Source organism: Ranitomeya variabilis, chromosome 3 (assembly GCF_051348905.1).
Source record: "Ranitomeya variabilis isolate aRanVar5 chromosome 3, aRanVar5.hap1, whole genome shotgun sequence".
In the NCBI taxonomy this organism is placed as follows: Eukaryota; Metazoa; Chordata; class Amphibia; order Anura; family Dendrobatidae; genus Ranitomeya; species Ranitomeya variabilis.
Window position 1 is genome coordinate 321,348,508 of NC_135234.1, and position 255,623 is coordinate 321,604,130.

The 255,623-nt window shown below is 44.8% G+C and overlaps 1 protein-coding gene across 3 annotated transcripts; it reads left to right on the forward strand.

Moving 5' to 3' along the window:
• The first annotated feature begins 227 nt into the window (after nt 1-227).
• On the forward strand, nt 228-128,298 carry MECR (mitochondrial trans-2-enoyl-CoA reductase). 3 transcript variants are annotated; one of them, XM_077295729.1, is made up of 10 exons: nt 232-440; nt 27,655-27,752; nt 29,666-29,797; nt 36,695-36,838; nt 36,932-37,034; nt 37,114-37,216; nt 40,367-40,440; nt 71,708-71,768; nt 110,699-110,771; nt 127,982-128,298. In XM_077295729.1, the coding sequence occupies exons 1-10, from the start codon at nt 343-345 to the stop codon at nt 128,143-128,145; spliced, it is 1,050 nt and encodes a 349-aa protein (XP_077151844.1). In that variant the 5' UTR covers nt 232-342; the 3' UTR covers nt 128,146-128,298. The 3 variants fall into 3 exon arrangements, with proteins under 3 accessions (XP_077151845.1, XP_077151844.1, XP_077151846.1); XM_077295731.1 differs by lacking the exon at nt 232-440 and adding an exon at nt 516-664; XM_077295730.1 differs by lacking the exon at nt 27,655-27,752 and having other exon boundaries at nt 228-440.
• The last annotated feature ends 127,325 nt before the right edge of the window (nt 128,299-255,623 follow it).

The following is a 255,623-nucleotide window of genomic DNA, read 5'->3' on the forward strand; positions in this document are numbered from 1 at the left end:
ATTGTGCACAGCCCTTTAAACGCTAACTGAAAAGGCACAAAAAATGGTTCAGGGGAAAAATGTGTTTCCTGAGTTGGTTTCTGCTTGAAATCCTTTCATCTGCAGTGGCAAGCGGCAGGCCGTGCGGCCGGTGTAACGGAGCTGTGTGGCCGGTGTAAGGGAGCCGTGCGGCAGATGTAAATGGAGCCGTGCGGCAGATGTAAATGGAGCCGTGCGGCCCAGACACAGCCGTCAGCTGGTTCGCGCGTACTCGCAGTGGGCGTGGCCTGGAACGTGACGCAACGTGCTGGGAGCGTGGCCGAACGAAGCGTCACGTAGCTGAACCGACAGAAGGGTGCGGACATGTGGTCGGTGGTGAGGCTGATTCGGCGTCAGCTCGGCACAGCAGCAGCACGAGGCTTAGTGTATGAGAAGCACGGAGAACCCACACAGGTGCTACGGTAAGACGCCGACTATACAGCAGCACAGCATCATGGGAAGAAGGACACACGGGAAACCTGACAAACCGGTGGCTGCTGGGAAGAAGGGGCGTGTCCACACTACCTATAGCTCCGGCAGCCCTTACTGACAGTGAGTGTAGCATTGCTCTGTGCGTTATACTGGCCTGTACAGCAGCCTGCCGTGTCATGGCCACAAGGGGGCAGTGTAGTCTTATGCTGGTCTGGTGAGTGAGACTTCATACATGGCGAACACACAGGGATAGATGAGCAGGGAATCAGGTGCACAAGTCCTAATAAGGCTATATGCACACATAGAATGATCCTCTGCGTGTTTTTCCTTCGGTTTTTGTGCGGATTCCACTGCGGTTTTCTATTATGGAGCAGCTGTAAAACCGCTGCGGATTCTGCACAAAGAAGTGACATGCTGCGGAATGTAAACCGCTGCGTTTCCGCGCGTTTTTTTCCGCAGCATGTGCACAGCGGATTGTGCTTCCCATAGGTTTACATTGTACTGTAAACGTATGGGAAACCGCTGCAGACCCGCAGCTGCGGAAACGGTGCGGATTCACAGCAAAATCTGCAGCGTGCACACATAGCCTTAGGGCTTGTGCACACGCTGCGGATTCCATTGCGGAATTTTCCACAGCGGATTTGATAAATCCGCAGTGCAAAACCGCTGCGTTTTTTCCTGCGGATTTATCGCGGTTTCTAGTGCGGTTTTCTCTTCGGGTTTTTACCTGCAATTTCCTATTGGAGCAGGTGTAAACCCGCAGCGGAATCCGCACAAAGAATTGACATGCTGAGGAGAAAAAACCGCTGCGTTTCCGCGTGTTTTTTTCCAGCAGCATGTGCACTGCGGATTTCATTTCCCATAGCCTTACATGGTACTGTAAATGCATGGGAAACCGCTGCAGATCCGCAGCAAAATCCGCAGCGTGTGCGCATACCCTAAATGTGCCCTTGGCCCCCCCCCCCAAAAAAAAAAGTCGTCTTTTTGTATTTGCCTATTTTTTTCCTCCCCTTCATTTAAAAGACATAACTTTAAATAAAATATTGTATAAGAGCTGATTTGTGGGATGAGTTGTAGTTTTGAATGACATCATTTTGTCATGTACATTCGGGAAAATAATTCAGTGTGATGAAATGATGAAAAAATGACATTGTTTTTTCTTTTGGGCTCACTATTAGGGCAACCCCTTCTGGATCAAAATGTTCGGCCCCCATAAAATAATAAAGCCTATACTCAGGGCTGTATTTGGAGTTTATGCTGCCCTAGGCACTTTTCGTGCTGCCTCCCCCATTGGTGAGTATGACTAATGCAGACACTGTCGGCAGTGACTTAGGCTACTTTCACATCAGCGATTTTTGCCTTTTGCAGCAGATCCGGCAGTTTTTCCGCATCTTCAGCGTAAGGGATCACTTACTGCAACACTGCGTTCGGCCTCATTCATTCCCTATGGGACTTGCGGACATGTGCGGCACTTGCGGTTTTGCCGCTATCCAGCAAATGCGGTACTTGCAGCATCGGAAAACAACGCTGCTATCAGTGTTTTTTTTTTTGTCTCACTGCAAGTGCAAAACCGCAAGTGCCGCACATGTCCCGCAAGTCCCATAGGGAATGAATGAGGCCGAATCTATGTATACGCCCATGTAGCTCTTTCAAAGACAATTCCAGCAATATTTTTACATGTCCAGTCCATTCATCTGAAATCGGTTTACATACATATGCAAATGAGGGAGTAGATCTGTTTCTCCAGCTCTATACCCGCTCAGTGCCACCTCTTCCCGATTGACTTACAGCTCTTTTTTCCAGAAAGAAACACAGCATAGAGGCTGTCAGTGAAGCAAAAGGAGGTGGCACTCTGCGGGAAATAGAGCTGGAGCGATAGAGGGTTAAGATCCACCATAGTCGTTAGGCATTATTTATATATCAATTGAAATGCTGATTTGGTCCATTATTACTGATTACAATGATACCTGGTGATGAAATCCGTCTTGTGGTTGTTAACGCAAAACTGAAAATAAAGATTACTGATATGCTCGTGCTCTGTGGTGGCTTCATGTGGCGCTCTGATTAGCTATTCATCTGTATGGCTTCTGACAGGTCACTGAATATTATATATATTCATTTCATTCTTCTATTTCCTGATATAAATTTATTTAAACAAAATTATATAATGTCTCAAAACGGCTATCCAGTAGATGCTACTGCGCCGGCACACCATCTTGCTAGAGAGAAGAAAAAATCCTCCACCAAGATGGCGCCGCCTGCGCAGTAGCATCTATTGCATCGCCGATAGCTGCTACTGCGCAGGTGGCGCGATTTTGAGACAGATTTTATACCAGCAAATAAAAGAATTAAATGCACATTATACATGCAATCATGCTGCAGTGCAGGCGCCTGCCTGCTGAAGGTGATTTAATTTAAAGGGAACCTGTCACCCCCCCCAGGCGTTTGAAACTAAAAGAGCCACCTTGTGCAGCAGTAATGCTGCATTCTGACAAGGTGGCTCTTTTAGTTATTGGTGCTGTAACTGCAGAAATAATCCGTTTTGTAATTTGTCAGAAAATACCTTTCTTCAGTCATGGAGGCAGGTCTTTCCCCCTTGCTGCAGACGCCACACAGCCGTCACTCAAATCTTCTTGGCGCCGCACAAGGTGGCTCTTTTAGTTTCAAACGCCTGGGGGGGGGGTGACAGGTTCCCTTTAATTTTTCAATATATATAATTTCAGTATGTAAGCTAGGGGGCAGATCAGTGAGGGATCAGTGACCTGTCAGAAGCCATACTGATGAATACATAAGCAGATTACCACATGAAGACCCCCTGCAGGCCGCCTCGGAGCACGAGAACCTCACTAACTGAAAATAAAGATTAAACAACAACCACAAGACAGATTTCATCAACCAAGGTGTCATTTTAATCAGTGTAACGGTGCCGACCACACACTGGAGGTTACTGTGCACAATCCTGCTGACAGGTTCCCTTTAACCCCTTACTGCCAGCTGACGGAATAGCCCCGCTTTGAGGTGGGCTCCGGCGGTGAGCCCACCTCAAAGCCACGACATGTCAGCTGTTTTAAACAGCTGACATGTGCCCTCAATAGGCGCAAGCGGAATCGCGATCCGCCCGTGCCTATTTACATACTTAAATCCCGCTGTGAAACCCTGACAGTGGGCATTTAACTAGAGCTTCCGTCGAGCGGCCGGAAATACGCGCACCGAGGACCCCGTCACGTGATCTGGTGTCAGCGCTACGTTGCCATAACAACCTGAGGTCTCCTCGAGACCTCTATGGTTGTTGATGCCGGATTGCTATGAGTGCCACCCTGTGGTCGGCACTCGTAACAATGCTGTAATTCTACTGCATAGAGGCGATCTATGCATCACCTGTATGTAGCAGAGGCGATCGCGCTATGCCAGCTTCTAGCCTCCCATCGAGGCTACTGAAGCATGGCAAAAGTAAAAAAAAAAAAAAAAAAAGGTTTAAAAATTAAAAAAAAAAATAAATACCCATAAAAGTCTAAATCACCTCCTTTTGCCCAAATCAAAATAAAACTAACAAAAAAAAATCAAACCTACACATATTTGGTATCTCTGCGTTCAGAATCGCCCGATCTATCAATAAAAAGGATTAACCTGATCGCTAAACAGCATAGCGGAAAAAAATCAAAACTCCGGGATTAGGGACATTGCATTAAAATCCAATAACAGGCAATCAAAAGAATTTATCTGCAAAAAAAGTGGTATAATTAAAAACGTCAGCTCGGCACGCAAAAAATAAACCCTCACCCAACCCGAGATCACGAAAAATGGAGACGCTACGGGTGTCGGAAAATGGAGCAATTTTTTTTTTAGCAAACTTTGGAAATTGTTTTCACCACTTAGATAAAAGAGAACCTAGACATGTTTGGTGTCTGTGAAGTTGTAATGACCTGGAGAATCATAATGGCAGGTCAGCTTTAGCATTTAGTGAGCCTAGCAAAAAAGCCAAACAAAAAACAAGTGTGGGATTGCATTTTTTTTTTGCAATTTCACCGTACTTGGAATTTTTTTCCTGTTTTCGAGTACATGACATGGTAAAACCAATAGTGTTGTTCAAAATTACAACTTGTCCCGCAAAAAATAAGCCCTCACATGGCCATATTGACGGAAAAATAAAAAAGTTATGGCTTTGGGAAGAAGGGGAATGAAAAACGAAAAAAGCTCCGTTCTTGAAGGGGTTAATATAATGAAACAAGTCCCATTCTATTGATAAAGGAGATTCTTAGACTTGTAGTTCCACTAACTGCTGAGCCCCGTCCACTCTAAGGCCGGCGTCACACTGGCGAGTTTTACGGACGTATGAGCGCAGAAAATACACCCGTAAAATACGCATAACACACGGCCCAATGATTCTCTATGGCCCAGCTCCTATCAGCCGTATTTTACGGATCCGTATTATACGGTCTTCTACGGCCGTACAAAATCGCAGCATGCTGCGTTTGTCACTGTATTGCGCAAAAAATCGCCAATGAAAGTCTATGGGGGCGAGAAAAATACGGATTCCACACGGACCAGCAGTGTGACTTGCGAGAAATACGCAGCAGTGTTCTATAGAAAAGCCGGTAATTCAATTGCTGGCTTTTCATTTCTCCTTCACAAACCCGACATGATATGAGCCATGGTTTACATACAGTAAACCATCTCATATCCCTTTTTTTTTTGCATATTCCACACTACTAATGTTAGTAGTGTGTATGTGCTAATTTTGGCCACTGTAGCTTGTAAAATAAAGGGTTAAATCGCGGAAAAAATTGGCGTGGGCTCCCGCGCAATTTTCTCCACCAGAGTGGTAAAGCCAGTGACTGAGGGCAGATATTAATAGCCTAGAGAGGGTCCATGGTTATTGACCCCCCCTTGCTACAAACATCTGCCCCCAGCCACCCCAGAAAAGGCACATCTGGCCTCTCTCTTCCCATTCCCGTGTAGCGGTGGGATATGGGGTAATGAAGGGTTAACGTCACCTTGCTATTGTAAGGTGACATTAAGCCAGATTAATAATGGAGAGGCGTCAATTATGACACCTATCCATTATTAATCCAATAGTATGAAATGGTTAATAAAACACACACATTATTTACAAGTATTTTAATGAAATAAAGACACAGGTTGTTGTATGATTTTATTATACTGGTAATCCACCTGATGACCCTCGTTCTGTAACAAAGGAAAAATAAAAAAACAACTATCTCATACCTTCCGACGCTCTGGTCAAGTCCCACGAAGTAAATCCATCTGAAGGGGTTAAATCATTTTACAGCCAGGAGCTCTGCTAAAGCAATGCTTGTACCTGTAAAACCCCCGGGGAATGAATGGAAAGCGGGGTGACCTGTAGTTACCTTGAGTCGTGGTGAGGCTCCCTCTGCTGGATGTCCTCATATGAACTCGAGCGTGGGAACTTTTCCAAGGCTCCAGTTCATGAGGACATTCAGCAGAGGGTGCCTCACCGCAACTCTAGGTAACTACAGGTCATTCCCCTGCAATCCATTCATTCCCGGGGGTTTTACAGCCACGAGCACTGCTTTAGCACAGCTCCTGGCTGTAAAATGATTTAACCCTTTCAGATTCATTTACTTCTTGGGACTTGACCTGAGCGTCGGAAGGTATGAGATATTTTTGAGTTTTTATTTTTCCTTTGTTACAGGACGAGGGTCATCAGGTGGATTACCAGCATAATAAAATATTACAACAACCTGTGTCTTTATTTCATTAAAATACTTGTAAAAAATGTGTGTGTGTTTTATTAACCATTTCGTACTATTGGATTAATAATGGATAGGTGTCATAATTGACGCCTCTCCATTATTAAGCTGGCTTAATTTCACCTTACAATAGCAAGGTGACATTAACCCTTCATTACCCCATATCCCACTGCTACAGGGGAATGGGAAGAGAGTGCCCAAGTGCCAGAATAGGCGCATCTTCCAGATGTGCCTTTTCTGGGGTGGCTGGGGGCAGATGTTTTTAGCCAGGGGGGGGCCAATAACCATGGACCCTCTCTAGGCTATTAATATCTGCCCTCAGTCACTGGCTTTACCACTCTGGTGGAGAAAATTGCGCGGGAGCCCACAATAATTTTTTCCGCCATTTAACCCTTTATTTTACAAGCTACAGTGCCCACATTTTGCACATACACACTACTAACATTAGTAGTGTGGAATATGCAAAAAAAAGGGATATGAGATGGTTTACTGTATGTAAACCATGTCTCATATCATGTCGGGTTTGTGAAGGAGAATTGAAAAGCCGGCAATTGAATTACCGGCTTTTCACATATCTCGCGCTGAATTAAATATAAATACAGTGTGTATAATATATATATATATATATATATATATATATATATATATATATATATATATATATATATATATATATATATATATATATATATATATATATAATTAGTATGATATTATATATAGTATGATAATATATATATATATATATATATATATATATATATATATATATATATATATATATATATATATATAATCATACTGTATATATAACGGATGCCATACGGATTACATACGGAGGAGGCCATGCGCAAAATACGCTGACACGCCCTGCCTACGGATGACATACGGATCACTATTTTTGGAACATTTCTGCGTATTACGGCCGTAAACTACGGACCGTATTTTCATACGCTGAGTGTGACGCCGGCGTTTGAGAGGGGGAGACGGGACACATCAGAGGCAGATGCTGCACATAACTGTAAACCATCAGATGTAGCAGAGCTGAAGCGGTCATGTTGCCCTGTATGTTCTGTGTATTAAACCAGCAGCCCCCAGGGTTATGCCAGAACATCGCAGAGGAACATGATGTGACATTAGTACAAGACATAATTTGAGCAGAATCGCTTGATGCCCAATAAACGTGGTATAACCCCTTTTAAGAAATCACAATACAATTCCCCCAGATAACACACGATTCCCTCAGCTCTACTACATCCATACTGATGCCGCCGGTGTCCGGTCTCCTAGTAACAATTTTGTACAAGTCTTGACACCTGGAGATCAGTCACATTGTGCAGAAATTCTGTGTTACATTTAGTAAGAACATTGGCTTCTCACTAGATTTCTAATGAACAGAGCAGATTTGCACAATCCACTAAGCTGCGGCTCTGCAGTGTGTGCTGGGACCTGTAGTTCCACTCAAGCTGCACACCCCTGCCCCAGAGACTGGGGGCTGCATATCCCACCTGTAGCTTCTAAAACTCCCAGCACAAAGTCTGCCCCCCATTCTCCGTGCAATAAGTAAAACAAGTTCTGCAGTCCGCCCTCTTTCCCCCACACCAGCTGCAGCGGATTGAAGAGTCAGACTGGACACATAGCACTGACCTGCTGGAGGACACTCGCAGAGCAGGGAGCCTGGCCGCATCTGCACCGGAGCAGCTCCTGCTAGGTATTGACGTTAAGGCTAGGTTCACATTGCGTTAGGGCAATCTATTTAGCGCATACGCTAGCGGATTGCGCTAATGCGATGTCCCAAAAGGGATCGCGTTTGGCGATCTCGCTAGCGCAGATGCCCGATCTGCGCTAGCGAGGAACGGACCTCGGACGCTGCAAGCAGCATTCGAGGTCCGTTCGAAAATAACGGGACATCGCTAGCGCATGCCAAAAATGGCATGCTTCAGCGATGCGTTAGCGACCCGTTAGTACATTGCGGTCAATGGGTGCGCTAACGGACCCGTTACATAGCGTTAATTGCGACAATTGCGCCATGTAACGGAGTCTGCTAGCGGACACCCATTAACGCAATGTGAACCTAGCCTAACATAGGAACCACGTGACACAGGCAGGTCACATGACTCGTCCCTGCGACATTTCCGCTCTGGGGTCTGCAGTGTATAGCACAAGTGGATGGGATTAAGGAAATAGGCGAGTGAGCTTTACTGCTACGCCATTTCCATATCGTAAGCAGCTGCAGCAGCCGGAAGACTGAGGTGGGCGGGCCGACTCCGGACAAAAAAAAAAATCCTTGCTCAGGTGCCCTCAAGTGCCTAGTGGCAATTACGGCCCTGCCTATGCTCCCCTCCTGTGCTGCCACTGTTCCCGCAGTGTCCGCTCTCGTGCGGTTGTTGTGATGTGTGACCCCGTCACCAAATCAGTGCTGGCGTCACTGTCTCTGCCTTCAGACAAATCGAACATGCCGAGGAAGTCCAGGCTGCAGCTGATCTCTGACTTCCTCTTAATTTTAAATTCGACAGGAGGTGGGGACAGTGACACAAGCGCTGATTGGGCACCGGTGTCACAACATCCGCACGTGAGCCCTGGGAGAGCGACTGCCGATACCATGGACACGGTGCCAGCACGGGAGGTGAGTATAGGCTTTATTATTTTCTGGGGCCAAGTGAGGGGTAGGAGAAGACACTTTAACCCCTTCATGGGGTATTTTTGTTTTTCGCTCCCCTCCCCAGAGCCATAACTTTTTTTATTTTTCAATCAATATGGCCATGTGAGGGCTTATTTTTTTTGCGGGACGAGCTGTACTTTTGAACGACATCATTGGTTTTAGCATGTCGTGTACTAGAAAACGGGAAAAAAATTCCAAGTGCTGGACTCCCCGGTGGCCGCTCCTGTTGGGAAGCTGGGAGGAGGCGTGCCCATCACGACGCTGTCGCCAACAGCTTCCGGGTCGCGCCGGAAGTGACGTCACACGCCGGAGGAAGATGGTGTGCTGGACGCTTCTGGGAGGGAGTCGTCCCAGGTGCGCGCACACCGCTCCTACCTCAATAAAAGAAGTGGCGTGCAATACATACAGCGGCAAACAGCCTCACATGGCAGACCCGCTGTAGAAGTACGCACACCGGAGGATGAAGGAAACCCACAGGCTACTGTGGTACCCATTGAACTCCTCAGCCAAGAAGCCAACCCTTCCTCATCCTTCTACAAAAATCCAAAGTCCTGATATAGATTTAGAGGAAGAACCAGGAGAATTAACTCCCTCTGATGTCTCAGACCTGGACTCCTCAGACGAGGAGTATGGCCACCCTTATTTTTTATCCGAAAATATCAGGGAATTACTTAAGCTGGTCAGGTCCACTATGGGGGTCGAAATGCCCAGAGAGCAACGCACGGTTCAGGATTCCATGTTTAGTAGCTTAGAAGGGAAAAAGCGCAGGGTTTTTCCTTTTCATGATAATCTGCTCAATTTAATTAAAAAGGAGTGGAAAAAGCCTAACAAAAAGATGTCTGTTCCACAGACGTTAAAACGTAAATACCCATTTGATGAGGAGGTCTGTGAAAAATGGCAAAAAGCTCCTAGACTGGATGCTGCTATCGCCAGTACGTCTAGAGGAATAGCCCTACCATTCGAGGACATGGGTGCTTTAAAAGATCCCCCTCGACAAAAAAGACGATGCCTTTTTAAAATCCGCTTGGGAGGTGTCAGCATGGTCAGTTAAACCTGGGGTAGCCGCCACTTGCACAGCTCGTGCTATGGTCAAGTGGCTTGAAGAATTGAGTGAACAGATAAAAAAAACAAATGCCTGAGAGAGAGGCTATTGGAGGCAATACCCTCCTTACAAAAGTCGGCGGGATTCCTAGCGGACGCATCAATTGACTCTGTTCGATAGGGCGCACGCACGGGCGGCACATCTAATTCAGGGCGCAGGGCTCTATGGCTAAAAAACTGGGCTGCAGATTTTCAATCAAAAGTAAAGCTCTGTTCAGTCCCTAGTGAAGGTCAGTACCTCTTCGGGAAGGCGTTAGACAAAATTTTGGAGAAAGCGTCAGATAACAAGAAACGGTTCCCGCCATCCCCCCTTCTCTAGGTGCCGTTGGGGTGATGCTTGCTTGTCCTTTCGAGGATCAGGGAATAGAGGTGGCCGGGAACGCTCAGACGACAGATCCATGCGAGGAAAACCCTGGAGAAAAGGTAGGGGATTCTTCTTCAATAAGCCTCCCCCCAAATCACACCCCAAACTTCAATGACGCCAGGAATCCGGTGGTGGGAAGACTTCGATATTTTCTCCACCAATGGTCAGCATTACTCGCCTCACAGTGGATAACCAATTTGTTATCCAAAGGCCTGCGACTAAGTTTCCTCAGCCCCCCGCCGCGGAGGATGATAATCACTCGGGTGGCCAAGAAAAACCAAGCCACACTAGAAAAAGTCCAAATCCTCCTACAGAAAGAAGTGCTGATAAAGGAACCACATCACCAAATAGGAGAGGGATTCTACAGCACCCTTTTCCTCACACCAAAACCAGACAGCTCACTGAGGACAATATTCAATTTAAAAGCGCTAAACCGATATATCCGGGTGGAGAGTTTCAAAATGAAACATTAGAGTCAGCAGTAAGACTACTCAATCCAGGCTGCTACATGGCGGTAATAGATCTAACCGACGCTTACTACCATGTACCAATCTGCGAAGAACACCAGCGGTACCTAAGATTGGAAGTGGAGATTGCGCAAATCCCCACTCCTCTACAATATCAGTGTCTCCCCTTCGGGGTGTCAGTAGCCCCTTGTATATTTACAAAGATAATCTCAGAAATGGCGTCCTATGTGAGGAAGGAAAATATACTGCTGGTACCCTATTTGGACGACATTCTTGTTGCCGCAGACGACAAGGGAAAATCGCAAAGGCAGTCACAAGAGTGCTAGAGGTGCTGACCAGTCTAGGCTGGATAATAAATTTTAAAAAATCAAGGTTAATTCCAGCTCAGATACAGGAATTCCTGGGCATCCGACTGGATTCAGTCAAACAAGAATGCATCCTCCCAGAGAGAAAGAGCTGGACCATTCAACAAAAGATAAGGCAGGTACAATCGGGTTAGCCTATCTCAGTAAGATCGGCAATGTCACTCTTGGGTGTCCTTAACAGCGACAATCCCAGCAGTCCAGTGGACGCAAGCCCATACAAGGGAGTTACAATGGCAGATCCTGTCCGAGCAGGCAGCGGATCCATACAACTTAAATCGAAAGATTCTCCTATCGCCACGGGTGCAAGAGTCATTAAAGTGGTGGCTGAGCACCGGAAACTTAAGCAACGCTGTACCTTGGTCAATTCAAAACCCGGTGGTACTAACCACAGATGCAAGTCCGTTAGGTTGGGGAGCACACCTGTCAGACCTAATTCTGCAGGGTCCATGGGAACCCTCAATGAGAGCAGCACCCTCCAACCTAAGAGAATTAACAGCTGTAAGGCGAGCACTTCTTCATGCAGGGAAAGAAGTCCAAAGGAGACATGCCACAATACTGTCCGACAACAGCACGACTATAGCTTATATAAAACCACAAGGAGGTACAAGATCAACATCCCTGATGGCGGAAGCCAAATAGCTGTTTAGATGGGCAGAAAGCAACCTTTTGTCCCTATCGGGTCCTCACTTGAGAGATGCGGACAATCTTGTGGTGGATTTTTTAAGTCGTCACGCATTACGCCAGGGAGAGTGGTCCCTGAATCAAGAAGTATTTGGGAAAGTCTGTGTCATCTGGGGCACGCCAGAAGTGGATCTGTTTACCTTCCGATTTTTTCTTGTGGCAAACAGGTGGAAGGTAAACAGGTTCTACTCCCTAAATCCAAAAGAACACCCAGAAGGAGTAAATGCACTGCTGTACTGCTGGAAGTTTCACCTTGGGTATGCGTTTCCCCCAATTCCATTGATCCCGATAGTCCTAGGCACGGTTAATCCTTGTCGCGCCCTTTTGGACAAAAAGGGCATGGTTCACATGGCTCAGACGCATGTCTATCTTGGACACATGGATCCTCCCGGATATCCCAAATCTCCTGCACCAGGGCCCGGTCCTACATCCTCAAGTGCACAGACTCCATCTCACCGCCTGGAACTTGAGGGACTCTTACTTGAAAAAGGTTTTTCAAAACCTTTAGTGGCCACTTTGCTCGCTAGCAGAAAGAAAAGAACATCGGACAAGTGCCAAAAAATATGGGAAAAATTCCTGGAATTTTCGGGACGACAGTTGTCCAATACGAGTCAAAAAGTCCCGGTAAAAGAAATTCTAGAATTCCTTCAAAAAGGGCTGGGAAGAGGGTTATCTACTAACACCCTAAAAGTGCAAGTCTCTGCCCTGGGTGCATTGTTTGACCAAAAACTTGCGGATAACCCTTGGCTCTACAGGTTCATCCGAGCCTCTCCTTTGCAGCCAGACACTCAAAATCACTACCCAAGGTAGCTCCCTGGGATCTAAATTTAGTTTTAAATGCCTTAACTTCTCCTCCTTTCGAGCCTCTTCTATTTCAGTAAGGCTATGTTCACACGCTGCGGATTTTGCTGCGGATCCGCAGCTGCGGGTCCGCAGCAGATTCCCATGCGTTTACAGTACAATGTAAACCTATGGGAAACGCAATCCGCAGTGCACATGCTGCGGAAAAAAACGCGCGGAAACGCAGCGTTGTTTTTTCCACAGCATGTCAACTCTTTATGTGGATTCTGCACCGTTTTACTCCTGCTCCATAATAGAAAACTGCAGGTGTAAAACCGCAGTGGAATCCGCACAAAAACCGCAATAAATCCGCAGCGGTTCCGCAGTAAATCCGCAGGAAAACCGCAGTGCCTTTCACCTGCGGTTTTCACAAATCTGCTGCGGAAAAATCCGCAGGTAAATCTGCAGTGTGTGCACATACCCTAAAGGCCTTGACATTGAAAACAGTCCTCCTGGTTGCCCTGATGTCAGCTCGGCTTATCTGCGAGCTGCAAGCTATCTCTGTAAATCCCCCATATACTATCTGGAGGACAGAGTAATCATAAGAACTGACATGGCCTTCCTTCCAAAGGTCAATTCAACATTTTAGGGACCAGGAAATAATTTTGCCCTCATTTTGTGCCAACCCAAAATCCCAGGGAGAACAAACCTTCCATTGTTTAGATGTCAAATGTTGCCTGCTCCAATATATAGAAATCTCAAAATCATGGCGACAGTCATCAGCCATTTTTGTCTCCTTCCAGGGGAAAAAAGCTTCAAAATCAACTCTCGCACGGTGGCTTCGTATGGCTATTTCACGGTCTTACTCTTCCTCAGGCCCGACTCCCCCACTGGGTGTAACAGTTCACTCTACAAGGGCCATAGCCACGTCCTGGGCTGAAAGGGCAAATGCGTCTGTGGAACAGATTTGCAGAGCAGCGGTATGGTCTTCACCCTCCACTTTCTTCCGCCACTATAGGCTAGATCTATTACTCTCAAATCTAGCCTTTGGTAGAAAGGTGTTATCTGCTGTTGTCCCACCCTAGGAGTCTCTTCTATTTTTTCCTCTCGTGTGGTGCTGTCATGGGGAAGGGAAAAAATGATAATTACTTACCGGTAATTTGATTTTCCAGAGCCATGACAGCACCGCATTAATTCCCGCCCTATCTTGGTGATTGTGGTGTGATGCACAAAAAAAGGGAGAACATTTTGTATTAAACATAAAAGGTGAATAAGAGTGACTTTGTTAAAATGAATATACATGTGAACTAATTAGGCGGTTACCTTGCATACTCTGAATCAAACTGAGGAGAGAGGTGCCGCCCCCTTCTTTTATCTCTGCTACAGGTTTCCTGTTCCTGGGTGCGGATACCATCTCTCATGTACGGTGCTGTCATGGCTCTGGAAAATCAAATTACCGGTAAGTAATTATCATTTTTTTTGTTTGGCTTTTTTGCTAGGTTCACTAAATGCTAAAACTGACCTGCCATTTTCATTCTCCAGGTCATTACGAGTTTGTAGACACCAAACCTGTCTAGGTTATTTTTTTATCTAAGTGGTGAAAAAAAATTCCAAACTTTGCTTAACCCCTTAATCCCATATGACGTACTATCCCGTTGAGGTGGGGTGGGCCTTAATTCCCACCGACGGGATAGTACGTCATATGCGATCGGCTGCGCTCACTGGGGGAGTGCGGCCGATCGTCAGCTGACTATCGCAGCTGACATCCGGCACTATGTGCCAGGAGCGGTCACGGACCGCCCCCGGCACATTAACCCCCGGCACACTGCGATCAAACATGATCGCAGTGTTCCGGCGGTATAGGGAAGCATCGCGCAGGGAGGGAGCTCCCTGCGGGCTTCCCTGAGACCCCCGATGCAACGCGATGTGATCACGTTGCTCTGAGCGTCTCTTACCTCCTATCCCTGCAGGCCCCGGATCCAAAATGGCCGCGGGGCTGCATCCGGGTCCTGCAGGGACTACTTCCGGGTCCAGAGCAGGCGCTGGCAAGCCTGCAGCGCTGTAAGTCAGACCGCTGATCTGACAGAGTGCTGTGCAAACTGTCAGATCAGCGATCCGTGATGTCCCCCCCCCCCCCCCCCGGGACAAAGTAAAAGAGTAAAAAAAAAAAAAAAATTCCACATGTGTAAAAAAACCAAACAAACAAAAAAAAACACCTAAATAAATAATAAAAAAAATATTATTCCCATAAATACATTAATTTATCAAAATAAAAAAACGAAACAATAAAAGTACACATATTTAGTATCGCCGCGTCCGTAAAGACCCAACCTATAAAACTGTCCCACTACTTTACCCCTTCAGTGAACACCGTAAGAAAAAAAAAAGAGGCAAAAAACGCTTTATTATCATACCGCCGAACAAAAAGTGGAATACCACGCGATCAAAAAGATGGATATAAATAACCATGGTACCGCTGAAAACGTCATCTTGTCCCGCAAAAAACGAGCCGCCATACAGCATCATAAGCAAAAAAAAATTAAAAAGTTATAGTCCTCAGAATAAAGCGATGCCAAAATAATTTTTTTCTATAAAATAGCTTTTATCGTATAAAAGAGCCAAAACATAAAAAAATGATATAAATGAGAGATCGCTGTAATCGTACTGACCCGAAGAATAAAACTGCTTTATCAATTTTACCAAACGTGGAACGGTATAAACGCCCCCCCAAAAGAAATTCATGAATAGCTGGTTTTTGGTCATTCTGCCTCACAAAAATCGGAATAAAAAGCGATCAAAAACTGTCACGTGTCCGAAAATGTTACCAATAAAAACGTCAATTCGTCCCGCAAAAAACAAGACCTCACATGACTCTGTGGACCAAAATCTGGAAAAATTATAGGTCTCAAAATGTGGAGACGCAAAAACTTTTTTGCTATAAAAAGCGTCTTTTAGTGTGTGACAGCTGCCAATCATAAAAATCCGGTAAAAAAAACGCTATAAAAGTAAATCAAACCCCCCCTTCATCACCCCCTTAGTTAGGGAAAAATAATACAATTAAAAAAATGTATTTATTTCCATTTTCCCATTAGGGTTAGGGCTAGGGTTAGGGTTGGGGCTAGGTTGGAGCTAAAGTTAGGGTTTGGGTTGGGGCTAAGGTTAGGGTTGGGGCTAAAGTTAGGGTTAGGCAGCGTCGGACTGGAGCACCTTGGGCCCACCAGAGAAAATCATTCTTGGGGCCCACTATGTAGCTACATAGAAATAGATACAAGACCACCAATTGTGCGGTAAAAAGCGCTAATATAAGGGTATAATATAAGGTAGTTCACGTCTTAATTATGTAGCAAGGGTTGGGGTAGCCCCCTCACAGAATATAATTTAGCCCCCTCATAAAATATAACGCAGTCCCCTCTCATAAGAAAAGAAGGGGAAAGATCATGCCCACATAGATAGGAACACCTCTATGCATATGATGGTATAGAAAATAGTTTTTATTAAATTGGCAAAAACCTCAAAATCTGCACACATGTGCACACAGAGAACAACAACAACACAAAAAATAGTAAAAACACTTAAAAAATGCAAATATGCAAACAACATGCCCATATATATGTATATGTCATATCCCAAGGTGAGGAAAATGACAGCCCACAAAACATATGCTTCCCACAATGAGATGACTACAATGACCTGACTACACAGACAAAAATAACGCAAAAATCAATGACTACTCCATGCAATGGATGTAGTGATGTCAGTATTGCAATACCATACATCCCCCTAATAAGGTGCATAATTATTGTGCAGAAAATAACAATAGTGTCAAGACTTAAATCACATGGCAAAGAGGATGTGCCCAGTATGAAAAAGCATACCAGTAATGAATGAGACAATTTAGAGTTTGAAAAAATAAACGTACATATGTGTATATGAATGTCTCAATAATAGTTCGCATGGGACCTGCGGAGGGGGGAGGGAGAGGGGGAACTAGACAATGTAAGGACCCACAACCTCAATCCCATAAACAAAAAAAACCCCATCATACCCACAGTCCAGAGCCATGGAAAAAAAAAAAAAACCTGTAGTAAAATGGGGAAGCAAGGTGTGGGATATCCCCTCTCATAGAATATAATGCAGCACCCCACAAAATATAATGCAACCCCCTCAGGTATAACACAGTCCCCACCATAGAATATAATGTAGCACCCTCATAGGGTATAATACAGCCCCCTCATATAGTATAATGCAGCCACCACAGAATATGATGTAGTCAACTGAGAGAATGCAGCCCCACCACAGAATATGATGCATCCCCCCATAGAGTATACTGTAGCTCCCTCACATAGTATGATGTAGCCCCCCATAATATAATGCAGTCCCCTGAGAATAATGCAGTCCCCCACAGAATATAATGTAGCCCCCTCATAAAGTATAATGCAGCCCCTCTCCACCCCCATCATTGTCCTCATCACCACCTCCATCATTGCCTTCTCCCCCACCACCCCTATCATTCTCCCCCACCACCTCCATCACTGCCCATTCCACCACCTGCACATTGCCTCCTCCCCCACCATCATTGTCCAATTCATCACCTCCATCATCACCACCATCATTGCCTCCCCCCACCACCATCATTGCCCATCACCTCCATCATTGCCTCCCTCCACCATCATTGCCCATTTCATCACCTCCATCACTGCCTCCCACCACCACCATTGCCCATCACCTCCATCATTGCCTCTCCCCCACCACCATCATTGCCCATCACCTCCATCATTGCCTCCCCCACCATCATTGCCCATCACCTCCATCATTCCCTCCCTCATCATGATTGCCCATCGCCTCCATCATTGTCTCCCCCACCATCATTGCCCATCACTTCCATCATTGCCTCCCCTCACCTCCATCATTGCCTCCCCACCACCACCATCACTGCCCATCGCCTCCATCATTGTCTTCCCTCCCACCATCATTGTCTCCCCCCACCAATATCATTGTCCTTCACCACACACACAGCTCACCGCAGCAGCTCATCACACACACACTCACACTCTCTCTCTCGCTCTCACACTCACACGCACATGCACGCAGGCACACAGCACAGCTCACCTCCCCGCAGCAGCAGCTCATCACACACACATACTCTCACACACATACTCACTCTCTCTCTCTCTCTCTCTCTCTCTCTCTCTCTCTCTCTCTCTCTCTCTCTCTCTCTCTCTCTCTCTCTCTCTCTCTCTCTCTCTCTCTCTCTCTCTCTCTCTCTCTCTCTCTCTCTCTCTCTCTCCCCCCTCTCCCTCTCTCCCTCCCTCCCTCCCCAGCTCACCTCCCCGCAGCAGCTCATTCCAGCAGCCTCTTCCTCACTGGATTCCTGGAAGCTTTCTGACTGAGACAGCAGCACGCTGGATGATGACGTTATCCAGCTGGGCTGTCTCAGACAGGAAGTAGGATGCCGGGAGGTGAGCTGCGCTGTGTCTGTGTGCCTGCATGTGTATGGTACTTTGTGAGTGTGTGTGTGTGTGTGTTTGGTGTAGCTTTACATGCGGGCAGTGTTAGCTGCACCCTGCAGCTAACGCTGCCCGCTATTAAAGATAAATGGTATTCACGCCTCTCCACGCCCATAGGGGCATGGGGAAGCGTGAATATTCATTTGGCTTTAGCAGCGGGGACAGGATCCTGTTTCCAGCTGCGGCTACTGGCACAGGACGGCCCCCTTGACTCAGGGGCCCTATAGCCACTGGCAAGGGGCCCCTGGAGCAGTGGGGGCCCTAGGCAGCTGCTCGCCAGTATGCCAGCAGGTGTCAGTGCCAGTCCGAGCCTGGGGTTAGGGTTGGGGCTAAAGTTAGGGTTAGGGTTTGGATTACATTTACAGTTAGGATTAGGGTTGGGATTAGAGTTAGGGGTGTGTCAGGGTTAGGGGTGTGGTTAGGGTTACCGTTGGGATTAGGTTTAGGGGTGTGTTTGGATTAGGGTTTCAGGTAGAATTGGGGAGTTTCCACTGTTCAGGTACATCAGGGGCTCTCCAAACGCGACATGGCGTCCGATCTCAATTCCAGCCAATTCTGCGTTGAAAAAGTAAAACAGTGCTCCTTCCCTTCCGAGCTCTCCCGAGCGCCCAAACAGGGGTTTACCCCAACATATGGGGTATCGGCGTACTCGGGACAAATTGGACAACAACTTTAGGGGCCCAAGTTATCTTGTTATCCTTGGGAAAATAAAAATTTGGGGGGCTAAAAATCATTTTTGTGGGGAAAAAAAAAGATTTTCTATTTTCACGGCTCTGCGTTGTAAACTGTAGTGAAACACTTGGGGGTTCAAAGTTCTCACAACACATCTAGATAAGTTCCTTGGGAGGTCTAGTTTCCAATATGGGGTCACTTGTGGGAGGTTTCTACGGTTTGGGTACACATGGGCTCTGCAAAAGCAACGTGACGCTTGCAGACCAATCCATCTAAGTCTGCATTCCAAATGGCGCTCCTTCCCTTCCAAGCTCTGCCATGCGCCCAAACAGTGGTTCCCCCCAACATTTGGGGTATCAGCGTACTCAGGACAAATTGCACAACAACTTTTGGGGTCCAATTTCTTCTCTTACCCTTGGGAAAATGAAAAATTGAGGGCGAAAAGATCATTTTTGTGAAAAAATATGATTTTATATTTTTACGGCTCTGCATTATAAACTTCTGTGAAGCACTTGTTGGGTCAAAGTGCTCACCACACATCTAGATAAGTTCTTTAAGGGGTCCACTTTCCAAAATGGTGTCACTTGTGGGGGGTTTCAATGTTTAGGCACATCAGGGGCTCTCCAAACACAACATGGCGTCCCATCTTAATTCCAGTGAATTTCGCATTGAAAAGTAAAATGGCGCTCCTTCCCTTCCGAGCTCTGCTATGCGCCCAAACAATGGTTTACCCCCACATATGGGGTATCAACTCAGGACAAATTGTACAACAACTTTTGGGGTCCATTTTCTCCTGTTACCCTTGGTAAAATAAAACAAATTGGAGCTGAAATAAATTTTGTGTGAAAAAAAGTTAAATGTTCATTTTTATTTAAACATTCCAAAAATTCCTGTGAAACACCTGAAGGGTTAATAAATTTCTTGAATGTGGTTTTGAGCACCTTGAGGGGTGCAGTTTTTAGAATGGTGTCACACTTGGGTATTTTCTATCATATAGACCCCTCAAAATGACTTCAAATGAGATGTGGTCCCTAAAAAAAAAATGGTGTTGTAAAAATGAGAAATTTCTGGTCAACTTTTAACCCTTAGGGTATGTGTCCACGTTCAGGATTGCATCAGGATTTGGTCAGGATTTTTCATCAGTATTTGTAAGCCAAAACCAGGAGTGGGTGATAAATGCAGAAGTGGTGCATATGTTTCTATTATACTTTTCCTCTAATTGTTCCACTCCTGGTTTTGGCTTACAAATACTGATGAAAAATCCTCACCAAATCCTGATGCAATCCTGAACGTGGACACATACCCTTATAACTCCCTAACAAAAAAAAATTTTGGTTCCAAAATTGTGCTGATGTAAAGTACACATGTGGGAAATGTTACTTATTAAGTATTTTGCGTGACATATCTCTGTGATTTAAGGGCATAAAAATTCAAAGTTGGAAAATTGCGAAATTTTTGCCAAATTTCCGTTTTTTTTCACAAATAAACGCAAGTTATATCGAAGAAATTTTACCACTATCATGAAGTACAATATGTCACGAGAAAACAATATCAGAATCGCTAAGATCTGTTGAAGCGTTCTAGAGTTATAACCTCATAAAGGGAAAGTGGTCAGAATTGTAAAAATTGGCCCGGTCATTAAAGGGCCACTGTCACCCCCTCCAGCCGTTATAAACTAAAAGAGCCACCTTGTGCAGCAGTAATGCTGCAGTCTAACAAGGTGGCTCTTTTAGTTTTTGATTCCCTTATTCCCTCAATAAAGCGTTTTAAAATTTGCCCTAACTACCTGTCTGTAGACCTGGAGGCGGTCCGAAGCCTCCTCTGTGAATCTCCCAACGGCCGTCACTCTTCTCTTCTGGGGATGTGGTCGCCACCCCCTTCGCGCTGTTTCTTCTTAAATCCGGCGCCTGCGCTGTGCGTGCCTGCCTGGGACAGGCGCAGTCTTCATTGTCCGTCATAGGTCAGATGCAGGGTGCCTGACTGCGCCTGTGCGGGCAGTGTGGCCACCCTGTTGCTGAATCCCCGCCCCGCACTGTGTTATTCATTATGCACAGTGCGGGGCTGGGGTTCCTGGGCATGCGCACTGCGCTGTTCAGACGCTCCCCCAGCTCAGACGCTCCCCCGCCTTCCAGCGTTATTTGCGGCTGCTTCATTCCAAACGCTGGCAAGGAAACCTGTATATTACGGCAACGCTGGAAGGCGGGGGACCGGGGGAGCGTCTGAACAGCGCAGTGCGCATGCCCAGGAACCCCAGCCCCACACTGTGCATAATGAATAACAGTGCGGGGCGGGGATTCAGCAACAGGGTGGCCGCACTGCCCGCACAGGTGCAGTCAGGCACCCTGCATCTGACCTATGACGGACAATGAAGACTGCGCCTGTCCCAGGCACGCACAGCGCAGGCGCCGGATTTAAGAAGAAACAGCGCGCAGGGGGTGGCGACCACATCCCCAGAAGAGAAGAGTGACGGCCGTTGGGAGATTCACAGAGGAGGCTTCGGACCTGCCTCCAGGTCTACAGACAGGTAGTTAGGGCAAATTTTAAAACGCTTTATTGAGGGAATAACTGAATCAAAAACTAAAAGAGCCACCTTGTTAGACTGCAGCATTACTGCTGCACAAGCTGGCTCTTTTAGTTTATAATGGCTGGAGGGGGTGACAGTGGCCCTTTAACGTGCAAACCACCCTCGGGGCTTAACGCTATGTTCACACGATGCGGTTTTCGCTGCGGATCCGCAGCGGATTTGCAGCTGCGGATCCGCAGACTTTTTCCATGTAGGGTACAGTACAATGTTACCCTATGGAAAACGAAATCCGCTGTGCCCACTATCCTTTTTTCGGCTTGAAAATCCGCGCGGATTTTCAGCGGAAAAAAAGAAGTAGCATGTCACTTCTTTCTGCGGATTCCGCAGCAGGTTTCCATCTGCACCAATAGGAAAATGCAGCTGGAAACCCGCAGTGGAATCCGCAGTAGAAAAAGGACTGAAAACCGCAGTGAAAACCACCGCAGGTTTTGCACTGCGGTTTTCACAAATCAGGACCTGAAAAATCCGCAGCGAAAAAAGGATCGTGTGAACAAGCCCTAAGGGGCTAAAGAAAAAAAAAAATCGCGCCATTTTCCGATACCCGTAGAGTCTCCATTTTTTGTGATCTGGGGTTGGGTGAGGGCTTATTTTTTGCATGCTGAGCTGACGTTTTTAATTATACCGTTTTGGTGCAGATACGTTCTTTTGATCGCCTTTATTGCTTTTAAGTGCAATGTCACGGCTACCAAAAAAGCGTAATTCTGGTGTTTTGATTTTTTTATCGCTATGCCGTTTAGCGATCAGGTTAATCCTTTTTTTTTATTGATAGATCGGGCGACTCTGAACGCGGCAATACCAAATATGTGTATATTTGATTTTTTTTTTTATTATTGTTTTTTCAATGAGGCGAAAGGGGGGTGATTTAGGGTATGTTTCCACGTTCAGGAAACACTGCGTAGAGCCGCAGCGTCAAACACGCAGCGTCCAGATGTTACAGCATAGTGGAGGGGATTTCATGAAATCCCGTCTCCACTATGCATTAAAAGACGCATGCGTCAGACCCACGGAAACTGACATGCGGCGCGTCTTTTCAGAACGCAGCATGTCCTTACAACGCAAGAACAACGCAGGTGACCTGCCAGTGACCTCAGATTTGGTCAGGATTTCACCTGAGTAAAATCCTGACCAAATGCTGATGCAATCCTGAACGTGGACACATACCCTTAAACTTTAATGGTTTTTTTAAATCTTTTTCATATTTTCTTAAAACCCTTTTTTTTTTTTTTTACTTTTGCCATGCTTCAATGGCCTCCATGGGGGGCTAGAAGCTGGCACAACTCGATCGCCTCTGCTACATAGGAGCGAAGCTCAGATCGCTCCTATGTAGTAGAATTGTTGCATTGCTATGAGCGCCGACCACAGGGTGACATTTCCCGGCTTTGATTTGGTCTCACCGCCAGAGCCCGCATCAAAGCACGGGATCTGACCTCGGACATACTATACCGTCCGAGGTCAGAAAGGGGTTAAGGTGTTCCTTGTGAGGTAAAATGAGGCAGTAATGTGATTTTCCTGGTCAGTACAGTTACGTTGATTGCAAACTTGTATAGTTTACAATTGTGTTGCCATTTTCTGAGACCCCCTTTTTTTTTTTTTTTTTGCGAAATGCAAAGCATTTTAAGGCCTTGCTCACATGTTGATTATTTGGTGAGTTTTTTGTTTTTTTTCACCTCCGTATGTATAAGCCAAAATCAGGAGTGGGACATTCAGAGGAAAAGTATAATAGAAACATGTCACCACTTCTGTATTGATCACCCACTCCTGGTTTTCGCTTACACATACTGAGGTAAAATACTGACCAAATACTGAATGTGTTCACATGGCTTAAGAGCTGAAGAAGTGGCTGATTTCTGATTTGAATTGTAATACGGTATATCATATAACACTTTTTTTTTTTTTTTTTACTGTTTTTAGACAGAAAAGTTTTCATGGGTGGTCCAAAACTAACACTGATTTTAACCCCTTTCTGACCTTGGACGGGATAGTACGTCCGAGGTCAGAACCCCCGCTTTGATGCGGGCTCCAGTGGTGAGCCCGCATCAAAGCCAGGACATGTCAGCTGTTTTGAACAGCTGACATGTGCCCGCAATAGCGGCAGGTGAAATCGCGATTCACCCGCCGCTATTAACTAGTTAAATGCGGCTGCCAAACACAGACAGCGGCATTTAACCGGCGCTTCCGGCCATCGGGCCGGAAATGTGCGCATCGCCGACCCCCATCACATGATCGGGGGTCAGCGATGCTTCTGCATAGTAACCATAGAGGTCCTCGAGACCTCTATGGTTACTGATGCCGGTTTGCTGTGAGCGCCACCCTGTGGTCGGCGCTCATAGCAAGCCAGCAATTCAGCTACATAGCAGCGATCTGATGATCGCTGCTATGTAGCAGAGCCGATCGAGTTGTGCCAGCTTTCTAGCCTCCCATGGAGGCTATTGAAGCATGGCAAAAATTTAAAAAAAAATGTAAAAAAGAATATAAAAGTTTAAATAAAAAAAAATCAAGCCTACACATTTTTGGTATCGCCGCTTTCAGAATCGCCCGATCTATCAATAAAAAAAAAAAGCATTAACCTGATCGCTAAACAGTATAGCGAGAAAAAAATTTGAAACGTCAGAATTACGTTTTTAAGGTCGCCGCAACATTGTATTAAAATGCAATAACGGGCAATCAAAAGAACTTATCTGCACAAAAGTGATATCAATAAAAACGTCAGCTTGGAACGCAAAAAATAAGCCCTCAGCCGACCCCAGATCATGAAAAATGGAGACGCTACGGGTATCGGAAAATGGTGCATTTTATTTTTTTATTATTTTTTTTTTTTTTTTTAGCAAAGTTTGGAATTTTTTTTCACCACTTAGATTAGAGAGAACCTAGACATTTGGTGTCTATGAATTCGCAATGACCTGGAGAAACATAATGGCAGGTTAGTTTTAGCATTTAGTGAACCTAGCAAAAAAGCCAAACAAAAAATAAGTGTGGGATTGCAATTTTTTTTTGCAATTTCACCGCACTTGGAATTTTTTTCCCGTTTTCTAGTACACGACATGGTAAAACCAATGATGTCGTTCAAAAGTACAACTTGTCCCGCAAAAAAATAAGCCCTCACATGGCCATATTGATGGGAAAATAAAAAAAGTTATGGCTCTGGGAAGGAGGGGAGCGAAAAACGAACACTGAAAAACGGAAAATCCCAAGGTCATGAAGGGGTTAATCCTATATGTCTATCTATTTCACATAGTAATCTCTTATCTTTTCTGATATGCTTTAATTAAACAGTCCCTGCCATTCCCTCTCTAATCTGCTTTATTTTTTTTATTTTTTTTAATTATATTTCTGATTTCATGACGCTTGAGAATCTGCAAGTGCATCATGGTATTATCAAACAAGGTGTTATCAAAAGGAAAGGGCTGTGGTCACGGCCGCAGCCTCTGTCCCCACAATGAAACCGCATCAGTGAGTCACTGTGCAATATAGTTTTCAATGCACACTGACAGTGCCCTTTTTCGCCTTATCTGATAAGATGGGACAAGAGAACTAAGCAAGCAGGAAAAGCAGAGACCAGTTCTGCTCCGGAAACCTTACAATACACGCTATCGGTGCCCTCTCTTGCTGGCTCCTTCTTTCTCATCAGATATGGCGAGGGAGTGCACTGTCACTATGCATTGAAAAGGATATCCCACAGTGATAAGGGAGCATACGTCTGCATTGACAACCAAAGCATGCTCAGTAGAGCAGCGACTAACCCAGCCCCTGAACCGGACCTCACTGATGACAATTTATTTCAGGGTGGGGACAGAGGCTGCCGCAGTGACCGCAGCCTGTGTTTTCAGATGACTCCTTGTTTGAGTATCACAGCATGCATGGGGTATTCACAAACAAAATGTCATCAATCCGGAAGTAGGTAAATAAAAAATCTGATTAGAGAGAGAACAGCAGGGACTCTTTAACAAAAGTATATTTGAAAAGCAATTAGATTATTATAATAAATAGACATTAAGTAATCCATAGGATTTTCAGACCACCCTTTAAATATTTCTTAGTCCTCATAGGGAACATGAAGTTGCACTGGTTTAATCTGTTGTTCTATATAGACATGGGCAGCAGCTCTCACTTAATTGTCGCTGTCAATGGTTGATAGTGGCATTTAAGAGGTTAAACAGCAGCTAGTAGTGCTAACGGGCAATCACTGCCCAAATTCTGATGCCATTTTTAGATTACAGCCGGCATCTGCCCAGAATGGAGCAGGTTCAGCTTCTAAGCCCACTCCATACTCTCACCCCTACACCATAACATACGGACACTGGTTAAAGGGGCTATCCAGGGCTTATATATGGATGACCTATGCTTAGGATAAGTAATCAGCTTCAGATTGGAGGGGGTCCAGCACACCAACCAACCAACTACTATCACCTCCTGCTGCTGCCAAATGTACAGAGGACCTGTCAGTTTTTTCTGCCAAACCCACCATGAATCAGATACTTCTTGCGTGTTATGGAAGCCATTTATGTTTTACTTTTAAATGCAGTGGCATTACATACAAAACATACTTTGAACATTGGAGCTGGAACTATTCTTCACGGCAGTTTCTCATCACCTGGGAGAGACTGTGGGTCATGGAGATCGGGAAGGGGAGAATCTGTCAGAGTCCGGCCTTGGATTAGTCATCTGAGATGGCGGCAGCTTTTCAAAGTATGTTTTCTCCAACACACTGCAGCATACACAGCTGCACTAACACATCCAGTGTCAAATTTCTGCCGTCCAGGCAGCAGCAATCAGCTGACAGGTTCCTTTTGTGGAGTGTTATCACTAATACATGATCCCTGCCTCTAGTATTATGCTTCCCAGCCACTGTCATTTGCTCTTCACAGTGCCACTCCAGTCCTGATCCACCACCTTGTGACCGCAGCTTCTGACAAGAAGTCAGAGGTAATGGTCTCAAGCACTCAATGTAAGCCTGCGGGAACCACATTCTGGCCTCCTTATGGCTCTCATAGACTTGCATTGAGAAGTGACCTTCGTTCTCCCAGCAAACACTGGCCCTATCCGGCTCGTGACAACTAGCAGAAGAGGACTGGAGCAGCACCAGTAACGGAGAAAGATGGCGGCTGGTAAGTATTTCAATAGGTTCAAGGAACTTACACAAGTTATTCTACTTCACTGGTAAAATAAAATAATACACTGGAGTGATGCTTCAAGGCCCCCAATTTTACCAAAGTATTACTAATTATTTAATAGACTCCAATATTGCAGTGTTTGTGTGTACTGGATCATAGGTTTCAAGGAAACCTGACAGCTGATGCATGCTGTGCCCGATCCAATCCACAGGCAGCATATATCAGGTACGAGTACAGCCTGGTATGCTTGACTCAGAAACACACCAGCTTTTCAGAGAAAAACCTACTTTAACAGCTGCTGGGGACTGAGCAGCACTGTAGACTAGTCAGACTAGTGGGTCCCCAGCGGCTTCTTCCAACCTGCTGCTGGATCAGGCAGCATGCATCAGCTGTCAGGTTCCCTATAGGTACATTATGTGCGCTGATAAGAAATGTAAAGATCATTAAAATATATAAACAATTGCATATTTTTAAATATTGTATATTTGTGTAGTTTAAATAGCGCTCTTTTTACATAATGCAAATAGTGAAATCAAAATTGTTTATATATTCTGGTGTCACCACAGTTATACTGACCCACAGAATAAAGTCAGCATGTTATTTTAAAGGGAATCTATTACCAAGTTTTTACCACCCCACTTAAGAACAGTCTGGTGTAGAGACAGACCCTGATTCCAGCAATGTATCTCCTACTGGGCTGCTTGCTGCAGTTTTGATAAAATCCCTGTTTTATCTGATGCAGCTCTAGCAGTTCTCTGAATGCTGAGCCCTGTATAACCCTGCCCCCACCACCGATTAGCAGCATTCTGCTTATGCAATCAGTGACTGGAGCAGAGACAGAGCTTATAAATATGGAGGTCTACCTGGCAGCAGGTTTACTAGACCTCTAGTGATCTTTTGATGATAAAGCAGTGACTTTATCAAAACTACAACAATCAACCCAATAAGTGACAAATCACTAGATTCGGGGTCTCTGTCTCTACATTATGATGCTTTCAGATAAGGTGTCAAAAACCTGGTAACAGATTCCCTTAAAAGTGTTCACTGAAAAAACTGCTGCAGAAATGTGTTGTCATTTTGTCCATTCGCTATAGTGTAATCAGGCATAATTCTTTGTCTGCGATGTGTATCACACGGTTGCTGTCTGCATGTTTAATGTTGCCTTATATATTCACTAGCTTGAAGAACATAGAAGTCTCTTCTCCAACTAATTATGAAGTCCGAGTTAGAATGTTGGCTGCCCCCATAAATCCTTCTGACATAAACATGGTTCAAGGTGAGATGAACTAGTGTGGGTTGATCGTTTATTGAGCTGCCAGTCCTACAACTGACTACTCATAGAAGTGGAAAAATAGGTAAAATAGAATTAAAGGAGCTGGCCACTACTTTACATGTCAGTTTCATGTGACTTAAAGGGAATCTGCCAGTAGTGCTTTTTGTTTGTTTTTTTACCTCCTCTGAGAACAGCCTGATGTAATGAAAGATACCTTGAATCCAACGATGGATTTCTTAGCTTACAATTAGAGATTTTAGATTGAGCGATGAAGCAGAGAAAGCTGCCCCTGCCCACACCGGGCTCTCCATGTGCATAGTCCATAGACAGCGAGGTGCGCATCTCCTGCTTCCACTGATGGCACCTCAGATTCTCCCTCACTGATGGGAGTGGGCAGGGCTTGTCATGTGGGTCTGTCAGTGAGGACTTTATCCTTTAGCATTTATGGCAAAACCAGTAACTGAGTCTGGTAGTTGACAACATCTTTAATCACTTCAGTACAAAGATAAATGGCAAGAAAAGTGTCTGGCAGCATGTTATCATGTTATCTGTCATAAAAATGATGTGGAACTATCCCGATATGTTTAGTTGCATCTTCTGCTGATATATGCAGGAGCTACATTGGGTACTACAGGGTCGTCAGATGCCATCACTACAGCTAGTTATTGGCTGCAGCGGTAGCATCAGATGAACAGAAAGCACAAAAAGTGTCTGAGACTGGGGAAGCATTTGAAGCCTATGGTGCTGGGTGAATGCTGATGATGAGAAACTGCAGCTCAAAAAGATTGGATTGCAAAATACAACGCAGAAGACTCAGGACAGTTCCTAGACTTATTAGCTATATTGGTGCAGATGTTAGGTATGAGCACTAGAAGCAGTTATAAAGGAAGTTGGAAAGCTGATTCTTGCTGCCCGAACAACAGGCAGCATGAATCTCAGATTGGCTTCTTCATTTCAGACACCTAAGTTTTGCTCTGAAACTATAGCATTTTAGAGAAATCATACATTTTAAAAGAAAGCTGACTGGTGTCCCAACTTGGGTTGAGGGAGAGACTTATCACTCAAGGGAGGCCGGACTGGGAGAAGCACCCCTTGGGACTAGTGGCCAAAGTGTTGTCTCTGGTCTCCTTTTAAGTGTATGTTTTTTCTGATTAAAATGACAGTTAATGTCCGATTCATGCTAAACATGGTTCAGGCAGTTTGTATCATCTGTCAGGTTCTCGTTAGAGGTTGTGCACTATTTTATCATTGATGACTTATCCTTAGGATAGTCCAGTACAAAAAAGGAACAGCATCCCATCCAGGTGATGAAAGATTAAAAGAGCTTTATTCTGCCATGATGCAACGTTTCGACCATTATAGGTCTTTATCAAGCTTGATAAAGACCTATAATGGTCGAAACGTTGCATCATGGCAGAATAAAGCTCTTTTAATCTTTCATCACCTGGATGGGATGCTGTTCCTTTTTTGTACTGGACTGTGTATTCTTTCCATTTGGGCCATTGGACTGGAACATGCACCCCTGCATTGAACTGCTGTTGGCTGCTACTTATTTTTACTTATCCTTAGGATAGGTCATCAATGTCTGATCGGTCAGGGTCCGACACCTGATGATCAGCTCATTGATTTAGATAGTGGCCGCAGCCACGTACTGTACTCTGCTATCAGAAGACGGAGCAGCTCCACAATTGAGCATTTCCAGCCGGTGGCCACCGTCACTGAGAACAGCTGATCGGCGGGTGTGCCAGGTGTCGTACCTCGACCGATCAGTGATAAAATAGTGGACAACCTCTCTAAATTGTTGTGGGGAATTTGTACAGCAAGACCATACTTTTTATTTTTAAAGGTTTACAGTTAGTTTTTAAGAAATTAAACATTTAAAGGATTAAACTCAATACATTGTTTGTCTTTTGCAGGGACCTATGCACTGCTGCCTCCGCTACCAACAGTAGGGGGAAATGAAGGAGTAGGTGTGGTAGCTGAAGTTGGAAATCATGTATCTTCAGTTCGGCCTGGTGATTGGGTGATTCCAGTGGATGCCGGTCTAGGTAGGAAAGAAAAGAGAACACGAAAAAACTACATACAAGTCACCGTTCTTTGCTTTTTGTTGAGTAACACTAATTTCTTTTTTTTACCTTGGTAATGCTACTAAACCTCTCCAAACATAAAGACCAAGAGCACACACAGTTTTTTTTCAAGTGTGTTGACATAGCTGTGCACCATGCACCTTTGTATAGCTAGCTATCTGAAATCTTTCCTTTGCCTATTATGCAGTTGTCATTCAGATCTCCGCACAATTAAATCTTGATGTAAATGGTGGTTGTGGATCTGTATTTCTAAGCATGTTTGATACATTTTCTGTTATTTAAAGGGAACCCGTCAGCAGTTTTGGCCGATATAAGATGCGGTCACTGCCTTTCAGGGCTGATAGCATTCTATAATGCTGTAGATAAGCCCCCGATCCGACCTGCAAGATAAGAAAAATAAGTTCTATTATACTCACCCACGGGGGCAGTCCGGTCCGATGGGTGTCGCAGGTCTGGGTCCGGCGTCTCCCATCTTCTTGCGCCGCCGCCCTCCTGTTGCTTCATCACTCCCTGACATACGTGCTCCTGCGCAGGTGTACTTCTCTGCCCTGTTGAGGGTAGAGCAAAGTCTGCTTCAAAGACATTTTTTATAAATTAATAATTGCACCAAAAGAAAAAGGTGCTACAACGATATCTCCAAAACATATCATCTTTGATTTAAAACAGCAAAAATAATAAAAAGGCAGAGTAAACTCTAAGAAGGGCTAGAAAAATGACACTTGAAGACTATAAAACATACAGTAGTGTGAAAAAGTGTTTGCCCCCTCCTGATTTCCTATTCTTTTGCATACGTTTGGATTTCTTTTTCCCTTAATAATAAAGACCTTCATTTAAAAATTGCATTTTGTTTACTTGTGTTATCTGTACTAATATTTATTTGTTTGGTGATCTGAACCATTTAAGTGTGCAAACCTACAAAAGAATAGGAAATCAGGAAGGGGCAAACACTTTTTCACACAACTGTATAATACTACAGATAACAAAGTGTACATGTATAAACTGCATGATTAAAGTATGCACACAGTGGGTTGCGTAAGAAATTTCACCTTAGCAGTCTAGCAATAACAAAACAATCTTTTTGTACATTTAGTTGTGTGTGCAGCCCGTCTCTCCAATGCACATTTCACCCAACTTCGTCACATCCACCTTAATGTACTGACCTACCGGCGACTTCGCCAGATCCAGCTCCATTCTGCTCCTCTTCTCAGTGACTTTGCCGGAATTCAGAGTAGATCACTCTATGCGTGAGCCGGAAGTCTTTTATGATATAAGTCTATGGAGCCTCATTCTGACACCCCGTAGGCTTACATTGGAAAAGCCACTTCCAGACAACGCAGAGCGCAGCGTGACTCGGACTGCAGATGAGTGATGTCACTCAAAAGAGGAGCGGAGCAGTACTAGATCTTGGATAAGGCAGCGGTAGGTGAGTACATTAACACATAAGGCTGTGCGTGCACGTTCCGGATTTTTTGCATTTTTTTCGCGTTTTTTTTCGCTATAAAAACTCGATAAAACCACGAAGAAAAACGCTCACATTAAGCATCCTATTAAAAAAATGCAATCCGCATTTTGTATGCACATGCTGCGTTTTTTTCCTGAGCGGAAACGCATTCCGGAAAAAAACGCAGCATGTTCATTAATTTGCGGAATCACGGGGATTCCGAACACATGGGAATGCATTGATCCGCTTACTTCCCGCATGTGGCTATGCCCACCAAGAGGGAAGTAAGCGGATCATGTGCGGTGGTACCCAGGGTGGAGGAGAGGAGGCTGTCCTCCACGGACTGGTCACCATATAATTGTTACAAAAATATAATTAAAAAAAATCGTGATATTCTCACCTTCCAGTGGTCCCCGGAGTCCTCCCGGCTCTCAGCAGTGCACGCGGCGGCTTCCGTTCCCAGGGATGCTGTGTGTGAAGGACCTGGGATGACATCGCTGTCACGTGACCGTGATGTCATCCCAGGTCCTTCGCACACTGCATCCTAGCGGCCGCGTGCACTGCTGAGGAGATCGAGTGACGTCGGAAGGTGAGAATTACTATTTTTTAAATTTTTTTGTATTTTTAACATTAGATCTTTTTACTATTGATGCTGCATAGGCAGCAGCTCCAAAGTAAAAAGTTGGTCACACTTGTCAATCTGTCAATCAGTTTTGCAAGCAATGCTACAGATCGCTTGGAAAACTCTAGCATTCTGCAATCTAATTACGCTTGTAAAACGCTAGTGTTTAGCTGGAAAACGCATGCCAATTCCGCATGCGATATACCCGCGGCAGGAGTTGTGGAATAGCCTTACACTACATACCCATATACACAAATTTATTTAAAAAACTGGGAGGTATTCTTTAACTCCTGGAGGATTACATATACTGGTTACAAATATTTCCACTTCTTAATTCTAGTTATGCCTGTATGTATCAGGGCTGTGGAGTCTGAGTCAGTGTCCACGTTGGTATGTATAATGTCTGTATAATGTGGACAGACTCCTAAAAGATATAATAAATTGGGTGCAGTTTGTGCTGTAAATGTTTTTATTATAATTTGGGAAAGTTTTGAAATGTCCTATTAATGGCTGTTCTGTTTCTGATCTAAGGATCTTTGCTTTTAGATGAGACGAATCTGTGCTGCACTTTATGTACAGTTATATGAAAAAGTTTGGGCACCCCTATTAATCTTAAGCTTAATGTTTTATAAAAATAGGTTTTTTTTGCAACAGCTATTTCAATTTCATATATCTACTAACTGTTGGACACAGTAATGTTTCTGCCTTGAAATGAAGTTTATTGTACTAACAGAAAATGTGCAATCTGCATTCAAACAAAATTTGACAGGTGCATAAGTATGGGCACCCTTATCATTTTCTTGTTTTAAATACTCCTACCTACGTTTTACTGACTTTCTAAAGCACTTTTTGGTTTTGTAACCTCATTGAGCTTTGAACTTCATAGCCAGGTGTATACAATCATGAGAAAAGCTACTTAAAGTGGCCACTTGCAAGTTGTTCTCCTGTTTGAATCTCCTCTGAAGAGTGGCATCATGGGCTCCTCAAAACAACTGTCAAATGATCTGAAAACAAAGATTATTCAACATAGTTGTTCAGGGGAAGGATACAAAAAGCTGTCTCAGAGATTTAACCTGTCAATTTCCACTGTGAGGAACATAGTAAGGAAATGGAAGAACACAGGTACAGTTCTTGTTAAGGCCAGAAGTGGCAGGCCAAGAAAAGCATCAGAAAGGCAGAGAAGAAGAATGGTGAGATCAGTCAAAGACAATCCTCAGACCACCTCCAGAGAGCTGCAGCATCAACTTGCTGCAGATGGTGTCACTGTGCATCGGTCATCTATACAACGCACTTTGCACAAGGAGAAGCTGTATGGGAGAGCGATGCGAAAGAAGCCGTTTCTGCAAGCACGCCACAAACAGAGTCGACTGAGGTATGCAAAAGCACATTTGGAGAAGCCAATTTCTTTTTGGAAGAAGGTCCTGTGGACTGATGAAACCAAGATTGAGTTGTTTGGTCATACAAAAAGGCGTTATGCATGGCGGCAAAAAAACACAGCATTCCAAGAAAAACACTTGCTACCCACAGTACAATTTGGTGGAGGTTCCATCATGCTTTGGGGCTGTGTGGCCAATGCCGGCACCGGGAATCTTGTTAAAGTTGAGGGACGCATGGATTCCTCTCAGTATCCGCAGATTCTTGACAATAATGTTCATGAATCGGTGACAAAGTTGAAGTTATGCAGGGGATGGATCTTTCAGCAAGACAATGATCCAAAACACAGCTCCAAATCTACTCAGGCATTCATGCAGAGGAACAATTACACTGTTCTGGAATGGCCATCCCAGTCCCCAGACCTGAATATCATTGAACATCTGTGGGATCATTTGAAGAGGGATGTCCATGCTCGGCGACCATCAAACTTAACTGAACTGGAATTGTTTTGTAAAGAGGAATGGTCAAAAATACCTTCATCCAGGATCCAGGAACTCATTAAAAGCTACAGGAAGCGACTAGAGGCTGTTATGTTTGCAAAAGGAGGATCTACTAAATATTAATGTCACTTTTCTGGTGAGGTGTCCATACTTATGCACCTGTCAAATTTTGTTTGAATGCAGATTGCACATTTTCTATTAGTACAATAAACCTCATTTCAAGGCAGAAACATTACTGTGTCCAACAGTTATTAGATATATGAAACTGAAATAGCTGTTGCAAAAAACCCAATTTTTATAAAACATTAAGCTTAAGATTAATAGGGGTGCCCAAACTTTTTCATATAACTGTACATGCTCAGTAGTGAGGCAGTGCTGTGGAGTCGGTTTGGCTTACCGACTCCACAGCCCTGGTATGTAGTGCAGTCACTAAATGTAGACCAGAGTGTTGTCATCATTCACTGACCACAAAAAAAATGTCTTGAAAATGGTGAGAAACTGAGACTCCAAATACAATAATGAAGTTACATTACAGGGGTTATCCGGGACTTTTATTTTTTCCTATGGGGCTAAGAGCTTACAGGCAGGTTGTTGCAAACTATGTGTCTGTTGTGCCCGGTGACAATCTCTGGTGGCTCAGAGCAGTCACGGACCTCTCCTGCTGACGATCTGCTGTTTCATGTCAGCTCTTGTCAACAGAGAAACTCTTCCTCTCCCGGGTTACTCTGTCAACGCGGGATCACTGCGAACATAATGTTTGAAAGCTGATTGATAGTGACGCCACATTGTCAGGGCAGAAGAGAAGAAGCTGCTCTATCTACGTGACATCACCAGATGCCCCAAAATTGCCATCAGGAGCAGTCCATGACCACTTGAGCTGGCAGAGATTAGCGCCAAGCACAACAGGCAGGTAGTTAGCAGCTACCTGCCTGTAAGTTCTTGGCTCCATAGGAAAAAATAAGTAAGGTCCCAGATAACACCTTTAAACAGTTTTCTGTGAATTAAGGATGCTGTAGAGCAGGGGTCCCCAACCTGTAGCTCGGGAGCCACATGTGGCTCACTGTCCCATGAATTGTGGCTCGTGGCTTTCTGCCAGCTTGGTGCATTAGCTCCAGATTTAGTAAACTGGTATGAAGAGCACATCTCAAAATGGTGAACTTTGTGAGTAGCCCTGCACAGAAGAGCAGATCTGGGTACACATCTACTGGTTTTGGGGGTTTAGAGATAATTTAACTATGGTACGCTGGAGACAGGATGATACTACCAGTCAGAGGAGGTGCGTGAAGATGAATGTCTCTGTGTTTAGATTGCGGGATGAGAGAATGCTGAATGTGGTGGGAGCCCCTGGATCTTAGTATACTGCTTCGGGGTGATTTGTGTGGAAAAGCTTTGGTTATCATTATACCCGTAATGGGGGCTTTGGTTGCCAATACTGTGAGGAAAAAGCAAATTTTGTATATATTTTTTTTTTTTTAAAGGGAACCTGTCACCACGTTTTTGGAAGATGGGATAAAAATAGCGTTAAATAGGGGCAGAGGTGGGCGTTACATTAGTGTGTGTGTTATGCGTTTATTACCCACCTAAGTTGCCGAAATAACTTTGCAAAGTCTCCGTTTTCGCCTGTCAATCAGGCTGGTCAGGTCACATGGGCGTGGTGTCTTCCCCCAGATTTGGCGTAGTTTTCCGTTGGTGGCGTAGTGGTGTGCGCATGCCCAAAGCCCGGAATCCTCTTCCAGGGGATTTAAAATAGCGCGGTGTTCGTTATTGCATTGGTGATTGGTGGGCGCGGCCATCTTCCTTTGGCCGCGCGTGCGCAGAAGCGGCGCTCTGCTGGCCGCGGCTTCAGGAAAATGGCCGCGGGATGCCGCGCGTGCGCAGATGGATATCGCGGCGGCCATTTTCCTGAAGCCGCGGCCAGCAGAGCGCCGCTTCTGCGCACGCGCGGCCAAAGGAAGATGGCCGCGCCCACCGATCACCAATGCAATAACGAACACCGCGCTATTTTAAATCCCCTGGAAGAGGATTCCGGACTTTGGGCATGCGCACACCACTACGCCACCAACGGAAAACTACGCCAAATCTGGGGGAAGACACCACGCCCATGCGACCTGACCAGCCTGATTGACAGGCGAAAACGGAGACTTTGCAAAGTTATTTCGGCAACTTAGGTGGGTAATAAACGCATAACACACACACTAATGTAACGCACACCTCTGCCCCTATTTAACGCTATTTTTATCCCATCTTCCAAAAACGTGGTGACAGGTTCCCTTTAAGTATAAATGTATAAACACTGTAGATACCACACAAATTAAAAAAGAAACAAAGCATTGATCCAGAGGATACAAAGAATTTATAAGTGTAATAATGCGGGAGTTGTTGTGATAATTAAGACATGCTGTTTCTACCTTTAGTCTGCCCACGTGGTCACCCATAGACCCTGTGCCACTTTGTGTGTAGGTGTTATTGAGATACATCTAAGTGTCCCTTCTTCCACTCAGGTAAGCCCCATCGACATCGTAGTGATACATTTTCTGCATCAGTGGAGGAAGGGCATGCGTTGGATTTCTTGTGAACATTGTATCCAATGAGCCAGAGGCCATGAAATAGAAGCAGTATTTCATAGCCACATCATTGGAACCTGGTACTGTTACCGAAATGGCTGCATGTGTTCACCGCTCAAGCAACTTAGCAGAAAACTAAGTTGTAGACACCCCATCCCTATATGCCAGAAGCAGTGATCCAGATGAAGGCATATTATCCAGTCTGCTAGTCTTGTCTTGCTGCACACATACGGCATTGTTACACCTTTCTTTGTTTATTCTATCATTCATTCATTTTTGTTTAATTTTCACTTTGAAAAGAAATTGGTGAAAAATAATGAAAGAAATTTTCCAAAATAACAGCACATTGATTTACAGGCACATGGTGTACAGAGGGCTTATTCAGTGAGCAGGCCCTGGTGCGGGTCCAAAGTGACATATCTGTGGTTGGCGCAGCGACTTTGAGTGTTAACCCTTGCACTGCTTACAGACTGCTCTCTGATTATGAGACTCTTCGACCAGGTAAAAAGCGGCAAGCTGGAAATATTTAGAACGACCAACTGTATGTGGTAGAATGCATTTTCCATTCTTCTCCTTTTATGTCGTCCTTCACAGGGGACACGGTAATACAGAATGCCAGCAACAGTGGCGTTGGACAGGCTGTTATACAGATTGCAGCTTCTTTGGGTATCACTACTATTAATGTTGTACGAGACAGGTATGTTTATAAAGATACTGTTTGATATTCTGAAAATAAAGTAAATGATCAGCATAAATAACTCATTAAATATGTGCAGGCCAGATCTCCAAAGCTTGGAGGAAAGACTTCGGGAATTAGGAGCCGACCATGTGATCACTGAAGAACAACTGCGAAGGCCAGAAATGAAAGATCTGTTTAAGGTAAGAGAAACCTCCACATTTGATCTGGAGACTGACGCATAAATTACTATCCCCCCAAATGCCACATAAAAGTCGTTGAAAAACAGATTTCAGAGATCTGCTGACTAGTGATGGGTGCAAGTGCTCGTTACACAAGTGATGGGTGCAAGTGCTCGTTACTCAAGTTTGCTAAGGGTGCTCGGGTATGCACCGAGTATTGCGGGTGCTTGAGTGACATGTTCAAGTCCCTGCACCCACATGTTTCATGACTGTTAGACAGCCACAAAACATGAGGGGATTGCTCATTTATGTCAGGTAATCCCTGCAAGTTTTATGGCTGTCTAATAGCCATGAAACTTGTTTGAGTCCCAACGCCCACATATTACTCTGTGCAAACCCGAGTAACGAGTACTTCCGCTCATCAGTACTGGTGACCACTTAATGTGTATGGGGCCATCCCACCTCTAAGAATTGAGTGGTTGAAAGTCAAATACAGTATATACTCAAGTCATGGTCGGCGGGGGGGTCAGCGGGTGAGGGGGAGCGACGACTATCACATACTCACCTGATCCTGGTCTCCGGCGCCGGCAGCTTCTTCCCCTGTTAAGCGGTCACGTGGTACCGCTCATTAAAGTAATGAATACGGACTCCGCTCCCATAGGGGTGTAGCCACATATTCAGTACTGTAATGAGCGGTACCAGTGACCGCTGAACAGAGGAAGAAGCTGCGGGCGCCGGAGACCATCTGTCCGAGAGAAGCTGCCAGGAACTGCGCCGGGAGCAGGTGAGTATTTCATATTCACCTTTCCTCGTTCCACCGCCGCCCCATCTTCCGCGTCCTCTGCAGTGACTGTTCAGGTCAGAGGGCGCGATGACGTGTTGGTGTGCGTGCCGCCCTCTGCCTGATCAGTCAGTGCAGAGAGACGGGACGCTGAGGAGCAGCGGGCAACGACGAGAGGTGAGTATGTCTTTTTTTTTTTGCAGCAGCAGCAGCATTACATGTGGCACATTTTTATATGGAGCATCTTATGGGGCCATAAAGAACTGTATGGAGCATTCTATGTGGCACATTGTTATATGGAGCATCTATGGGGCCATACACTATGTTCCAAATTATTATGCAAATGATATTTTTCTGCGATTTTCTTAAATGGTCGGTACAAATGACAATCGGTCTAATAAAAGTCATCACCCATTAGAGTATGCATCAAATTTTATTGAAGAAACCACCCAATGATAACAGTATAATCTCCAAAATGAACAAAAACTCAAAACGCACTGTTACAAATTATTAGGCACAGTAGAATTTCTAAACATTTGATATGTTTTAAAGAACTCAAAATGCTCATTTGTAGAATTTGCAGCATTAGGAGGTCACATTCACTGAACAAAAAGCTATTTAACTCCAAAACATCCTAACAGACCAAGTTACATGTTAACATAGGACCCCTTCTTTGATATCACCTTCACATTTCTTGCATCCATTGAACTTGTGAGTTTTTGGAGAGTTTCTGCTTGTATTTCTTTGCATGAAGTCAGAATAGTCTCCCAGAGCTGCTGTTTTGATGTGAACTGCCTCACACTCTCATAGATCTTTTGCTTGATGATACTCCAAAGGTTCTCTATAGGGTTGAGATCAGGGGAAGTTTATCTCTTTTAATGCCCATAACAGCCAATTATGGAGGTATCCTTTGCAGCATGACATGGTGCATTGTCATGTATGAAGATGATTTTGCTCCAGAAGGCATGTTTATGCTTTTTACACCATGGAAGAAAGTTGTCAGTCAGAAACTCCATATACTTTGCAGAGGTCATTTTCACACCTTTAGGAACCTTAAAGGGCCCTACCAGCTGTTTCCTCATGATTCCGGCCCAAAGCATGACTCCTTCACCTCCTTGATGACGTTGCAGCCTTGTTGGGACATGGTGGCCATCCACCTCGACACTCATCAGTAAATAAGACTGTTTGAAAATTAGTCTTCATGTCTTGGCTCAATGCAACCGTTTCTGCTTGTGAACACTGTTTAGAGGTGGCCAAATAGTAGGTTTATGCACCACAGCAAGCCTTTGAAGGATCCTACACCTTGAGGTTCGAGGGACTCCAGAGGCACCAGCAGCTTCAAATAACCGTTTGCTGCTTTGTAATGGTATTTTGGCAGTTGCTCTCTTAATCCAATGAATTTGTCTGGCAGAAACCTTCCTCATTATGCCTTTATCTGCATGAACTCTGTCTGTGATCTGTTTCAGTCACAAATCTCTTCATAGTATGAGGATCACTCTTAAGTTTTAGTGAAATATCTAATGTTTTCATACCTAGTCCAAGGTATTGCACTATTTAACGCTTTTCAGCAACAGAGAGATCCTTTTTATTTCCCATATTGCTTGAAACCTGTGGCCTGCTTAATAATGTGGAACATCATTTTTAAGTAGTTTTCCTTTAATTAGAATCACCTGGAAAACTAATTATCACGTGTTTAAGATTGATTTCAGTGATCCATTGAGCCCTGAGACACAATACCATCCACGAGTTTATTTGAAAAACAAAACAATTAAATCTTTGTGACACTTAAATCCAATTTGCATAATAATTTGGAACACAGTGTAATGAACTGTATGGAGCATTATATGTGGCACATTTTTATATGGAGCATCTTATGGGGCCATAATCAATATTTGTGCAGCATTATATGGGGCATATTTTAATATGGAGCATCTTATGGGGCCCATCATGAACTGTATGGAGCATTATATGGGGCTCCTGATTCAATATGAATATTCAAAAACACTTAACCTACTGATGTCTCAATTAATTTTACTTTTTTTGGTATCTATTTTTATTTTTTACATTTACTGGTAGCTGCTGCATTTTCCACCCTAGGCTTATACTCGAGTCATTAAGTTTTCCCAGTTTTTTGTTGCAAAATTAGGGGTCTCGGCTTATACTCGAGTATATACGGTACCCGCTTTACTTATATTTTCAGGGGAAATAAGCTGCTGACTGAGGTGTGTGGCAGTAGCTTTCTCCTTTCCTTATTGAAAACACATGGACACCTGGTCAAGCTGGCCCTTTATGTAGACGATAATAGAGATGGCAGTTAGTTGAACAAGTGTTTGGGGGACATGTCTCATGGCTATATTGGGAGACAGCAGTCATTGATCTGTTTCTTACAGAATTGCCCACGTCCGCGATTGGCATTAAACTGTGTTGGTGGAAAAAGCACAACTGAAATGTTACGTCATTTGGAGTAAGTATATTCATCTGCATTATTGGAATAGCATAAGGGTGTAGTTGTAATTATATCATTTGTCTGTACTGTCTCATGGTAAAATATGACCATAAAATATCTTATTAATCTTATCTCAATATTGAGAAATATTGTCTAATTATATGTCTAGTAGACCAGAATAAACTTGTATAGATTAACTCTTTATATTTGATAGGTGAAGAAAGATTAGTTTTTTTTAAGTCACTTATTTTTTTGTCTAGTGATATTCAAAACAGTTTTTGAGCCAAATTTGTTCAAAAATGGAGCACATGGTTCTTGAATTTGGCACAAAGTGAAAAAGTCTTCAAAGGGGTTGCCAGGGTGATTTGCATACTGACGGCCACATTCCGACTTGACATGTCCAGTCTTGCTTAATTCCCTTGTATTGAGTGAGGCCGCACAAGTCTGGTCGGCACGTGACCGCCATGTATTCCTGTATGTCTGCGGTGTGGTGCGTTTTTCAGTTTTCCCTGTCTGTGCTTTTTGTGGGGATTGGTGTGTGGTCTCTTCACTGGGTTGGCGGGTGGTGGTTTCAGCTTAGGGCTGAAACAGGAGTCAGGGTCAGGCCTGGCGGCCCAGACATGCACACCTTTAGTGTAACTTCTGGGAAAGGGACAGACAGGGTTTCCCTAGCCTGAGCGATATAGCAGGGACCCGGGTAACCAGCCTTAGTCTACCCAGTACTCCTGTGACATTATAATAGGCCCAAAAGAAAAACGCACCACGCCGCAGACATACAGGAATACACTATAATGTGCACAGGGCAAAACAAATACAAATATAGGAAGGAGGAATATGACAAAGGATACTACACCACCAGATACGATATTCCTCCAACAAGACCACCACTCCAGACCGGAACCACTAGGCACAAAGCAAAAGCTATAATCGGCGACGCCCAAAGTCCAGCGCGACTATTTAAAGGCCGTGGGCGTGACCCAGCCTCCAACCTGATTACCAGCTAGATTAACCCTGAGCAAGCTGAATAAAATCTAGCCGACGCCACTGAGCGTGTAGTGGACGTAAGTGGAATTACTGCTGTCTGTTGGACGCCCTAGTGTGAACAGCGTCCGACATGACAGATGAATTGGCTTCTGTGTTTTTCTTAGAAATTTTAAGCAAATGGGAAGCCATGAATTATCTGAAAAATAAATGTCATGACCTTCATAAGGTTGTAGTTTGGCTATTAAACAATATTGCTCATGTAGCCACCACTGGCACCCTAACTGATCATAAGAGCAGGCTCCATTTTTAATTGTTGCAGTCGTCACATATGCGGACTAGGGCACTATTTTATTGTTTTTGGGACTAATGGAGAGTGCACTCAGTCTCCTAGTCTGTGCGTGCAGATATAACAAGGGTTGTCTGGTTTTAAGTTACCAGCCTGCAGTCACTCTGTGATTTGAGGATTCCTGGATGCCGTGAGTGGTTGGCGTTTGATCCCATGTATGTGATTTGCATACATGCGGTCACTTGCTGATTTAGATGCAAGTGTGATCAAGGCCGGGTACAGTCCAGTCGGAATATGGATGCAAGTATTCAAATTGCATACTTGCAGTCACATGACCACCCTCCATTGTGTACGCTGTGAGGATTCACAATTCTTCAATCACATACAGTAACTGCAGACTTGTAGCATAAGACCGGACAACCCATTTAAGCTGTCCTTGCACATTATTCAACCAAAAGGTCACGTCTTTCCCATACACATAAGTGCTCACTCTGCCAAACTCTCCTGTGTTTTCTATGAAACAATTGCTGGCGGCTTCTCTCCAGGGCAACAATGCATTTGGCAGTCCAAAATCAGACATTGCCCATCGACCTCTTTCTCAACGATTAGTTGACCGGCGCCCCCATACACATTAGAGTGTTGGCTGAACCTGTCAATAATGGGGCGTGTTTGAGCAACACTAGTTTGGGTGCATGTGTAACTTATGCTCATTTCACGTGGGGAACACAGGACCCCCATTTTTGTGGGAGTCACAACAATCGCACATTTATTACATATCCTGTATTAGAGATGTGAGCTAGAGCTATTTAGTCCATGTTTGGATCTCATCTGCGGCTGAGTGCGCCTCTGCTCCTGATCTCCATGCTGGCTGAAGGCAGTGTAATCTCATGTCATATTGGATGACTGTTCACGCAGCGGTTTTTGAGGAGTCTCTAGAGCGGACCCTCTCCAAAATCCTTAAAAAGTGCTCCAAAGCTACTTGGAAAACTCTTATTATTAATTTCTTCAGGAAATCCACTTTATTGTTTTTATAAGGTGTTTTTTAGCTTTTATTTTCCTGATGCGACCTGCAAAAATGTCTGGTAAAATTTAAATTAAAATGTACATGTCACAGCAGATCCTGTACTGTCTAATCAAAAGGTTGCAAAGCACAGTTACGGAAAAAAATCTCCTCCAAAACTCTTGAAAACCGATTGAAGAAAAGAGAAACTCCCTCATACACTCCCTAAAAAGGAGCATTTAGTGACACTGTATCCAGTTGGGAAACATTGTGGTATTTGGAAGCCACAAAATACTTCCTGTCACATAGCCTAGGTCTCACGAAATAGGAGTCATTCTGACACTGTTTGGGCTAGTTCTAGTTTGCATATCAGCATTATGAATAAATAAGCCTCACTACCTGATAACGTAGGCATTAAAAAATGAAGACATGAAAAGTCTTTTTTAAAATGCACATTTCACAAAATTTTTCATGTTTAAACTGGATATATAATGTAATTGTACTTGCCAAGCGGACTATACATTTTTGCTTTTTGTTTATTTTTTTGTTTTTTTAAATTTCTTTCCTTTCCAGTGATATTAGCAATCAAAGCATTTTGCACCTAATGAGTTTACTTTTTCAAGTCTAAGGGTACTGTCACACAGTGCCATTTTCATCGCTACGACGGTACGATCCGTGACGTTCCAGCGATATCCATACGATATCGCAGTGTCTGACACGCAGCAGCGATCAGGGACCCTGCTGAGAATCGTACGTCGTAGCAGATCGTTTGGAACTTTCTTTCGTCGCTTGATCACCCGCTGACATCGCTGGATCGTTGTGTGTGACAGCGATCCAGCGATGTGTTCGCTTGTAACCAGGGTAAACATCGGGTAACTAAGCGCAGGGCCGCGCTTAGTAACCCGATGTTTACCCTGGTTACCAGCGTAAACGTAAAAAAACCAAACAGTACATACTCACATTCCGGTGTCTGTCCTCCGGCGTCTCAGCTTCTCTGCACTGTGAGCGCCTGCCGGCCGGAAAGCGAGCACAGTGGTGACGTCACCGCTCTGCTTTCCGGCTATGGTGCTTACACAGTGCAGAGAAGCACAGCGCCGGGGACAGACACCGGAATGTAAGTATGTAGTGTTTGTTTTTTTTACATTTACGCTGGTAACCAGGGTAAACATCGGGTTACTAAGCGCGGCCCTGCGCTTAGTAACCCGATGTTTACCCTGGTTACCCGGGGACTTCGGCATCGCTCCAGCCCCGTGATTGCACCGTGTGACCGCAGTCTACGACGCTGGAGCGATAATCATACGACGCTGCGACGTCACGGATCATGCCGTCGTAGCGATCAAAATTGCACTGTGTGACAGTACCCTAAGTGGGTGTATTCACTGAGGACGTGCACTTTTCCTCCTGTATGATGTTGACCAATCATAAGTCACTATATTATAAGTAGGCAGCAACACACTAGAGAAAGAAGAACACAAACCCCACCATAGCGTAGCTTAGAGCAGATCTCAGTGTGCGAGATGTAATCACACTTATGTCTGCTGTGCTCAGGCTACTTGTAAGGAAGCCGGTTAAAGTGTCTCTTGTTGCACTGCTGATGGAGATAGATGGCCAGATGGTGTAGTTTCAAAACTTTATTAAACAGGGTTTTTTTTAACCATTAACTTTTTATTGTTTTGCAAAGTCATGCTTTACAAGAATTTAGCATTCAGTCATTGTACAACATTACAATATATTTCTCAATCATTTGACAGCTAAACATGATATTAATTTTAAACATAACTAAATATTATGGTAAAAAGATGGGGGAAGGGGTGATGACATAAGGTTATTACCATTAATAGCCCTATTGCATCTCTATGTCCATAGTGTTTGGTCTGAATGATAGCCAGCCATCCCATTTCTTGAGATATGATATTGTATTATTGGTCGATGAAGCAATTATCTTTTCTGATAGACATTTGTCATTCAAATTTCAGTTAATGACGGACATTTGGGGTTTGTCCAATATCCTGCGATCTTAATTTTAGTAGCTATGAGGATGTGCACAATCACTGGCCGGAACTCGTACGGAATTAAATCCAGGTCAATAGCCAGTAGTGCCTGCTCTTTCCTAATTTTCATTGGGATGCCAATAATTTGAGACACTAGATGAGAGATTACATCCCAGAGCTGCTTTACTTTATGGCAATCACACCAGACATGCGTCATATCTGTGTTAGCATTCCCGCACCTCCAGCACACATCTGTGGAGTTGCAGTAGATCTTAGACAATCTGTATGGTGTGAAGTACCACCTGTGAAACAACTTTCTGCCGTTCTCCAGGTGAAAGGGACTCATTCTAAATGCACCAATCAATGAGAAGGACATGACCATGTGATATTTCAGTATTTCTTTAATCAATTACCAAAAACTACTACCGTATTTTCCGGCGTATAAGACGACCCCCCCAACTTTTCCAGTTAAAATATAAAATCTTCTTAAAAGTCGGGGGTCTTCTTATACGCCGTGTGTCGTCTTATAGGGCGGGTGCGGACCAATGTGCATATGGTGGGGGGAGTGGTCCCGATGACGAAGAGAGGGGGGAGTCTCACAGGGAAGGTGTAAGTGGAGTATCCCCCTATTACCTCATTGTGGCAGCGATGCTCTTCTGTGCTGGGGGGCGGCGGCAGCTCCTCTTTGTGCAGCTTGTGGGCGGCGGCTCTTTGTGCAGCGTCGGGGCTCCACCGCCATTTCCTCAAAGCCCGGAGGCCCCGGCAGCTCCATTTCTGCAATGCGGTGGCCTCCATGACAATGGCCGCTGGGGGCGGCGCACGCTCAGTTTCAGATCTTGTCTCCCGAGATCTCGGGACGAGATCTGAATCTGAGCATGCGCCTCCCCCAGCAGCCATTTTCCCGGAGGCCATCGCATCAATGGAGCTGCCGGTCCCTCCGGGCTTTGAGGAAATGCCGGCGGAGCCCCGACGCCACACAAAGATCTGCCGCCGCCCCCCAGCACAGAGCCCCCACGCTGCACAAAGGGCAGCCACCGCCACAATCTCTTCATCATTGGGACCACTCCCCCCCCCCCCCCCCCCCCCCTCACCACCATATGCACATTGGTCCGCACCTGCCCTATAAGACGACACCCGGCGTATAAGACGACCCCCAACTTTTAAGAAGATTTTCAGGGGTTAAAGGGTCGCCTTATACGCCGGAAAATACAATACATTTCTGTTTTTTTTTTCAGTCAAGATGGGGTGCAGAGTGTACATTAATAAGAAGGGAAAAAAAAAGAACTTTTTTGAATTTTTCAAATGGCTACAATGAAACACAGAGTGAAAAATTTAAAGGAGTCTGAATACTTTCCGTACCCACTGTAGTATGTCTGCCTTGACTCTCTGCTGTTTTTCCTGCCATATATATACTTTAATATGATTGTTTGTAAATCTTTGCGTATTTTCATGGGGACTGTGATAGGGAGGTTGCGGAATACATACAATATTTTGGGGATTGTGAACATTTTTACAGACGCTATCCTTCCTAGCCATGCTCAGCATGTCACTTTTAATCTTTTGTCTTGGAGCCTCATAGTTTTAGTTTTTTATCTGCTGAGGGTGCTAGTCGTATTCCAAGATATGTTATATTTTCATTGTCCCATTTAAAGGGGTACTCGGCTTTAAGGTTTATAGGATGTGGTACGGGAGGGTGGTAAGTTTAAAATTTGGCATTTGGGGATATTTAGTTTATAATATGATACTTGGGTGAATGAGTCTATATCACTTCCATTACTCTATTGAGCGACTCTTCAGGATTGATAAGGGATAAAATAATGTCGTCAGCAAACAGAACGATTTTGTGCTCTGCATTACAAATTTTAATACCGATTATTTCAGGATGTGATCTGATTTTTTTTTTTTTTTTTTTTTTTTTTCTGCTAGGGGTTCGATTACTAGCTCGAATATTAGAGGAGAGAGTGGGCACCCCTGCCTCGTGCCATTAGTGATATTAAAGGTCTCTGACATCATTCCTGAAATGAGAACTGTGGCTGATGGATTAGAGTATAGAGGGACAATCGCTCTGAGTATATTGCCGCTAAATCCAAATTTGGACAGTACCTCAAACAGAAACCCCCAATGCACCAAATCAAACGCCTTCTCGGCATTCAAAGAAAGGAGCATAGAGGGCGTCTTTCTCCCCCTGGCTATATGGATGATATCGATCATCCTCCTCGTGCCATCCAAGGCCTGTCTAGATTTAATAAAACCCACTTGATCTTTATGCACGAAGGCCGGAATTATTTCTGAGATCCTATTAGCTAGGATTTTGGAGTAGATTTTTAGGTCTGTGTTTAATAATGATATCTGCCTAAAATTGACAGTTTGACCAGGGGTTTTCCCTGGTTTTGGGAGGGGTATCATTGTTGCCTTAATAATCTTTCGGCATTTTCCCAGATTGCGTAACATTTTGTAAAATTGCCGTCATGTGAGGGGTTAGTATGTCTTGAAATGTTTTGAAGTATTCGCTCTTTAGTCCATCAGGGTCAGGGGGACTTATTATTTTTCATTTCTCTAAATGTTTTCTGTATTTCTGCCTGGGATATTGGTTGGTTTAATATATTTTAATGTGTCCTCTGGTATTTTGGGTAGTTGTATGCTCTCTAAGAATTGATTTTTCAATTGTAGTGGGTTGTGGTATTGCAGTATTTTTCTGTAGGTTGTAGAGGGAAGAGTAGTAGTTTGAGAAGGTATTGGCGATTTCCTTAGTGTTATATATTATGGTTTTTTTTAGCCGTTCTGTATGTGGGATAACCTTTGTTTGGTCATTTTGGCTTTGATTTTGTTGGCTAATATTTTGCCCGCTTTGTTTTCCTGCCAGCAGTATCTGGTTTTGCTTTTCCGTTCTTGTGCTCGTATTTGTGTTGGAGCAGTTGGTATAGTTCATACCTTAGTTTCTGTAGTTTTTGGAGAATTGTTTGTGGGGCTGTGTGTCTCTTCTAGTGCGGCCATGTTTTGATTAATTTCCTCTATTTGGCATAGTCTCACTTTTTTGTTTTGTGATGCTATTTGAAGTAATTTACCCCAGATGTAGGCCTTGTGAGCGCACTATACTGTTGATGAGGACACCTCAGGTGTGATATTAATTTTGAAATATTCTGTTAATACTTCCTGTAATTGGGGCCTAATTTAATGGGATGTGATTAAATAATTATTAACTCTCCATGTGGAATATGTCAGGTAGTTGTATCCCTCTTTAATTTGTCAGAAGATGGGGGTGTGATACAACCAGGTGATGTTCCCTATCGTGGCCATTTGGACATCCTGTAATAACCATTTATCTGTGGCCATTAGATCAATTCTGGAGTAGCCTCTGTGAGTGTGAGTAGAAGGTGTAAGGCTAGGTTCACATTTGCGGTTGAGTCCGCAAACGCATACTAACGCAGTGTTTTATATCCGCATTAGCTTAAGTATGACTGCAAAAAAATGTTGCTTTTGCATGCGTTTGTGCTTTTTATGCGCATGCGTTCGATAGGAAAAAGATTTTCCAGGAGAATTTCCTTGACACAAGCCACGCCCAATGGGCATGTCTCGTGGGATTTCTGTATATAGACTCTTGTACAGATGAAATCCTCAGATTTTGCTCCTGTATCCAGCGTCAAGATGGATTTTCGCATGGAGAGTTTCTATCGGAATCTGGATTTCGATGTCAACTTGTTTCTTGCCTATGCATTTGCTTGTGAGCAAGAACGGAAAAGAGAAAGACGGAGAAGACGGCGTCGGTGCTTTTGGCAATACCCCATTGTTGAAGTACGGGAGAGCCGTGGAGTCTACCACTCCTTATTCAGTGAGCTCCGTGAAAACCCAGAAAAATATTTTGAGTACACGAGGATGTTTGGGCGTGGCTTGTGTCAAGGAAAATCTCCTGGAAAATCTTTTTCCTTTCGAACACATGCTGGTGGCTTCTTCTTCTTCTTCTGACCTGTCCGAGGCCTTCTGCCGCTGGCAGGAAGACCCCCCCCCCCTCAACAAAAAAAAAAAAAGACGCAGAGCACTGGGACAGGGGAACACCTGAAGGACCAACTGCCTGTTCTCCAGCCTCTGATGACGGCCCACTTGCTGCATCGCTGGTGGATGGCTGTGACTGGTCCGTGGCTGTTCGATGAGGCACCGCTCCAGAGGACGATCCAGGTTCGAGGGTTTATTATATCCTATATTTAACATGGGGGCGCATGGACATGCGTTGCACTTGCTTTTTGTGACGCATGCGTCACTGCGGCGCACGCGTCAGGGCGCAGAGGACGCAGCAAGTTGCATTTTTTGTGCGTCCAAAATCAAGCAAAAAAAGGACGCATGCGTCACAAAACAATGCATTTTGCATGTGTTTTGCATGCGTTGTGCGTTGCGTCGCCGATGCGTCGCCGACGCAACACACAACAACGCGAATGTGAACGTAGCCTTAAACATTAATACCAAAAAATAACAATTGTAAAAGCGCCGACTTCTGTGGAATAGAAAATTCAGAATTTTCAGATTCGGGAATACAACACAAAAATACTTGCATTCTCTGAGCAAGGACAGGCCTCAGGAAAGCCAGCATCCGGTGTATTTCTATTTCCTGATCCTTGCTGCAGTACCACTGCGAACTTGGATCTCCTGTCTCAGGTCCTTGTTGAAGCGATCATTCATCGAATGCCAACAGGTTTTGACTTTGTTCACTGTGAATAGGAAAAAAAAGTTTAACTCGTCACACACGGTTGTGTGATCCCGGCCTTCAGGTTCACTGCCGCATCAGACCACATTGCAATATTTACAAAATTACTTTCGGACTTGGGGCGTGGCGTTGTGCCAGTCATCCATCAGCACTTGGGCCACCTCATTCCACAGCCGCCGAATCACTACAGCGTCCGAGTGCTGCTGCTCCCTGGTGTCCCACAACGCAACTCACTCTTGCGCAAGTGTGATAAAGAGGTCTGACACGATTCACACCGTGACTGTCAACCCTACGTCACGGATCGGGGTGACCTTAGGCCAACAAACGGCTATCACATGTGCAGGGGGCTTATCTTAGTTATCCCTCCACTGCTAACAATGTGGTGAAAACACACACAAGGTCATTGACCTATCGATATACTGCAGGGGCTTATTTTAGTTATCCCACTGCTCTACAATATAACACGAACTGCAGGGATTTATGTATATCCCGCTTTACAGTTCCGCTTGAGAACTTGCAGCTCTCTGGCGCCCCCCTTGCCCTCAGGTCAGATTAGGTACTGCACCTGGGGTAATTAGTCGCCAGAAAGCCTGCCTGCTAGGTACTGGCTATTGGGCACTCTGCAGCAAGGCGATATAACTACTCCCACTCAGGCAGGAACAATAATGTCGCCGTCACTACAACGACTCCCAAATACACAGAACAAGGTATGCTGCCACCAGCTTCGATTAAACGGGACTGCAGGGAGAAAAAAAAACAGACATTAGCTTGTATACTCACATTTTGTAATAATAGCCGAGTCTTCTCACAGAATCCGCTTGCTTCCAATTGCACAGAGTCAGGAGATAATGGACTTCCAGTGCCCACACCTTATTTTTATACATCTTTGTTTGGGGGGTGGCTTAAACCAGTTCCTAGACTTGTTTACTCAGAAAACGCATGCATACGCAAACGAATGCATGTCTTTGCGTTCCCATAGACTACAGTCGTATGCGTTGTTTTGATGCACCCCTTCCTCAAGCGTCTGCATGCGTATGGTGGTGGAAATTTGACGCCTCAAAAAATTGCAACAAGGTGCATTAGCCGCACACCGCATGTACCTGCGTCCACAATGTAAAAGATATGAAATCAGGACGCATGCGGATGTATGTGTCAGAAACGCTGCGGACACAACCGCAAATGTGAAACCGGCCTAATCATGCTCGGGGGTGTGCAGAGGCGGCTGGACATCATAGAGTTCTTCCGCTAAGAGGGTCTGAGAGAATGATCGGATATTTTCTTTCTTTTGAGGGAGTACCGATTTGTATATGTTGGGGCAGGGGGTGATATTAAAGTCCCCACATGCTAAAAGAGTGCCTTTTTTAACCTTTGCTACTACCGCCAGGGTGTCTTTTAGGCTACATTCACATTTGCGTTGTGCGGCGCAGCGTTGGCGACGCAACGCACAACGCATGCAAAACGCAGCTTTTTGTGACGCATGCGTCCAATTTTGGCATGATTTTCGGCGCAAAAAAAATGCATCATGCAGCGTCCTGTGCGCCCTGACGCTTGCGCCAAAAATTACGCATGCGTCACAAAACGCAAGACAACGCATGTCCATGCGCCCCCATGTTAAATATAGGGGCGCATAACGCATGCGCCGCTATGCGTCGCCGAACCTGCGCCCGACGCAACGCAAATGTGAACGTAGCCTAAGAAATAAAACCTGCCTGGAGTTAGGGGAAATAGAGACAATTGTGTTGGTCTTATTTATGCTGCAGACTAGGATGACTTATCTGCCCTCATCGTCCACTACGCTGGTGATTAGCTGGAAGGCGACTGCATTTTTTTTATTGCAATTACTACTCTTTTTTTTGTCAACTTCATGGGAGTAAAATACTTTTGGGAAGTTTCTATTCAGCAATCTGTGGCCGTCTGTGCTATTTAGGTGGGTTTCCTGAACGCATAATACGTCGACTTTTAGGGAATAGAAGGGATATTTTGAACGGACTATTCAGTCCTTTTGCATTAATGCTGCAAATATGAAGAACCATGTACAAAACAGAGATAAAATCTACATGTCACCACTAGACAATTAGGAAACATGGGGGAATAACCAAAAAACAAATCTTAAAATTTGTGAAAAACTAACAGTTTCAAAAATAGAATCCGGTTCTAAGTGATCCTCCTGGATATGCTCCACTATACAGTGTATAATGAGGGGGATTCATTAAAAATAAAATTCTCCTAGTGCCTCCATAGTCCATTGTAAAAGCTAGTCTTGTATTCTGTTCTCTTGTTCAGGTCGACTCCTTCCTCAGGGTGGGCGGCTTTTTCTTTAGCGGGGAGCTGGTCTCCACATCCACAGCTGCCAGCGACAACTTCTGCAGCAGAGTCATGGCCTCCCGGGGGGACATCAGGACCTGTGTGGCTCCATTCTCGGTGACGATCAGCTTTACCGGGTAGCCCCACTTGTACAGGATCCTGTTGTCTCGTAGGATCTTGGTGGCTGTGGAGATCTCCCACCTCTTGTTCAGAGTGACGGCGGAGAGGTCAGTGAACACCAGGATGCTCTTCAACCACTCTGGGAGCTCTGGTCCTTCCACCGCTGCTTTACTGATAGCATCTGTAAAAGTGATATCGGGCAATTACATCCCTGGGTGCAGAGGTGGGGACACTTTTGGGTTTGGGGATTTTGTTGCTCCGCCTCGGTGACTAGTGTAGTAAAAAAAATCTGTTAGGAACACCTTCAATGCGTCCGCACCGACGCTTTCTGGTATCCCACTGAAGCTCAGATTGTTGCGTCTGGAGCGGTCCTCCAGGTACGCCAGCTTCAGTTTTAGGGTAACGTACGTTACATCTCATCTGCGATTTTTTTTTTTATTTATTTTTTTTTTTCAGCTCAAATCGGACTGAGAAAAAAATCGCAACATGCTGCAATTTTCTAAGAAAGTACCAGTGACAGATAATACTCATGTATACCCATATAAATGGTGACTCATAAACTACTACATAATCAGGAGAACATGGAGTGTAAAATACCAAAAAATGTACTTTTTATTGAAAATCAATTAACATATGTAATAAATATCAGACAAAACGTAACATAATAATAATAATAATAATAATAACATGGGTTTCTTATACATAAATCAGTGAAAAAATCTGTGAAAAAATCCAAAGGTGTAATAAATGGCCTCAGAAAAGACAGGGAAAAAGAAAAGGGATGGCAAGCACAGATGGTAAAGCTGCTAATAGCCTTGTGACAGATATAGCTGCCCGAATGTATGTAACTAGCATAAAATGCGAAGTATTCTATTCAGGTCACAGCACCGTCACTCCATTACTTGCTAAGTAGCTCTATATGCCTGTCATTCTTATATTAGTATCACTACGGTAAACAAATGGAATAATTACCCATTGGTGTTGCTAGATCCCGTCTAGTTCTCGGCCATATATCCCGACGCGCGTACAAATGGTCTCGCTTCCTCAGGGGGCGTGTCTTAATTACGATCTCAGTCCCGTGTTTATAGTGAGCTGTTCCGGTCACATGACCGCTCGGCAACCAATCAGTGATGTGCTAAAGTGTGCGTGCGTGCTCACGCAGCGCATCCCGTAGTCATGCCAACACACACTGCGGAGTGAACGTCCTCTACCCGAAAGATAATCCACCCGTAATAAGTATTATTAATTTATTCTCACATATATGAAAAATGTCCAACAATGTTGGAATGGGGTGTTCTTTCTTTTTTACGTCCACAACATTTTCTTTTCCTCCATGATGACATATATGGCCAAATATATGGTTATCCCCCGTATAACTCTCTTGTGTTTTAGTTCACTCCCACCGTCATATAGATATGAGCAAAATATTCCAAACTACGGTAAATTAGAATAAATTAATAATTAAAAACAAATTAAAAACACTGAAACTGAAAACTTCATTAAAATATCTAATGGGAAGGTGGCAAGGACAAAAGAAAAGAGGGAAAGAAAAAAGGAAAGGATTTCATGGAAATGCTACCATGTAAAGGGATTCATAAAAAGGAGGAAAATCTCTGTGCCTCATTAAGCCCAGCGGGGGCCATTGTGCCCAATATGGTGATCCATCTACACTCTTTCTGTGCCAGAAGGTGTTGGATATCACCTCCCCTAATTCCACATTGGATGTGTTCAATACCCCTTACCAAAAGAGACCACGGGTTACATTTATGGTGGTGTTTAAAATGGCGTGGTATTGTTTTAAGTTGTGACACATCCATCTCCGTTTCTGCCGCCATAATATGCTGCAATTTTCTGCGTATTTCGGACGAGACTTGCCAATGCAAGTCAATGGATGCGAGGAAAAAAAGCACACAGCACTCGCACCATGCGAGTGCTGTCCGTTTTTTACGCACCAGTGTCCTTTGAAAAGTCGGTAATTCATGTGCCATACAGTAAAATCACACTGACAGGTTAGAAAAGAAAACATAGAATAGAAATATATACATACCTATGATATATATAGATATGGAGGACAGTGTGTGAGGGAGAGAATAACATGGAGGACAGTGTGTGAGGAAGAGAATAACATGGAGGACAGTGTGTGAAGGAGAGAATAACATGGAGGACAGTGTGTGAGGGAGAGAATAACATGAAGGACAGTCTGTGAGGGCGAGAACAACATGGAGGACAGTGTGTAAGGGAGAGAATAATTTTTTTTTCCTTTTTTAAGTCTACCATATTGTAAAATAAATGGTGTCCTTGAATACTGTAAGTCATCCTGTAGAAAACAAGCTGTCATACAGCGATAGATGACTAATAAAGTTTTGACTCTTAAAATAGACAGGAGAAAAACAATGGCATTGTGTTATATATATATATATATATATATATATATATATATATATATATATATATATATATATATATATATACATACATACATACATACATACATACATACATACATACATACATACATACATACATACATACATACATACATACATACATACATACACATATACATATACATATACATATACATATACATATACATATACATACACTCACCGGCCACTTTATTAGGTACACCTGTCCAACTTCTTGTTAACACTTAATTTCTAATCAGCCAATCACATGGCGGCAACTCAGTGCATTTAGGCATGTAGACATGGTCAAGACAATCTCCTGCAGTTCAAACCGAGCATCAGTATGGGGAAGAAAGGTGATTTGAGTGCCTTTGAACGTGGCATGGTTGTTGGTGCCAGAAGGGCTGGTCTGAGTATTTCAGAAACTGCTGATCTACTGGGATTTTCACGCACAACCATCTCTAGGGTTTACAGAGAATGGTCCGAAAAAGAAAAAAAATCCAGTGAGCGGCAGTTCTGTGGGCGGAAATGCCTTGTTGATGCCAGAGGTCAGAGGAGAATGGGCAGACTGGTTCGAGCTGATAGAAAGGCAACAGTGACTCAAATCGCCACCCGTTACAACCAAGGTAGGCCTAAGAGCATCTCTGAACGCACAGTGCATCGAACTTTGAGGCAGATGGGCTACAGCAGCAGAAGACCACACCGGGTACCACTCCTTTCAGCTAAGAACAGGAAACTGAGGCTACAATTTGTACAAGCTCATCGAAATTGGACAGTAGAAGATTGGAAAAACGTTGCTTGGTCTGATGAGTCTCGATTTCTGCTGCGACATTCGGATGGTGGGGTCAGAATTTGGCGTAAACAACATGAAAGCATGGATCCATCCTGCCTTGTATGGAGCATCTTTGGGATGTGCAGCCGACAAATCTGCGGCAACTGTGTGATGCCATCATGTCAATATGGACCAAAATCTCTGAGGAATGCTTCCAGCACCTTGTTGAATCTATGCCACGAAGAATTGAGGCAGTTCTGAAGGCAAAAGGGGGTCCAACCCATTACTAGCATGGTGTACCTAATAAAGTGGCCGGTGAGTGTATATATACACACATACACACACACACACACACACACACACACACACACACACACACACACATACATACATACATACATATATACACACACACACACACACACACACACACACACACACACACACACACACACACACACACACACACACTGAGATAAATTTGTCTAAGGTCCACTTCCGTCTGTTTATCTGTAACGGAAATCCCGCGTCGCTGATTGGTCACGGGCAGCTTGCGAGACCAATCAGCGACAGGCACAGTCCAATCAGTGATATTGGCGCGGGATTTAAACACCCCTTCACTGATAATGTATGTATTTTACCCGGAAAATCCTGTGTATTCATTGATTTATTCTTAAATCTTCATAAATAAACTACATACATATTCTAGAATACCCGATGCGTTAGAATCGGGCCACCATCTAGTGTGTGTGTATGTATGTGTGTATGTGTGTGTGTATGTGTATATATATATATATATATATATATATATATATATATATATATATATATATATATATATATATATATATATATATATATATATATATATATATATATATATATCCACATATATATCCACTACATAATTGTCTGAGGGTCACTTCCGTCTGTCTGTCTGTCCCGGAAATCCCGCGTCGCTGATTGGTCGCGGCCGTCAGGCACAGTCCGGCACCCTGTTAACGCTGCTATTAACCCTGTGTGACCAACTTTTTACTATTGATGCTGCCTATGCGGCATCAATAGTAAAAAGATCTAATGTTAAAAATAAGCTAAAAAATCATTATATACTCACCTTCCGTGGGCCCCCGGATCCAGCCGAGGCCTTTCCCGCTCCTCGCGACGCTCCGGTGACCGACCCATGCATTGCGGTCTCACGAGATGATGACGTAGCGGTCTCGCGAGACTGCTACGTCATCATCTCGCGAGACCGCAATGCACTCTTGGGACCGGAGCGTTGCGAGGAGCATCAGTAGACGCCTCGCCTGGATCCGGGGGGCTGACGGAGGGTGAGTATATAACTAATTTTTATTTTAATTCTTTTTTTTAACAGGGATATGGTGCCCACATTGCTATATACTACGTGGGCTGTGTTAGATACTGCGTGGGCTGTGTTATATACTACATCTCTGTGCTATATACTATATGGGCTGTGCTATATACTACGTGGCTGTGGTATATATTACGTGGCTGGGCAATATACTACATCGCTGTGCTCTATACTGCGTGACCTGTTATATACTGCATGGGCAGTGTTATATACTACGTGGCTGTGCAATATATTACGTGGCTGTGCAATATGCTACATGGCTGGGCAATACACTACGTGTCTGTGCTATATACTTCGTGTCTGTGCTATATACTACGTGGCTGGGCAATATACTATGTGGCTGGGCAATATACTACGTGTCTGGGCAATATACTACGTGTCTGGGCAATATACTAGCATTTCTAAGATGCGCCAATTCCAGCACTTAGCCTTGCTCTTCCCACTTGCCCTGTAGCGGTGGCAAGTGGGGTAATAGTTGGGAAGGTTGATGCCAGAGTCAGGTGACATCAACCCCTAGGTTAATAATGGAGAGGCATCAATAAGACACCCCTATTACCCCATAGTCAATTTAAGAAAACAGACACCCAGTAAAAAAATCCTTTAATTGAAATAAAGACACAGACTCCTTTATTATTCTTAATTAAACCATACTTACAACCATGCTTTATTCCTGCGAAGCCCTCAATCTCCTGTAATAAAAGTAAAATAACAGACCAACAATACACCCATACCTGTCCGTCGTTGTGTCCCACACAGTAATCCACATCTGGGGAATATACAGTTTTCAACCTGGACGGTGCCAAGATGCGACAGTCCCAGCTGAAAACCACTGGTGAATGAGCTGTTGAGAGTGGAGCTTCAGTGACTAGCGGTGACATCACTGAAGATGCGCTCCCTCACATCCTTAACTGCGGTGAACTATGGACTGTGGGAAAATGCACTGCAGCAGCTGATCCATGTGCTATACATGTAGTAAATATGAACCATCAAAAGAACCATTTGTACGTAGTACTAAATAGCCCAATCAACAATGGATCGACTAAGCAGTACAAAAAATAGTAGGACACTCCTGAATACAACCACCAATACAAAATGAGACGGAGTATTAGGTCCACAATTACTTAAAGTATAATTTTAATTGCATATGTAATAAATACACAGACATTTCATAAAAAGTAGACATAGTATACAAAATTACATCAGAGACACAAACAGCAAAGGATCGGGTAGATGATGGCTAATGTGTCCTGGCTAAAATGGGCAAGGGCATAATGTAAAGTGCTAGTGCCATATAAATCTCACATAGGAGTAAAGAGGGTGAACACCAATGTATAGGACCGCTTGTCCTGTTGCTCCATATAGATATCATACTTCCAAATACTATCCCCTTTCCCAAAAGTGCTTACCCATGCTACCGTTCAGGCAGGAACACACGCCACTCCGCCACCGACGCTCGTTTCGCTTGCGCTTTATCAAGGTACAGTAGTTTCATGTGTGTCAGGCTGTGATTTATATATATATCTCTTCCAGGTGCCCTCCGTTTCGGCACATGTGTCCGGTGATACGTGCCGGATGTTTCATCACTTCTGGCAAGACAAACACTGCGAGTCATAGTGTCCGTCGCATTGACGTCAGTGGACCGCACGGGTCATCACCCAGCGCCATCAGCAATGCATCCGACTCCAGTACACTGGGGACATGCGCACAAGGCATCTGTAATCACGTAAGTGCTATCCGCAAGCTCCAAATGAGTGGGAACAAACAGTTATACTCCCTAATATAAATATGAAAGAAAAAAAGAATACACTGCTAAATATGTGCATAAGACATAGTGAATAATGCTTAAACTAAAAATAATAAATAATGAAAATCCTATAAGAAAGTATATAAATATTAGTTAATTAAATCAATACCACCCCTAATACATCCTATAGTAGAAAGTGACAAAAATACAAATAAGAACATTAATAGACATATATAAAATAATTCAATGTGATAACATATATGCAATATAAATAAACATAGTGAAATTGGTAAACTAATGTGAAGTGGATGAAAAGTTCCTTTCAATATCCATAATTCCTTAAATAAATGGAGGAAACTTCCAATCTGGATTAAACCCAGCCATATTTTTCTCAAGTACACACATAAAGATGGTCATATAGCAATTGATCCAATGGTAAACTACAAAATAATGACAAAAATAGTGTGAATAACAACACAAGGACACACACACACAAACACTGCTCATTAAGTCCCCGCGGGGCCATGGTATTCAAGACAGCAATCCATCGGCACTCCCTTTGGGCTAGCAAACGCTTCGTGTCACCCCCCCCCCCCCCCCCCTTATGCCTGTGTTGATCTTATCAATTCCCCACGTCCTTAAATTACTTGGATTACATTTGTTTTATCCTAAAGAGTTTGGGAATTGGTTTTAGATTATCCACATCCTCCATATCCCAGGCGGCCACAATATCTCTGACGTGCTCACTTATACGAACATGCAGTTCGCGTGACGTCAAGCCAATGCATATCAGACCACAAGAACATACAGCATAGTATACCACATTGGAAGTACTGCAAGTAATGTGGTCTCTGACTTTATATTCCTTGAGGCCGTCCGACGATGTGAAGGACGTGGCCCGACACATATTTTTGCAGGCCAAACAATCTCCACATGGATAAAAGCCCACTCTTATTTTGCCAGCTTTAAAAGGGTCTGTTGTTTTTTTTTACATAATGGCTATTTACCAATATGTCTTTAAGATTATTACTACTCCGCGCCTTCATAGGGGGGCGTTGTGGTAGGCACTTCTGTAGGATAGGATCTGTTTTCAATAAAGGCCAATGTCTATTTAGTATTGTCCTGATAAGATCCCACCTATTATTATAGATGGAGATATATCTCAAATCCACATCTTTTTTGGCTGCCGATCCCCCTCTGCTCACCAGCAAGTCATTTCTCATAGCTTTCTTAGCCCTCCAGTACCCCCCTCTGATGCATCTATTACTGTATCCTCTTTGTTTAAAACGCTCCCCAAGATCCAAAGCCTGTTCTTCAAACAGATGGTCAGTAGTACATATCCTCCTTGCCTTCAAAAATTGTCCTGTGGGGATGGCCCGAATTGTGGCATGCAGATGTGAGGATGAGCCATGTAATAGGGCATTCACTGACGTTTCTTTGCCAAAAAGATTAGTGTGTATGGATCCATTGCCATGAACCTCAAGCGATATGTCCAGGAACAAAATTTGTTTCTGATGGTAGGCATAGGTGAGATAGATGTTGGAGTCGTTGCGATTCAAACCCTTCATGGACTCGTGCAACTCACTAATTGGGCCTTACAAGTTGAATAGGACATCGTCAATGTACTTATACCATCCAAGAATGTGGGGAACGGCATGTGCACCATCCCAAAAAAATCCCCCTCTCCCAAAAACCCAAAAATAAATTTGCATAAGAGGCTGCACATGCCGCCCCCATTGCTGTCCCTTGTTTCTGGAAGAAGAAACTGTCTTTAAATGTAAAAAAATGTGAGTCGGGATGAATCGCAACAACTCCAACACAAACTCGCGTATGTCTGCGTCAAAATTGCTAGATTCAAGAAAGAATCTAGCTGCCCTTAATTCATCCTTGTGGCGGATGCTGGTGTATAATGATTCAACATCCGCCGTTACAAGTACCATATCCGCATCCACAAAAACGCCATCCAGCCTTCTGACGACATCAGTGGTGTCTCTGGCATAGGAGGGCAGTGTCTCAACCTATGGATGTAGATAGTGTTCAATGAACTTACAGGTTGAACCGCAAAGCCCTCCCATGCCAGAGGCATTGGGGCGCCCAGGAGGAGAAATAGGATTTTTGTGGATCTTGGGGAGGAGATAGAACATAGGGATCACTGGAAATTGCACTAAAAGTCCATGTAATACTTTTTTGGGAATAATTCCCCTTTCATATGCAATGTCCAAAATGCTGTGCAATTGGCTTTGAAAGCTGGGGAGGGGGTTCTGGGGAAACTGAGCGTAGTTATCTTTATTACGTAGCTGTCTCATCACCTCCCTTTCGTACCTCTCAACTGGCCAAATTAACACATTTCCCCCCCTTATCAGCTGGTTTAATAACCACATCATCCCAGCTTTTGATCTCCCCCAAAGCTTGTCTCCGAGATAAGGTCAAATTATCTTTTTTCTTAAAGTTATTAATAGCTTTTAAATCTTCTGTCACTAACCTAGTGCAAATCTCCACCTGGGGACAAAGAGACCAGGGGGGAAACGTGGTGCATCTAGCCGATACAGGGGGGAGAGAGGCACTTACCAGCTCAGAATTTAATTCAGATTCCAGTTCTTCTAAAATACATAATGTATCCACTTCCGTATCGCTCACATCCCGGCTTGAAGGGAGTCGTGAGTGCAAACATCTGAGAATGATCTTGCGGGAGAACAGGTGAAGGTCTTTTAGCGCTATAAAGAAGTCGAAATTATTAACCTGAGAGGACAACCCTAATTCTGATACTTGTTTTTGTGAATCTGAGAAAACATGCAAAGATTAATTAATTACCTCAAGTGTTTGTCTGGGCTTTTTTATCACCCTTAGGTGAAGTAATCAATTTCTTTTTATTATTAAATCTCCCCCCTTTCCACCGACTATCTTTCACTTGTTCTCTCCTATCCCACAGGGATCTTATAGTCTCTGGACATTGTGCTCCATCCTCAGCCGAGGTCATGGAGGAAACTGAGGTTGATCTACCTCTGAAGGGGATTTTGTTCTTGTTAGAGTGATTTTCATGCCATCTGGAAACCCCACCTTGCTGTCGGTCCATCAGATCGCGTTGATATTTTTTGGTTTTCTCTCCACTAATTCCGTTTCCCACTTTTTCAAGGACACATCCAATTCTGTCTTGAATTTAGTCACCATTTCTACAGTAAGGAGTTTATTAATTTCCTCCTGTATTGTTCCAAGATCTGAGTCTAAAGGTACCTTCACACTAAGCGACTTTACAACGATATCGCTAGCGATCCGTGACGTTGCAGCGTCCTGGATAGCGATATCTTTGTGTTTGACACGCAGCAGCGATCAGGATCCCGCTGTGAGATCGCTGGTCGTTGCTGAAAGTCCAGAACTTTATTTTGTCGCTGGATCTCCCGCTGACATCGCTAACGATCCAGCGATGTCTTCACTGGTAACCAGGGTAAACATCGAGCAACTAAGCGCAGGGCCGCGCTTAGTAACCCGATGTTTACCCTGGTTACCAGCGTAAATGTAAAAAAAAAAACCACATACTCACATTCCGGTGCCCGGCGTCCGCTTCCCTGCACTCCTCCTGCATCCTGTGTAAGTGCCGGCCGTAAAGCAGAGCGGTGACGTCACCGCTCTGCTCTGTGGGAGATGCCGGAGATGTTCGGCGCTGACACAGGATGCAGGAGGAGTGCAGGAGGAGTGCAGGGAAGCGGACGCCGGGCACCGGAATGTGAGTATGTGTTTTTTTTTTTTTACATTTACGCTGGTAACCAGGGTAAACATCGGGTTACTAAGCGCGGCCCTGCGCTTAGTAACCCGATGTTTACCCTGGTTACCAGGGGACTTCGGCATCGTTGGTCGCTGGAGAGCGGTCTGTGTGACAGCTCTCCAGCGACCACACAACGACTAAACAGCGACGCTGCAGCGATCGGCATCCTTGTCTGTATCGCTGCAGCGTCGCTTAGTGTGAAGGTACCTTTAGCTGAGCTGCTAACAGAGGCAGCTTCTTTCCATTGTGATACAAAATCAATGTCATTATAACAAAGGAGGAGAACACTTGAATACGTAATCCCCTAGGGATAAGACCACAAATCATATATCACTCCAGAAATTCCTTATTCCACCATTATGGGTGTGTGGAATTGATAAGATCCGCACATGCATAAGGGGGGGTGACATGAAGCGTTTCTTAGCCCAAAGGGAGTGCCGATGGATTGCTGTCTTGAATACCATGGCCCTGCGGGGACTTAATGAGCATTTGAGTTTGCGTTTTTTTCTGTAAAATGTCTCTCTACCTCATTTTTAATTCACTCTATAGTTTGTGTGTGTTTTTGTATTGTTGTTCACGTTATTTTTGTCATTATTTTGTAGTTTACCATTGGATCAATTGCTATATGACATCTTTATGTGTGGACTTGAGAAAGATCTGGCTGTGTCTAATCCAGATTGGAAGTTTCCTCTATTTATTTAAGGAATTATGGATATTGAAAGGAACATGATTTTATCCACTTCACATTATTTTATTAATTTCTCTATGTTTATTTATTTATATTGCATATATGTTATCACATTGAATTATTTTATATATGTCTATTAATGTTCTTATTTGTATTTTTGTCACCATCTACTATAGGATGTATTATGGGTGGTACTGATTTAATAAAGTAATATTTATGTTCTTTCTTATAGGGTTTTTATTATTTTTAGTTTAAGCATTATTCACTATGTCTTATTCACATATTTAGCAGTGTATTTTCTTTTTTTATTTCATATTTATATTAGGGAGGATAACTCTGTTTGTTCCCACCCATTTGGAGCTTGCGGATAGCACTTACGTGATTACAGATGCCTTGTGCGCATGTCCCTGGTGTACTGGAGTCGGATGCATTGCCGATGGCGCTGGGTGATGACGCGTGCAGTCCAGTGACGTCAATGCGACGGACACTGTGACCCGCAGCGTTTGCCTTGCTGGAAGTGATGCAACATCCGGCACGAATCACCTGATACATGCGCCAATACGGAGGGCACCTGGAGGAGGTATATATAAATCCCAGCCTGACACACATGAGACTACCGCACCTTGATAAAGCTCATGCGAAACGCACGTCGGTGTCGGAGTGGCGTGTGTTCCTGCCTGAACGGTAGCATGGGTAAGCACTTTTAGGAAAGGGGATAGTATTTGGAGCAACAGGACAAGCGGTCCTATACATTGATGTTCACCCTCTTTACTCCCATGTGAGATTTATATGGCACTAGCACTTTACATTATGCCCTTGCCCGTTTTAGCCAGGACACATTAGCCATCATCTACCTGATCCTTTGCTGTTTGAGTCTCTTTGATGTAATTTGTATACTATGTCTAATTTTTATGAAATGTCTGTGTATTTATTATATATGCAATTAAAATTATACTTTTTTAAGTTACTGTGGACCTAATACTCCGTCTCATTTTGTATTGGTCCATGTGCTATACATGTTGCTTAAGTGCATCTCCACCAGGTGAGAGGATTCACTTTTTTGCACCACATTGTTACCAGCTAAGACCCTATTGTGCTTTTTTTCACCTAGTCTACATATCCTCAGGCTACTTGTACTCACTTTGCATTAGATCAGGCCTGTCATTACATCTCACACAGGAGTAAACTGTGTAGGATGTAATGAAAACCTGCTCTGATAATAATAATATTATTTCTATAGTGCCGACATATTCCGCAGCGCTCAAGGCAGAGTGATTACATGTTGAGCACAACAGACATACAGACAGGTGCTTCTCACAAAATTAGAATATCAAAGTTTAATTTATTTCAGTTTTTCTATATAAAAAGTGAAACTCGTATATTCTATAGAGTCATTGCAGAGTGATCTATTTCAAGTGTTTATTTCTGTTAATGTTGGTAATTATGGCTTACAGTCAATGAAAATCCAAAAGTCATTATCTCAGTAAATTAGAATAATTAACAAAACACAACTGCAAAGGCTTCCTAAGCGTTTAAAAAGGTCCCATAATAATAATAACAATTTTATTTATATAGCACCAACATTCCACAGCGCTTTACAAATAATAGAGGGGATTTGTACAGACAATAGACATTACAGCATAACAAAAATAACAGTCTAAAATAGATACCAAGAGGAGTGAGGGCCCTGCTCTCAAGCTTAGAAACTATGAGGAAAAAGGGGAGACACGAGAGGTGGATGGTAGTCTGTTTCAGTAGGCTCCACAATCATGGGGAAGACTGCTGACTTGACAGATGTCCAGAAGGCAGTCATTGACACACTCAACAAGGAGGGTAAGCCACAAAAGGTCATAGCTAAAGAAGCTGGCTTTTCAGAGTGCTGTGTCCAAGCATATTAATGGAAAGTTGAGTGGAAGGAAAAGGTGTGGTAGAAAAAGGTGTATTACTTGCACCTGTAAAGTATTACTGACACCTTTCTGGACAGGCATTCTGGATGGTAGGGGTAATAGAGCAGAGAGCTATGAGAGGAGGAATAAAGATAGTTTGTAATGTGACACAGATAAACTCAGCTGTGCTTCTCCTCCACTGTCAATGACTTGATAAAGTGTTGATCCTTTTTGCTTTCTATTCATGCAGAAGGTTATACCAGGAGATTAGAGCTGTTTGTCAAATATCTCATACACTGAGAAGCCTGCTCTTAGCTATTGTGATGGCTTGTTCTTTGTTTGCTTCTGTTACTGCCTTATGAGTGGTCATCGTCATTCAGGAAGAAGTGCACACCCCCAATGAAAACTACAGCCACTATTACATTGTGTATCCAGCACAACATGAAAAATTTGGTCAAAGATCCCCTTTAAGTAAGACCTCCCTTGAAAAAAATGCCCCAAATTATACAGTTTTTGTTTATTTGATTATTTTTGGAAGTGCATTGAACAGCAAGGTGGATTGCTGCTGAGGGGAAATCTTCAGCTTAGCGAGTGTGAACTGAGCGTAAGTGCAAACGGCGGTAACTTTGTGACTTGTGACTCAGTGAAGAGGTATTTGGAAAACCTTTAACAAATACCTGTGTGAATTGGTGTGAGTTGCTGAATTGGGAATGGCAATACTCACAAAGGGTTAATTTAGGGTGGGGACTCATAATTATGGGTTTATAAGGGGCAGCTGGCTGGGGCTCAAGTCCTTTTGAAAGTGCATTGAACAGCAAAGTGGATTGCTGCTGAGGGGGGAAAAAAAGTCTCTTTGAGGCTAAGTTCACACGTTGCAGAATTGCTGCAGAAATTTCCACGGCTATTCTGCGCCTCCTGCCGCGGGTATATCGCATGCAGAATTAGCATGCATATACCCGCAGAAAACTAGCGTTTTGCAAGCATAATTAGCTTGCAGAATGCTAGAGTTTTCCAAGCGATCTGTAGCATCGCTTGGAAAACTGACTGACAGGTTGGTCACACTTGTCAAACATAGTGTTTGACAAGTGTGACCAACTTTTTACTATAGATGCAGCCTATGCAGCATCAATAGTAAAAGATCGAATGTTTAAAAATAATAAAAAAAATAAAAAACATGGTTATACTCACCTGCAGACCTCAGCGGCGTCCGTTTCTATAGCTGGAGTGCAGTGAAGGGCCTGCGATGACGTCACTGTCTTGTGATTGGTCGCGTGAGTCACATGAGCGGTCACGCGACCAATCACAAGACAGTGACGTCATCACAGGTCCTGAACCACATCATCTATAGGAACGGAAGAGAGATCATGCACCGGAGAGGCGGGAACACTTCGGGGGCCATCAGAGGGTGAGTATAGGACTATTTTTTATTTTAATTCTTTATTTTTTACCAATTATATGGTGCCCAGTCCGTGGAGGAGAGTCTCCTCTCCTCCACCCTGGGTACCAACCGCACATGATCTGCTTACTTCCCGCATGGTGTGCACAGCCCCGTGCGGGAAGTAAGCAGATCAATGCACTCCTATGGGTGCAGAATCGCCGCGATTCTGCAATTTTAATGAACATGCTGCGTTTTTTTCTGGAATGCGATTCCGCTCAGGAAAAAAATGCGGAATGCATTCTATTACATAGGATGCTTAATGTAAGCGTTTTTTTCGCGGTTTTATAGCGTTTTTATAGCGAAAAAACGCGAAAAATATGCTACGTGTGCACACAGCCTAAATCTTCAGCTTAGCGAGTGTGAACGAGCGGAGTGTGACCTGAGCGTAAATGCAAACGGCGGTAAGTGTGTGACTTGTGATTCAGTGACTTTGGATTCAGGGAGTTTCCAAGGGAGGAATTACTGAATTGCTGTCTGTATTTTATTAATACTTTGCTTTTATTTTTTATTTAACTTTTCTGTCTGGTGCAATCCCCATTAGGAAATGTGCTCTACTATTGTTAATGCCATCCAGTGCACATCTTGCCACATGTATGCAGTCCTTGACCAGCTGGTCGAGAGTGCATACTGCTGTGCGAGATGTGAGCACGTTGTGCATTTGGAAACCCAGATTCTGAATCTAAATGTGCAGCTGGCAACACTGAGATCCATAGACAATATGGAAAGGAGTCTTCTGCTCACTGAGCAGACGCTCAATGGGATAGATGAGGCGGGGGATGGTAGGATGGAGCTGCAGGACAGTGAGGCAGCAAGCTGGGTGACAGAAGGCCGGATAGAGGGAAGAGTGCGAGGGAGGCTATTCCTGATCTAGCACACCCCAATAAGTTTAAGTTGGCAGGTGAGGGGATGCCAGTTCAGGGGTAGCACTGCTGCAGCCAGGCATGTCCTCTGAAAGCCGGAGGAGTGTCTGCTCCAGTAAGGAGGGAAATAGGAGAGCAGGGCAGGCCAGACAAGTGCTGGTAGTAGGGGACTCAATTATTTGGTGAACAGATAAGGCAATCTGTCACAAAGACAGGGATCATAGAACGGTGTGCTGCCTACCTGGCGCTCGAGTCCGACACATCGCTGATCGGATGGACAGATTACTGGGAGGGGCTGGTGACGACCCAGCGGTCATGGTTCACATTGGCACAAATGACAAAGTTAGAGGTAGGTGGAAGGTCCTTAAAGATGATTTCAGGGAATTGGGCTGCAAGCTGAAAGCAAGGACCTCCAAGGCGGTATTTTCCGAAATATTGCCTGTGCCACGCCAGAGAGGCAACGGGAGTTTAGGGAGGTTAGTAAGTGGCTCAAGAATTGGTGTAGGAAGAAGGGGTTTGGGTTCCTGGAGAACTGGGCCGACTTCTCAGTTGGCTACAGGTTCTACGCTAGGGACGGGCTGCACCTCAATGGGGAAGGTGCAGCTGTGCTTTTGACAACTATGAGAGACCTTTACCTTTCACAACTGGTTCAGGACCCAACAAGAAGGGGGGGCACTGCTAGACCTAATATTAAAGGGAACCTGTCACCCCCAAAATCGAAGGAGAGCTAAGCCCACCGGCATCAGGGGCTTATCTACAGCATTCTTTAACGCTGTAGATAAGCCCCCGATGTATCCTGAAAGATGAGAAAAAGAGGTTAGATTATACTCACCCAGAGGCGGTCCCGCTGCGGTTCTGGTCCGATGGGCGCCGCTGTCCGGTCTGGGGCCTCCTATCTTCTTACGATGACGTCCTCTACTTGTCTTCACGCTGCGGCTCTGGCGCAGGCGTACTTTGTCTGCCCTTTTGAGGGCAGAGCAAAGTACTGCAGTGCGCAGGCGCCTGGCCTCTCTGACCTTTCCCAGCGCCTGTGCACTGTAGTACTTTGCTCTGCCCTCAATAGGGCAGGCAAAGGACGCCTGCACTGGAGCCGCAGCGTGAAGACAAGAGGACATCATCATAAGAAGGTAGGAGGGACCGGACCGCGACGCCCATCGGACCAGAACCGCAGCGGGACCGCCCCTGGGGGAGTATAATCTAACCTCTTTTTCTCATCTTTCAGGATACATCGGTGGCTTATCTACAGCATTCCAGAATGCTGTAGATAAGCCCCTGATGCCGGTGGGCTTAACTCACCTTCGATTTTGGGGGTGACAGGTTTCCTTTAACCAACAGGCCAGACCGCATAGCAAATATAAGGGTTGGGTTCACTTGGGGAATAGTGATCACAAAATAATACGTTTTCGTGTATCCTTTAATAAGATGTGTAGTAGAGGGGTTACAAGGACACTAAACTTCAGGAGGGCAAATTTCCAACGGATGAGAGATGATCTTGGTGGACACACAAAAAACCACATAAATAAAGTGCTCGTGCCAACCAGTGCTCTAATTTAATTTAAGAATTGGTTTGATCTCACCAATATACGCAGACGGATAACCACAAACCAGATTCCTCGCAACATGTATGACAGGAACAGCGGAGGTCCAGATAACATGGTGGGGTAGAGGATGCGGGGTTCTTTCCCTAGACCACTATCGTGCCCCTGCGATGCCCCTGTCCAAACAAGGACAGGCCCCAAGTAAGCCCTCTTATGGGCACCCCTCAACACAAAAATAGGGTAATATATCTCCGTACGCGTTTCCTCCCCAAGTCGCACTCATTTTTGATTATCCAGCCACTGCTGGTGTCTTTATTTCTGACGGACATTTAAGACTCTGAATTTATATCTCTGACCTATTGTCTATTCTGAACTCCCCTGATGAATCCCCATAATTGGGGAGGAAACGCGTAGGGACATATATTACCGTATTTGGTGTTAGGACAGGAGCTTCGCAGGGGCACGACAGGGGTCTAGGGAAAGATCCGTGCATCCCCTTCCACACCCTGTTATCTGGACCTCAGCTGTTCCTGCCATACATGTTGCGAGGAATCCAGTCTGTGGTTATCTGTCTGCGTATATTGGTGAGATAAAACCAATTCTTAAATTAGAGCACTGGTTGATACGAGCACTTTATTTGTGTTTTTTTTTTTGTGTGTTACTTATGTCCATTTTACAATTTTGATTAAAGGTTATATTTTATTATTTTGGGATACTCTCCTTGCTATACTCCTGATATCCTGAGGGTGGTATAACAGTGTTGACAACCGCACACTGTAGCTTATTTCCCTGAGATGATCTTGGTGTAATTAACTGGGACGATATCCTGACACATAAAAATACACAAAGAAAATGGGAGACGTTTATTAGCATCCTGGATAGGATCTGTGCACAGTATATACCATATGAGAATAAACATACTAGAAATAGGAGGGAACCAATATGGCTAAATAGAGCTGTAAGGGGCACAATAAGTGACAAAAAGAAAGCATTTAGAGAATTAAAGGAAGTAGGTAGTGATGAGGCATTAAATAAATACAAAAAATTAAATAAATTCTGTAAAAAGCAAATCAAGGCAGCAAAGATTGAGACAGAGATACTCATTGCCAGAGAGAGTAAAAATAATCCCAAAATATTCTTTAACTACATGAATAGTAAGAAACTAAAAAATGATTGTGTTGGCCCCCTTAAAAATAGTCTGGGAGAAATAGTGGATGAGGAAAAAGCCAATATGCTAAATGACTTTTTTTCATCAGTATTTACACAAGAAAATTCCATGGCAGCCAATATGATCAGTGATAACAAAAATTCCCCATTAAATGTCACCTGCTTAACCCAGCAGGAAGTACGGTGGCGTCTAAAAATCACTAAAATTGACAAATCTCCGGGCCCGGATGGGATACACCCCCGAGTACTGCAGGAATTAAGTACTGCCGTAGATAGACCATTATTTTTAATCTTTAAAGACTTCATAATAACAGGGTCTGTACCACAGGACTGGCGTATAGCAAATGTGCCAATATTCAAAAAAGGGACAAAAACTGAACTTGGAAATTATAGGCCGGTAAGTTTAGCCTCTACTGTGGGTAAATTCCTGGAGGGCTTTCTAAGGGATGCTATACTGGAGTATCTGAAGAGGAATAACCTTATGACCCAGTATCAGCACGGGTTTACTAGGGACCGTTCATGTCAGACTAATCTGATCAATTTCTATGAAGAGGTAAGTTCCGGACTGGACCAAGGGAACCCAGTAGATGTAGTGTATATGGAGTTTTCAAAAGCTTTTGATACGGTGCCACACAAAAGGTTGATACATAAAATGAGAATAATGGGGATAGGGGAACATATGTGTAAGTGGGTTCAGAGCTGGCTCAGGGATAGGAAACAAAGGGTGGTTATTAATAGAGCATACTCGGACTGGGTCGCGGTTAGCAGTGGGGTACCACAGGGGTCAGTATTGGGCCCTCTTCTTTTTAACATATTTATTAATGATCTTCTAGGGGGCATACAGAGTGGAATTTCAATATTTGCAGATAACCCTAAACTCTGCAGGGTAATCAATACAGAGGAGGACAATTTTATATTACAGGATGATTTATGTAAACTATAAGCTTGGGCTGATAAATGGCAAATGAGCTTTAATGGGGATAAATGTAAGGTCATGCACTTGGGTAGAAGTAATAAGATGTATAACTATGTGCTTAGTTCTAAAACTCTGGGCAAAACAGTCAATGAAAAAGACCTGGGAGTATGGGTGGATGACAAACTCACATTTAGTGGCCAGTGTCAGGCAACTGCTACAAAGGCAAATAAAATAATGGGATGTATTAAAAGAGGCATAGATGCTCGTGAGGAGAATGTAATTTTACCTCTATACAAGTCACTAGTTCGACCACACTTAGAATACTGTGCACAGTTCTGGTCTCCGGTGTATAAGAAAGACATAGCTGAACTGGAGCGGGTGCAGAGAAGAGCGACCAAGGTTATTAGAGGACTGGGTGGTCTGCAATACCAAGATAGATTATTACACTTGGGGTTATTTAGTTTGGAAAAATGAAGGCTAAGGGGTGATCTTATTTTAATGTTTAAATATATGAGGGGACAGTACAAAGACCTTTCTGATGATCTTTTTAATCATAGACCTGAGACAGGGACAAGGGGGCATCCTCTACGGTTTAAGCATAATAACAGATGCGGGTTCTTTACTGTAAGAGCAGTGAGACTATGGAACTCTCTGCCGTATGATGATGTAATGAGTGGTTGATTGCTAAAATTTAAGAGGGGACTGGATGCCTTTCTTGAAAAGTATAATGTTACAGGTTATATATACTAGATTCCTTGATAGGGCGTTGATCCAGGGAACTAGTCTGATTGCCGTATGTGGAGTCGGGAAGGAATTTTTTTCCCTAATGTGGAGCTTACTCTTTGCCACATGGGTTTTTTTTTGCCTTCCTCTGGATCAACATGTTAGGGCATGTTAGGTTAGGCTATGGGTTGAACTAGATTGACTTAAGGTCTTCCTTCAACCTTAATAACTATGTTACTATGTTAAATTATTATTGTTGTTTGCAAAGACATGACCAGTTGACATTTCAGGCCAAAATGTCTAGTGTACACTAGTGAGAAATTCAGAAGCCAGTGATTGGCTGAGCGACATTTCCTAGGATTTCCCGATCTTAGATACGATGGGCAACTCGAGCAACGATGGAACTTGAGCAGTGGAGGATCATTGAGGGAAGTATTGTTTCTTGATGTCATCACCTTTCAGATGTACAGTCAAAAAATTATAACTAATTATGTCTCTGTATAAGAAATAAGTGTACTGTATCAACAAATGTATGTTATATTTATTGTAGTATGCGCCTCTGATTTATTTTGTGGTGTGGTGAGCTGTCTAAATAAAAATATATCTAAGCTAATGTCTGGAATTTGTTGTTTTAGCTATGGTGGGACAATGGTGACGTATGGAGGAATGGCCAAGCAGCCAGTTACTGTCCCAGTGGTAAGTATTGTATATAATATTGTAAGGAACAGGGGTATTTCAGTTTTTGCATTTCTATCTTTTACTCCCCTTCTTCCCATGGCCATAACTTTTTTTTTTTTTTTGGTCAAAATGGGCATGTGAGGGGCTTGTTTTTTTGCAGGACGAGTTGTACTTTTGAACAACACCATTGGTATTACCATGTTGTGTACTCGAAAACGGGAAAAAAAAATTCCAAGTGCCGTAAAATTGCAAAAAAGGTGCAATCCAACACTTGTTTTTTTTGTTTGGAATTTTTTCAGTGTTCGCTAAATGCTAAAACTGACCTGCCATTATGATTCTACAGGTCATTTCGAGTTCATAGACACCAAACATGTCTAGGTTCTTTTTTATCTAAGTGGCGAAAAGAAATTCCAAACTTTGTTAAAAAAAACATTTTTTTAAGCCCTTGTGACATTAGACGTACTATCCCGTCGAGGTGGGGTGGGCCCGTATGCCCACCGATGGGATAGTACGTCATAGCGATCAGCCGCGCTCACAGGGGGAGCGCCGCCGGGTGTCAGCTGACTATCGCAGCTGACATCCGGCACTATGTGCCAGGAGCAGTCATGGACCGCCCCCGGCACATTAACCCTCGGCACACTGCGATCAAACATGATCGCAGTGTTCCAGCGGTATAGGGAAGCATCGCACAGGGAGGGGGCTTCCTGCGTGCTTCCCTGAGACCCTCGGAGCAACGTGATGTGATCGCGTTGCTCCGAGGGTCTCTTACAGTGCACAGCAAAGTGTCAGGTCAGCGATCTTACACTATAACATGATGTTCCCCCTACCCCCCCGGGGCAATGTTATAGTGTAAAAAAAAAAAATATTCAGATGTGTAAAAAAAAAATTACAAAAAATTCCTAAAAAAATAAAAAATAAATATTGTTCCCATAAATACATTTCTTTATCTAAATAAAAAAAAAACAATAAAAGTACACATATTTAGTATTGCCGCGTCCGTAATGACCCGACCTATAAAACTGTCCCACTAGTTAGTTAACCCCTTCAGTTAACACCGTAAAAAAAAAACCAGAAAAAACGAGGCAAAAAACAACGCTTTATTATCATACCGCCGAACAAAAAGTGGAATAACACGCGAACAAAAAGACTGATATAAATAACCATGGTACCGCTATAAGTTATATACTAAGCTATAGTCCTCAGAATAAAGCGATGCAAAAATAATTATTTTTTCTATAAAACAGTTTTTATTGTATAGAAGCTCCAAAACCTAAAAAATTATATAAATGTGGTATCGCTGTAATCGTACTGACCCGAAGAATAAAACTGCTTTATCCTTTTTCCAAACGCGGAATTGTATAAACGCCCCCCCCCCCCCCCCCCCCCCCCAAAAAAAAAAAAAAAAGAAAAAAAAAAAGAAATTCATGAATAGCTGGTTTTTGGTCATTCTGCCTCACAAAAATCGGAATAAAAAGTGATCAAAAAATGTCACGTGGCCGAAAATGGTACCAATAAAAACGTCAACTCGCCCCGCAAAAAACAAGACCTCACATGACTCTGTGGACCAAAATATGGAAAAATTGTAGCTCTCAAAATGTGGTAACGCAAAAAATATTTTTTGCAATAAAAAGCGTCTTTTAGTGTCTGACGGCTGCTAATCATAAAAATCCGCTAAAAAACCCGCTATAAATAGTAAATCAAACCCCCCTTCATCACCCCCTTAGTTAAGGAAAAATAAAAAAATTAATAAAATGTATTTATTTCCATTTTCCCATTAGGGTTAGGGTTGGGGCTAAAGTTAGGGTTTGGATTATATTTACGGTTGGGAATAGGGTTGGGATTAAGGTTAGGGGTGTGTCAGGGTTAGGGGTGTGGTTAGGGTTACCGTTGGGATTAGGGTTACCGTTGGGATTAGGGTTAAGGGTGTGTTTGGATTAGGGTTTCAGTTATAATTGGGGGGTTTCCACTGTTTAGGCACATCAGGGGCTCTCCAAACGTGACATGGCGTCCGATCTCAATTCCAGCCAATTCTGCGTTGAAAAAGTAAAACAGTGCTCCTTCCCTTCCGAGCTGTCCCGTGTGCCCAAACAGGGGTTTACCCCAACATATGGGGTATCAGCGTACTCAGGACACATTAGACAACAACTTTTCGGGTCCAATTTCTCCTGTTACCCTTGGGAAAATACAAAACTGGGGGCTAAAAAATAATTTTTGTGGAAAAAAAAAGATTTTTTTATTTTCACGGCTCTGCGTTATAAACTGGAGTGAAACACTTGGGGGTTCAAAGTTCTCACAACACATCTAGATAAGTTCCTTGGGGGGTCTAGTTTCCAATATGGGGTCAATTGTGGGGGGTTTCTACTGTTTAGTTACATGAGGGGCTCTGCAAACGCAATGTGACGCCTGCAGACCAATCCGTCTAAGTCTGCATTCCAAATGGCGCTCCTTCCCTTCCGAGCTCTGCCATGCGCCCAAACAGTGGTTTAAACCCACATATGGGGTATCAGCGTACTCGGGACAAATTGCACAACAACTTTTGGTGTCCAATTTCTTCTCCTAGCCTTGGGAAAATAAGAAATTGGAGGCGAAAAGATCATTATTGTGAAAAAATATGATTTTTTATTTTTACGGCTCTGCATTATAAACGTCTGTGAATCACTTAATGGGTCAAAGTGCTCACCACACATCTAGATGAGTTCCTTAGGGGGTCTACTTTCCAAAATGGTGTCACTTGTGGGGGGTTTCAATGTTTAGGCACATCAGGGGCTCTCCAAACGCAACATGGCGTCCCATCTCAATTACAGTCAATTTTGCAATGAAAAGTCAAATAGCGCTCCTTCGCTTCCGAGCTCAGCCATGCGCCCAAACAGTGGTTTACCCCCACATATGGGGTATCTGCGTACTCAGGACAAATTGTACAACAACTTTTGGGGTCCATTTTCTCCTGTTACCCTTGGTAAAATAAAACATATTGGAGCTGAAGTAAATTTTTTGTGAAAAAAAGTTAAATGTTCATTTTTATTTAAACATTCCAAAAATTCCTGTGAAACACCTGAAGGGTTAATAAACTTCTTGAATGTGGTTTTGAGCACCTTGAGGGGTGCAGTTTTTAGAATGGTGTCACACTTGGGTATTTTCTATCATATAAACCCCTCAAAATTACTTCACATGAGATGTGGTCCCTAAAACAAAAATGGTGTTGTAAAAATGAGAAATTGCTGGTCAACTTTTAACCCTTATAACTCCCTAACAAAAAAAATGTTGGTTCCAAAATTGTGCGGATGTAAAGTAGACATGTGGGAAATGTTACTTATTAAGTATTTTGTGTGACATCTCTGAATTTTTATGCAATTAAATCACAAAGAAAATTGCGAAACTTTCTAAATTTTTGCCAAATTTACGTTTTTTTCACAAATAAACGCAGGTAATATCAAAGAAATTTTACCACTATCATGAAGTACAATATGTTATGAGAAAACCGTGTCAGAATCACCGGGAGCCGTTGAAGCGTTCCAGAGTTATAACCTCATAAAGGGACAGTGGTCAGAATTGTAAAAATTAGCCCGGTCATTAACGTGCAAACCACCCTTGGGGGTAAAGGGGTTAAATTGTGCCATTTTCTCATGCCCAAGTAAATGCAACCCACAATGGAACTCATATGTATTCATTTGGCATGCATGCTCAACACCAAGTGGGGGAGCAAAGAACAGAAAAATAGAAATGAAGATACTCCAATTAGAAGAAATGAAGTTCAAGTCCAAATAGATTAACCCCTTCGCGACATGCGCCGTACTAGTACTGCGCTGCCGGCACTGCATTTGTGCCAGCAGCAGTACTAGTACGGCGCATCGATCACCGCGGTGATCGGGTGCGGGTGTCAGCTGTATATGACAGCTGACACCCCACAGCAATGCCCACGATCGGCGCTATCGCCGATCGTGGGCATTTAACCCGTCTGATGCCGCTGTCAATAGCGACAGCGGCATAGAGGGGGATCGCGCAGGGACGGGGGCTCCCTGCGCTCTCCCACCGGAGCAACGCGATGAGATCGCGCTGCTCCGGTGACCTGGAAGGAGTCCCCGGATCCAAGATGGCCGCGGGACTCCTTCCGGGTCATGAGATGACCTAGCTTGCCGGCGCCTGCTGAGAGTTCCTAATAGCAGGCGCCGGCAAGCCTCTGCCCTTGCCTGTCAGATCGGTGATCTGACAGAGTGTTGTGCACACTGTCAGATCACCGATCTGTGATGTCCCCCCTGGGACAAAGTAAAAAAGTAAAAAAAAAAAAATGTCCACATGTGTAAAAAAAAGAAAAAAAAAATTCCTAAATAAAGAAAAAAAAAAAAATATTTCCATAAATACATTTCTTTATCTAAATAAAAAAAATCACACAAAAGTACACATATTTAGTATCGCCGCGTCCGTAACGACCCCACCTATAAAACTATATCACTAGTTAACTCCTTCAGTGAACACCGTAAAAAAAAAAAAAAAAAAAAACGAGGCAAAAAACAACGCTTTATTCTCATACCGCCAAACAAAAAGTGGAATAACACGCGATCAAAAAGACGGATATAAATAACCATGGTACCGCTGAAAACGTCATTTTATCCCGCAAAAAAAAAGCCGCCATACAGCATCATCAGCAGAAAAATATAAAAGTTATAGCTCTCAGAATAAAGCGATGCAAAAACAATTATTTTTTTATATAAAATAGTTTTTATTGTGTAAAAGCGCCAAAACATAAAAAAATTACATAAATGAGGTATCGCTGTAATCGTACTGACCTGAAGAATAAAACTGCTTTATCAATTTTACCACAAGTGGAATGGTATAAACGCCCCCCCTAAAAGAATTTCAGGAATTGCTGGTTTTTGTTCATTCTGCCTCCCAAAAATCGGAATAAAAAGCGATCAAAAAATGTCATGTGCCCGAAAATGGTACCAATAAAAACGTCAACTCGTCCCGCAAAAAACAAGATCTCACATGACTCTGTGGGCCAAAATATGGATAAATTATAGCTCTCAAAATGTGGTGATGCAAAAACTATTTTTTGCAATAAAAAGCGTCTTTTAGTGTGTGACAGCTGCCAACCATAAAAATCCGCCCAAAAAACGCTATAAAAGTAAATCAAATCCCCCTTCATCACCCCCTTAGTTAGGGAAAAATAATAAAATTTTAAAAAATATATTTATTTCCATTTTCCCGTTAGGCTACTTTCACACTAGTGTCGGTACGGGGCCGTCGCGCTGCGACGGCCCGACGTACCGACGCATACTGTGCAAGCGCCGCACAACGGGGGCAGCAGATGCTGTTTTTCCACGCATCCGCTGCCCCATTGTGAGGTGCGGGGAGGTGGGGGCGGAGTTCCAGCCACGCATGCGCGGTCGGAAATGGTGGACCGTCGACACAAAAAAAGTTACATGTAACGTTTTTTGCTGCCGGCGGTCCGCCACAACACGACGCAACCGTCGCACTACGGTTGCGACGTGTGTCAATACGTCGCAATGCGTCGCTAATGTTAGTCTATGGGGAAAAAACGCATCCTGCAGATGACTTTGCAGGATGCGTTTTTTCGCCAAAACGACGCATTGCGACGTATGCAAAAAAACGCTAGTGTGAAAGTAGCGCTAGGGTTAGGACTAGGGTTAGGACTAGGGTTAGGACTAGGGTTAGGACTAGGGTTAGGACTAGGGTTAGGACTAGGGTTAGGACTAGGGTTAGGACTAGGGTTAGGACTAGGGTTAGGACTAGGGTTAGGACTAGGGTTAGGACTAGGGTTGGGGTTGGGGTTGGGGTTGGGGTTAGGGCTGGGGTTAGGGTTGGGGTTAGGGTTTCAGTTAGAATTGGGGAGTTTTCACTGTTTAGGCACATCAGGGGCTCGCCAAACGCGACATGGCATCCGATCTCAATTCCAGCCAATTCTGCTTTGAAAAACTAAAACAGTGCTCCTTCCCTTCCGAGTTCTCCTGTGCGCCCAAACAGTGGTTCCCCCCAGCATATGGGGTATCAGCGTTCTCAGGACAATTTGGACAACAACTTTTAGGGTCCAATTTGTCCTGTTACCCTTGGGAAAATAAAAACGTGGGGGCTAAAATATCAGTTTAGTGGAGAAAAAAAAATAATTTTATTTTCACGGCTCTGCGTGATAAACTGTAGTGAAACACTTGTTGGTTCAAAGTTCTCACAACACATCTAGATAAGTTCTAGTTTCCAATATGGGGTCACTTGTGGGGGGTTTCTACTGTTTAGGTACATCAGGGGCTCTGCAAATGCATTATGACACCTGCAGACCAATCCATCTAAGTCTGCAATTCAAACAGCGCTCCTTCCCTTCCGAGCTCTGCCGTGCACCCAAACAGTGGTTCCCCCCCATATATGGGGTATCAGCGTACTCAGGACAAATTGGACAACAACTTTTGTTGTCCAATTTCTCCTGTTACCCTTGGGAAAATAAAAACGTGGGGGCTAAAATATCATTTTCGTGGAAAAAAATATATTTTTTATTTTCGCGGCTCTGCGTTATAAACTGTAGTGAAACACTTGTTGGTTCAAAGTTCTCACAACACATCTAGATAAGTTCCGTGGGGGGTCTAGTTTCCAATATGGGGTCACTTGTGGGGGGTTTCTACTGTTTAGTTACATGAGGGGCTCTGCAAATGCAACATGACACCTGCAGACCAATCCATCTAAGTCTGCATTTCAAACGGCACTCCTTCCCTTCCGAGCTCTGTCGTGCGCCCAAACAGTGGTTCCCCCCAATGTATTGGGTATCAGCGTACTCAAGACAAATTGGACAATAACTTTTGTGGTCCAATTTCTCCTGTTACCCTTGGGGAAAAAAAAATTGCGGGCTAAAACATAATCTTGTGGAAAGAAAAAAAGATTTTTTAATTTTCACAGCGCTACATTCTAAACTTTAGTGAAACAATTGGGGGTTAAAAGTGCTCACCACACATCTAAATAAGTTCCTTAGGGGGTCTTCTTTCCAAAATGGTGTCACTTGTGGGGGTTTCCACTGTTTAGGCACGTCAGGGGCTCTCCAAACACGACATGGGTTCCGATCTCAATTCCAGCCAATTTTGCATTGAAAAGTCAAATGGCGCTCCTTCCCTTCCGCGCTCTGCCATGCGCCCAAACAGTGGTTTATCCCCATATATGAAGTATCAGCGTACTCAGGACAAATTGCACAACTACTTTTGGGGTCCAATTTATCCTGTTACCCTTGGGAAAATAAAAAATTTGGGGCTAAAAGATCATTTTTTGTGAAAATTAATATGAATTTTTTTTATACGGCTCTACATTATAAACTTCTGTGAAGCACTTGGAGGTTCAAAGTGCTCACCACACATCTAGATAAGTTCCTTAGAGGGTCTACTTTCCAAAATGGTGTCACTTGTTGGGGTTTCCACTGTTTAGGCACATCAGGGGCTCTCCAATCGCGACATGGGTTACGATCTCAATTCCAGCAAATCTTGCATTGAAAACTCAAATGGCGCTCCTTCCCTTCCGAGCTCTGCCATGTGCCCAATCAATGGTTTACCCCAACATGTGGGGTATCGGCGTACTCAGGACAAATTGTACAACGACTTTTTTGGTCCAATTTCTCCTGTTACCCCTGGTAAAAATAAAACAAATTGGATCTGAAGTAAAAATTTTGTGAAAAAAAAGTTATGTTCAATTTTTTTTAAACATTCCAAAAATTCCTGTGAAGCACCTGAAGGGTTAATAAACTTTTTGAATGTGGTTTTGAGTACCTTGAGGGGTGCAGTTTTTAGAATGGTGTCACTTTTGGGCATTTTCTGTCATATAGACCCCTCAAAGTCACTTAAAGTGTGAGGTGGTCCGTAAAAAAAATGGTTTTGCAAATTTTGTTGCAAAAATGAGAAATCGCTGGTCAACTTTTAACCCTTATAACTCCCTAACAAAAAAAAATTATGTTTCCAAAATTGTGCTGATGTAAAGCAGACATGTGGGAAATGTTGTTTATTAACTATATTATGAGATATAACTCTCTAATTTAAGGGCATAAAAACTAAAAGTTTGAAAATTGCTAAATTTTCATAATTTTCGACAAATTTTTGTTTTTTTCACAAATAAATGCAAGTCATATCGAAGAAGTTTTACCACTATCATGAAGTACAATATGTCACGAGAAAACAATGTCAGAATCACCAGGATCCGTTGAAGCGTTTTAGAGTTATGACCTCATAAAGTGACAGTGGTCAGAATTCTAAAAATTGGCCCTGTCACTTAGGTGAAAACAGGCTTCGGGGTGAAGGGGTTAAAAAGGTACAAATCTAATATATAATTGCCTAGAATACTACTTCCTGCAATTTGTGCCAACTTCCGTGGCTTTGTCCGGAGCTAATGTCCGGAGCTAATGTCCGGAGATAAGTGACGTCACCAGTGTCCTACACCCAGGCAGAGCACAGGGGCCCCAGGCAGCATATGGGGCCCCAGGCAGAGCACAGTGGCCCCAGGCAGAGCACAGGGGCCCCAGGCAGAGCACAGTGGTCCCAGGCAGAGCACAGTGGTCCCAGGCAGAGCACAGGGGCCCCAGGCAGCCTATGGGGCCCCAGGCAGAGCACAGTGGCCCCAGGCAGAGCACAGGGGCCCCAGGCAGAACATGGGGCCCCAGGCAGAGCACAGGGGCCCCAGGCAGAGCACAGGGGCCCCAGGCAGCATATGGGGCCCCAGGCAGAGCACAGGGGCCCCAGGCAGCATATGGGGCCCCAGGCAGAGCACAGTGGCCCCAGGCAGAGCACAGGGGCCCCAGGCAGAACATGGGGCCCCAGGCAGAGCACAGGGGCCCCAGGCAGCATATGGGGCCCCAGGCAGAGCACAGGGGCCCCAGGCAGCATATGGGGCCCCAGGCAGAGCACAGTGGCCCCAGGCAGCATATGGGGCCCCAGGCAGAGCACAGTGGCCCCAGGCAGAGCACAGGGGCCCCAGGCAGCATATGGGGCCCCAGGCAGAGCACAGGGGCCCCAGGCAGCTTATGGGGCCCCAGGCAGAGCACAGTGGCCCCAGGCAGAACATGGGGCCCCAGGCAGAGCACAGTGGCCCCAGGCAGAGCACAGTGGCCCCAGGCAGAGCACAGGGGCCCCAGGCAGAGCACAGGGGCCCCAGGCAGAGCACAGGGGCCCCAGGCAGAGCACAGGGGCCCCAGGCAGAGCACAGTGGCCCCAGGCAGAGCACAGTGGTCCCAGGCAGAGCACAGTGGTCCCAGGCAGAACACAGGGGCCCCAGGCAGAGCACAGGGGCCCCAGGCAGAGCACAGGGGCCCCAGGCAGAGCATATGGGGCCCCAGGCAGAGCACAGTGGTCCCAGGTAGAGCACAGGGGCCCCAGGCAGCCTATGGGGCCCCAGGCAGAGCACAGGGGCCCCAGGCAGCATATGGGGCCCCAGGCAGCATATGGGGCCCCAGGCAGAGCACAGTGGCCCCAGGCAGAGCACAGGGGCCCCAGGCAGAACATGGGGCCCCAGGCAGAGCACAGGGGCCCCAGGCAGAGCACAGCGATATTTTGGACCACTGTGCGGTGTTTCAGACCCCCTGTATGATGTCTGGGGCCCTGTTCTTAAGTATATTAAAAATTAAAGTAACGTATATTAAAGTATATTATAGATCAAATTTGACACGTTTATGAGCACCATTGAGTGATATACTCAAGAATGACATAATTTTTCAACATTTTATGGTTTCAAACTGTAAACACTCAAGAGTTTTTTTTACTTCAACCAGAAAACCTTAACGGTTCATAAAAAACTTGACTGTTCAGGATATGATAAAAGTCATAGTATTCTGAATCTTTAACTTATAAAGATACCGTTACATGGGGTGATTATTGGTTCCAGAGAGGCTTTCGGCCGATAATCGTACACATGGCTGGTGACAGGACAATACAATATAAACGTTCAAAGGTAAACACTGATAACATTAAAATCTAATATATAATTGCCTAGAATACTACTTCTGGCAATTTGTGCCAACTTCCGTGGCTTTGTCCGGAGATAAGTGACGTCACCAGCGTCCTACACCCGCTCAGGGTGGACAAAGATATATGCCTTCGTGGTGCGCGGCACTTTTCTGATTGGTTGCCGCCTGCCGCGAGCGACCAATCAGAAATGTGCCGTACTGTCAAGAATTGTCAAGAGCTGGTGAGTGCAGCCATTTTTTGTTCTTTCTTACTATTATTTATTAATTGTATTATTCTTACATTTGAATAAATAAAGTATATATGGATTCTAGACTCCCGATTCTTTAGAATCGGGCTGCCATCTAGTTCTAGTATAATTGCAATGTTTTGGAACAAACTGCCTATGAAAACAGAATCCTTTAAAAAAAAATAAACACTCAAAATGCATGTTCCAAATTATTATGTTATTATGCACAGCAGAGTTTTCAACCTTTTTTATTTTATTTTGAACAAAAAAAATTGCCAATTGTGAAGTTATAAGCATTATCAGCTTATTAAAAAATGAAATCAAACAGTTTTCAAGTGAAAACTTTATTCTAGGTGATGTTACATTTGCACATAGGACCCCTTGTTCGAAAGAAGCTTCTGAACTCTCTCGTCCATTGAATTTGTCAGTTTTTGGATGGTTTCTGCTTCAATTGTTTTGCATGTGGACAGAATACCCTCCCAGAGCTGTTGCTTAGATGTGAACTGCCTCCCGCCATCATAGACACTCCTTTTGATGATGCTTCAGAGGTTCTCAATGGGGTTGAGGTCAGGGGAAGATGGTGGCCACACCATAAGTTTGTCCTCGTTTATGCCCATAGCAGCCAGAGATGCAGATGTGTTTTTTGCAGCATGAGACGGTGCATTATCATCCATGAAAATGATCTTGCTGCAGAAAGCACGGTTCTTCCTCTTGAACCATGGCAGGAAGTGTTGTTTTAGAAACTCCACGTAGATTATGGAGTTCATCTTTATCCCTTCAGGGATCATAAAGGGGCCGACAATCTCTCTCCCCATGATTCCAGCCCAAATCATTACTCCACCTCCTCCTTGTTTGCGCCTTAGCCGTGTTTTCATGGGGTGTCCATCAACCAGCCATCCTCCACTACATCCATCTGGACCATCGAGCGTTGCACGACACTCATCGGTGAACAAAACAGTTTGGAAGTCAGTCTTCATGTATCGTTTGGCCCACTGGAGCCGTTTCTGCTTGTGTGCAGTGGATAGAGTTGGTCAACAGGATGGCTTACGCACCTCTGAAGGACCTTGCATCTTGTTGTTCTGAGGACGTTGGAGGCACCAGGAGCTTCAAAAACTTGTCTGCTGCTATGACAAGGCATTTTTGCAGCTGCTCTTTTAACCTTACACAATTACCTGTTGGAAAGAGTCCTCAATTTTTCCTTATCAGCACGCACACGTGTGTGCTGGGAATCAGCTACATACTTCTTGATTGTGCGATGATCACGATGAAGTGTCTTGGCAATGTTGATTGTAATCATGCCTTGACCTAAATACTCCACAATTTGTTGCTTCTCAGCAGCCGACACATCCTTTTTCTTTCCCATTTTGGCAAAAAATGTAGGCTGCTTAATAATGTGGAACAGCCTTCTTAGGGTGTGTGTCCACGGTCAGTAAACGCTGCTTGTTTGACGCTGCGCAGAGCTGCAGCGTCAAACACGCAGCGTCCAGATGTTCCAGCATAGTGGAGGGGATTTTTTGAAATCCCGTGTCCACTATGTGTGGAAACCCGCACGCGGCGGGCCTGCGACTCCGGACATGCTGCGCGTCTTTTCAGATCGCAGCATGTCCGTTCACCTTGCGGGGACGCAGCGTCCCCGCAAGGCATAACACAGGGCCCTGTGGGAGGGGTGCGATGATCCCGGATGTGTACAGTTAACACATCCGGCATCATCGCGTCCCAGAAGGGGGCGGGGCTTAGCGCCGAGCGGCTTCGCCGCTCCGGTGATACCGCCGGCCATCCTGAACGTGGACACGCAGCCTTAAGTATTCTTGCCTTTATTTGGACACACCTGCCAAACTAATTTGCACAGGTATCTGCAATTGCTTTCAGTGATATAAAGAGCCCTGACACACATCACCATCAATGAGTTTAAATGACAAACAAAAAAATTCTAACCTTATCACTCCTAAACTCTTTGTGCATAATAATTTGTAACACCGTGTATATACAGGAGGAGATGACACATGGGTATATACAATAAACAGGAGGGGATGATATACAGCAGGTATATACTATTTACAGGGGAGATGACATACAGTTATATACTATATATAAGGGAGATGACAAACATGTATATACTGAGGGGAAAATGAGAGGTGTGAGGTGAAAATGAAAAGGTGTGAGTGCAAAATGAGGAGTGAGGGAAAATAGTGGAGTGATCGGAAAATTACAGCTGTGAGGTCGAAATGAGAGGAGTGAGGGGGGAATGAGACGAGTGAGGGGGAAAAAAGAGGTGTGAGGGGGAAAATAAAAGTGAGGTGCTATAACTGACCACAGATATTTACTATGCCCAAGCAACGCCGGGCTCTTCAGCTAGTATGTATATATGTGTGTGTGTGTGTGTGTGTGTGTATGTATATATATATATATATATATATATATATATATATATATATATATATATATATATATATATATATATATATATATATATATATATATATATATATATATATATATATGAAAAAAAATAACCTGCAGCACAATTGCATGTGTAATGTGCGGTTAATTCTTTTTTTTTTTTTTGTTCTTTTTTTTTTTTTTATTCTGTGACTAAATTCTTTTAAGAAAAAAAAAGTCTGAAAATGGCGCCGGCGGCGCCATCTTAGAGGAGGCAATGTTTTTTTTTCTCTCTAGCAAGATGGCGCCGCTGGCACCTGCGCAGTAGCATCGATCTCCGATAGTTATTACCGCGCTGGCGCCAGTGGCGCCATCCTGGAGAAGGCAACTTTTTTTTTTTTCTCTAGCAAGATGTGAGACTTTTTTTTTTGTGAACTATTAATAGCTAAGCAGAGCAACACATAAAGGCTTCCTCCCCCCTTACACATTCTCACCTTGGAGCACAAGCATATCTTTAACTAAAAACTGTAAATAAAGATTAAGCAACAACCACAAGACTGATTTAATCAACCAAGGTATCATTTTAAAGGCCCCGTCTCACATAGCGAGATCGCTAGCGAGATCGCTGCTGAGTCACAAGTTTTGTGACGCAACAGCGACCTCCATAGCGATCTCGCTATGTGTGACACGTACCAGCGATCAGGCCCCTGCTGCGAGATCGCTGGTCGTGTCGGAATGGCCTGGATCTTTTTTTGGTCGTTGAGGCCCCGCTGACATCGCTGAATCGGTGTGTGTGACACCGATCCAGCGATGTCTTCACTGGTAACCAGGGTAAACATCGGGTTACTAAGCGCAGGGCCGCGCTTAGTAACCCGATGTTTACCCTGGTTACCAGCGTAAATGTAAAAAAAAAAAAACACTACATACTTGCCTTCTGATGTCCGTCAGGTCCCTTGCCGTCTGCTTCCTGCTCTCACTGACTGCCGGCCGTACAGTGAGAAGTGAGAGCACAGCAGTGACGTCACCGCTGCGCTCTGCTCTCACTGTACGGCGGCTCAGTCAGAGCAGGAAGCAGACGGCAAGGGACCTGGACACCGAAAGGCGAGTATGTAGTGTTTGTTTTTTTTGGTAACCAGGGTAAACATCGGGTTACTAAGCGCGGCCCTGCGCTTAGTATCCCGATGTTTACCCTGGTTACCCGGGTGCTGCAGGGGGACTTCGGCATCGTTGAAGACAGTTTCAACGATGCCGAAGTCGTTCCCCTGATCGTTGGTCGCTGGAGAGAGCTGTCTGTGTGACAGCTCCCCAGCGACCACACAACGACTTACCAACGATCACGGCCAGGTCGTATCGCTGGTCGTGATCGTTGGTAAATCGCTTAGTGAGACGGGGCCTTAAGAGCCCCAACCTGACACTGTAGGTTACTCAGCACAATCCTGCTGAGAGGCTCCCTTTAAGGTGTGAAGTGTTAACCAGTTAAGGTCCTATGATTTAATTATGTCCTGATTATCTTGTAGGTACTGCCCAATATCATCATGGGATTGTGCCAGGAGCACAGCTATAAAACACAGCCACTCTCCCTAAAAAGTTTCTTTTATTAGTAAAAAAAATGTTTTGTTTTTTAATGGTACCTAAAAGAAATACCAGGGATAAGTTTATGGGACTGCCTTCAGCTTGTTTTTTTCATTCTATAGAAGCATCCTGCTTTCTGTTGTTGCACCTGCTTTCCTGCATATGAGGGTAGCATGGTGGCTCAGTGGTTAGTACTGCAGCCTTGGTGTTCAAATCCCACCAAGGACAACATCTGTAAGGAATTTCTATGTTCTCCCCATGGTTGCTTGGGTTTCCTCTGGGTTCTCCGGTTTCCTTTCTCACTCCAAAGACCTACTGAGGAAATCTAGATTGTAAGCCCCATTGGGGACACTGCCAATAATGCCTGTAAAGCATTGTGTAATTAATGGTGCTATCTATATAAGTGAGCACAATAAATATATATACCCGATCAGTTACAATTCTCTCAAGGAGGACACTGACACCACTTCAGGTTCAAGTGCGACTTCATCCCATACTGTAGTAACCTGGGAATCTCATCATCTTTTTGTAATGGAATATGAATATGATGCACTGCTTACTGGCTGTCAGTCATTATTGGTTCGTCCATACTGCTGCTGCTCATTGTGCTGTGAGCCGTGGCTGTAGCCGAACCAATATGCCTGTATGACTGAGAGCTGGTGGCTCCTGAGAGGAATAAGTAAATTTTTTCCCTGGTGCCGCACTTCAGTACAGCGGTCAAGCACCTTCCTAAAACTATTAACTTTCAGGTTACCGCTAGATCCGCAGGTTAATAGTGTTATCCAATGTGACCAGTTCCCTTAAATCTAATAAATGTGCTAATGCAATGCGACCAATTAACCCCTTTCTGGCATAAGACGTAATAATCCGTCCATGTGACCTAGGCCTATTTGACCACGGACGGATTATTACTAGGGATGCGTAAATAGCATCAGATAACTCCTTATCCGAATAGCTATAGTGCTTACCGTGTTAGCTGCATCGGGAACCCGGATACCTGGAGCGCTCCTGATAATCAGCTGATCAGTGCCGTAGCTGCATGTGTCGTTGCTGTGTGACAGTCACAACACATGCATGGAGATCCTGTTTGTTGGGCTCTCCATGCATGTGTTGTGAATGTCACACAGCCGCGACACATGCAGCTGCGGCACCAAAGAGCTGATTATTGGGAGCGCTCCAGGTATTTGAGTTCCTGATGCAGCTATATGGTAAACGCTATATCTATTCGGATAAGGAGTTATCCGAAGCTATTTGCTCATCCCTAATTATTACGTCTGCGCGATCGCCCGTGCACATGGGTGGTATGCGGGAAATCACCACTGGGTGTCAGCTGATTCTGACAGCTGACACCCGGCACTAAGTGCCAGGAGCAGTCCCGACACTTTAACCCCTGAAGTGCTGCGATCGAACATGATCGCAGCATTCAGGTTGCTGGCAGAGTAATGACAGCCCCTCTGCCTTTGGATCGGAGACTCCGTGGCGTGACCGGATGTCATCATGACGACATACAGGTCACCAGAGCTAGGAAAAATATAGTTACTTACTGATAACTGTATTTCTCTGAGCCCATGACGGCACCACGGAGAGAGGGGATCCGCCCACCAAGGACAGGAAACCTACAGATAAAAAGGCGGTACCTCTCCCGCATTAGTTGTTTAGGCTACGTTCACATTTGCGTTGTGCACCGCAGCGTCGGCGCCGCAGCGCACAACGCAAACAAAAACGCACGCTAAAACGCTGCGTTTTGCGCATGCGTCCGCATGCGTCCTTTTTGGCCGAAAGTTGGACGCAAAAAAAATGCAACTTGAAGCGTTTCTTGCGTCCAACGCTTGCGGCCATGCGGCGCAAAACGCAGCACAACGCATGTCCATGTGCCCCCATGTTAAATATAGGGGCGCATGACGCATGCGGCGACGCTGCGGCGCCCGACGCTGCGGCGCTGACCGCAAATGTGAACGTAGCCTTACAGGGCATGATGGGAGCTTAGGTTAATAAACAAAATATAATTTCAACATTACTTCAAAGTCTTAACCGAGATACTGCTTGACTATTTACTGAAGTATTAGCATAGGAAACATTTTACTAGTGTGCACACCCACTCGTGAAGGGAGGGAATGTACGGGTGCCGTCATGGGCTCAAAGAAATACCGTTATCGGTAAGTAACTATATTTTTCTCTGTCCCCCATGACGGTACCACGGAGAGAATTGCAGAGACTGTACAATTGGGAGGGACCACCGCTTCCAGCACCTTTTCCCAAAGGTAAGGTCTGAAGAAGAGATAAGGTCCAATCTATAGTTCTTAAAGAATGTAGAGGGTAAAGACCAGGTAGCGGCTCTACATAATCTGATCAATTGAAGCACCGTCCCTTTCTGCCCAGGAGGCTGCTACTGCTCTCGTTGAGTAAGCTCTGATTTTTCCCGGGACGGGCACCCCACTTGATGAATACGAAAGGTTGATGGCGTCTCTGATCCATCTTGCTAGTGTGCTTTTGGAGGCTTTTTTTCCTTTCCGGGAACCCTGGAAACATACAAAGAGACATCTATCCTCCCTACACTCCTTAGTGGCTTTTATGTAATGGATCAGGCATCTCCTAACATCCAACGTGTGTAAGGTCTTTTCCTCCTCATTCTTGGGGTTAGGACAAAAGGAGGGGAGGGATATTTCCTGTGCTCTATGGAATCGAGAAGCTACTTTTGGTAGGCTGGATTAGTTTTGAGAGCAACCCTATCATCCAAGAATTGTGTGAAAGGAGGACTGGCTGATAAGGCTTGTATATCACTAACCCTGTGTGCAGAGGTGAGGGCAACCGATAGAGATGCTTTAAGAGATAGGATTCTCAATGGAACATCTGCCAAGGGTTCAAAGGGAGGTTTAGTCAGGGCCGTAAGGACTAAATTTAAATCCCACTGAGGGGTACTCCGTAAGGGTAGAGGTCTTGACCTCCCTGCTGCTTTAATGAACCTGGAAACCCTATGATTCCCCGCTAGATCGTAATTGAATAGAGCCCCCAAAGCTGCTACGTGGACCTTTAGGGTACTTGTGGCCAGACCTATTTCCAACCCCTTCTGCAGGAACCCTAGTATGGATTTAAGAGGAACTCCCTCATCTAATTTGGCGCCCGAGGACGACAAGAATTTTTTCCATATTTTCCCGTACTGTTTTGTCGTAATCGGTTTCCTACTTTGCAGCAGGGTTGACACCAGCCCCGGCTAGAACCCTCTATTTTCTATTTTCTAACAGCTCCCTTTCAAATTCCAGGCTGTCAAGTATAAACTTGCAACCTGTGGATGCTGTACTGGTCTCTGGGAGAGGAGATCTGGAAGATTCGGGAGTACCCAGGGGTCGGAGATCGACATCCTTATCATCCAAGAAAACCAAATCCTCTTTGGCCAGAATAGGGCTATCAAGACTATACAAGCTTTGTCTTCCCATATTTTGCTCAGGACTGCTGGTATTAGTGCGATTGGGGGAAAAGCGTATGCCAGCTGATGGTTCCACGGAATCAGGAATGCATCTGACGCTACAGGGTTCCCCAATGGGGTTATAGAGCAAAAGGTGTCTACCTTCTTGTTCAGATTGTTTGCAAAGAGGTCTATGTCTGGTGCCCCCCATCTTTCCGAGATTTGGTTGAATACGGACTGGTTCAATTCCCATTCCCCCTGTTTCAGACGGGATCGACTCAGAAAGTCCGCTCTGTAATTGTCCACCCTCTTATGTGAAGGCCTGTCAAGGACTCTAGGTTGCTCTCGGCTAGCTGGAAGATTGATTTTGTTACTTTCATTAGCGACTGGGAACGGGTACCTCCTTGGTGATTTAAGTAAGCTACTACTACTCTGTTGTCTGACAGTACTCTGACATGATGAGAGTGAAGGGGATTTAGGAATTCTAACAGTGCAAATTTGACTGCAAGTAGCTCTTTCATGTTGGAAGATACTCCCTTCAGGTCGTCTGACCAGACTCCCTGAGCTATGAGATCGTTCAGATGGGCCCCCCACCCACTGGGGCTTGTGTCTGTAGTCACTATTTTTGAAACCGGGGTTAACCCAAGGGACACCTCTGGACAGATTGTTCATCGTCATCCACCATTCTAGAGAGAGAACTGTATTTGGTTATAAACTAAACCAACCTTCCCCGCGAAGATCGATGTAAGCTTCTGTAGGTCCCCCATCAAGGACAGGAAACCAAACTGATGCGGGAGAGAGGTACCGCCTTTTTGTCTGTAGGTTTCCTGTCCTTGGTGGGCGGATCACCTCTCTCCGTGGTGCCGTCATGGGGGGCAGAGAAACATGCTGTTCATGCACAGTGCATGATCAGCAAGTCTCTCTGTCAGTTTCTACAGTATGGGGATGCTGCTGCATCTCTATTCTTTAGAAGCGATCAGCCTGCAAAGAATGATTGTCCCTTATTGGGACAAAGTAAAAAAGTTAACAAAAAAAAAGTAAATAATTTTTTTTAAATAATTGTAAAAATATAAAAATAAAAATAAAATCAAAAGATATTGTATGTACAAATATTTGAATAAAAAAAATATAAATAATAAAAGTGCACACATTTTGCGCGTCTGCAACGACCCGACCTATAAGGCCATGTGCACACGTTGCAGAATTGCGGCAATTCTGCAACTCCCTGCCGTGGGAATTACGCATGCAGAAATGGCATGCATATTCCCGGTAAACATTACCGTTTTGCAAGCGTAATTGGCTTGCAGAATGTTAGTGTTTTCCAAGCGATCTGTAGCATCGCTTGGAAAACTGATTGACAGGTTGGTCACACTTGTCAAACGCAGTGTTTGACAAGTGTGACCAACTTTTTACTATTGATGCTGCCTATGCAACATCAATAGTAAAAAGATATAATGTTAAAAATAATAAAAAAATAAAAATAAAAAATCGTGATATTCTCACCTTCTGGCGGCCCCCGCAGCCTTCCCGCTCCTCGCGATGCTCCCAGTTTGTCGCGAGACCGCTACATCTTCACAGGTCATTTTCGCAAGGCATTACTGGGAACGGGAGCATCGTGAGGAGCTGGAAGGCTGCGGGGGCCGCTGGAAGGTGAGAATATCACGATTTTTTATTTCAATTCCTTTTTTCTTTTTTTTTTCTTTTTTAACAGGTATATGGTTCCCAGGGCCAGGAGGAGAGTCTCCTCTCATCCACCCTGGGTACTAACCGCACATGATCTGCTTACTTCCGCATGGTGGGCATAGCCCCATGCGGGAAGTAAGCAGATCAATGCATACCTATGTGTGCGGAATCTAGGCGAATCCGCAAAAAGAATGAACATGCTGCGTTTTTTTTCGGAGTGCGATTCCGCCGCGGGAAAAAACACAGCATGTGTACAAAAAATGCGGAATGCATTAAAAATGATGGGATGCTTATGTAAGCTTTTTTTCGGCGGAAAACGGCCAAAAAAATGCTAAAAACCGCTAAAAATCCTGAACGTGTGCACATAGCCTAAAACTGTCCCACTAGTTAAGCCCTTTAGTGAATAGAATAAAAAAAACTGCTTTATCATCATACTGCCGAACAACAAGTGGAATAAAACTCGATCAAAAAGACGGATATGAATAAACATGGTACTGCTGAAAACGTCATCTTGTCCCACAAAAAATAAAGCGGTCATACAGCTTATATATACGTTATAGCTCTCACAATAAAGGGATGCAAAAATAATTATTTTTCTATAAAATAGTTTTTATTGTGTAAAAGCGCCAAAAGATAAGAAAACAATATAAATGAGGTATCGCTGTAATCGTACTGACCCGAAGAATAAAACTGCATTATCAGTTTTACCACACACGGAACGGCATAAACCCCCCGCCTCCAACCCCGCAAAGAAAAATAAAAAATCCTGAATTGCTTGTTTTTGTTCATTCTGCCTCCCAAAAATTTGAATAGAAAGCGATCAAAAAATGTCATGTGCCCGAAAATTGTACCAATAGAAATGTCAATTTGTCCCGCAAAAAACAAGCCATAACATGACTCTGTAGGCTGAAATATGGAAAAATTATAGCTCTATAAATGCAATATGGTGATGCAAAAACTATTTTTTTGCAATAAAAAGCGACTTTGTGTGTGACAGCTGCCAAACATAAAAACCCGATATAAATCTGGTATCGCTGTAATTTCACCGACTCAAAGAATAAAATCGCCTAATCATTTATACCTCACGAGGAATGGTATAAAAAATAAATAAAACCAATTTTTCACTTACTCTTCATTTTTTTTCATTCTCCCTCCCAAAGATCGCAGTAAGGCTAGGCGCACATTTATCCTGCGCTCTGCTTTGAGCTCTTACACCGGGGTTTCCGTGTAAATCTCTTAAATATGTGATTCAGACGGAACCTCTGGCAGAAGATTCCCTATAATGAGGCATATGGAGGCACTGCGGACGCTGTCTGACCTGTGATCCGGCGGTGTCCGTCTTTTTAGGATTGCATAAAAGTGCTGTCTGCCACAGTTTTGTGCACTTCTGAAAAGGACACTGCCGAACAGAGGCCAGACTGAGTCCAGAGTAACTCCTTCTGCCTCATTATAGTGAATGGATCCCTCAGGGGTTTCAACTGAATCACGTCACTCAGAGATTTAGATGGAAACCCAAAAATAAGTGCTCAGGGAAGAGCGCCAGATAAATGTGATCCCAAACATTATGTAAAATTTTCCCAATAAAAGCTTTAACTCAATCCACAAAAAAAGCAAGTTCTCAATCAGATCCGTTATCTGTTCACGGAAATATAGGGGGCTTCACGTTACTGGTAGTACAAAGTCTCTGGAAAAGCTAAATGGCTCCTCACCCTCCAAAAGAGCCCCACAGTGTACCTAAATCACATATAGCATCCAAGTTTAGCATTTCTGAAGCGATGAGAGCCCTCCTAACTTAACGGGTGCGTGCCTTCAGAAGCATGGGCTTGGCATAACGTACGTTGCCTGCAACTTACAGGTCACTACAGCGTAGTGGTAACTACAATGGCAGTTTGCAATTTTCACTTGGCAACATTCATTGCTGCTTGTTCTGAAAAATACTCATGGAGTCAAAATCAGCACTACACCTGTAGATAAACTCGCAAAGGGGTATAATTTCCAAAATGGGGTCATTTGAGGGGGGATTCTTCTCTTCTAGCAGTTAGGGGCTCTGTATATGGAGTCCGCTAACTGTTCTATGAAAATCTGCTTTCGAGGAGGCATATAGTACTCCGTTCCTCCCGAGTCTCTCCGTATGACCTAGTACTATACAGCCATACATGGGTAATTGCCACATTCAGTAGAAATTGTGGGACAAATTTTGGTGCCATTTTTACTCACTTCTTGTGTGAAAATGTAAAATCTTTGGCTAAAACTAAATTTTGGTGGTAAAAATGTAGTTATTTGGTCTTTACTGCCCAATGGTGTAAAATTCTGTGACACACCCATGGTGTCGATATGATCACTGCACCCCTAGATGAATTCATTGAGAGGTGTAGTTTGTTAAATGGTGTCACTTATGGGGGGAGGGTTTCTGCTGTTCTGGCACCTCATGGGCTCTCCCAGTGGGTCATGGCACCTGCAAACCATAACAGTAAAATCTGGTGCTCCTTGCCTTCTGAACTTCACTCTGTGCCTGAAAAATATTTTCTGATTACACTAAGGTATTGGCGCACTCAGGAAAAAATGGACCTCAGTTTTTTGCAAATGAATGTCGTATTAACCCTTAGAAAAATTAAAACATTTGGGGCTAAAACCACATTTTTGTGAGGAAAATGTTTATTATTTTCATGGCTCAACGTTACACTTCTCTGAAGCACCTGGGTGTTCAAGGTGCTCACCACACATCTAAATACATTCCTTGAGGGGTCTATTTTCTAAAATGCGGCCACTTGTGAGGGGTTTCCACTGTTTAGGCACATCAGGGGCTCTCCAAATGGGACATGACATTCGCTAATGATTCCAGGAAATTTTACAGTCAAAAAGTCAAATGATGCTCCTTCCCTTCCTATCCCTGCTGTGCACCCAAACAGTAGTTTTCTCCCTCATATTGGGTATCTGCATACTCAGGAGAAATTGCACAGCAAGTTGTATGGTGCAATTTCTCCTGTTACCCTTCTGAAAATGCAACACTTTGTGCTGAAACATTTGTAGGGAAAATTAGATTTTTTTATTTTTACTGCTCAACGTTAATATAAACTTCAGTGAAGCGCCTGAGGGTTAAATGTGCTCACCACACATCTAGATCAGTTCCCTTAGGGGGGCTAGTTTTCAAAATGGTGTCACTTGTGGGGGATTTTCACTGTTTAGGCACATCAGAGGCTTTCCAAATGCAACATAGCGTCCGCCAGTTTTTCCAGGAAATGCTGCATTCAAAAAGTCAAACTGCGCTCCTTCCCTTCTGAGCTCTGCTGTACAACCAAAAAGTGTTTTTTCTCCCTCCTATGGGGTATCGGCATGCTCAGGAGAAATACAACACATTTTGGGGTCCATTTTTTCCTGTTTGTCAAAATAAAAAAATGAATGTTCTCTTTTTCCCATATTCAAAATATTCCTGTGAAACACCTGAAGGGTTAATAAACTTCTTGAATATGGTTTTGAACACCTTGAGGTGTGCAGTTTTTATAATGGTGTCTCTTTTGGATATCTTCTATCGTATAGACCCCTCAAAGTGACTTCAAATGTGATGTCGTCCCGTCCCCCTCAACTTTTAACCCTTATAACTTCCTAACAAAAGTTTGTTTCAAAATTGTGCTAATGAAAAGTAGACATGTGGGAAATGTTGCTTATTAGCTTTTTTGTCTGACCTACAGGTGCATCTCACAAAATTAGAATGTCATCAAAAAATGAATTTATTTCAGTTCTTCAATACAAAAAGTGAAACTCATATATATAATTAGTCACATGACATGGCTCCCGAAACCATCATTGATTGTGGATACTAAACACTAGACCTTGGATATCAAGGTCCCAGAGTCTGGAGGAAGAGTGGAGAGGCACACAATCCAAGCTGCTTGAGGTCTAGTGTGAAGTTTCCTCAATCTGGGATGGTTTGGGGAGTCATGTCATCTGGTGTAGGTCCACTGTGTTTTATCAAGGTCAAAGTCAGTGCAGCCATCTACCAGGAAATTTTAGAGCACTTCATGCTTCCCTCTGCCGACAAGCTTTTTGGGGATGGAAATTTCATTCTCCAGCAGCAATTGGCACCTGTTCACACTGCCAAAAGTGCTAATATGTGGTTTAAAAACAACAGTATCACTCTGTTTGATTGGCCAGCAAACTCACCTGACCTTAACCCCATAGAGAATCTATGGGGTATTGTCAAAAGGAAGATGAGACTCAAGACCCAGCAATGCAGATGAGCTGAACGCTGCTATCAAAGCAACCTGGGCTTCCATAACACCTCAGCAATGCCACAGACTGATCGCCTCCATGCCTTGCCGCATTGATTCAATAACACAGGTCAACAAAAAAAAATTTTTTTTCTGGTGTCCAAAATATTTTAATGAATTTGGGGTATTTTTGGGGTGCTGATTCTGAATATGCTATCAGTTTTGCCAGATTGGCTCAAGTTTTTGACATTTTTGGTATCTTATTTATAGCACTTGTTGGTAAATGCGACGCATCATCTCATTAATTTCTTTGGATTAGTACTTGAACTGAGCAGTTCTCAATATAGTTTTGTGTTAATTAGTGTTCTAAAAGTTTGTTCATAGCTTGATTTTTGCACTAACTTTATGTTGTTGTCTGTTTTCCAGTGAAAAGCAAGAACTCATCAAGAAGAAGTTGTCTTAACGATCCAGACTCATTCTGTTACATTTGTGGTGAATACACACTGCCAAAACATAGAAGAAACATAACAGACTTCGTAAAAAAAGTGTATTTTGCCTATTTTGGGGTTATGCTTGGGGACCAAGACAAGTTTTGGGCACCACACATAGTGTGCAAAGCATGTATCGAATTATTACGAAAATGGAGCAAAGGACAAAGAAAAAGCTTCAAATTTGGTGTTCCAATGGTGTGGAGAGAGCCAAAAAATCATCATGATGACTGTTATTTCTGTGCAGTGCAAGTGCAAGGATTCAATAAGCATAAGAAACGAAAATGGGAGTAACATGGAATCTGCAAGAAGGCCTGTCCCTCATTGTGAAGATGTGCCTGTACCTGTGTTTACCACAAATAACAGTCATCATGATGATTTTTTGGCTCTCTCCACACCATTAGAACACCAAATTTGAAGCTTTTTCTTTGTCCTTTGCTCCATTTTCGTAATAATTCGATACATGCTTTGCACACTATGTGTGGTGCCCAAAACTTGTCTTGGTCCCCAAGCATAACCCCAAAATAGGCAAAATACACTTTTTTTTATGAAGTCTGTTATGTTTCTTCTATGTTTTGGCAGTGTGTATTCACCACAAATGTAACAGAATGAGTCTGGATCGTTAAGACAACTTCTTCTTGATGAGTTCATGCTTTTCACTGGAAAACAGACAACAACATAAAGTTAGTGCAAAAATCAAGCTATGAACAAACTTTTAGAACACTAATTAACACAAAACTATATTGAGAACTGCTCAGTTCAAGTACTAATCCAAAGAAATTAATGAGATGATGCGTCGCATTTACCAACAAGTGCTATAAATAAGATACCAAAAATCTCAAAAACTTGAGCCAATCTGGCAAAACTGATGACATATTCAGAATCAGCACCCCAAAAATACCCTAAATTCGATGAAATATCTTTGGCACCAAAAATGCTGTTGACCAGTGTAATTGATGCAAAAGGAGCCCCGATCAAGTATTGAGTGCATTTACTGAACATACATTTCAATAGGCCAGCATTTCGGATCTTAAAATCATTTTTTTCAAGCTGGAAATTAACTTTTTGATGATATTCTAATTTTATGAGATGCACCTTTGATCTCTGTGATTTAACCCCTTTCTGACATTAGACGTACTATCCCGTTGAGGTGGGCCCGTGTGACCACCGACGGGATAGTACGTCATATGCGATCGGCTTCGCTCGATCGCAGCCGGGTGTCAGCTGATTATCACAGCTGACATCTGGCACTATGTGCCAGGAGCGGTCACGGACCACCCCCGGCATATTAACCTCCGGCCCACTGCAATCAAACATGATCGCAGTGTTCCAGCGGTATAGGGAAGCATCGCGCAGGGAGGGGGCTCCCTGCGTGCTTCCCTGAGACCCCCGGAGCAACGCGATGTGATCGCGTTGCTCCGAGGGTCTCTTACCTCCTCCTCCCTGCAGCAGGCCCGGATCCAAGATGGCCACGGCATCCGGGTCCTGCAGGGAGGTGGCTTCACTGCGCCTGCTCAGAGCAGTCACCGGGAAGCCTCCAGGAGCTGTGCACGTCAGATCGTCGATCTGACACAGTGCACAGCAAAGTGTCAGATCGCCGATCTTACACTATAACATGATGCCCCCCCTTCCCCGGTGCAATGTTATAGTGTAAAAAAACAATATTCACATTTTAAAAAAATCCCCCAAAATTTTAAAAAATATATATATATATTGTTTCTATAAATACATTTCTTTATCTAAATAAAACAAAAAAAACAATAAAAGTACACATATTTAGTATCGCCACGTCCGTTACGACCCGACCTATAAAACTGTCCCACTAGTTAACCCCTTCAGTGAACACCGTAAAAAAAAAAAAGAGGCAAAAAACAACGCTTTATTATCATACCGCCAAACAAAAAGTGGAATAACGCGATCAAAAAGACGGATATAAATAATCATGGTACCGCTGAAAACGTCATCTTGTCCCGCAAAAAACGAGCCGCCATACAGCGTTATCAAAGAAAAAATAAAAAGTTATCGTTCTCAGAATAAATCGATGCAAAAATAATTATTTTTTCTATAAAAGTTTTTATTGTATAAAAGCGCCAAAACATTAAAAAAATGATATAAATGAGGTATCGCTGTAATCATACTGACCCGAAGAATAAAACTGCTTTATCCATTTTACCAAATGCGGAACGGTATAAACGCCTCCCCCAAAAGAAATTCATGAATAGCTGGTTTTTGGTCATTCTGCCTCACAAAAATCAGAATAAAAAGCGATCAAAAAAGTCACGTGCCTGAAAATGTCACCAATAAAAACGTCAACTCGTCCCGCAAAAAACAAGACCTCACATGACTCTGTGGACCAAAATATGGAAAAATTATAGCTCTCAAAATGTGGTAATGCAAAAAAAAATTTTTTGCAATAAAAAGCGTCTTTCAGTGTGTGACAGCTGCCAATCCTAAAAATCTGCTAAAAAACCCGCTATAAAAGTAAATCAAACTCCCCTTCATCACCCCCTTAGTTAGCGGAAAATTAAAAAAATGTATTTATTTCCATTTTCCCGTTAGGGTTAGGGCTAGGGTTAAGGCTACAGTTAGGGTTGGGGCTAAAGTTAGGGTTGGGGCTAAAGTTAGGGTTTGGATTACATTTACAGTTGGGAATAGGGCTGGGATTAGGGTTAGGGGTGTGTCAGGGTTAGGGGTGTGGTTAGGATTACCGTTGGGATTAGGGTTAGGGATGTGTTTGGATTAGGGTTTCAGTTACAATTGGGGGGTTTCCACTGTTTAGGCACATCAGGGGCTCTCCAAACGCGACATGGCGTCCGATCTCAATTCCAGCCAATTCTAAGTTGAAAAAGTAAAACAGTGCTCCTTCCCTTCCGAGCTCTCCCGTGCGCCCAAACAGGGGTTTACCCCAACTTATGGGGTATCAGCGTACTCAGGACACATTGGACAACAACTTTTGGGGTCCAATTTCTCCTGTCACCCTTGGGAAAATACAAAACTGGGGGCTAAAATATAATTTTTGTGGGAAAAAAAAGATTTTTTATTTTCACGGCTCTGCGTTATAAACTGTAGTGAAACACTTGGGGGTTCAAAGTTCTCACAACACATCTAGATAAGTTCCTTGGGAGGTCTAGTTTCCAATATGGGGTCACTTGTGGGGGGTTTCTACTGTTTAGGTACATTAGGGGCTCTGCAAACGCAATGTGACGCCTGCAGACCAATTCATCTAAGTCTGCATTCCAAATGACGCTCCTTCCCTTCCGTGCTCTGCCATACGCTCAAACGGTGGTTCCCCCCACATATGGGGTATCAGCATACTCAGGACAAATTGGACAACAACTTTTGGGGTGCAATTTCAACTGTTACCCTTGCAAAAATTCAAAACTGGGGGCTAAAAAATTTTGTGGAAAAAAAAATAAAAATTTATTTTCACGGCTCTGCGTTATAAACTGTAGTGAAACACTTGGGGGTTCAAAGCTCTCACCACATCTAGATGAGTTCCTTAGGGGGTCTACTTTCCAAAATGGTGTCACTTGTGGGGGGTTTCAATGTTTAGGCACATCAGGGGCTCTCCAAACGCAACATGGCGTCCCACCTCAATTCCTGTCAATTTTGCATTGAAAAGTCAAACGGCGCTCCTTCCCTTCCGAGCTCTCCCATGCGCTCAAACAGTGGTTTACCCCCACATATGGGGTATCAGCGTACTCGGGACAAATTGTACAACAACGTTTGAGGTCCAATTTCTTCTCTTACCCTTGGGAAAATAAAAAATTGGGGGCGAAAAGATCATTTTTGTGAAAAAATATGATTTTTTATTTTTACGGCTCTGCATTATAAACTTCTGTGAATCACTTAATGGGTCAAAGTGCTCACCACACATTTAGATAAGTTCCTTAGGGGGTGTTCTTTCCAAAATGGTGTCACTTGTTGGGGGTTTCAATGTTTAGGAACATCAGTGGCTCTCCAAACGCAAGATGGCGTGCCATCTCAATTTCTGTCAATTTTGCATTGAAAAGTCAAATGGCGTTCCTTCGCTTGCGAGCTCTGCTATGTGCCCAAACAGTGGTTTACCCCCACATAAGGGGTATCGGCGTACTCAGGTGGAGCTGAAGTAAATTTTTTGTGAAAGAAAGTGAAATGTTCATTTTTATTTAAACATTCCAAACATTCCTGTGAAACACCTGAAGGGTTAATAAACTTCTTGAATGTGGTTTTGAGCACCTTGAGGGGTGCAGTTTTTAGAATGGTGTCTCACTTGGTTATTTCCTATCATATAGACCCCTCAAAATGACTTCAAATGAGATGTGGTCCCTAAAAAAAAAATGGTGTTGTAAAAATGAGAAATTGCTGGTCAACTTTTAACCCTTATAACTCCCTAACAAAAAAAAAATTTTGGTTCCAAAATTGTGCTGATGTAAAGTAGACATGTGGGAAATGTTACTTATTACGTATTTTGTGTGACATATCTCTGTGATTTAATTGCATAAAAATTCAAAGTTGGAAAATTGCGAAATTTTCGCCAAATTTCCATTTTTTCACAAATAAACGCAGGTAATATCAAAGAAATTTTACCACTATCATGAAGTACAATATGTCACGAGAAAACAATGTCAGAATTGCCGGGATCCGTTGAAGTGTTCCAGAGTTATAACCTCATAAAGGGACAGTGGTCAGAATTGTAAAAAATGGCCTGGTCATTAACGTGCAAACCACCCTTGGGGGTAAAGGGGTTAAGGGCATGAAAATTCCTAGTTGGAAGATTGTGAAATTTTTAAAAATTTTGCCAAATTCTGTATTTTTCACAAACACAAGTCATATCAAAGAAGTTTTGCCACTATCATTAAGTACAATATGTAATGAAAAAACATTCTCAGAATCGCCGGAATCTGTTGAAGCATTCTAGAGTTATCGCCTCATAAAGTGACAGTGGTCAGAATTTTAAAAATTGGCCTGGTCATTAACGTGCAAACCACCTTCGGGGATAAAGGGGTTAAATAAAATGTTTCTGTGCTGAGATAATCTTATAAATGTGCCCCTGCTGTGTCTGATTGTGCATCAACATGGTCTGATCATACCACATTTCCTAGGCAGGGGGAAAACGAGAGTATACTAACATTACAGCCCAGGATGAATCGCAGCTGATACTACCCCATATGTCACTCCTATGTGGTAATAACTGTGGAATGCTCCAACGTATCCCAGTGATCCTGAAGCTGTTTTTCATGACATATTGTGCTTCATGACAGTGATAAAATTTGTTCAATCTAACTTTTTTTTTATTTCTGAAAATATCGTAAATATATATGGAGCATCTTATGGTGCCAATTATATATGGAGCATTATATGGGGCCCATCATATATGCAGTCAATTATATATGGAGCATTATATGGGGACAATGCTGTTTGGAGCAATATATGGGGCTAATCATATACTGGAGCTTTATATGGGACCCATCATATACTGTATGGAGCAATATATTGGACACATTCTGTATGGGGCAATATATGGGGCCCACCATATACTGTATGAAGCATTATATGGGACTCATTATTCTGTATGGATCATTATATAGGGCCCATTATACTGAATAGGCCATTATACTGAATAGAGCACTACATGGGGTCCATTATACTGAATGGGGCAATATATGTGGCTCATTATTCTGTATGTAGCATTATATGGGGTCCATTATTCTGTATGGAGCAATATATGGGGCACTATGTGGTGCCCATTATACTGTAGGAGCAATATATGGGACTCATTATTCTGAATGGAGCTCTGTGGTGCCCATGATACTGTATGGAGGACTATACTGTCTGGTTTCTGAGCTATTGATATCACTCATGTAATGTAAGAAGTGAATTACAGTGGGAGAAAAAAGTATTTTGTCAGCCACCAATTGTGCAAACATTTGACCTCTGTCATTGCCAAAAAAGGATATACAGTCATGGCCAAAAGTATTGACACCCCTGCAATTCTGTCAGATAATACTCAGTTTCTTCCTGAAAATGATTGCAAACACAAATTCTTTGGTATTATTATCTTCATTTAATTTGTCTTAAATGAAAAAACACAAAAAGAATTGTCCTAAAGCCAAATTGGATATAATTCCACACCAAACATAAAAAAGGGGGTGGACAAAAGTATTGGCGCTGTTCGAAAAATCATGTGATGCTTCTCTAATTTGTGTAATTAACAGCACCTGTAACTTACCTGTGGCACCTAACAGGTGTTGGCAATAACTAAATCACACTTGCAGCCAGTTTACATGGATTAAAGTTGACTCAACCTCTGTCCTGTGTCCTTGTGTGTACCACATTGAGCATGGAGAAAAGAAAGAAGACCAAAGAACTGTTTGAGGACTTGAGAAACCAAATTGTGAGGAAGCATGAGCAATCTCAAGGCTACAAGTCCATCTCCAAAGACCTGAATGTTCCTGTGTCTACTGTGCGCAGTGTCATCAAGAAGTTTAAAGCCCATGGCACTGTGGCTAACCTCCCTAGATGTGGGCGGAAAAGAAAAATTGACAAGAGATTTCAACGCAAGATTGTGTGGATGTTGGATAAAGAACCTCGACTAACATCCAAACAAGTTCAAGCTGCCCTGCAGGCCGAGGGTACAACAGTGTCAACCCCTACTATCCGTCAGCGTCTGAATGAAAAGGGACTGTATGGTAGGAGACCCAAGAAGACCCCACTTCTGACCCTGAGACATAAAAAAGCCAGGCTGGAGTTTGTCAAAAATTACCTGAAAAAGCCTAAAATGTTTTGGAAGAATGTTCTCTGGTCAGGTGAGACAAAAGTAGAGCTTTTGGGGCAAAGGCATCAACATAGAGTTTACATGAGAAAAAAAGAGGCATTCAAAGAAAAGAACACGGTCCCTACAGTCAAACATGGCGGAGGTTCCCTGATGTTTTGGGGTTGCTTTGCTGCCTCTGGCACTGGACTGCTTGACCGTGTGCATGGCTTTATGAAGTCTTAAGACTACCAACAAATTTTGCAGCATAATGTAGGGCCCAGTATGAGAAAGCTGAGTCTCCCTCAGAGGTCATGGGTCTTCCAGCAGGACAATGACCCAAAACACACTTCAAAAAGCACTAGAAAATGGTTTGAGAGAAAGCACTGGAGACTTCTAAGGTGGCCAGCAATGAGTCTAGACCTGAATCCCATAGAACACCTGTGGAGAGATCTAAAAATGGCAGTTTGGAGAAGGCACCCTTCAAATATCAGGGACCTGGAGCAGTTTGCGAAAGAAGAATGGTCTAAAATTCCAGCAGAGCATTGTAAGAAACTCATTGATGGTTACCGGAAGCGGTTGGTCGCAGTTATTTTGGCTAAAGGTTGTGCAACCAAGTATTAGGCTGAGGGTGCCAATACTTTTGTCTGGCCTATTTTTGGAGTTTTGTGTGAAATGATCAATGTTTTGCTTTTTGCTTCATTCTCTTTTGTGTTTTTTCATTTAAGACAAATTAAATGAAGATAATACCAAAGAATTTGTGTTTGCTATCATTTTCAGGAAGAAACTGAGTATTATCTGACAGAATTGCAGGGGTGTCAATACTTTTGGCCATGACTGTATAACAAAATATTGAGATTAACGTTTGTTAATGACCAAATTTTCCACCATTCCGCCACTTATTTTCCACCATAATTTGCAAAATAAATCTTCCAGAAAATCACCTTGTCTGATTTTGTATTTGTTTTCTCATTTTGACTCTTAGTTGTTATCTACCTATGATGTGAATTACAGGCCTCTCATCTTTTTAACCCCTTCATGACCTTGGAATTTTCCATTTTTCCGTGTTCCTTTTTCGCTCCCCTCCTTCCCAAAGCCATAACTTTATTTTCCCGTCAATATGGCCATGTGAGGGCTTATTTTTTGCGGGACGAGTTGTGCTTTTGAACGACATCATTGGTTTTACCATGTCGTGTACTAGAAAATAGGAAAAAAATTACAAGTGCGGTGAAATTGCAAAAAAAATGCAATCCCATGCGTGTTTTTGTTTGGCTTTTTTGCTAGGTTCCCTAAATGTTAAAACTGACCTGCCATTATGATTCTCCAGGTCATTACGAGTTCATAGACACCAAACATGTCTAGGTTATTTTTTATCTAAGTGGTGAAAATAAATGCCAAACTTTGCTTAAAAAAAAAAAAAATGGCGCCATTTTCCGATACCCATAGCGTCTCCATTTTTTGTGATCTGGGGTTGGGTGAGGGCTTATTTTTTGCGTGCCAAGCTGACGTTTTTAGTGATACCATTTTGGTGCAGATACATTCTTTTGATTGCCCGTTATTGCATTTTAATGCAATGTCACGTGACCAAAAAAACATAATTCGGGCATTTCAAATTTTTTTCTCACTTTTATTTTATTTTTATTGTTTTATTTTGAATAGGGCGAAAGGGGGGTGATTTAAACTTTTATATATTTTTTATTTATTTCATATTTTTTTAAACATTTTTTTTTACTTTTGCCATGCTTCAATAGCCTCCATGGGAGGCTAGAAGCTGGCACAAATCATTCTGCTCTGCTACATATAGGCGAAGCATAGATCGCCTCTATGTAGTAGAATTACAGGCTTGCTATGAACGCTGACCACAAGGTGGCGCTCACAGCAAGCCGGCATCAATAACCATAGAGGTCTCAAGGAGACCTCTGGTTGTTATGGCGATGCATCGCTGACCCCCGATCATGTGACAGGGGTTGGCGATGAGCGCATTTCCGGCCGCGCGGCTGGAAGCGGTAGTTAAATGCCGCTGTCAGCATTTGACAGTGGCATTTATCTAGTTAATAGCGGCGGGTGGATCGCGATTCCACTCGCCGCTATTGCATGCACATGTCAGCTGTTCAAAACAGCTGACATGTCGCGGCTTTGCTTTTTTTGTTGACTGTGTTGTCACTTTTATTGGGTACATTTTACACAATATTTGGGTTCACATTTATCCTAGTCTCTACGCTGAGCACTTACTTTGGGGGTTTCTATCTAAATCTCAGAGTGACGTGATTCAGATGAAACCCCCAAGGGATACATTCACTATAATGAGGCAGCAGAGTTACTTTGGACTCCGACTGGCCTCTGTTCAGCGTTGTCCTTCTTTTCAGAGGTTCGCAAATCTGTAGACGACTGCGCTTTTATGTACGACTAAATAGATGGACACCACCAGATCGCAGGTCAGACTGCTTCCACAGTGCCCCCATCTGCCTCATTATAGGGAACCTTCCGTTGGGGGTTCCATCTAAATCACATATTTCAGTGATTTATAAGGAAACGCCAGTGTAAGTGCTCAGCGTGGCGCCCAGGATAAATGTGAGCCTATTTTTACTTCTATCTTTGTGAGACAAAATGAACAAATCAACAACAGGTGATGAATTATTTATTTGGTATGCCGTTTCTCATGCAGTATAAGTGATTAGGCAATTTTATTCTTTGGGTAGGTGCAGTTATTTTGAGAGCTATAATTTTTCCTTATTTCTGTCATGTGTTGGCTTATTTTTTGTGCGACAAGTTGACGTTTTTATTGGTACCATTTTCGGGCATGTGACATTATTTGATATTTCTATTTCGATTTTTGGGAGGCAGAATGAACAAAAACCAGCATTTCAGGATTTTTTTTGTTTTGTCTTTCATTGCCGCTCTGGGTGTGGTTAAATTGGTAAGGCAACTATTTTCTTCGGGTCAGTACAATTACAGTGATACCACATTTATATATTTTTTTTTTTATGTTTTGCCGCTTTTATGCAATTGAAAAAAAAATTGTTTTTGCATCACTTTATTCTGAGAGCTAGAACTTTTCTATTGGAGCTGTATGGCAGCTTGTTTTTTTGCGGGACAAGATGACGTTTTTATTGCTACCATTATTATTTCAGTTTGACTTATTTGGTGTTTTATTGTACTTTTCGTTCAGCAGCATGACGAAAAAGCAAAGATTTTTGCACCAGGTGATTTTTTTTTTTTTTTTTTTTTTTTTAATCCAGTGTGCACTGAAGGAGTTAACTAGTGTGACCGTTTCATAGGTCGGGTCGCTCCGGACGCGACAATACTAAAAATGTGTATTTTTTTTGTTCGTTTTTACATAAATATATGTATGTATTTGCTTAATATTCATTTATTTTTTTAATTTCTTTTACTTAGTCCCTGTATGAGACTTTTTATTTCTCTGATCACTGCCACCGTAGCTGGCAGACCTGGAAGTCATCACGTGACCTCCGGCTGTGATGAGTGTGCTGGATCCCCGTGATGTGATCAGATTTCATCACGGGGGGCGTCGGAGAAGTGAGTACAGTAGTGGTCTCAAACTGCTATCTTCTAAATGCCGCGATCGCGTTATCTAGAAGATAGCAAAGGGTTTACATCATTGGGACCTGATCCAATCGGGTCCCAATGATGTCACATGTCAGAGCTATTGCTCTGCACAGGAATCGCAGCGCTTGCAGGACCCTAGGGTGTTGTGAATTCTGCTCTTGGGCTCCCTCCTGTGGTTATAAATGGTAGCGCTGCTGTCTGTCATTCACAGCATAGTACACCGCACACTCTTTATGTATATTTGCAAAAATAGTGAGGAGTTTATTCACAAAATTAACTGTGTAACATGAAAAGCGACCAGAGGCAATAATTGACGTTTCGGCCCTACCAGGGCCTTAATCATACAATCGCTTAATATGCCAGCTGGTTGTGCGCACATTGACGCAAAAAGCCCTGTAGTGGGTTCTGTTTGGTGGAGTTACTATGCGGCGCTCCCGCGCCCTGCTGTTGGTGTCAATAAACTCCTCACTATTTTTGCAAATATACATAAAGAGTGTGCGGTGTACTATATTATCCATATAAGTAGGGCTTACATAGCCCACTACACCTGCACCTCGCTCCCACATTAATCTGAGTGCGCGCCAATTTTCTCTACCTGTCATTCACAGCAGTCATCAGGTGTGTCCACTTCGGACTGGGCTATTTAGTCTTGCTTCACCCTTTGGTCAGTGCCAGTTGTCCATTGTTCCTCGAGGATTCACATCCTTTCCTGGTCTCTCCTGCTTGCTGTGCTTTTCATCAAAGATAAGTTCTGGCTTTGCTTTTTGCTGTCCACATGCTGTGGGCTTAATAGTTCAGTTCATTTTCATGTTTGTTTTGTCCAGCTTGGTCTGTGCAAGGATTTGTTCAGCCATGCTGGTATCTCTGGAGATGCAGATATACCCTCCATATCTTTAGTTAGGTGTGGAGTTTTTGTATTTTTCTGTGGTGGATATTTTCTAGTATTTTAATACTGACCGCTTAGTACTCTGTTCTTTCCTTTCTATCTAGCTAGTACGGCCTCCTTTGCTAAATCCTGATTTCAGTCTGCGTATGTTATTTCCCTCTCCTCTCACAGTCAATATTTGTGGGGGACTGTCTATCCTTTGGGGGTTTTCTCTGAGGCAAGATAGTTTTCCCTTTTCTTATCTCTAGGGGTATTTAGATCTCCGGCTGTGACGAGGTGTCTAGGGAGTGTTAGGTACATCCCACGGCTGCTTCTAGTTGCGGTGTTAAGTTCAGGGTCTGCGGTCAGTACAGGTTCCACCTTCTCCAGTGTGTTCCCCATGCTGCTCCTAGGCCACCATATCATAACACTAGGGGTCCTGAGCGTTGCAAGTCCTCCGACCGTTCATAAAGGGCGGTCAGGAAGCCTTTAAACAATGTTTTACTTCATAGAAAGAATCAGCTGTGATCCCGTCTTGAAATGTCTGCATAATCTTTTCCTTCCTTTTCTTCCCACTAGATGTGATATAGTCAGACCATGTTCCAGCACGGTCAGACACGGCCATTACACAGTACACAGCAGGGGCACATTTATAAAATGATGTCAGCACAGGAATATTTTATTTAAACACATCCAATTGTGAAACTTATTATTATTATTCCAAGATCTATTGATTAAAAATGGACTTTTGTTCATGAGTAAACCCCTTTAAGTGCAGGTAACCGTACTGTCATTACAGCAGCATATTACAGTCTGACTATTGGCAGGTGTCGCCAAGTCATCCTTCTACCCCTTCCAACTTTATCATTAAAATGCGGACTTGACAAAACTGTATATTTATTGCATTTGGAATGGGGAAATAGGCTGCAGCCAGACATCTTTGGCAGCAGTATATCCCCTGCTAGAGAGTCATAGTCCGGATACAAATAATATCATCACCCATTGTGCAATATATAGTAGCTCCATCTAGCTGCCCAAATACTCATGTACATGGGAGTCAGAGTGACATAAGTTATCAATTTTGCCATCCTGGAGAATGCCCTTAATATTTATGGATCTTTGGCATATGCTCATTTCAGAGCATATTTAATAATCCCTTAATATAATGTTATCGGCATCTAAATAGGCACCATTCCGGCACCCTCATCCACTCACGATATTCTGACAATGTTTTCTAGGTGAGGGTTGTATTGAAAAGTCAATGGGCATAACCGCTTGTTGACAGAACACTATTTATTTTTGAGTTATATTGCTGGATATGCATATGCAAATAGCCTATTCAGAAAGGAAGAGGACTAGGACTCTAGTGTCACCTATTGGATATGGCATAGAAAGTCTAGAATTACAGGGGTATTCCCATCTTGTCAAGTGATGGCAAACTGTATGGATATGCCATTACCTTATAATTATTTTTCACCTACCTGGCAGTGCAATGAACTGTGGTGCAGCCCCATTCAATTGAATAGTGGTAGCTGTACAGGGGAAACCCAGTGAAGTGCCAAGCTACAGCAGTTCTCCAGCCCATTCTATCTCAGCTCAAGTAGAGATCTCAGTGAGGTGGACCCCTACCAATTATAAAATACTGGCATCTTTATATATATAATTGTCTAAGGTCCGCTTCCGTCTGTTTGTCTGTCTGCTTATATGTTTTTACTATTGATTAGTAAAAACATATAATGTTAAAAATAATTTTAAAAAAATCGTGATATTCTCACCTTCCGGCGTCCCCGGCAGCTTTTCCTGCTCCTTGCGATGCTCCGGTCCCAGTAATGCTTTGCGGTCTTGACCCCAGATTATGTAGCTGTCTCGCGAGACCGCTACATCATCACGGGTTCTTGCCGCAAAGCATCACTGGGAATGGACCTGGCGGGAGCATTGCTAAAGGCCTGGGCTGGATCCGGGGCCGCCGGAAAGTGAGTATATAACTATTTTTTATTTTAATTCTTTTTTTTAACAGGTATATGGTGCCCACACTGCTATATACTACGTGGCTGTGTTATATACTGCGTGGGCTGTGTTATATACTGTGTGGGCTGTGCTATATACTACATGGGCTGTGTTATATACTATGTGGGCTGTGCTATATACTATGTGGGCTGTGCTATATACTATGTGGGCTGTGCTATATACTATGTGGGCTGTGCTATATACTACGTTGGCTGTGCTATATACTACATTGGCTGTGCTATATACTACGTGGGCTGTGCTATATACTATGTGGGCTGTGCTATATACTACGTGGGCTGTGCTATATACTATGTGGGCTGTGCTATATACTACGTGGGCTGTGCTATATACTATGTTGGCTGTGCTATATACTACGTTGGCTGTGCTATATACTACGTGGGCTGTGCTATATAGTATGTGGGCTGTGCTATATAGTATGTGGGCTGTGTTATACTTACGTGGGCTGTGTTATATACTTACGTGGGCTGTGTTATATACTATGTGGGCTGTGCAATATGCTACGTGGGCTGTGTTATATACTACGTGGGCTGTGCTATATACTGCGTGGGCTGTGTTATATACTACTTGGGCTATGTTATATACTACGTGGCCTGTGTTATATGTTACGTGGGCTGTGCAATATGCTACGTGGGCTGTGTTATATTGTAATAATTATAGGGGATAACTCAGGAGACTCTGCGTGGAACAAGACAACTACAGGACACAGTTTCATAAGTGGTAAAGTCTATATTATCACACGGTGATTCAAACAGGTGCAGAGAGAAACTCAAGTCCACAACACTTGGTGCAAATAATAAATGCAGCTTAGCAGTCTATAGGAAACTTCAGAGGAAAATGCAATCAAGCAGAACGTCTATGAAGCACAGTTATTCTTGAGGATACTTGACACGAATAAATCCTTGTCTTAGTCCAGGCACAGATAGATATGCTTATTAGGCAGTTCAAATCATATCTTAGCTCAACCAGGGAGGCCTGGTTAATAGTCTCAGGTTATTGCAAAGCAGAAACAGCTTACATGTCCAGCAAATGCAGATGGAAGTAAACACGAGCAGCAGATGAAGGAGGATTACTGGGAAATTGTGTATGCAGCAGGAACTCAGAGCTGAGTTGCAGGATCACCACACAGGTTCACAGGAGCAGGTGTATAGCCAGGGAGTAATCAGAGGTCAGGAGCTGGATGCAAGGCAGAATACTCTAGCACAGACTGAAGGCTGGGGTGGAGTTTTATAGCAGGAAGACAGTGCACATGAGACCAAAGACGCCATCTTGGAAAAGGGCAGTAATGCACAAAAGGTAAAAAATGTTCAGAGTCCTGACATATATACTACGTGGGCTGTTATATGCTACGTGGCTGTGCTATATGCTACGTGGGCTGTGCAATATGCTACGTGGGCTGTGTTATATACTACGTGGGCTGTGTTATATACTACGTGGGCTGTGTTATATACTACGTGGGCTGTGTTATATACTACGTGGGCTGTGTCATATACTACGTGGGCTGTGCTATATTTCTCTGCTGTATCTGTGCATCATGAATCGTGGTATGTGTTAAAGGGGGGCCCACTGAGACTCTTTCCCCTGCGTTCCTTCAAAAACCTGGAGCCGGCCCTGGCTTCACTGATTGGTTGCGCCAGGCCTGGCGCGACCAATCAATCAGCGACAGGCGCAGTCTGGCCACGAATTGGCGCTGGGATCTGAATCGGGCCACCATCTAGTGGACTAATAATATGCCAAGCTGTTTACAAGATGGGAATATCCCTTTAAGTTCTTAAATATTTTTAATATTCATTGAATGCAGACAGAAGCCATTGGTCAGCCAAGTAAGTTTCTACAATTTTTGTACTTTCCTTTATTTCAGAGTGCTCTAATATTCAAAAATGTGAAGCTCTGTGGTTTCTGGGTTACTAAGTGGAAGAAAGACCGATATCACAGTGAGTATTTAAGTATCATGCTGTCTACCGATCATTACCTCCTTTTTTCCCTTAAGATTATTTACCGTACATACTCAAGTATAAGCCGACCCCCCTAATTTTGCCACAAAAAAATGGGAAAACTTAATGACTCGAGTATAAGCCTAGGGTTGTAAATGCAGCAGCTACCGGTAAATGTCAAAAGTAATAATAGATACCAATAAAAGTAAAATTAATTGAGACATCAGTAGGTTAAGTGTTTTTGAATATCCATATTGAATCAGGAGCCCCATATAATGCTCCATAAAGTTTATGATGGGCCCCATAAGATGCTCCATATAATCCTGCATAAAGGTTAATAATGGCCCCATGAGATGCTCCATAAAGATATTTGCCCCATATAGTGCTGCACAAACCTTGATTATGGCCCCATAAGACACTCCATACAGACACTTGCCCCATACAATGCTGCACAAACGTTAATTATGGCCCCATAAGATGCTCCATAAAGATATTTGCCCCATATACAGTAGTGCTGCACAAACATTATGGCCCCATAAGATACTCCATACAGACATTTGCCCTATATAGTGCTGCACAAACGTTATGGCCCCATACAGACACTTGCCCCATATAGTGCTGCACAAACGTTATGGGCCCCATACAGACACTTGCCCCATATAGTACTGCACAAACGTTATGGCCCCATAAGACACTCCATACAGACACTTGCCCCATCTAATGCTGCACAAACGTTATGGCCCCATAAGATACTCCATACAGACATTTGCCCCATATAGTGCTGCACAAACATTATGGCCCCATAAGATGCTCCATATAGACATTTGCCCCATATAATGCTGCACAAACGTTATGGCCCCATACGGTGCTCCATACAGACACTTGCCCCATTTGCTGTTGCTGCGATAAAAAAAAAAAATCACATACTCACCTCTCTGTCGCTCAGGCCCCCAGCACTTGTTATATTCACCTTCTCCACGTTCCGGGTGCCGCTCCATCTTCAGCGTCTTCTGCACTGACGTTCAGGCAGAGGGCGTGCACTAACCACGTCACCGCGCCCTCTTACCTGATCGTCACTGCAGAAGACGCTGAAGACGGAGCGCGCCTGGAACGGGGAGCAGGTGAATATCGTGCAGCGCTGTGCTCCAGCTCCCCATTATACTCACCTGCTCCTGGTGCGGTGCAGTCCCTGCTTCCCGGCACCGTAGTTTCTTCCTGTACTGAGCGGTCACTGTTACCGCTCATTACAGTAACAACAACAAACCTGACAAAAGTCTGAGCCCGGACAAGGAGAGCATTAATCAGAGAAGCAGCACAGAGACCAAAGGTAACCCTGAAGGAACTGCAGAGTTACCAAACAGACAATGGAGTATCTGTCCATACGACCACAATAATCTGTGCATTCAACAGAAGTAGCCTTTATGGAAGAGTGGGCAGAAAAAAGCCTTTACTTACACAAAAAAGTTGTAAGGCTCGTTTTGATTTTGACAAAAGACATGTGGAAGACTCCCCATGTGTATGGAGGAAAGTGCTGTGGTCAGATCAGACCAAAATTAAACTTTTTGGCCTTTAACTTAATTGCTATGTATTGCGCCAAACCAACACAGCTCATCACCTAAAGAACACCATCCATACAGTGAACATGGTGGCAGCATCATGCTGTGGAGCTGTTTTTCAGCAGCAGAGGCAGGGAAAATGGGCTGAGTCGAGGGGAAGATGGATGGTGTGAAATATAGGTATGTTTTTGAGGAAAACCTGTTTCAAATCCGTTAGTGATTTGAGACTTGGATGGAGGTTCACCCTCCAACAAGACAATGACCCAAAAGCATTCCACTAAAGCAGACTCTAGAGATTTAAGGGGAAATGTGTAAATGTTTTGGGGTGGCCTAGTCAAGCCACAGGCCTTAATCCAATTGAGAATCTGTGGTCAGACTTGAAGATTGTTGTTCACCATAGGAAATCATCTAACTTAGTTACATAGTTATTAAGGTTGAAGGAAGACTGTAAGTCCATCTAGTTCAACCCATAGCCTAACCTAACATGCCCTAACTTGAAGGAGCTGGAGCAGTTTTTCCTTGAGGAATGGGCAAAAATCCCAATTGAATGCTCATAGAGACTTACCCAAAGTGACTTGCAGTTGTAATTGTTGCAAAATGAGACTCTACAAAGTACTGACTTAGGGTGGTGAATAGTTATTCACACTGACGTTTTCAGTTATTTTGTCCTATTTTTTTTTTTGCTGCACAATTAAAAGAAAACCAAATGTTCACAGTTGTAGGCTTGTTCTTTACATGAACTGATGCAAACCCTAAAAAAAAAAGTGAAATTGCAGGTTGTAATCTAGCAAAACATGAAAAAAGCCAAGGGCGGTGAATACTTATTACAATGACCAATAACCTCTTTCAATGTGGAGAAATGTAACGTTATGCACCAGAGCACTAATAATATGAAGGCACCTTATGTTCTAGGGGGAGTAAAACTAGGAGAGTCACTTAGAGAAGTATCTGGCTGTACTTAAAGATCACAGACTACATAACAGCATGCAGTGTCAATCATAGAATGTTAGAGTTGGAAGGGACCTCAAGCGTCATGGTGTATAACCCTCTGCTCAATGCAGGATTCACTATCATCTCAGAGAGCTTTTGAGGACAGCAGGATATTGTCATTTTAGGAGATATGGACTAGACTAGTTGGACAGGGAGGTAATACTACTTTAGAGCTCTTTCAGACATCTGTGTCTGGTACGTATGGTGACACTTTGCACATAGGAGACACTTACACATGTAGACACATTCAAGAGAATGGTTCTGCTGTCACGGGGAGACTAGGTGAGCGAGAGCTAATAACCAGGGCCCCTGCAATTTCCCTCAGACTAGGGAAATCCTGACTGACCCTCTACCTGGAGTTTACACTGATGGTGTGCATGTCCAGGCCTCGAACCTCACCCTGTCTCCTGTTTCAACCCTAGGCTGAAACCTGCGCCCACCACCCAGTGAAGAGGTAATACACCAGTACCCACAGTTAGCACAGACAAGGATAAAGGAAAATATACACCACGCCGCAGTCACTCAGGAATACACTATAAATGTGCAGGGCAAAATAAATACAAATATAGGAAGGAGTAAATAAGACAAAGGAAAATACACCACCAGCAACGAATCTCCAACAACCAGCTCTCCACTCCAGACCGAGATAACAACGCACAAGACTGAAGCTATAATCGGCGACGCCCAAAGATCAGGAGAACTATTTAAAGGCAATGGGCATGGCCCAGCTTCCAATCCGAGGATCAGGTAAATTAACCCCGGAACGGCTAGACAAAATCTAGCCGACGCCAATGAGCAAATGGTGGTCAAAAGCGGAATTACCGCTGTCTGTCGAACGACCTGGTCTGAACAGCGTCTGACATGACAGTACCCCGCCTTCTACTACGCTTGTCTGGATGGCGACGATGAAAAAACCTGACCAGCCAATCCGCATGAATATCCGAGGCTGGTACCCAGGACCTCTCCTCAGGCCCATAACCACGCCAGTGTACCAAGTACTGTAAAGTGCGACGCACTACACGAGAGTCAACCACCTTGGAGACTTCAAACTCCAAATTACCATCCACAAAGAATGGAGGTGGCATAGGCGCCGCGTCCACAGAACCCACCACCTTCTTTAGAAGAGACCTATGGAACACGTTGTGTATCTTCTACACCGTAGGGAGCTCCAATCGGTACGCTACTGGGTTAATGATGGCGGTGACCCTAAATGGACCAATAAACCGTGGACCCAATTTAAGGGACGATATTTTGAGTCTTATGTTTTTTGTGGATAACCACACCCAGTCATCCACACTCAGGTCCGGACCTGGCACACGCCTACTGTCAGCCACACATTTGTACCTAGCACCCACACTCAACAGGCGCTGTTTAACTCTCCTCCAGACTGATGACAATTGCGCTCCTAACTGATCCTCCTCCGGAACGCCGGACAAGCCCCTCTGACTCAAGGTACAAAATTGAGGATGTAGCCCGTAAACACAAAAAAACGGAGACTCTCCAGATGACTCCTGGCGGTGATTATTGATGGCAAACTCAGCCAAAGGAAGAAAGGTAGACCAGTCCTCCTGGTTATCAGAGACAAAGCAGCGTAGGTACTGTTCCAAATTTTGGTTCATACGCTCAGTCTGACCATTTGACTGAGGATGGAACGCCGAAGAATGAGACAACTTGATCCCCAGCCGTGAGCAAAATGCTTTCCAAAATTTTGCCACAAACTGAGACCCCCTATCAGACACGGTCAGACGGAACCCCATGAAGTCTGACCACCTCCTGCACAAATACCTGAGCCAGAGTCTTAGCGTTACGCAACGAAGGCAAAGACACAAAGTGCGACATTTTTGAAAACCGATCAACAATCACCAAGATGACCGTGTTCCCAGTTGATGAGGGCAAATCAGTGATGAAATCCATGGAGATTTCCGTCCATGGCTTACTAGGTACCTCAAGAGGAAGTAGTGTGCCAACAGGACGGGAGCGGGGCGTCTTAGCCCTAGCGCACGTGGTACAAGCTGACACATATGAGACCACGTCCTGTCGGATCTTGGGCCACCAAAACCGACGTGACACCAACTCCAAGGTTCCTCTAACCCCTGGGTGGCCTGCCAGGACAGCATCATGATGCTCCGCCAAAACCTTTAAGCGGAGATGAAGCGGTACAAAAGATTTGTTGATGGGAAGCTCAGATGGTACCTCCTCCTGAGCCTCGGCAATCTCAGCCTCAACCTCGGTAGTGAGAGCCGAAACCACAACACCCTTTTGGAGGATGGGTACTGGATCTTCCCGAGGTTCACCCCCCGGAAAACACCTGGACAGAGCATTCGCCTTAGTGTTTTTAGATCCCGGTCTGTAAGTGACAACAAAATTGAACCGCGTGAAAAACAATGCCCAGCGAGCCTGCCTGGGGGACAGACGCTTGGCTGACTCCAAATACAGCAGATTCTTATGATCGGTAATAACAGTAACCTGATGTACCAACCCCTCCAAGAAGAGTCGCCATTCCTCAAAGGCCAACTTGATTGCCAACAACTCCCTGTTGCCGATATCGTAGTTACGTTCGGCGGACGACAGTTTCTTGGAGAAATAGAAAAAAAACAAAGAAGAAAGATATGCACACAATGGGATCAACCATTTCTTGGAGAAATAGGCGCACGGACGCAAACCACTCAAAGATGAGCCTTGAGATAGTACCGCCCCCACACCAACCTCAGACGCATCGACTTCCACAACAAAGGGTTTTGATACATCTGGCTGCACAAGAATGGGGGCTGAAACAAAACTGTTCTTAAGAAATTCAAATGCGCACACAACAGCCTCAGGCCAAACGAAGAAATTGGTACCCTTTTTAGTCATGTCAGTTAGCGGTTTCGCATTGATGGAAAAATCCTTGATACATTTCCTATAGTAGTTAGAAAACCCAAGGAACCGCTGAAGTGCTTTCAGGTTATCAGGACGTTCCCAATGCAGCACCGCTTGCACCTTAGCGGCGTCCATTTTAAAACCAGAAGCAGACACAATATAACCCAAGAAAGGCAACTCTTGAACAGAAAATACACATTTCTCAAGTTTAGCATACAGCTTATTCTCTCTGAGAAGCTGTAACACCTGCCTGACATGATCTAAATGAGTATCACGGTCGCAAGAATATATGAGAATGTCATCTAGGTACACGATAACGAATTTCCCCAAAACATGCGAGAACACATCATTGATGAAATGTTGGAACACTGCAGTTGCGTTAGTCAACCCAAAAGGCATCACCAAATTTTCAAAATGACCCTCAGGGGTATTAAAAGCCGTCTTCCACTCATCACCTTGACGGACTCTTATGAGGTTGTACGCCCCCCTGAGATCAAGCTTGGTAAACCACTTAGCACCTGCCACCTGATTGAACAAATCTGGTATCAGTGGCATAGGGTATGGATCACGAACCGTAATCTGGTTCAACTCCCTGAAATCCAAACACGGGCGTAATCCGCCATCTTTCTTCTTCACGAAGAAGAACCCTGCTGCCACCGGCGAGGATGACGGCCTGATGTGCCCTTTGCTCAAGCTTTCAGCAATATAATCTTTTAACGCTTGTCTCTCTTGACCAGAGATGTTAAACATCCTTGCTTTAGCCAACTTGGCCACTGGTTTAAACCTGATTGAACAGTCATAGGGACGATGGGGCGGCAACTCTGAACAACCCTTCTCAGAGAACACATCCACAAAATCCAGAAGTGACTCCGGAACGCTTGAAGTCACCGCAGCCACACATGTGGCCAGGCAATTCTCCTGGCAGAACTCGCTCCACTGAATTATGTCCTGAGTTTTCCATTCAATTACCGGGTTGTGCATAGGCAATCAAGGAAAACCCAAAACCACCTGAGCAGGAAGATTCCTGAGCACCTTACATGTAACCCGCTCGGAATGTAGAACCCCAATGTGGAGTTTCACCTCGGCCACAAATTCAGTAATCTCCCCCTGAGAGAGAGGAGCAGCATTGATGGTGACCACGCGGATAGGGTGAGACAGTTTTTCAATCCTAAAACCTGCTGAGCGCGCATACTCCTCATCAATGAGATTTGTGGCTGAACCACTATCCACAAAAACAGTAATTGGCAGCTCACTGCCAGCGATAAAAACCTTAGCAGGGAGCATGCATAGCGAAACCACCATGGAGGATATACATAAGCTCAGATTGGTCTCCTCCACACCCTCAGAGCTTAGAAGTTTTCCGCCGTTGCATTTTTCTTAGACAGCAGAGGACAGATGTTAATAAATTGACCAGTTTTACTACAGTAAAGACAGGCTCCCTGCTTCCTGAGCTCAGGGGCTCGACGCTTCACCTGTGACACCCCTGCGATTTGCATAGGCTCCGTGGGCTCACCTGCAGCAATCTCACGTGAACCTAAACCCTCTCCCATAGGCGGTGTCTCAAGCTCCCCCTGACGCAAACGGCGATCAATGCGGACAACCAGACTCATAGCAGAATCTAGAGAAGCAGGAGTCTCGTACATCAGAAGGGCTTTTTTAACCCTTCCAGAAACCCCATGAATAAACTGACTCCGCAATGCTGGATCATTCGATTGTGTATCGATCGCCCAGCGACGAAATTCAGAACAGTAATCCTCTGCAACTCGCTCCCCCTGGCGAATAGTGCGTATCTTAGATTCTGCTAGAGCCATTCTGTCAGGTTCATCGTAGATTTTTCCAAGAGAGGAAAAAAAACTCCACAGAGTCAAATGCAGCAGAATCAGATGGCAAAGAAAACGCCCATGCTTGGGGATCCCCGCTTAACAATGACAACTCCAGGCCCACACGCTGAGCCTCATTACCCGAGGAGATCGGGAGCATACGGAAATATAGTTTGCAAGCTTCACGAAAAGAAACAAATTTACTGCGTTCCCCAGCAAATTTTTCAGCAAAGGGAACTTAGGCTCAGCAACTCTTCCTGTCGCTCCAGCTTGCACATTAGATACTGCTAGTCCCTGTTGCTGTTCTGCCCCCCTCAACTCAGTGACCTGTAGGGACAGCGCCTCCAACTGGCGGGTTATGGAAGTCATGGGATCCATGACAAAACACACAAAAAAAAAATCCCCCTTTTTTTTTTTGTTGTTGTTGGGCCGATTATAATGCCATGGGGAGACTAGGTGAGCGAGAGCTAATAACCCGGGCCCCTGCAATTTCCCTCAGACTAGGGAAATCCTGACTGACCCTCTACCTGGAGTTTACACTGATGGTGTGCATGTCCAGGCCTCGGACCTCACCCTGTCTCCTGTTTCAACCCTAGGCTGAAACCTGCGCCCACCACCCAGTGAAGAGGTAATACACCAATACCCACAGTTAGCACAGACAAGGATAAAGGAAAATATACACCACGCCGCAGTCACTCAGGAATACACTATAAATGTGCAGGGCAAAATAAATACAAATATAGGAAGGAGTAAATAAGACAAAGGAAAATACACCACCAGCAACGAATCTCCAACAACCAGCTCTCCACTCCAGACCGAGATAACAACGCACAAGACAGAAGCTATAATCGGCGACGCCCAAAGATCAGGAGAACTATTTAAAGGCAATGAGCATGGCCCAGCTTCCAATCCGAGGATCAGGTAAATTAACCCCGGAACGGCTAGATAAAATCTAGCCGACGCCAATGAGCAAATGGTGGTCAAAAGCGGAATTACCGCTGTCTGTCGAACGACCTGGTCTGAACAGCGTCCGACATGACATCTGCACATGTCAGTGTGTATCCTTGGGCAAAATACACTGACGTGTCCATTTTTTAACAGCAGCATAGATTACAACATGTCGCACACAGATGATATCCATGTGTCCTCAGTGTGACACGTACCAGCGCCTGGGAAGCAGCAGTACTGTTAGCACTGTTCCCCAGCATTGGGTGCGGAAGAACGCTCTCATCATTCTCCGCTGCTCTGCCAGCGAATGTTGTTATATTCGCAAACCGCACATCCAACTCTTTCCACCTTCTGTCGCCTCCAGCTCAAAAATATCTCCAGAATCCGTCCTTTCCTCAACTCTCAATCTACTAAAATGCTTGTGCATGCCCTCATCTCCCGCCTTGACTACTGCAACATCCTTTTCTGTGGCCTCCCTGCTAACACCCTTGCACCTCTCCAGTCCATCCTTAACTCTGCTGCCCGACTAATCCATCTCTCTCCTCGCTACTCCTCCGCTTCCCCCCTCTGCAAATCTCTTCACTGGCTCCCATTCCCTCAGCGTATCCAGTTCAAATTACTAATACTGACTAACAAAGCCATCCATAACCTATCTCTGAACTAATCTCCCGATATCTTCCCTCACGTAATCTCCGGTCTTCCCAAGACATCCTTCTCTCCTCCACACTTATTCGCTCCTCATCCAATCGCCTCCAAGACTTCTCCTGAATATCCCCCATCCTCTGGAACTCTCTGCCCCAACACGTCCGACTATCAACCACAGTCGGATCCTTCAGACGGAACCTGAAAACTCATCTCTTCAGGAAAGCCTACAGCCTGCACTGACCTCGCTGCCTCCTCATCACTACCGAAGCTACCGCCTCACCAACACCGGAGCTCCCGCAACCCCCAACCTACTGTCTCCTTCCCCATAATCCTGTAGAATGTAAGCCCGCAAGGACAGGGTCCTCGCCCCTCTGTATCAGTCTGTCATTGTTAGTCTGTCTACTGTAAGTGATATCTGTAACCTGTATGTAACCCCTTCTCATGTACAGCACCATGGAATCAATGGTGCTATATAAATAAATAATAATAATAATAATATTCAACTGATAACTGTGAGAGCAGGCACCTGCTGATGGGAGTATTCATCAGGTGCCGACTGATGGGAGTATTCATTAGCCTGCGCAATAAATAAAACTGGGGTGTGTTCCCCTGTAAGTTTGATAATCAGCCAGGCAAATCTGACAGCTGTGGGCTGCAAACCATAGCTGTCATCTTCAGCAAGGCTGGTTATCAAGAATAGAGGGGTCCTCATGCCATAATTTTAATTCTATTAAAACTAGGCGTGGAGTCCCCCCATTTGTGACAGCTAGCCTTGCTAAAGCAGATAGCTGTGGGCTGGTATTCTCAGGCTTAAAATAGCAGCCCGCAGCTGCCCAGAAAAAGCACATCTATTAGATGCACCAATTCTGGCTCTTTGCCTGGGTCTCCCCACTTTCCCTTTGGCGGTGGTAAATGGGGATCATATTTGTGGGATTGATGTCACCTGTGTATTGTCAGGTGACATCAAGCTCAAGGCTTAGTCTATAAGACACCTATCCATTACTAATCCTATAGTTGTAACCCCCTGATGAAGGAATCAGTTCTGAAATGCACGTCGGGGTGTGCGCGTCATCTTTGATCTTGCAGACCTTTAAAGGTACATTGCCCCACAAATTCTTTTTTTCCCCCTATCTTTGCACATTTGCACTTTGAGTGATTCAGTATGGGTCTGCGCTATCTGTTTTAACTCTGCACTTGGATTGTCACTATAATGGAATGATTTTTATTACTCTGTTTAATTAACTATTGCCTATTCACGTATTGTGTTCAATTTTTATATTGCTGTAATTTGCTTGTGGCTACCTAATTTATTTATTTTTGAACATCTTACATTATTTATTTTTTATTTTTAATATAATTGTTTTTTGGGGTTTTTTTTGCTTTTTTTTCTTTTTTTGGGGTCTCTTATTTGATCACATATATAATTTTTTATATTTTATATATATTTTTTAATGAATCAAACTGACCCTAAGAGATAGAGAGAAAAAAGGGGAACAAACGCCGTGCACGATCTAAGGGTACCGTCACACATTGAAATTTCCATCGCTACGACGTTACGATTCGTGACGTTCTAGCGATATCGTTACGATATCGCAGTGTCTGACACGCAGCAGCGATCAGGGATCCTGCTGAGAATCGTACGTCGTAGCAGATCGTATGGAACTTTCTTTCGTCGCTTGATCACCCGCTGACATCGCTGGATCGTTGTGTGTGACAGCGATCCAGCGATGTCTTCGCTTGTAACCAGGGTAAACATCGGGTAACTAAGCGCAGGGCCGCGCTTAGTAACCCGATGTTTACCCTGGTTACAAGCGTAAACGTAAAAAAACAAACCGTACATACTCACCCGTCGGTGTCCTTCAGGTCCCTTGCAGTCTGCTTCCTGCTCTGAGTGCCGGCCGGAAAGTGAGAGCAGATCACAGCGATGCTGCGATCTGCTCTCACTGTACGGCTGCACTCAGAGCAGGAAGCAGACGGCAAGGGACCTGAAGGACACCGACGGGTGAGTATGTACGGTTTGTTTTTTTACGTTTACGCTGGTAACCAGGGTAAACATCGGGTTACTAAGCGCGGCCCTGCGCTTAGTTACCCGATGTTTACCCTGGTTACCCGGGGACTTCGGCATCGCTCCAGCGCCGTGATTGCAACGTGTGACCGCAGTCTACGACGCTGGAGCGATATTCATACGATCGCTGCGACGTCACGGATCGTGCCGTCGCAGCGATGAAAATTTCAATGTGTGACGGTACCCTAAGTGTAGTAAAAACTGTTTCTAAATTGCACACTATAATAGTTGCACTCACCACAAACTGGTGAAATGAGGCATAACCAGGATCCCACAGGAATCCCAAGGAGGCGGACTGCAGCTCGACCAGCTGGGCTCACGGGAGGCTTCAGACAAATACCCAGATAGTTGTCGGCGCTTCCGTCACAAGATTCTCGTGGAAATGAAATATAATCATATATATTTAGGAGTTAGAGGATAAAACAACTTGTTTCGACTCCAACATCCCGGAGTCTTCTTCAGGTTATTTAAAAAATATATGATATACATATAAACAATTATATTTAATTTCCACGAGAATCTTGTGACGGAAGCGCCGACAACTATCTGGGTATTTCTTTGATATTTTTTTTTTATGTGATCCCTTTCGTCTGGCATCTGTTTTATTAGTTTTACATCTATTATATTATATTCATATTACATACATTTTTCTATCATTTGATGTATGATCCAGATACATGCACATGTCTTTTACATATCCAGTACTACTGTTTGCCATTTGACTTTAATAAAGTCAATTTTTATTGAACATATCTTGTTTTTTATTTTTATGATAGTCTTTTTTGGGGTTTCTTTTAGTTAATCCTATAGTTGTATGGTAAATAAACACACAGCAAGTATAAAGTCTAGTGATGAGCGAATATACTTGTTACTCGAGATTTCCCGAGCATGCTCGGGTGTCCTCCAAGTATTTTTTAGTGCTCGGAGATTTAGTTTTTCTTGCCGCAGCTGAATGTTTTAGATCTGATAGCCAGCATAAGTACATGTGGGGGTTGCCTGGTTGCTAGGGAATCCCCACATGTACTTATGCTGGCTAACAGATGTAAAACATTCAGCTGCGGCAATAAAAACTAAATTTCCGAGCACTTAAAAATACTTGGAGGACACCCGAGCGTGCTCCGGAAATCTCGAGTAATGAGTATATTCGCTCATCACTGATAAAGTCCTTTATTTGAAATAAAAAACACACATTTCCATTTTTATTTAAAGCGAACCTGTCAGCAGGATTTTGCTAAGTAAACTACACAAACTGTCATGTTGCTGTTGTTATACTGATTAAAATGATGATATGGGTGAAGAAATCCATTTTGTGGTTCCTGTATAATCCGTTCTGGAAGTTTTCAGGTAATGATATGCTCGTGCTTCGGGGTGGGATTGTAGGCAGAAACTTATTTTCCTGCTCAAAGCCGGAGAAACCAAAAAAAGACCTGCCCATAGGCCGCCCCGAAGCACAAACTATTTTCACAGACTGGTTGTACTTTGGGGCGGCCTGTGGGCAGGTCTTTTCCTTGCTTTCTCTGGTTGTGTGTGCATTCTGATAGATGCTACTGAGCAGGCGCTGCCAGCGCTATCTTGATGGAGCATAATTTATTTTTCTCTACCAAAATGGCGGCGGCGCCTGCGCAGTAGCATCTATCTTGATGGAGCATAATTATTTTTTTTCCCTACCAAAATGGCGGCAGCGCAGTAGCATCTATCGGAACATCAGTGCCATTTTGATTAAGATAATTTTAAGTTTTTTCCCAAGAAAACTACATCTAAATAATCTAAAATAAATAGATGCATATTATCCTCCGTATGATGCTACAGCAGCGGCGCCTGCCTGATGAATGTGAATAAAAAATTTTAAGCAAACTATATTCTACCTATTGGCTGCGGACACTTTAGGGCGGCGCACGCTGACCATTTGAGAGGGCGGGAGCGCATACACTAAGCACAGTGCCCAGGAATCTGTGAGCCTTGCGCAGACCCCAGGCCCAAGGAGGAGGAAATGTGGGACCAGGGCCACGGTGGTGAGTAAGTTGGCATCCCTGCCAGGGGTGCATGGAGGAGCGTGTAGGAGCAATCGGCTGTACAGAACAGTTTGTCATGAAAAAAAGACTTGAATGCTCTTTTAGAATAAAATAATATAAATACAAAATACTTAGATAAATATATAATGTTCTTTTCTGAATGCTTTGTCCAGTGGATGGACAATTTGGATCATGAAGGAAAGAGTAGCTCTTTTAGGTCAGACTGGATCATGTCTTATGGTCAGACCTCCCCCCATTTGCTCAGGGCCCCAGTGATTGCGATTCTTACCTCTTCCTGTTCCTCCGCTGCGGCGTCTTTCGCGTCTCCTGACTGTGACGTTTCAGGTCAGAAGGCGTGATGACGTAACTAGTGTGCACCATCTGCCTGAGTAGCCACAGTGCAGAGAGCCGGAAGACGCAGAGGAGTCCGAAGCAGAGCTGCGGTCGCGAGGAGAGGGGAGTATTTCATTTTTCTGTTTTGTTTTATGTTTGGGGCATTATATGGAGACCATTATATACTGAAGAATCATATGGGACCCATTATATATGGAGTCCATTATATGGGGCCTCCTATTGCTGGAGGCCATCATATATGGAGCATTATATGGGACCCATCATATACTGGAGCATTTTATGTGGCCTATCATATCCTGTATAGAGCACTATGTGGGGTTCATTCTGTATAGTGCTCATTATACTGTCGGGGTCCCATCGCATACTGTATGAAGCATTATATGGGTCCCATTATATATGAAGCAATATATGGGGACCATCCTATACTGTATGGAGTATTATATGAGGCCTTTTCTGTATGGAGCTATATATGGGGCCCATTATATACTGTATGGAGCATTATATGTGCCATTATACTGTATGGAGCAATATATGGGGCTCATTATTCTGCATGAAGCAATATCTGGGGCTCATTCTGTATGGAGAAATATACTGGGTTCTTTACATTATACTGTATGGATCATTAAATGGAGCTCATTATACTGTATGGAGTGTTATATGGGGCCCATTATGCTGTATTGAGTATTATATAGGGCACATTATTTTTGTATGGAGCAATATATGGGGCTCATAATACTGTATGGAGCAATATATATACAGCTCATTCTTCTGTATGGAGAAATATACGGGGTCCATTATACTCTGTGAAGCATTATATGGGGTCCATTATTCTCTATGGAGCACTATGTGGTGTCCATAATACTGTTTTGTAGAATTTACGAGAATTTACAATAGATATCGCTCATGTAATCTAAGAAGTAAGTGAAATCTCTGGCTTTGTACTATACCTACACTATGTTCCAAATTATTATGCAAATGACATTTTTCTCTGATTTTCCTAAATGGTTGGTGTAAATGACAGTCAGTCTAATAAAAGTAATCACCCGTTAGAGTTATACATTGAATTTTATTGAATAAACCTCCCAATGATAACAGTATAATCTCCAAAATGAATAAAAACTTAAAATGCACTGTTCCAAATTATTAGGCACAGTAGAATTTCTAAACATTTGATGTTTTAAAGAACTGAAAATGCTCATTTGTGGAATTTGCAGCATTAGGAGGTCACATTCACTGAGCAAAAAGCTATTTAACTCCAAAACATCCTAACAGGCCAAGTTACATGTTACCATAGGAACCCTTCTTTGATATCACCTTCACAATTCCTGCATCCATTGAGTTTCTGCTTGTATTTCTTTGCATGAAGTCAGAATAGCCTCCCAGAGATGCTGTTTTGATGTGAACTGCCTCCCACCCTCATAGATCTTTTGCTTGATGATACTCCAAAGGTTCTCTATAGGGTTGAGGTCAGGGGAAGATGGTGGCCACACCATGAGTTTCTCCTTTTATGCCCATAGCAGCCAATGACTGAGAGGTTTTCTTTGCAGCATGAGATGGTGCATTGTCATGCATGAAGATGATTTTGCTCCTGAAGGCACATTTCTGCTTTTTATACCATGGAGGAAAGTTGTCAGTCAGAAACTCTATATACTTTGCAGAGGTCATTTTCACACCTTCAGGAACCTTAAAGGGCCCTACCAGCTGTTTCTCCATGATTCCGGACCAAAACATGACTCCTCCACCTCCTTGCTGTTGTTGCAGCCTTGTTGGGACATGGTGGCCATACACCAACCATCCACTACTCCATCCATTAGGACCATCCAGGGTTGCTCAACACTTATCGGTAAACAAGAATGTTTGGAAATTGGTCTTCATGTATGTGTGGGGCCAATGCAACCATTTCTGCTTGTGAACACTGTTTAAGGGTGGCCGAATAGTAGGTTTATGCACCACAGCAAGCCTTTGAAGGAGCCTACACCTTGAGGTTCCAGGGACTCCAGAGGCACCAGCAGCTTCAAATATCTGTTTGCTGCTTTGTAATGGCTTTTTAGCAGCTGCTCTCTTAATCCGATGAACTTGCCTGGCAGAAATCTTCCTCATTATGCCTTTATCAGCACAAACACATCTGTGCTCAGATACAGACACAAATCTCTTAACAGTACGATGATCACGCTTAAGTTTTCGGGAAATTTCTAATGTTTTCATCCCTTCACCAAGGCATTGCACTATTTGATGCTTTTCAGCAGCAGAGAGATCCTTTTTCTTTCCCATGTTACTTGAAAACTGTGACCTGCTTAATAATGTGGAACATCATTTTTAAGTAGTTTTCCTTTAATTAGAATCACCTGGAAAACTAATTATCCCATGTGTTTAAGATTGATTTTAGTGATCCATTGAGCCCTGAGACAATACCATCCATGAGTTTATTTGAAAAACAAAACAATTAAATCTTTATCACACTTAAATCCAATTTGAATAATAATTTGGAACACAGTGTATATTACTCTGTCATATCTGTGCATCGTAAATTGTGGTATATGTTAAAGGAGCCCACTGTGACTCTTTCGCCTAAGGCTTACGAAAATCTGGGGCTGGCCCTGATTACTGTATTTTTCGGACTACAAGACGCACTTTTTCCCCCCAAAAAAAGGGGGGAAAATGGGGGGTGCGTCTAATAGTCGCAATGCAGGCTTACCGTGGCGGCAGAGGTGCGGCGGCAGAGGTGTGGCGGCAGAGGTGCGGGGATGAGGAGGCGCAGTGAGCGGGGTCCCTTTCCCCGGTGAGGTGATGCAGCAGCCCGGTAAGCAGCAGAGTCGGGTGAATCCTGTTGTTAGCGGTGGTGGCGGCCATCTTCCGGAGGCCGCGCGTGCGCAGATGGAGCGCTCTGCTTCCCGCGGCTTCAGGAAAATGGCCGCAGGATGCCGCGCGTGCGCAGATGAGGATCGCGGCGGCCATTTTCCTGAAGTTCTTGGCTTCAGGAAAATGGCCGCCGCGATCTCCATCTGCGCACGCGCGGCCTCCCGCGGCCATTTTCCTGAAGCCCCGGGAAGCAGAGCGCTTCATCTGCGCACGCGCGGCCTCGGGAAGATGGCCGCCACCACCGCTAACAACAGGATTCACCCGGCTCTGCTGCTTACCGGGCTGCTGCATCACCTCACTGGGGAAAGGGACCCCTCTGACGCCATACCTCTCACTGCGCCTCCTCATCCCAGCACGTCCTCATCCCAGCACGTCCTCATCCCAGCACCTCTGCCGGTAACCACTGCTGCAACCCTCCCATGGACACCAGGCCGTGGCGTCGCCCACCTAAGCAGGAAGGGACCCTGCTCAGGTGCACGCCGTACCGCATCACCCCACCTCTGCCGACACCATGCCTCCTGTGACCCTGTTCTGCCACCGCCAGCCCTCAGGTAAGATACTGTAAATTCTGACAATAAGACGGACCCCCATCTTATAAAAAATCTTTTTTTCTGCAATTTTCACCCCAAATTTGGGGTGCACCTTATGGTCCGGTGCGTCTTATAGTCCGAAAAATACGTGTTTGTACATAACCTCTTATGTTTATCCTTTCCCATCCAGTGGTTGAATCTCAGGGTCATGTGTCTTTTTTTTAACTGTATTATCAACTTAACTATCTAATTCCTAAATGCAATTGTTGACACAGGATCTACCAATCAGGTGATTTCAAAGTGGATCCTGCTTCACAATGCCCTTTTGCAGATGCTCATTAGGTGTGTCACTATAAAAGATTGAACAGACTCATAAATGTAGGGTTTCTTGAAACCTCAGGAAGTCAGAGTACAAAAAAGCCCCAGTGTGGCCAGTGTAAAGTTTTCAGGAGTTATTTTTATTTTGGGTAATTTTTGATAAAGATTTGCGATATGGGCAATAAAATAAAACGTAAATCATAACATAATCCTTCAGAGATCAAAGAGGTTAATCTTATTTTTTTTTTTTATAGATCGGGAAGAAATTACGAAAATGATTCGGGATCTCTGTGATTTAATGTGCAGGGGGAAGCTGCTTCCTCCCCCCTGCACTGAATGGCCCCTGGAACATTTTTCCCAAGCGTTGCGTGACGCACAGACACCGTTCCTTTCCCGGAAACAGATCTTAATTATGTAATCAGAAAGTGAATTTCTTTGCACATGTAATATGACCGAGATCCTAACGTCCCGAGACTATGTATATTTATAGATATATATATTTTGTCTGTAAACAGTCTGTCAAGTGTAGAATTTAACAGATCAAATGTGACAATAAATTAGTTTTATTTCACCTGTCTGTATATAATGCTTCATGAGAACATCCCAAACTATTGTATAAATGATATTGTGTTATCATCCCTTGAGGTCTAATCCATCCATGCTTCTATCAGGGCAGAGACAATGTACACAGCATTACTGACCAGAAATGTGAGCTGTGTATTCCAGGCTTACATCTACAAGATCTCTACATCTATATTCAATGTGAAAAACTTGCATAGTGAACTGCTGCACTTCGATGATACATTCCTGTAAATAAAACAGATGAAAACAATAACAATTTATGATATCTTTATTATTTACAGTTATCGAGAGCCACTGTCAAGGGGTTCCACAACAGAGAGGGGCCAGAAGACCACGGTGTCTGATTGCTCCTACTCCTGCACTGAGAAGAAGCACTTGTTCTTCATTTTAATGGTGTTTATTCCTTTTGGCAGAACAGGTGTTAATCGGCCGTGTTGGAAAAGCCTGAGCTCTCAGCTGAGCTCAGTTAGCCACTCCGGTTCCCTTTATAGTCTGGCTTCTGATTCAAATCCCTGCCAGAGCTAGCATTTGCTGCATGGCTTAGGAGGAGAGGAGTTCATATGAGAAGGAGTGCTGAAAGAGTTATCTGTGACTGTTGCTTGGTTTGCAAGTGTGGTAATACCCATTCCTCCTCTACTTTGGTTTATTCCTCTTTCTCCACTCCCTGGTGCATTCCTCTTTTATATGTGAGTGAATGTTTTATATGCCTGGTGTTTTCAGCGTGCCTTCGTTTGTGTAGCCTTGTTTGTCGGGTTGGTGTACCGCAGTGCAGAGTAGTGCCCCTCTTCCCTGGGTGGGGGAAGAGAACAGATGAAGGGGTAACTCAGGAGATAACGTAAGGATGGGGGCCCCAACATCTTCACCTTCAGAAGTATCCCAGGAAATAGTGCGAGCTAGGGTGCCCCCTTAGTGTTAGGGACAGGGAAGGAGCCTCTGGTCCCGGGTCACCCAACAGCTGTGTTGACAGCCACACAACCAGTATATTGACATTATAATGGACGGGCATGTGAATTTTTTTTTTTATACTGTAAATTGACATCTGCTCACCTAGAGTTGTATGTATTATATTGTAATACTTGAACTATGACTGTTAGTCCAAGAACTTTTGGACTATTTTCACATAAAACATTTTTGCCTTATTTTTTTTTCTATTTCCAAAACCAGCCCTTAGGAGGAAAAACTCTGCAATTAAAACGCCCGTTTTCCCCTTCTCCCATGACTGCACCATCTGATGGGGTATCCACCCATCAAGGACAGGAAACCTACTGAATAAAAGGGCAGTACCTCTCCTACGCAACAGTTTTGGTTTCCTCTCCTTGAAAAAACCTAACAGTACGTCGGGCTTACCCAGATCTGGAGGGTGTCCAGGACAGGTGAGGTACCACTGGCCAGGAGGTCTGTGCAGCGCCGTTCAGGCAGACTTCTTGGTAAGTCTCTTGCCGACACTAGGTCCCGGGTCTGTACACGCTGCGGCTGCAGGAGCACCCTGTGCTGAGTGCGCCGGGACATGCTTGCGGGGTGCGCTGGTGAAAGATCCGGCACACCCCAGTGACGCGTGCGCCGGAAAGCATGGCCACCTGGGTCTGCGCGGGACACCGGATGTATGTCCAGTTCGTCCCAATGACACAGTGTGCCGGAAACTAGAGCAGCCATCAGGGTCTGCGCAGGTGCAGGGCTTGCAGAGACTCCCTGCGCACAGCGTGCCAAATTAAAAATGCAAATCATTGACCCGGAAACCGGGAGGGGCCGGACTGAGGTGTGCCAGGACCATCACAGTATATATGGGGATAGTCGCAGGATAATAGGGCATTTGCAGCAGTCCTTCAAGACAGTCACATGCAGTCCTTCAGACACGCCGGAAGACACGGACAAGTTAGTGAGAGCAATCAGGACAACTATGGGAATCGCAGATTCTAAGACCCCTAGAACAATCCAGGACATCATGTTCTGGCGTTAGAACAGCAGAAAAGGCGCTCATTCCCAGTAAATGAGAGAATTAAAATGCTCATTGACAGGGAATGGAAAAGACCTGAGAGAAAGGGTCAACTACCATCTTTGTTAAAAAAGAAAGTACCTATTTCATGCAGAGGAAGCAGTCATGTGGGAGAAGACTCCCTAAGATTTACGTAGCAGTAGCAAAGTCCTCTAAAAAGTCTACATTGCCTTTTGAAGATCTTGGCCCCGGGACCCCCTGGACAAAAAGTGGAGACTTATTTAAAACAAGTGTGGAAATCGTCGGAAGGGGCATTAAAGCCAGCAATAGCAGCAACCTGCACAGACAGATAGATGATGGTTTGGTTACTGTTAGCACCATGACGGAGTACAGCTCTTGACAGGCAGGGTCTCCGGCATGTCACTTCACTCACCCGTGCTGCGGTCAGTTTTTCCCTTCCCCATGCTCTGCATGCTTCCAGCCGGTCCTCTAGCCATGTCCTTAGGGCATGCGCGCATGTACTCCCACCCTCTTAAAGGGTTAGCGTGTGCACTTGCTATTTCCTCCCCAGCCAATAGCTGTGGGACATTATGTATACACTGTGTGCAGAATTATTAGGCAAGTTGTATTTTGATCACATGATACTTTTTATACATGTCCTACTCCAAGCTGTTCAGGCTTGAGAGCCAACTACCAATTAAGTAAATCAGGTGATGTGCATCTCTGTAATGAGGAGGGGTGTTGTCTAATGACATCAAAACCCTATAAAAGGTGTGCTTAATTATTAGGCAACTTCCTTTCGTTTGGCAAAATGGATCAGAAGAGAGATTTGACGAGCTCTGAAAAGTCCAAAATTGTGAGATGTCTTGCAGAGGGATGCAGCAGTCTTGAAATTGCCAAACTTTTGAAGCGTGATCACCGAACAATCAAGCATTTCATGGCAAATGGCCAACAGGGTCGCAAGAAGCGTGTTGGGCAAAATAACAGCCCATGAATTGAGGAAAATCAAGCGTGAAGATGCCATTTGCCACGAGCTGCAACGTTACTGGACTAACAAAAAGCACAAGGTGTGCGATACTCAGGGACACGGCCAAGGTAAGGAAGGCTGAAAAACGACCACCTTTGAACAAGAAACATAAGATAAAACGTCAAGACTGGGCCAAGAAATATCTTAAAGGCACAGATGATTGGCCTCGGGGAGACCAAAACATCTGAACACCGCGGAGACACCATCATGTGTTTCTCAACGCAGTGATCCAGAACACTGCCCCCATCCCTTATGGGAAATATGCAAATGCATGTAGGATAGCTGCGGAGACACCATCACGTGTTTCTCAACGCAAGCAGTGAATAGCCAAACCTTTCCCCGGGAAGGAACAACCACGGGAAGGGCAGCATCCAATAAAGGAAAACATCCAATACAGGAAAACCACCTATGCCAAGCATGGTATCCATCCACAGACAGCTGTTTCGGGGTGTTTGCCCCTCATCAGTGTGGAGTAGGAATCTGGCTATTAGGAGCAGTGCCTAGTAAAAGGCTGTAAAGGCACAGATGTTTGGCCTCGGGGAGACCAAAACATCTGAACACCGCGGAGACACCATCACGTGTTTCTCAACGCAGTGATCCAGAACGACAACATGCGACATGCACCATGCGGCGACATGCACCATGCGGCGACATGCATCTTGCGATGACATGCACCATGCGACGACATGCGACAACATGCGACATGCACCATGCGACAACATGCACCATGTGACGACATGCACCATGCGGCAACATGCACCATGCGACATGCACCATGCGACGACATGCAACATATGACATGCACCATGCGACGACATGCACCATGCGACGACATGCACCATGCGACGACATGCGATGTCATGCTGCATGCGACATGCAATGACATGCGACGACATGCGACATGCAACATGCCACATACAGTACGTACATACATACAACATACATACAGACATACAGTATATGTAACATAGAGTACATACTCACCATCACTTGTCACCTTGATCTCCGAAGCCAGTGTCATCTGTAAAAAATATTAAAATAAGAAACAACCAATATACTCCCTGATCCGCAGAAATCCAATTAAAACGAGTGTCCCTCGACGATCTCCCGTGGAGAGCAGGAGCAGGGGCTCCAGGAATACAATGATGGAAGGTATCCTTCCACAATGTATTCCTCACAATGTATTCCTACGCCCCTGTGAGAAAATAGTCCCTAGTCTCTCTTTATGCCATTGCTGTTGAGAAATTTTCCCAGGCAGCAATTGCCATAAAGTGAGACTTTGTCCTAAGGTAACCTCTCAGTGATGCACTGCAGGAGCCATTGTCTCCTGTCAGTGTGTCACTGAGGGTCCTATAGAGCAGTGACATCACCCGTCACTATAGGGGAGATCATTGTGGGACACTCGTTATTAATTGAGAAACACGTGATGGTGTCTCCGCAGCTATCCTACATGCATTTGCATATTTCCCATAAGGGATGGGGGCAGTGTTCTTAACCCTTTATTAGTATTGGATTACTAATGGATAGGCGTCTTATTGACGCCTCTCCGTTATTAACCCGGCTTAATGTCACCTTACAATAGCAAGGTGACATTAACCCCTTATTATCCCATATCCCACCGCTACACGGGAGTGGGAAGAGAGGGGCTAAGTGCCGGAATTGGCGCATCTTACAGATGTGCCATTTCCGGGGCGGCTGCGGACTGGTATTTGTAGCTGGGGGGGACCAATATCCATGGCCCCTCTCTAGGCTATGAATATCAGCCCGCAGCTGCCTGCGTAGCCTTTCTGGCTATAAAATATAGGGGGACCCCACGTTATTTTTTTGGGGGTCCCCCTATTTTAATAGCCAGTAAAGGCTATGCAGACAGCTGCGGGCTGATATTCATAGCAGGCTACAAATATTGGCCCCCGGCCGTCGGTTTTCCCCCTCTGGAGCAGAAAGTTGCGCGGGAGCCCACGCCGTTTTTTTCCGTTTTTTAAATTAAATGCTCATTAAGGCCTCTTTCACCCTTGCGTCGGTACGGGTCCGTCGCTATGCGTCAGGCCTACGTACGAACGCACGTTGTGAAATTTGTGCACGTCGTGGGCAGCGGATGCAGTTTTTCAACGCATCCGCTGCCCATTCTGAAGTCCGGGGTGGAGGGGGTGTAGTTTTGGCCGCGCATGCGCGGTAGAAAATGGCGGACGCGACGGACAAAAAAAGATTCACTTGAACGTTTTTTCGTGCCAACGGTCCGCCAAAACACGACGCATCCGTTGCACGACGGACGCGACGTGTGGCCATCTGTCGCGATCCGTCACTAATACAAATCTATGGGTAAAACACGCATCCTGCGAGCACATTTGCAGGATCCTTTTTTTGTCCCAAAAGACGGATTGCTAAAAACGCCTTAGGCTGCTTTCACACTAGCGTCAGTACGGGGCCGTCGTGCTGCGTCGGCCCGACGTACCGATGCATACTGTGACAAAAATGCCCGACGTGGGCAGCGGAAGCAGTCTTAAGATGATTCCGCTGCCCCATTGCAAGGTCCAGGGAGGAGGGGGCGGCGTTTCGGCCGCGCATGCGTGTTCGAAAATGGCAGACTAGACGCACAAAATAAGTTATATGTAACTTTTTTTGTGCCGGCGGTGCGCCAAAACTCGGCGCAACCGTCGCACGACGGTTGCGACGTGTGGCACTGCGTCGCTAATAAAAGTCTATGGAGAAAAAACGCATCCTGCGGGCAACTTTGCAGGATGCATTTTTTCTCCACAACGACGCATTGCGACGTGCAGTGCACGACGCCAGTGTGAAAGTAGCCTTAGAAACATCGGCCTTTCTATTATATAGCTATGGATATATCTATCTATAGATATATTTATAGATAGATATATCTATAGATACTGTAGCATGGCTAAAGGGTGTGTAATCGACGGGAGATATGTGTCGCATAGGTGGCTTGTTGCTGTAATGTAGCCCGGAGTATTTCTTTGTTGTACATAACCATGTATATATGTGTGCTTCAGGACCTGTGGTGATGTCAGACCACATGGCTAATCATGTGATGGGTTACTGGGTGTGGGTGGTTAGCTCTATATAAGACAGGCTAATGCTTAACAATGTGGATATGTGTGGAGGTGAAACCCTCCTGAGTGTGTTAAGGCTCCAGGACTAAGCCTGGTGGACTGGACACTTTGTTTTTCCTTTTCCTGAACTAAAGGCTATTTGTTTGCTGTTATTTTGCCATGTGGTTTATGAAGTAATAAACCCTGTGAACTTTTAAAGGAACGTGCCTCCTGAGTGTCAGCCGTCGCACCTGAGTGAGTGAAATCCCTACAATACATAGATGTATCTATCCATATATTTGGCTGCTTTCACACATCAGGTTTTTGCCTTGAGGCACAATCCAGCGAGTTTTGAAAAAAACGGATCCATTTTTTTCCGCCGGATCCGTTTTTTTCTCAGAGTTGTATTAGCGCCGGATTGCGCCTGATGGCCACACGTTTCATCCGTTTTTTGCTGGATCCGTCAAAGCTGTTTCCGCCAGACGGAAAACACATACAGAGGAACGTTTTTTCTGTCCGGCGAAAAAACGCACAGCAACGGATCCGGCAAAAAACGGATGAAACTGAGATGTGAAATGATGAATCCGGCCTCGGAACCCGTTTTTTCATGCATGTTTCCTTTCAAATCATGCACATTTTCCGTTTATTTCCAAAAACTGCATCAAAACCGCGCAAATACCGCACCAAAAACAGCATCAAAACTGCACCGAAAACTGCATCAAAACCTGGTGCAGTTTTGAAGTTTTGGTGCGGTTTTGATGCAGTTTTTGGTGCAGTTTTGTAGTTTTTGGTGCGGTTTTGATGCAGTTCTTGGTGTGGTTTTGATGCAGTTTTTGGTGCGGTTTTGGTGCAGTGTTGATGCAATTTTGGTGCAGTTTTTGGTGCAGTTTTGATTCGTTTTTTGTGCAGTTTTGATGCGTTTTTTATGCAGTTTTTTGCACGGTTTTGATGCATTTTTTAATTCGCTTTTGGTGCGGTTTTTGCGCAGTTTTTATGCGTTTTGGTGCATTTTTGAAAGCTAAATAATGATGTATTATTGAACAAAAAAAAAAATTTGATGTAATTATTGTCCAACCTTCTCTTTTACATTTGTCCAACCCACACTCCATTACACACACACACAGATAGATAGATGATAGATGAAATGGATAGACAGATCTACATATGGATAGATCTATAGATGCATACATCGATCTATTCCTATATCTATCTATAGATATATCTGGATAGATATATCTATTGATAGATGTATGGATAGAGTACGTTGTGTGTCCACTGTCCAGATTACATCCGAATTAGCTGCAGATTGGATGCTGCGTACTTGTAGTCCCATCAGATGATGCCTGCACACACACCCCAAAAGACCCCCCGCACAGTCCCGCACACACCCGAGCATCCAGGCACCCACCCAAACAGTCCGGCACACACCCAAACAGTCCGGCACACACCCGAACAGTCTGGCACACACCCGAACAGTCTGGCACACACCCGAACAGTCTGGCACACACCCGAACAGTCTGGCACACACCCGAACAGTCTGGCACACACCCGAACAGTCTGGCACACACCCGAACAGTCTGGCACACACCCGAACAGTCTGGCACACACCCGAACAGTCTGGCACACACCCGAACAGTCTGGCACACACCCGAACAGTCTGGCACACACCCGAACAGTCTGGCACACACCCGAACAGTCTGGCACACACCCGAACAGTCTGGCACACACCCGAACAGTCTGGCACACACCCGAACAGTCTGGCACACACCCGAACAGTCTGGCACACACCCGAACAGTCTGGCACACACCCGAACAGTCCGGCACACACCCGAACAGTCCGGCACACACCCGAACAGCCAGGCACCCACCCGAACAGTCCTGCACCCACCCGAACAGCCCCCCGCGCACACCCGAACAGCCCCGCGCACACCCGAACAGCCCCGCGCACACCCGAACAGCCCCGCGCACACCCGAACAGCCCCGCGCACACCCGAACAGCCCCGCGCACACCCGAACAGCCCCGCGCACACCCGAACAGCCCCGCGCACACCCGCAGACCCAGCACACACTTCCCTCCCGAACTGCAGCGTTTCTCGGACCCACATCCGCAGCAAAACTGCAGATCTTTTTTACATCTGCGGTTTTGCTGCGGATGTGCCCAGCTCAATGAAAGTCTAAAGGTGCAGAAACGCTGCAGTTCCGCACAAAAGAAGTGACATGCTGCGAGAAAAAAAAAGCTGCGTTTCGGTGCGGCTTTTTCCGCAGCATGTGCACAACAAGTCTGCGGCTCCCATAGACTTACATTGGTTGTGCACTACACTGCGGATTTGAAGCAATTCTGTGCGGCAAAAAACACTGCGGATCTGGAATCAAATCCGCAACGTGTGCACATAGCCTTAGTATTTTGGGAACCTAGCAAAAAAGCCAAGCAAAAAACAAGTGTGGGATTTGCACTTTTTTTGCAATTTCATTGCACTTTGAATTTTTTTCACATTTTCTGTTACATGACATGGTAAAACCAATGGTGTCGTTCAAAAGTAGAACTTGTCCCGCAAAAGATAAGCCCTCACATGGCCGTATTGACGGAAAAATTATGTCTCTGGAAAGAAGGGGAGCGATAAATGAAAAAAGCTCCAGGGGTGAAGGGGTTTAGAAACATGGATATGGTGGACATATCTATGGAAATAGATATAGATATATAGATATCTATATGTATTCATCTATCTATCTATCCCTCTATCTGTGTGTAATGGAGTGTGGGTTGGACAAATGTAAAAGAGGAGGTTGGACAGAAATGACATCACAAATCTTTTTGAAGATAGAGGGGGGAGAGGAGGGAGGGGTTGGGGTGTGTTTTGGAGTGGGTGTGGTAGGTGCAGAGTTACAGGCGAGTGCAATGCATCATGGAACTTGTACTATTAGAGCACAGTAAGTCAGGAGAAAGGAAGTTGTCGATTAACCCCATGAGAGCTGGATCCAGCACTAAAGATGTGCTGCTACAGCATGATAAAAGGTAATATTGCTAAAATAAATAAATAATTTTTACAAACAGCACTTTATGGTTCAACTCGACCTTGGTTTGTTTTAAGCACCTTATTTAATGCTTTATTGTTCACATTACTACTAAATAAAATATATTTATTATATTTGGTGGTCACGTATATTTAATCGGTAAGCTCACTTGTTGCACCTTGATATCTTTTGCACTAAAGTAGCCCTTATTATACTCTCTCAATTTACATCATGAGAGTTTGATACCATAAGACTTTTCGTTGTCCATCGATGCCTGTCTTGCGGAGCGCATGCGCATTACATCCCTAGTCCTGGCGCTCTGAGATGCGCTCAGTATCTGGTTACGGCTGCGTGTCACGCAGCGTTCCAGTGAGCGCAGTCTCAGTAGCACTTGTTCATCAAGGAAGGGGATGGAAGCGCTATGCGCCGCTAAGCTTGATAGATATCCACAGTAACTCCTCCCACTATGACGCATCGCTAGATGATAGGCTGCATTTCACATAAGTAACCATCCCTTCTCTCACTGGGTTACGCCCCCGGAAGAAGCTCACGGGCGAAACGCGCGTCGGGGCGCACGTGGAGGGATCGGTGTGCTCATTATTTGTTATTCACGTCGCTGGCTGCTGAGAGTACCATTCATTTGTAAGTAATCTGTGATATTACCGCATATAACCTGTCGGTGTTAGACCATGTCATGAGATATTTAGACTCTGCATTTAGCAAGTGGATATACTGGCTTTGGTATGTGCGGTATCCAGTATACTACTAGTGGTATATAGTTTTTCTATTTTTAAGGTGATTTCCTATGGGATTGTTATATCACAGTAGTCAGCGATGTATATGTTAGTCTATTTAGACAAAATTATTAATAACATTTAATTTTGAGTTCATCCGGTCTATTCCTCGGATACTTTGTTTATTTATGTCAAGTTTTGTTCACAATGTTTTATTTTTTATGTTTAATAAAGTACTAATTTTTAATTATATGCATATGGGTCTCTTCATGCGGCAAAGAGAATATAAGTCCGCAATTAGCAGGATAAAATAAACACAGTAGATGTTTTCAGTGGCACATAATAGCAAGATTTATTAAAAAAAAAAAAAAAAAGTTATAGTAGTGGACAACTTCTTTAAAGAATATTTTGGGATTATTTTTACTCTCTCTGGCAATGAGTCTCTGTCTCAATCTTTGCTGCCTTGATTTGCTTTTTACAGAATTTATTTAATTTTCTGTATTTATTTAATGCCTCCTCACTACCTACTTCCTTTAATTCTCTAAATTCTTTCTTTTTGTCACTTATTGCGCCCCTTACAGCTCTATTTAGCCATATTGGTTTCCTCCTATTTCTAGTATGTTTATTCCCATACGGTATATACTGTGCACAGGTCCTATCCAGGATGCTAATAAATGGCTCCCATTTTCTTTGTGTATTTTTATGTCTCAGGATATCGTCCCAGTTAATTGCACCAAGATCATCTCTCATCCATTGGAAATTTGCCCTCCTAAAGTTCAGTGTCCTTGTAACCTCTTTACTACACATCTTATTAAAGGATACATGAAAACTTATTATTTTGTGATCACTATTCCCCAAGTGACCCCCAACCCTTGACGTTCAGCTGGAGTTCATGCATAAGGTTTTCCGACACGCTCCACTCTATTGCTGAAAAAAATGTCTTGCCGGTCTCTAAAGGTCGGCTTCCAGGTGGTCAAGGCTTCTGTGGACATCCTGGAAAAGTGTGTTCAACCAGAGGTGTATCCAGCCTTTCCTGCACCCGGGGCAAAGGATCAGTTTGTCGCCCCCCCCCCCCTTCCCCCAAAACCTCCCCCATTTAAACCTTAACTCTATTGAAACTGTATGACCAAGCCAAGGTACATTTCTGAATCCCCATAATGTTAAAATAGATACCAATAAAAGTAAAATTAATTGAGACATCAGTAGGTTAAGTGTTTTTGAATATCCATATTGAATCAGGAGCCCCATATAATCCTGCATAAAGGTTAATAATTGCCCCATAAGATGCTCCATAGACACATTTGCCCGATATAGTGCTGCAGAAACGTTGATTATGGCCCCATAATATGCTCCATAAAGATATTTGCGCCATATAGTGCTGCAGAAACGTTGATTATGGCCCCATAAGATGCTCCATAAAGATATTTGCCCCATATAGTGCTGCAGAAACGTTGATTATGGCCCCATAACATGCTCCATAGAGACATTTGCCCCATATAGTGCTGCACAAACGTTATGGCCCTATACAGACACTTGCCCCGTTATAGTGCTGCACAAACGTTATGGCCCCATAAGATGCTCTATATAGACACTTGCCCCATATAATGCTGCACAAATGTTATGGCCCCATAGATGCTCCATACAAACACTTGCCCCATATTCATTACTGTAATGAGCGGTACCATGTGACCGCTCAGTACAGGAAGAAGCTGGGGCGCCGGGCAGCCAGGGACCTGCAGGGACCGCGCCAGGAGTAGGTGAGTATAATTAGACAGCCCCCACTCCCTGGCCCTGCCAACCCCTGGGTATGACTCGACGAGGAGCCTCCTTGGACCGCCGCATCATCAGGCGGCCCGCTGGTGCCCCCCAGTCGGCTGCGCCCTGGGCACATGCCCCGGCTGCCCCCCCTGGATACGACACTTTGTTCAGCTGAGTGAACCCACTGTTCAGTCTGTCTCCAGTCACCTTCACCCATCCTGGAACATCGAGCTTAAGTGAATAAACTCGGGACTGACTGACCTCTTCCAGATTCTCTGCCGCTGACGAGAAGTCACAACAAAAGCAGTGTCAGAGGGCTGGGAGAGGGGAATTCCTGATGGACCGGCTGCCTGTTCACCAGCCTGTGAAGCCTGCCCGGTTGCTACATCCCTGGTGGATGATTGGGACTGTTGAGACTGTTCGTTGGATGGTCGATGATGGGCCGCTCCAACAGAGGAAGATCCAGGTTCTTTAGTGCTGCTCCAGGTTCTGAGTGGAAACTAAAATAAACACATTACTAACATTTTTTTTAAGTTTATATAATAGTCAGACAACAGAAAAGATACTCATTTTCGCTGAGCAAGGGCAGGCCTCAGAAAAGACAGCATACGATTGTATTTGTACTTCGAAAACTTTGGAGCAGCACCACTTTTAACCCGCATCTCGTATCTGATATCCTTATTGAATAAGCAAAAACAGCCGCACTCTAACGGATTATGCTTTGCAGAAGTAGTAGTGTTGAAAAATTTATCATACAGCAGGATAATATAAGCAAGGTAACGTTTCGACCCAGCTTAGGGTCTTTTTCAAACTTCACTGTAAAACAAATATATAAACCAAAATTAGTGCTCTGTACAAAATTTCACATGATCAGTAAGCACAAGACATATATGTACAAATATACAGGGGAAAATTGAATAGATATCCCCAAAAAAGGGGCAATTTTGCATAGACTATAACAAAGTCGTCTGGATCCTGACCGTGGTCCTAAGTGGTCTAGACAGCGAAATAAAATGCATATTGGAATAAGGAACAAACATTTGGACAAAACCCAAGTCCATATATTGTGGTTGATAGTGCGAGCCTACATGGAAATATAAATAAAAATAGATAACTGACCTGAAGTGTTGAAGAAAAAAAGTGGGTATGGTCCCTTTAAGGGCTGTAGAGAGAAAGGTATCTGTTAAATAGTGTGCAGGCAAGGGAAAAGCGATGCAGCAAGGGGTGTATGAGAATCATAGAGTACTGACCTCTGTATAGTACAGCGGTGGGGTATCCTGCTTCCGGACTAGTGTCTGCCTGCATTAGTGGCACTGATTCTTATATGGCGCGCAGTCACCGAGAGGCTGTGGCTGTCAAAACGAGGTGAGGAAAGCAGTGGACGCGCTGCAGGGGTGAGAGCGTGCGCAGTGCAGGAAATGAGGATGAGGTTTGGAGTATTGCGTGTCACGGCTTCTAAACCGTGTCACTGCGCATACGTGGTGCGCACTTTGAAGTGCAGTACGTAACATAATAGGAATAAGTGTATTTGCGCTGTCAACTACCCTACTTCTTCCTCTTTTTTTCCTGTCTTTTCTATATTTTCTCTTCCCTTTCTTAACTACATATTAATGCCTCAAAAAATGCAACATGTTGCGTTCGCCACACACTGCGAAACGACGCATGCGTACGCATCCACATGCGAATGCATGCTAGCGCATGTCCCTGCGTACACAATGTTAAATATATGTACTCAAGATGCATGCGGATCGGTACACAGAAATACGCTGCGCACACATACGCAAATGTAAACCCAGCCTAAGACAGCAAAAACAATTCAATGGAGCCCTCAAATGCCACAATTTTTAGCGAGGCGTGTGACGGAGATGCCCGACTTTAAATTATCTGGCCTGTTTTTTTATTTTTCACAGCAAAATAATGTCAATCAGGGTCAGACTGGGAGAAACAAGCAGCCCTGCCACACAAACCCCATCAGCCCACATACTCAAACACTCCCCACCCCCGATCAGTGAATTTTGCTATACTTTGTCATGCCCGTCAGCAATCCGCTTAAAGGCGTTATTTCAAGAGCAACATGTGAATGGCGCCGCAGTGCGCATGATCGACCACAGATCCTTTTACATGGTGCTCTTTAGAGCTCCAGTTCTCGGGATCATGGGGTTCCCAGCGGTTGGACCTCAGCGATTGGAAAGTTCTTGGGATAGGGGATTACTTGGGATAATCCATTTACAAGAGTTTTCCAATATTTTCTTTTTTATTTTCCCATAAGAATACTGAAACTAATAAACCAGTCTTGACCTTCCCAAAGTCAAATGTCGCCCCTCCGAGAACAGGACAGAAGGAGTGATACTGTGCAGTGTATATATACAGGACAGGAGAAGTGGTACTGTGCAGTGTATATATACAGGACAGGAGGAGTGGTACTGTGCAGTATATATACAGGACAGGAGGAGTGGTACTGTGCAGTGTATATATACAGGACAGGAGAAGTGGTACTGTGCAGTGTATATATACAGGACAGGAGAAGTGGTACTGTACAGTGTATATATACAGGACAAGAGGAGTGGTACTGTGCCGTGTATATATACAGGACAGGAGGAGCGGTAGTGTGCAGTGTATATATACAGGACAGGAGGAGTGGTACTGTGCAGTGTATATATACAGGACAGGAGAAGTGGTACTGTGCAGTGTATATATACAGGACAGGAGGAGTGGTACTGTGCAGTATATATACAGGACAGGAGGAGTGGTACTGTGCAGTGTGTATATACAGGACAGGAGGAGTGGTACTGTGCAGTATATATACAGGACAGGAGGAGTGGTACTGTGCAGTGTATATATACAGGACAGGAGGAGTGGTACTGTGCAGTGTATATATACAGGACAGGAGGAGTGGTACTGTGCAGTGTATATATACAGGACAGGAGAAGTGGTACTGTACAGTGTATATATACAGGACAAGAGGAGTGGTACTGTGCCGTGTATATATACAGGACAGGAGGAGCGGTAGTGTGCGGTGTATATATACAGGACAGGAGGAGTGGTACTGTGCGGTGTATATATACAGGACAGGAGGAGTGGTACTGTGCGGTGTATATATACAGGACAGGAGGAGTGGTACTGTGCGGTGTATATATACAGGACAGGAGAAGTGGTACTGTACAGTGTATATATACAGGACAAGAGGAGTGGTACTGTGCCGTGTATATATACAGGACAGGAGGAGCGGTAGTGTGCGGTGTATATATACAGGACAGGAGGAGCGGTACTGTGCGGTGTATATATACAGGACAGGAGGAGTGGTACTGTGCGGTGTATATATACAGGACAGGAGGAGTGGTACTGTGCGGTGTGTTGTGAATTTGCTTTTTGCTCCCTCTAGTGGTTACTAGTTTTTTGACTCTGGTTTTTCTGTCATTCCTTTTATCCGCACCTGGGTCGTTAGTTAGAGGTGTTGCTATATAAGCTCCCTGGACCTTCAGTTCAATGCCTGGCAACGTAGTTATCAGAGCTAGTCTGCTGTGCTCTTGTCTACTGATCCTGGTTCCAGTTATATCAGCTAAGTCTGCCTTTTGCTTTTTGCTATTTGTTTTGGTTTTGTATTTTTGTCCAGCTTGTTCCAAATCTACATCCTGACCTTTGCTGGAAGCTCTAGGGGGCTGGTGTTCTCCCCCCGGACCGTTAGACGGTTCGGGGGTTCTTGAATTTCCAGTGTGGATTTTGATAGGGTTTTTGTTGACCATATAAGTTACCTTTCTTTATTCTGCTATCAGTAAGCGGGCCTCTCTGTGCTAAACCTGGTTCATTTCTGTGTTTGTCATTTCCTCTTACCTCACCGTCATTATTTGTGGGGGGCTTCTATCCAGCTTTGGGGTCCCCTTCTCTGGAGGCAAGAAAGGTCTTTGTTTTCCTCTACTAGGGGTAGCTAGATTCTCCGGCTGGCGCGTGTCATCTAGAATCAACGTAGGAATGATCCCCGGCTACTTCTAGTGTTGGCGTTAGGAGTAGATATATGGTCAACCCAGTTACCACTGCCCTATGAGCTGGATTTTTGTATTCTACAGACTTCCACGTTCCTCTGAGACCCTCGCCATTGGGGTCATAACAGTTTGCCAGGCCCGTATTAAATGTTTAATGCATTGCAGAAGAGGGATTATAAGAAAGAAGATTCTGAGTTTGTTTTTTTTTTTTTTTCTTCTTCCCCTTTACCTCAGAGTGGCTATGCTTGCTGCAGACATGAATGTCCAGACCTTGATTACAAGTGTGGACCAGCTGGCTACTCGTGTGCAGGGCATACAAGACTATGTTATCAGAAATCCTATGTCAGAACCTAAAATACCGATTCCTGAACTGTTTTCCGGAGACAGGTTTAAGTTTAGGAATTTCGTGAATAATTGTAAATTGTTTTTGTCCCTGAGACCCTGTTCATCTGGAGATTCTGCTCAGCAAGTAAAAATTGTTATTTCGTTCTTACGGGGCGACCCTCAGGATTGGGCTTTTTCGCTGGCGCCAGGAGATCCGGCATTGGCTGATCTTGATGCGTTTTTTCTGGCGCTCGGTTTACTTTATGAGGAACCCAATCTTGAGATTCAGGCAGAAAAGGCCTTGCTGGCTATGTCTCAGGGGCAGGACGAGGCTGAAGTGTATTGCCAAAAATTTCGGAAATGGTCCGTGCTGACACATTGGAACGAGTGTGCACTGGCCGCTAATTTTAGAAATGGCCTTTCTGAAGCCATTAAGAATGTTATGGTGGGTTTTCCCATTCCCACAGGTCTGAATGATACTATGGCACTGGCTATTCAAATTGACCGGCGGTTGCGGGAGCGCAAAACCGCAAATTCCCTCATGGTGTTGTCTGAACAGACACCTAATTCGGTGCAATGTGATAGAAAAACCGCAAATTCCCTCATGGTGTTGTCTGAACAGACACCTGATTTAATGCAATGTGATAGAATCCTGACTAGAAATGAGCGGAAAATTCATAGACGCCGGAATGGCTTGTGCTACTACTGTGGTGATTCTACACATGTTATCTCAGCATGCTCTAAACGTATAGCTAAGGTTGTTAGTCCTGTCACCGTTGGTAATTTGCAACCTAAATTTATTCTGTCTGTAACTTTGATTTGCTCACTGTCATCTTATCCTGTCATGGCGTTTGTAGATTCAGGTGCTGCCCTGAGTCTCATGGATCTCTCATTTGCTAAGCGCTGTGGTTTTACTCTTGAACCATTAGAAAATCCTATTCCTCTTAGGGGTATTGATGCTACACCATTGGCAGCAAATAAACCGCAGTATTGGACACAGGTTACCATGTGCATGACTCCTGAACACCGCGAGGTGATACGTTTCCTGGTTTTACATAAAATGCATGATTTGGTTGTTTTAGGGCTGCCATGGTTACAGACCCATAATCCAGTCCTGGACTGGAAGGCTATGTCAGTCTCAAGTTGGGGCTGTCGTGGTATTCATGGGGATTCCCTGCCTGTGTCTATTGCTTCTTCTACGCCTTCGGAAGTTCCGGAGTATTTGTCTGATTATCAGGATGTCTTCAGTGAGTCTGAGTCCAGTGCACTGCCTCCTCATAGGGACTGTGACTGTGCTATAGATTTGATCCCAGGCAGTAAATTTCCTAAGGGAAGACTGTTTAATCTGTCGGTACCTGAACATACCGCTATGCGTTCATATATCAAGGAGTCTCTGGAGAAAGGACATATTCGTCCGTCTTCTTCCCCTCTTGGTGCGGGATTCTTTTTTGTGGCAAAAAAGGACGGATCTTTGAGACCTTGTATTGATTATCGGCTTTTAAATAAGATCACTGTCAAATTTCAGTATCCTTTACCGCTGTTGTCTGACTTGTTTGCCCGGATTAAGGGTGCCAAGTGGTTCACCAAGATAGACCTTCGTGGTGCGTACAACCTTGTGCGCATTAAGCAAGGTGATGAATGGAAAACCGCATTCAATACGCCCGAAGGTCATTTTGAGTACTTGGTGATGCCTTTTGGGCTCTCCAATGCGCCTTCAGTTTTTCAGTCCTTTATGCATGACATTTTCCGGAAGTATCTGGATAAATTTTTGATTGTTTATCTGGATGATATTTTGTTTTTTTCTGATAATTGGGATTCGCATGTGGAGCAGGTCAGGTTGGTCTTTAAAATTTTGCGTGAAAATTCTTTGTTTGTCAAGGGCTCAAAGTGTCTCTTTGGTGTACAGAAGGTTCCCTTTTTGGGGTTCATTTTTTCCCCTTCTGCTGTGGAGATGGACCCAGTCAAGGTCCGAGCTATTCTTGATTGGACTCAGCCCTCGTCAGTTAAGAGTCTTCAGAAGTTCTTGGGCTTCGCTAACTTCTACCGTCGTTTTATCGCTAATTTTTCTAGCATTGTGAAACCTTTGACGGATATGACCAAGAAGGGCTCCGATGTAGCTAACTGGGCTCCTGCTGCCGTGGAGGCTTTCCAGGAGTTGAAACGCCGGTTTACTTCGGCGCCTGTTTTGTGCCAGCCTGACGTCTCACTTCCCTTTCAGGTTGAGGTGGATGCTTCGGAGATTGGGGCAGGGGCCGTTTTGTCGCAGAGAGGCCCTGGTTGCTCTGTTATGAAACCTTGTGCCTTTTTCTCTAGGAAGTTTTCGCCTGCCGAGCGAAATTATGATGTGGGCAATCGGGAGTTGTTGGCCATGAAATGGGCATTTGAGGAGTGGCGTCATTGGCTCGAGGGTGCTAAGCATCGTGTGGTGGTCTTGACTGATCACAAAAATCTGATGTATCTCGAGTCTGCTAAACGCCTTAATCTGAGACAGGCCCGCTGGTCATTGTTTTTCTCCCGCTTTGATTTTGTTGTCTCGTATTTACCAGGTTCAAAGAATGTGAAGGCCGATGCTCTTTCTAGGAGCTTTGTGCCTGATGCTCCTGGAGTCGCTGATCCTGTTGGTATTCTTAAAGATGGAGTTATCTTGTCAGCTATTTCTCCGGATCTGCGACGTGTGTTGCAGAGATTTCAGGCTGATAGGCCTGAGTCTTGTCCACCTGACAGACTGTTTGTCCCGGATAAGTGGACCAGCAGAGTCATTTCCGAGGTTCATTCCTCGGTGTTGGCAGGTCACCCGGGAATTTTTGGCACCAGAGATCTGGTGGCCAGGTCCTTTTGGTGGCCTTCCTTGTCAAGGGATGTGCGGTCATTTGTGCAGTCCTGTGGGACTTGTGCTCGAGCTAAGCCTTGCTGTTCTCATGCCAGCGGTTTGCTCTTGCCCTTGCCTGTCCCGAGGAGACCTTGGACACATATCTCCATGGATTTCATTTCTGATCTTCCGCTATCTCAGGGCATGTCCGTTATCTGGGTGATATGTGATCGCTTCTCCAAGATGGTCCATTTGGTTCCTTTGCCTAAGCTGCCTTCCTCTTCCGATCTGGTTCCTGTGTTTTTCCAGAACGTGGTTCGTTTGCACGGCATCCCTGAGAATATTGTGTCAGACAGAGGATCCCAGTTCGTTTCCAGGTTCTGGCGATCCTTTTGTAGTAGGATGGGCATTGATTTGTCGTTTTCGTCTGCTTTCCATCCTCAGACTAATGGACAGACGGAGCGAACCAATCAGACTTTGGAGGCTTATTTGAGGTGTTTTGTCTCTGCTGATCAGGACGATTGGGTGACATTCTTGCCGTTGGCTGAGTTTGCCCTTAATAATCGGGCTAGTTCCGCCACCTTGGTTTCGCCTTTTTTCTGCAACTCTGGTTTCCATCCTCGCTTTTCTTCGGGTCATGTGGAGCCTTCTGACTGTCCTGGGGTGGATTCTGTGGTGGATAGGTTGCAGCAGATCTGGAATCATGTGGTGGACAACTTGAAGTTGTCACAGGAGAAGGCTCAGCGCTTTGCCAACCGCCGCCGCGGTGTGGGTCCCCGACTACGCGTTGGGGATTTGGTATGGCTTTCTTCCCGCTTTGTTCCTATGAAGGTCTCCTCTCCCAAATTTAAACCTCGTTTTATTGGGCCTTACAAGATATTGGAAATCCTTAATCCTGTATCTTTTCGTCTGGATCTTCCTGTGTCGTTTGCTATTCACAATGTATTTCATAGGTCCTTGTTGCGGCGGTACATTGTGCCTGTAGTTCCTTCTGCTGAGCCTCCTGCTCCGGTGTTGGTTGAGGGCGAGTTGGAGTACGTGGTGGAGAAGATCTTGGATTCTCGCCTCTCCAGGCGGAGGCTTCAGTACCTGGTCAAGTGGAAGGGCTATGGTCAGGAGGATAATTCCTGGGTGGTCGCCTCTGATGTTCATGCGGCCGATTTAGTTCGTGCCTTTCATGCCGCTCATCCTGATCGCCCTGGTGGTCGTGGTGAGGGTTCGGTGACCCCTCACTAAGGGGGGGGTACTGTTGTGAATTTGCTTTTTGCTCCCTCTAGTGGTTACTAGTTTTTTGACTCTGGTTTTTCTGTCATTCCTTTTATCCGCACCTGGGTCGTTAGTTAGGGGTGTTGCTATATAAGCTCCCTGGACCTTCAGTTCAATGCCTGGCAACGTAGTTATCAGAGCTAGTCTGCTGTGCTCTTGTCTACTGATCCTGGTTCCAGTTATATCAGCTAAGTCTGCCTTTTGCTTTTTGCTATTTGTTTTGGTTTTGTATTTTTGTCCAGCTTGTTCCAAATCTACATCCTGACCTTTGCTGGAAGCTCTAGGGGGCTGGTGTTCTCCCCCCGGACCGTTAGACGGTTCGGGGGTTCTTGAATTTCCAGTGTGGATTTTGATAGGGTTTTTGTTGACCATATAAGTTACCTTTCTTTATTCTGCTATCAGTAAGCGGGCCTCTCTGTGCTAAACCTGGTTCATTTCTGTGTTTGTCATTTCCTCTTACCTCACCGTCATTATTTGTGGGGGGCTTCTATCCAGCTTTGGGGTCCCCTTCTCTGGAGGCAAGAAAGGTCTTTGTTTTCCTCTACTAGGGGTAGCTAGATTCTCCGGCTGGCGCGTGTCATCTAGAATCAACGTAGGAATGATCCCCGGCTACTTCTAGTGTTGGCGTTAGGAGTAGATATATGGTCAACCCAGTTACCACTGCCCTATGAGCTGGATTTTTGTATTCTACAGACTTCCACGTTCCTCTGAGACCCTCGCCATTGGGGTCATAACAGCGGTGTATATATACAGGACAGGAGGAGTGGTACTGTGCGGTGTATATACACAGGACAGGAGAAGTGGTACTGTGCAGTGTATATATACAGGACAGGAGGAGTAGTACTGTGCAGTGTATATATACAGGACAGGAGAAGTGGTACTGTACAGTGTATATATACAGGACAAGAGGAGTGGTACTGTGCCGTGTATATATACAGGACAGGAGGAGCGGTAGTGTGCGGTGTATATATACAGGACAGGAGGAGTGGTACTGTGCAGTGTATATATACAGGACAGGAGAAGTGATACTGTGCAGTGTATATATACAGGACAGGAGGAGTAGTACTGTGCAGTGTATATATACAGGACAGGAGGATTGGTACTGTGCAGTGTATATACACAGGACAGGAGAAGTGGTACTGTGCAGTGTATATATACAGGACAGGAGGAGCGGTAGTGTGCAGTGTATATATACAGGACAGGAGGATTGGTACTGTGCAGTGTGTATATACAGGACAGGAGGAGCAGTAGTGTGCAGTGTATATATACAGGACAGGAGGAGTGGTACTGTGCAGTGTATATATACAGGACAGGAGAAGTGATACTGTGCAGTGTATATACACAGGACAGGAGCAGTGGTACTGTGCAGTGTATATATACAGGACAGGAGGAGCGGTACTGTGCAGTGTATATATAAAGGACAGGAGAAATGGGACTCTGTAGTGTATATATACAGGACAGGAGGAGTGGTACTGTGCAGTGTATATACACAGGACAGGAGAAGTGATACTGTGCAGTGTATATACACAGGACAGGAGGAGTGGTACTGTGCAGTGTATATATACAGGACCGGAGCAGTGGCACTGTGCAGTGTGTATATACAGGACAGGAGAAGTGGTACTGTGCAGTGTATATATACACAGGACAGGATATATATACACATACATAAGAATAGATCCTGAAAATTACACCATTTATATACAGTACAAAGCTCCACAATATATGCTAGAATCAATTCTATACACAGCTCCATATTATATATCGTGATAAGGAATATAGAGCGGCGTATATACTATATAGTGTAGATATGTGGCAGTGGATATAGTGTGAATTCCACACTATATACACAGCACCATACTAAATGAACATCTCTACACTATATAATATATACAGACAACTCTACAATATAATTAAGACAGTATTATACTATTTTATGATGCATACATCACATAGGAGACACACATATATCACATAGTAGACACTGAGGCTGATGTAGATAGGATAACATAGGAGGCACCGTGACTGCTGAATATATATCACATTGAAACTACTGTATATACACTATATAGTCGATACTGCGACTGCTGTGTATAGTTGTAGTATCATCTTTATATTGTATGTGATACTGCAAATGCTGTATACACATTATATACAGTAGGTGAAACATGTATATAAAAGTTTTGCCTATGTAATGTGTAAACAGCATTTGCAGTATCACCTGTATATTGTATAGACTACTGTATACACGTTATATAGGTGATACTACTGTGTTTAGTCACAGTATATATCTATATCCCAGAGGCGTAGCTAGGGTTTTGGTTCAGGGGGGGTGAAGCTCCTGAGTGGGCCCCTAACCAGGTAACCTTGATTATAACTGGGTGACGGGCTCTAATAGTGGAGGAGAACCTCAGCAGATGACAGCGCTGTTGCTGAAAGTAATCTACTATATAATTGTCTAAGGGGTACTTCCGTCTTTCTGTCTGTCTGTCTTTCTGTCTGTCACGGATATTCATTGGTCGCGGCCTCTGTCTGTCATGGAATCCAAGTCGCTGATTGGTCTCGCCAGCTGCCTGTCATGGCTGCCGCGACCAATCAGCGACGGCCACAGTCCGATTAGTCCCTCCCTACTCCCCTGCAGTCAGTGCCCGGCACCCGCTCCATACTCCCCGCAGTCACCGTTCACACAGGGTTAATGGCAGCGCTAACGGACCGCGTTATGCCGCGGGTAACTCACTCCGTTACCGCCGCTATTAAGCCTGTGTGACCAAGTTTTTATTTTACAATTGATGCTGCCTATGCAGCGTCAATAGTACAAACATCTAATGTTAAAAATAAAAAAAAATAAAAAATCATTATATACTCACCTTCCGCCGCCTTTCCCGCTCCTCACGACGCTCCGGTGACTGCTCCATGCAAGCGGCAGGTTCCGGTGGCAAGGATGGTATGCAAGAAGGACCTTCCATGACGTCTTGGTCATGTGACCGAGATGTCATCACAGGTCCTGCGCGCCTGTGCGAGAAGGACCTGCCATGATGTCACGGTCATGTGACCGCGACGTCATCGCAGGTCCTGCGCTCATACCAACCCTGGGACCGACAGGACTACGAGGGGCCCTCGAAGGTGAGTATATGTTTATTTTTTATTTTTTAACCTGTCACATACGTGGCTGGGCAATATACTACGTAGCTGGGCAATATACTACGTGACTGGCCAATATACTGCGTGGCTGGGCAATATACTACGTGGCTCTGTGCTGTATACTACATCACTGGGCAATATACTACATAACTGGGCAATATACTACGTGGCTGAGCAATATACTACGTCACTGTGCAATATACTACATGGCTCTGTGCTGTATACTACATCACTGGGCAATATACTATGTAACTGGGCAATATACTACGTGGCTGAGCAATATACTACGTCACTGGGCAATATACTACGTGGCTGGGCAATATACTACGTAACTGGGCAATATACTACGTGGCTGGGCAATATACTACGTTACTGGGCAATATACTACGTAACTGGGCAATATACTACGTGGCTGAGCAATATACTACGTCACTGAGCAATATACTACGTGGCTGGGCAATATAATACGTGGCTGGGCAATATACTACGTGGGCTGTGCAATATACTACGTGACTGGGCAATATACTACGTGGACATGCATATTCTAGAATACGCGATGCGTTAGAATCGGGCCACCATCTAGTCTCTATATAAAGACCAACATGAATATTACCGCCATATGGTCAGTGGTAGATACCAGTTCTACAGAACATATAAGAGATCACAGCACAGTTACAGATAATGTCTTACTGCTGATGTCCTTTATGATGGAATCGTTCACTTTTCCCGTCTTTTCCATCTGGCCCAGACCGACATGACAACTTCTTCCAGCCAGGACTAGTCTGCAGAGAATACAACAAAGACACATTTCACTTCTCATATTCCAGCCCCATCACCATCTATTCCCAACCTGCACAAACTCCTTATCCTGCTGATACCCCAAATACTGAGCCGCTGCAACCGTATGTGTCCCTATTACTGCACCCGATACCCCAATACTGACCCACTGCTGCCATATGTGTCCCTATTACTGCACCTGATACCCCAATACTGAGCCACTTCTGCCGTATGTGACCCTATTACTTCACCTGATACCCCAATACTGAGCCGCTGCTGCCGTATGTGTTCCTATTACTGCCCCTCATACCCCAATACTGAGCCGCTGCTGCCGTATGTGACCCTATTACTGCACCCGATACCCCAATACTGAGCCACTGCTGCCATATGTGTCCCTATTACTGCACCTGATACCCCAATACTGAGCCACTGCTGCCATATATGATCCTATTACTGCACCTGATACCCCAATACTGAGCCGCTGCTGCCATATGTGTTCCTATTACTGCACCTGATACCCCAATACTAAGCCGCTGCTGCCGTATGTGTTCCTATTACTGCACTTGATACCCCAATACTGAGCTGCTGCTGCCGTATGTGCCCCTATTACTGCACCTGATACCCTAATACTGAGCCGCTGCTGCCGTATGTGTCCTTATTACTGCACTTGATACCCCAATACTGAGCCACTGCTGCCGTATGTGACCCTATTACTGCACCTGATACCCCAATACTGAGCCGCTGCTACCGTATGCTTGGTCTGGGGGAAAATGTGTGTAAATGGGTTAGTAACTAGCTTAGTGATAGAAAGCAGAGGGTGGTTATAAATGGTATAGTCTCTAACTGGGTCGCTGTGACCAGTTGGGTACCGCAGGAGTCGGTATTGGGGCCTGTTCTCTTCAACATATTCATTAATGATCTGGTAGAAGGTTTACACAGTAAAATATTGATATTTGCAGATGATACAAAACTATGTAAAGCAGTTAATACAAGAGAAAATAGTATTCTGCTACAGATGGATCTGGATAAGTTGGAAACTTGGGCTGAAAGGTGGCAGATGAGGTTTAACAATGATAAATGTAAGGTTATACACATGGGAAGAAGGAATCAATATCACCATTACACACTGAACGGGAAACCACTGTGTAAATCTGACAGGGAGAAGGACTTGGGGATCCTAGTTAATGATACTTACCTGGAGCAGCCAGTGCCAGGCAGCAGCTGCCAAGGCAAACAGGATCATGGGGTGCATTAAAAGAGGTCTGGATACACATGATGAGAGCATTATACTGCCTCTGTACAAATCCCTATGTAGACCGCACATGGAGTACTGTGTCCAGTTTTGGGCACCGGTGCTCAGGAAGGATATAATGGAACTAGGGAGAGTACAAAGGAGGGCAACAAAATTAATAAACGGGATGGGAGAACTACAATACCCAGATAGATTAGCGAAATTAGGATTATTTAGTCTAGAAGAAAGACGACTGAGGGGCGATCTAATAACCATGTATAAGTATATAAGGGGACAATACAAATATCTCGCTGAGGATCTGTTTATACCAAGGAAGGTGACGGGCACAAGGGGGCATTCTTTGCGTCTGGAGGAGAGGTTTTTCCACCAACATAGAAGAGGATTCTTTACTGTTAGGGCAGTGAGAATCTGGAATTGCTTGCCTGAGGAGGTGGTGATGGCAAACTCAGTCGAGGGGTTCAAGAGAGGCCTGGATGTCTTCCTGGAGCAGAACAATATTGTATCATACAATTATTAGGTTCTGTAGAAGGACGTAGATCTGGGGATTTATTATGATGGAATATAGGCTGAACTGGATGGACAAATGTCTTTTTTCGGCCTTACTAACTATGTTACTATGTTACTATGTTACACAGTTATCATGGCTTTCTTAGGGCAAGTTCAGGCTGTCAGCGTTATATTACTTTATACAGGCAAACATCTATCTGCATACAGAGAAACAGCAATATGAAACAAAGCATAACATGCCTAACTACACTGTTGTGAATTCTGTTTGTGGGCTCCCTCTGGTGGCTACTGGTGGTACTGGTTGACTTCTGTCTTCTATCTCCAGTGCACCTGTTCCCATCAGGAAATGGGAGTTTCCTATATAGTCTGGCTTCTCATTCATTTACTTGCCGGCTATCAATGTTACCAGAGCTCCTCTGTTACTTGCTACCTGCTCCAAGTCTGCTGAGTCAGATAAGTTTGATCATTTGTACCTTTTGTCCAGCGTGCATTTATATTAATCTTGCTGCTGGAAGCTCTAGTGAACTGAAATGACCACTCCGGTGTCATGAGTTGATACCGGAGTTTAAAGTCATTTCAGGATGGTATTTTGTAGGGTTTTGAGTTGACCGCGAAGTCCACTTTTGTATTTTCTGCTATCTAGTTAGTGGGCCTCTCTTTGCTGAACCTGTATTCATACTGCGTATGTGTTTTCTTCTTAACTAACCGTCATTATATGTTGGGGGCTACTATTAGGGGTCTTTGGGGTTTTCTCTGGAGGCAAGCCAGGTCTGTGTTTCCTCTGGTAGGGGTAGCTAGATTTCCGGCTGGTGCGAGACGTCTAGGGATAAAACGCAGGTACGTTCCCCGGCCACTGGTAGTTGTGCGTTAGGTTCAGCATCGCGGTCAGCTTAGATTCCATCTTCCTAGAGCTAGTCCTGTTTTTGCCTATGTCCCTGCCATTGGGAATCATGACAGTATAGCCGGCCCTAATGTGTTAAGTATTGGCTGAAGTAGGAGAGAAAAGAAGTCTCTGACACCTTTTTTTTTGTTTAGCCATAATTGCAGTCTGCTTCTTTCCCTCCTCTTAATCCCTGAATGGCTCAGAGCTCAGCTGCTGAAAAATGGATATCCAGAGTTTAGCTTCAAATCTGAATAATCTTGCTTCTAAGGTTCAAAATATACAAGATTTCGTCATACATGCTCCTATGTCTGAACCTAAAATTCCTATACCAGAGTTTTTTTCTGGAGATAGATCTCGTTTTTTGAATTTCAAGCACAATTGTAAATTGTATCTTTCTCTGAGACCTCAATCCGCTGGAAACCCTGCTCAGCAGGTTAAGATTGTTATTTCCTTGCTGCGGGGTGACCCCCAGAATTGGGCATTTGCATTGGCGCCAGGGGATCCTGCGCTGCTCAATGTGGATGCGTTTTTTCTGGCGCTGGGGTTGCTCTATGAGGAACCGAATTTGGAGATTCAAGCTGAAAAGGTCTTGATAGCCCTCTTTCAAGGGCATGATGAAGCTGAAATATATTGTCAAAAGTTTCGTAAATGGTCTGTGCTTACTCAGTGGAATGAGTGCGCCCTGGCGGTGAATTTCAGAGAGGGTCTCTCTGACGCCGTTAAAGATGTCATGGTGGGGTTTCCTACACCCACAGGTCTGAATGAGTCCATGACAATGGCTATTCAGATTGATCGGCGTTTGCGGGAGCGCAAACCTGTGCACCATTTGGCGGTGTCTTCTGAGCAGGCACCGGAGAATATGCAATGTGATAGAATTCTGTCCAGAAGTGAACGGCAGAATTATAGGCGTAAAAATGGGTTGTGTTTCTATTGTGGCGATTCTGCTCATGTTATATCAGCATGCTCTAAACGCACTAAAAGGGTTGATAAGTCTTTTGCAGTTAGCAACTTGCAGTCTAAGTTTCTTTTGTCTGTAACTTTGATTTGTTCGTTATCATCTATTAATGTGAATGCCTATGTGGACTCTGGCGCCACCTTGAATCTTATGGATTGGTCCTTTGCCAGGCGCTGTGGGTTTAGTCTAGAGTCTCTGGAAGTCCCTATTCCTTTGAAGGGTATCGACTCCACACCATTGGCTTGGAATAAACCTCAATACTGGACACAAGTGACTATGTGTATGACTCCAGACCATCAGGAGGTGATTCGATTCCTTGTGTTGCATAATTTGCATGATGTTTTAGTGCTTGGATTGCCATGGTTACAAACTCACAACCCAGTTCTTGACTGGAAGACAATGTCCGTATTAAGCTGGGGATGTCAGGGGGTTCATGGGGGAGTACCCTTGGTTTCCATTGCTTCATCTACTTCCTCTGAGGTTCCGGCATTTTTGTCTGACTATTGTGATGTTTTTGAGGAGCCTAAACTTAGTTCGCTCCCTCCTCACAGGGATTGCGATTGTGCTATAGATTTGATTCCTGGCAGCAAATTTCCTAAAGGTCGTTTGTTCAATCTGTCTGTGCCAGAGCATGCTGCTATGCGAGAGTATATTAAGGAGTCCTTGGAAAAGGGACATATTCGTCCATCCTCATCTCCTTTAGGAGCAGGGTTTTTTTCGTGGGTAAAAAAGATGGTTCCCTGAGGCCTTGTATTGATTATCGGCTGTTGAATAAGATTACAGTCAAATATCAGTATCCTTTGCCACTGTTGACTGATTTGTTTGCTCGTATTAAGGGGGCAAGGTGGTTCTCTAAGATTGACCTTCGGGGTTCGTATAATTTGGTGCGGATTAAGCAGGGAGATGAGTGGAAAACTGCATTTAATACGCCCGAGGGCCATTTTGAGTATCTGGTAATGCCTTTTGGTCTTTCTAATGCCCCTTCAGTCTTTCAGTCCTTTATGCACAATATTTTCCGTGAATATCTGGATAAATTTATGATTGTGTATCTGGATGATATTTTGATTTTTTCCGATGACTGGGAGTCGCATGTTCAACAGGTCAGGAAGGTTTTTCAGGTTTTGCGGGCTAATTCTTTGTTTGTAAAGGGTTCAAAGTGTATTTTTGGGGTTCAGAAGATCTCTTTTTTGGGGTATATTTTTTCCCCTTCTTCTATTGAGATGGATCCTGTCAAGGTTCGGGCTATTTGTGATTGGACGCAACCGACTTCCCTTAAGAGCCTTCAGAAATTCTTGGGCTTTGCTAATTTCTATCGTCGATTTATAACTGGTTTTTCAAGTGTCGTTAAGCCTCTAACGGATTTGACTAAGAAGGGTGTTGATGTTTCCAATTGGTCCTCGGCGGCTGTGGAGGCCTTTCGGGAGCTTAAGCACCGCTTTTCTTCTGCTCCTGTGTTGCGCCAACCTGATGTTTCACTTCCTTTTCAGGTTGAAGTTGATGCTTCAGAGATCGGAGCGGGGGCGGTTTTGTCGCAGAGAGGTTCTGATTGCTCGGTGATGAGACCATGTGCGTTCTTTTCTCGAAAATTTTCGCCCGCCAAGCGAAATTATGATGTTGGTAATCGGGAACTTTTGGCTATGAAGTGGGCCTTTGAGGAGTGGCGTCATTGGCTTGAGGGTGCTAGGCATCAGGTGGTGGTCTTGACTGATCACAAGAATCTGATTTACCTTGAGTCAGCCAGGCGTCTGAATCCTAGACAGGCGCGCTGGTCATTGTTTTTCTCCCGGTTTAATTTTGTGGTCTCATATCTACCAGGTTCAAAAAATGTGAAGGCAGATGCCCTTTCTAGGAGTTTTGAGCCTGACTCCCCTGGTGATTCTGAGCCTACGGGTATCCTTAAGGATGGGGTGATATTGTCTGCTGTCTCTCCAGACTTGCGACGTGCTTTGCAGGAGTTTCAAGTGGATAGGCCTGATCGTTGTCCGCCTGGGAGACTGTTTGTTCCAGATGAGTGGACCAGTAGAGTCATCTTGGAAGTTCATTCTTCTGTGTTGGCAGGCCACCCTGGAATCTTTGGTACCAGAGATTTGGTGGCCAGGTCCTTCTGGTGGCCTTCCCTGTCTCGGGATGTGCGTACTTTTGTACAGTCTTGTGATGTTTGTGCTCGGGCCAAGCCTTGTTGTTCTCGGGCTAGTGGATTGTTGTTGCCCTTGCCTATTCCGAAGAGGCCTTGGACACACATCTCTATGGACTTTATTTCGGATCTCCCGGTTTCTCAGAAAAGGACCGTCATCTGGGTGGTGTGTGACCGTTTTTCTAAAATGGTTCATTTGGTACCCTTGCCCAAGTTGCCTTCTTCATCGGAGTTGGTTCCTCCTATTTTTTCAAAATGTGGTTCGTCTACATGGTATCCCGGAAAACATCGTTTCTGACAGGGGATCCCAATTTGTGTCTAGATTTTGGCGGGCGTTCTGTGCCAGGATGGGCATTGATTTGTCTTTTTCGTCTGCTTTCCATCCTCAGACGAATGGCCAGACAGAGCGTACTAATCAGACCTTGGAGACTTATTTGAGGTGTTTTGTGTCTGCTGATCAGGATGACTGGGTCGCCTTTTTGCCGTTGGCGGAGTTTGCCCTTAATAATCGGGCTAGTTCTGCCACTCTGGTTTCTCCTTTCTTCTGCAATTCGGGGTTTCACCCTCGTTTTTCATCTGGTCAGGTGGAATCTTCGGATTGTCCTGGAGTGGGCACTGTGGTGGATAGATTGCACCAGATTTGGAGTCATGTGGTGGACAACTTGAAGTTGTCCCAGGAGAAGACTCAGCAGTTTGCTAATCGTCATCGTCGTGCTGGTAATCGTCTTCGCGTTGGGGACTTGGTGTGGTTATCTTCTCGTTTTGTCCCTATGAAGGTCTCTTCTCCTAAGTTTAAACCTCGGTTCATAGGTCCTTATAAGATTTTGGAGATTCTTAATCCTGTATCATTTCGTTTGGACCTACCGGCATCTTTCACTATTCATAATGTCTTCCATCGGTCTTTGTTGCGGAGGTACGAGATACCGGTCGTTCCTTCTGTTGAGCCTCTTGCTCCTGTGCTGGTGCAGGGTGAATTGGAGTATGTTGTGGAGAAGATTTTGGACTCTCGCATTTCCAGACGGAGACTTCAATATTTGGTTAAATGGAAGGGATACGGTCAGGAGGATAATTCTTGGGTGACTGCCTCTGATGTTCATGCCTCTGATTTGGTTCGCGCCTTTCATAGGGCTCGTCCAGATCGCCCTGGTGGTTCTCATGAGGGTTCGGTGCCCCCTCCTCAAGGGGGGGGTACTGTTGTGAATTCTGTTTGTGGGCTCCCTCTGGTGGCTACTGGTGGTACTGGTTGACTTCTGTCTTCTATCTCCAGTGCACCTGTTCCCATCAGGAAATCGGAGTTTCCTATATAGTCTGGCTTCTCATTCATTTACTTGCCGGCTATCAATGTTACCAGAGCTCCTCTGTTACTTGCTACCTGCTCCAAGTCTGCTGAGTCAGATAAGTTTGATCATTTGTACCTTTTGTCCAGCGTGCATTTATATTAATCTTGTTGCTGGAAGCTCTAGTGAACTGAAATGACCACTCCGGTGTCATGAGTTGATACCGGAGTTTAAAGTCATTTCAGGATGGTATTTTGTAGGGTTTTGAGTTGACCGCGAAGTCCACTTTTGTATTTTCTGCTATCTAGTTAGTGGGCCTCTCTTTGCTGAACCTGTATTCATACTGCGTATGTGTTTTCTTCTTAACTAACCGTCATTATATGTTGGGGGCTACTATTACTTTGGGGTTTTCTCTGGAGGCAAGCCAGGTCTGTGTTTCCTCTGGTAGGGGTAGCTAGATCTCCGGCTGGTGCGAGACGTCTAGGGATAAAACGCAGGTACGTTCCCCGGCCACTGGTAGTTGTGCGTTAGGTTCAGCATCGCGGTCAGCTTAGATTCCATCTTCCTAGAGCTAGTCCTGTTTTTGCCTATGTCCCTGCCATTGGGAATCATGACACTATACACTCTGCTACACAGTGGCTGCATAACTGTTCTAACATAACACACACATGTAAGTACATTTGTGCCTCACCGGAATCCGCTTATCAAGAGCAATGATCTGCAGGAAGAGAGCCAGGAACATGTGTGTAAGACTCAAGGTCCGGGGGAAATGGCTACTCTTGCCCGGGAAACCAGGGGGCGGTTCTAGTCAGAACACAGGCTTAAAGCAATATGCTTCCGAATACAGAACAGGATAAATGTGTACCTAATGACCTCTAATGGTGACAACTGGTACTACATTGTGAATTAGCTTGCTACACATTAATGGGCAGAACACTCCCCGCTTGGCATCAATGGATGCCACTATTTGGTTCTTATGGGAAAAATTGCAATACAAGTTCAGTAACTGGCCCGAGGAACAGTTTGTTCTCCCCAAGCTTGCATACTCTGACCTCTACTTTGTGCACCTTCCCGTCCTTGCTGGGAAATGGCTTGGTGACTAAGCCGAATGGCCACTCGTTTCAATGCGACTGACTGTCTTTGACGAGAACAACATCGCCAGGTTGGATATTTGGGCGGTCTTTCTGCCACTTTGTCCTGATTTGCAGGGTGGAGAGATATTTCTTTCTCCATCTGTCCCAAAAGACATTGGACATGCTTTGTACAACACGAAGTATTGTAACCTTGGCTCTTTCCAGTTTGGATGTGGAGCGCCCCCACTGCTGCAGGGCCGAGGGGTACCCGGTACCGGGCCTCTCTGTCTCAGTTCTGAGGTTGTCACGGTGGCTAGACCCGGTCCGTGACCCTGCTGAGGGGCGTCCAGTGAAAGTGGAGAGTGATGATGTTGTGGTGTGGTGCAAGTCGCGATGAATAACGAGGACACCAGGTTGCAGTCTCTTTACCTCTTTACTGAAGGCTTCTGGATCCTCAATCCGGAATACGGTTAACAGGGCTTTCCGAGATGGCCGGTCCGATGGCACCTCCAGAGTTCCCTTTGCAGGTGGAAATCTGTGCCTACCTTCTAGCGCTTGTGTGTTGTAGTCCTTCCCTGCTTAGCACCACGGGATAGTCCTCACAACTGTTGTGTCTGTTTCTGAAGTTCCCTCACAACTGCTTCTGATGTTCTTCTTCGTCCCCCAGATGATATGGCTAGGACGCACCCGTATGACGGGTAGGCCTGGAGGTCTTCCGGGACCCTAGAGTCGCCCCTCTCCAACTATTGCCCCCTATGTCTGCTTAGGTGATTTGGGTGAGACAGCCCGCCTATAACTGACTGTCCTGCCGTAGGTTTGAAGTAAGGCCTGGAGCTCAATACTTCCTCGGCGTTTCCGGCCACCGGCTATGCGCCTCAGTAGGATGTTGCCTCGTCTCACAGCACGACTCCTACTGGTGTTTCTCCTTGTTGCGTTGATCTCGTTTCTTACTCTTCACAATATACCTCGCTTCTTGTCCTTTCTTGGGGTACCGCCGCAATGAAGTGCAGGCGCGGTCCCGTAACGTTCTTTCTGTTCGCTAGGCCTCTGTCAGGATCCCACCCCTGACAGGGACCCCCCTGAATCTTCCCCTGCAACACCCTCTGCCACAGGATGTTGCCTGGTTCCAACCCAGTCAGCTTTCTGTCTAACTTCCTATCTAACCCCCAGTTTTACCAGATTGTGAGGAGTGGCCTAATACATAGCACCCTTAGCTCCCCCTGGAGGCCAGACTGTGAAGTGTATTGGTGTCTGTGATACCTGGTCAGGTGAACTCCTTCAGTGCCATCAGGCGTACCAATATCCCCCTTAGCGGCGGAGCATCAGTACTGCAACGACCAGGACTCTGGGGCGCTGCACTCCCCCCCGTTTAAATCCAGTACTCCTGGACTGGGAAGAAAACAACAATACATGTCAGCAAAAAGACATACAATTTTTGGAATGCAATAACAAGTAAATTTGAACAGAGCTTCCCTTTATGGGAGGTGAAGACACTTGAACGTTACAAACATGGTTAAATATTTTAAATAACATGCTATAAATAACTTCTCTTACCCAACCGGGTATTCTACTTAGTGCAACTTCTGAATAATAATTTAACTTTGCCTCTAAGGACGTATAAGCTGAATCCACTAAAGGCTTACCATAAAACACTACAAGGCTAATCAACTTTTCTTCATTTTCCAACTTTACATTCGCAGGACCGCCTGTCTATCTGCCCCAGGCCTACTGCCTCTCGCTCTTTTGCAGGACCGCCCCATTCCTCATCCGGGCCTACTGCCTTTCTTTTTCTATACACAGTATAGGACTTATCAACCTTCTCTCAGTTCAAGATCACTGAGCCATCTCTGTATGGCTCCTAGGAGGACTCACCGACTAACCCCGTACGGGTTCACTTCCTGTCCTCATTCTCTAACACATTATTAAACATTTCTTACAATCAACTAACTAACTACATATAACTTTTACATGTAAGCATTATTACTTCTTCTTTTAAGACATCATTACACCTTAAGTGCTATTGGTGAACTTTCCCTTTAAGAGAGAACCAAGTCTCTATGAGGTAGTGCAGCTACTCCTGCTGCCAGCCAGTCCGTGTAAACAGGAACTCCAATGCTGTTCCCAGGAGCAATTTCTTCGCAAAGAGTTTTCTTTGTTGTAAAACCAGTAGGGGGCACCTTTAAGAAGGTGCAAACTATTTACAATGAGTTTGTAATCATGCAGTGTTCATGATCCAGCAGTTCTTTTCAACAATGATGAACAAAAGCGAACGAAAAGGCAAAAATAGGGATCCCGGGTAAACTAAGGGATCCAATTAAGAGTTAACCCTAGTCGGGTTGCAGCAGCAGGAAGACACATAGAAAGACGAACAGTTAACTATGTACAGTCTGTAAAGCACTTATGCTTACTCAGATTCAGGCTGAGCAGGAGGCGGCCTCCTACCGGGTCTCACCTGGCAGACGGGTCGTGGTGGCATGACAAGGACCGGTCCTGGCCTCAGCAACGACAGGATTCCTCTTTGGGACAACCTCCTTAATCGGGAGCCACGACTCATAGACACACGGGGGGTCTGGGTTTCCTGGGGTTCCGCGGGGGCAGGTTCCGCTGCCTTCTCCGCAGGGGATTTGTCCTCCGACGTCCCGGCGGCGGCCTGGAGTGCGACGCACCGCTGGACACCCCAAGCCATCCAGCCAACCTCCCTCCTCCACCGCGTGTAGGTTACTGCATCCCCGGGCTCCAGGTCGCGGTCATACCTTCCTCCGCAGGGCTCCACTTCTTTCCGGTCAACACGGACCTGCAGTGGCTCTCCAATTTCTTGGATGACTCCCCTTCCTTCCCGGGAGTTAAAGAACACCACCACACCCCAGTGTGACGGCGGAGCCTCCTCAACGCCTGTCAGGTCGACCTGGGCCACAGGTTGGGGTCTGCTCCGCCACGCCGCCATCAAGCGCCGCAGGTGTTCTGCCTCCGGCAGGATCCTCAGGCCCTGTGCCCGCAGCTCACACTCTGCCACGGCCGGGATGGAGGAAGCAGGGGACACCGGAGTTAGGCGGACCTCTGTAGGCTGACCCAGCTGAGCGGTCACACGAGCGACGGCCTCCCGGCGGTGTGCTATCTGCCGGGCCTCAGCTGCAGCCACACACTCCTCAGACGGTGGCCAGTTGGGTCTGCCCGGCGGTATCTCCGTGAGGGCCAGTCCCTGTAACCATGGCGGGTCTGGGGCTGTGACGGGTAGTGCAGCCTCATGCTGGGTCGGGTCGTCCCCATGCGGTGCTTCCGGTATCGCCATCTTTGCCTCCTCCTCGGTATCTTCTTCCCGTGCTCTCTTTCATGGGCGGCCCCATCTCCATGGTCTCCACCCTCCAAAGAGGATGAGAAGGCGGACCTCAGCTGCTGACGGGCACGTCCTCAAGATACAGAGATATTTGGACTGGGCGGCCATTGCTTTTCGTGCCCTTCAGTTTAGCTGTGCCAACTCCACGCCCCTCTTCTCCTCCTGCGCTCTCCTCAGCGCTGTAATGGCGGTGGTTTTGGCGGCAAGTGGCAACACACAGTCCCTGCAACAAGTCACAGTCCAAGCACAATAAATCACAGTTCCAAGGCACACATGACCTGATTCTTCAGGCTTAAGTAGATCCTGTTCGTGACGCCAAGTTGGAGCGCCCCCACTGCTGCAGGGCCGAGGGGTACCCGGTACCGGGCCTCTCTGTCTCAGTTCTGAGGTTGTCACAGTGGCTAGACCCGGTCCGTGACCCTGCTGAAGGGCATCCAGTGAAAGTGGAGAGTGATGATGTTGTGGTGTGGTGCAAGTCGCGATGAATAACGAGGACACCAGGTTGCAGTCTCTTTACCTCTTTACTGAAGGCTTCTGGATCCTCAATCCGGAATACGGTTAACAGGGCTTTCCGAGACCGGCCGGTCCGATGGCACCTCCAGAGTTCCCTTCGCAGGTGGAAATCTGTGCCTACCTTCTAGCGCTTGTGTGTTGTAGTCCTTCCCTGCTTAGCACCACGGGATAGTCCTCACAACTGTTGTCTGTTTCTGAAGTTCCCTCACAACTGCTTCTGATGTTCTTCTTCGTCCCCCAGATGATATGGCTAGGACGCACCCGTTGACGGGTAGGCCTGGAGGTCTTCCGGGACCCTAGAGTCGCCCCTCTCCAACTATTGCCCCCTATGTCTGCTTAGGTGATTTGGGTGAGACAGCCCGCCTATAACTGACTGTCCTGCCGTAGGTTTGAAGTAAGGCCTGGAGCTCAATACTTCCTCGGTGTTTCCGGCCACCGGCTACGCGCCTCAGTAGGATGTTGCCTCGTCTTACAGCACGACTCCTACTGGTGTTTCTCCTTGTTGCGTTGATCTCGTTTCTCACTCTTCGCAATATACCTCGCTTCTTGTCCTTTCTTGGGGTACCGCCGCAATGAAGTGCAGGCGCGGTCCCGTAACGTTCTTTCTGTTCGCTAGGCCTCTGTCAGGATCCCACCCCTGACAGAGACCCCCCTGAATCTTCCCCTGCAACACCCTCTGCCACAGGATGTTGCCTGGTTCCAACCCAGTCAGCTTTCTGTCTAACTTCCTATCTAACCCCCAGTTTTACCAGATTGTGAGGAGTGGCCTAATACGTAGCACCCTTAGCTCCCCCTGGAGGCCAGACTGTGAAGTGTATTGGTGTCTGTAATACCTGGTCAGGTGAACTCCTTCAGTGCCATCAGACGTACCAATATCCCCCTTAGCGGCGGAGCATCAGTACTGCAACGACCAGGACTCTGGGGCGCTGCAGATGCAGTAAACGGCTTCTTGCAGTGATGCCAACCTTTACAAGGTTTCTAGCATGCAGGTAGTGCTGAGTTGTAGGATTGGGCTACATGAAGTAGACAAGCGATGGCTCAAACAAGTGACTTCCAGATTGAGAACCTGATGAACCGATGAGATTTGAGGTGTTGAATTGAAATCACTGTATGTAGAGCAGTCACTCGAGGACGGAGCTCTTCGTCAGTATCTGGATCCACTAGTTCGAATGTATCAGACCTACTGATGTGAGGCATAGAGCAGTTCAAGGAGGCAGGGCCTGTGAACCATGTAGTGTCCTTAAGATGACTTGTTGCAACGGATCTAGTCGCATGGTCTGCAGGACTGTAATGAGTAGGCACGTAGTGCCACTGATTAGGGCAGGTGGATCATCTTATCCTCAGTACACGGTTGCTGACATAGACACAGAAGCGTCGCGTTTCATTGCAGATGTATCCCAGTACCATCTTGCTATCGGTGTAGAACTCTGCATCTTTGATCTCCAGATTCATCCCATCTGAGATAAGCTCAGCCAACTCAACTGCGAGGACGGCTGCGCAGAGTTCCAGTCTGGGTATCGTGTGTTCGCGTAGTGGCACCAATTTAGTCCAGCTCATTATGAATCCAATATGGCATTGTTCCTTCCCGTCTATGGTTTTGAGGTACGCTACTGCTGTGATCGCTTTGACTGATGCATCACAGAAGATACAAAGTCTTTGTGTTTTGACTTCTGAGGATGGCACAGGAGCATACGGTTGTTTCACACGAAGGTCAGTCAAGGCTTCGAGAGACTTCCTCCACTCTGCCCACAGGTCAGCCTTTTCTGCCGAAAGTGGATTGTCCCAATCAGATGTGTCTTGGGTGAAGTCCCTTAGCATCATTTTTCCTTGGATGGTTACCGGAGCTACAAATCCCAGGGGGTCCTATAGACTATTCACGAAAGAAAGAACTCCGCTGTGCGTGAAGGGTTTCTTGTCCTTGCAGATCTGAAAAGTGAAGGCATCTGTCTTCAGATCCCAAAGCAATCCAAGGCTCTGTTGCATGGGAAGGGAGTCGATGCTTAGATCTAAGTCTTTTAGATTGCTGGAATAGTCTTCAGAGGGAAAGGCTTCCATCAACTCTCAGCTGTTGGAGGAAATCTTGTGTAACCTTAGGTTAGACTGAGCGAACATTTCTTGAGCCCTTTTTAGTAGACTGATGCAGCTTTATTTGTTGGTGTGAACTTCAAACATTCGACTACGTAGAAGTCCTTTTCTATGAATGATCTGATGTCTGACCCATACTTTTCTTCGACCTCTTTGGCGGAATGCCGGAGGCCGTAGATAGCGACTGCTGGGGAAGGGCTGTTCCCGAAGATGTGTACTCTCATCCGGTACTCTGCGATGTCTTTTCCCGGGTCATTGTCGCGGTACCAGAAGAATCTCAAGTAGTTCCTGTGTTCCTCCTTGATGATAAAACAGTCGAACATCTGTTGTATATCAGCCATAAATACCACCGTAGCTCTGCAGAAACAGAGTAGTACTTCTAGAAGTCTGTTGTTGAAGTCTGGGCCCAACAGTAGGACATCATTCAATGAAACGTCTTCGCATTTGGTGCTTGAGTCGAATACCACTCTTATTTGCCCTGGCTTCTTAGGATGGTACACTCTGAAGATGGGCAAGTACCAACACTCCTCTGAGTGCCGAAGTGCAGGTGCAATCTCTGCGTGGTTGTTCTGGAATATCTTCCCCATGAAAGTAAAGAAATGTTCCTTCATCTCAGGTGACTTCTGAAACTTGTGTCTGAGGGAGATGAATCGGTTGTAGACCAGTTCTCTGTTGTTGGGTAGGCGTCTTCTCCAAAGTCAAAATAGTAATGGTGCGACCCAACTGTTTGACTTGTCCTTGACAATTTGACTATCTATGATGTCCAAGAACGTCCTGTCTTCTATAGACTTCGCTACATTGTTGTCTTCCTTTCGTCCTGTGGAAGACTGTACATCCTATGTGGTCTTGTTCACCTTCACAGGCGTGGTCTTCATCGGTAAGAACTGAGAAAGGGCAAGGTAGGGAAGTGCTGTTTGGTAATTCCTTAACCAGTAGACTATTGTGACATGGCTGGAAGAGAGACGAAAGTTCATTTTCAAGAGTGCTCGTAAGCATACTGTTGACTGAGGCCAGCTTGTGTGCTCCTCCTAGACAGACGTCTCCCATAATGACCCATCCAAGGTCGAGCCTCTGTGCGTATGGAGTGTTCAGGGAGCCGTTGATATATTCTCTAGTCTTGTGGGCTCGTAGTATATTTCTTCCCAGGAGTAAAGCTATTGGGGCTTCTGGGTCCAACTCGGTATTAGGTGGCTATACGCTTCAGGTGGGGGTGATGTGTTGCCACCTCCGTTGAAGGTATCTCCGACCTGTTGTCGGGAATCTGGTTGCACTCCAGGATGGTTGGTAGTAATAGGCAGGACTGGCCATCTATGGACTCCACCTTGTATTCGGTTGCTTTCCTCCCCGCCATCTCAGCGGTACCTGAACACATCCTCAAGGAGTAGGGAGAACCAGGGCCTACAATGCGGAAATTGTCAAAGAAGATGGACTTGGCTAGAGACCTGTTACTTTGGTCATCCAGGATTTCATATATCTTGAACGCTTTGTCCCTTCGGCCTGCTGGGTAGACTCAGACAAGGCAGATTTTTGAACAGGATCTTCCTCCTGTGAGTCCCTTACAGATCTCTGTACATTGAGAGGTAACCACAGGGGTGTCTTCTTCAGTGTTCTTTTGCTTCTCATCATGCTCCTCTGCTTGTGACAATGCTCATGGAGGTGGTCCAGGGTGCAAGGCTGTGTTGTGATCCGTGCTGCTGCATTCTGCACATTTCACGCTAGCTTCACAGTTCCTGGCGAGATGAGAGGTTGTGGCACAGCACTTGAAGCAGATGTTGTTTTCCTTGAGGAAACCTTTGCGATCCTCCAGAGACTTCTCCCTGAAGGCTCTGCATTTCAGTAGAGGATGTGGTTTCCTGTGTAGAGGACACTGCTTACTGACATCTTGAGGTTTGTTCTCTTCTGGAGGGGGCTTACTTGTATTGTGAGGAGGACCTGTGGAAACAATATTAGTTTTGTGGACGGCCACAGGTGTCTTACTGGGTTTGACACCAGGGGCAGTGGAACATGACAGAGTGAAGTCAAAACTAGGGTAATTTCTGATCCTAGCTTGTTGGGTGACAAATTCCACAAATACAGTAAAAGTTGTAAGAGAGTTTCTGTAATATCGGATTGACACCCCTAGCACTCAATTCTCTAAGCTTCTGATAACCTTTAGGCCCTATCTTAGGGAAGTCATCAATTCTTTTGTATAAAGCATTCTCTATGACTTCTATGGACCCAAAGGATTCGTCTTTCCCACTCTTTACGTAGACCAATGTGTGAATACTTTATATTATTGTCTCTTAGTCTTTTGGCATGCTCGACCGACTCACTTCCGAGCCACTTTACCAGGAGATCTAATTCCTCACTACTAGAAAGGTCCAGTCCCTGAATGGCGTTCTTGAATGAGGCACGCCATGATTTATAGTTTTCGGCTTTATCAGTGAACTTTACAAGTCCTTTAGTAACCAGTTCTCGGCGGGCAAAGAACTTTGCAAAGGCCTTGGTGGCTTGGCCAGTGCTGGTGTGTTATAGTCATGTCTAATTTGTGGTGTACCACCATACCTGTGAGACGTTCCTGGTTTCGGATAGTCTGCATAGTACCTTTCCAGTGAAGGTGTCTCTTTAAGGTGGGACGGGAGCCGTACCTTCTGATCAGTGGAACGGTAGCTGTGGTCAACATCTCTATGCTGGACGTCCTCCTGTCTATAGTAGCGAAGTTCGGGGTTGGATCGCTGGTAATCAGCATAGGCTGGTCGGTGTAGTGCGTCAGGGCTGTCATCCATGCCAGAATGTTGATGGACGTACTCTGCAACGTGCTGCGCTGGATCTTGCTGCTCTAAATGTGTTCCGAGAATGTTGCTGCGTCTCTCATCATCAGGATCCTCCATAGCTTCCAAGTACTCTGCCTTAGCTATTGCAGCTGCCGACTCTTTGTCTGCCGCAAGTCTTTCTAGAGATGCTCTGCTTCATGTTCTGCTTCATGTTCTGCTTGTCTCATCTTTAGATGGATCTCGTGTTCGGTGAAAGAGGACCTCGCTTTGGCCGCTTCGGCTTCAGCACGAGCAACAGCAGCAAGCTCTCTTATTGAAGACTTGTTAGAGCCTGCTCGTGACCTTGTTTTGAGTGAGGATGTATCGTGTCGAGACATTGTGCGCTTAGCTGCGTACCACTGAGTATTTTGGCGGGAAACTGAGTTTTGTGCGAGCGAGCTTCCACTTGGCGGGAATGGCGTAGTACTTCTTGGCGGGCTGCAGTATAGTTCTGCGGCTGTATGGCGGCTGCTGGGATACCCGTATGCGGAGCAGTATAGGTGTTAGCGGTCCCGTACAGTCTGATCAACTGCAGCCTGCGACCGGCTATCAGTTTCACTGAAGGTGGCTACTCTGTCCTTACTGGGTCCTGGGTTCTTATTCCCTGCGGCTGTATGGCGGTTGCTGTAATACCCGTTTGCGGAGCAGTCTGGGTGGTAGCGGTCCCGTACAGTCTGTGTAATCACTGCGTGTGACCGGCGGTTCCGTTTTACTGGGGCCTGGACTCTTATTCCCCGCGGCTGTATGGCGGTTGCTGTAATACCCATATGCGGAGCAGTTTGGGTGGTAGCGGTCCCATATAGTCTGTGTAATCACCGCGTGCGACCGGTGGTCCATTTTTACTGTTCTGCCTTCCTCCACGTATGATGCGGTGTGGATTCTAGCATACGGTTAAACCTTCATCCATTTCATTAGTAAACAGACTGTATAGGTTCTTAAGTCTATATTTATTAAGATGGTGAACGAACAACAATAGTGGATGATATTGTGAGATATGCGATATAATGGATGATCAGGTAAAAACTACAAAGGAAATAACAGTGCATCAGTACTTGGCACATTACAGCATGTTACAGGATGCAATAACATGAATAACAGAGATTACAGAGCTAACACAGCACAAGGCAGATACACAGTTATCATGGCTTTCTTAGGGCAAGTTCAGGCTGTCAGCATTGTATTACTTTATAAGAGGCAAACATCTATCTGCATACAGAGAAACAGCAATATGAAACAAAGCACAACATGCCTAACCACACACTCTGCTACACAGTGGCTGCATAACTGTTCTAACATAACACACATGTAAGTACATTTGCGCCTCACCAGAATCCACTTATCAAGAGCAATGATCTGCAGGAAGAGAGCCAGGAACATGTGTGTAAGACTCAAGGGCCGGGGGAAAATGGATACTGTTGCCCGGGAAACCAGGGGGGGCGGTTCTAGTCAGAACATAAGCTTAAAGCGATATGCTCCTGAATACAGAACAGGATAAATGTGTACCTAATGACCTCTAATGGTGATAACTGGTACTACATTGTGAATTAACTTGCTGCACATTAATGGGCAGAACAAAAACACTAGTGCATGACCTTATCTCCCGCCTAGACTACTGCAACCTCCTACTCTCCGGCCTCCCCTCTAACACTCTGGCACCACTCCAATCCATCCTAAACTCTGCTGCCCAACTAATCCACCTGTCTCCCCGTTATTCCCCAGCCTCTCCTCTATGCTAGGCCCTTCATTGGCTTCCTATTGCCCAGCGGCTACAGTTCAAAACACTAACAATGACATGCAAAGCCATTCACAACCTGTCTCCTCCATACATCTGTGACATGGTCTCCCAGTACCTACCTACAAACAACCTTTGATCCTCTGTCATCTCTTCCTCCCACAACCGCATGCAAGTCTTCTCCCGTGCTTCCCCTATACTCTGGAACTCTCTACCCCAACACATCAGGCTCTCGCCTACCACAGAAACCTTCAAAAGGAACCTGAAGACCCACTTCTTCCAACAAGCCTACAACCTGCAGCGATCCTCTGTCTACTGAACTGCCGCATGACCAACTCTACCCTCACCTAGTGTATCCTCACCCATCCCCTGTCGACTGTGAGCCCTCACGGGCAGGGTCCTCTCTCCTCCTCAACTTGTGTATGCCTTGTTTTACTCATGTTTATTGTACTCGTCTATATTTGCCCCGTTCACATGTAAAACGCCATGGAATAAATGGCGCTATAAAAATGTATAATGCTAAAAAAAATAATAATAATCAATGATAGTTTTGGGACCCATGTCACCTGCTGGTGTAGGCCCACTGTGTTTTATCAAGACCAAAGCACAGCCATCTACCAGGAAAATTTTGAGCACTTCATGCTTCCCTCTGACGACAAGCTCATTCTCCAGCAGGAATTGGCTCTTGTCCACACTGCAAAAAGTACCAATTCCTGGTTTAAAAACAACAGTATCACTGTGCTTGATTGACGAGCAAACTCGTCTGACCTATAGAGAATCTATGGGGTATTATCAAGAAGAAGATGACAGACACCAGACCCAACAATGCAGACAAGGTGAAGGCTGTTATCAAAGCAACCTGGGCTTCCATAACACCTCAGCAGTGCCACAGACTGATCACCTCCATGCCACTCTGCATTGATGCCAAAAGAGCCCTGACCAAGTATTGAGTGCATTTACTGAATATACATTTCCATAGGTCAACATTTCGGATTTTAAAATCATTTTTTCAAGCTGGTGTTATAAAATATTCTAATTTACTGATATAATGACTTTTGGGTTTTCATTGACTGTAAGCCATAATAATTAACATTAACAGAAATAAACTCTTGAAATAGATCACTTCGTTTGTAATGACTCTATATAATATGAGTTTCACTTTTTGTATTGAAGAACTGAAATAAATTAACTTTTCGATGATATTCTTATATATACAGTATATATCAGTATCACCTATATATCATGAGTATAAATCAGTCGCAGTTTCATCTATATAGTGTACATAGACTGCTGCATATACATCAAAAAGGTTTTCATTTTGGGACTCACCCAAAGTCCCTGAGATGGGGGGAGGATGAAGAGATGAGGCGGGTCCTGACCAGTGTCGGCGGTGAAGAGGAGAGGATCCTGCTGGACTTGATGAGTGTTCTCTAGTGCTGGTACAGGTAGGCCAGCATCAGACACAGATGGAGGCGCCCTATGCGCACCGCGGTGGCGGAGGATGTCTTTTCAAATCTCTAACTTGGTCCAGTGTGCGCGCGCGGTCTCTTGCTTGCCCGCGCTGACAAAAGCAGATGCTGCACGCATGAACGAGGGCCGCATCCGCAACCGTGCTTTCGCACTGACGCTGGTCTCCACCACAAAGTGGGCCACCAGCCCTTTAAATCTTCTGTGTGAAGGCCCTGTGTGCGCCCGCTGTCTAGTTTATGCGCAAGCACCGCTGCGGCCGTTGTCAGCGCATGCAACTAGACAGTGCGTGCACATAGGTCCTTCACACAGAAGATTTAAAAGGCCGGTGGCCCACTTTGTGGCGGGGACCTGCCGGCCAACTGGCAGATGCTCACTCCGGGCCTGGTGTCAATAACTATGCTAAGACACAGCAAAAAAAGTTCAAAGTAGGCCTGAAATGCCCCAATTTTTAGCCCACAGATAGGTGAGGCATGTGTCTAAGATACTCCACTTTCAAATATCTGGCCTGTATTTGTTTTTTGAACAGCAAACTTGTGTCAATAAGTTGGCTAAGACCAGTGGCGTAGGAAGGGGGGTGCGGGGGGGGCGGGCCGCCCCGGGCGGCACAATGCGGGGGGGCGGCACAATGCGGGGGTGAGTCAGTGGCGTATCTAGGGGGGGAGCAGCCGGCAGGGGGGCGCAGTCGGGCCGCCTAAAGCGGCGGTCTGCAGTGTCTCCCCCGGCGGCTGCATTCTGTCACCCCCCGCACTGGGAGTCAGCTGTTCTCTGTGCCGACTGTCAAGCTGACAGCCGGCACAGAGAAGCTGCAGCGTGCCGGCTCCCAGTGTTCAATTGTACTCGTATCTGTGATGCGAGTACAATTGAAGCTCTGACTGCCGGGTCAGAGCGATGCCAGCAGTGTGATCAGGTCATGTGATCACGCTGCTGACGTCACTCACCTGCGCGGCAGAGCAGGAGATGCAGAGCGGTGGTAAGTGCTCCAATGGAGCTGAAGACACCGAAGGTGCAGGGGGGGATTTACTGTGTGGGGAAGGGGGGCATATATTGTGGGGGGGATTTACTGTGAGTGGAGGCTGGAGCTGAAGACACCGAAAGTGCAGGGGGGGAATTTACTGTGTGGGGAAGGGGGGCATATATTGTGGGGGGGATTTACTGTGAGTGGAGGCTGGAGCTGAAGACACCGAAGGTGCAGGGGGGGATTTACTGTGAGTGGGGATGGGGGAAAATATTGTGGGGGGGATTTACTGTGAGTGGGGATGGGGGCATATATTGTGGGGGGGATTTACTGTGAGTGGGGATGGGGGCATTTATTGTGGGGGGGATTTACTGTGAGTGGGGATGGGGGCATATATTGTGGGGGGGATTTACTGTGAGTGGGGATGGGGGCATTTATTGTGGGGGGGATTTACTGTGAGTGGGGATGGGGGCATTTATTGTGGGGGGGATTTACTGTGAGTGGAGCTGAAGACACCGAAGGTGCAGGGGGGGATTTACTGTGAGTGGGCATGGGGGAAAATATTGTGGGGGAGATTTAATGTGAGTGGGGATGGGGGGCATATATTCTGGGGGGGATTTACTGTGAGTGGGGATGGGGGGGATTTCATGTGAGTGGGGATAGTGGGATATATTATTGGATTGGGGATATTTAATATGAGTGGAGATGGGGGGATTTATTGTGGGGGGAGATTTAATGTGAGTGGAGATGGGGTATTTATTGTGTGTGGGGGGAGATTTGTCATGGGGATGGGGGGATTTAATGTGTGGGGGAGATCTGAGGACACAAAATGAAGAGCAAAGGGGGAGATGGGGGGGCATATATGAGGAAACAGTATGGGGGATGGGTGCAGACAGTTTGGGGTCAAACAGGGGAATGTATGCGGACACAGTATGAGTAGCGATGTGAAAAACGTATGTGGACAGAGTACGGGGAGTGAGGGTGTTGGGATGTGTGCATGCGTAGCATGGGGGACAGTGTAAGGGCACAGCCAGGAGGGGATATGATACAAAGGAGGGGGAGTGTGATGAGAATACAGTATAAATACTGGGCCCTATAGGGGGGACACAGTGTGAGAGGTCAGTGTGAAGAGGGGTCCGGTATAGAAAGGGGAGGTCAGTGTGAAGAGCATGTACCATAAGACAGACAGTGTGGGGGTCATATTTTATGCAGACAATATAGTGCGGGGAAATTTTTTATTCAGGAGCATTATAATGACACTTGTATCTTTAAGGGCGTCATGTGGAGACTTTCTGCAAAAGAGCGAAGAAGATGGAAGTCTGCAGAGACAGCTGTGGATGAGAAAACTCATCATGGGATCTGGACAAGATGAAGAAAAGAAGAACGGCTCCAGAGGCGACGTCATCTATAAGGTACCTGGATGTAAATGTTATTTGTGATACTGACTAACTCTCATGTTTTTATTTATGTTAGGAGCATTAAAGGGGATGTCCAGGTTTGTAATGAGTCTGCAGTCATTCTTTGTGACTGCAGACTTCTGAGTTCTCACAGTGCACCCTGCACACTGTCAGGATTCTCTGGTGCTGGCGATTTACATACATGCGGTCACGTGCTGACTAGACATGTGTGGCCTCACTCTATGAAAATGAACTGAGCGAGGCCAGGCACGTCTAGTCGGAATGTGGTCGGAAGTATACAAATCGCATGCTTGTGCTGACATGACTGTCCACCAGCCAGGGAGAATCCTAAAAGTGTGCAGTGCATTAGTTGTGAGAATTCAGAAGCTGCGATGTCAGGATTCAGCTCTGCAGGTTCCAGTCGTCGACACATGGACACGTCACTCATATGCGATTTTCATACTCACGGTCCTGTAACAACGAGCTTCTCTTCTGCTTCTCTCAGTTTTTCACTGAACATTGGGAGCTTAAGGGAGAGGAGCTCGTCGGTACATGACTAAGTGTGAAAATCGCATACGTTCTAGGGGGGGGGGGGGGGGGCGCCAAACTCGGGAACAGCCCCGGGCGGCAAAAGCTCTAGCTACGCCCCTGGCTAAGACACAGCCTAAAAAAGTTCAGTGGAGCCCAAAAAATGCCCCAATTTTTAGCCCACAGATAGGTGAGTCGTGTGACGGAGATCCCCTACTTTTAAATATCTGGCCTGTATTTATTTTTGTTTGCCAGCAAACTGGTGTCAATAACTAGGTTTAGACACAGCAAATAAAAATTAAACGGAGGCCTGAAATGGCACTATTTTGAGCACAATGATATGTGATACCAGTGACCCAGATATTCCACTTTAAAATATCTGGCCTGTATTTTTTTTTGGGGGGGGCAGCAAAATGGTGTCAATAACTAGACTAACACACAACAACAACTAATTCAATGGAGGCCTGAAATGGCACAATTTTGAACACAATGAAAGGCGATCCGTGTGATGGACAAAACAAAGTGTCAAATATCTACCCTGTAGGTAAATATATTTTTTTAAGCAATCTGGTGTCAAGAACTTGTATAAGACACTCCAACAAAATTTTACAGTACCACAAAAATGGCAGAATTTTCTGCGCACTCACATATGATCGCTGTGACAGCCAAACCCCTGTTTAAAATAACTGTATTTTAATACTGTACTATGGAAATGATCTGGTTGTATTGCTTTTAAATAAAATAATCAGGATTAAGTTGCAAAAAAAATTATTCCTGGCCACTGATACCTGGGGCTAGGTATATACGGTCAATATCTGTAATAGGCAGCAGCAGACAGTAATGGAATGGACCCTCTTGCTGCATGCAATGAAGTATGCCACATACACTGCCTGCCTGCCTAGCACTGAAATATATATAGCCACATACACTGCCTGCCTACCTAGCACTGATATCTTTATACCCCATAATTAGTCCTTATAAGGACTGTTGGTTTAGCTGGAATTCTATAGTGGTATGCCCACACTAACTAATACAATTATAATTCTCTCCCTGTCTCTGCAGCAACTGTCTCTACACTGGCTGATTCCGGAGCTGTGTGACGAGCAGGGTGGCGCCAGGTCTGATATAGACCTGATGATGCTGTGCGGCCAGCCAATTGCAGTAATGCCACAACCAACATGGCTGCAGCATTACAGTGCGTGGCAGACAATCCCTGCATGTTGATTGGCGCTCTAAAGAGCGTCAAACATGCAGGGGGGTGACCAGAACTCCCACCGAGCAACTCCGGAAAATGCTAGCCGATCGCCGAGCATTGCGATGCTTGGGCGAGCACTGAGCATTACCGAGCATGCTGGCTCATCACTAGTAGTTTCCAAAATGGGGTTGTGGTTTTTTTCACTGTTTAGGTACATCAGGGGTTCTCCAAACGCAACATGACGCCCACAGCCCATTCCATCAAAGTCTGCGTTCCTAAACGTATCTCCTTCCTTCCGAACCTTGCTGTGTGCCCAAACAGTGGTTTTCCTCCACATATGGGGTATCTGCAAACTCAGGAGAAATTGCACAACAAATTTTTGGCTCCATTTTCTTCTGTTACCCTTATGAAAATAAAATTGGGAGCTAAAAATGCATTTTTGTGGGTAAAATGTGATTTTTTTTATTTTCACAAAGCTCTACGCTATAAACTTCTGTGAAGCACCTGGGGGTTCAAGGTGCTCATGACACATCTAGATAAGTTCCCTAATGGGACTAGTTTCCAAAACGGTGTCACTTGTGGGAGGTTCCACTGTTTAGACATATCAGGGCGTCTGCTCTCAATTCCAGCTGTTTTTGCATTCAAAAAGTCAAACGGTGCTCCTTCCCTTCCGAGCCCTGCCGTGAACCCAAATAGTAGTATTTCCCCACATATCGAATAGCGGCGTACTCAGTAGAAAATATACCACAAATTTTGGGATCCATTTTCTCCTGTTACCCTTGTGAATATAACAAATTTGGAGTTAAAGTATAATTTTTGTGAAAAAAAAGTTAACTGTTCCTTTTTTCCTTCCAGATTGCTTTAGCTCCTGTAAAGCACCGGAAGGGTTAATAAACTTCTTGAATGTGGTTTTGAGTACCTTGGTGGGTGCATTTTTTAGAATGGTGTCACTTTTGGTTATTTTCTATCATATAGGTCCCCCAAAGTCACTTTAAATGTGAGATGGTCCCTAAACAAATGGTTTTGCAAATTTTGTTGTAAAAATGAGAAATCGCTGATCGACGTTTAACCCTTATAACTTCCAAACACAGAAAAATTATGTTTTTATGTTTTACAATTATGTAATTGTGCTGATGTACAATAGACATATGGCACGTGTTATTTCTTAACTATTTTGTGTGACATAACTCTCTGATTTAAGGGCATAAGAATTTAAAAGTTTGAAAATGGCAAAATGTTCAAAATTTTCACCAAATTTCCAATATTTTCACAAATAAAAGCAAGTCATATCAAAGAAAGTTTACTACTGCCATGAAGTACAATAAGTCATGAAAAAACAGTCATGAATTCAGTGGAATCCATTGAACCGTTCAAGAGTTATAACTACACAAAGTGACACTGGTCAGAATAAAAAAAAACTGGCCCAGTCACTAAGGTCTTAAAGCAGTGTAAGGGTATGTGCACACGTATTCCTGGCCACTGCGGATTTTTCCGCAGCAGTTTTGATAAATCTGCAGGGCAAAAACGCTGCGTTTTTGCTGCAGATTTATCGCGGGTTTTCTGCGGTTTTCACTGCGGTTTTGCAACTGCGGTTTTCCATAGGGGCAGCTGTAAAACCGCTGTGGAATCCACAGAAAGAAGTGACATGCTGCAGAATGTAAACCGCTGCGTTTCCACATGTTTTTTTCCACAGCATGTGCACAGCGTTTTTGATTTCCCATAGGTTTACATTGAACTGTAAATGCATGGGAAACTGCTGCGGACCCACAGCTGCGGAAGCGCTGTGGATCCGCAGCAAAATCCACATCGTGTGCACATACCCTAAGGGTATGTGTCCACGTTCAGGATTGCATCAGGATTTGCTCAGGATTTGATGCAGGTAAAATCTGCACCAAATCTGCACCGGAGGTCACTGGCAGATCACCTGCATTTATGACGCGTTTTTGATGCGTTTTTCTTGCGGATTTGTGTGTGTTTTTGTAAGCTCAATAAAGATATACAAAAAAAAAGAATTGTGATGTCATTTCTTGTCCAACCTCTTCATTTACATACTCCATTGAAGAATATACACACAGCTAGATAAATAGATAGATACGTTAGATGGATACAATAGATACGGTAGATACGATACATATTTATCGTATCTGTCTATCTATCGTATCTATGTATCTATCTATCATATCTATTTATGGATCTATCTATAGTATTTATCTATGGTATCTATCGATATATCTATCTATTATCTACCGATATATCTATCTATAAATATACCTATATATAGATATATCGATAGATAGATATATTGATAGATAGATAATAGATAGATAATAGATAATAGATAGATACGAGATAGATAGATAGATAGATAGATGGATACGATAGATATCTATCTATCATATCTATCTATTGTGGTGCAGTGACTCCTGTGGCAGCTATGGGGCACTGCATGGTCTCCCCAGTATACGAACGGAGGCGTATTGAGGCTGTGAGAGTGCGTGGCAGTTGCATGCATGGATGTGATGATGTGACAAAGTCCGGCATTGTGGTGAATGGCCGATATGTGTGTCGCAGAGGAGGAGACTCTGCGCTGCCAGCCTTAAGCGATGTGGTGTTCTGGGACCTATGGTCCCACAAGTATTTGGTGTGTTGTATAATAGTAATGGGAGGTTGGCAGGGCTAGTTATGTGAGATGGGCAGGACAAACTAGCCACACACCCACACTTTCACCAGGGGAGTGGTTACACCTAGATAATGTGACCAGGGTGTTGGTCACATGTTGTTGTGAGTTTCCTGTTTGAAGCCTGTGTTGGAAGACCTGAGAGGAGGCTTCCTGAAGAGCACATGGTGGGCTTCAGACCTGGTGACCTGGGTATTGGACGGTCCCAGCTGGGGATGGACGTCCTGAATAGTACCCGGACTGGCCACCTGTGTGATCCTGTGTAACCTGGGTGTTGGGAGGTCCTGGGAGTAGGACCGGATCCCTGAACAACATGAGTTGAGGACTGGGATCTGCAGAGCCAGTGACAGCTACTGTGTGGGGAAGCTACAGTCCTTCGGTGGGTCTGGACTGACTAATGTGTGCCGCCCAGGCAAGTTGGTGATCCCTGTGAGGCAGCTTACCCGGAAGAGAGGACTGACAAGGAGTCAGCAGGTGGAGCAGGAGCTCCCGTTAGGTCCCTCCATAGACTGTTGGTGCTTATGGTTTCTTTGAACTGTGTGGTAACCCACAGCAACTGGTCAGGAGAGGACCAGCATGTTTAGTTGCCGCAAATGGATGATGTATGGCGTGCGGTCACCCAGGATAATTGGACACAGAGGTTCGGTGTGTTTAGTGACCGCGTTTTAAAGCCGTATACTATGATGTGAAGATTGATGTAAAGACTGTTTGCTGGTTGTTCATATTTTCTGTGGTTTATGATGCCATAATAAACCATATAGACTGTTTTGTTTGGAAAAAACGTGCCCGTGTGCTTGAATCCCGTGCCAAGCGAGTGTCCCCCAATACACTCAGTGAGAGCAATCTTACATATGGTGCTCGAATGCGGGCAACGATCCAGGATGCACATGTGGAGTTAATTGCTGTGGCTCGGCGGGACCACGAAGATTGTGTCTGGCTGTAACTCGGCAGGGTTACGAAGGTGACAAGCGTCTTGCTGTGGGTCGGCGGGTCCACGAAGGTGACAAGCATCTTGCTGTGGATCGGCGGGTCCACGAAGCTTGCGGTGGAGCCGTGCAGAGCCTTGTGGAGCGTAGCTGCAGTTGCAGCAAGAGGTTCCGCAGCAGCCGGAGCTGCAGTGGCTTGTGGTTGGCAGCCAGAGGTGCCGGTTGTATGTGACTGCAGCGGGAGCTGTGGCAGTACCAGCAGGAGCTGGTGAAGTGACATATAAAAAAAAAATTTTTTTTTTACTTGTTCCCCAGGTCGTGCAGACTCTTAAAGGGCCAGTGCAAGCCCAGGGACATAGTGTGTGTACTGTGCGAACTGGTGCTTAAAAGTACCGTGGGAGTCCACGAGGTGTACCCCAGGGAAGGGGTGGTGTCCCTAAAAGGGTGGTGTTCATACAAGTGGGCAGTGACCCAAACAGGGATGGTTGTCCAAAAGGGGGCGGTAACCCAAACAGGGGTAGTAGCCCAAAAAGGGGTGGAATCCCAAAAGGGGGCTGTGACCCGAACAGGGGTGGTGTCAAAAAACGGAGCACTTGCCCAAAAGGGGGCGGAGCCAAAAAGTGGTGGCAATCAGTGACGAGTCACAACTGTGTCCTTTTTGGCTGAATGGAGAGCATGTGCGGGGGTTGATAGACCCAGGGAGGGAAGCGTCTTTGCTGAGGACCCTTCCAGGAAGTTCTGTGTCACCTGGCAACAGTAAAGGTCTTCAGGTAGCCACTCTCTACATTGTCGCAGCTGATGCTTCCACATACCATGCGGTGGCTGTAGTCCCGAACTTGCCGTGTCCTATGGTAATAGGACAAGATTTGAAAGCACTGTGGGACTGGTGGAAAAAAGGTGAAGTGTTTGAGGAAATTATGTGTATGGGAGGTAGTAATGTTGAGAATGCGCCCCCTATAGGTGACAGTCCTAAGATGGGCATGACCAAGGAAAATGGTGAACGGGCCCAACTTAGTGACACGACGTTGGCAGAAACACCTCCCAAGACTGATGAGTCAGGTATACGGGTGACCAGAGGAAAAGGTGCATCTGCCCAACTTACGGGCATGTCACCTGATGTGTTCCCCAAGTTGACTTTAAGTGACATCGTTAATAAAGCCTGTGAAGCTGACACCCAGTTAGAGTGTGACCTGGGGGTTCACCATACTGTGGGGTATGACACAGAATACGAGGGTGACTGTGACTCGGAGGAAGTAGGGGAGTTCAGTAAAAAAGAGCCCCACAAGGGCAAATCCTTTGGTCGCCAGAGACGTAAAGTGTGCAAAGAGGTGGTACCAGTTGCACCTTGTGAAAAAGGGGAGGAGGCCACCAAAGGAGTGGGGCCTGAAGTGGATACCCGGTTGAAGCAGGAGGAGCTTCAGAGACAGGCTGCTGAGCGTGTGGGGTCCTTAGAGAAAGGTGGTAGAGCTCAGAGATCACTTGGCAGAAAGCCAGTCAATGAATAAAGCAGCCTGGGAGAAGATGGAGCGGCAGGTGTCTATCCTGGCCAAACATCTGAAAGCTGGTGACATTCAGAGGAAGTTAGCTCTGGAAGCGGAACAAGATGAGGGTCTAGTGACAGCAGAAGAGAAGGAGACTTCCTTGTTCAAATGCATGATAGACGTACCTGAAGACCTAAGAGAGGCATGTGCCAGGGAGTCTATGCATGAAGGATTCAAGAAGGCTGTGGGGGCCTGTAAGGTGAATTGGACCCCGGAAACAAGTCAGTTAGTGATACTGTCCACAACTGATGTCACAGCGAAGAGAGTAGCCACCCTGAGTGACATGCACTTGAGGTATGTGCGCACAAAGTGGATGGTCCAATTGCGGAATGAAGATGCTGCTAGGCGGCTGGAGCATATGAGGAAAGCTCGGAGTCTTCAGGAAGGGGTAATACAGGTACCCGTCTTTATGGTGATGAAGGGTGCTGAAATCCGACTGAGAGGGCTCTCTCGACTGGAAGGGCAAGGTGACTTGGTTACCCGGTCTCGAGGCCCCTGTGTTAAGACAAATGTTTAACCCCACAAGTTTGAACAGAGGGGGGAGTATTTGGTGCAGTGACCCCTGTGGCAGCTATGGGGTGCTGCATGGTCTCCTGTTGTGAATTCCGCTCTTGGGCTCCCTCTGCTGCTCCTTGGATTTAGCAGTCAGCAGCTGCTTCCACTGATCGTCTATTCTGGCTCGGCTATTTATCCTGGCTCTATCCTTCAGCCAGTGCCAGTCGTCAATGTTCCTGGTTGGATTCACATCTCTGCTTGGATTTCTTTGCTATTCTGACCGGATCATCAAACATAAGTCCTGGCTTGGTTCTTTTCAGTCCATATGTTTTGGACTTAATAGTTCAGTACATTCTATGTTTTTTCTAGTCCAGCTTGTCAGTATGAATTTATTCAGTTATGCTGGAAGCTCTGGAGAATCAGATTTATCCTCCACACCTTTAGTCAGGTGGTGGAGATTTTTGTAAACTCTGTGGTGGATTTTTCTAGCATTTTAATACTGACCGCACAGTATTCCTTCCTGTTCTATCTATCTAGCTAGATTGGCCTCCTTTGCTAAATCCTGGTTTCATTCTGTGTATGTCATTTCCATCTCCACTCACAGTCAATATTTGTGGGGGGCTGTCTTCTCTTCAGGGATTTTCTCTGAGGCAAGATAGCTTTCCTGATTCTATCTTTAGGGGCATTTAGCTCCTCGGCTGTGACGAGATGTCTAGGGAGTGACAGGAACATTCCACGGCTACTTCTAGTGTTGTGTTAAGTTTAGGGTCTGCGGTCAGTAAAGGTACCACCTCCTCCAGAGCACGTCCCATGTTGCTCCTAAATCACCAGATCATAACAGTACAACTGGCCGAAAATGAATTAAATGCATCTCAAAAGAAGGAAAAAAAAAAATTCTGAGCCATTTTTTTTTCTCAGTCTGTTTTGTCTTTTTTTTCCTCTTAATCTCTGGGTGGTTCAGGATTTTGGCGCTGGCATGGATGTTCAGGGTTTGTTTTCTCATGTGGATCAACTTGCTGCAAGAGTACAGAGTATCCAAAATTATGTTGTCCAGACTCCGGCTTTAGAGCCTAAAATTCCTACTCCTGATTTGTTTTTTGGGGACAGATCAAAGTTTTTGAACTTTAAAAATAACTGCAAATTGTTTTTTGCTTTGAAACCCCGTTCCTCTGGTGATCCCATTCAGCAGGTTAAAATCGTCATCTCTCTGCTGCGTGGTGACCCTCAGGACTGGGCATTCTCCCTTGAATCAGGGGATCCGGCTTTGCTTAATGTAGACGCATTTTTTCAAGCGCTCGGATTATTGTATGACGAACCTAATTCTGTGGATCATGCAGAAAAAACCTTGTTGGCCCTATGTCAGGGTCAGGAAGCGGCAGAATTATACTGCCAGAAATTTAGAAAATGGTCTGTGCTCACTAAATGGAATGAGGATGCTCTGGCAGCAATTTTCAGAAAGGGTCTCTCTGGTGGGGTTCCCCACGCCTGCTGGTTTGAGCGAATCTATGTCTCTAGCCATTCAGATTGATCGGCGCCTGCGCGAGCGCAAAGTTGTGCACCATATGGCAGTGTCCTCTGAGCGGAGTCCTGAGCCTATGCAATGTGATAGGATTTTGACTAGAGCAGAACGGCAGGGATTCAGACGTTAGAATGGGCTGTGTTTTTACTGTGGTGATTCTGCTCATGTTATTTCTGATTGCCCTAAGCGTACTAAGAGGGTCGCTAGGTCTGTTACCATCAGTACTGTACAGTCTAAATTTCTCTTATCTGTGACCCTGATTTGCTCATTATCGTCCTTTTCTGTCATGGCATTTGTGGATTCAGGCGCTGCCCTGAACTTAATGGACTTGGAATTCGCCAGGCGCTGTGGTTTTTCCTTGCAGCCTTTGCAGAGCCCTATTCCTTTGAGGGGGATTGATGCTACACCGTTGGCCAAGAATAAACCTCAGTATTGGACTCAGCTGACCATGTGCATGGCTCCAGCACATCAGGAAGATTGCCATTTTCTGGTGTTGCATAACTTGCATGATGTTGTTGTACTGGGTTTTCCATGGTTACAGGAACATAATCCGGTGCTGGATTGGAAATCTATGTCTGTGACTAGTTGGGGTTGTCAAGGGGTACATTGCGAGATTCCTTTGATGTCAATTTCCTCTTCCCCCTCTTCTGAAGTCCCTGAGTTTTTGTCGGATATCCAGGATGTATTTGATGAGCCCAAGTCCAGTTCCCTTCCTCCACCTAGGGACTGTGATTGTGCTATTAACTTGATTCCTGGCTGTAAGTTCCCTAAGGGCCGACTTTTCAATCTGTCTGTGCCAGAGCATGCCGCCATGCGGAGTTATGTCAGGGAGTCTTTGGAGAAGGGGCATATTCGGCTGTCTTCGTCACCATTGGGAGTGGGATTCTTTTTTGTTGCCAAGAAGGATGGCTCCTTGAGACCCTGTATTGATTATCGCCTTCTTAATAAGATCACGGTCAAATTCCAATACCCTTTACCTTTGCTTTCTGATTTGTTTGCTCGGATTAAGGGGGCTAGTTGGTTTACTAAGATTGACCTTCGAGGGGCATATAATCTTGTTCGTATTAAACAGGGTGACGAATGGAAAACTGCATTTAATACGCCCGAAGGCCATTTTGAATACCTTGTGATGCCTTTCAGGCTTTCTAATGCTCCTTCTGTATTTCAGTCCTTCATGCATGATATTTTCCGCAATTATCTTGATAAATTCATGATTGTGTATTTGGATGATATTTTGATTTTTTCCGATGATTGGGAGTCTCATGTGAAGCAGGTCAGGATGGTATTCCAGATCCTTCGTGATAATGCTTTATTTGTGAAGAGGTCTAAGTGCCTATTTGGAGTTCAGAAGGTCTCTTTTCTGGGTTTTATTTTTTCTCCCTCGTCTATAGAAATGGATCCTGTTAAGGTCCAAGCCATTCATGACTGGATTCAACCCACATCGGTGAAGAGCCTTCAGAAATTTTTGGGCTTTGCTAATTTTTATCGCCGTTTCATTGTCAACTTTTCCAGTGTGGTTAAGCCCCTGACCAATTTGACAAAGAAAGGTGCTGATGTGACGAATTGGTCCTCTGCGGCGGTTGAGGCCTTTCAGGAGCTTAAACGCCGATTTACTTCTGCCCCTGTGTTGCGTCAGCCAGATGTTTCTCTTCCTTTTCAGGTTGAGGTTGACGCTTCTGAGATTGGGGCAGGGGCCGTTTTGTCTCAGAGGAATTCTGATGGTTCTTTGATGAAACCGTGTGCTTTTTTTTCCAGAAAGTTTTCACCTGCGGAGCCCAATTATGACGTTGGCAATCGGGAGTTGTTGCCTATGAAGTGGGCATTTGAGGAGTGGTGACATTGGCTTGAGGGAGCTAAGCACCGCGTTGTGGTCTTGACCGATCATAAGAATCTGATTTACCTCGAGTTGGCCAAGCGGCTGAACCCTAGACAGGCTCGGTGGTCCCTGTTTTTCTCCCGTTTTGATTTTGTGGTCTCATATCTTCCGGGATCTAAGAATGTTAAGGCTGATGCCCTCTCTAGGAGTTTTTTGCCTGATTCTCCTGGAGTCCTTGAGCCGGTTGGCATTCTTAAAGAAGGGGTGATTCTTTCTGCCATCTCCCCTGATTTGCGGCGGGTGCTTCAGGAATTTCAGGCTGATAAACCTGACCGCTGTCCAGTGGGGAAGCTGTTTGTTCCTGATAGATGGACTAGTAAGGTAATTTCTGAGGTTCATTGTTCAGTGTTGGCTGGTCATCCTGGGATTTTTGGTACCAGAGATTTGGTTGCTAGGTCCTTTTGGTGGCCTTCCTTGTCGCGGGATGTGCGTTCTTTTGTGCAGTCCTGTGGGACTTGTGCCCGGGCCAAGCCTTGCTGTTCCCGCGCTAGTGGGTTGCTTTTGCCTTTGCCGGTCCCTGAGAGGCCCTGGACACATATTTCCATAGATTTTATTTCGGATCTTCCTGTTTCCCAGAAGATGTCTGTTATCTGGGTGGTTTGTGACCGGTTCTCTAAAATGGTCCATTTGGTACCTTTGCCTAAATTGCCTTCCTCCTCTGATTTGGTTCCATTGTTTTTTCAGCATGTGGTTCATTTGCATGGCATTCCGGAGAATATTGTGTCTGATAGAGGTTCCCAGTTTGTTTCTAGGTTTTGGCGGGCCTTTTGTGCTAGGATGGGCATTGATTTGTCTTTTTCTTCGGCGTTCCATCCTCAGACAAATGGCCAAACTGAGCGAACTAATAAGACCTTGGAAACCTATTTGAGATGCTTTGTGTCTGCTGATCAGGATGATTGGGTGGCTTTCTTGCCGTTGGCCGAGTTTGCCCTTAATAATCGAGCTAGTTCGGCTACTTTGGTTTCGCCTTTCTTTTGTAATTTTGGTTTTCATCCTCGTTTTTCTTCGGGGCAGGTTGAGCCTTCTGATTGTCCGGGTGTGGATTCTTTGGTGGACAGGTTACAGCAGATTTGGACTCATGTTGTAGACAATTTGACGTTGTCTCAGGAAAAGGCTCAACGTTTTGCTAACCGCCGTCGGTGTGTTGGTCCCCGGCTTCGGGTGGGGGATTTAGTTTGGTTATCTTCTCGTCATGTTCCTATGACGGTTTCTTCCCCTAAGTTCAAGCCTCGGTTTATTGGTCCTTATAAGATTTCTGAGATTATCAATCTGGTGTCTTTTCGTTTGGCCCTTCCAGCCTCTTTTGCCATCCATAATGTTTTCCATAGATCTTTGTTGCGGAGATATGTGGTGCCCGTTGTTCCCTCGGTTGATCCTCCTGCCCCGGTGTTGGTTGAGGGGGATTTGGAATATGTGGTGGAGAAAATTTTGGATTCTTGTTTTTCGAGGCGGAGGCTTCAGTATCTTGTCAAGTGGAAGGGTTATGGCCAGGAGGATAATTCTTGGGTTGTTGCCTCCGATGTTCATGCTGCCGGTTTGGTTCGTGCCTTTCACTTGGCTCGTCCTGATCGGCCTGGGGGCTCTGGTGAGGGTTCGGTGACCCCTCCTCAAGGGGGGGGGGTACTGTTGTGAATTCCGCTCTTGGGCTCCCTCCGGTGGTTGTAAGTGGCACTTTTGTGAGTTCTGCTCTTGGGCTCCCTCCGGTGGATTTAAGTGGAACTGCTGCTCCTTGGATTTAGCAGTCAGCAGCTGCTTCCACTGATCGTCTATTCTGGCTCGGCTATTTATCCTGGCTCTATCCTTCAGCCAGTGCCAGTCGTCAATGTTCCTGGTTGGATTCACATCTCTGCTTGGATTTCTTTGCTATTCTGACCGGATCATCAAAGATAAGTCCTGGCTTGGTTCTTTTCAGTCCATATGTTTTGGTCTTAATAGTTCAGTACATTCTATGTTTTTTCTAGTCCAGCTTGTCAGTATGAATTTATTCAGTTAAGCTGGAAGCTCTGGAGAAGCAGATTTATCCTCCACACCTTTAGTCAGGTGGTGGAGATTTTTGTAAACTCTGTGGTGGATTTTTCTAGCATTTTAATACTGACCGCACAGTATTCCTTCCTTTTCTATCTATCTAGCTAGATTGGCCTCCTTTGCTAAATCCTGGTTTCATTCTGTGTATGTCATTTCCATCTCCACTCACAGTCAATATTTGTGGGGGGCTGTCTTCTCTTTGGGGATTTTCTCTGAGGCAAGATAGCTTTCCTGATTCTATCTTTAGGGGTATTTAGCTCTCCGGCTGTGACGAGATGTCTAGGGAGTGACAGGAACATTCCACGGCTACTTCTAGTGTTGTGTTAAGTTTAGGGTCTGCGGTCAGTAAAGGTACCACCTCCTCCAGAGCATGTCCCATGTTGCTCCTAAATCACCAGGTCATAACAGTCTCCCCAGTATACGCACGGAGGCGTATTGAGGCTGTGAGAGTGCGTGGCAGTTGCATGCATGGATGTGATGATGTGACAAAGTCCGGCATTGTGGTGAATGGCTGATATGTGTGTCGCAGAGGAGGAGACTCTGCGCTGCCAGCCTGAAGCGATGTGGTGTTCCGGGACCTATAGTCCCACAAGTATTTGGTGTGTTGTATAATAGTAATGGGTTGGCAGGGCTAGTTATGTGAGATGGGCGGGACAAACTAGCCACACACCCACACTCCCACCCAGGGGAGTGGTTACACCTAGATAATGTGACCAGGGTGTGGGTCACATGTTGTTGTGAGTTTCCTGTTTGAAGCATGTGTTGGAAGACCTGGGAGGAGGCTTCCTGAAGAGCACATGGTGGGCTTCAGACCTGGTGACCTGGGTATTGGACGGTCCCAGCTGGGGATGGACGTCATGAATAGTACCCGGACTGGCCACCTGTGTGATCCTGTGTAACCTGGGTGTTGGGAGGTCCTGGGAGTAGGACCGGATCCCTGAACAACATGAGTTGAGGACTGGGATCTGCAGAGCCAGTGACAGCTACTGTGTGGGGAAGCTACAGTCCTTCGGTGGGTCTGGACTAGCTAATGTGTGCCGCCCAGGCAAGTTGGTGATCCCTGTGAGGCAGCTTACCCGGAAGAGAGGACTGACAAAGAGTCAGCAGGTGGAGCAGTAGCTCCCGTGAGGTACCTCTATAGACTGTTGATGCTTATGGTTTCTTTGAACTGTGTGGTAACCCACGGCAAATGGTCAGGAGAGGACCAGCGTGTTTAGTTGCCGCAAATGGATGATGTATGGCGTGCGGTCACCCAGGATAACTGGACACAGAGGTTCAGCATGTTTAGTGACCGCATTTTAAAGCCGTATACTATGATGTGAAGATTGATCTAAAGACTGTTTGCTGGTTGTTCATATTTTCTGTGGTTTATGATGCCATAATAAACCATATAGACTGTTTTGTTTGGAAAAACCATGCCCGTGTGCTTGAATCCCGTGCCAAGCGAGTGTCCCCCAATACACTCAGTGAGAGCAATCTTACATTATCTATTGTATCCATCTATCGTATCTATCTATCTATTGTATCCATCTATCGTATCTATCGATATATCTGTCTATAAATATATCTATATATAGATATATCGATAGATAGATAATAAATAGATGATAGATAGATAGATAAACAGATGATTGATAGATACTATAGATAGATGGATACGATAGATAGATATGATAGATGGATCACACAAGCGAGAAACTCGGACGAGTCTCGCATTTTAATGCCCGGCACTGCCGCCGGCACTCGGGTGCGGAGCGTGCAGCTGCATGTATTTCTACGCAGCTGCACGCTCCACTCCCGAGTGCCGGTGCCAGTGTCAGGTATTAAGATGCGAGACTCGTCCGAGTTTCTTGCATGCGTGATCCTAGCCTTAAATAAAGGCACACACACGAAATCTGTGTTAGGCCGGGGTCACACTCGCGAGAAACTCACACAAGTCTCTCGCTTCAATACCCGGCACTGCCACGGGCACTCGGGAGCGGAGTGTGCGGCTGCATATATTTCTATGCAGCTGAACGCTCCGGTCCCGAGTGCCCGTGGCAGTGCCGGGTATTGACGCCAGCCTTAAACGCAATATGTTTAATTTAAAAAAAAATGTGAAAAAAAATGGCGTGGACTCCCGCGCAATTTTCTGCACCAGAGGGGGAAAGCCGATGGCTGGGGACCAATATTTGTAGCCTGGGAAGGGGGTAATACCCATGACCCCTCTCTAGGCCATGAATATCAGCCCTGTTATGATCCCAATGGCAGAGGATCTCAGAGATTACAGCAAAGTCTGCAAACATAAATACCAGCTCATAGGGAAGTGGTAACTAGGCTGACCATATACCTGATCCTAGCACAACCAACTAACAGTAGCCGGGGGGAACGTGCCTACGTTGATTCTAGACGTCTCGCGGCAGCCGGAGAACTAACTAACCCTATCAGGGAAAATAAGACCTCTCTTGCCTCCAGAGAAAAGACCCCAAAGTTATAATACAAGCCCCCAACAAATAATAACGGTGAGGTAAGAAGAAAAGACAAACGTAAGAATGAACTAGATTTTAGCAAAGAGAGGCCCACTGACTAATAGCAGAAGATAGTAAGATGACTTATATGGTCAGCAAAAAACCCTGCAAAATATCCACGCTGAATATCCAAGAACCCCCGTACCGACTAACGGTGAGGGGGGAGAATATCAGCCCCCTAGAGCTTCCAGCGATATCAGGAATCACATTTTGTACAAGCTGGACAAAAATATGAACAATGCAAATAAACAAAAATAAGAAAGCATGACTTAGCTTATCTTGCAAAGAACCAGGACCTGAAGACAGGAGCAAACAGAAATGAACTGATTACAACGATGCCAGGCACTGGACTGAGAATCCAGGAAGTTTAAATAGCAACACCCCAGGCCTAACGAACCAGGTGAGAACCAACCTGGGAAAAGACAATCCAAGTGCCAAACCACTAGTGACCACAAGAGGGAGCCAAGAAGTATAGTTCACAACAGTACCCCCCCTTTAAGGAGGGGTCACCAAACCCTCACCAAGACCACCAGGGCGATCAGGATGAGCAGCGTGGAAGGCACGAACCAAATCGGCCGCATGAACATCAGAGGCGACCACCCAGGAATTATCCTCCTGACCATAGCCCTTCCATTTGACCAAATACTGAAGCCTCCGTCTAGAGAGATGAGAATCCAAGATCTTCTCTACCACGTACTCCAACTCGCCCCCAACCAACACCGGAGCAGGAGGCTCAACAGCAGGAACCACAGGCACAACGTATCGCTGCAACAAAGACCTATGGAACATGTTGTGAATGGCAAACGACACCGGAAGATCCAAACGAAAAGAAACCGGGTTAAGAACTTCCAAAATTTTATAAGGACCAATAAAGCGAGGCTTAAACTTAGGAGAGGAAACTTTCAGAGGGACATACCGAGAAGACAACCAAACCAATTCCCCAACACGAAGTCGGGGACCCACACCGCGGCGGCGGTTGGCAAAACGCTGAGCCTTCTCCTGTGACAACTTCAAGTTGTCCACCACATGATTCCAAATCCGCTGCAACCTATCCACCACAGAATCCACCCCAGGACAGTCAGAAGACTCAACATGACCCGAGGAGAAACGAGGATGAAAACCAGAGTTGCAGAAGAATGGCAAAACCAAAGTAGCGGAACTAGCCCGATTATTAAGGGCAAACTCAGCCAATGGCAAGAAGGTCACCCAATCATCCTGGTCCGCAGAAACAAAACATCTCAAATAAGCCTCCAGTGTCTGATTAGTTCGCTCCGTTTGGCCATTAGTCTGAGGATGAAAGGCAGATGAAAACGACAAATCAATGCCCATTTTAGCACAAAAAGATCGCCAGAATCTGGACACAAACTGGGATCCTCTGTCGGACACGATATTCTCAGGAATGCCGTGTAAACGAACCACATTCTGAAAAAACAAAGGAACCAGATCGGAAGAGGAAGGCAACTTAGGCAAGGGCACCAAATGGACCATCTTGGAAAAACGATCACACACCACCCAGATGACAGACATTCCCCGAGACACCGGAAGATCAGAAATGAAATCCATGGAAATGTGTGTCCAAGGCCTCTTCGGGACGGGCAAGGGCAAAAGCAACCCGCTAGCACGAGAACAACAAGGCTTAGCCCGAGCACAAGTCCCACAGGACTGCACAAATGACCGCACATCCCGTGACAAGGAAGGCCACCAAAAGGACCTAGCCACCAAATCTCGGGTACCAAATATTCCCGGATGCCCTGCCAACACCGAGGAATGAACCTCGGAAATAACTCTGCTGGTCCACTTATCAGGAACAAACAGTCTGTCGGGTGGACAAGAGTCAGGTCTACCAGCCTGAAATCTCTGCAACACACGTCGCAAATCAGGAGATATGGCCGACACGATTACTCCCTCTTTAAGAATACCAGCTGGCTCCGAGACTCCAGGAGAGTCAGGCACAAAGCTCCTAGAAAGAGCATCAGCCTTAACATTCTTCGAACCAGGCAGGTACGAGACCACAAAGTCAAAATGAGAGAAAAACAATGACCAACGAGCCTGTCTAGGATTCAGGCGCTTAGCAGACTCAATATACATCAGATTTTTGTGATCAGTCAAGACCACCACACGATGCTTAGCACCCTCGAGCCAATGACGCCACTCCTCAAATGCCCACTTCATGGCCAACAACTCTCGATTACCAACATCATAGTTCCGCTCAGCAGGCGAAAACTTCCTAGAGAAAAAAGCACATGGTCTCATCACAGAGCAATCAGAGCCTCTCTGCGACAAAACAGCCCCAGCACCGATCTCAGAAGCATCCACTTCAACCTGAAAGGGAAGTGCGACATCAGGCTGGCACAAAACAGGCGCCGAAGTAAACCGGCGCTTCAGCTCCTGGAAGGCCTCCACGGCTGCAGGAGCCCAATTAGCCACATCAGAACCTTTCTTGGTCATATCCGTCAAAGGTTTAACAACGCTAGAAAAGTTAGCGATAAAACGACGGTAGAAATTAGCAAACCCCAAGAACTTCTGAAGACTCTTAACAGACGTGGGTTGAGTCCAATCATGAATAGCTCGGACCTTGACTGGGTCCATCTCCACAGCAGAAGGGGAGAAAATAAAACCCAAAAAGGAAACCTTCTGCACTCCAAAGAGACACTTTGAGCCCTTCACAAACAAAGCATTATCACGCAAAACCTGAAACACCATCCTGACCTGCTTTACATGAGAATCCCAATCATCAGAAAAAAACAGAATATCATCCAGATAAACAATCATAAATTTATCTAGATACTTCCGGAAGATATCATGCATAAAGGACTGAAACACTGAAGGAGCATTAGAGAGCCCAAAGGGCATCACCAAGTACTCAAAATGACCTTCGGGCGTATTAAATGCAGTTTTCCATTCATCTCCCTGCCTAATGCGCACAAGGTTGTACGCACCACGAAGATCTATCTTGGTGAACCACTTGGCACCCTTAATCCGAGCAAACAAGTCTGACAATAGTGGCAAAGGATACTGAAACTTAAGGCCATGTGCACACGTTGCGGATTTCTTGCAGAAATTTCCTGAAGAAAACCGGAAATTTTCTGCAAGAAATCCGCATTTTTTTTTTGCGTTTTTTTTCCGTTTTTTTCGCGTTTTTTTAGCATTCTGCAAGCGTAATTAGCTTGCAGAATGCTAAAGTTTTCCAAGCGATCTGTAGCATCGCTTGGAAAACTGACAAGTTGGTCACACTTGTCAAACATACTGTTTGACAAGTGTGACCAACTTTTTACTATAGATGCAGCTTATGCAGCATCTATAGTAAAAGATAGAATGTTTAAAAATAATAAAAAAAATAAAAAAATGCTTATACTCACCCAGACATCTCATCAGCGGCGTCCGTTCGTCTTCCTATAGCTGGTCTGTGCGCACAGGGCCTTCCGTGACGTCACGGTCACGTGAGCGGTCACATGACCGCTCACGACCAATCACAGGACAGTGACGTCATCGGCAAGGTCCTTCTCCGCACATCAGCTACAGGAACCGAACGGCAGCGTGCAGCGGTGAGGCGGGAACACTGCGCGGGACATCGAGGGTGAGTATAGGACTATTTTTTATTTTATTTCTTATTTTTTGACCACTTATATGGTGCCCAGTGCGTGGAGGAGAGTCTCCTCTCCTCCACCCTGGGTACCAACCGCACATAATCTGCTTACTTCCCGCATGGTGTGCACAGCCCCGTGCGGGAAGTAAGCAGATCAATGGACTCCTAGGTGTGCGGAATCCCTGCAATTCCGCATTTTTAATGAACATGTTGCTTTTTTTTCCGCTATGCGATTTTTTCGCGGAAAAAATCGCAACATTTGCACAAAAAATGCGGAATACCTTGTAAATAATAGGAGGCATATGTTAGCGTTTTTTTCGCGTTTTTATCACGTTTTTATAGCGAAAAAACGCGAAAAAAACGCTAAAAATCCTGAACGTGTGCACATGGCCTTACAGTGATTTTATTCAGAAGCCGATAGTCTATACAAGGTCTCAAAGACCCGTCTTTCTTGGCCACAAAAAAGAATCCCGCACCAAGAGGGGAAGAGGATGGACGAATATGCCCCTTCTCCAAAGACTCCTTGACATAAGAACACATCGCGGCATGCTCGGGTACAGACAAATTAAATAATCGTCCCTTAGGAAAATCCAGAGGATGGGGGATATTCGGGAGAAATCTTGGAGGCGATTGTGTGAGGAACGAATAAGTGTGGAGGAGAGTAGGAGGTCTTGGGATGAACGAAGATTATGTGAGGGAAGATAGTGGGAGATTAGTTCAGAGATATAGGGAGGGGACAGGTTGTGGATGGCTTTGTAGATCAGTGTTAGTAGTTTGAACTGGATTCGTTGGGGGATTGGGAGCCAGTGGAGGGATTTGCAGAGGGGAGAAGCAGGGGAGTAGCGAGGAGAGAGGTGGACAGAGGTGGAGAGAGTAGCATCATTATTTGTTTATTGTTTAAATTTGCTTGTGAGACATATTCTGAGTCTGTAATAGTTGGAGCACCGTGATATTTTACTTGTCCGTAAAATAGCACGGTGCTCCAACTATTACAGACTCAGAATATGTCTCACAAGCAAATTATAAAGTTTATAACTCTTGTAAAGTGTCTCTTGCCATTGCATACCCCTGTTTGCATCTTCCTCACCCACTTCATTCCTTGCCTCCCAATAAATCTACCCTTTGTTGTTTGCACCTCATCTTGTGTACAGTAGTCTTCCTGCACCGTGGTAATCCCCCGGCCATCGCTTCAAGTGGCGCTGCGAGCAGGGTACTATCACCAAGATGGAGGCAGCAGACAGCAATGGCGGGAATGCTAACATTAATGGGGATGCTGTGGGCATTGGTGGAACCCCTGCAAGGACACTCCCTATGGGCACCATATTTAGTTTGCTACCAAAGTTTGACGGCAAGAATATGCCACTGTCAGACTGGGTGTCCCGGCTGCAAAGCACCCTGAAGATTTATAACATCAGCCCAGACCTTGAAGCGGACATCGCTTTAACTGCCCTAGAGGGAGAAGCCCACAGAAAGTCTGCCTACAACCAGAACTCACCCGTAGTACCCTGAAGGAGCTAGTAAAGTTCCTGGAAGAGATCTACGGCGAGACTGCTAGCGCGGGACACCTTCGTGCCAAATTTTCTCTAGGCTGCAGCGGGAAGAAGAAGGAATTTTTCAGTATGCAACAGCACTGCAAGAAGTGTTAGCAGAGGTGCAGAGAAAGGAGGCGGATGGATTTGGCGGCATGAGCTCTAAAGACCGGATACTCCGGGAGCAATTCATTCTGGGACTGCACAGCATATCCTTGAGGCGAGCACTGTCAAAACGGGTCTAGGCAGATCCGGCCCTTACGTTTCATCAAATCCTGGCGGAAACAGTGGCCCGAAGTAAAGAAGAGAGCTATGCGTCTGGGGTGATGCGTGTCCAGGGCGCCAATTCCAGAGGGGACCCAAACCATCAAGAGGTGCTGGTCCAGGTAGTGCAAGATTTGCAGCGGTCCCTTGTTAACGTGCAAGAGAAACTGACCCAGATGGAGCGAAGAGTGGGGGAACTACAAGAGCCTAACCCACCATACTCATGCAACCATTCTTCAGCCCGACCGACAAGGGATCAGTGGGAACAAGCACCCTCCTGTCAGGCATCGGAGGCACGAGGACAGGCGCGAGGTGCCCCCCCGGCGAGGAGGAGGCATCCAATGTTGGGAATGTGGAGGATGGGGGCACCTTGCTAGAGACTGTCGGAACTATACTCAAGGCCAGCGGAAGCCGCCGTTAAACTACCAACCCCCGCAGTAGTGCGGCACTCTGCGGGGGAGGCGAGGAGAGAGGCCGCTCCATATCATAATGAACACTTGATTGCTAGGAGTCCCATCTTACGTGCTGAATTTGAGGGAGTTCTAGTGGATTGCCTGGTAGATACCGGGTCACAAGTGACGACGATGCCAGAAACGTATTTCAAGCAGCATTTCCAGGCCCTCGCCAAGCCAGAAAAAGAGACATTGATCCGGTTGTTTGCTGCCAACCAACAACCGATCCCGATCACAGGGGTCGTGTGGATGAATATTCAAATCTGTGGGCAAGAAGTGGGGAGAAAAGGGATCCTGCTAGTCCCTGAGCCTATCAAAGAAGATGTGCCTTTCGTACTGGGGATGAATATCCTACATGAACTCGATCAGATGATGTTTACCAAACGGGGACCTGGATATTGGAAGAAGGCTACTACACATAAGCCTACTCAAGAAGCTCTTCAACGACTGATCCGCGTCTGTAGGACGCAGAAGAGTGTGCCATCCTATCAGACGGTAGGGGTCATCAGGGCTCCTGGTAAAGAACCCGTAATCATGCCTCCCGAGCGAGAAACTATTGTATACCTTCCAGTGGGGACGTATCGCAACCTTGACGGGTTGGAAGTGATTGTTCAGCCTGTGGTAGGCGGAAGAGTGGACCAAGAAGTCATGATAGCTCGTACAATAGCTGTGGTCCAGAGAGGACATGTCCCCATAAGAGCTTTGAATGTGGGCCCCGGGGAGGTCACCTTGCCACGAGGGACAGATCTGGCCCTGGTGTACCTACATAAGGGCGAAGTGGTGAGTCAGAAGGAGATGTCTTTATCACCGAAAGAAGGTGCAGGGTGGACCCTAGCAGTTGCTGTGGAGTGGAGTGGACGGGTCATCCTTGATCAAATGGAAGTGGATGTGAAGGCTCTGGGCCCTGACCGTGCGCAAGCAATAGAAGCTATGCTGTGGGAACATCAGGCCGCATTCGCCCGTCACGCCGAGGATTTCGGCTGTACTGGAGCAATCACGCACGAGATACCGACCGGAGAAGCTCGTCCAATTCGAGAACGATACTGGCAGATCCCGCCCAAGATGTATCAAGAGGTGAAAACATTACTGAGGCAGATGCTGGATTCAGGAGTGGTGTAGAGTAGTCAAAGCCCTTGGGCAGCCCCGGTGGTGCTCATCAAGAAAAAGGATGGGACCATCCGGTTCTGTGTAGACTACAGGAAACTCAATGCCTGCACTGTTCGAGACTCGTATCCGTTGCCCCGCATCGAGGAATCCTTGACAGCGTTGGGGAAAGCCAAGTACTTCTCCACCCTGGACCTAGCAAGCGGATACTGGCAAGGAGCCGTGGCAGAGAAAGACAGAGAAAAAAACGCCTTCATCCTCCCTATGGGACTGTTTGAGTTTAACCGGATGCCCTTCGGGATCTCCAATGCTCCGGGCATGTTTCAACGGCTGATGGAAAAGTGTTTGGGAGACTTAAATTTTGAGGCTACCCTGATCTATCTGGATGACATCATTGTGTTTTCGGCCTCATTTGAAGAACACCTTGCCTGGCTTGGACAGGTACTCGGAAGACTACGGGCTCATAACCTGAAGGTGAAGCCAAAGAAGTGCCACCACTTCAAGAGAGAGATCGAGTACCTGGGCCACATAGTGTCACAAGTTGGAGTTCTACCCTCACCAGAAAAAGTGGCTGCTATCCATATGTGGCCAGTCCCTCGCACGGTGAGAGAACTTCAGGCCTTTCTGGGGCTTGCCGGGTACTACCGCCGGTTTGTCAAAGACTTCGCGAAGGTGGCGGGTCCCCTGAATGAGCTGCTGAGGGGGACTGCCAGAGTGCCGAAGACCCAGTACATCCCTTGGGCCCAGACACAAGATGAGGCCTTCCAGGCTATAAAGAATGCCCTTACTTCAGCCCCGGTTTTGGCCTATGCAGATTTCGATCAACCGTTCTTGTTGTACACAGATGGTAGCCTTCATGGACTCGGTGCCGTACTTTCTCAGATACAGGATGGACATGAGAGAGTCATCGGGTATGCCAACAGTTCCCTGCGAGACAGCGAAAGAAACCCCCACAATTACAGCTCCTTCCGGTTAGAGCTCCTGGCCCTGGTGTGGGCCATGACAGAGAAGTTTGCGGGCTTCCTGGCAGGCACCAAGATTCAAGTTCGAACAGACAATAATCCCCTGGCCCACCTTGAGAATGCTAAATTGGGGGCCTTAGAACAATGATGGGTGGCTCGCCTAGCCAAGTTTGACTTTACCATCCGTTATCGCTCGGCTACTGAAAACGCAAATGCTGACGGGCTGTCAAGAGTGACTGGAGACTCCAGCGGGGGATCTCGATGAACAACTCGAAGAGGAGGAGACCCCAGATTTTCGTAAGTTCAAGCCCCCAGTGGTTGCGGCCCAGTCAAGAAGGGAGGCCTGCACACTACCCCGGTCCCTGGGGACAACCAATGAGGAATGGGGACATGTTCAGGATGAAGACGAAGGGCTGAGACAGATGAAATGGTAGGTAACTTAGAAGCGGAAGCCTGGCAAACAAGAGAGAGATGATCTGGACGCTGAAATGGAGAGCATCTTACACCAGTGGGATAGACTGGAAGTGCGAGAATCAGTGTTATATCGCAAGAGACAACAGCCAAAAGATATGGAAGTAAGGTGGCAGGTGGTCATCCCAGGAAGAATGGCTCAAGCAGTAGCTAGAGAAGCCCACGAATTTGGAGCTCACTTCGGGCCCACAAAGACCTACCAATGGTTACAGCGATATGTGTATTGCCCCCGGTTGGAGTCTGTGGTGGAAGAGGTTTGCCGGCAATGTCGAGTATGCGACCTCATTAAGAGTACCGAACAGAGAGCACCCATCGAGACCATACAAACCAAGGAACTGCTAGAAGTCTTGATGATCGACTATCTCCTCGTGGGACACTTGGTCCGGGGGCTACAGTACTGTTTGGTGATGACTGATCATTTCTCCAAGTTCGCAGTAGTTACTGTTATGAAATTGGATTTTTGGCTCCCCCGGTGGCCACTGGTGGAATTGAACTTGTGTGCATCATCCCCTCTGTTCACCTGTTCCCATCAGGATGTGGGAGTCGCTATTTAACCTTGCTCCTCTGTCACTTCCATGCCGGTCAACATTGTAATCAGAAGCCTTTCTGTGCATGTTCCTGCTACCAGACAACTTCCAGCTAAGTCGGACTTTTGTCCTTGTTTGTTTTTTGCATTTTGTTCCAGTTCACAGCTGCAGTTTCGTTTCTGTGTCTGGAAAGCTCTTGTGATCTGAAATTGCCACTCTGATGTTATGAGTTAATACTAGAGTCTTAAAGTAATTTCAGGATGGTGTATTGATAGGGTTTTCAGCTGACCATGAAAGTACCCTTTCTGTCTTCCTGCTATCTAGTAAGCGGACCTCGATTTTGCTAAACCTATTTTCATACTACGTTTGTCATTTTCATCTTAAATCACCGCCAATATATGTGGGGGCCTCTGTCTGCCTTTCGGGGAAATTTCTCTAGAGGTGAGCCAGGACTATATTTTCCTCTGCCAGGATTAGTTAGTCCTCCGGCCGGCGCTGGGCGTCTAGGGATAAAACGCAGGCTACGCTACCCGGCTACTGTTAGTTGTGCGGCAGGTTTAGTTCATGGTCAGTTTAAGTTTCCATCCTTCCAAGAGCTAGTTCCTATGTATGCTGGGCTATGTTCTCTTGCCATTGAGAACCATAACAGTTTGACCGGCCCACAAAGGGTTAAATTAATTGGCAGAGAAAGGAGAGAAAAAAGAAGTCTGCTGAAAAATTTTTTTTTTTTTTTTTTTTTTTTTCCTTCAGTTCTGAGTGTGCTTTCAATTGAATCACTTGCAAGTCTGCCTATATTGCAGCCTTCCTCTCTCTCTCTCCTTCTAATCCTGGAATGGCTCTGTGTTCACCTGTTTAAAATGGATATTCAGAGTTTAGCTGCAGGTTTGAATAATCTCACCACGAAAGTTCAAAATTTACAAGATTTTGTTGTTCATGTTCCTATATCTGAACCTAGAATTCCTTTGCCTGAATTTTTCTCGGGGAATAGATCTTGCTTTCAAAATTTTAAAAATAATTGCAAGTTGTTTTTGTCCCTGAAATCTCGCTCTGCTGGAGATCCTGCTCAGCAGGTCAGGATTGTGATTTCCTTGCTCCGGGGCGACCCTCAAGATTGGGCTTTTGCATTGGCTCCAGGGGATCCTGCGTTGCTCAATGTGGATGCGTTTTTTCTGGCCTTGGGGTTGCTTTATGAGGAACCTCATTTAGAGCTTCAGGCGGAAAAAGCCTTGATGTCCCTATCTCAGGGGCAAGATGAAGTTGAAATATACTGCCAAAAATTCCGTAAATGGTCTGTGCTTACTCAGTGGAATGAGTGCGCCCTGGCGGCGAATTTCAGAGAGGGTCTCTCTGATGCCGTTAAGGATGTTATGGTGGGGTTCCCTGTGCCTGCGGGTCTGAATGAGTCCATGACAATGGCTATCCAGATCGATAGACGTCTGCGGGAGCGCAAACCTGTGCACCATTTGGCGGTGTCTACTGAGAAGACGCCAGAGAATATGCAATGTGATAGAATTCTGTCCAGAAGCGAACGGCAGAATTTTAGACGAAAAAATGGGTTGTGCTTTTATTGTGGTGATTCAACTCATGTTATATCAGTATGCTCTAAGCGTACTAAGAAGCTTGATAAGTCAGTTTCAATTGGCACTTTTCAGTCTAAGTTTATTCTATCTGTGACCCTGATTTGTTCTTTATCATCTATTACCGCGGATGCCTATGTCGACTCTGGTGCCGCTTTGAGTCTTATGGATTGGTCCTTTGCCAAACGCTGTGGGTATGATTTAGAGCCTCTTGAAACTCCTATACCTCTGAAGGGGATTGACTCCACCCCATTGGCTAGTAATAAACCACAATACTGGACACAAGTAACTATGCGAATTAATCCGGATCATGAGGAGATTATTCGCTTTCTTGTGCTGTATAATCTACATGATGTGTTGGTGCTTGGATTGCCATGGCTGCAATCTCATAACCCAGTCCTCGACTGGAACGCTATGTCTGTGTTAAGCTGGGGATGTAAGGGGATGCATGGGGACGTACCTTTGGTTTCCATTTCGTCATCTATTCCCTCTGAGATTCCTGAATTCTTGTCTGACTATCGTGACGTTTTTGAAGAACCTAAGCTTGGTTCATTACCTCCGCACCGGGAGTGCGATTGTGCCATAGATTTGATTCCGGGTAGTAAATACCCTAAGGGTCGTTTATTTAATCTGTCTGTGCCTGAACATGCTGCTATGCGAGAATATATAAAGGAGTCCTTGGAAAAGGGACATATTCGTCCTTCGTCATCTCCCTTAGGAGCCGTTTTTTTCTTTGTGTCTAAGAAAGATGGCTCTTTGAGGCCGTGTATTGATTATCGGCTTTTGAATAGAATCACGGTTAAATATCAATATCCGTTGCCACTGCTGACTGATTTGTTTGCTCGCATAAAGGGGGCCAAGTGGTTCTCTAAGATAGATCTTCGTGGGGCGTATAATTTGGTGCGAATTAAGCAGGGGGATGAGTGGAAAACCGCATTTAATACGCCCGAGGGCCACTTTGAGTATTTGGTGATGCCTTTTGGCCTTTCAAATGCCCCTTCAGTCTTTCAGTCCTTTATGCATGACATTTTCCGTGATTATTTGGATAAATTTATGATCGTGTATCTGGATGATATTCTGATTTTTTCGGATGACTGGGACTCTCATGTCCAGCAGGTCAGGAGGGTTTTTCAGGTTTTGCGGTCTAATTCCTTGTGTGTGAAGGGTTCTAAGTGCGTTTTTGGGGTTCAAAAGATTTCCTTCTTGGGATACATTTTTTCCCCCTCTTCCATCGAGATGGATCCTGTCAAGGTTCGGGCTATTTGTGATTGGACGCAACCCTCTTCTCTTAAGAGTCTTCAGAAATTTTTGGGCTTTGCTAACTTTTATCGTCGATTTATTGCTGGTTTTTCTGATGTTGTTAAACCATTGACTGATTTGACTAAGAAGGGTGCTGATGTTGCTGATTGGTCCCCTGCTGCTGTGGAGGCCTTTCGGGAGCTTAAGCGCCGCTTTTCTTCCGCCCCTGTGTTGCATCAGCCTGATGTTGCTCTTCCTTTTCAGGTTGAGGTCGACGCTTCTGAAATCGGAGCTGGGGCGGTTTTGTCGCAAAGAAGTTCCGACTGCTCCGTGATGAAACCTTGTGCTTTTTTTTCTCGTAAATTTTCGCCCGCCGAGCGGAATTATGATATTGGGAATCGGGAGCTTTTGGCCATGAAGTGGGCTTTTGAGGAGTGGCGTCATTGGCTTGAGGGGGCTAGACATCAGGTGGTGGTATTGACCGACCACAAAAATTTAATTTATCTTGAGTCCGCCAGACGCCTGAATCCTAGACAGGCGCGCTGGTCGTTGTTTTTCTCTCGGTTTAATTTTGTGGTGTCATACCTACCGGGTTCTAAGAATGTTAAGGCGGATGCCCTTTCTAGGAGTTTTGAGCCTGACTCCCCTGGTAATTCTGAACCTACAGGTATCCTTAAGGATGGAGTGATATTGTCTGCCGTTTCTCCAGACCTGCGGCGGGCCTTGCAGGATTTTCAGGCGGATAGACCTGATCGTTGCCCACCTGGTAGACTGTTTGTTCCTGATGATTGGACCAGTAAAGTCATTTCTGAGGTTCATTCTTCTGCGTTGGCAGGTCATCCTGGAATCTTTGGTACCAGGGATTTGGTGGCAAGGTCCTTCTGGTGGCCTTCCCTGTCACGAGATGTACGAGGCTTTGTGCAGTCTTGTGACGTTTGTGCTCGGGCCAAGCCTTGTTGTTCTCGGGCTAGTGGATTGTTGTTGCCCTTGCCTATCCCGAAGAGGCCTTGGACGCACATCTCGATGGATTTTATTTCGGATCTTCCTGTTTCTCAGAAGATGTCTGTCATCTGGGTGGTGTGTGACCGTTTCTCTAAGATGGTCCATTTGGTTCCCCTGCCTAAGTTGCCTTCTTCTTCCGAGTTGGTTCCTCTGTTTTTTCAAAATGTGGTTCGTTTGCATGGTATTCCGGAGAATATCGTTTCTGACAGAGGAACCCAATTCGTGTCTAGATTTTGGCGGGCATTCTGTGCTAGGATGGGCATAGATTTGTCTTTCTCGTCTGCTTTCCATCCTCAGACTAATGGCCAGACCGAGCGGACGAATCAGACTTTGGAGACATATTTGAGGTGTTTTGTGTCTGCAGATCAGGATGATTGGGTTGCTTTTTTGCCTTTAGCGGAGTTTGCCCTCAATAATCGGGCCAGCTCTGCCACCTTGGTGTCTCCTTTTTTCTGTAATTCGGGGTTTCATCCTCGATTTTCCTCCGGTCAGGTGGAATCTTCGGATTGTCCTGGAGTGGATGCTGTGGTGGAGAGGTTGCATCAGATTTGGGGGCAGGTGGTGGACAATTTGAAGTTGTCCCAGGAGAAGACTCAGCTTTTTGCCAACCGCCGGCGTCGGGTTGGTCCTCGGCTTTGTGTCGGGGACTTGGTGTGGTTGTCTTCTCGTTTTGTCCCTATGAGGGTTTCTTCTCCTAAGTTTAAGCCTCGGTTCATCGGCCCGTACAAGATATTGGAGATTCTTAACCCTGTGTCCTTCCGTTTGGACCTCCCTGCATCTTTTTCTATTCATAATTAGTGTTGAGCGATACCGTCCGATACTTGAAAGTATCGGTATCGGAAAGTATCGGCCGATACCGGCAAAGTATCGGATCCAATCCGATACCGATACCCGATACCAATACAAGTCAATGGGACTCAGGTATCGGACGGTATTCCTGATGGTTCCCAGGGTCTGAAGGAGAGGAAACTCTCCTTCAGGCCCTGGGAACCATATTAATGTGTAAAAGAAAGAATTAAAATAAAAAATATTGCTATACTCACCTGTCCGACGCAGCCGGGACCTCAGCGAGGGAACCGGCAGCGTTGTTTGTTTAAAATTCGCGCTTTTACTTGGTTACGTGAGGTCCCGGCTTGTGATTGGTCAGGGCGGCCATGTTGCCGGGACGCGGACCAATCACAGCAAGCCGTGACGCTTTTCAAAATACGCGCATGTCCAGCCTCCCGTGACGTCCCGGCTTGTGATTGGTTAATGGCGGCCATGTTGCCGGGACGTCACTGGAGGCTGGACACGCGCGCTTTTCAAAATACGCGCATGTCCAGCCTCCCGTGACGTCACGGCTTGTGATTGGTTAATGGCGGCCATGTTGCCGGGACGCGGACCAATCACAGCAAGCCGTGACGTAATTTCGTCACGGCTTGCTGTGATTGGTCCGCGTCCCGGCAACATGGCCGCCCTGACCAATCACAAGCCGGGACTTCACGTAACCAAGTAAAAGCGCGAAATTTAAACAAACAACGCTGCCGGTTCCCTCGCTGAGGTCCCGGCTGCGTCGGACAGGTGAGTATAGCGATATTTTTTATTTTAATTCTCTTTTTTACACATTATTACATTAATGTTGTTGCGATACCCGATACCCGATACCACAAAAGTATCGGATCTCGGTATCGGAAATTCCGATACAGCAAGTATCGGCCGATACCCGATACTTGCAGTATCGGAATGCTCAACACTATTCATAATGTTTTTCATCGGTCATTGTTGCGCAGGTATGAGGTACCGGTTGTGCCTTCCGTTGAGCCTCCTGCTCCGGTGTTGGTTGAGGGCGAGTTGGAGTACGTTGTGGAAAAAATCTTGGACTCCCGTGTTTCCAGACGGAAACTCCAGTATCTGGTCAAATGGAAGGGATACGGTCAGGAGGATAATTCTTGGGTGACTGCCTCTGATGTTCATGCCTCCGATCTGGTCCGTGCCTTTCATAGGGCTCATCCTGATCGCCCTGGTGGTTCTGGTGAGGGTTCGGTGCCCCCTCCTTGAGGGGGGGGTACTGTTGTGAAATTGGATTTTGGGCTCCCCCGGTGGCCACTGGTGGAATTGAACTTGTGTGCATCATCCCCTCTGTTCACCTGTTCCCATCAGGATGTGGGAGTCGCTATTTAACCTTGCTCCTCTGTCACTTCCATGCCGGTCAACATTGTAATCAGAAGCCTTTCTGTGCATGTTCCTGCTACCAGACAACTTCCAGCTAAGTCGGACTTTTGTCCTTGTTTGTTTTTTGCATTTTGTTCCAGTTCACAGCTGCAGTTTCGTTTCTGTGTCTGGAAAGCTCTTGTGATCTGAAATTGCCACTCTGATGTTATGAGTTAATACTAGAGTCTTAAAGTAATTTCAGGATGGTGTATTGATAGGGTTTTCAGCTGACCATGAAAGTACCCTTTCTGTCTTCCTGCTATCTAGTAAGCGGACCTCGATTTTGCTAAACCTATTTTCATACTACGTTTGTCATTTTCATCTTAAATCACCGCCAATATATGTGGGGGCCTCTGTCTGCCTTTCGGGGAAATTTCTCTAGAGGTGAGCCAGGACTATATTTTCCTCTGCCAGGATTAGTTAGTCCTCCGGCCGGCGCTGGGCGTCTAGGGATAAAACGCAGGCTACGCTACCCGGCTACTGTTAGTTGTGCGGCAGGTTTAGTTCATGGTCAGTTTAAGTTTCCATCCTTCCAAGAGCTAGTTCCTATGTATGCTGGGCTATGTTCTCTTGCCATTGAGAACCATAACAAGTTACCCAGACTAGAGATCAGACTGCAGAGTCGGCAGCGCGAGCCATCTGTCAAAACTTCATCCGGGTGTATGGGTGCCCAAAGCGCATCCACTCCGACCAAGGCGCTTGTTTCCAAGGCAAGGTGATGGAAGAACTGTATCGTATGTATGGCATCGAGTGGTCCCATACCACCCCTTACCATCCTCAAGGCAACGGAGCATGTGAATGCTTCAACCGAACCTTACTTCAAATGCTGAGAACATTGGAGGAGGATAAGAAGGCGTGTTGGCCAGACTACCTGCCAGAGTTGGTCTGGACCTACAACAATCTGGTCCACTCCACCACGGGTTATACCCCCTATCTACTGCTGTTTGGAAGAGCTGGACGGGAGATCATTGAACTGAATTTGGAACAGCCAGAGGAGCTGATGGAGCGAACGGTCACCTCATGGTGAAAGAGCATCGGCAACGACTACAAACGATACGGTGGTTGGCGGGTCAGCAGCTGCAGGAAAAAGAGCATACAGGCCATAAACCGACTCAAGAGTTACCACTCCAACCCGGAGACTGAGTATTAGTCAGAGAGAAGCGCCCCAAGGGAAAACTAAGTGAGAGATGGGAAGTACAGCCTTATAGAGTAATCGAGCGAGTGTATGCTAACGGCCCTGTCTACAAGGTGCAAATTGAGAGTGGGGCGTCCGCCCCTAGAGTACTTCACAGAAATATGCTGAGGCCCTGCCGGTCTGAGATCTGTTCTATGCCATTGTCGCCCGAAGGCGCTACTCAACTTCCTGAATCTGTCATGCCTGATGGTGAAATCGATGACGAGTGGTGGACCGTCCCTGATGTAGGGGGTCCTCAGTCGCACAGAGACGGTAATCCCATGGATGTACCAGTACCACCACGAGGGGACGAGACCAGACAAGAGCCCATGATGACTCCTGCAGCAAGTGTTCCTCTGGAAGATAGTCAAGCCTTGCCTGACAGCCAAGAGCTCCAGAGATCCCAGAGGTCTAATGCAGGGGTTCCACCAGTCCGATATGTAGAACAGTGTGCTCTGTCTGTTTTTCAAACTTTGTTTCCTCCTCTATAGGTGCTGTTTCCGCATTGCACGTTCCTTTATTACGCTTCGACCTTGATGCTGTGATGATCGAGGACGACCATCATTAAGAAGGGAGGCATGTAAGAGGGTGGTGCTGTTATGGACAGTAACACTCTGCCACTTTAAGAGACAGCACCCCCTTGTTTGGTGTGATGGAATGTTCTGCTTCCCCCTGCTTTAGACTGTGAAGATGAGCTGCCCTAGAATAAGGGGAGGAGTTGAGCCTGTACTGTGTGTGTGAGCTGAAGCTGCTACAGAGAGAACTGTGTGCTGTTTGCTACAAGAAAGATCCCACAGCCTCGGACGGAGAGTACTTGTGAAATTTGCAAGACTTTTCCAGGTACAGCAAAGGTGGCTGTTCTGTGCTAGTTTGTGAAGCCACGAAGATACTGAGAAAGGGACTTACAGTTTCCAGGAGCATCCCTAGGACCCAGAAGCAAAGAGAAGGCCACGTTTCACAGAGCTCACAGAAAGCCGTGTGCATTACCATATTAGACTGCTGGGGGCCCCCCTGGGACTGGACCTGAGTCCCCAACATCACCGTGAGTCTGTTCATGCTTGGTGCACCTGTTAGGGCCTAGTGTAGGCTTCAGTAGTCAGTACACGGCAGCCGTGGGGCCTGCTTAGTAAAGGCCAGGGAGGTTATATGTAGAGTAGCATCGTTATTTGTTTATTGTTTAAATTTGCTTGTGAGACATATTCTGAGTCTGTAATAGTTGGAGCATTGTGCTATTTTACGGACAAGATAAAGTTTATAAATCTTGTAAAGTGTCTCTTGCCATTGCATACCCCTGTTTGCATCTTCCTCACCCACTTCATTCCTTGCCTCCCAATAAATCTACCCTTTGTTGTTTGCACCTCATCTTGTATACAGTAGTCTTCCTGCACCGTGGTGGTCCCCCGGCCATCGCTTCAGAGACGGGATTTCAGGAAATCCCCTCCACTATGCTGTAACATCTGGACGCTGTGTGTTTGACGCTGCGACTCTACGCAGCATCATACATGCAGCGTTTCCTGAACGTGGAAACATACCCTAAGGCTATGTGCACACGTTCAGGTTTTTTCGCTTTTTTTAAGTTTTTTCGCACTAAAAACGCTATAAAAACTCATTAAAAACGCATGAATTATGCATTCTATCATTTAGAATGCATTCTGCATGTTTTGTGCACATGCATGCGTTTTTTTCCGCGAAAAAAAACCGCATCGCGGTAAAAAAATTAGCATGTTCATTAATTTTGCGGATTTTCTGTGTTTTTCCCACAAATCTATGCATCTGGGAAAAAAACGCACAAAAAACGCATCAAAAACGCGTCAAAAACGTGAAAAAAACGCATGCGGATTTCTGGCAGAAATTTCCGTTTTTTTGTCAGGAAAATTTCTGCAAGAAATCCTGACGTGTGCACATACCCTAACACTCCTCGCTATGAAAGAGTGAAATTTCACTCTCTGCGTTAATCCAGTGCTGCCACATCCTGTACCTTGCTAAACTGTTACCTAATTTCAGAGGGTCAACTTCTCTTGTAATAAACATGCATTTTATCTGTTGATTTTCCCCATTCACTTGAATCCGCTAATAAAAAACACATATGTGATTTTAGTGGTTTTCCTCAGCAGAAGCGCATTAAAATTGCATATAGTTTGCAAATGACATTAACAAAGTAGTTTTATTTCAAACATAATATACCAAAAAGAGACAAAATAATTCATCTAAATAAATTGTTTAAAAAAATTATACAAAATGCACTCAAAAAGGCAATAAAAACACAAGTAATCTAATTTGATGCAGGGATGCTGCAGAAAATCTGCAACATAAAAACCGCACCAAATACTCGTGGGAATATAGTCTTAAAGTAGCGGACACAAGTACTAGGCCACATTCACATAAGTATTTGGTGAGTTTTTTACCCCAGTATGTGTAAGCCAAAACAAGAAGTGGGACAATCAGAGGAAAAGTATAATAGAAACACGTCACACACTTCAGCATTTATCATCCACTTCTGGTTTTGGCTTATAAATACTGAGGTAAAATACTGAATGTGTGAACATGGGCTGATATGCAGTATTACAGCACTACCAAAAAGAACAACATAGTTAAAACAGAACAGAAATCCTCCCTGCATACGGTATCCATTATACAATATGAAACCTACTGTGAACAGTGTCATAAGTAGAGTTAGTATTTCAGTTCAATCATCAATTTTTCTAAAGAAAAAATTAAAGATTTGTTTTTTTATAGCATGTTTTATTCAGTATTTATGTACAGCACGATATGTATGTTCTGTCCATATACAGTATATGCTTATGTAGTTGATATATGCCTTTGATTTGAGCTTCTGCATGTGAAGTATGCCAGAGTTTGACCAGGTATAATCATAAGGAATAATCCACAGCCTGCAATAAAATGTATTAATTATTAATACACTGTCATAGAGACAAATTTAAATCCATACAGACATCTCTAGACATCCTCGCATTAAAGAAATGGGATTAATTAGAAATGGGGAAGTCAAAAATACACTTCAACTTCCATTCATTTGGACTTCATATTGAAGTTATGGGATTAATTATAACTGGGGAAGTGGGAAATTAGTTATAATTGGGGAAGTGAGAACGAGCTGAAATGTCAACATCCATAGAAGTAGGGGCCCCCCTGCAGTGACCTGGTAATTTTACAACAGGATATTTGCTTTGAGAGCCAGACACTAAGGGCTTATACCCGTCACTGTAAAAAAAAATACTGTCTGATATTGGTCTTGAAAAGTGGGACATGTCATACAATTTTCATGTGAGTACAATGCAATTTTTATGGCCTAGTATCTGAATGACACTCGATTTACATGAGAATGCTATTCGAAAGCAATACGATTTTTAACACGAGCTTTTATATAGAGTAATTTTGTCATTTACACACAATTCTCAAAGGAAAGATAGATAGATAGATAGATAGATAGATAGATAGATAGATAGATAGATAGATAGAGCTCTGGCAAAAATTAAGAGACCACTGCAAAATGTTCAGTTTGTCTGATTTTTCTCTATATAGGTATATTTTTGAGTAAAATGTACATTTTTCATTTATACTGTAAACTACTGACAACGAGTCCAAATTTCCAAGCAATACATTTTTTTTTTTTTCTGAAATTTTTTTTTTATTAAAATAAAAAAAGAAGTGGTTTCAGACCTCAAATAATGCAAAGAAAACAAGTTCATAATCATTTAGAAACAACAATACTAATGTTTTAACTCAGGAGGAGTTCAGAAATCAATATTTTGTGGAATAACCATGATTTTTAATCACAGCTTTCATGCGTCTTGGCATACTTTCCACCAGTCTTTCACACTGTTCTGCAGTTCTTCTTTGTTTGATGTCTTGTGACTATCCATCATCCTCTTGATTACATTCCAGAGGTTTTCAATTGGGTTCAGGTCTGGAGATTGGGCTGCCCATGACAGGGTTTTGATGTGATGGTATCATAATTTTTGCCAGAGCTGTATATATGTTTATATATATACAGCTCTGGCAAAAAATTAAGAGACCACTGCAAATTGTTCAGTTTGTCTGATCTTTCTCTTTATAGATATATTTTTGAGCAAAATGTAAATTGTTATTTAATTCAATAGACTTCTGACAACATGTCTTCGAATTTCCAAGCAATAAGTTTTGTATTTTTTTTTCTGACAAAGAAAAATGGTCAAAATTTAAAAAAAAAAAAAATGCTTTCCACCATTTTTTCACACTGTTTCTGGCGCAAAAATGTAAGCAGTTCTTCTTTGTTTGAGGGCTTGTGACTATCCTTCATCCCCTTGATTACATTCCAGAGGATTTCAGTGGGGGTTAGGTCTGGAGATTGGGCTGCCCATGACAGCATTTTGATGTGGTGGTCTCTTGATTTTTGCCAGAGCTGTATATATATATAGAATTTTACATTGATATGTGAGTAAGATGTAGAAAGAGTGGTTTGTGTGTGTAGCTTACTGTACATGTATTATATTACTAAATACAATATTTTAAGAAACAAAATGGAGTGTGATTCCCCCAAAACTTTATTAACTAGCAGAAGGAAAGCGGCCTGCTTGGGGCTGATGTTTATAGCCAAGGAAGGGGGTAATAAACATGGAGCTTCACAGGCTATTTCTGATAACCATGAGTAAAGCGTGGCCGAAATACATTGGTTGGAGACCACTGGTGGAACGCAAGAGTTTTATGATGCCTAAGTAAATTATGTTTTATTCAGCTGACTCATCGCTGGAGAATTCTTGTTTCTTTGCTGTCTAAAAAATTAAGCAACCATATTCCTCACATACTTCAAAAATACATGGATTGCTGCCTAGTGATATGGCAATGCTTCAAAGAAACCATTTAATGCATCAGAAAAGGACATGGAAGCAGATGGCCATAAAATTACAAAATTTTATTGAAATATTCTAAAAACAATGACATGCAAATATGCTCAATAAAAAATACAGAAATGGGGATGAAACTATACAGAAAACTGCCAAATACCACACCGGCAGGGAAGTAATATTTAGTAATACTTTTCAAAATGTGACCAAAAATAACCCAAGAAACATGAAATGGGTAGCTGGTATAACAGATGTTCACCAAAGAATGCCTAAAACTCCAATTGTATCCATAATAGTTGATGGATTATATGCAAATGCACAAAAAGGCTTGTTTACATAACTTAGAAAGGAAAGGGCCCCATTCCCCTATATTAAATATATGAACACAGTGGTTTCAATGGGAACAGAGGGCCTAAACAGTTTAATAGCCTAAGCTCCAAACATAATGTGTACCTAAGTAGATTGGGGCAGCATTGGATGGAGAGACATGCAATATAATTACCTGCGTGTATTGGCGGTGACCCGGACGCGCGTTTCGCGTGTGGCTTCGTCTGCGGGAAGGTGTGCACTAACGGGGTATATGTGTTGCTTAAATAGCGCTGACTTAAATATGGGCGGCGGCAGCTGGATAACGGCGCTTCCGCCGGCTATGCCGCGTGACGTCACTGCTGATCGGCGTCATGTGACACCTGGTCACTCCTTCTCCCGACGCGTCAGAGAGGGGAGTGAAATAGGGGCCAGCCGCGACGCGTCTCCACAGCAACCCCAATGCAGCAAGCCTGCGCAAGCGCACACTGCACGAATAGGAGATAATTAGGTAAGTATTTGTATACTCATGTTTATAGATATAAATGCTGGATTATAGAAGAAAAAAGGAAGGAAAGAAAAAAAGGAAGGGTGAAAGAGGGGAGTGAATACCATAAACATGTGTTTATGTACATACTATATAAATACATGAATAAAGAAGAAAACCTTATTACTCTGATACATTGCAGAGAAATAGAAAAAGCAAAAAAACAAACAAAAAAAGGGGGAATAAATACATGTTATAGGTATATATATAAGCACTATAAAAGGGTATGAATAAAGGGAACTCCATTTATCCCTATATATTGAAGGAGTGTGCAAAATTGGATGAACACGAGTGAGGTATAAAAATATAAACGGGTCTATATTTTATATAAGAAACAGCTCAATATTTTATAAATAGATAGTACAATATTGATGAATGATCGAAACGAATTGCACACAAAAATTAGTGCATGTAGTGAAAATAAGTGAAGGAATCAATTACATTCATTTTAAATAAAAAAATAAAAAAATAAAAGCTATATATATGTATGTATACGAAAAGTGGCTATATACAATGACACCTTTTAACCAAATCAAATATATATACCTAATGGTGAAAATATACATAAATCAATAAATAAGATCAATGTAAGATTTGAATAAGAGCCCAAAACTGATACATAACACAAAACATTGGTGAAGATACTCAAAGATCAATAAATAGGATCGATGTAAGGCTGAATAAAGACTCTAAACTAATACCGACATTAATAATCATAAAAGATAGTAATTATCATACTACGACAAGATGAAATTCGACGCATTCTGGAGATATATTTCCTATGCTATGGTTTCTTCATGCTGTTCATTCATAACGAAGACTCCAAGATAAGTGCAGAACTGGATGGAATGATGCCGCCATTTAATCAACGCTTTATGGATTCATCATACAAAAAATGTCAACATGTGATACTAGAATAAATATAAAAACACAGAAGTTAAAAATTCAGCAAGAAAAACAATTAAAAGCATACTTAAAAGAATATTACACCATAAAACTACAGAAAAGGGGCAAAACTAAGGATTTCATTGAGACCTGATGGCTGGACTGAACCGACCCTAAAAATCCATTGGGCCTCTAACTGCGCCAATTTCTTCCTCCAATCTCCTCCCCGGGTGTCAATGTACACTTTGTCAATGCCAACTACAGATAGTTGTGTGGCGTCGCAGCCATGATAATTCTTGAAATGCCTTGGTATAGGCTTTAACAAGGACATATCTTGCACATTAGCTGCATTTAAGATGTCTGGAAAATGCTCCCTTGTTCTAATTTTGAGGGGTCTAGATGTAAGCCCTACATATAGCTTGGGACATGTGCACGATGCAAGATATACCACCCCCATAGTGCTACATGTGATATGCTGCGTGATAGTAAACGTTTTCCTGCCATCACTAGATTGAAATTCAGTTGCACGTGTCATATTGGGGCAGGCAATACATTCGCCACAAGGATAGAAGCCCCATTTCGGGCCCTTAGATGTAAAGGATTTGGCTGGATGGGTGCCCTTGTAGTAACTATGGACCAATTGGTCCTTCAGATTAGGCGAACGACGAAAGGTGATCGATGGTTGATATGGAAGATGTTTAACAAGAGTGCGATCAGTTGTAAGAATAGGCCAAAATTTCATCAAAGCTTCCTTCATCTCAAACCATTTCCCATTATATGAAGAAATAAATCTTACAGTTGACTCAGTTGCAGTTTTTTTACGTGGCTGCAACAAATCAGAGCGTTTTGCTTCCTTGGCTTTCCTGAATCCCTTTCTAATACTTCTTTTAGAGTAGCCACGTTCCTCAAGTCTGGTTGCCAACGCATTAGCTTGCCTCTGAAAGGATGCATTATCCGAGCAAATTCGCCTTGCTCCTTGTTAAAGCCTATACCAAGGCATTTCAAGAATTATCATGGCTGCAACGCCACACAACTATCTGTAGTTGGCATTGACAAAGTGTACATTGACACCCGGGGAGGAGATTGGAGGAAGAAATTGGCGCAGTTAGAGGCCCAATGGATTTTTAGGGTCGGTTCAGTCCAGCCATCAGGTCTCAATGAAATCCTTAGTTTTGCCCCTTTTCTGTAGTTTTATGGTGTAATATTCTTTTAAGTATGCTTTTAATTGTTTTTCTTGCTGAATTTTTAACTTCTGTGTTTTTATATTTATTCTAGTATCACATGTTCACATTTTTTGTATGATGAATCCATAAAGTGTTGATTAAATGGCGGCATCATTCCATCCAATTCTGCACTTATCTTGGAGTCTTCGTTATGAATGAACAGCATGAAGAAACCATAGCATAGGAAATATATCTCCAGAATGCGTCGAATTTCATCTTGTCGTAGTATGATAATTACTATCTTTTATGATTATTAATGTCGGTATTAGTTTAGAGTCTTTATTCAGCCTTACATCGATCCTATTTATTGATCTTTGAGTGTCTTCACCAATGTTTTGTGTTATGTATCAGTTTTGGGCTCTTATCCAAATCTTACATTGATCTTATTTATTGATTTATGTATATTTTCACCATTAGGTATATATATTTGATTTGGTTAAAAGGTGTCATTGTATATAGCCACTTTTCGTATACATGCATATATATAGCTTTTATTTTTTTATTTTTTTATTTAAAATGAATGTAATTGATTCCTTCACTTGTTTTCACTACATGCACCAATTTTTGTGTGCAATTCGTTTCGATCATTCATCAATATTGTACTATCTATTTATAAAATATTGAGCTGTTTCTTATATAAAATATAGACCCGTTTATATTTTTATGCCTCACTCGTGTTCATCCAATTTTGCACACTCCTTCAATATATAGGGATAAATGGAGTTCCCTTTATTCACACCCTTTTATAGTGCTTATATATATACCTATAACATGTATTTATTCCCCCTTTTTTTTTTTTTTTTGCTTTTTCTATTTCTCTGCAATGTATCAGAGTAATAAGGTTTTCTTCTTTATTCATGTATTTATATAGTATGTACATAAACACATGTTTATGGTATTCACTCCCCTCTTTCACCCTTCCTTTTTTTCTTTCCTTCCTTTTTTCTTCTATAATCCAGCATTTATATCTATAAACATGAGTATACAAATACTTACCTAATTATCTCCTATTCGTGCAGTGTGCGCTTGCGCAGGCTTGCTGCATTGGGGTTGCTGTGGAGACGCGTCACGGCTGGCCCCTATTTCACTCCCCTCTCTGACGCGTCGGGAGAAGGAGTGACCAGGTGTCACATGACGCCGATCAGCAGTGACGTCACGCGGCATAGCCGGCGGAAGCGCCGTTATCCAGCTGCCGCCTCCCATATTCAAGTCAGCGCTATTTAAGCAACACATATACCCCGTTAGTGCACACCTTCCCGCAGACGAAGCCACACGCGAAACGCGCGTCCGGGTCACCGCCAATACACGCAGGTAATTATATTGCATGTCTCTCCATCCAATGCTGCCCCAATCTACTTAGGTACACATTATGTTTGGAGCTTAGGCTATTAAACTGTTTAGGCCCTCTGTTCCCATTGAAACCACTGTGTTCATATATTTAATATAGGGGAATGGGGCCCTTTCTTTTCTAAGTTATGTAAACAAGCCTTTTTGTGCATTTGCATATAATCCATCAACTATTATGGATACAATTGGAGTTTTAGGCATTCTTTGGTGAACATCTGTTATACCAGCTACCCATTTCATGTTTCTTGGGTTATTTTTGGTCACATTTTGAAAAGTATTACTAAATATTACTTCCCTGCCGGCGTGGTATTTGGCAGTTTTCTGTATAGTTTCATCCCCATTTCTGTATTTTTTATTGAGCATATTTGCATGTCATTGTTTTTAGAATATTTCAATAAAATTTTGTCATTTTATGGCCATCTGCTTCCATGTCCTTTTCTGATGCATATTCCTCACATGTTTGACGGGAAGATAGTAATCCAATTGTCCCGCGACGCATCTAGTAGTGAAGGGCGAGCACTAAAATGCTCGGGTGCTCATTGCTCAGGTCGAGCAAATTGGAATGCTCGGGTGCTCGACCCGAGCAACGAGCCCAATGTAAGTCTATGGGAAAACCAAGCATTTTAGCCGTGGTCATTTTAGGGTCTAAAAACATTGTAAATCAATGGGAACAGTGCTCAAATTACATGGGAACCTCATGGGGAAAACCCCTGAAAGCATTTCTGACTCCCAGGTCACTGCTGTGAACAATGTTGTCAGAGCCTTATGCCATTTTTACAGGCGCACAATAAAACATACAAAAATGAAACTAAAATGGATTTTCCTGGGAAATATGTTAAGGAACATTCTTTCCAGGGTAATGATTTGTATGTAGGGCAAAATAAAAAACCCAAAACAAAAATGTTCCTCCATCACCTGGGCTAACAGAGGTAACATTTGACACCTCCTAGCTCTTGGAAGAGAGATGTTAATTACGGCCTTATAGTATGTCTGTGACAGCTGTTACACAAAGGATCTCAAGAGAAAATAATATATTCTTTGGGGGCATGGCCGTGGTCCAATCAAAAAGCAAGCAGTTATGATATTAACCTGAGGGGCTGGTCTAGAAACGTGACCTCAGACCAAAGCTATAAAGTAGACCTGATACCTAAAAAAACATGTTCACATAATGGGGCCGGCCGAGCTGGTGTGATCCAATCTACATTCATCCTACCCTCAGGGAACAGAAAGCAAACTACCAGTTAGATGATTTCTGTAAGTTTCTCCTGTTTATTTTCATACTGTTTTGCATAAGTTGTATTGATATTTTTATTATCATATTTTTATAACTTTTCTTACTGTAAGCACTGAACTTTTTGTATTAAAGTATAAAACTTTAACAAGTTGAACCTTAAATGTTCTAAAATCCATAGCCTAAGGTGTGTGAGCCTTATGAGTGGTAGACATTATTAGTATTAATATTTCCAGGACTCATCGCCCGTGTATTCAGTGAGTGGTGGCAGCGTGCTGTGAAAGAAATGTCCGACGTGGGCAGCGGAAGCAGTCTTACGACGCTTCCTCTGCCCCATTGCAAGGTCCGGGGAGGAGGGGGTGGAGTTTCGGCCCCACATGTGCGGTCGAAAATGGCGGACTCGACGCACAAAAAAAGTTACATGTAACGCTTTCTTGTGGCGGCGGTCCACGAAAACACGACGCAACCGTCGCATGACGGTTGCGACGTGTGGCAATATGTCGCAATACGTCGGTAATAGTCTATGGGGAAAAAACGCATCCTGCAGACAACTTTGCTGGATGCGTTTTTTCTCCTGAACGACGCATTGCAACGTATTGCAAACAATGCTAGTGTGAAAGTAGCCTAAGGCTGCCATCACACTAGCAGTATTTTACCTCAGTATTTGTAAGACAAAACCAGGAGTGGGTGATAAATGCAGAAGTGGGGCATATGTTTCTATTATACTTTTCCTCTAATTGTTCCACTCCTGGTTTTGGCTTACAAATACTGTTGTAAAATACTGACCAAATACTGATAGTGTGACGGCAGCCTTACTCTGCAGTCACCAACAAATTGGCTGCTCACTGGGTTCCTGAATATCATCCTCTCTTATCCCTTAGCAAACATCCAGAAGGGGAGGAGAGGAGTGACATCACACACGTCAGCAGACACCGCTGTTGTGAATTCGGTTTGTGGGCTCCCCCGGTGGTCTGTTATGGTAGTGTCTCTTATTTGCCTTCCTCCATCTCTGATTACCTGTCGCCACCCTCTAGGGGAGTTTCCTATTTAAGGCTGCTTGGCTGTTAGTCACATGCCGGCCAACAATGTGCTAGTAGCATTCTGTTGCATTCACCTGCCTCAAGTTCCAGTTCAGCTAAGTTGAATTTAGTTTCTTGTTTTGCTATTTTTGTCCAGCTATCTGCAATGTGACTCTTCAGTGCTGGAAGCTCTTGTGGACAGAAAATTACTACTCCAGTGGCATGAGTTGTCACTGGAGTTTAAAGTAATTTCTGGATGGTGTTTTTGAATAGTGATTTTTAGGTCGACCGTGAAGTAACTCTTTCCTGTCCTTCTGCTATCTAGTAAGCGGACCTCACTGTGCTAAATCTGCTGTTCATCCTACGTATGTCATTTCCTCTGAACTCACCGTCAATATCTGTGGGGGCCTACTATCATCTTTTGGGGTTCCTCACTGGAGGTAAGGCAGGCCTGTATATTCCTCTTATAGGGGTAGTTAGATCTCCGGCTGGCGCGTGGTGTCTAGGGCATCGTAGGTACATCCCCCGGCTACTGTAAGTGTTGGGTCAGGTTCAGGTCACGGTCGACCTTAGTTTCCATCACCCGAGAGCTAGTCCGTTTTGTATTTTTTTTCCCATGGTCATTGGGGTAACCATAACAGTTTGGCCGGCCTGTAAAAAATCTATGTGTTAAAATATGCACTAAAGTAGGAAGGAGAAGAAAAGGTTTTTTTTTTTTTTTTTTTTCTGTGTTTGAAAGTGCACCTTAGCTTGATCATTTGTATTCCTTGCTTAAACTGCAGTCTTCAGCCTTTTTTTTTTTCTCCTCTCCTCTTAACCTTTGAATGCTTGGGTTACACCCATTTGAAACATGGATCCACAGAGTTTAGTTGCGGGTTTGAATAACCTTGCGACAAAAGTACAGAACCTACAAGATTTTGTTATACGTGCTCCAATGTCTGAACCTAAGATTCCTCTGCCTGAATACTTTACCGGAGACAGATCCCGGTTTTTGAGTTTCAGAGAAAATTGCAAATTGTTTTTGTCTCTGAGATCTCACTCTGCTGGGGATCAGACTCAACAAGTTAAAATTGTTATCTCTCTACTGCGCGGCGACCCACAAAGTTGGGCATTTGCATTATCGCCAGGGGATCCTGCGTTGTTAAATGTAGATGCGTTTTTTCAGGCTTTGGGGTTGCTTTATGAAGAACCTAATTTGGAGATTTTGGCTGAGAAAGCCTTGATAGCTCTTTCCCAAGGGCAAGATGAAGCTGAGATATACTGCCAGAAATTCCGTAAATGGTCGGTGCTTACTAAATGGAATGAGTGCGCTTTAGCAGCTAATTTCAGAGAAGGTCTCTCTGATGCCGTGAAGGATGTCATGGTGGGGTTCCCTGTGCCTACAGGTCTGAATGATGCCATGAAATTGGCTATCCAGATTGATCGGCGTTTGCGGGAGCGCAAATCTGTGCACCATATGGCGGGGTCTTCTGAGGAAGAATCTGTGCACCATATGGCGGTATCTTCTGAGCAAAAACCTGTGCACCATATGGCGGTGTCTTCTGAGCAAAGACCTGTGCACCATTTGGCGGTGACCTCTGAAAAGGCATTAGAGCATATGCAATGCGATCGTGTTTTGTCTAGAGGCGAACGTCAAAATTACAGGCGCAAAAATGGATTGTGCTTCTACTGTGGAGATCCAGCTCATGTTATATCAGCATGCTCTAAACGTATAAATAAGGTTGATAAAAAGGTTGATAAATCTTTTTCTACAGGTACCTTGCAGTCAAAATTTCTTTTGTCCGTGACATTGATTTGTACCTTATCATCTGTGACTGTGAATGCTTATGTGGATTCTGGCGCCGCTCTGAGTCTCATGGATTGGTCCTTTGCCAAGCGTTGTGGGTTTGATTTGGAGCCGTTGGAAGTTTCTATTCCCCTGAAGGGTATTGATTCTACACCTTTGGCTAGCAATAAACCACAATATTGGACACAAGTGACTATGCATCTGTCCCCAGACCATCAGGAGATTATTCGTTTCCTTGTATTATATAACCTACATGATGTCTTAGTGCTTGGATTACCATGGTTACAGATTCATAATCCCGTCTTGGACTGGAAATCTATGTCTGTGTTGAGCTGGGGATGTCGGGGTATTCATGGGGATGCACCTTTGGTTCCTATTTCTTCATCTACTCCCTCTGAGATCCCAGCATTTCTGTCAGATTTTTATGATGTCTTTCAAGAGCCTAAAGTTGATTCTCTCCCTCCCCACAGAGAGTGTGACTGCGCTATTGAATTGATCCCCGGTAGTAAGTTTCCTAAGGGTCGTTTGTTTAATTTGTCTGTACCTGAACATACTGCTATGCGGGAGTATATCAGAGAATCCTTGGAAAAGGGTCATATTCGCCCCTCGTTGTCTCCACTAGGGGCAGGATTTTTCTTTGTAGGTAAAAAGGATGGTTCATTGAGACCTTGTATCGACTATCGACTTCTGAATAAGATTACAGTTAAATACCAGTACCCGTTACCTTTACTGACTGATCTGTTTGCTCGTATAAAGGGGGCTAAGTGGTTCACTAAGATCGATCTACGTGGTGCGTATAATTTGGTGCGGATTAAGCAGGGGGATGAGTGGAAGACCGCATTTAATACGCCTGAAGGCCATTTTGAGTATTTGGTAATGCCTTTCGGTCTCGCAAATGCCCCTTCCGTTTTTCAGTCCTTTATGCACGATATTTTCCGTGAATATCTGGATAAGTTTATGATTGTGTATTTGGATGATATTCTTGTTTTTTCGGAGGACTGGGAATCTCACGTTCAACAGGTCAGGAGAGTTTTTCAGGTTTTGCGAGCTAATTCTCTTTTTGTAAAGGGCTCAAAGTGTAGTTTTGGAGTGCAGAGAATTTCCTTTTTGGGATATATTTTTTCCCCTTCATCTATGGAGATGGACCCTGTCAAGGTCCAGGCTATTTGTGATTGGATGCAACCTACTTCTTTGAAGAGCCTGCAGAAGTTCTTGGGTTTTGCTAATTTCTATCGCCGATTTATAGCGGGTTTTTCTGCCATTGCTAAACCTTTGACTGATTTGACCAAAAAGGGTGCTGATGTTGCTAATTGGTCCTCTGCGGCTGTGGAGGCCTTTCAAGAGCTTAAGCGCCGCTTTTCTTCCGCTCCTGTGTTGCGCCAACCTGATGTGTTACTTCCGTTCCAGGTTGAGGTGGATGCTTCGGAGATCGGAGCAGGTGCAGTTTTGTCGCAGAAAGATCCTGACTGCTCAGTAATGAGACCATGTGCGTTTTTCTCCCGAAAGTTTTCGCCCGCTGAGCGAAATTATGATGTGGGAAATCGGGAACTTCTGGCCATGAAGTGGGCGTTTGAGGAGTGGCGTCATTGGCTTGAGGGTGCTAGACACCAGGTGGTGGTCCTCACTGACCACAAGAATCTAATTTATCTTGAGTCGGCCAGGCGTCTGAATCCTAGACAGGCGCGCTGGTCGTTGTTTTTCTCCCGATTTAACTTTGTGGTGTCATATCTGCCTGGGTCCAAGAATGTGAAGGCGGATGCCCTCTCTAGGAGTTTTGAGCCTGACTCGCCTGGTGATTCCGAACCTACCGGCATCCTGAAGGATGGGGTGATATTGTCAGCTGTCTCCCCAGACCTGCGGCGTTCTTTGCAGGAGTTTCAGGTGGATAGGCCTGATCGCTGTCCGCCTGGTAGACTGTTTGTCCCTGATGATTGGACCAGTAGAGTTATCTCGGAGGTTCATTCTTCCGCGTTGACAGGTCATCCTGGAATTTTTGGCACCAGGGATTTGGTGTCTAGGTCCTTCTGGTGGCCTTCTTTGTCTCGAGATGTGCGCATGTTTGTGCAGTCTTGTGATGTTTGTGCTCGGGCCAAGCCCTGCTGTTCTAGGGCCAGTGGGTTGTTGTTGCCCTTGCCTATTCCTAAGAGGCCTTGGACGCACATCTCTATGGACTTTATTTCTGACCTTCCGGTTTCTCGTAGGATGTCTGTCATCTGGGTGATTTGTGACCGTTTTTCCAAGATGGTTCATTTGGTACCTTTACCCAAATTGCCCTCCTCCTCTGAGTTGGTTCCTCTATTTTTTCAGAATGTGGTGCGTTTGCATGGTATTCCTGAGAATATAGTGTCTGACAGGGGTACTCAGTTTGTGTCTAGATTTTGGCGGACGTTCTGTGCCAGGATGGGTATCGATTTGTCTTTTTCGTCTGCATTCCATCCTCAGACTAATGGCCAGACTGAGCGTACTAATCAGACCTTGGAGACGTACTTGAGGTGTTTTGTGTCCGCTGATCAGGATGATTGGCTTGACTTTTTGCCATTGGCAGAGTTTGCCCTTAACAATCGGGCCAGTTCTGCCACTTTGGTTTCTCCATTTTTTTGTAATTCAGGGTTTCACCCTCGGTTTTCGTCCGGTCAATTGGAGTCTTCGGATTGTCCTGGAGTGGATGCTGTGGTTGATAGGATGCATCAGATTTGGGGACAGGTTGTGGACAATCTGAAGTTGTCCCAGGAGAAGACTCAACAGTTCACTAATCGTCATCGGCGTATTGGTCCTCGTCTTTGTGTTGGGGACCTGGTGTGGCTGTCTTCTCGATTTGTTCCTATGAAGGTCTCGTCTCCTAAGTTTAAGCCTCGGTTTATCGGCCCTTATAGGATTCTGGAGGTTCTTAATCCTGTGTCCTTTCGTTTGGACCTCCCAGCATCTTTTAATATCCATAATGTTTTCCATCGGTCATTATTGCGGAGGTATGAGGTACCGGTTGTTCCTTCTGCTGATCCACCTGCTCCTGTGTTGGTTGAGGGTGAATTGGAGTATGTGGTGGAAAAGATCTTGGACTCCCGTGTTTCCAGACGGAAACTTCAGTATCTGGTTAAGTGGAAAGGTTATGGCCAGGAGGATAATTCTTGGGTGACAGCATCCGATGTTCATGCTCCCGATTTGGTTCGTGCATTTCATAGTGCTCATCCAGGTCGCCCTGGTGGTTCTGGTGAGGGTTCGGTGCCCCCTCCTTAAGGGGGGGGTACTGTTGTGAATTCGGTTTGTGGGCTCCCCCGGTGGTCTGTTATGGTAGTGTCTCTTATTTGCCTTCCTCCATCTCTGATTACCTGTCGCCACCCTCTAGGGGAGTTTCCTATTTAAGGCTGCTTGGCTGTTAGTCACATGCCGGCCAACAATGTGCTAGTAGCATTCTGTTGCATTCACCTGCCTCAAGTTCCAGTTCAGCTAAGTTGAATTTAGTTTCTTGTTTTGCTATTTTTGTCCAGCTATCTGCAATGTGACTCTTCAGTGCTGGAAGCTCTTGTGGACAGAAAATTACTACTCCAGTGGCATGAGTTGTCACTGGAGTTTAAAGTAATTTCTGGATGGTGTTTTTGAATAGTGATTTTTAGGTCGACCGTGAAGTAACTCTTTCCTGTCCTTCTGCTATCTAGTAAGCGGACCTCACTGTGCTAAATCTGCTGTTCATCCTACGTATGTCATTTCCTCTGAACTCACCGTCAATATCTGTGGGGGCCTACTATCATCTTTTGGGGTTCCTCACTGGAGGTAAGGCAGGCCTGTATATTCCTCTTATAGGGGTAGTTAGATCTCCGGCTGGCGCGTGGTGTCTAGGGCATCGTAGGTACATCCCCCGGCTACTGTAAGTGTTGGGTCAGGTTCAGGTCACGGTCGACCTTAGTTTCCATCACCCGAGAGCTAGTCCGTTTTGTATTTTTTTTCCCATGGTCATTGGGGTAACCATAACACACCGCCCATAATTACTGCAGTGCTGTAATGTGAGCTATTTGTACACTAGTTTTTTCTAAAATTTCAGCAGCTGCTCCCCCTAGTGTTTAAAATTGTAAATTCCAAAACTTTTCAAACTTATTTTTCATATTTTACTAAATTATAAACAAATGATAATATTTTTTTTGATGGCACCTTCCCTCTAATTGTGAGCAGAGAGCGTTTCAGAACACAGAGAAGCAAGATGGTGATGCTAATTATGGCGTCATCGCCGCTCACCATCTTGGTGGACTCTTCAAAGTTTTGTAGGATGGCACATATGTCTGACATCCATGTCCACTCCTGAGGTCTTATGTGTGGAGTCTGAACTGCATACTGACAGCCTTGTTGATGCTGGTAGTCAACAACTGCCCTCTTCTGCCCACATATCCTTTCCAACATCTGCAATGTAGGGGACATCACACAACAGTCGGTGAGCTGAAAGCTGCAAAAGATGCTAAAGCACAGAAAGGGTGGCGGAAGCTGTAGCTGACTTTCTAAAATGGGCAAACAGGCAGTGTACTTTGACAGGCAGAACGGGCAGCTCCTGGTAGCTTTTGAGAAACCATTGAACAACGAGGTTAAGCACATGGGCCAGGCATGGTATGTGTGTGAGCTCGCCTCGCTTCAGAGCCACCACTAGGTTCCGGCCATTGTTACACACCACCATGCCTGGCTGTAGGTTCAGCCACAGTTCTGCCTGCTCTTTCAGAGCTGTCCACAACTCTTCAGCATTGTGGGGTTAGTCACCTAAGCATATCAGCTTCAGTACAGCCTGTTGATGTTTGGCTGAGGCAGTGCTGCAGTGTTTCCAGCTTGTGACTGATGTGGTGATTTGGGAGATGGAGGCTGAAGAGGAGGAGAAGGACGTGCAGGAGCTGTAGACTGTGGGGGCAACCCTGATTGACGCAGGGCCCGCAATCCTCAGCATCGGGAGTATGTGTTCCATCCCAAGGTCCGACTGGGTGACGGCTTCCACTATGTTAACCCAGTGTGCCGTCAGCGAGATGACTGATGCGGTAATTTGAAAGATGGAGGCTGAAGAGAAGGAGGTGCAGGAGCTGTAGACTGTTGGGGCAACCCTGATTGATGCAGGGCCCTCAATCCTCAGCATCGGGAGTACGTGTTCTATCCCAAGGTCCGACAGGGTCCTGGCTTCCAGTATGTTGACCCAGTGTGCCGTCAGCGAGATGTAGCATCCCTGCCCCCACAAGCACTCGTCCACATGTCCGTGGTTAGGTGTACTTTACCAGTAACAGCATTATTGAGGGCACGGCTAATGTTGTCAGAAACGTGCTTGTGTAATGCAGGGATGGCACACCGAGAGAAATAGTGGCGGCTGGGGTCCCAGTACATTGGGACAGCCGCCGCCATCAGGTTGCAGAAAGCTTCCATCTCCACGAGCCTAAAAGGCAACATTTCGAGTGCAAGCAGATCAGAAATGTGTGAATTTAGTAGTGTGACCTGTGGGGCATTGACTGCATATTTCCACTTATTTTCCAAGGACTGGGGTATGGACAACTGAACACTGCACTGGGACAAGGACGTGGACATGCTTGCTGATGGTGCTAGTTGCGTGTGTGCAACAACAGGTGCAGGGCAGGAGGCATCTTTGCAGCCACCATGGACAGGTGATTGGCTTGCACGTACAATAGCGGAAGAAGCACTGGTGTCACCCGCAGACAATGTTCCTGGACCCTGTGGTTCGGCCCACAAAGTTGGGTGCTTTGCTGCCATGTGCCTGATCATGCTGGTCGTGGTCAGGCTGGTAGTTTTGCTACCCCTGCTGATGAGGGCTTGGAAGGTGGTGCAAATGGCCTGTTTGAGGTTATCGGCAGAGCCATTAAAAAACAACCAGACTCTGGAAAGCCTAACACTTGTACTGGCAACTTCTATCATGTTGGTCTTATGGGGAAAGGTTGCCTGTCTTCTGTTTGCAGCCAACACAATGCTTCTTCCTGCCTAGTGGGGTGCTACGCCTCCCTCCTGCCAGGCTGGGTCAGTTACTATATCATCCACCACATTGTCTTCCACATCCACACCGTGGTCCTCCTCCTGACTTTCTGGCAATTGTGTCTCATCATCGTCCACCTTTTGTGACACGTTCTCACCGTTGCCTTCATGTGAACGTATATGCTCAAATATCTGGGCATCACTACATGCGATCTCCTCTTGCCCCACTTCAACTGCACCGGGATAGAGGCACTAATCTCTAAATGGAAAAATGAACAGCTCTTCAGAGTGTCCAAGTGTGGGATCACTTGTCTCACGGCACTCAGCATTGTGGGAGGAAGGAGGATCAGGGTGAGGTATATGCGGTCCAGAGTCACGGCTACTCAGAATTGACCATGTTGAAGACACGGTGGTGGTGGCAAAGTGACTGGAAGCATTATCCGCTATCCAACCAACAACCTTTTGACACTGCTCTGGGTTCAACAGTAGTGTACTGCTGCGGTCCTCTATTAATTGTGACAAGAAGGTCGAGTGAGAAAATGTTGGTGTTTGTTGTGGGCCAATTTCAGCTTGCCCACCTACTCGGCTTTGCCCTCTGCATGCACCATCACCATCACATTCACTACACCGTCCTTGCCACGCTCCTTGCCCATTTTAAATGCACTGCAATATTTTTCAACTTCACTACAAATGTCTGACTTTGGAGCGAACTTATATGTGATTCGTGTGTGGGAACACCACAATTTAAAATATCTGGCCTGTAGATAACACCTTTTTTTTAAGCAAACTATATATTATATATACTATATAATGTTAGGGCTGACAGAACGCACCGAGTAAATATAGATGTTATTATTGGTGCATTCGCAGCCCGGGGTCCACCGTGCAGGAGGAGAACCTGCTGCTAGCAAATGGCACTATATGGCGGTATAAGTGACCTCTGTTACTTCACAGAGTTGCCGTGATAGAAAAGCACTGTGTCCTGTTAAGCTCACAGGAGTACACAGCTAACTGCTGAGCTGATAGCAGTCAGTGGTCTTGCAGTCAGAGAAGCACACAAACAATTCCTCACCGGAGGTGCCGGTGTTCTAGTGGCTTATTTCAGTCGGACCCTGAATACATGCAAACAAACTCCTCACCGGAGATGCCGGTATTCTAGTTTCTTATTTCAGCCGGGCCCTGACCACAAGCATACATGACCACACTGGCGCAAAGCTCATAACAAAGATAGCACATGGCCATGCGGCTATGCGAACCTTTTATAGTTGAAGCAACTTCAGGACCTTCCTAGAGGACCAATGGGAGCTGCTTCAGAACCTGAGCGTGTGACCCCTGACCTCCAATGAGAGGTCTTCCTTTGGGCATGCTCAGAAGGGAGAAAGCAGGACTTAGTCCCAGAAGCAAGTCCTCACCGCAGATCAGTACTGGCTACAATGGCAGAGCCTGGAAGAACAGCAGTAGCCAGGAGCAGAGTATCTGCCGGAGCCAGACGCTGGGATCGACATCTCTGCTAAGCAGGTTCCATTGCGGCTGAAGAAGAATGGGAGACCGCAGCGGAGATGGCTCGAGATTCCCCCTGTGCAGAGGTGGGAACTCGACCCCTAACATTAACCCCCCCCTCTTTGAACCTCTTTACTCTCAAAGGCCGCAATGAGCTGCGGAGCTCAACTGTGCTCAGCAGGTTCCCAAGACCTATCCTCTGGACCATAACCCTTCCAGTCTACCAAATAGGAATGGAGGAAGGGCCAGACGGTAGGTAGACCACAGGGTTAACCTGTTCGATTACCTTGAAGGGACCCAAGTAGCGAGGTGGACTCAACACGCAGCCTGATGTTACGGGCGGAGAGCCACACTAAGCCGCCAGGAGCAAAGGTCAGAGCGGGGCGATCGGCGGAGGACCTCATTCTCTCCTTGGAGGCCCAAATAGCGTCCTGAGTGCGGTCCCAAATGTCCTGTACCTCCGCAGCCCAGTCTGCCACCCTGGAGTCAGTGGAAGACATGGGCAGGGACACGCGGATGCTGGCCATAATTAAGGAGGAATGCAGTCTGACCGGTGGAGTCGACGATATGCCGAGGAGAGATTCAACTCAATGCTGAGCAGACGACAAAGCTCTCTCCAGAATCAAGATGCAAACTGGGGACCCCGGTCACTGACAATTTTGTCCGGCATACCGTGTAGGCGAAAAATATGTTTGATGAACAACGCTGCCAGTGCTCGTGCAGAAGGTAGCCATGGAAGAGGCACCATGAGCACCATTTTGGAAAAATGGTCGGTGATTACCCAAATAATGGTGCAGCTACGAGACTTGGGTAAGCCCACCACAAAATCCATCCCGACCATCTCCCAGGGCCTGTACACCACCGGCAGGGGGTAAAGCAACCCAGCTGGCCGTTGACGAGAAGACTTGTTCTTGGCGCAGGAGACACACGCCCGAACATAGTCTGCGACGTCACGGGCCATATGCGGCCACCAGTATGTCCTCGCCAGTAGCTCAGATGTCCTTTTGGACCCAAAATGTCCACCCACCCTGGACGAGTGAGCCCAAGAGAGAACCTCCAGATGCAGACTGGATGGTACAAAAGTCTTGCCTGGAGGCGCAGACTCTAGCGAAACCGGGGCCACAGTTCTCAGACTCTCTGTAGGGACAATAAGCCAAGGCTCCTCTTCCCCCTCCTCAGATGATACAACGGAGCGAGAGAGAGCGTCGGCACGAATGTTCTTCTCCCCGGAAAGGAAATGCAGGCTGAAATGGAACCGGGAGAAGAACAAGGACCATCTGGCCTGGCGAGAATTTAACCGCTGGGCTGTTTGTAGTTAACCAAATTCTTGTGGTCTGAATACTTGGAAAGGATAGCGAGTCCCCTCCAAAAGATGTCTCCACTCAGAGAAGGCCAACTTCATTGCTAGCAACTCCCTGTCCCCGATGGAATAATTCCTCTCTGCTGGTGTGAAGGTCTTGGAAAAGAAGAAACAAGAAACTATGAATTAACACATGTGGAATTATATACTTAACAAAAAAGTGTGAAACAACTGAAATTATGTCTTATATTCTAGGTTCTTCAAAGTAGACACCTTTTGCTTTGATGACTGCTTTGCACACTCTTGGCATTCTCTTGATGAGCTTCCAGAGGTAGTCACCGGGAATAGATCCTTCAACAATCTTGAAGGAGTTCCCAGAGATGCTTAGCACTTGTTGGCCCTTTTGCCTTCACTCTGCGGTCCAGCTCACCCCAAACCATCTCGATTGGGTTCAGGTCTGGTGACTGTGGACATGTGTTAATTCATAGTCTTGATGCCTTCAGTGTGAATGTACAATTTTCATAGTCATGAAAATACAGAAAAATCTTTAAATGAGAGGGAGTGCCCAAACTTTTGATCTGTACTATGTATATATATGTATGTATATATATATATATATATATATATATATATATATATATATATATATATATATATATATATATATATATATATATATATATATATATATCACTGTGTACCAAATTATTATGCAAATTGATTTAAGTGTCATAAAGCTTTAATTGTTTCGTTTTTCAAATAAACTCGTGGATGGTATTGTGTCTCAGGGCTCAATGGATCACTGAAATCAATCTTAAACACGTGATAATTAGTTTTCCAGGTGATTCTAATTAAAGGAAAACTACTTAAAAATGATGTTCCACATTATTAAGCAGGCCACAGTTTTCAAGTAACATGGGAAAGAAAAAGGATCTCTCTGCTGCCGAAAAGCATCAAATAGTGCAATGCCTTGGTCAAGAGATGAAAACATTAGATATTTCCCGAAAACTTAAGCGTGACCATCGTACTGTTAAGAGATTTGTGGCTGAATCTGAGCATAGATGTGTTCGTGCTGGTAAAGGCATAATGAGGAAGGTTTGCGCCAGGCAAGTTCATTGGATTAAGAGAGCAGCTGCTAAAAAGCCATTACAAACCAGCAAACCAGTCTTGTTTACTGATGAGTGTCGAGCAACCCTGGATGGTCCAGATGGATGGAGTAGTGGATGGTTGCTTGATTGCCACCATGGCCCAAAAAGGCTGCGACATCAGCAAGGAGGTGGAGGAGTCATGTTTTGGGCTGGAATCATGGGGAAATAGCTGGTAGGGCCCTTTAAGGTTCCTGAAGGTGTGAAAATGACCTCTGCAAAGTATATAGAGTTTGTGACTGACAACTTTCTTCCATGGTATAAAAAGCAGAAATGTGCCTTCAGGAGCAAAATCATCTTCATGCATGACAATGCACCATCTCATGCTGCAAAGAATACTTCTGAGTCATTGGCTGCTATGGGCATAAAAGGATATAATCTCATGGTGTAGCCACCATCTTCCCCTGACCTCAACCCTATAGAGAACCTTTGGAGTATCATCAAGCAAAAGATCTATAAGAGTGGGAGGCAGTTCACATCAAAACAGCAGCTCTGGGAGGCTATTCAGACTTCATGCAAAGAAATACAAGCAGAAACTCTCCAAAAACTCACAAGTTAGGCTACATTCACATTCGCGTCTTTGGGCGCAGCGTCCCTATCTTTAACATTGGGGACACATGGACATGCGTCGGTATGCGTTTTATAGCGTTTTACGACGCATGCGTCCTTTGGGCGCACCAGACAGGGCGCGGCCAACGCTACATGTTGTAGTTTTCCGGCGTCATATTTTTTTTTAAAAAACGCATGCGTTGCACTTGCGTCGTAAATGCGCCAAAAAAACCATTAATGTCAATAGAAAACGCATAGGGCGCAAGTGCCTGCGTCGACCTGCGTTGTTCGACGCATGCGTCTTTTGATTAAAAAACAATTGAAGTGTCTAGTCGGTGTCTAGTCAGTGACAAAACAACCTATATATATATATATATATATATATATATATATATATATATATATATATATATATATATATATATATATATATATATATATATATAAAAAGTGTTTTGCATTGTATTTAACTTGCCTGCAGGATAGGACACAAGACAAAGCTCTGCCTTCAAGAGATGTAAGAGATGTAAGTATATAATTTATCTGCGCATTATTTTTTTATTCTTTTCAATGTTTTATTTTAAATTTTTTTTTTATGTGTGTTTTATTTTTTTATTGCAATTTATGGATGTTTAATTTTATGTTTATTGGGTTGTTTTGTACTTTAATGCGGCTGTGCCATTGTGGTTTTTTTTATTGAAATGTGTGTTTTTCTATCTGGGTCTGATGTAGTTCTGTCGTTATATTTTTACCGTGTGGCGTTTTCTTGGTTCTGGCCTTGTTGTTTTTTATTGTAAAGTATGGCGGTTATACTGGTTTGCCTTTTCTTTGCCCTTTTTTTTTTATATGTGTGTGCCTTTTTTATTTTTTTATTTCAATTTATGGTGGTTTATTTAATTTTTATTGGGTTGTTCTGTACTGTAATGCGGCTGTGCCATTGTGTTTTTTTTTTTAATTGAAATTTGTGGGGGGTTTTCTGGTTCTGATGTATTTCTGTCGTTATATGTTACCGTATGGCGTTTTCTTGGCTCCGGCCGTGTTGTTTTTTATTGTACTGTATGGCAGTTTATACTGGATTTCCTTTTCTGTGCACTTGTTTTTTTTAAATTATTATTTTTTTTTAAAAAAAGGTATATGTGTTTCTTATTTTTTTACGTAGGGGGCTGTTGTATTGCAATTGATTTTTTTCTTTTCTGGGACTGGTATTCTGCTTTTGCTATACTCTGGCATTGTGTCGGCTCTGCCATTGATTTTTATTTTAATGTATGGCGGTGTGGTTTATCTGCAATTGCTCAGCGCTTCTTCTGTTGGCATTGTCCTATGAGTGCACTGTTCGTTGTTGTCGTAATGTTATGTTGGGTATTTTTGCTGTTTTCTTCTATGTGGCTGCAAATTGTGCATTGTGTAAATTTAATAATTTTTTCCACTTTTCCTTGCAGAATTATCTTGGTCAACCATTACAATGGCCACAGAGTCAAGCCACACGTCACAGGGGAGTAAAGTGAGTACATTATCTACTGTTGGTCAGTATTCTGTCTCATTTGTACACGTGTCATTTACTTTTTTAAAAATTTAACGGAGTTCTTCAAGTGAGGAGGAAGCAACGCAGCAGGAGCAGCGAGCTCGGGGCCAAGCTACGGTGGCAAGACGGCGAGTAAGTATTTTTTAAACCAAATTTTGGAATGTTATTTATGTTTTTATTAATTTTTTTTAAGTATTTTTTTTAGGCGGTGGGGGGTAGGGTTAGCAATTTTTATTAAGCTTTCAAACATTAATGTCTTTCTTTTATTCTAGGTTTCACAATGGGAACAAGAGGAGGGGGTTGACATAGATCTCCTCATCACGTGTATCCAGGAGCGAGGCCCGTTGTGGGACAGCCGTGACCCCCGGCACTCGGACCAAGTGGTGTTGAGGCGGCTGTGGAACGAGGTTGGCCAATCGCTGTGGGATGGCTTTGACAGCACTTCTGCAAAGGACAAGGAAGACTTTCGTAAGTATTGCTGAAACGCAGTTCTGACCCATCAGGCCAGGATAACACAACCGTGTGTGATGTGTTCAACTGCTGCAAGTTGGTTGCATCGCACACGGTTGTGTTATCATGGGAAAATGTACAATCTCTAACCTTTTTTTTTTGCTTTCACAGTCAAAAAATTGAGAACAAGATGGCGTTCCATGAAGGACCGTTTCAATCGGGGCCTGCGAAAGGAGAAGGAACAGGCTCAAAGTGGTGCTGCTGCGTCAAGGACAACTACCTACAAATATAATAGGATGCTTAACTTCCTGAGACCTGTCCTTGCCCGCCGAGCGTAAGTATTTTATTAGTATATGGTGTACCGATTCTAATGCTTCGGTATTGTAGAATATGCATGTCCACGTAGTATATTGCCCAGACACGTAATATATTGCCCAGCCACGTAGTACATGCCTAGCCACGTAATATACAGTATTACCAAGCGACATAGTATATTGCCCAGTGACTTAGTATACAGCACAGAGCCACGTAGTATATTAGACAGTCACGTTGTATATTTCCCAGTGACGTAGTATACAGCACAGAGCCACGTAGTATATTGCCAAGCCACATAGTATATTGCCCAGTGACGTAGTATACAGCACAGAGCCACGTACTATATTGCCCAGCCACGTAGAATATTGCCCAGTGCCGTAGTATATTGGCCAGCCAGGTTTGTCACAGGTTAAAAAAAATATATATACTCACCTTTCTGCGGGAGCCATTGTAGTCCACGGCAGTTTCCGGTCCCAGGGTTGGTATGAGCGTATTGAGCGCAGGACCTGTGATGACGTCTCGGTCACATGACCGTGACGTCATGGCAGGTCCTTCTGCCACCGTCAAAGATGGCGGCCGTCGCAAACGGCTACGGAGGGTGAGTATAGCAGGGTTTTCTTTTTTATTTAATTTTTTACATTACATTTTTTAAGATTGATGCCGCATAGGCAGCGTTAATAGTAAAAAGTTGGGGACACCAAGGGTTAGCGGCAGTAATGGTGTGCGTTACCCCCGGCATAACGCGGTGCATTACCGCCGGACTTAACCCTGTGTTTAGCGATGACAGAGGGGAGTATGGGGGCGACAGGCACTTACTGCGGGGAGTAAGGAGCGGCCATTTTAATCTGTACTGTGCCCGTCACTGATTGGTGGCGGCAGCCATGACAGGCAGCTGGCGAGACCAATCAGCGAATGAATAATAACCGTGACTGAAGGACAGACAGACTGCCAGACGGAAGTGACCCTTAGCCAATTATTTAGTAGATAATTTCATTGTGTTGTGTTATGTAATGTTAATTTTATATTCCACAGGAGGTGGCGAATGTGAAATGTTATTTTTTGTGTACTAATGTTTTCCTTATCTTTTCACAGAACACACAGCAGCACCCTCGAACCTGGTCGGCCATCTGGAGCGGTCCTTCATGAAGCGCCATCGGACCCGTCACAGCCATCCCACAGCGAGAGCAGGCATGCACCACACTCTGGAGAACCGGCAGCCGGTCCACCTGGTGTTCCCCTGGCCGAGGCCTCAGGCGCTCCTACTTTTGGGTATTCCCGCCAGCGTCAGCGGGCCTCGGACAGGCCGCTAATGCCCGAATATTTTCATTTGGGCACGGTTTTCCAAAATTGTTTCAAGGTGCTGGTAGATAGGATGGACACTGCTCTGGCCACTATCGACTGGCGCCTTGAATCAATGGAATCCGAGCTCATGAGGCCGGCAAAACATTTTTTTTGTGCCATTGCAAAGGGCATGGTGGAACACCTTACACGGGAACTCCAGATTTCGGTGATGCAGGCCTGCAACAACGCCTATGTGAGTGCTCTGCAGCAGGCTAGGATCATGCAGTCAGCAACTACAATGCCTGTAGTACCAACGCTGGCTAGCATGACACCTAGTCCTGCTGCACAGCAACTCTACAGAGGTCCGGGTGCTGAGGGACGCCGCCACCAACACCATCGCACCGAGCCACCGAGTCCTGCTCCTGCCAGGACCTCAAGTACCAGACGACGCCACACAGAAGAACAGCAAGAGGGAGAGAGGCGCAAGAAGAAAAAAAAACGTACAACAGCGGCGGCTCTGGCTGCTCCAATTCCAAGGCAAAGCTCTAGGTCGGGGTCAAGCCGGAGCAGGAGTAGCCAGAGCCAGTCCAGCACTCGTAAAGTGTTGGTGCCTCCTCCCTCTCCTCCAGAGGTGGCAATATCCCCACCGTCGGCAACTGTGTGGTCCGAAATCCCCTCCAGCATAATGGAATACGGTTGTTCCTCCTCTTCCCACTCCCCAACTGGAAGCTATCATTCCCCATTGATCGCTGACGTCCCTTCGCCTTAATCTTTCCCCCCCCTTTTTTTTTTTAATTTTGTTACAAATTAAAAATGTTATGTTTAAAACCATTTTTATTTCTATTGTTCAAAATTTGTCGCTGGCAACACACACTGTGCGCCGTGTACACAAATCTTTTTTTTTTTAACACCTCATATCTCCAATGTCAGACACCATTTTATCAATTGTTTAATCGGCAGCTTTTCTGTGTCTTTCCTGGAACTATGAAGTGTTAAAAACACAAAGAGGATAAAAAAATGTGAGTTTTAAAAAAATACAATAAGGTCATGGGTCAGGTGAGTTGGTAGCAATGGTCACGTGGCCAAGTGTCGCCACTATTAGACTCACGATGTATTTCTGCATCCTGAGTTCAATAGTTTGAACTCACTAGAGTTGAGCGAACATGATCGGCTCCCTCCATGGCCAGCTATAACGCTTGCCGACTACTTGCATATGGAACCCGGCTTCCTGGAGAGCACCAGCTGATCAGCTTTTTTCCGCCACCGCAGGTGCATGTGCCGCGGCTGTGTGACAGGCACAACACATGCACAACACAAGCCTATTTGTTGGCCTCGCCATGCATGTGTAGTGCCTGTCACACAGCCGCGGCACATGCAGCTGCGGCGGCAGAAAACAGCTGATCAGCCGGCGCGTTCCAGGAAGCCGGGTTCCATATGCAACTAGTCGGCAAGCGTTATAGCTTGACAAGGAGGGAGCCGATCATGTTCGCTCAAATCTAGAACACACGGCTATGTGACCATAAGAGGGGTGGTTTGGCATAGTGTATTTGGGAGCTGGTGATCACCTGAGTACATGACCAGGTATTAGGAAAATGGACATTGGAATAGTTTAAACATTATTTTATTGACAACATTTGAAAAACAGGGAAGCAGGTATTGAAAGTAAAAGCACAATAAAGTAATTTTATTCAAAGAACACGAGAGTAGAAAATCTAGTTACATTACAAAATTGAAAGAACATTACATTAGGCCACTTTGAACTGGTTTTAGCAAACATTGAATGGACACAATAGTGTTAAAGTCTTTTATTGTCGTTACATTATTTTATTCAAAGCACAATAAAGTATAACATTAAAACCTAAACACTACACCATTTCATCTTGCCATGACACACGCCCAACATCAGAAACAAAATAGGAAGCAAATCGATCCCTCATCTGCCCAATTTCAACAGTTGTCCTCAGAGGATGATCTTGGTAATCGGGCAATGGGTTTGATATGGGTTCATCTAGTTCCACGTTCGGTCTCTCTTTTGCCATAATATAATTGTGTAGAACCACACAAGCCTTCACCACCTCATCCACTGTCTCAATTTTGAGATTAATGGCGGATCCTAAAATACGCCATTTGGAGACAAGGATCCCAAAGGCGCACTCCACAGTTCTTCTGGCCCTGGACAGTCTATAATTAAAAACCCTTTTGGTGTGGTCCAAGCTCTGACTGAAGTAGGGTTTCAGTAAGTTGGCACACATTTGAAATGCCTCATCCCCAACCACAACAAATGGCATTGCCGGGCCTTCTGTGTTGGGAAGAGGTCGTGGCTGGGGGAAATTAAAATTGTTCCCATATAACCTTAGGCCCATATCAGACTCTTTAAATGTCCGTGAGTCATTTGTACGCCCAAACGCTCAAATGTCCATGGCGATAAACTTGCAGTCCGCACCTGCAATTGCCATGAGCACGGTGGAAAAGTATTTTTTATAATTAAAGAACTGAGATCCAGTTCTTGCAGGCTTTGTAATCCGAATGTGCTTCCCATCCACAGCTCCAATGCAGTTCGGGAAAGAACAAAGTTTTTCAAATTTTTGGGCGTTGGCCTCCCATAATTCAGTTGTAGGGAGGGGTAAAAATTCATCCCGGAGATTGTCCCACAAAGCACGGCATGTGTCGGCAACAATTCCTGAAAGTGTGGAGACTCCAATCCTAAATTGAAAATGCAGGAATCTTAAGGTCTCTCCGGTAGCCAGGAAACTGCCAAACAGATAAATTTAAAAATTTAATTAAGTACATTGAAAAATAAAAACAGAATTTAAAAAAAAATAAAAAAATTACATTGCTGAACATATGACAGGCGTTTACATTGCAATATAACGTACCGTAGAGTCACCAGCAGCTGTTCCTCTGCAGAAATTGATCTCCGGAGCTGTGTGTCCTGCCTGGTAATGGCTCCTTCCACAAGGCGCAGCAGATAGCGGAAGCTGTCTTGAGACATCCTGGTAAATTCGAAATATTTTTCAAGATTGTCATTCAGCTTGCCAAACAAGCAATGGTAGGCTCCACGGCTCTCCCGGACTTCAACTATAGGGTGTAGCCAAAAGCGCCGATGACTCCTTCTCCGTTTTTCTCTTTTCCTTTGTTCGTAATAGGCAATAGCATAAGCATTAGCCAAGGCAAAATCCAACTCCATATTCATATAGATACTCTCCATGGGACGCTCCATCTTGATGCTGGAAACACAAGCAAAATGGGAGGAATTCTTCTCTGCCAGGGTATATATACACAAATTCCATTACACCCACCCTCTTCTTTCCATTGGTGGTCTTTATCTAGTGTCTAGACACTTATTGTGGCTTTTTTTTCGGCAATTGTGTCCTGAATGTCATCATTCTTGGGCAATGCATGCGTCAAAAAACGCAAGCGTTTAAAAAAAAATGCAGCGTTTATCGACACATGCGTTGAATGCATGCGTCAAAAAATGCTGCGTTTTGTATGCGTTTTTACATGCGTTTTGCATTGCGTTGACGACGCTGCGCCCAAAAACGCTAATGTGAACGTTACCTTAAATGGATGCAAGAACTGTGAAGGTGATATAAAAGAAGGGTTCCTATGTTAACATGTAACTTGGCCTGTTAGGTTGTTTTGGAGTTAAATAGCTTTTTTGTTCAGTGAATGTGACCTCCTAGTGCTGCAAATTCAACAAATAAGCATTTTCAGTTCTTTAAAACATATCAAATGTTTAGAAATTCTACTGTGCCTAATAATTTGGAACAGTGCGTTTTGAGTTTTTATTCAATTTGGAGATTATACTGTTATCATTGAGAGGTTTCTTCAATAAAATTCAATGTATAATCTAATGGGTGATGACTTTTATTAGACTGACTGTCATTTGCACCGACCATTTAGGAAAATCCGAGAAAAATGTCGTTTGCATAATAATTTGGAACATAGTGTATATATATATATATATATATATATATATATATATATATATATATATATATATATATATATATGTATGTATATATATATATATATATATACCGTATATATATACAGTATATATATATATATATATATATATATATATATATATATATATATATATATATATATATATATATATATATAGCTTTGTCGTAATAAAAGGAGGGGGCCCAGACTCATTTCTTGCACGGGGCCCCAAGCTGTCAGTGTCCGCCCCTGACCAGGGATCAATTGTACTTGCATCTTACAGAAGTGAGTACAATTGAGGCTCTGACTGCCGGGTGATCACGATGCTGACGTTGCTCACTCCCGCTGCAGAGGCGAACACTGGTGGTAAGTGCTCCATTGGAGCTGAAGACACCGAAGATTAAGTGCACGGGAAGGGGACAATTTGAGTGGGGATGGGGGATTTACTATGTGTGAGGAGAATTTGAGTGGGGGTAGGGGGATTTATTATGTGTGGGGACAATTTGAGTTGTAAAGGGGGGATTTATTATGTGCTGGGAGAATTTGAGTGGGGATAGGGGGATTTATTATGTGTGGGGAGAATTTGAGTGGGGATGGGGGGATTTATTATGTGTGGGGAGAATTGGAGTGGGCATGGGGTTTTTTAATGTATGTGGGGAGAATTGGAGAGGGGATGGGGGTGTTTAATGTGTGGGGTGAGATTTGGAGTGGAGATGGGGTTATTTATTGTGTGTGGGGAGATTTGTAGTGGGGATGGGGGGATTTAATATGTGGGGAAGATTTGAGGACACAAAATGAAGAGCAAAGGGGGAGATGGGGGCATATATGTGGAAACAGTACAGGGGAATGGGGGCATGTATGAGGAAACAGTACAGAGAATGGGGGCATGTACGAGGAAACAGTATGGGGGAATGAGGGCATGTATGAGGAAACAGTATGGGGGAATGGGGGGCATATATGAGGAAACAGTATGGGGGGTTGGGTGCAGACAGTATGGGGAGCGAACGGGGGAATGTATGTGGACACAGTATGAGTAGCGATGTGAAAAATGTATGTGGACAGAGTACGGGGAGTGAGGGTGATGGGATGTGTGCAGACATAGTATGGGGAGTCAGATCAGCAGGCAGTATAGAAAGTGAGGGGGTAAATATATGAGGAGACAGTATGGTGAACAGGGGGGATGTGAGAGGAGACAGTATGAGGAGGGAGGGGAATAGTGTGAGGAGACAGTATGGGGGGAGAAAGTGAGTGGGTACAGAATAGAAACTGAGTAGTGGGGGCATAGCATGGAGATACAGTGTAAGGGCACAGCCAGGAGGGGACAGTAGCCCAAGGAGGGGGAGTGTGATGAGAGTACAGTATAAACACTGGGCCCTATAGGGGGTATACAGTGTGAGAGGACAGTGTGAAGAGGGGGCCGGTATGGAAAGGAAAGGTCAGTGTGAAGAGCATGTACCATAAGAGGGACAATGTTGGGGTCATATTTTGTGCAGGCAATATATTGAGGGGCAATTTTTTATTCAGGAGCATTATAATGACACTTCTATCTTTAAGGGCATCATGTGGAGATTTTCTGGAAAAGAGCGGAGAAGATGGAAGTCTGCAGAGGTGAGCTGTGGATGAGAAAGCTCATCATGTCGTCTGTACAAGATGAAGAAAAGAAGGAGAACGACTCCAGAGACGACGTCATCTATAAGGTACCTGGATGTAAATGTTATTTGTGATACTAATTCTCATGTTTTTCTTTGTTAGGAGCATTAAAAGGAATGTTCAAGTTTGTAATGAGTCTGCAGTTATTCTTTATGACTGCAGACTTCTGAATTCTCACAGTGCTCCATGCACACTGTCAGGATTTTCTCGTGCTGGCAATTTACATACATGCAGTCATGCGCTGACTAGACATGTGTGGCCTCACTCAATGAAAAAGAACTGAGTGAGGATGGGCACGTCTAGTCGGAATGTGTTCATAAGTATACAAATCACATACTTGTGCTGACATAAATTGTTTTTCTAAAGCTTTATAGTGTAGTTTTAGGTCAGAGAGGGATGGTTAGGGATGAGCTAGCAAGGTGCAGGGACAGGTAGTGATGGCTAATTGCGGACATGGGCTGCACTTGCGGTGAGACAAAAAAACACTGCTAGCAGCGTTTTTTTTCCATTGCTGCAAGTACCGCATTTGCCGGATCCCGGCAAAACCGCAAGTGCCGCACATGTCCGCAAGTCCCATAGGGAATGAATGATGCTGAACGCAGTGTTGCCGTAAGTGATCCGTTACAGCAGATGCGGAAAAACTGCCGGATCTGCTGCAAAACGCTACTTTCACATCAGCGATTTTTGCAAAGTCACTGCCGATAGTGTCATACTCACCAATGGGGGAGGCAGCACTAAAAGTGCCTAGGGCAGCATAAACTGTAAATACAGCCGTGGTACTATGGCAAGGATTTGGTTGCATTCAAAACTGCCAACAAGCAAAAGGGGAAAAAGTGTGCTCTGGATTGCTTTAAAATACAAAAAAACAGGATTAAGATGGAAAAACAAAATGTTCATGGCAACTGATACCTGGGGCTATGTATATACGATCAATATCTGTAATAGGCAGCAGCAGCAGACAGTACTGCAATGGCCCCTCTTGCTGTATGTGGAGCACCCGCTAGGACCGTGGGGTACTCGGTACCAGGCTGGTTCTGTTCTTAAAGGGGTGGTCATGATGGCAGTGACCCGGTCCGTGGCTCTGGGCATCCAGTAAAAGGGGGTTAATGAAAATGGAAATAAAGTCTAATGTAGTAATGTTCATGCCGCCACCTGTGGTATTCGGCCAGGGTTGGCCGACACTGAATAAAGGGGTCCTCTGGGGCTGATGGTTTTGCAGCTTAGATGGTATAGCTCCCCACAGGTAGGGCTTGGTCCCCAGAGCTTCCAGTGTAGTTGGTAAGAGGGATGATTGACGGTGGGGTGCAGGACTGAGGGTGCAGGAAATAATTGCAGGATACAGGGATAGCAGTTTCCTTTACCTTTGCTGGTAGGATTCAGGTACAGTCCAGGTTACAGGTAACCAGTGATGGTGGGGCCCGGGCAGCCTGGAAACAGCTTGGTGTCCACTTAGCCAGGTGGGTTCGGAGGCCTTCCCTCTGCGCTGTATATCTGACCCTTGCTGCCTGAAGCTCTGCACCAGTCCTCTCTGTGTCTGTATTTTCAACCTATATGGCTGACAGCCTGAACCTTTCATGGGCACTGTCCCCTCTCTCTGGGCAGCCCCAAACTCCTGAATTGTTGTGGTATCTGCAGGTGTTAGATGGGACAGGATACTTGCAAGCTCAGGGTCCCTGCTGGATGGCAGGCTGTATTGTTGCATCATGCAACAACAGAGCTAGAAGCATCACAGGACAATTGGATTATCTTAACATCAGGGACAGGTGAGGGTGATGTTGCTTTATTATTTTATGTTTTTACTGGTGACATAGGCTTCAATGAATTGGGCGTAAAGGTGAGTAGAAATGTTCTTGGTTCATTTTAATTCAATAAAGCAGTCTGTGTCATTTTTTCAAAGAACTTTATTCTGGGTGTTATTTTTTTTACAATTTGACTATGGGGTTAGTAATGGGGGCGTCTTATAGATGCCTCTCCATTACTAACTCCTGGACTTGATGTCAGCTGCCTATACAAAGCTGACATCTACCCCAATACTATTACCCCACTTGCCAACGCAAGTGCAAGTGGGAAGAGCAAAGCTAAGTGCCAGAATTTTCTGGGGCAGCTGAGAGGTGGGGGAATATATTAATATATATATTAATAGCCTATAAACATATGCCTCCAGCTGTCCACTTTCCCTCTACTGGTTAATAAGATTTCAGGGGATCCCATGCCATTTGTTTCAGAAAATAATTTATTTAGTGACAAATTACATGTACAGTAAGCTACACAAGCACTGTAATAATTATATATGTGACTGACATCTTTATATCAACCTATTCTATGTGTATATATCTATTCTAATTTGTTGGGTCACGCTGTCATTTTATTGTAAGTGGCAGATGAAATGTCGGGCTTTCAAGGACACGTGTAAAATCGGATTTTTTTGTCACACCCACTGACTTCCAATGGCGAGAGGAGTCGTCCGAGATACGAGGACAATCACAGCATGCTACAATTTTTTTCTCATCCCAACCTGAGTTGGGAAAAAAATCAAAGATGAGCAGGGACTCATAAATTAATATTGGTCAAAGTACAATCCAGTTTTTTATCTGATTGTACTCGTCTGTTTTTATCGCAAATGAGTATGAGCCCTAAGCTTGAGCTTCGTTTATTTAGAAGCAGAGAAGTACACTTCCAATGCATTAGCTTCCTCTGATAGTAGTAGAGCGTCGGGTGGTTTCGTCAAACTCAATTTGACAGGTGGGCACGCCCCTATCAGAGTGTATCAAAGTGTGTAACCCCACCCCTCCCCTGTCTTCTGACAGCAGCTGTGTGACTGCTCCCCTCCCTTTTTAAATAGTTTAATATTATTATCACTGGATTTGATACAGTGTTTATTATCCCAGTAGTTGTTTTATATTAGATTAATGTGCTGTATTAGAGTTTACCCTTGTTTGATAAGCCTGTGATAGTAGAAACACAGGCTCATTCTCCCTATCACAGTGTTTAATATTGTTAATACAGTGTTTATTATCCCAGTAATACACAATAACTGTTTATATCTCATTTATATGTGTTTTATAATGGGCACATTATGTATGTGGCCATATTACAACACCCGCAAGTATGAAGCGTGGTGTTTTATACGTTTATAAAAAAGCAAAAGACACGGTATTGTAAAAATGAAAAAAGATTTTATTGTAAAATAAACACACCTCAAAGACATTTCAATGCTGCATCGTAAAAAATAAATAGCACGCTGATTATACAGCAGTACACTTCTTACAAAATAAATAGCATCGTTTGAATATACATCATTACACTTCTTACAAAATAATATGGTGTTACAAGGCATGCACGTCATATTTATCCAGTACATTCTTTACATCGTGAGCCACATGGTTTGTAGCATCGGTAGAGACCTTTTTTTAGGCAGCAGAGTTCCAAGTGTGGTACCTAATGACGGGGAATGTAAAGATTTGATTGTACGCGGCGTCGGAGCTAGCTTCTGCGGCGTAGATGCAGAGTGTGCCTCGCTGCTGGAAATTTTTAATCCGTCTAAAAGCTTCCTAGTAGTGGGGTTACCAACAACTGTAGACAGTATATTTAGCTCGGCCATAGCCTGCATAAATGCTTCCCAACCCGGCGGTAAATTTCTGCCGGCCAGAGCATGACTCTGCGTAGTACTACGTACCAAATCCAGTAAGTTAGACCCCGGTATTACGGATCCTTTGAAAATAAATTCAGCTTTATTATTCCAGTCTGTAACATTTTTATTCTGTAGTAACCTGTTTAGTAAAAACTCAGCATTCTTTTTATATCTTTGGCTTATGTGGCTGACAATTTCAGCGATCTCTTGATTTTTATCAGAGTCGGTATTTGACAATTGTTGCTGACCAGGATCAGGAGTGCTAACGAGATTTAAAGCCGTTACTTCTTTTGAGCTGTGCCGCGTATGCACCAAGTATCGTTGTAGCACGGTGCTATACATTTTAATTTTCACATCATCGGGAATGTCACGACGTTGTAAAATGTCGCTAATTTCGCCATCAAGGCGCTGAATAACGCTGTCGCGTATGTTAACTGTAGCGGCTGGTCTTAGTTTGTCTAGCTCCTGTTTGGGGACTAGATACATTTTCTCTGTATGCTCCATTATCTTCCTGCGAGTAGACTTGTTATTATAGGGATTGCAAAAGCTAAAAGAGGACCGATAAACCCGCTGGCCTGCTTTAGTAGCCGCTTCTTTTTCTTTATGGGTTGAGATCTGTCGCTCAGGGTTCTTATAGCTTTACGCCACTTCTTTAATATGCCTTTTTGACGCTCTTTCAGCGGAATCCTGCCTTTTAAGATGTTTAAAGCAATCTCGCCTATGGCTGTAATTAAATCATTGCTCGCATTGCGCAAAATAGACTTTCGGACCGCTGGGGTTTCTTTCACCAGAGTTTTTAAGAGAGCCCAGTTACGCCGGAGTCTCTCAGACATCTTTACAGCACAACGCACACAGCGTAGAATGTCTGACACCTGGGTAAAATTCACTTTTTAGAAGCATTTTTCTTTTGAACATAGACAGCAGGCAACGCTGGTGGAAACAATCCGGTCCTTAAGCGAAGTTCCTCAGGGGTATTAGCTCTCAAATCTACAAGCAAATACCCATAAGGTTCCCGCGTGGCATCCTCAAAAGCTTCTAGGAAAAAACGGGTTTTTCCGGGGTACATCTGCCGAGCTAGAGTTAAAATTTGTAATTTATCTCGGGGGTTATTAAAAAGCACCATGTATTTTGTGTTTAAATTTATCGTACGGCTTTTCTTACCCTGACAAAATATGTTTTGAACCAGGTAGAAAATGCTGAGATTTCTGTGGTGCACATACTTGGTAAAGGCTTTTTCTATCTCACAATTTTCACTAGCACTCTCCATGAGATCATCAACAATAGCCAAATTCACCTTCTCCGGCGGGAATAATTCGTCATCTACGAATGTATTCGGCAGACCCTCCACCTGGCGTGGGGAAAAGAGAGAGAGATTTCATCATATAGTTTCTGCCAACACGAATAAAACCAAACAATATTATCAGGTTTCTGAGAAAAATTAGTTTCAATATTATACAGCAGCTGTTTTACAAAATAGCTCTTTCCAGAATTAGACGGCCCTGCTAGAATGCATGAGAATGGGTGTTGCAGGCGTGTATCCATCACCACAATACTCGGCTAATACCCAAAAGGCAGGGTGGTGAAACCGTCAATTAGTCGTCGCTTTGTATAAACGCACTTTTGTGTTTTGCATAACGGCCTCGTTTCAATCTCCCAGTACTTTTTATTTCTTACAATGGACGGCTGTTGTACGACAATACGTTTCTGTGTATCTGTGTCAGAATTGCTCGGGTAGTCCAGAACTAGATCTTTTAGACTGTTGAAATTAATAGATTGAGAGTTACCAACATTTAGTGTTACCCCCATTAACTTTTAAGACAGTTTTACCGGTGTTGAGTTTGTACCCGCAAGTTTGGGGCCCGCGGATACAAATTCTGTGATGTGTGTACCACCAGGTATTTCACTGGGCAGCTGCCACTCACCATCTCGCTGTACAAAAATAACTGAATCTGTGTCGTGATAAAGGCACCTCTCCCGCAGCCGGTCCAGCAGCGAATAGAGCTCTAATCGAGCACACGCGGTTGTAAAACACGCTATAAAAATGTTTGTGTTTTTGTAGTGTTAAAATCATACAGTCACCGGCTCTTTTGTTTAATGAACCGACTGTCCGCTATAGATTTCATGCTCCCTTTTTACACCACCGCTATTTTTAATGATGGTGACGATTAGCTTTAATGAATTGGATGCTAGACATTCAACATTACTTTGAAGTGTGTGGGCAACGTCGTTTAAAAAAGATTCAGAATTAAAATCTTCCCTGGTCTGTTTTGTAGCGAAAATAGGGTCTAAAGTATCGCCACATTCAAGCCTTAACTGTACAAAGTCGTCAGGTTCAATGCCCCTGATGATTCTATTCAGTAATGACTGAATGCCGTCATGAACGATATTCACGGCCTCTACAAATGATTGTACAAGCTCCAGATTTGCAAATCTAAAATGATAGGTGTGTAAAACTGTAGCTGAATCATGTAATAGCCTCTGGGGATATTGTGTGGTTATAGCGATGTAAACTGTCTCTCGCCCACTTCTAGCTGCTTGCGGCCTTCTGGATTTTTTCAAACCGTGCCCAACCAAGCTTAGTCAGGCGGGTTTAGATTTATTTAGATTCACAGGTGTTGTATGTACACAGGCATGATTTAGATTAAAATCATATAGCTCGGCGATAATGTCAGGTGTTGGACATGCATTTATCAGCCTTTCATACGTGTCACAGAAAGATTTTAGTTTGATCTGTGCGAGTTTGGTATGTGTATACTGAGCAGACATGCCAATAAACATTTTGACATGTTCATCATCCCACACAGGGCTCCCTGTGTGAGACGATTGTTCAGCAACCTTCTGTTTTTTACTTACACGACGTCGTGATACTGACCGCTTCTTTAGAGGTAATAAATTGACAAAATCGGTAGAAGATCCTGCATGAACAGTACCTGCAGGTTGTACAGTTTGACACACATATATTACCACAGTTATTACCCTTCTTACCAGCGAAGAGCTGCGTAATTTCTCTGTTTTCAGGAGTAACTTGTGGGCTGCTGAGTATGCTATTGGCTTCCTGAGTTATGAAGGGACTAACGCTCTGCGACGCAGATCTCTCTCTTGAAACATTCTTATATTTTTGGTGTGGAATCTTGGGGCTTGGATTCCCGGGGTGTTTGGGTGCCGCGTAGCTTCCCTCTCGATCCGCAACACGGATGGGCGAAAGAGGTGGTGTTCTCACAGCCGCATTAGCTCTTTGTGGTTGATTCTGTGCAGATCCGTAATTACGCCGCTGCAGAACTCGTGGCTGAAGATCCGGCGTATCTAAAAGAAAAGATGCAAGCGTCTGTTACCCGCAAAACCGGTGTAAAATTGGAAAAGCTACAAGCCTGGGTGTTATCCGCGACCCTGCGTAATATTTGAAAAGTTAACTGTGACAGCTACCCACAAAATCATTGTAACAATACCTGCATAAAACCGGTAGAGAGCAGACCAGATATACACTTACAAGTATGACGCGGGAATTGTACATCCGCAGCTCCTGGTTTAATGGGCACCGCATTGCTCGAACTCATTGAGACGGGAATATTCTCTTTTTCAAATTGAATTTTTCTGGCAACTAGTTTAGCATATGTGAATAAAATACGGCTATTAGTTAACACAGAATTGATTATCTACACAAAAGTGAGAATCGTATGTATTTCAAGTGCCGCGTTACCTTTCCTATTCTTGAGACACCTGCTTAACGAATTTCCACGTCCTTTAGGGGCATCGGGTAGCGGCGAAATTACAGTGTTCTTGACATCTATGATCTCGACGTCTGAATCCAGATTTTCACATGCTTCGGGAACACGCCAGTTTTCCGGCATACAGAGCGATGGCTGTGTGTCAGTATCTGTATGAGAAATTGTACATAGCTCGTGTTTACATACAGGGATTAAACCAGCTGATACAGTATAATATAGTTTTACGGCATTACCCTGTTTATGGTGTATCAGTTTTAATAATAGTATTATATTGATGGATCGCGACATTATTTGTTTTTAATAATTTAGCCGTGTTTTTATTATACCATGCTTTGTGTAATACACTAGTTAATAACTGTTAATACAGCCTAACTAACGTATTCAGCGCGTATATAAATGTGCTTGTCTGTGGTGTGAAATTAACATAGATAATATATACCGTATTTTCCGGCGTACAAGACGACTTTTTAACCCCTGAAAATCTTCTTAAAAGTCGGGGGTCGTCTTGTACGCCGGGAATCGCCTTGTACGCCGGGTGTATATGGTGGGTGGGGGGGGGAGTGATCCTGATGACGACGAGGGGGCGTCTCACTGAAAAGTGAGTATCACCCATTACCTTATCATAGCGCTGCAGCGTGGGGTCTCTGTGCTGGGAGCGGCGGCGGCTGCTGTGCTGTGCTGTGGCGGCTCCTCTTCTGCAGTGTGGGGCCTCTGGTGCTGTGGGGCGGTGGCGGCGGCGTATCTTCATGCAGTCGGGGCTCCTCCGGCATCTCAGCCTGGAAGCCCCGCCGGCAACTCCATCGGTACAATGCGCTGGCCTCCGGGAAAATGGCCGCTGCTTAGATTCAGATCTCGTTGAGATCTGAATCTGAGCATGCGCAGCCCCCAGCGGCCGGGCCACCGCATCGCACCTATTGAGCTGCCTCCGGGAAAATGGCCACTGCTCAGATTCAGATCTCGTCTCCCGAGATCTCGGGACGAGATCTGAATCTGAGCAGCGGCCATTTTCCCGGAGGCCACCTGACCGCATTGTACCCATGGAGTTGCCGGCGGGGCTTCCAGTCTTTGAGATGCCGGAGGAGCCCCGACTGTATGAAGATACGCCGCCGCCACCGCCCCACAGCACCAGAGGCCCCACACTGCAGAAGAGGAGCCGCCACAGCACAGCACAGCACAGCACAGCACAGCACAGCAGCCGCCGCTCCCAGCACAGAGACCCCACGCTGCAGCGCTATGATAAGGTAATGGGGGATACTCACTTTCCTGTGAGACGCCCCCTCGTCCTCATCAGGATCACTCCCCCCCCCCCCAAAAGGCACATATTCACCGGCCCTATAAGACGACATAGGGTGTATAAGAAGACCCCCGACTTTTAAGAAGATTTTATTTTTTAACTGGTAAAGTTGGGGGGTCGTCTTATACGCCCAGTCGTCTTATACGCCGGAAAATACGGTATATATATAGGTTTCTTACATGCGATACAGGAATGATAAATATCTTAGTACAAATCTAAATGCAATAAGGAGAATCTAATTACCTGTGATAAGGTGAAGAGCAGGCTCATTATCTTCTAACGGTTCCTCGGCTATGTGCTCAAAGGGTTCATAATTCGGCGTGATGAATTTATTGCGATAATCGGGGGACATACACTCCTCTTAAATAAGAAAGAATGCGAGAATATATAATTAATATAAATTACTTATAATATAACGACTTAATCAGAATGAACCAATACTCTGTACATTATATTCGGTATACCTAGCTGTGTGCTTGTAAGAAATGGGTTGTATTGATCGCGGGGTCATTGGAATTCCATCTTAAATTTTAAAAAAAAAAAAAAGGGGTAAAGTTTCATCTATATCTATACCGCCGATAAATACAGATTTTAACTATACTGTACATGATGAATTAGAAAGATCCAGTTTTTAACTATCGTAAATATCAAATATATCTATATATGAATTATAATAAAAAAGATAAATATAACTAAATAGACATTGCAGCGGCAAATATATACTGTACAGACAATGATAATATCAGAGCGCAAATAAATCAGCAAATACTCACATTTAGAATAGGTCAGAGATTAGACTGCGTCTGGCTTCTGCTGGATGATTGTGTGCTGCAGACAGCTGTATTTATCCCGACGGCTGGCAGGAAGCCAGGCACGTGTTAACACCCAGAAGCACACTCCCAGTTACAAGCCCGTCACATGCCTTCTGTTAACGCCCCAGAGCACACACAAGCAAACAATTACTGTCTGTATTAACTCATACATGACGTAGGCGGATTAAAACAGGAGATTTTATACAACTGAATTTCTGAAAGCAGGAGGCTGCTGATTATCGATACACACTCATTTATTCAAACATGGTGTCTAATACCTGGGATCACATATTAGAAAAGCAATATTTCACAGCTGGCAATTCCGGATCATTCTATGGAATAGACAAATTATTTAGAGCGATGAGAGACCGCGGAATAAAGAAATCTGACGTGACTGAGTGGCTGGATAGACAAGACGCTTATACGTTGCACAAACTGTTATGGTTCTCAATGGCAAGAGAACATAGCCCAGCAAACATAAGTACTAGCTCTTGGAAGGATGGAAACTAAACTGACCATGAACTAAACCTGCCGCACAACTAACAGTAGCCGGGTAGCGTTGCCTACGTTTTTTATCCCTAGACGCCCAGCGCTGGCCAGAGGACTAACTAATCCTGGCAGAGGAAAATATAGTCCTGGCTCACCTCTAGAGAAATTTCCCCGATAGGCAGACAGAGGCCCCCACATATATTGGCGGTGATTTTAGATGAAATGACAAACGTAGTATGAAAATAGGTTTAGCAAAATTGAGGTCCGCTTACTAGATAGCAGGAAGACAGAAAGGGCACTTTCATGGTCAGCTGAAAACCCTATCAAAATACCATCCTGAAATTACTTTAAGACTCTAGTATTAACTCATAACATCAGAGTGGCAATTTCAGATCACAAGAGCTTTCCAGACACAGAAACGAAACTACAGCTGTGAACTGGAACAAAATGCAAAAACAAACGAGGACTAAAGTCCAACTTAGCTGGGAGTTGTCTAGCAGCAGGAACATGCACAGAAAGGCTTCTGATTACAATGTTGACCGGCATGGAAGTGACAGAGGAGCAAGGTTAAATAGCGACTCCCACATCCTGATGGAAACAGGTGAACAGAGGGGATGATGCACACCAGTTCAATTCCACCAGTGGCCACCGGGGGAGCCCAAAATCCAATTTCACAACAACAAACCCATCAGAAAACATTTTTTGATGAATAAAATTTACGTCTCGAACGTTGATGCGCAGTGGCAGGCGGATCTCGTAAGTTTAATCGACTATTCAAGGGAAAATGATAATGTCAAATACATCCTGACGGTGCTTGATACTCTATCGAGATACGCGTGGTGTGTGGCTTTGTCAAACAAAACGGGCGCTAGCTGTCATGATCTCAATGGCAAGAGAACATAGCATAAGCATATATAGGAACTAGCTCTTGGAAGATGGGAACTGAGCTGACCATGAACTAAACCTAACGCACAACTAGCAGTGGCCGGGTAGCATGCCTACGTTGATTCTAGATGCCCAGCCCAGCCGGAGGACTAAATAAAGCTAGCAGAGGAAAATATTAGTCCTAGCTCACCTCTAGAGAAATACCCCGAAAGGAGACAGAGGCCCCCCACATGTATTGGCGGTGAGTTGAGATGAAATAACAAACGTAGTATGAAAATAGGTTTAGCAAATTTGAGGTCCACTTACTACATAGCAGAAGACAGAAAGGACACTTTCATGGTCAGCTGAAAACCCTATCAAAAAACACCATCCAGAAATTACTTTAAAACTCTGGCATTAACTCATAACACCAGAGTGGCAATTCCCGTTCACAAGAGCTTTCCAGACACAGTAACGAAACTACAGCTGTGAACTGGAACAAAATGCAAAAACAAACATGGACAAGAGTCCAACTTATCTAGTAGTTGTCTAGGAGCAGGAACAAGCACAGAGAGGCTTCTGATAACATTGTTGACCGGCAAGCAACTAACAGAGCAGCAAGGTTGTATAGCGACTCCCACATCTTGATGGGAACAGGTGAACAGAGAAGATGAAGACACCAGTTCAATTCCACCAGTAGCCACTGGGGGAGCCCAGAATCCAAATTCACAACAGTACCCCCCCCTCAAGGAGGGGGCACCGAACCCTCACCAGAACCACCAGGGCGATCAGGATGAGCCCTATGAAAGGCACGAACCAGATCGGAGGCATGAACATCAGATGCATTCACCCAAGAATTATCCTCCTGGCCGTATCCCTTCCACTTGACCAGATACTGGAGTCTCCGTCTGGAAACACGAGAGTCCAAGATTTTCTCCACAACGTACTCCAACTCACCCTCAACCAACACCGGAGCAGGAGGCTCAACGGAAGGCACAACCGGTACCTCATACCTGCGCAATAATGACCGATGAAAAATGTTATGAATAGAAAAGGATGCAGGGAGGTCCAAACGGAAGGAAACAGGGTTAAGAATCTCCAATATCTTATACGGGCCGATAAACCGAGGCTTAAACTTAGGAGAAGAGACCCTCATAGGGACAAAACGAGAAGACAACCACACCAAATCCCCAACAGAAAGCCGAGGACCAACACGACGGTGGCGGTTGGCAAAAAGCTGAGTCTTCTCCTGGGACAACCTCAAATTGTCCACCACCTGCCCCCAGATCTGATGCAATCTCTCCACCAGAGCATCCACTCCAGGACAATCCGAAGATTCCACCTGACCAGAGGAAAATCGAGGATGAAACCCCGAATTACAGAAAAACGGGGACACCAAAGTGGCAGAGCTGGCCCGATTATTGAGAGCGAACTCCGCCAATGGCAAAAAAGCAACCCAATCATCCTGGTCAGCAGACACAAAACACCTCAGATATGTCTCCAGGGTCTGATTAATCCGCTCGGTCTGGCCATTCGTCTGAGGATGGAAAGCGGACGAAAAAGATAAATCTATGCCCATCCTAGCACAGAATGCCCGCCAAAATCTAGACACGAATTGGGTCCCTCTGTCAGAAACGATATTCTCAGGAATACCATGCAAACGAACAACATTTTGAAAAAACAGAGGAACCAACTCGGAAGAAGAAGGTAACTTGGGCAGAGGAACCAAATGGACCATCTTAGAAAAACGGTCACACACCACCCAGATGACAGACATCTTCTGAGAAACAGGCAGATCTGAAATAAAATCCATCGAGATGTGCGTCCAAGGCCTCTTAGGAATAGGCAAGGGCAACAATAATCCACTAGCCCGAGAACAACAAGGCTTGGCCCGAGCACAAACGTCACAAGACTGCACAAAGCCTCGCACATCTCGTGACAGGGAAGGCCACCAGAAGGACCTTGCCACCAAATCCCTGGTACCAAAAATGCCAGGATGACCTGCCAACGCAGAAGAATGAACCTCAGAGATGACTCTACTGGTCCAATCATCAGGAACAAACAGTTTATCAGGTGGGCAACGATCAGGTCTCTCCGCCTGAAACTCCTGCAAGGCCCGCCGCAGGTCTGGAGAAACGGCTGACAATACCACTCCATCCTTAAGGATACCTGTGGGCTCAGAGTTACCAGGCGAGTCAGGCTCAAAACTCCTAGAAAGGGCATCCGCCTTAACATTCTTAGAACCCGGTAGGTATGACACCACAAAATTAAACCGAGAGAAAAATAATGACCAGCGCGCCTGTCTAGGATTCAGGCGCCTGGCGGTCTCAAGATAAATCAAATTTTTGTGGTCAGTCAATACCACCACCTGATGTCTGGCCCCCTCGAGCCAATGGCGCCACTCCTCAAAAGCCCACTTCATGGCCAAAAGCTCCCGATTCCCAACATCATAATTCCGCTCAGCGGGCGAAAATTTACGGGAAAAGAAGGCACAAGGCCTCATCACGGAGCAGTCAGAACTTTTCTGCGACAACACTGCCCCAGCTCCGATCTCAGAAGCGTCGACCTCAACCTGAAAAGGTAGAGCAACATCAGGCTGACGCAACACAGGGGCAGAGGAAAAACGGCGCTTAAGCTCCCGAAAGGCCTCCACAGCATCAGGGGACCAATCAGCAACATCAGCACCCTTCTTAGTCAAATCGGTCAATGGCTTAGCAATATCCGAAAAACCAGCAATAAATCGACGATAAAAGTTAGCAAAGCCCAAAAATTTCTGAAGACTCTTAAGAGAAGAGGGCTGCGTCCAATCACAAATAGCTTGAACCTTGACAGGATCCATTTCAATGGAAGAGGGGGAAAAAATATATCCCAAAAAGGAAATCCTCTGTACCCCAAAAACACACTTAGAACCCTTCACACACAAAGAATTAGACCGCAAAACCTGAAAAACCCTCCTGACTTGCTGGACATGAGAGTCCCAGTCATCCGAAAAAATCAGAATATCATCCAGATACACAATCATAAATTTATCCAAATAATCGCGAAAAATATCATGCATAAAGGACTGGAAAACTGACGGAGCATTAGAAAGACCAAAAGGCATCACTAAATACTCAAAGTGGCCCTCGGGCGTATTAAATGCGGTTTTCCACTCATCCCCCTGCCTGATTCGCACCAAATTATACGCCCCACGAAGGTCAATCTTAGAGAACCACTTGGCCCCCTTTATGCGAGCAAACAAATCAGTCAGCAACGGCAATGGGTATTGATATTTAACAGTGATTTTATTCAAAAGCCGATAATCAATACATGGTCTCAAAGAGCCGTCTTTTTTTGACACAAAGAAAAAACCGGCTCCTAAGGGAGATGACGATGGACGAATATGTCCCTTTTCCAAGGACTCCTTTATATATTCTCGCATAGCAGCATGTTCAGGCACAGACAGATTAAATAAACGACCCTTTGGGTATTTACTACCCGGGATTAAATCTATGGCACAATCGCACTCTCGGTGCGGAGGTAACGAACCAAGCTTGGATTCTTCAAAGACGTCACGATAGTCAGACAGGAACTCAGGAATTTCAGAGGGAATGGATGATGAAATGGAAACCACAGGTACATCCCCATGAGCCCCCTTACATCCCCAGCTCAACACAGACATAGCTCTCCAGTCGAGGACTGGGTTGTGAGATTGCAGCCAAGGCAATCCTAGCACCAAATCATCATGTAGATTATACAGCACCAGAAAGCGAATAATCTCCTGGTGATCCGGATTAATACGCATAGTTACTTGTGTCCAGTATTGTGGTTTATTATTAGCCAATGGGGTGGAGTCAATCCCCTTCAGAGGAATAGAAGTCTCCAAAGGCTCTAAATCATACCCACAGCGTTTGGCAAAGGACCAATCCATAAGACTCAAAGCGGCGCCAGAGTCGACATAGGCGTCCGTGGTAATAGATGACAAAGAGCAAATCAGGGTCACAGATAGAATAAATTTAGACGGTAAGGTGCAAATGGAAACAGATTTACCAAGCTTTTTAGTGCGCTTAGAGCATGCTGATATAACATGAGTAGAATCACCACAATAGAAACACAACCCATTTTTCCGTCTAAAATTCTGCCGCTCGCTTCGGGACAGAATTCTATCACACTGCATACTCTCTGGCGACTTCTCAGTGGACACCGCCAGATGGTGCACTGGTTTGCGCTCCCGCAAACGCCTATCGATCTGAATAGCCATTGTCATGGACTCATTCAGACCCGCAGGCACAGGGAACCCCACCATAACATCCTTAATGGCATCAGAGAGACCCTCTCTGAAAGTCGCCGCCAGGGCGCACTCATTCCACTGAGTAAGCACAGACCATTTACGGAATCTTTGGCAGTAAATTTCCGCTTCATCTTGCCCCTGAGATAGGGACATCAAAGTTTTTTCTGCCTGAAGCTCCAAATGAGGTTCGTCATAAAGCAACCCCAAGGCCAGAAAAAACGCATCCACATTGAGCAACGCAGGATCCCCTGGTGTCAATGAAAAAGCCCAGTCTTGAGGGTCGCCCCGGAGCAAGGAAATCACAATCCTGACCTGCTGTGCAGGGTCTCCGGCAGAGCGAGATTTCAGAGACAAAAATAATTTGCAATTATTTCGAAAATTCTGAAACCCGGATCTATTCCCCGAGAAAAATTCCGGCAAAGGAATTCTCGGCTCAGATACAGGTGCATGACAAACAAAATCTTGCAAATTTTGTACCTTCGTGGCGAGATTATTCAAACCTGCAGTTACACTCTGAAGATCCATTACAAACAGGTGGACACAGAGCCATTCAAGGGTTAAGAGGAGGTAAGAAGCAGCTAGACAGCAATTAAGGGCTAGGCAGCCAAACTCTGAGGGGAAAAAAAAAAAATTTCCCTTCAACACTTCTTTTTCTCCTGCTTCAGCCCAAACAATTAACACTTTGCGGGCCGGTCAAACTGTCATGATCTCAATGGCAAGAGAACATAGCGTAAGCATATATAGGAACTAGCTCTTGGAAGATGGGAACTGAGCTGACCATGAACTAAACCTAACGCACAACTAGCAGTGGCCGGGTAGCATGCCTACGTTGATTCTAGATGCCCAGCCCAGCCGGAGGACTAAATAAAGCTAGCAGAGGAAAATATTAGTCCTAGCTCACCTCTAGAGAAATACCCCGAAAGGAGACAGAGGCCCCCCACATGTATTGGCGGTGAGTTGAGATGAAATAACAAACGTAGTATGAAAATAGGTTTAGCAAATTTGAGGTCCACTTACTACATAGCAGAAGACAGAAAGGACACTTTCATGGTCAGCTGAAAACCCTATCAAAAAACACCATCCAGAAATTACTTTAAAACTCTGGCATTAACTCATAACACCAGAGTGGCAATTCCCGTTCACAAGAGCTTTCCAGACACAGTAACGAAACTACAGCTGTGAACTGGAACAAAATGCAAAAACAAACATGGACAAGAGTCCAACTTATCTAGTAGTTGTCTAGGAGCAGGAACAAGCACAGAGAGGCTTCTGATAACATTGTTGACCGGCAAGCAACTAACAGAGCAGCAAGGTTATATAGCGACTCCCACATCTTGATGGGAACAGGTGAACAGAGAAGATGAAGACACCAGTTCAATTCCACCAGTAGCCACTGGGGGAGCCCAGAATCCAAATTCACAACAGCTAGCGTGGCTAGATCGTTCGAATTAATATTTCAAAATGATAAGCGCATACCGAAGAAATTGCAGACGGATCGCGGCAAAGAATTTATAAATTTGTCAGTCAAGCAGCTATGTAATTTACATAATATTCACCTCTTTTTTACCAACAACGCTGTGAAAGCAGCTATGGTAGAGCGCTTTAATCGCACATTAAAAACTCGTATGTGGCGCTATCTCACGAAGCATAATACCTTTAGGTATATTGATATTTTACCGGATTTGGTGCATAGCTACAATCATACTTATCATTCTACCATACGATGTAGTCCCACTGAAGTGACAGAGAAAAACGCTATGCAAATCTGGCGCAATATTTACAGTTCTACTATTGCTAATAAACCGATTAAACCGACTTTAAAGGTCGGGGATCATGTCAGGATATCGGCCTATAAAGGTACATTCTGTAAGGGGTATGAGAAAACGTACAGCAAAGAGATTTTTTTAA

Excerpts from the sequence above, each read along its gene's own strand:
- MECR (XM_077295729.1), top strand. The coding sequence starts at position 343 with ATGTGGTCGGTGGTGAGGCTGATTCGGCGTCAGCTCGGCACAGCAGCA. Across the intron at positions 441-27,654 it reads GAACCCACACAGGTGCTACG|CTTGAAGAACATAGAAGTCT; the intron begins GTAAGACGCCGA and ends TATATTCACTAG. Across the intron at positions 37,217-40,366 it reads AAATGAAAGATCTGTTTAAG|AATTGCCCACGTCCGCGATT; the intron begins GTAAGAGAAACC and ends TGTTTCTTACAG.